The sequence below is a fragment of the Heptranchias perlo genome, chromosome 14 (assembly GCF_035084215.1).
Source record: "Heptranchias perlo isolate sHepPer1 chromosome 14, sHepPer1.hap1, whole genome shotgun sequence".
NCBI classification, from domain to species: domain Eukaryota; kingdom Metazoa; phylum Chordata; class Chondrichthyes; order Hexanchiformes; family Hexanchidae; genus Heptranchias; species Heptranchias perlo.
Window position 1 is genome coordinate 61116735 of NC_090338.1, and position 243793 is coordinate 61360527.

Sequence of the window (243793 nt, forward strand, 5' to 3'; positions counted from 1 at the left end):
TCTCTTGATCACTGTTCTAAATCTCTTACATTTAATCTTGTATCTATAGCTCCTCGTCTTGACCCCTCAACCACTGGAAACAGCCTGCTTCTATCTGCCCCATTCTATCTTTCATAATTGTAAACATTTCTATCATATCACTGTGGAATACGTGTTGAATATGAGAAGGGTGAGTCCTAACAGAAAGGGCACAAAGTCAGAATGGGCCTGAGACTGAACCACCTACCTATCTCGTTAGGAATGCACCTGTCTTCTTTGACTTCCTGTACTTCTGATCTGTTATACAACCACAACTGGCTGCCTTAGTGATTATTATCTGTGAGCCATAACATTTTCTGCTGCACACACCTTGTAAGCATTACCATCGCCGAATCCCCCACCATCAACCATCCTGGGGGTCACCATTGACCACAAACTTAACTGGACCAGCCACATAAATACTGTGGCTACAAGAGCAGGTCAGAGGCTGGGTATTCTGTGGCGAGTGACCCACCTCCTGACTCCCCAAAGTCTTTCCACCATTTACAAGGCACAAGTCAGGAGTGTGATGGAACACTCTCCATTTGCCTGGATGAGTACAGCTCCAACAATACAAGAAGCTCAACACCATCCAGGACAAAGCAGCCCGCTTGATTGGGACCCCACCCACCACCCTAAACATTCACTCCCTGCACCACCGGCGCACCTTGGCTGCAGTGTGTATCATCCACAGGATGCACTGCAGCAACTTGCCAAGGCTTCTTCGACAGCACCTCCAAAACCTGCGACCTCTACCACCTAGAAGGACAAGGGCAGCAGGCACATGGGAACAACCTGCACGTTCCCCTCCAAGTCACACACCATCCCGACTCGGAAATATATCGCCGTTCCTTCATAGTCGCTGGGTCAAAATCCTGAAACTCCCTTCCTAACAGCACTGTGGAGGAACCTTCACCACACGGACTGCAGCGGTTCAAGAAGGCAGCTCACCACCACCTTCTCAAGGGCAATTAGGGATGGGCAATAAATGCTGGCCTCGCCACGTCGCCTACATCCCACGAACGAATAAATAAAATTATCTCTGGGTCCTCCACAATGGGAACGAAAACTTCAAGAGGGGAAAAGAGGATTGCCTTCCCATGGCAATCTGCTTGCTTCACTCTGCAATCTTTACTGTTCAAATAAAGTAACTCCCTTCTGGCTTTTTTCAAGGTTTCTTTAGATGACCTCTACACCCCCGCTCGGAGTAACCATTGACAACACAACCGACCTGCCTCGCCGGTGACATCGCAATGTGTAATGACACAACATGGCCCTGCATTGCGCTATTGACACAGCACAATTTAGGGTTAGTGGTTGTTGGTTAGAATTGGGGTTAGTGGTTAGAGTGTTAGGGCCTGGGGTTAGGCTTAAGGTTTAGGGTCAGAAACCAGTACTGCCAAGCCTTGTCACCAGGTGCGTCACGTCCTTTTTCATTTACCTCATGCAGACGAGTCACAAAACAGGCTCATGAATTGTTCTTTCAAGGAACCTTCTTCTGGCCTGAGCCCGATTTCATCCCTTCTTTCACATCTCTACATCTCTCACAGAAAAAGACATCAGACTTTGGGATTTTGGCACAAGGTGGATTTTGTCCAGATGTTGCACTGGTTACATTCGATCTTCGGACTGTCTGCAAAGGACTTCTGACAATAATGTCACCAGGCCCCACCAGTAGTTACTTCATCTATCAACCGCCTTTCGCCTTCACTGGAGCTGGTTCTACTGCCATGACCATTCCCCCTACTGGGGCACGCTGATTTCCATTTTATAGTCCGAGTGTAAGTGGTCCATGGATTTGGTCGCAGAGAGGAAGCTCCTTGTCACGTTGAGCATATCATCTAGGCTGACACTCCAGTACAGTACTGAGGGAGTGATGCACTGTTGGAGGCGCCACCTTTCGGATGAGACGTTCAACCGAGGTTCCGTCTGCCCTTTCAGGTGCACGTATAAGATCCCATGGCACTATTTCGAGAAAGAGCAGGGAAGTTCTCCCTGGAGTCCTGACCAATACTTATCCCTCAACCAACATCATTAAACAGATTATCTGGTCATTATCACATTGCTGTTTGTGGGACCTTGCTGTGTGCAAATTGGCTGCGTGTTTCCCACATTACAATAGCGACCACACTTCAAAATTACTTCATTGGCTGTAAAACACTTTGGGATGTCCTGAGGTCGTGAAAAGCTCGATATAAATGCAAGTCTTTTTTTCTTTTCCTCATCACAGTACGCTTCACTCAACCAGCTTTTCATTTTTTTCTCAGCTTTCTTTTTTCAGGCCTTTTGTGTTTTGCTCCTTTTTAGAACGCGAGGGCGAAGCAAGACCTCTCTCCCTGTCGACCCCCCTCAGCTTTTCCATTTCCCTGCTTCATCTTTTTTTAAATCATCAGACACAGTATATCTCATTTAAAACGGTATTTAACGGCACAGCAGAGGGAGCACCGAAGCCCAGCTGCAGAGTGCGAAGGTGGCTGTGAAGAACGGGCGCGAGCAGAGCACTCAAACCCAACGGGAAAAGCGCGAGCGTTGGAGAGAGCGGGAAAAAAGGTGAAGCTGTGATTGGAGGAACAGCGAGCACGAGCCGGGGGGGGGGGGAAGAGGTGTTGAGGACTCAAAACCCAACGGGAAAAGCGCGAGCGGCTGGAGAGAGCGGGAAAAAGGTGAAGCTGTGATTGGAGGAACAGCGAGCACGAGCCGGGGGTGGGGGCAGAGAGAAGAGGTGTTGAGGACTCAAAACCCAACGGGAAAAGCGCGAGCGGCTGGAGAGAGCGGGAAAAAGGTGAAGCTGTGATTGGAGGAACAGCGAGCACGAGCCGGGGGGGGGGGGGAGAGAGAGAGAGAGAAGAGGTGTTGAGGACTCAAAACCCAACGGGAAAAGCGCGGTGTGTTCGGAACTTAACAGCGCGTGCCGCGGGGTGGGGGCGATAGGCAAGGAGCTCGGAAACACTGGTTGAAGAACGGGCGCGAGCCGAGCACTCAAACAGTTCGAGAGAGTTCCAATTTCAGCTGTCAAGGTTTCCGCGGGATGCGAGGAGAGAGAGAGAGAGAAAGGGGACACTTCGGGAAAATTCCCTCAGGCAGCCAGTCCGCCTCTGAGGGGACGTCTGCGGCCCACGGACCGTATGTTTAACACCCCGGGTATAAACCGTGAGAAAAAAACATGACGGGGCGGGGAAGATTCGAAATGGTCAATATTTTCCCCGACCGTGCGGCTCTGAGGGTAATCTCGCCACCCCCGGATTGGGAATCCCTTCACGGACAAAGCCGCTTGTGACGTCAAGAGACAAGCTTCACGTTGAAGAGCGCCGCCGGAGGGAGGGAGGCGGGGCCTGGTGTCGTAGAGTGACGCCGGCGCGCTCTTGTGCGTGGTCGTCACGCGCGAGGTTTCTTGGATGTGTGGAGCGGCAACATTGTAGCGAGAGTGAGTGTGGAACGCGGTGTTACCGATGTGAGTGTAGCAATCGCGTCTCGAAGCTGTTACTGTGGACGGCAAGCAGCGCGCACCCTCTTGAGTCCGCCTGTCTGAACTTTAATAAACTTAGTGGCAGCAAGCACGCTTTTTATTATTTATTTATAATCTGTTTTTTTTCCCTCTCTTTGTATTTCCGGTAGGAACAGCCTCGCTGTGGGAACCAACAGGAAGCAGCATGGTTTAAGAGCTAGAGCACTTTTGTGAAAGAGAAAAGATTAAGGTAACGAATAAATTCAGCATGAGAAGGGGATCTTCCTCATTTTTAAGGGAGCTGGGGAGAGGTTTAAAGTCTGTGCAGTCGGTGTTCGTTTCCTATAGTTACACAGCGTTGTTGCGATTCTAAACTTTCCAAGGCCCACCTTAAGTAGGACCAGAGAAAAGTTATAACTACTCTGGATCTTGGGAAGAGTTTTTGGTCTTTAAAATTCATCACGAGTTGTTTCACACAGCTAAAAAAGGGTTTACATCAATAAAGCCAGCCGGCATTTTCTACTGCTAATCTAACACCCTAGGAATATGAATCAAATTGAAAATATATCTTTTTCCAGTTTTCACTGAATAAGTTCCTGCATTTAAAAAAAAAATCTGAGTTTTCATCTGGTTTCACCTGCAAATTGTCAAATTTAGCAATTAAATAATTTTCTGTTTTTTGTGTTGAGAACTGCATATGTCCCTCTCTTTCAGGGTCCATTTATCCTATAGATTTAGTTGCTGCAAAGTGTTTGTTTTCAACTTTGCACCAATGCAGAAGTTGTAATGTAAATCCAGAATTGGGGCCCTACTTGACTGGAATGAAGAGGTGTGTGATTTTTTTTTGGGTTGGAAGACTTACATCACATTGGTTTGATGATGCATGGAGTGTAATTTTAGTGCAGTACCAAACTGGGTTTAACGATAGCCTGTGGGGTTCTCCCTGAACATTTTTTTAAAAACGTTCCTGCAGTCAATTTAATTGTCTAGATATAGAAGGACAAGATGCATAGGAACACCATCACCTCCAGATGCCCCTCGAAGTCACACCATCCCGACTTGGACATATACTGCCGTTCCTTCAATGTCGCTGGGTCACAATCCTGGATCTCCATACCCAACAGCATTGTGGGCTCATCTTCACCACACAGCGGTTTAAGAAAGTGGCCCACCACCATCTCAAGGGTATCTAGGGATGGGGAGCAAATGCCAGCTTAGCTGGTGCACCCACATCCTGAGAATTAATATATTAAAAACAAAAGCGAAGGAGGCAGAAATGACCTGATTCAATAACTACAAATAGTGAAAGAAAGATGGAGGGTTGGAGTGGGTGTATAATCATGATAACGGCCACTGGTTTGTAGTTTTTGCAGAAAAATGGATGGTATCACCAAACAAGATCCCCAAAACACCTGTAAAAACCCCTTAAGCACATACAGATATAGAATTTGATCTATTCAACCATCATAAACCAGTGGTCTCGGTCATGATTATGCCTTACTTGAGTGACTTAATCATTCTAGCACTAATCTAGCCCACTGTTTGAAAAGGTTGAATATCCCAGCTACAGAGCTAGGAGAGACTACCACTGTCTACCCTGTGTGCTCGTAACCGGTGAGTGGGCAAGTGATTTATTATTGATGCGACCAGTTTAGAAATGGGCATTTGCATTGCCCCGGGAACTTGAGCAGAATTATGGTATTCTGGCAGCAAATCGCGCTAGGTGGTATGTGAGGAAAGTTACAAGATGTCTTGCCATGCCAAATCGCTATCCCTGCTCTGGTGTTTCACACTTGTGAAACCCATCTCGTCATTTACCAGTAACTGGTGTGTCATCGTGTGGAAGTATTATGGGTTGGTGTTGATTTTTAAGAGTATAGGAATTTTCTATCTTCTTTGCTTCCCTTGGTACATAATAAGTATGTAGGCACTGCACATAGTACGCTTTTCATTTTATTCAACTGTTTTAAAATGCTGCTGATACTAGTGTCCATCAGTGGTTGTACTATTTTGCTTATTTTATATAAGTGTCATTTAATAAATATTCCCTCAGTCCCAAGTTTCTCTTGAAGTTGGTGATTGTTGTTGGGGTACAGTCAAGCAGAAACAGGCATCCTTTGCCCAAGTGGCTGTTCCTTATACATGATTCTCGATGGTGTATGTTCGCACCGTATTCAACCGTCCTCTCCTTGCCACACTTCTACACGTGCTCTTTTCAGCAGGGGACGCTGGATAAACTGTCACTTAGAAAGGCACGGACTAATCAAGGACAGTCAGCACGGATTTGTTAAGGGGAGGTCGTGTCTGACTAACTTGATTGAATTTTTCAAGGCGGTGACCAGAAAGATCGACGAGGGTAGCGCAATTGATGTAGTCTACATGGATTTTAGCAAGGCTTTTGACAAGGTCCCACATGGCAGATTGGTTAAAAAAGTAAAGGCCCATGGTATCCAAGGGAATGTGGCAAATTGGATCCAAAATTGGCTCATTGGCAGGAAGTAAAGGGTAATGGCCACGGGTGTTTTTGTGACTGGAAGGCTGTTTCCAGTGGGGTGCCACAGGGCTCGGTGCTAGGTCCTTTGCTTTTTGTGGTGTACGTTAATGATTTGGACTTAAACGTAGGGGGCGTGATTAAGAAATTTGCGGATGGCACAAAGATAGTCTGTGTGGTTGATAGTGAGGAGGAAAGCTGCAGGGAGATATCAATGGACTGGTCAGATGGGCAGAAAAGTGGCAAATGGATTTCAATCCAGAGAAGTGTGAGGTAATGCATTTGGGGAGAGCAAACAAGGCAAGGGAATACACAATAAATGGGACGATTCTGAGATATGTAGAGGAACAAAGGGACCTTGGAGTGCATGTCCACAGATCCCTGAAGATAGCAGAACAGATAGATAAAGTGATTAAAAAGGCATACGGGATACTTTCCTTTTATTAGCCGAGGCATAGACTATAAGAGCAGAGAGGCTATGCTGGAACTGTATAAAACACTAGTTAGGCCACAGCTTGAGTACTGTGCACAGTTCTGGCCACCACATTACAGGAAGGATGTAATTGCACTAGAGAGGGTGCAGAGGAGATTTACGAGGATGTTGCCAGGACTGGAGAATTTTAGCTATGATGACAGATTGGATAGGCTTGGGGTTGTTTTCCTTGGAACAGAGGAGGCTGAGGGGTGATTTGATTTGAGGTGCTCAAAATTGAGGGGCCTAGATAGAGTGGATAGGAAGGACCTATTTCATTTAGCGGAGGTGTCATTAACCAGAGGGCATGGATTTAAAGTGAATGGTGGAAGGATTAGAGTGGAAATGAGGACTTTTTTTCACCCAGAGGGTGGTGGGGATCTGGAACTCACTGCCTGAGAGGGCGGTAGAGGCAGAAACCCTCAACTCATTTAATAAAATACCTGGATGTGCACCTGAAGAGCCGTGACCTGCAGGGCTACGGACCAAATGCGGGATAGTGGGATCAGGCTGGGTGGCTCGTTTCTCAGCCGGCGCAAACACGATAGGCCGAATGGCCTCCTTCTGTGCCGTAAACTTTCTATGATTCTATTGATGCTAAAGTGCAGGAACACTGCCTAATTTTTGTTTTTCTTTGTCTACCTCTCCATAATTGGAGGCACTGAAGCCAATTGTTGTGCCTCCATTGCTGATTTTTACTTTACGAAAGAAAATAGAAACTATTTAAAGGTTAACTTCAATACTGGATCTCGAGTATCGTCTGAAGCATGTACTAACTCTGATGTTGCTTCTGTATCGGTTGCAAGACTATGATGATTCCATGTATAAAGCGATATTGAGCTGTTCAGAGATGTAAAGTTTTATCCCTGATGTGCTGAATTTGCTGATCTAAGTCGAGCTGGTAACAGAAGAGGGCAAACTGTGCAATCATTGGTGCTGGAAGCTGGGTGTGTGCATGAACCCCTGAGTGTGTATCTATCTGGTGTATTTTGTTAATGGGAAGTGTCTTAGTTCACCAAACACTCAGGTGAATACACCATCTCTGAGTCACACAGACCAGGAAAGCCCCTGCCTGGGTTCCAGCTCCAGTGTGTGTTGGCTGATTTCAGATGGGGTACGGTATACGTGCTACAATTGCTCCCGGGTCAAGGGAGGGAAAACCGGTGGGTGGAATTTAGTTTGTGTCTTTGCTCTTTTCCCTCACCCGTAGTTTACAACATGCATTTATATTTTGCGTTTTAATGTTCCTAAACATCCCAAGGCGCTTCACGGAGGTGTAATCAGAAAAACGGATGCCGAGCCAAAGAACGTAATATTAGGAGGGGTGACCAAAACTTGGCCAAAGAGATGGGTTTTAAGAGGAGAGAGAGGTGGAAAAGTGGAGGCGGTTCGGGAGGGAATCCCAGAGTATAGGGCCTGGATAGATAAAGACACGGCTGCCAATCGTGCGACTAAAAGAGGCCAGAGTTGGAGGAACAGAAATTAATAAGAGGGACGGAGGAAGGGGAATGGGTGGGTTTGTAGGGCAGAGGAGGTTCGAGATGGGGTGGAGCAAAGCTATGAAGAGATTTAAACATGAGGATGAGCATTTTAAATTGGGGGACTGGGAGCCAACATAAGTCAATGAGGACAAGGGTGATGGGTGAGTGAGACTTGGTGCGGGATAGGCTAAGAGCAGCAAGGTTTTAGTTGAGCTGAAGTTTACAGAGCATTGAGAATGAGAGCTCGGCTAAGAGATCTTTGGAACTGTCGAGTCAGGAATTGACAAAGGCATGGATGAGGGTTTCAGCAGACGATATGGCGATAGAGGTAGGTATTCTGTGATGGGAGAGGATATTGCCTTGGTAGCTCAGCTCTGTATCAAGCATGACGCCAAGGTTGCGAACAGTCTGGTTCAAACTGCGACAGTGTCTGGGGCAGGGGATGGAATCATTGGGAGGGTATGGAGTTTGTGGTGGGGGCCAAAGATGATGGATTCATTCTTCCCAATGGTTAACTGGAAGAAATTGCAGCTGATCCAAGACTGGATGTTGGACAAGCAGTCTAACAACATAGTGGCAGTGGAGGGATCGAGAAAGGTGGTGGAGAGGTAGAGCTGGGAGCCGTCAGTGTACATGTGGAAGCTGACCCCATGTTTTTGGGTGATATTGCCAATGGGCAGCATGTAGAGGGGGGGACCAAGAATAGTTCCTTGGGGGACTCTGATGGTAATGGTGCAGGAGGAGAAGCCATTGTTGGAGATACTCTGGCGACAATCGGAAAGGTAAGTGTGGAACCAAGCTAGGGCAGTCCCTCTGAGCTGGACAGTGGAGGAAAGGCATTGGAGGGGGATGGTTTGGTCCACTGTGTCAAAGGCTACGGAGGTTGAGGAGGGAAAATGTGCTGCTGATTTTTTTTTTTCTATTGGGCCTCCAGTAATGCAGCTCTGAGGTGCACAAGAACAACCCAGAGCTCCATCTCCATGGGGCAGGCACCAAGCGTCTTCTTTACACCTGATTTCAGCAGTGAAGCTTAATTCTACGTGGGGGTGGGGGAAGTGTAGATTAATCATGACGACTGGTCTGAAATAATCCCAGCTGTGCATGCAGGGCAGAGACTTGATGCTTATACTTTATTTTATGCATGCTGTTGGTAATTTCACGGATCAGCAAAGTGACCGTTGACTGCATTTGATTTTCACTTGCTGGTAGTAGCTAGCTACAGCCACAATCTCTTGCACCCTTGTTTATACGTTGTATGTGCTCTTCTGTAGGATTTGAAAGATTGTCTTCGGGTGCTTGTACTTCAGCTGTTTGTCGTCGAACTGATCGTTTACCCCGTGAAATATTACAACACAACAGTGCCTTTTCTCAGTTCAGCATTTCCAGTACCTCAGCCGTTGTAGAGATCTCTTGAGTTTGATGCTAGCTGTCAGTCTGTTTGCTTCTGCTTCTCTATCTCCACCCACCCCCTCCCCACTGCGGAAAGCAAGAGTCCACAAGTTTCACTTGATTTCCTAACATTGTTCTATCTGCCAGATCCTTTGAGGCATCTGTGGCTCTATGCTGCTTCATACAATTAGTGGATCACCTCTGATTATTCTTATACTGTTGCATTGCTCAGGGCAGTTTTTGAGCAGACCCATTGTGCTTTGCTTATTGGAGGCAGCAGGAAAGAGAGACTATGGGGGTATAAGTTGCTTTGGTGTTGCTTTTATGTGTCTCCAAGCAGCTAGCTCAGGAACAGTACTGTCAGGTTGGTGAGTGGGTCAGTGAGCTTATCTTTCGGGGTGGGTGGGAAAGAGGAAGAAAATCCAACTTCTGCACTCCTCCTCCCTGCTCCTCTTGGCTTTGATTTCTGATATATATATATATATATATATATATATATATATTTTAAAAAATTCCCTGATCATCTAACTCAGCACAGACTGGAGATTGAATGTGGGACCTGCCTTATTTTATCACGTGATGTTTTCCTCCTGCTGTTTACTAAATAGTAAAATTTTTTAAGAAGTGCCAATTTTTTCTCCCCTACTTATGACCCTTGCTTGGGGTCCACTGCCCCACTGCTGCCATGACTGCGATAAGTTAATTCATTGCAACTAGTTGACCAAACGTGCAACCTTCCTGGTCTGCTTTGGCTTTGTGCTACACGCTGAGCCATAGTGAAAGCAGGGCCAGTGGTTTTTGTCAGTTGTCCAGTGACTCTGCGTTTAATTTGGAATCTCATTATTACTTTTAATTGTGCACAGGCAAGGAAGCTTCCCCAATGGCTCGGGGGTAAAAGGATCATCTTTGAGCCATACAGATCAGGAAGCTTTTGGGTTCAGTTCCCATCTGTGCTGAGTTAGTTGACCTCTGCCAGAGCAGCGGTAGGTATATATTACAATTGGTCCCCAGAGAAGGGAAATCCGCCTGAATCCCTGCTTCTGATTACTACCCGGCAACCTTTGCTGGAAATGCATGCTTGAATGTCAGGTGAGGATAGGATAGGGTGCAGCTGTGATGCCCTCCACAGTCTAATAGCTCTCCATTGTTCACTGCCGAGGCCCATGCATGAAGAACAGCCACTAGGGCATGATACCAGACAATGATTGCCACCTGTGAAACTGTAACCCAATCCACAGCTTTGGAAGAAGAAAGAATCACATTATCAAGAGGGGGAAAAAATGTGCAGAGGCCTGGGTGGTGCCTTATCCAGGCCCAGACAAGTCAAAGATTCTGTTGGAGCCTTTGCTTCCTGAGAACTGTAGTCAGTTGCTATATTCAAAAGTTTCAACAGGAAGTGCTCCTACCTACTGAAGTTTGCAATGATATATAGATTATCACTCGGATTTGCAGCGATCACATCAAGATCGTTAATGCATAACGTACACAAGTGAAGGATTAAGTCCAGGGAGTTCCCTGGTTATCTGTCCACCGTCGCATCCAGTGTGCTGCCAACTCTACAGTGTATATTGCAGAAATCAAAAGGAATGCATGGGAGTCATTGAGGCAGTGACCTCATGTCTGGATTCAAATGACAATATTAAACTGCTCAAGCCCCACTTCTGTGCTTTATGTAACAACAACAACAACTTGCATTTATATAGCGCCATTAACGTAAAATATCCCAAGGCGCTTTACAAGTGTTATCGGACAAAATTTGACACCAAGCCGCATTAGAAGATATTGGATCAGGGAAGAGGTAGGTTTTAAGGAGCGTCTTAAAGGAGGAAGGAGAGGTGCATAGGTTCAGGGAGGGAATTCCTGAGCTTAGGTCCCATACAGCCAAAGGCACGGCCGCCACTGGTGGGGTGAAGGAAATCGGTTATGCACAAGAGGCCAGAATTGGAGGAATGCAGAGTTTTCGGAGGGCTGTAGGGCTGATGGAGGTTAGAGAGATGGAGAGGGCGAGGCCATGGAGGGATTTGAATACGAGATAGGAATTTTAAACTTGAGGTGTTGCTGGACCGGGAAACAATATAGGTCAGCGTGCACAGGGATGATGGGTAAATGGGACTTGGTGCGAGTTAGGATACGGGCAGCAAAGTTTTGCAAGAGCTCAAATTTACAGAGGGTGGAAGGTGGGAGGCCAGCTAGGGGAGCATGTCGTCTAAATTATTTCAGAATTACAACAGTGTGGCTTAAGCCATGCAACCTGGAGCTACCTCAGATTGTGCTCTGTGTGCAATTGGGTAACCAGGGAGTTGTGGATTGTTCTTATGAAATTACACTGTGTACATAGACTGGGACATCAAATTAATGTTCGAATGTCACTTGCTATCTCATATGGGAGTCAGACAAACATAGGATGATTGGTATGGGGTGAGTGAGTGGTGCAGCATGGTGATGGTGAATTGTCATCTGTATACACTAACTTGTCATCTGCAGTGCTGAAAATGCTTTTTGGCTGAGCCACATGTGGGAATTAACTTGGGGGAGGGGGAAATCCTACCTATTCCTTACTGGAGATTATTTAAATTTATCTTTTTTTTTAATAAAACAGGCTAACAGGAGCTTTTGGGAATATTGAAACCTGTGAATTTTGATGTCTGGTGTCTCCGGTTTTTGGTGTGGATAAAAACTAATCCACCTTCAGTCATCGTCGTGCTGACCTCTGACCTGTAGCCCTCATGTCCGTGCCCGTCATGGACAAACACAAAGTAAAGCGGGCACGTCTTGATCGCATTTGCGAAGGTAAGAGGTTAAAGTTGAAAAGGACATCTCGTGAAGTTGTGCCTCAGTGTTGTATTATATGCTTTGAAGTAGAATATACTTGGCCATATTGCATATGATTATTTACTAACTTATTTCACATCTGAATTTTGTTTTGGTCTCTATTCTCTGTGAGGTCTGCTTCACGTCAGTGCTTACCTTGTGCTTGGCTATCAAGAAACGTGCATAAGTTCTGGAACTTGCTGCATGGGGTATCATGGACGTATACCCAGGTCTGAGGTGAAAAGCTTTCAAAGTGTTGCCCACTGGGACGGCAGTGACCGGTGCTGTTATAAAATGTCACTGAGGTTCGGTACGATGATTTCAGGAAGGGCTAAACTCAGCATTGAAGGCTGCCATGTCATCATACATTTTTTTGAAGGGTCACCCCCATCTAAAAACAAATAGGGACAGTCAGGTGTCCCAAATACCCAGTGCGCATTGAAATGTTGCGATTTAAATATTGTAAATCTTTTGAGTATAAATGTGGAACCCCCACTGAGGTCAATGAGTTTTTGGAAAAGAATAGAATCTGTCTAATTAACTCTCTTGCCCGCACCTCACATTTTCTGACTGTTGAAAACTGTGAAATAATGTAACCACGCATCCTTTGCAAATGCTGTAGTAAAGCAGGGAAGCTTAGAAATGTCTAGTGTGCCAATGCATGTGGCAGTAGAGCCTCTGAGCATCAGTTCCAGGTGAATAATGCAAATCCGTGACTTTGATGTTGCAAACAAAAATCACTGCAGAGCGTCCTCCAAAAAAAATGTTGTGTGCCGAGTAGGCATCCTTTCCTGAATTGGAGGAAAGATTGCCCACGTGGTTCAGTGAGAGAAAGCCAGAAGGCTTTGGGGGGAGACGTTGTGACAGGAATCTGAGTAAAAGGAAGGGCATGGAATATAAGTTGTAGTTTTGGTGTGTTTTGTGGGAAGGAAATTGTCTATTAAAATGATTTTTCTAATTGTATCTTGTACTAAATGAGGGAAGGCTCATAAATATGACTTTTGAGGGCACCTCCTGTAGTATTCCTTCAATAAAATGTTTTAATACTGTATTGGGAAATGTTTGAGTTCTTCCAATAATGTGCTGGGAATTTGTATCTACCAGAAGCAAAAGTAACAGAAGACTACATCTTTGAAGCAGCGCCACGCTCTTTCAAGCAGTAACACTTGTGTCGTTGACCCAAGTCAATGAATACCAGATGGGGCTACCTGTGGTTTGACACTTGGAGCAATGCCCTGTTGAGTGCTCTCATTAACTGGATCTGTATGTGGTCTCTTATAGACTCGTCACTGTTACAGCCAGAGAGTAGGTTAAAATGTCTGTTTTTAAATGGCAAATAATTGATCACTGGGAGTGGTTATAAATCAATAAATTTATTCAAGAAATAAAACGAAAGCTGCAAATGTTGAAAGTTTGAAATAAAACAAAAATCTATTCATGGAGTTAATGCCTGTCATTTCGTAGAATAAAAGTTTCGACCAGAAGGAGGCCATTTGGCCACTTCATGTCTGAGTCTGTGGTAGCTCCACATCAGCTATTTACTCTGATCCTATTTCCCTGTCCTTTCTGTGTACTCTTCAGTCACTTAAAAAGTAAAAATTATCGAAATCCCTCTTATACGTCTTGATTGATCCTGCTCCAATAGCCACTTAAGGTAATTTATTCCATATCTAATAACCTTTTACATAGAGGGGAAAAAAAATCTAACCTCACCCTTTAAGTGTTCAGTACTAATCCTAAATTTATGCCCTCTTGTTACTGGTTCATCAACCAGTGGAAATAATCTTTCACTCTTCACCCTCTCGGACTCTTTCGAAACTCCTAATACTTTTATTAGATTCCCCTTAACCTTCTCTGCTTTAGCAAATACAGCCCTAGTTTAAATCCTCACCTTAGATTATAGCCTTATAATTATTGCTCAATTAATTTGTTTATAATATTTTGCACTACTTGTATGGGGAGGGGGAGGAGAGGAGGAGGTTGTCCAGTTTTGGATTGTACGTAGGTTATCATGGGGGTTTGGTAAAGCGTAATGGTGGGAGTCACTGCCAAGCGCATGAAGTTACTCACTATTTCCCACCCACTAGTTCTTTCGTTTCTATAATTTACTTTATCTCATCTGCTACCTCTGCAAGCTGACTCAGTCAAAATCGCAGTAATGGACGTGGAGCTTACCCATACTGCTCTGTAACTTCTAATAATTACAGAATGGTTTCCTTTCTGCTGAGCATAGAATCATGGAAAGTTATGGCACAGAAGGAGGCCATTCAGCCCATTGTGTCCGTGCCTGCCGAAAAAGAACTATCCAGCTTAATCCCACTTTCCAACACTTGGTCCATAGCCCTGTAGGTTACAACACTTCAAGTGCTCATCCAAGTACTTCTTAAATGAGGGTTTCTGCCCCTACCACCCTTTCAGGCAGTGAGTTCCAGACCCCCACCACCCTCTGGGTGAAAAAAATTCTCCTCAGATCCCCTCTAATCCTTCTATCAATTACTTTAAATCTATGCCCCGTGGTCACTGACCCCTCTGGAAAGGGAAATAGGTCCTCCCTATCCACTCTGGTCCCATCAATAATTTTATACACCTCAATTAAATCTCCCCTCAGCCACCTTTGTTCCAAAGAAACCAACCCCAGCCTATCCAATCTTTTCTCATACCTAAAATTTTCCAACCCTGGCAACATGCTCGTAAATCTCCTCTGTACCCTGTCTCGTGCAATCACATCTTTCCTGTAATGTGGTGAACAGAACTGTATGCAGTACTCAAGCTGTGGCCTAACTAATGTTTTATACAGTTCTAGCATAATCTCCCTGCTCTTATATTCTGTGCCTCAGCTAATAAAGGAAGATATCCTGTATGCCTTTTTAACCACCTCATCTACCTGCCCTGCTACCTTCAGGCATCTATGGACATGCACTCCAAGGTCCCTTTGTTCCTCTACACCTCTTAGTATCCTCCCATTTATTGTGTACTCCCTTGCCTTATTTGCCCTCCCCAAATGCATAACTTCACACTTTTTTTATTCGTTCATGGGATGTGGGTGTCGCTGGCGAGGCCAGCATTTATTGCCCATCCCTAATTGCCGTTGAGAAGGTGGTAGTGAGCCGCCTTCTTGAACCGCTGCAGTCCATGTGGTGAAGGTTCTCCCACGGTGCTGTTAGGAAGGGAGTTCCAGGATTTTGACCCAGCGACTATGAAGGAACGGCTATATATTTCCAAGTCGGGGATGGTGTGTGACTTGGAGGGGAACGTGCAGGTGGTGGTGTTCCCACGTGCCTGCTGCTCTTGTCCTTCCAGGTGGTGGAGGTCGAGGGTTTGGGAGATGCTGTTGAAGAAGCCTTGGCGAGTTGCTGCAGTGCATCCTATGGATGTTACACAGTGCACCGGTTGTGAAGGGAGTGAATGTTTAGGGTGGTGGATGGGGTGCCAATCAAGCGGGTTGCTTTGTCCTGGATGGTGTCGAGCTTGTGTTGTTGGAGCTGCACTCATCCAAGCAAGTGGAGAGTATTCCATCACACTCCTGACTTGTGCCTTGTAGATGGTGGAAAGGCTTTGGGGAGTTAGGAGGTGAGTCACTCGCCTCAGAATACCCAGCCTCTGACCTGCTCTTGTAGCCACAGTATTTATGTGGCTGGTCCAGTTAAGTTTCTGGTCAATGGTGACCCTCAGGATGTTGATGGTGGGGGATTCGGCGATGGTAATGCCGTTGAATGTCAAGGGGAGGTGGTTAGACTCTCTTGTTGGAGATGGTCATTGCCTGGCACTTGTCTGGCGTGAATGTTACTTGCCACTTATGAGCCCAAGCCTGGATGTTGTCCAGGTCTTGCTGCATGGGGGCATGGACTGCTTCATTATCTGAGGGGTTGCAAATGGAACTGAACACTGTGCAAGCATCAGCAAATATCCCCATTTCTGACTTTATGATGGAGGGAAGGTCATTGATGAAGCAGCTGAAGATTGTTGGGCCTAGGACACTGTCCTGAGGAACTCCTGCAGCAATGTCCTGGGGCTGAGATGATTGGCCTCCAACAACCACCAGCATCTTCCTTTGTGCTCGGTATGACTCCAGCCACTGGAGAGTTTTCCCCCTGATTCCCTTTGACTTCAATTTTACTAGGGCTCCTTGGTGCCACACTCTGTCAAATGCTGCCTTGATGTCAAGGGCAGTCACTCTCACCTCACCTCTGGAATTCAACTCTTTTGTCCATGTTTGGACCAAGGCTGTAATGAGGTCTGGAGCCAAGTGGTCCTGGCGGAACCCAAACTGAGCATTGGTGAGCAGGTTATTGGTGAGTAAGTGCCGCTTGATAGCACTGTCGACGACACCTTCCATCACTTTGCTGATGATTGAGAGTAGACTGATGGGGCGGTAATTGGCCGGATTGGATTTATCCTGCTTTTTGTGAACAGGACATATCTGGGCAATTTTTCACATTGTCTGGTAGATGCCAGTGTTGTAGCTGTACTGGAACAGCTTGGCTAGAGGCGCAGCTAGTTCTGGAGCACACGTCTTCAGCACTACAGCTGGGATGCTGTCGGGGCCCATAGCCTTTGCTGTATCCAGTGCACTCAGCCGTTACTTGATAGCAGGTGGAGTGAATCGAATTGGCTGAAGATTGGCTTCTGTGATGGTGGGGATCTCGGGAGGAGGCCGAGATGGATCATCCACTCAGCACTTCTGGCTGAAGATGGTTGCAAACGCTTCAGCCTTGTCTTTTGCACTCACGTGCTGGACTCTGCCATCGTTGAGAATTGTAAACAATTTTACAACACCAAGTTATAGTCCAGCAATTTTATTTTAAATTCACAAGCTTTCGGAGACTTCCTCCTTCCTCAGGTAAATGTTCAGGATCTCCTTGAAGCCTACGCATTTATACATATAGAACAATACATGGTGTTTACAGACTGCCCCTGCAACTGCCCGTTGCCAAGGGAGAATGGGGATGTTTACAGAGCCTCCTCCTCCCATTAGTTGTTTAATTGTCTACCACCATTTATGACTGGATGTGGCAGGACTGCAGAGCTTTGATCTGATCCGTTGGTTGTGGAATTGCTTAGCTCTGTCTGTAGTATGTTGCTTCCGCTGTTTCGCGTGCATGTAGTCCCGTGTTGTAGCTTCAGGTTGGCAGCTCATTTTTAGGTATGCCTGGTGCTGCTTCTGGCATGCTCTTCTACACTCCTCATTGAACCAGGGTTGATCTCCTGGCTTGTTGGTAATTGTAGAGTGAGGAATATGCCGGGCCATGAGGTTACAGGATTGTGCTGGAATACAATTCTTCTGCTGCTGATGGCCCACAGCGCCTCTCTGGATTGAATTCCATTTGCCACTTTTCTGCTCACCTGACCAGTCCAGTGATAGCTTCCTGTAGTCTACAGCTTTCCTTCTCACTATCAATCACACAGCCAATTTTTGTATCACCTGCTTCTTGATCAAGCGCCCCCCCAACATTCAAGTCCAAATCATTAATATATACCACAAAAACCAAGGGACCTAGTACTGAGCCTTGCGGAACCCCACTGGAAACAGCCTTCCAGTCGCAAAAGCACCCGTCGACCATTACCCTTTGCTTCCTGCCATTGAGCCAAATTTGCATCCAACTTGCCAGTTTCCCTTGGATCCCATGGACTTTTACTTTTTTGACCATGTGGAAGCAGTATGGGTAAACTTCACCTCCATTTGTATAAAACGCTTTTCACCAACCAGTGGACAGTAATAGGATTATTACACTGCATTTAAAGTATATCTGATCTGATATGCTTAATAAGCCTCACGTGTTGCTTGTGCGAGCAGCACCATTGTTTTTCCTTGCCAATTTACTACATTCTTCATCTGCAGATATTGACTCATGCTGGGGTATTGTTCCAGATTGCAGGCTACCCTCAGACCTTAGCCAAGTAGTCATTATTGAACTAAACCTTGATAGTGAGCGTCAGCAGGCTATTTGACAGTGTACATGGGTGGGTGGCTGAGTATATGCACGTGGGGGTGGGTGAGGTGTCACGGCTGAACCTGATGCTCACTCTGTCTTGCTCAAATATCCACACGTGCTTACTTCTGGCAAGGATTGCTAGGTAGCGATCAGGTTTGGGAGCTTTGGCCAGTTCTTTCTCCAACGCAGGGGTGCTGAGACCAATTGAAGCATCCAAACCATATTGCAGCTTAGCGCTAATTCGGCACAGACCAAGGATACAACCTGGGACTTTCCTGGTCTGCATGACTTAGTCGCCCATTGGATGAACCTGTCGCGCCATCATGGAAGTTACCAGCAGCATCTGCAAGAACCAATATCATCTGGCAGGGCGCAGCACATGATTTTCAAACCATAGGATTAATGAATGACATCATTGCAACAAGATGATTGACAACTAATCTGCAGTTGACAAGATTTTTTTTATCCTTTGTATTTCAGATTTCACTTCAGGGTTTGCTTTCAATTACTTCAATATGCATGGTTTGATGAGATTACATGTACTGAATAGTTTTTTTGTTGCTCCATTATAATCGTGGGTATAAGCGGAGACTTGCATGTTAACTAGGACCCACCTGTAACAGGCCTGTCCGTTTCAGATTTTTTCATCAAAGCTTTTCTTGTCTTCCTCTGAATAGCTAGTTAGCGCTCTCAAATTTTGGGCGATGTTTGCGTTTAGTCCATCCACGTTCTACACAGTAGCATATTAGTAGTAGCACCACTACTGACCGAGCTCGCCGAGTCCTGAAGGACATAGCTGCCAGACTGGGCCTGCGGCAGGTGGTGATCGAACCAACACGAGGGAAAAACCTACTTGACCTCGTCCTCACCAATCTACCTGTCACAGATGCATCTGTCCATGACAGTATTGGTAGGAGTGACCACTGCACGGCCCTCGTGGAGATGAAGTCCCGTCTTCGCACTGAGGACACCATCCAACGTGTTGTGTGGCACTACCACCGTGCTAAATGGGATAGATTCAGAACAGATCTAGCAGCTCAAAACTGGACATCCATGAGGCGCTGTGGGCCATCAGCAGCAGAATTGTATTCCAGCACAACCTGTAACCTCATGGCCTGGCATATTCCTCACTCTACCATTACCAACAAGCCAGTGATTCACCTCCTGACTCCCCAAAGCCTTTCCACCATCTACAAGGCACAAGTCAGGAGTTTGATGGAATGCTCTCCACTTGCCTGGATGAGTGCAGCTCCCACAACACTCAAGAAGCTCAACAACATCTAGGACAAAGCAGCCCGCTTGATTGGCACACCATCCACCACCCTAAAGACTCACTCCCTTCACCACTGGCGCACTGTGTACCATCCATAGGATGCACTGCAGCAACTCGTCAAGGCTTCTTTGACAGCACCTCCCAAACCCGCGACCTCGTCCACCTGGAAGGACAAGAGCAGCAGGCATATGGGAACAACACCACCTGCACGTTCCCCTCCAAGTCACACACCATCCTGACTTGGAAATGTATCGCCGTTCCTTCATTATCGCTGGGTCAAAATCCTGGAACTCCCTTCCTAACAGCACTGCGGGAGAACCTTCACCACACGGACTGCAGCGGTTCAAGAAGGCGGCTCATCACCACCACCTTCTCCAGGGCAATTAGGGATGGGCAATAAATGCTGGCCTTGCCAGCGATGCCCACATCCCATGAACGAATAATTTAAAAAAAATTGTCACAGGAAAAAGTTCACAAGTTCATCTCTTGGCATCTTGAAATCTAGCTACCGCTCCATTGACTTAATATTCTAGGAATTAACAAATGTAAGCAAAAAAGGTACACAGAAGCTTAGTGACACCGGGTAGCACGCTTTCCTTGCATCCTTAGGACATTGATTCATATCCGATGCAGATTGATAGACTGAAAGGCTCCGAAGTGAAACGACTTTGGGCAGTCTCGACAACCCAGGGTTGTGCAAGTCCACTTCGCAGTCTCGTTCAGTGGAACTGTGATTGTTGGCAGTGTGGAAAATGGAAATGTCACACTGGTGCAGTGGAGGGGGTTCTGCTTCAGTTGGAATTATTGAGGGCAGTGTAGAGGGAGTCTAACTCTGCAGCTGATGGATACCCATGCCTGACTGGCAACAAATGGAAAAGTGTTTCTAGTCTTGAACACTGAGAGCCCTCTGCAATTTTTGTTTTACATATATAAAAAAGACACAGTTCTAGAATTCTAGGGTTACAGGAGGAAGAGCCTGTAACTTGGGATGGGATGGACTGTTTATAGTTTGCCCTTGCATCAGAGAGTGGTGAGTTTAGCTCTTTTTTTTACCAGCACTGTGGGATAGTGCTGGCAACACCTGGGTGGAAGTGTTGCCTAGTGGGAGAAATAGTAATGCGGCAATAACCGCAAATTAATTTTAGTCACCACTTTAATGGATTCTGCTGGAGCCTGCAGTATTGACTGTTGATGTATGGGAGTCAGTTGTGATGGGTTACGTTGCCCCACCTGGTGATGTCACTGTGGACCTGGTCCCCAAAGCTTGTCTAGTGATGGTAAGTGCCCCTGAAAAATGTGTAACATTTTGGATTTAAGATGAGCGACTTTCTGTTTGATTAGGTTCAGTGCACCAGATGCCAGGGTGGTGAACTGGAGCACAAACATGCACTGTAATGGAATGGGTGGAACATGGACCTGTGGCCAACTGTTCCATCTCTATTAAACTTGTTTCCCTTTCCACAGGAGAATGTAGTACAGTGGTAAAATGCCACCTTGCAAGATAATTGCATAGTTACGCAATCCATAATGTGATGGATATATTCTTTCTGGTTGTGTCACAGTATCCAACCCACTTATGTAGGGGGCATGATCAAGAAGTTTGCAGATGATACAAAAGTTGTCCATGTGGTTGATAGCGAGGAGGAAAGCTGTAGATTGCAGGAAACTATCAATGGACTGGTCAGTTGGGCAGAAAAGTGACAAATGGAATTCAATCCAGAGAAGTGTGAGGTAATGCATTTGGGGAGGGCAAACAAGGCAAGGGAATGCACAATAAATGGTAGGATACTGAGAAGTATAGAGGAACACCGGGGCCTTGGAGTGCATGTCCACAGACCCCCTGAGGGTCGCAGGACAGGTAGATAAGGTGGTTAAGGCAGATGGGATACTTTCCTTTATTAGCCGAGGGATAGAATATAAGACCAAGGAGGTTATGCTAGTGCTGTATAAAACATCAGTTAGGCCACAGCTTGACTACTGCGTACAGTTCTGGTCACCATATTACAGGAAAGATGTGATTGCACTAGAGAGGGTACAGAGGAGATTTGCGAGGATGTTGCCAGGACTGGAGAATTTTAGCTGTGAGGAAAAATTGGATAGGCTGGGGTTATTTTCTTTGGAGCAGAGGAGGTTGAGGGGAGATTTAATTGAGGTGTATAAAATTATGAGAGTCCTAGATAGAGTGGATATGAAGGTCTTATTTCCCTTAGCAGAGAAGTCAATAACCAGGGGGCATAGATTTAAAATAATTGATAGAAGGATTAGAGGGGAGTTGAGAAATTTTTTCACCCAGAGGGTGGTGGGGGTCTGGAACTCACTGCCTGCAAGGGTGGTAGAGGCAGTAACCCTCATCGCATTTAAAAAACACTTGGATAAGCACTTGAAGTGCCGTAGGCTACAGAGCAAGAGCTGGAAAGTGGGATTAGGCTGAATAGCTCTTTTGCGGCCAGCACAGTCGCAATGTGCCTTAAATTTCTATGATTTATTTTGTGCATTTAAAATGTAAAAGTAGTTTTACTTGTGCATTCCCTAATCCTGGTCCCAGCTTTTCAGCTAACCATAACTGGTTTTAAAATTAACAGGTCACTCAAATTTGAAATCTCAATCAATTTCTACGAGCTCCGCATATTTTTCACTGGGTTTAACCACAAGCATGCTATGGCCACTGCTTTGAGGTAGATGATAAAACCTCAATTTTAAAGGGGGTTGGGGGCGGCACTGGGAAAAACTCCCGAGGTGTTGTAAATGTCAAGTATTTGGTGTCCAGGGTTAAATTATGTCTTGGTTTGGTATGTGGGTTAGCCAAAGGGATGGGTCATTTTCAGAATTCTGTATTATTTAAGTGGTACTCTACAAACAAGGTCATCTTTAGGAACAATCTTTGGGCCTTTTGGCCCTACAAGCCTGCCCTTTTTGATTGATCTCAGCCACATCTCCTTCTTGTATCCATTTTCTCATGCTCTAGATGTGGAATAATACTTGTCACTGCTTTCTGCTTTTTATTAAAAAAAATTCCAACAAAACATCCTTATTGAACCAAATGTACACCACTAATATTCATTTTGAGTGTGAGATGTATATCGTTGTATGCAGGGTGCTGTTTCATGTATTCTAAATGTGTTGCCTAACTTTTGTTTTCTAGCAAGGAGCGTTTAGTTATGCTTGCAGTGCACACTAATGTGTGAGTCAATTAACCACTCAAAGTTTTGCTCTGACTGCACAGAGAATTGTATTGCAATGATTACTACTGTTGAAATGTTAAGAGTTTGGAGATGAAACCAATTTGCAATTTTTTGGTTTTGTTTTCAAGGGTCTGAAATCTATACAAAAACTGATAATCAACTACAAAGCAGTTTCTAGCCATATAATGAAACACCTCCTCTATTAAAACACATGAGCATACCAAATTATCTTCGGTTTTGCTGACTTAATTATTGTCCACAATAGAGGAAATAATAGAAATCAGGAGATAATTGAGAGTCCCCAAATTTTATTTTTACACATGTGGTACAGCGATACTTAGAAATGGGAATTAAGACAAACCCAAATAACAAAAGAAACCGGTACTCTTAGCCGCTTGCCGGCCAGCATGCGCGCACGGCCGGCTTGATCGCACAGCCGTTTGCATACATACTTAGAAAGGTGGATAACTGGTGTGTATAACAAATGTTCCACTGTACTATTTTGGGGTTGTAAAATTATTATAAATAAGGTAATAGACGGTACTAAATGAATTGAGTTTGTGCAGATTTCAAAATTGTCCAAATACTTGGATCAATTCCTGCCAGGACAAAGCAGCCCGCTTGATTGGCACCCCATCCACCACCTTAAACATTCACTCCCATCACCACCTGCGCATTGTGGCTGCAGTGTGTACCATCCACAGGATGCACTGCAGCAACTCGCCAAGGCTTCTTCGCCAGCACCTCCCAAACCCGCGACCTCTACCACCTAGAAGGACAAGAGCAGCAGGCACATGGGAACAACACCACCTGCACGTTCCCCTCCAAGTCACACACCATCCCGACTTGGAAATATATCGCCGTTCCTTCATCGTCGCTGGGTCAAAATCCTGGAACTCCCTTCCTAACAGCACTGCGGGAGAACCTTCACCACACGGACTGCAGCAGTTCAAGAAGGCGGCTCACCACCACCTTCTCAAGGGCAATTAGGGATGGGCAATAAATGCTGGCCTCGCCAGCAACGCCCACATCCCATGAACGAATAAAAAAAATAAGGGGGAAAAATACTGCAAATATGAAACAAAAGCGGAAAACGTTGGAAACGGGTTAGTCCACATCTTGCAAAGAAAAAAAGAGAGGTTCTGCTGACTTGCTGATCTCTGCCACAGTGTGATGGAAAGGGGCCAACTGGAGTCTGTGCTACCCCACCTTGGAAATTAGGAAGGATATTCATAGCTAGGGCATTGTTGCTGGATTAGGCTACTGTGCCCCCTTAACTACAGGAGATGAGAGATCCAAATCGACCTGCCCTTGGAAAAAATCTGGGAAATTCCTTTATGACCCTTTGGCGATCAAAACTAGTCCAAGAGATCGTTCTGGCCCTGATTAATGCTATGCACTACCTACCTTTTGTACAAGGTGAACTCCGTGCCAGCCAGAAATGATCCAGCTCTTGCTTGAAGGAATTCAACAAATCAGCGTCGTCCACACGAGCCGGCAGCCAATTCCAGAGGTCCACTATTCTCTTGGAAAAGAACCACCTCCTGACATCTAACCTAGATCGGGTCTTAAATAACTTGAGATTGTGACCCCTGCTCCTTCCTAATCTATTTAATTGGAATAAATTGTCTAGTCTTGATCTTGCCCAGGTGGATTGGAATCAAAAATTTGGTAGGCAAAACAGTAATTGAACAATGGGAGGCCTTCAAGGAGGAGTTGATTCAGGTGCGGAGTAGACACATTCCCACAAGGGGGAAAGGAAGGGCATCCTAAGCTAGAGCTCCCTGAATGACTAAAGATATAGAGATTAAAATGAAACTGAAAAAGGCGGCTTATGACAAATTATGACAATAAGGTTCATAATACAGTAGGCTGAATGCAGAAAGTACAGAGGAGATCTAAAAAAGGAAATAAGGGCAAAGAGAGAGTGAGAATAGATTAGCAGCTAACATAAAACGGAACCCAAAAGTCTTTTATAAACATATAAATAGTAAAACGGTGCTCAAAGGAAGGGGGGTCCAATTAGGGACAAAAAAGATGATCTTGTGGAGGCAGAGGGCATTGCTGAGGTACTAAGTGAATACTTTGCATGGCCTTCGCCAGAGAAGAGGATGCTGCCATTGTAGCAATAAAGGAAGAGGTAGAATCATAAAATGGTAACAGTATAGAAGGAGGCCATTCGGCCCATCGAGCCCGTGTTGGCTCTTTGTACGAGCAATCCAGTTAGTCCTCTTTCCCCGTAGCCCTGAAAATTTTTCCCCTTCAAGTATTTATCCAATTCCTTTTTGAAAGCCACGATTGACTCTGCTCCCACCACCCTTTCAGGCAGTGCATTCCAGATCATAACTACTCGCTGCGTTAAAAAAGTTTTTCCTCATGTCGCTTTTGGTTCTTTTGCCAATCATCTTAAATCTGTATCCTCTGGTTCTCTTCACTTCCACCAATGGGAACAGTTTCTCTTTATTTGCTCTATATCTAAACACTTCATGATTTTGAAATCATGGTAGTATTGGATAGGATAAAAATAGATGATAAAGAGGAGTTACTTAAAAGAATGGCAGTACTCAAAATAGAAAAGTCACACGGTCCAGATGGGATGCATCCTAGGTTACTGAGGGAAGTAAGGTTGGAAATTGCAGAGGCTCCGGCCACAATCTTCCAATCCTCCCTACGGTGCCAGAGGACTGGAGGGTTGCAAATGTTATACCCGTGTTCAAAAAGTGGGAAGTTTGATAAACCTGGCATTTACAGATCAGTCAGCCTAACACATTGGGGTAACTTTGAGACAATAATCTGGGACAAAATTGGCACTTGAAAGGCATAGGCTAATAAATGAAAGTCAGCACAGATTTGTTAAAGGAAAATCGTGTTTGACTAATTTGATTGAGTTCTTTGATGAAGTAACTGAGAGGGTTGATGAGGTTAGTGCAGTTGATGTGTGTTTATAGACTTTCAAAAGGTATTTGATAAAGTACCACATGATCAACTTGTTAGGAAAATTAAAGCCTATGGGATTAAAGGGACAGTGGCAGCATGGATACAAAATTGGCTACTGGACAGAAAGCAGAGAGCAGTGGTGAACGGTTGTTTTTCAGACTGGAGGGAAGTATACAGTGGTGTTCCCCAGGGGTCAGTATTAGGACCACTGCTTTTTTTGATATATATTAATGACCTGGACTTGGGTATAGAGGGTATAATTTCAAAGTCTGCAGACGACACAAACTCGGAAATGTAGTGAACAACATGGAGGATAGTACAGACTTCAGGAGGGCGTAGACAGACTGGTGAAATGGGCAGACACATGACAGATGAAATTTAACAGAAGTGTGAAAGGATACATTTTGGTAGGAAGAATGAGGAGAGGCAATATAAACTAAATGGTACAGTTTTAAAAGGGAGTGCAGGAACAGAGATCTGTGGGTGTATGTACGCAAATCTTTGAAAGTGGCAGGACAAGTTAAAAAAGCATATGGAATCCTGGGCTTTATTAAAAGAGGCATAGACTACTAAAGCAAGGAAGTTATGCTAAACCTTTACAAAACACTGGTCAGGCCTCAGCTGGAGTATTGTGTTCAATTCTGAACACCACACTTTAGGAAGAATGTCAAAGCCTTAGAGAGGGTGCAGAAGAGATTTACTAGAATGGTACCAAGGATGAGGGACTTCAGTTATGTGGAGCGACTAGAGAAGTTGGAGTTGTTCTCCTTAGAACAGAGATGTTAAGGGGAGATTTGATAGAGGCGTTCAAAATCATGAATGGTTTTGACAGAGTAAACAAGGAGAAACTGTTTCCATTGGCAGAAGGGTCGATAACCAGAGGACTCATTTAAAGTGATCAGCAAAAGAGCCAGAGACGAAATGAGGAAATGTTTTTTTACGCAGTGAGTCATAATGATCTACGAACATATGAATTAAGAGCAGGAGTGGGCCTTTCGGCCCCTCAAGCACGCTCTGCCATTTGATAAGATCATGGCTGATATGATTGTGACCTCAACCCTACTTTCCTGTCTACCTACGATAATCTTTGACTCCCTTGTTAATCAGGAATCTATTTAACTCAGCCTTGAAAATATTCAGTGACCCTGCCTCTACCACTCTCTGGGGAAGGGAGTTCCACAAACTCACGACCCTCCTGAGAGAAAAAATTTCTCCTCATCTCCACCTTAAATGGGAGACCCCTTATTTTTAAACTCTGGCCTCTCGTTCTAGCCTCTCCCACAAGGGGAAACATCCCCTCAGGATCCAATGTTTCAATAATATCACCTCTCATTCTTCTAAACTCCAGTGTATACAGGCCCAACTTGTCCAACCTTCCCTCATAAGATAACCCCCTTATCCCAGGAATCAGTCGAGTGAACCATCTCTGAACCACCTCCAAAGCAATTAAGTCCTTTCTTAAATAAGGAGACCAAAACTGCACACAGTATTCTAGATGTGGTCTCACCAATACCATGTACAACTGTAGCAAAACATCTCTACTTTTATGTTCCATTCCCCTTGGATCTGGAATGCACTGCCTGAAAGGGTGGTGGGAGCAGATTTGATTAGTAACTTTCAAAATGAAATTGGATAAATATTTGAAGGGAAGAAAATTACGGGCTGTGGAAAAAGAGCAGGAAAATGGGGCTAATTGTATATCTCTTTCAAAGAGCTGGCACAGGCATGATGGGCTGAATGGCCGCCTGCTATGCTGTACCTACTATGATACTCAAACACAATCTATTCCCTTCGTTATCTTAAACCTCAATCAGATCACCCCTAAGTCACTGTTTCTCTTAGAGTCGCAGCTCTTTTAGCCTGTCTTGATAACTAAGATACTTCAAACTAAAAATTAATTTTGTGGTCCTCCTCTGCACCCTTTTCATAGCCTCAATATCACCCACCATGTGAGGAGATCCAAACTGAACCGAGGCCTGACCAAAGATCTTGTATAAGGACAGAATAGTATGCTTTGTCTTATAGTCAATTGTCTTGTAAGTACACAACGCCCTATGCGTTCTAGCAGTCGCTTCGCAGCATTGCTCATGAACCTTTAAAGATCTATGCATTGAAACGTCCAGATTTCTTTCTATACCTGCATGAATGCTTTTCCCTGAATGGTGTATGTATGTTCAGCATTCATCCTGCCCACATGCATAACACTGCACTTTTCTATGTTAAACATCATTTGCCAGTCACAAGCCCAATCTCCCAACGCGTCAAGAACTGCCTGAAGCAGTCGTGCATCATCTACAGTCCTGACACTCGCACAAATCTTAGTATCATCACCAAACTTGCAGATTGTGTCCCCAACACCTACATCTAGATCATTAATAAAAATAACTAGGAGCAATGGTCCTAACACATCCCTGTGAGCCACCACTGGTGATCAGTCCCCAAGCAGCTCCAAATCCATCCACGACTACATTCTGCCTACGATCTTCCAGACAGTTCTCAATCCAGCTCAATATATTGCCACTAATACTGGAGGCTTCGATCTTGTAGAGAAGCTTCTTATGCGGTACCTGTCGAAAGCTTTTTGGAAATTTAAGTAGACAATGTCATATATTGCATGCCTAATGATTCCCTCAAGCATCTTTGCTAATACTGATGTCAAACTAATGGGCATATAGTTATCTGGGTCTGTCTTAACTCCTTTTAAAGATGGAGACTACATTAGCCTCCTTCCAATCTAAGGGAACTGCCCTAGAGTGCAGTGAGCTAGTAAGGATAGGGGTAAGGGGCTTACAGAGCAAGTGTCCCATCTCCTTGCGGACCCTCAGAGACTGGGGTGGTGACGCTGTATCAGTAGGAATGGATAGGCTGGGGTGACGGTGCTGTATCAGTGGGAATGGATAGACTTGTGTGACCTTGCTGTATCAGTGGGAATGGATAGACTGGGGTGACAGTGCTTTATTATGCAGAACCTTGAGAGCAGAACATTTTGTGCAAACATCCTGCAAGTGTGTTTGATGGATATAAAATTGACCCACAACGCAGATGTGGGCCAATGGGCTAAATATTACTGGAGCCACTTACAACACTATTCTTTCATTTATGCTGTGTGGAACATGATGGGCTAGACGTTGCTTTAATTGGGTTGTAAATGCAATTTTCTTTTTTATAATACAAGCCGATCCTAATCGGAGCATATGGTATCTCCCAGTGTTTTGCACCGCATCCAGTCGCAGTGCCCACTCTATCCACCTGGGGCTGATGTCACTTTCCTCCCTTGAAGTCACTGTTACTCACTAAGACTGCTGCCATCACGGTCTTACCCCGTACCCAGCCTTTCCCACAAATAAAATCGCTAGTAAAGCTCTGGTAGTGTTGAGGATTTTTGTGAAACTTTCTTTCCTGCTACTTCAATATTTTCAGCCTCAAATATTCATCATAGAAAATTTGCTTCCATTTCTGAACATTAACTGTTTCCACTTGAGTAATGTTCCAAATTGTGTCACGCACCGTAAGGAGTGTCATACATCAATTTGTTTTTATAAGCTATTTTTATTTTTCTGTTCCTTGGGAATGTCTGGAAGGAATGCTGCATCCTTTGAGTCTTGCTGGTCCGTGGAACAACCTGATTGGGCTCCATTGCATTCCTGTATGTGTTAACACGTTGATTTCTCAGACTGCCTTTCCTTTTTTATTTCTGGGATGTGGACAACATTGACAAGGCTGCATTTATTGCCTATCCCTAATTGCTCAGAGCAAGTGATGAGCCTTGAACTGCTGCACCCCTTGTGCTGATGGTGCTTGCACGATGATGTTGGGCAGGGAACTCCAGGATTTTGACTGTATATGTCCGAGTCAGGATAGTCTGCGACTTGGAGAAGATCTTGGAGGTGATAATGTTCACTATCTTGCTGCTTTTGTAGAGGTTGCGGGGCTGGGAGATGCTGCTGCAATGCATACTGTAGATAGTACGTACCACTGCCACAGTGTGGTGGAGGGGTTTGATACTGACTTCAGTCGCAATCAAGTGAACTGCTCTGTTCTTAATGGTGGTGAGTTTAAATGTAGACTAGTAAATGGTGGAAAGGATTTGAGGGGTCAACAGGTAAGCCATTCTTCGCAGTGTGCCCAGTTTTTGCCCTCCTCTTGTTGCCATGTTGTTATGCGTGGTCCAGTTGTGACACCCAGGATGTCAGTGGTGAGAGACTCGATGATAGTGATGTCATTGAAGGTCAGGAGATGCTTGTGCCTTCTCTTGTTGGAGATGGTCATTGCTGGCACTGAGGTGACACAAAAGAAGGAACACACTTGCATTTATTCAGCACCTTTCATGTACTTGGAATGCTTCAGTTAATGAAGTACTTTGGAAGTGTTGTCATTGTTGTAATGTAGGAAAACAGTGGAGCCAATTTGTGCACAGCAAGGTCCCACAAACAGCAATGGAATAAATGACTACACTAAGACAAATTATCTAGTGGTGTTGATTGAGGGATAAATATTGACCAGGACACCAGGATAACTTCCCTGCTCCTCTTTGCATAGGGTTGTGAGATCTTTTAGGGCCACCTGAGCAGACAGATAGTCTCTGTTTAATTTGTCATCTGAAAGACGGCACTTGTGACCAGTGTGTCACTCCCTCAGTAATGCACTGGAGTGTCAGCCTATGTTGTGTGCTCAAGTCTCTGGAGTGGGGCTTGAACCCACTACCTTCTAGCACAGAGGATAGACTGCTACCATTAAGTCAAGGCTGACTCATTTTAGGTGATGCAAATGTTACTTGCCTCTTGTCAGCCCAAGCCTGGATATATTATGAATGGAGCTGAACTCTGTAGAATTGTCACCAAACTGCTCCATTTATGACTTTGTGACCGAGGGCAGGTCATTGATAAAGTAGCTGTAAATGGTTGGGCCCAGAATGCTGCCCAGAGGAACTCCTGCAGCGAAGGTCTGGGGTTGCAACATATGGCCTCTGACAACCATAAATCATCTTTCTGTGTCAACTATGACTCCAGCCACTGGAAGGTTTTCCCCTTGACCTCCCCCCAATTGACCTCAGTTTTATTAGGCATCCTTGGTGCCATACTGTTGAATGGTGACTTGATATTGAAGGCAGTTACTCTCACCTCTCCTCCTGTACTTGTCCGGATCAAAGTGGTAATGAGGTCAGGAGCCAAGTGGTTTCGGTGGAACTCAAACTGAGTTTTGGCTAGCAAGCTATTGGTGAACAGGTGTTGCTTGGCACTGTTGATGGCTCCTCCATCACTTTACTGATGATTGGGAGGAGATTGTAATTTGTGTTAGATTTGTCCTGTTTTTTTGTGACTAGGAAATACTTGGGCAATTTTTCACATCGTCAGGCAGATGCCAGTGTCATAGCTGCACTGGAATTGCTTTACAAAAAGGGTGTTACCTATTTTTTAAAAAAATGAAATGTGAAAAATACCAAACGGGGAAATATTTACAGTGCAGTGAACTTCCCTTTATTTCTCTCTGCAGCAAAGTTAAACTTTTGTCACCGAGTGAGTGCTCGATTGTATCATTGGTCATTGCCCTCGGAGACCCAATATTTAAGATTGATTATGTGACCCGTCATTTCCTTAGCCAAGGGTACGGAAGGTTACCGAGCACCAGCACCGAGAATGGAAGGTCAGCATTCTCTCATCCTGGTGCATTTCAGATGTTGTGCAAGTTTTTTTTTAAAAAAGTAAAAAAATTAAGCCTGCCAAAGCATCAAAATTAATTTTTGTTTCTTTTTCGCAGATCCTAAATGAGATCAAAATGGCAAATTATGCTGCAGTTCACATTTGTAGGATTGGGGAGGGCACAAATTCAAGGTTATGAAGGGCAAGTTTAGGACAGATGCCAGAAGTATTTCTTTACATGGATGATCAACAGCTGGAGTTGGCTGCCAAGAGGGGTGATTGAGGCTGGGGCACTGAACTCAATTTAAGAACTAACTAGATGTTGTAAGGGAGGCTAAGATTGGTATTCCGGAAATATGAGATCAAATGGACTGACGGCCATCTTCTAAACTGATCTTGTGGTGAATGCATTGCTGTGCTTCACTTGGACAGAGTACAGTTGAGTGGAGTGCCACGCTTTGCATCAGCAGAGAACTCTGAATAAAACACTATGTAAATAGGGTTGCCAACTCTGGTTGAACGTATTCCTGGAGGTAAACTTGCCCTTCATAACCTTGAATTTGTGCCCTCCCCAATTCTACAAATGACCTCCCGTCCCCATGCCCCTGCCACTGGTCACCCCACACATCCATCCTCATGGCACTGCATTCCTGCGCCAATTAGAAAGCAAACAGACTTCATTCCTCGATTGTATAATTCTTGACCATCAGTCCAACAGACATTTTTTTACCCATCCCCAATATTTTTGTAACTAATAAACAAACATGTTCAAAGAAAATGAAAAATAAAAACACTTTTAAAGCCTCTTTGATTTCTCTCCTGGGTTGCTCACAGCAGTGTCTGGAGATTAATCTTGAATTCCTGCAGACTCCTGGACAATCCTAGAGGGCTGGCAACCCTAATGTGAAATGTTCATTGTTAAAATGAAGGTTGAAACAGAATGATGGGTTGTTCCTGTCACGTGGTATCACGTGATCCTCTCACTTAAGGCATTTTCTTGGTATGTGCCATCTCAGAAAAATGCTGTGAACCACAATAGGTATAGATCTTTTACATGTTGTTTGTCCCTGGCAGACTCATTGCATTCAGTTACTACCCATAGCACGTATGAAGGTAGGTTCAAAAGCATAAAGCTGATCAGTTAGTTTGATCTCATTCTTGCAAAATACCTACCCTACCAGCTTCCCACTATGGCTTTAATGTTTTTTTTAAACCGACAAACTGGACCTTAGTTTCAATGTCTCATCAAAAGGATAGTCCCTCTGACAGTGCAGTGATCCCTCAGTCCTGCACTGGAGTACCAGCCTGGATTGTATACTTGAAACATTGAAACATAGAAAATAGGAGCAGGTGTAGGCCATTCGGCCCTTCAAGCCTGCTCTGCCATTCAGTATGATCATGGCTGATCCTTTATCTCAATACCATATTCCCGCTCTCTCCCCATACCCCTTGATGCCTTTTGTGTCTAGAAATCTATCTAGCTCCTTCTTAAATATATTCAGTGACTTGGCCTCCACAGCCTTCTGTGGTAGAGAATTCCACAGGTTCACCACCCTCTGAGTGAAGAAATTTCTCCTCATCTCAGTCCTAAATGTCCTACCCCTTATCCTGAGACTGTGACCCCTCGTTCTGGACCCCCCAGCCAGGGGAAACATCCTCCCTGCATCCAGTCTGTCTAGCCCTGTCAGAATTTTATATGTTCCGATGAAATCTCCTCTCATTCTTCTAAACTCGAGTGAATACAGGACAAGGCGACCCAATCTTTCCTCATACGACAGTCCTGCCATCCCAGGAATCAGTCTGGTGAACCTTTGCTGCACTCCCTCTATGGCAAGTATATCCTTTCTTGGGTAAGGAGACCAAAACTGCACACAATACTCCAGGTGTGGTCTCACCAAGGCCCTGTATAACTGCAGTAAGACATTCTTGAACCTTAGGATGCAGCTCAAACCCACAATCTTCTGATCCACTAGATAATGGTGTTGCTAACTGAGCCAGCATAGTTGTGACTGTATGACATCCTTGTTTGTTGGTTCCCATTCTTGACTTCTGTCCAAGTTTTTGGTATATTTGTTCAAAATGTTTTGCTTGGATACGTTTCCATAATAACCAGATGTGGTGTGCCTGGTATTTGGCGCACACCGATGTATTTGTCATAGCCATTTCTCAGAGTTTCCTTCCTTTTATGTCTCTTTAGCGAAACCCCTCCACATTGGTATGGTCTAGTGCTCTGCTGACTGACTGTCCTTCCAATGCCTGACTGTCCACATTTATTTATAGAAAGGGTCAGAGGGCAGTCTCTGTAAAAACTGCCACCTCCAATAAGTACTTACTGTTGGCTCTGCAACTCTACAGATATCAATGTCTTGTCTTTGATTCCAGCATTTCGTGAACTACTGCCAACTTGGCTAGAGTTTAAAGCACAGTGCAGATCCCTTCTAAAAATGTCAGTTGGATACGTAGTGGGTTTAACACAGGGGATAAACTGCAGGCTGTTGTATTCTAAAACCATCTTGGTGCAATAAAAAAATGTTTTGGTGCCTGGTGCTCTATTCAGGAGTCAATGATCAACAGTAGAATGGACAGCATCCCTTGGACCTAGATTTGTGATCTGCCAATTTCAAGTTGAGCTCTTCTGTTTCCTGCATTGCCAGGTTTCTCACCTGGTCTCCTGCTGTCCACACGCACAGGCTACATTTATCCAGTATCCTTCACTTGGGCTCGTTGCTCCACAACAATCAGTGCCCGCATGGGCAGCTGGGTGACTCATTGCCAGGCCTGTGTCAGTGCCGCTCTTGAACTGACCCAGTACAGGCGTGTGAGAGTGTAATGATATGCTATCTGATTTTAATTGTCCCCTTCCCTGCAGCGAACCAATCAGCCAGCCACCCATCCTCTACTTGACATCAGTGTGCTAAAGGTTGGGAAATCATGAGCACTACACGCTGCTGTTTCACCTTTCCACTTTTTTCAAGATAGCGGTTGAGATAAATGTTCAAAAAAAAACTTGCTTGGGGAAATAAAGATCAGGACAAAGCAACTTCAACTAATTTTCATGAATTAAAATTGCTGTTCTTCCGTTGAAAACATCTATGTAAGATCCTGCTGGTGCACTAAGTTGCTGTCCTTTTCACCAGAGGCCCTGTATAACCTGAGTTTCAATCCAGCCAAGACTTGACGTGGTGAACGTTCCTTCTGTGCACTCTGTAAGGGTGCTACATCAGGGCAAATTTCAAGAGGAAGTTGGATGCATTTTTTTCACCAACTGGGCTATTGAAGAATGAGAGAGATAAAGGGAAAGTTATGAGAGATCAAATGGGATATGGTGTGGGAGATAAAGTCGGATATGAAGTCTGGAACGCACCCAATGGATAGAAATGGACCCTTACAGTTCTGTAAACTCCTATGTTCTTAAGGTCTCTGACATATCGAGCGGGTGTGTAGGTTAATTATGTCAGATGATTAATCATGGGCAACCATGGTCTCCTGGAGCTAGCTTGATTGCTTCAGGGAATCATAGCATCATATTAGATACAGCACAGAAGGTTGTCTTTCGGCACATCGTGCCTGTGCCGGGTCTTTGAAAAGAGCTATCCAATTAGTCCCATTCCCCTGCTCTTTCCCCATAGTGCTGTAAATTTTTTCCCTTCAAGTATTTATTCAATTCCCTTTTGAAAGTTACTATTGAATCTGCTTCCACCACCCTTTCAGACAGTGCATTCCAGATCATAACTACTCACCGCGTAAAAGAATGTTTTCTCATGCCACCTCTGGTTCTTTTGCCAATCACCTTAAACATGTGTCCTCTGGTTACCGACCTGTCTGCCGCTGGAAACAGTTTCTCCTTATTTACTTTGTCAAAACTGTTCATGAGTTTGAATATCTCTATCAAATCTCCCCTTAACCTTCTCTGTTCTAAGGAAAACAACCCCAGCTTCTCCAGTCTCTCCACATAACTGAAGTCCCTCATCCTTGGTACCATTCTAGTAAATCTCTTCTACACCTCTCTAAGGCCTTGACATCCTTCTTAATGTGGTGCCCAGAATTGAACACACTACTCCAGCTGAGGCCTAACCAGTGTTTGTTTTATTAAGGTTGAACATAACTTCCTTGCTTTTAAACTCTATGCCTCTGTTAATAAAGCCCAGGATCCCATATGCTATTTTAACAGCCTTCTCAGCTTGTCCTGCCACCTTCAAAGATTTGTGTATGTGCACCCCCAGGTCTCTCTGTTTCTGCACCCCCTTTAAAATTGTACCATTTAGTTTATATTGTCTTTCCTCATTCTTCCTATCAAGATGTATCACTTCACACTTCTCTGCGTTAAATTTCAGCTGCCATGTGTCTGTCCATTTCACCAGTCTGTCTCTGTCCTCCTGAAGTCTGTTACAATCCTCCATATTGTTTACTACATTTCCGAGTTTCGTGTATCTGCAAACTTTGAAATTATACCCTCTATACCCAAGTCCAGGTCATTAATTAAAAATCAAAAAGAGCAGTGGTCCTAATACTGACCCCTGGAGAACACCACAGTATACTTCCCTCCAGTCTGAAAAACAACTGTTTACCACTGCTCTCTGCTTTCTGCCCCCCAGACAATTTTGTATCCACGCTGCCACTGTCCCTTTAATCCCATGGGCTTTAATTTTGCTAACAAATCTATTATGTGGTACTTTATCAAATGCCTTTTGAAAATCCATATACACATCAACTGCACTACCCTCATCAACCCTCTGTTACCTCATCAAAATACTCAATCGAGTTAGTCAAACACGATTTTCCTCCAACAAATCTGTGCTGACTTTCATTTATTAACCCATACTTTTCCAAGTGCCAATTTATTTTGTCCCAAATTATTGAATTATTGTCTCTAAAAGTTTTCCCACCTCTGACGTTAGGCTGACTGGCCTATAATTACTGGGTTTATCCCTCCCCTTTTTTGAACAGAGGTGTAACATTTACAATCCTCCAGTCCTCTGGCACCACTCCCATATCTAAGGAGAATTGGAAGATTGTGGCCGGTGCCTCTGCAATTCCCACCCTTGCTTCCCTCAGTAACTTAGGATGCATTCCATCTGGACCGGGTGACTCTTCTACTTTGAGTACTCCCAATCTTTTAAGTACCTCCTCTTTACCTATTTTTATCCTATCCAATATTGCTACTACCTCCTCCTTTACTGCTATAATGGCAGCGTCCTCTCTAGTGAAAAGGAATGCGAAGTATTCATTTGGTGCCTCAGCCATGCCCACTGCCTCCACAAGAAGACCCTTTTTCTCCCTAGATGGTCCCATGCTTCCTTTGACTACCCTTTTACTATTAATATGTTTATAAAAGATTTTTGGGTCCCCTTTTATGTTAGCTGCTAATCCTGGAGGAATTTTCCAGAGTTCCATTCAGGAATTATCCGGAGGTTTTTATTTGCCTCCCCAGGAGTTAGCATTACTAGCGATTGAGGAGAGTGGTACACAAGGTGCTACCGCCTAATGAGTAGAATTAGCAGTGGTGGGCGTGATTGGCCTTTCCTTGTGTTATCACACATATGTTTGTATGTACATGAAATTAATGTGGAGTAGTCTTGACCACAACACAAACTGCCTGTAATTTGGTGCAAGTTAGCAATATCACTCTGGCTGTAAGAATGAGTAGCATGGGAAGTGGAAATGGTAGTGTAGGTAGAGGGTGCTCTTCTGGTTTGAGAGAGGGTTTGTGGTTCATCTGACACTGAGGAGTGAGAAAAACAATGGAGAAATGTTGCTTTTCCCAGCCTCAACTTGTTGAGCGCAAAAGAAAGTCTGCTACTAATGATTAAAAATAGGTTATCATCTCTGACAATCTAGTCAGTCTGTCTTGTAGAGATATTTATCAGGTGTCAAGGAAGTTCATGAAATATTCCTTGTAAATGTGTTTGTTTACTTTTTATTTTTGAATTGTACACATGCTACAAGTGAGGTTAGACACTGTATTGAAGAGAAGCCTTGCATTTATATAGCACCATATCCTGTCTCAAATTTTGTGGTGTGATAGTTGTTACCTAGCAAATGCAGCAGCTATTCTGTGCCAGCCACATCCCATGAACACCAGTGAGATGAATGATCAGTCTTATTTTGATGTTGTTTGGGGGAGGACTCCATGCTCCTCTTTGATGCCCTGGGATCTTTACCATCCACTGAACACGCAAACAGGGCTTCGGTATAATGTCTCAGCCGATAGGTGGCATCTCTGACAATGCAGCACCCCCTCTGCTTAAACTGGAGTGTCCACCTAGATTGTGTGCTCAAGTCCTGCAGTGGAGTTTGAACCTTCTCATAACCCATAAGAAAAGCTATTACTCCCAATCAAAAATAGTTTTTTCCAAAACTGTTAGCTTTAATTTCTTGAGAAAATTAAACTTCACAGCTGGAGCTAGCAAAATAACAAACTGGAAGTTTCTTTAGTGGTGCCAAAGAACTCGAGCTGTTGGCTGGAAATTCTGAATCTGGATTAACTTGGATTCAGCTAATGTGTAAAACTAGAATGGGGAGGGGGGGGTGGTAATACATTGCCTGTTGTGGTGCTGAACCATGCAGATTGGAACATCTCCGGTTTGAGACCCAGTCTGTGCTGACGTAGCTAATCACAGCTGGGATGGGGATGCTGCAATTGGTCCCCGAGCTGTCCAGTGATCCATTACTGGTAAGTACGTATATGTGGAAGTCTGACAATTATGGCAGGGGTGGGGGGTCAGGCTTATTTGTGATGCACCCCATAGTTGAGCAGCTGAGTCACTGTCTAGGCTAGCACATGAAAAAGGTGTTAAAGGGCTACCAGGACTTGTGGGACTGTACCTCATGAGTTGCAGCTTCCAGAGAGGTAAGAAAGAACTTGCATTTATAGAGCGTCAATGGGAAGGAGAGAGTGTGGTGAATCGGGGAAGAAAAGTGTCTCCATCAATTTGAGGTGAGTTCTCGCCTATGACACTCAAAGCTGTGCCACGGGATGTTGGTAACAAAACAACTTAATGTGTTGTTGCTAATATTGTACAGTGCAGTTTCAAACCACTTCTATACTTGCAAACTCTGGAGCCCAGCGGTACCAACATTTTTGATCATATGTTCTATTACATAGTGCTAAAATGGACTCCAGGCTCCTTTTTATATTCATCCATTCTTTGCTGAAGATGGAAGGCAATTTTTTCATTAGTTGCTTCTCATAGCTGTGGGCCAAATCTTTTGATCAGTTTTTGGTTCTTTCATTTTTCCAGCAGTCTAACCAGAATTAATTTTTATCTGACCTGGGAAGGATTTAACCGAGGGCATCAAGAGTACTTGCGACGACAGTTTCTTTCAGTTTTGACCATTTGTTGATCCCATTCACGAGCCTACAGGACAAAAATGTTTCAAGAGCAAAGTAACTAAATATAAAGCTAGCAAAATAGAGCTATGTAAAGGAAGCCTGATACATGATTGTGGTGGGAAGTCCTCGTAAAAACTTGTAAATGAAAGATGTTGGCTTTATGTAGTACTTGAATGCTTGTTGGGTGCAGCCCCTTTTCAGGTGTACTTGTGTGGTAGCTACAATTTAGAATGGGCTGTCTGTTATAATGTTTCTTTTTGAGTGGCATGTGCCACAGTCAGGTGGCCTTTTACCATGTGATGCACATCTTCCAATACTGTCTTGAGATGGGGCTTGCAAGAGCCAACAGACCTTCCGTTACATCAACAAATTGCATTTATTATAACGCCTTTAACGCAGTAAAATATCCCAAAGTGCTTCACAGGAGCATAATCGGACAAAAATTGACACCCAAAGGAGGAGATATTAGGACAGGTGACCAAAAGCTTGGTCAAAGGTAGACTTTTAAGGAGGAGAGAGAGGTGGAGATAGAGGATTAGGGAGGGAATTCCGGAGCTTAGGGCCTAGACAGCTGAAGGCACAGTCGCCAATGGTGGGGTGAAGGAAGTGGGGAATGGACAGGAGGCCTGAATTGGAGGAACGCAGAGTTCTTGTAGGGCTGGAGGAGGCTACAGAAATAGGGAGGGGCAAGGCCATGGAGGGATTTCAATACAAGGATGAGAATTTTAAAATGGAGGAGTTCAGGAACCGGAAGCCAATGTACATCAGCGAGCACAGGGGTGATGTGTGAACGTTAGACTATAAGATTTGCAGCCAAATCAATATGATTAGAAGATTTCCTTCAAAGATGATGAACGTTGGTGTATTATCTGCACTGGCATGAAGTGCAGTTCTGATTGTTAAAACGTTAGAAGGCATCTGCTTGTCCAGTTATTGTGTTTCTGGCCCAGATATACAGGAATGGGAACGGCCTCGCCATGTCAATGTAATCATATTAATCCTGATTTGTCAAAAAAAGTCAATTAATGTAGGAGTTTCAGAACTTCATTTTTCTCTGTGTTACTAGAGGCATGTTTGGCAGTTAATTCAAACTGTTCAGCCTCTGGTAAAGTCATATGCCTCAAATAATTATCTGGCTATCTTCTGTTCTCTGTGCCTTATTCGTTGCAGAGCAAACGTAGCCAAGAGATTCTGTGGTGTTGCTATCTGTGGCTCACTGGATCTATCTCCATGTTTCTTCCTGATTTGAACCCTGTTTCAATGACACCTGGCATCTGTTATCAAATTGCACTTTTGAAGGTTGATCAAGCTGTTAAAAAAGCATAAGGGATCCATGGCTTTATAAATAGAGGCATAGAGTACAAAAGAAAAGCAAGAAAGTTATGCTAACCTTTTGTAAATCATTGGTTAGAGCCTAGCTGGAGTATTGCGTCCAATTCTGGGCACCACAATATGGGAAGGATGTCAAGGCCTTGGAGAGGGGACAGAGGAGATTTACCAGAATGACACTAGAGATGCGGGACTTCAGTTATGTGGAGAGACTGGGGAAGGGTTTTGATAGAATAGATAGGGAGAAGCTGTTTCCACTGGCAGGTGGATTGGTAACCAGGGGACACAGATTTAAGATAATCGGTAAAAGAATCAGAAGGGTGGTGAGGAGAATTTTTTTTTACACAGTGAGTTATGATTTGCAGTGCATTTCCTGAAAGGGCGGTTGAACCAGATTCAATGGTAACTTTCAAAAGTGAATTGGATATATACTGAAAAGTAAAAATTTGCAGGCCTATAGGAAAAGAGTGGAGGAGTGGGACTAATTCGAAAGCTCTATCAATGAGCTGGAACAGGCACAATGGGCCGAATGGCCTCCTGCACTGTACAATTCTATGATATGGGCCAATTGTGAACCTGTACTGGCAAATTAAATCACGGAAGCTGCTGACAAATTCTCAATTAGTAGATGATCCTAATTGAATTGTGTATTCAAATCCGTTTACTTTCTCCAGTGGTTCCGACGCTTGTAGAATTTGTTGTTGCAAGGGCTGGGACCTACGTAAGGTCTGCTGTTCAACCTTGGTTTATAGGCAAGTTCTGTCCTCATCAGAGAATGTGATGCATGTGTCCAGTCGGGCTCTGAATTACATATTAATGTAGTCATGTATGGATTCCTGTTTGTCAGGCCCTAATTTTTCTGAAAGTGACACATTTGACTTCTATTGCTCCACCCGTATCTGGTCAAGGTGGCCTTTGTGTTGATCCCTCTCTCCCCTAGAAACATCTAAAAGGTAGTCTTTGCTCTTTGCTGTTGGTATCTTCCCTGGCTATAATTAACTCTTCCCCTTGTGGAAACCATTCCTGAGGACTTGAATTGCAATGTGGGCAGGTATGGATTGTGAAACATTTCTGCAACCAGTCCTCTGAAAGCTCTCATGTCTGGTATTGCAGATCCAGGTTAGTTGTAATACCAGCTCTGCTACAGTCGTCAAATCTGCTGAACCTTCTCAGACTTACTGAGATTTGATTAGAGTCTACAGGGGTTGACGACAAGCTCCTGAATTGTGCAATCGTGGTGCAGGCAAATGAGGGCAGATAGTCTTCTGGCCATTGCTTTCCAGCGAGCATTTTTTTAGGATAAGGTCATTTCTGCCAGATGTAAGAGTGCTTGTCCAACAATTTGGAAAATTACTCCCATGTCCTAATTTTCCCTTAGCAAACTTCAAAGCACTGGTTAGGTTACCCTTCCAAATAATAAGGGGCTTGGGGAAATTCTTCAAGGGGCACTCTACTCTTCTCCCACCCCCTCTGCTGAAATCTGATTCAGCTGGCCTTGGAGATTATGCTCCATTGTTACAGTGAGCTGCTTATCCTTTCCAAATACTTGTATCCAACAGATCAGTGACTACTGCGTTGGCAAGTGGGGAGATGCAAAGAATAGTGGCCGCTGTCTCTGGAGGTCATCTTCAGGAGAGGTATACAAAAGTGACACAAACAAGATAGATGTTCAGTATCAAACTAGTACATTGTATTTACCCTGGGCATGTTCCCTGGCCAAAAGCGAGGGAGCTTTATGCTGAATTTAACTTGCACTGTACCTGACTGGGATCGGACAATATAAACTCTTGGAGCTTTGCCTGTGACTTGCGCTAGGTCTGATGCACAAGGCTCCACTCCCTGCCTCTCATGATGAGGCCAAAAAAAAATCAAAAATAAAATTGAAATGTTTTAAGAGGACACTGAAGTATTTTGCTGTTCAGTAGAACAAAAATATGTTGCACAGTTTAAGTTTGTCTTCACTTCTATTTATAATTTAAAGTTAGGATTTTCTGGAATTCTATCGTTTTCTGGTTCTCTTTAATATTCAGGAACTTGATGGCTATTCTTGAGAAGTGACCTACAAATTCCTTGTTGAGTAATTACAAGCATATTACAGTAATTATTCCTGTTGGTGCTGTGGGCTGTACGGCACATTCTTGCAAGACGGCAGGCAGAGGGGCCAGCTGAATTATCTCAAAGCCACTGTGCTGCTCCCGACATCTTATCCATAGATTCTCCCAAGGGAGGCTGACTGACGCTTTGTTCGAGTTTTTCCCGATGGGAATTAATGGTTTTAAAAAAAAATCCCACTGAATAAAATCCACTGTTAGTGGTTCGGGCTCTTTAACCAAAAGAGCAAGATGTATAGCTAATGAGCTTTGTCATGGTTGGCTGGCACTGAATAATGTCTGCGTCTGATTGGTTTGTCTTGAGGCAGTATGTGTGTGTGTGGAAAGTGAGTAGATCCACACACTGCACATTCTCCATTGCTTCCCTGGACTGGCCTAGTCTGTGGAGAAAGCTGTAAAGACAGGAATGCAAGGTTAGTTCCTCCCTTTTTCTTTTCTCTCTCTCTGCCTTTAGATACAGGCCTTCAAATATTTGTAGTGTTTTTTTATGCCGTACTGATGTTGCAAGGGGTTGGGTTGTAGGGGGGAGGGGATTGATTTTTTTTCCCCTTAGTAAGGTCAGGGTGGGGTTGCAGCAGCTGGCTTGCTACTGTTCCTGCTGCTCTTTGAACACAGGCTTGAACAGTGGTTTCTGTGTACTCCTCGAGCTATCGGGAGGGAGGTTACTGCTTTATTGTTGCAGAATCTAGTACATCCAGTACCATGTTGTTGCTGAAACGCAAACACTCGATTCAGGAGCAGTTTTCTTTAAAATATAAAATCTGCAGTTAAAGGCCCAGAAGCCAGACAGTAGAAACAGTTTTATCATTTTGTAAAAACTCAACTATTCCCACATCACCACCACAAGGTAGAGTGTGGAAATGTGCCAAATGTTTGCATAGGGATTTTTTAAAAAAAGCACAAAATACGTTCTGAGAGCAGTTAGATAAACTAAGTGCTGTCTGACAGGGCTGTGTGGAGTGATTTAAGTGCCCTGCAGAGCGCACAAGCTGCTGCTTAACACTCGAGTTGCAGACTCTGTGCACCGAGAAAAAGGGAGAAAAAAATATTTAATGGCATTGCCTGTCAGTCAGCCAGACGAAGAGCAATACAGCCGGTAAACGGAGGGCAAGGAGCTTGCGTGGGGGGAACTGATGCAATGAATGGATGCTTCTGTGTGATTAACCCTTTTCAGGAGTCAGCTGTGTTGCTAGCTTTCTGGTTTGCTGGCCTCTGCATTCTGTACCAACTGATTGGGTTCACATTTCTTGCAATAGTCTATAAAGTTGTGATTCTGGCAGATCACCTGCAGGTTAGTTAGGTCAGCTCGGGCAGTAGGCTAACTGGTTCTATTAACCAACTCTGCTCCAAGCACTCCTGCTTGAAATGGAGTGGACAGGAAAAAGTGTGTTAAGTAATAAACTTCAAAATAACTTTTTTTAAATATTAAAGAAATGCAACACTGAGTGCAATACCCCAGTAAAATGCAGTGTATTCTAATATATGGGGTGTTGTAATACCTCAGTAATATGCAGTGTATTCTAATATGTGGTATAATAATCCAGTAATGTACAGTGTATTCTAATATGTGGTGTTGGAATCCCCCAGTAATATGCAGTGTATTCTATTTTCTATGAATCGGTATTTACAGGTCAGTCGCTAGTGGTGGGAGCAATTTAAAGGTGATAAAATAATCGGTAAAGAAAGAAAGACTCACTTTTTTTATATATATATATTTTTCTTAAGCACTTTAAGACAACTTTTAAAGTGTAGTCACTGTTGTAATGTAGGAAATGCGGCATCCAATTTGCGCACAGCAAGGACCCACAATCAGCAATGAAATATATGACCTGATCATCTGTTTTAGGTATTGGTTGAGGGATAAATGTTGGCCAGAACACTGGGAGAACTTCCCTGCAGTGGGGTGTTCTACGTACAGGAGAGGTTTTAATGTTTTATGCAAAAGATGGCAACTCCCAACAGTGCAGCACTCCCTTACTACTGCCCTGTAGTACTAGCCTAAATTATGTGCTCATGCTTCTGGAGTGGGACTTGCACCCACAATCTTCTGACTCTGCAGTGAGAGTGCTGCCACTGAGCCAAGCCTTGTGAATTGTATCCATGTGATTTATATCAATTAGTGATATTCAGGTGGTGTGTATCTATTGGGGCTCTCTTGTATCCATATATAAGGGAGCTTATCGAGGGTTTGGTGTATATAATGTAGAGTTCAGTGAGTAAAGCTTGGAAGCAACTGAAGACCAGTATTCTATCCTTCATCACTGGGCTATCCATCTTATAACAAGCCTGACATCTAGTAAAGCACTTAATTTTTTTATTTCAAAAATATACTTTATTCATAAAGTCTGTAAGGTACATAAAATACAATCCAAATATCTCAATTCAAAACACTACAGGTCTTACAATTTACGATGTACATACAGTACAATCCATAATATCTCAATTCAAACAATACAGTTACAGATCATACATGGTCAATACAGTCCATGACACACTAGGGTTGTCTCATTGCAGTTACACTACATTATATTCATTATTGTCCTCACACATTTATCCTGAGGGGTTTTTCTTAGATTCCAGCCCCTCAGTCTACAATGACGGCAGGGCCCTAAACTGTGGCCTTACCCCATTGAGCCTTTATGGTGGCTGCACCAAGCTTCAGTGCGTCCCTTGGCACATAGTCCTGGACCTTGGAATGTGCCAGTCTGCAACACTCGGTCGTGGACAGTTCCTTGCACTCTAAAGATCAGCAAGTTTCGGGCAGACCAAAGGATGTCTTTTACCAAGCTGACAATCTTCCAGCAGCGGTTGATGTTTGTCTCTGTGTGTGTCCCTGGAAACAGTCCATAGAGCACAGAGTCCTGTGTTACGGAGCTGTTCGAGATAAACCTCGACAAAAAGCACTGCATCTCTCTCCAGACCTCCTTTACAAAGGTACATTGCAGAAGGAGATGGGTGACTGTCTCGTCCCCACTGCAGCCACCTCGAGGGCAGTGTGCAGTGGTGCTGAGACGCCGGGTGTGCATGAAGGATTTGACGGGGAGGGCCCTAGTTAAGTACTTAATGCAGTGCCAATAGGCATCTTGATAATGCATCAAGTGATAATACTGAATTCCAACTTTCTTGGTTTTCTATAAATGTAAGGAATCTTACAACACCAGTTTATAGTCCAACAGTTTTATTTGAAAATCACAAGCTTTCGGAGGCTTTCTCCTTCGTCACCTGACGAAGGAGAAAGCCTCCGAAAGCTTGTGATTTTCAAATAAAACTGTTGGACTATAAACTGGTGTTGTAAGATTCCTTGCATTTGTCCACCCCAGTCCATCACCGACATCTCCACATCTTGGTTTTCTATAGCCACTTTTATATCGCAGTAGTGTCCTCTTAGTGCTGCCAATTCCTGGTATGAAGGTCTCACGCAGCTGGTGGCAACACTGAAGTTCACTCGCCAGATTCACGCAAGCGGGCATTTGGGAAGACCCCTTTTTAAAAAAAAAACTGGGCCTTTCTGGCCACTGGCCTTAGTGAATCAAGTTTACTTTGGTATTGCCAATGGCACTAACACAATATAAATCATCATTTTCAAATCTTCTCTGGCTACAGGTGTGGTTCCGGACGATTGGAGGACTGATAGTGTTGTACTGTTATTGAAAAAGGGAGAAATGGATGGTCCGAGTAATTACACACCAGTCAGTCTAACCTCCGTGGTGGGAAAATTATTGGAAACAATTCTGAGGGACAGTATTAATCACTTAAAAAGGCACGGATTGATAAAGGACAGTCAGCATGGATTGGTTAAGGGAAGGTCATGTCTGACTAACTTGATTTGAATTTTTTGAGGAGGTAACAAGGAGGGTCGATGAAGGTAATGCGTTTGATGAGGTCCCACATGGCAGACTGGTCAGAAAAGTAAAAGCCCATGGAATCCAAGGGAAAGTGGCAAGTTGGATCCAAAATTGGCTCAGTGGCAGGAAGCAAAGGGTAATGGTTGATGGGTGTTTTTGCAACTGGAAGGCTGTTTCCAGTGGGGTTCCACAGGGTTCAGTACTAGGTACCTTGCTTTTTGTGGTATATATAAATGATTTAGTCCTAAATGTAAGGGACATGATTAAGAAGTTTGCAGATGATACAAAAATTGACCATGTGATTGATAGTGAGGAAGAAAGCTGTAGACTGCAGGAAGATATCAATGGACTGGTCAGGTGGCCAGAAAAGTGGCAAATGGAATTCAGTCCAGAGAAGTGTGGAGGGCAAACAAGGCGAAGGAATACACAATAAATGGGAGGGTACTGAGGTGTAGAGGAAGAAAGGGACCTTGGAGTGCATGTCCATAGATCCCTGAAGATAGCAGGACAGGTAGATCAGGTGGTTAAGAAGGCATATGGGATACTTTCCTTTATTAGCCGAGGCATAGAATATAAGAGCAGGGAGATTATGCTAGAACTGTATAAAACATTAGTTAGGCCACCGCTTGAGTGCTGAGTACAGTTCTGGTCACCATATTACAGGAAAGATGTGATTGCACTAGAGAAGGTACAGAGAAGATTTGCGAGGGTGTTGCTAGGACTGGAGAATTGTAGCTATGTGGAAAGATTGGATAGGCTGGGATTGTTTTCATTGGAACAGAGGAGGCTGAGGGGAGATTTAATTGAGGTGTATAAAATTATGAGGGGTCTAGATAGAGTAGATAGGGAGGACGTATTTCCCTTAGCAGAGGGGTCAGTGACCAGGAGGCATAGATTTAAAGTAATTGGTAGAAGGATCAGAGGGGAGCTGAGTAGAAATGTTTTCACCCAGACGGCTTTGGGTGTCTGGAACTCTCTGCTTGAAAGGGTAGTAGAGGCAGAAACCCTCAACACATTTTAAAAAGTACTTGGATGTGCACTTGAAGTGCCATAACCTACAGGGCTACGGACCAAGTGCTGGAAATTGGGTTTAAGGTGGATAAAACTTTTTCGGTCGGCACGGACACGATGGGCTGAATGGCTTCCTTCTGTGCTTTCTGTGATTCTATATGAAATGACTGCACATTCGGCCTTCTGTAATGTTGCCTCCCGGAGCCAGACAAAAGAGTGTGTTTTCAGAAAGTGTGGTCCATCTAACATTTTATCACGTGGGAGTAAACTAGTAAAGAAAATGCTGTGTATGATTTCTCAGTGCATCTTAATCAGCATAGTTTAAGGTACATTCGAAGTTGCTGTGCTGAAGAAGTGTGTTGTCAAGAATACCAGTTACATCAGATGTCTGATTTGTTGGAGATTGTTATGAGTGATTGTGCCCATTAGAGTTCTGTATTGGGGTGAATGGGAAGTGATCGTGTCGATCCGAAGCAATAACTCACAGGTTAAGTGTGCATTGACCCAGAGTTTATTGCAGTGCAGTAAAAATGTTTTTATGGACTGCACTATTCTGCCGAAGAGACATGCTAACCAATTCCTCAAGAATAACCCAGCAAGCTGTGGGTTTAGGGTAATTGAAGAGAAAATTCTCTCGGGAACGAGGTGATGCTCCGAATCTCTTGTTTTGCACACACGTTTTCCCTCCCCACTCACGATACATGAAGGATATGTGCCAGTAATGAGTGGTTTATGGAAATTAAACCGCCGAATGTAACTCCCAAATATGGTCTCTGCCTCATTCTGATTTTGCAATACATAGTGAAACTTAGGTATAAACTCTTTGTGTTGAGTTTTCAGAACATTTAATGAGCTCACCTGCAGCTAAAGGCTTGTGGTGTGCTATACTGCGACTTCATTTGGACGAAGTAGTCTGTTTGATTGGCACCCCATCCACTGGCTTAAATATCCACACCCGCCACCGGTGTACTGTGGCTGCAGTGTGTACTATCTACAGGATGCACTGCGGCAACTCGCCAAGGCTTCCTCAGCAACACCTCTCAATCCCACAACCTCCACCGTCTAGAAGGGCAAGGACAGCAGGTGCATGTGAGCACCATGACCTCCAAGTTTCCATCCAAGTTACACGCCATCCTGACTTGGACATATATTGCCATTCCTTCATCGTCGTTGGGTCAAAGTCCTGGAACTCGCTATATAATAGCATTGTTGGAGCACCTTCACCACATGGACTGCAGCGGTTCAAGAAGGCGGCTCCCCACCACCTTCTCTAGGACAGCTAGGGATAGGCAATAAATGCTGGGCTTGCCAGTGACTCCCACATGCAGAGAATGAATTTTAAAAAAAAATTCTACAGGCTCCTGGAGCTACCATGCTGGCAGTTTGAAGCTGGAGCTTGTAAACTGACGTCTCGCAGAGATTTGTCAGAATGTCTGTATGATCTTATTGTGACAGGAACATATTGAACCCAGAAATAAAGTTTGCTCAAGGTACTGAAAGTCCATAGAGCGCAGTTGTCACATTGGCATTCACAGCCCTTTGAAAGCAACATTTTCTGGTGGTACCTTTTGAGCGACAAAGCAACTTAGCAGGCACTGCATAAAAAGTACAACAGGATGTGTTTCTGTCCCAGCACATCGAACATTGATGAATAATTTGAAGTATTTTAATTAAACTCATTAGTGGTTTGTCCTATTTGGATGTGGTGTTCTTTCCACAGGCGAGCATGCTGGGGGCTACACCTGCCCCCATGTGTATCCATACACGTCAACCTTATCTGCACTGTCAGCATTGGGCAGGAAATGGTGAAAGTGAGTTACCAAAAAGAACAACGCAGTTTTTAATGTATGAAGTGGGGTTTATTTTACAACAAAATGGATGACAGTTTAAACCAATGTGCATTAAAACAAATGAATGATGTAGCAGGTGGGCACTAGGCTTAAAAGACACTGATAGATGATAACTGAAGCTCAGTCAGGTCTGCAGGAAGCCACAAGCAATTATACACACTCTATTTACAAGCTCAGTGACACTAAGGGGGAGTAAACACCACAATTTACCGCAGCAATATCAGTTGCTATTCTTTCCACTTTTTTATATTAAAATCTACAAAAATATAAATTTGTATTTTGTTCTGCTTCTGGAGTTTAGAGAAGGGAAACGTGCTTGCTCATCTTGTCTTTATTAACCATATTGAGCATTCCTAGATTAGTGCCCCATTGAGTGCTGCGAGCTTAAGTTTGGCATTAGTTGCAAGCAGAGTTAAACTCCCAATATATTGCCCCAATAAGCGCTCCCAGGTTAGGCTGGCTGATCAAGCACTCCCAGGTTAGGTACAATGAGAGGAGTTACTGAGCCTGATGTGGTACTGTGCTGACTACCATTAAGACAGAGTGCAGACTGGGAGGAGTTACTGAGCCCAACATTGAGTCAAGGTGCTGGCTGGCATTAGGCGGGGTGCGGGCTGGGCGAGATTACTGAGCTTGGCGTGCGGGCTGAATTGACGCCGGAAGAGATGGAGCTGTTAACACAGGTGCTGTAGTGATCAGCTCCCTTGTACCACGAGGATCGTAACTCGAACCTGTCAGTTAATTCTCCTTAACTGTTCTGCTTAAAAGAGCAAAGGAATGCCAAGTCATTTGTATTCAGCCCTACTTAACGTGATCCAATAATATATTCTTCAGTATGCTGTAAATGTCACGCAGTACAGCTACGGACATGTTAACGCCCTCTGATTGTAACTTGCTTGTTACGATCCTGATCTGTTCACCAATTACAATCATCCTTCGAGCAAAGCAGTGTAGGAAAATAGAACTTGGCTTTGTTTCAAGCTTTTCAGTATCTGCATCCAAAGGGAAGTGGTGTTCTCAACTGGAGGATGTTGGGCTTAGCCTGCTCAAACGGGCATAGTTAACTTCCCTTCTGCCCCAAGGCCTTCAGTATGAGATGCTTCGGAGGAAAAATGTGTGTGTGTCTCAGTGTGTGGGGAGGAAAGCCCTCTTCCCCATTTCATTGGGTTTGCAAAATCTATGTCAATTTTTTTCCCCTTCGGCGGGTTGTCGGGGGGGTGGAGAGAAAACAGCACATCATTTCTAAAGGTGTGGCCTTGGGATTGACATGCTTATCGCATCCATGGGATTTGCTGCTCAGTTGGACGTTTGTAGGATGAGTGTTGAGCTCTAACGAAGGATCTCCGCTGTCCCGTTAATGAAGAAATGTCCAGGACAGCATGGGGTCTATTTTATAAATCATTCTGCCACTAAAAGATTGAATTTTTACATTTATTTTTAGAATATAGGACATGATGACAAAGTACTGTGATAATTAACTTGTTCCATTTACATTATGCAGCTTATGATTTAACAGCCACCATTGATGATTAAACATTATTCAGGGATCATTTTGCTTATTTACTCACACGTGTAACTAATTCTGTAATGTTTTCATTTCTGCTTTTATCTATTTAACTGTTTTTCATGGGAGAATAATTTTGTTTTGGAATTGGGCTGTGGTCCCATAAGTGGTTTCTTTGGCAATAGCATGGAGCCTCCCAGCTTAAAGCAGAAGTCTATGCACAGGACCCCTTTGAAAATCTTTTTTTAAAAATTAACACTGACATCCTTGTGATTTTTTTTTTTGTGTCTACATAGTGCTGAAAGTCATAAGCATTACTGAGCCTGATGGTGTGATGGAACTATATTAACATCAGTAGAGATAATGTGGAGATGCCGGTGATGGACTGGGGTTGACAATTGTAAACAATTTTACAACACCAAGTTATAGTCCAGCAATTTTATTTTAAATTCACAAGCTTTCGGAGATTCTCTCCTTCCTCAGGTACATTTACCTGAGGAAGGAGAGAATCTCCGAAAGCTTGTGAATTTAAAATAAAATTGCTGGACTATAACTTGGTGTTGTAAAATTGTTTTCAGTAGAGATAGTCAGTGTCACAGGACACTGGCTGGGAGGAGTTAATGAACCGCACGGTGTGAAGGAACTGGATCAACACTCACTGCATAACACACAAGCATAAGGGTCGAGTGAGCTAAACAATCTATCACGTGTGGGTTATTTTATGTATTCTACTGCTCTGCAATAAGTAGGATTAGTAGGTGGTAGTTACAACTTATTTTTTTGAAAGGAAATTTACCACTGGATATAATTCCACTTGTTTACTTGGAAGGGAGGGGGGGGTGGGGGAGAGATGGGAAAATAATCAGTTAGTATCCAACTTGATTTCTCCTTCTGTGGATGATAGAAGTAAATCAGCACAGAACAGCAGTCAGCCCAACGCCAGCATTCAGATCTATGAAGCAAGGGCTGGCAAAATCAAAATGAGGTATGCTGATTTCCAATTTCAGGAAGTGTTTTGAGGGGAGAAAGTTCAGCTGTCTGCCAATGGGCGTGTGTTGATCTGCCTCGGTGGGGGCGGGAGTGTCTGGCAGCTTGCCTGGGGGTGGGTGTGTGCATATGTGCAGATTCCTTGCCCAAGGATGTACAAGTCTGCGGCTCGTTGGTGTGTTCCTGCTTGATTAATGGCTTGCCATCCATGTAGTGTTTATGTGCAGCTGAAAGGTGCATTATCGGTGGAGATCCCGAAAAGGGACTGGCATAGATCCCTCGAACAATTTGTGCAAGGACTTGATGTAATTATAGTTTAACTGTTTTAAACTGGGTGTTGAATTTTTTTTTCCCGGCCTTTATGTGCTGGGATGAAGTTCCCTAGGCCACTGATGCACTTTGGTACCTCACCCAGTTGGTCATTCATCGTGGATGAGCCTGATAGCTGCTGATATCTGCGTGCACACATTCCAGCTTGTGTTACTGGATTGTGATCATGAGTCAAACACCTCCTGTTGTTCACTTGCCTCCTCCCCAGCCCCCCTCTCAGCCTTATGATACTGTGGTCAACTATAATTCTGGAACCGAACTGGCAGCCTTGCTGGTATGGTTTAATCCCACACCATGGCTTTTTTTTTCTCCACTGTTGTTTTTCCTACCGTAAACCTATATTATCCAGTTGAGTTGGGGTTTACTGCACAACCTGCCGGTCTGTTCCATAGATCAGCAAGTTATTATGGCACCAAATGACCGTTATCTAAATCAAATCCCGCTGCTCTTTTGACTGGTTGGATATTGACAGCGCCGTGCTCCTCCCTTCTGTTCACACTCACACTCTCTCTCACGCTAACTCTCACACACCGCATACATACATACACCCCCCCCCCCAAATTGGGTAATTCCAGGAGACTACGGTGACTGAAGGACTCCAGCCCCCAGTGACCCTTATACATCTACAACTCAGCATTCCCTGGGCTCCTCCCTCCCCTTTCAAATCTCCTCCCGCCCCCCCCCCCCCCCAACCGTCCAGATGAAGTCACTGTATTGTGCAACCTAACTGAGAACTGGAGGGACGGAGAGAAGTGAGCTTGAATGGCTACCAGTTCCATGACTCGAGCTCCTCCTACTCACCATTGACCTTCAATTGTTGAATTGCCAGTTGTTAGTTTTGGAGCAAGAGGCTTGCATCGAGGCAGTGAAACAATCAGCAAAACCCACATTTTTAGAGGGGGAGGGGGCGTGCCCAGCTCAGCAGCATCTCTTCACTTAGGCAGTAGTACTTTAGTTTGGCTTCAGTCAGCCTTTTGCTTGCTTGTAAATTTTTTTTGTTTGGAAGTAGACATACATTTCAAATGTGAAATATCCAGAGGGCAACATGAAACAATTTGTATTTAAATTCTGAATCACTGCACAGCTAGTTAATCTGGCAGTATTTAAGCATTCAACTGGAGTTAAATCCAAGAGCTCTTTATTTTCTCTTTTTTTAATCCCCTCCTCTCCTTAAAATGCTGACCGTTGCCCAAGCATGGTTCCACAGGTAGTCAGCCTTGACGCAGTGTGCAGGCGGGTTGTTCAACTTTGGAGGGCATCACAGCCGAGCCCTATTCTGTTCTGACCTGATATTCACGTGCATTTTCCAGTGCGATTAGGAGGGGAGAATCTGTGTTCTCCCCTGCCTCAAACCAAGGGTGCTGGAGGCCAGTTACAGCAACCCTTGTAGCTGCCCTTGCTGAGATCGGCTAGCTCTGTGCACAATGGAGATTGAACGAGGGACCGTCAAGCCTTTGTCTTTCTTCTACAACACGTAATTCATTTACTTACTAAGCCACTGCAGTGTTTTTAAGTAGTAAATGAGACTTACATCCAAGTGAAATGATATAAAATACAAACAAATAAAAGGCAAGTTCAGGGCTAAAGTCTGAAACTCTTCCTCATAAGAGTGCTTAGTATGTTTAGGTCTGGGTAGGGTAATGGAGGCAAAAACTCATCATTCAAGTGTCGGGTTAGATGCTTTGATGGGAAATTGTAGGCGTCTATAGAAGAGTGACATAAATGGGCCGCCGATTGGTGCCCTTATCTGTTCTGATCTTTGCAATGGTGGTGTGCCTGTCTTTATTATGAAAGTGAGAGACACCCACAACCCCAAAGTGGAAAATGAGAGCAAACCAGAAATTTAATTGAACTGCTTTCTGTTTGCAGAATAGTAGTTGCATTGGTGGTTCCTCCAGTGGCAAAGTGTAAGGATTTGTTGGCTGTCAATATTCTTTTGTCCTTGTGGTATCTACGTGCAGTACGCGGAGTGTATGGCACAAGATGGTAGTCAGCTAGTGCTGGTTTCACATGCGTGTATTGCTTTTATTTTCACTGTTGTGAAATGTCATTGGTAGGAATGGTGAAAGTGCTGATGCATTTGTATTATTTGCCAGCACTTTGCAGCTTAAATTTTGGGAGACTTGTACATTGAGAAACATCACAATTTTATTCAGTAAGGACGTTGGCAAATAGATCCTACGTGGAATGTCCTACTCATCCAACCTGACACCAGGCATCAAGGGGGAAAAAAAACATGAATCAAAATAAAACTCTCTCCACCTACTCTAAACTATGTATTGTAAGAAAATAGACTTGCATGCAGGTGATCTCATTTTGCGGTTTGTGAAGGCTTCTGAAACCTTAATGACTTAATCCTGTAATCACTCCCGAGTTTCAGTTATTTTCTGTTCTTGTTGCTGTGTTAATTGTAATGTTGTATAGTAAACTCTGGAAGGATTTCTTGGAAGTGGCCCAGTAACTCAAACGATTTTTACTTCCCAACTGGAGGGTTTGGTGGTTTGAGCCTCAGGGTTGCTGGGAACTGAAGCAGCTCTGCTGCGTGTCCCAAGTAGCTGTTTCACCTTGCCAGGCGGAAGCTGCAGGCAGCAGTGAGTACAGTCCAACTTGGCACGTGTTTTGAATTGTGCTCTCGGCCACAGAATAGTTACGGAGAAATCTGTGAACCTAGGCAATCCCAGCCTTGAAACAAGTCGCCTTGGAAATGCTCCGCAAAGTGCGTTACTAGGCAGCACACAGCAGGAAGTTCCCAGGTCAACTAGGGCAGTCGTAGGGGGACTCTTAGAATTGGCCTAGTGCCCCTGGGCCTAGGTTTCTGCTGTGTATCCCTATCCAGTGACTCCTGTTGGAAATATGGGCATCTGGCGTGGGGAACATTTTGTTCTGGCTCGGCTGTGATGCTCTCCACAATGGCATAGCCTACTGATGCTGTCTAGGCTCGCATGTTGGGAATGGGACTCAGGCAGGGGACTGTACCCCAGCAGAAGTCGGTGCCTTAAGAGAAGGGGGAAGGAGAAAATTTGGGGAGAGGTTGGAAATTAAAACTATGCAGGGAACCCTTGTTTGTTTTTCTTACTAATTTCTCCTCTCTTCCTGCCCCCCTACCGCCTCCCCCCCCCCCAAATCCCTGTATAAATGCTGGTAGGCTATTTGTCTATTTGCAGGAGGGATAAGAAACTCACCCCTCCTTCAATCGGTGCATACAGACACACACTCCCACTTCTAGGAGGAGTTGCTGAGCAGCAGTCAGGAGCAAAAATGCTGACTGAGATCACCGCGCTGGGCACAGACTGAAGGTCAGACCTGGGACTTTCCGGGGTCTGTATGGCTCAGGGGCTTAATGCACAAACCTACTTAGCCATCGGGGAAGCCCTGAAATCTTTGCTTCTGAGACAGGCTAACCACAATCCGGAGCGACAGGCCCACCGATGCAGCAGTGTATTAAGTGTCCGTAGTTCATGTAGGAGCTTCTTTTTGAAAATGGATGTGTTTTGAAGTGAAGGCCTTCCATCAGGGGATTGAGAGTTTGAGAGGAGTTGGTAAATAGTTTTTCTTTGTGTCAAGCAGCTGTTGATGGAATGTTAATGATGTTCTAGACATGGTGGGACTGTCAGTGTGGCTGTGTGTAGATCAGGTCAGTATAGCCTGTAATGAGAGGATTTGTAGCTCGTGGGAAGGGAAGGACAGTCTGTCAGTGCGATACTTAACAATCCCAAGTCTTAGATTTCTTCACAAATAAGTGGAGTCCAGAGTCTGATTTTAAATTTAATGCTAATATCCCAGTATTGGTTGTGAGTCTTTATATATGCGGTCTGGAAATTACAAACATGCTTGTTATCCTTTGAATGATGGGATGCAGCTTTTAATTATTTTTTAAGTGATGGAATTCACTAGGTTCTGTATTCCCAAGTCTTTAATCTAGCTGTTTCATAGAATCGTACAACACAGAAGGAGGCCATTCAGCCCATCGTTCCTGTGCCAGCTCTTTTGAAAGAGCTATCCAATTAGTCCCACTCCTTTCCTCTTTCCTCATAGCCCTGCAGAAGTTTTCTTTTCAAGTATTTATCCAGTTCCCTTTTGAAAGTTACTATTGTATCTGCTTCCACCACCCTGTTAGACAGTGCATTCTAGTAAAGGAGTCCTCATTAATGGGTAGGCTGTAATTTCTGTAGTGCTGGCTGGTGCTCACATTGAATGCTGTAGACGCTCAGGATCCATATTTTTACCAGAAATCTGAGGAGAGTGTGATTGAAAATGGGAATATGAAAGGTCTGTACCCTGTGAGAAGAGCAGAATTTTTCCCCCACTCTTGAACTTAGAAGCAATAAATTAGAAAGATTGGCAGAGGGGATGGGTTGCAAGCTTCACAAAGGATAATAGACTGGGGGGTTACAAGTAATGAAGGGTAGCGGGCGAGGGATTCCAAGTAATGCAGAATGTGATGGTCAAGGGACATAGTTGTACAGAGGGTAACTGGCAAGGGGAGCAAGAATTGCACAGAGGGAAACGGGTGGAGGGGGGTCTGTGAGCTGAGCTAGCTATTCACTTCATTTTGATGACACTGAGAGCGAAAGGTCTGAGGTTAAAAAGGATGTGGTGAATGAATTACTGCCTGTAACATACTGATGGGCATTTATTATCCACTACATTGTACATTGTGCATTTGTTTTGCTTCAAATAAAGTTTTTTTTTAATCTTTAAGGCGTTGGGCCCAATGGCTTTTTGGTGTTTATAAAGATTCTGGATGTGCAGCAAGTGATGTAGGTGAAATAATAGCAACGTGATGTTGATGCGGGGGCTGAAGGTTTGCAGCGTTGCAGGACTGGAGTATTTGGGGAGTGGGGTGCTGAAGCAGAAAGTGCATTGTATCAAATACAAAATGCCTTTCACCTGTATTAAACTGCTAATAAACAGTTTTTGCCTATAATCAGGATCCAGCAGGGGCTTCACCTGTTTGCCAACCTGCCTGGTCACCTCCAATCATTAGCAGTATGCTGGTTTGCTTGTAGGATAGTCATCTCTTGGTAAGTAGCATTGAAAGTATCCCCAATAATAATGCCAAGGCATGTGTAGCTTTGTGGGAGGGGAAGAGTGTGAAGATACGATATGGTGATCTCTTGGGGATATGCACTTTGGTGTAGGATTAGTGACTATGCTAGTCATTTCACCGAGCTGCACATTCTCCAGAATTACTCTGCGGGACCTTCCTCACTGACTGTTGCTGGGTCACTCTCTTCCTGTAATGCCTGCCATTATTTGCCCCTCACCCATCCTGACTTATCACGTGTGCATGATGCCAAATATTGACCTTTGCAACTCTTGCCTACATCTCTGTCAATATTTTAACACTGAACCTTTATCCCTGACGATTCAGTTCCTGTTCTGAACCTAATCTTCCTTGTTTGTAAGTGAATAGTCAGTTTGCACAAGTGCCAGAAGATAGGAAGGGTGGTTTCCTCAGGAGCTGAGCTGTGTTATTGGATTGCCAATGAAGTTTTTCATAGGGTTCCTGTTCACTTGATTCAGAGGGATTCATTTCCAGAGATAATGCATATGCTGATATATCTAAGATCTTGCACAGAAAGTATTAAGTACTCTTCAGAAATTACCTGGTCTGTTTTGAATTGGCTGATCTCAGCCAGGGGTCGCAACAAGGGTGATTAAATTGGCTTTGGTGCCTCCGGGTCAGAGATGGGACAAATTGGCCAGTGTTCCTACTCCTGACTGCCCTCCCAGGTCCCCCGCTGGGAGCGCTTGTGTGTATGGACGCAGGGTGAGGATCAGATTGGGCTCACCCACGATGCAAGTTTTGAGTGATATGCTTATGTTCCCTTGAGGCTAACTAATAATGGCCGCCTGCCTCGGGGTTTTCGAAGGGGAGCTATTCCCGTGGAGGTCAACGTCATCCGGAGGTGAATTATGATTAACTTCTAGTAATTACTTCACTTTATATAAATCGAAAAACGTAACCATAGAGAGGTGAAACAGACAAACAAAGTAACAATATTCTAATTCCTGAAGGTGACCGGATTTATGACTCAATGTGCTCTCCCTCACACTGTCACACTCAGTAACCTTCCAGCCAGCTCCCTTGTGCTGGGATTCAGCTTCACAGATGTTTTGAGTTCTCTGTACCATGCTACTCTCCTGTGTGCGTGAGCAGGATGTGTTGGCAGACTGTACAACAGAGGGGAGCATGACAGACGACCCCTGCTCCTGTATTTAACCTACACCTCACTGCATAGCAATCGGGATGACAATCCCTTGCTGAATTTTCTTTCTCCCCTTTCCCTTTTAAATAGTACAATTTTAAAGGGGCGCAGGAACAGAGACACCTAGGGGTGTACGTACACAAATCTTTGAAGGTGGCAGGACAAGTTGAGAAGGCTGTTAAAAAGGTATATGGGGTCCTTGCCTTCATAAATAGAGGCACAGAGTACGAAAGCAAGGAAGTTATGCTAAACCTTTATGAATCATTGGTTAGGCCCCAGCTGGACTATTGTGGCCATTTCTGGGCACCACACTTTAGGAAGGATGTCAAGGCCTTGGAGAGGGTGCAGAGGAGATTTACTAGAATGGTATCAGGGATGAGGGACTTCAGTTACGTGGAGAGACTGGAGAAGTTGGGGTTGTTCTCCTTAGAGCAGAGAAGATTAAGGGGAGATTTGATAGGTGTTCAAAATCATGAATGGTTTTGATAGTTTCTCCTTATTTACACTGTTTCGAGTGGCAGAAGGCTCGGTAACTAGAGGACACAGTTTTATAGTAATTGGCAAAAGAACCAGAGGTGACATGGAGTTATGATGATCTGGAATGCACTGCCTGAAAGGATGATGGAAGCAGATTCAGTAGTAACTTTCAAAAGGGAATTGGATAAATAGTTGAAGGGGGGAAATTTGCAGGAGTTTGGGGAAAGAGCAGGGGAGTGGGACTAATTGGATAGCTCTTTCAGAGCAGGCACAATGGGACGAATGGCCTCCTTCTGGGCTGTATCATTCAATGATTCTACTTCCCCCAAGATGGCAGATGCCAGTTCCAATGTCCCTACTACTGACTCTGCTGAGTAAGCACAGATGGAGAATCAAATCTGGCCCTTCCTGCTCTTTATGGCTCAGATCTACACCATGTCATACATTCATTTACCCACCAGGAGAGGCTTCCCTGAGCGCTCACTGAGCAAGAATATTTTAAGCAGCAACAGAATGAAAAGTGACATTAAACCCTGTCATATTAAACTGCCCTGAAGGCCTGGTGTATTACGGAGCCATCCAGACCAGCAGGGCCCAGGTTCAATTCCAGGTTTGCGCTCAGTCAGCTGCCCCTGCTTGGGGTGGTGCAACTGGCTTCAGTGCTCTGGACTCCTGCTATTGATTGGTGCTCCCTGTTGGAAACTGCATTTGTGTGGATGTTGAGTGAGGACTCGTTCAGCCGTAATGCTCTTTACAGTTGATTAGGAGACTGATTTGGTCTAACCTCACAAAAGAAGAATGACCCCTTGTGCGAGGCACACGGCCGCCGACATTCATGGGCCATACCCCAGCAAGTGTTGGTTTAGAAAAGGAAAGAAGATGGGGGAGGGAGCCGTCATAACTGGTTCCTTGTATCTACTGTCTTCTCTTGCTGTGGGGAATTCCTGTGAAAGTTGACACGTTCCTGGGGGCGTGCCTACAAATGGCGACGAAATCTTGAGGACCCTCTCTTGTTATAACTTCTTAAAAAGTCAGCGACCCAAAGGCGCACAGTACATGAAAACATTTATTAGTGGACAGCAACAGAAATGGTGTGCCAGTTAACTCAGCAAATGGAGTAAAATTCAGGAATCTGAAACAAATCTGCTCACTTTGCCAAACACCCTGGGTTCAGGCACTCCAGTTTGTTGAATGGAATAAAACCCAGTATTGCTGCAGATTGAATTATGCGGCACAGCAGCCCGTTTAAATCATCGCGAAAGCACATTGCTCGAGCCTTACAGATTGTTGGCTGCTCTGTGAATAAAGCACAGACCGGGTATTGCAGTCTTAAAAGCTGCTTGGTAATGGTGTGCCATGTTAAAGCAAGCTGTAGGGAGCGCTGGATGACACCTGGACCACTAAAGCAAGGTAGCCTTGATAAATTGACATAGAGTGGGATAAAGATATCACAGGAGGCCTTTAGATCTGGAGGAAGGCTAAAAACTGCAGTGTATTTCTGTTCAGATTGCCCCTTTTTTTTTGCTCCCTGTTATGTCTTGAATTTAGCTGGAGGTATTGAGAATTAAAAATTTGGCTTAATGTTCCGATTTGAGCTGAGATGAGCTTCTGACCACACATCTGCTCCATCACCAAGACCGCCTACTTCCACCTCCATATCATCGCCTGTCTCCGTCCTGTCTCAGTTCATCTGCTGCTGAAACCCTCATCCATGCCTTTGTCACCTTTAGACTTGACTATTCCAATACTCCCGGCCAGCCTCCCATCTTCCACCTTCCATAAACTTGTTCATCCAAAACTCTGCTGTCCGTATCCTAACTCGCACCAAGTCGCGTTCGCCCATCACCCCTGTTCTTACTGACCTGCATTGGCTCCTGGTCCGGCAATGCCTCTTTTAAAATTCTCATTCTTGTTTACAAATCACTCTATGGCTTCGCCCCTCCTTATCTCTGTAACCCCCAGCCCTACAACCCTCCGATCTCTGCACTCCTCTAATTCTGGCCTCTTGCGCTTCCCCGATTTTAATCACTCCACCTTGGCGGCCACTGAGCCTATTTTGAATCCAACTTGCCACTTTCCCTTGAATCCCATGGGCTTTTACTTTTCTGACCAGTCTGCCATGTGGAACCTTGTCAAAAGTCTTGCTAAAATCCATGTCGACTACATCAAACGTGCTACCTTCATCGACCCTCCTTGTTACCACCTCAAAAAAATTCAATCAAGTTAGTTGGACACGACCTTCCCTCAACAAATCCATGCTGACTGTCCTTGATTAATCCGTGCCTTTCTAAATGATGGTTAATACTGTTCCTCAGAAATTTTTCCAACAATTTGCCCACCACCGAGGTTAGGCTGACTGGCCGGTAATTGCTGTCTATCCCTTTCTCCCTTTTTAAACAACTACCTCTTTGACCAAGCCTTGTGGTCACCTGTTCTAATATCTGCTTATGTGGCTCGGTGTCAAATTTTGTTTGATAACGCTCCTTTGAAGCGCCTTGGGGCGGTTTACTATGTTAAATGCAAGTTGTTTTGCTTGCTACACTCCCAAATAAAGGGAGCAGGACCATTTGTTAGTTGTAGTGAGATCTGGGTCATGGTTTTTTGTTTTCAGAAGTATATTCTGGACTAATGCTGTCATATCCTTGAGCATAATGGACAAGTAACATCATGAGCTTATTAACCTTTTCTTGAGTAGAGTTGCCACTGGCTGCTCTTTGTGTTTGAGCTCCAAATAACATGATTATATTTGTCCTCATTCCCCCTCTCAATATTCTTGTACATAGATTTGGTTTTGTGGGTGGCAGTCATCCTCCGGTGCCCTAATCCCCCCCCCCAGGGCTATTCCTCACATGATATCATCGGTTAATTATCGACTGCACTCCTGTGACTGTCTCCACACCCGTTATTCATCGTGCACGATGGTCATTCTTCTTTGGGAATTTCAGTGTTAAACAAGTTAACTATTGTACTTTATTGAAGACCTCTCTCTTTGTTTCCATGTTTTGGCTCCCAGAATAATGGTTCTGAAACCGGTTCCTCTTGTGCTCTGATGGAATGGCCCGCAAGTTTCAGCCTTCCATGCTTTATTACTGTTGTAGTATTTTGTCTAAGTTTCCATATAAGTGTCTCACTGGGGATGTGGTCTTTCCAGCTGATATCTAAGGCTTTTCCTCACATGATGTTGAGCGTATTACAGCCAAGTCTGGTCCTGCCCTAACCTGCCATCCACATGCACATTCCATCGGGACTCTCTGGACAGCAATTGAGCAAGAATCCTGAATTATTTTTTTCTCTTCCTGGCGTGGGGTGCTGAGACTATTTGAAACTCTTTAACTGCTGCCCCTGCTGAAATCAGCTAACCGATTGCATAAAATTATTTTTCTTCCCTTTGACACCAGCCATTCCTTGAAGACATTTACCCATCCTGCTTTTTGAATTGGACCATTGGATCATTTGTGAGCGTGCTTGGGGTAACACATTATGAAATATTTAATATATTCTTGTCTTTGTTTGCTTGTCACACCTCGCCCATGCAAATTGACTTGCTGAATTTGTTGATAAAAATAATTGTGCACCTTGGAATGGTGGGGAGGAGCATTAGTGGGGTGGGGGAGTATTGGTGGAGTGGGGGGCTGGAATCTAATCGAGGGATTAAGATGGTTTATATATAAAATAATGGATTACCTGATGGTGAATTACAGGCTGGAATCTAATCGAAGTAACATCAGTTGAGGGTGAAGTTTGGTTTATAATTCTCAATCGAGTCCTCAGGTGATAAGAGTTTTGATGTTGCTCTCAGGCATAATTTTTTGTACAGCCTAAAGTTCTCGGCATCATTTCCACACTGCTATAGGACCTTTGTTTGGTCAGTGCTGGATCTAAGGAATTATATATCAAGGGAGGGAACCTGGCCAGTTGGTGTATTTAAGGAATGCCCATGTATGCAATTAATAATAAAATTAAGTTTGAAACAGACTGGAAATTTGTAAATACTTGAGTTTCCAGCATGATTTTAAACCTTGGCATATTTTGTGCTTATCTAGCTGAGGAATGTCTGGTGGAGAATGGAACACTTACCAAATCATTTTTAGCAAGGTTAGATTCACAATAAATTTCAGTCTACCTTGCCCAGTCACTCATTCCCAGGTCGAGTACAGATCGAGATGGATGCAAAGTAAAGCATCAATGGGACATGAACTTGTCATATGAGAGAGACTACTGCACAAGTGCAAAAAGTTCTGTTTCTAATGTCGGCTGTTTCTGTGACCTTGCTGAGTGAGACGGGCAATCAATGTTATATTTATACAGTACATATTTATAATAACAAATATCTGGCAAGGAGTTTAAAGCTCAAATTCAATATTTCACTGACGTTAACAAACAGCTTGAGCTCATCTCTTGCAACCTGACATCAGAATTACTCAATTTAATGAGTCTTGTACTCCACTGCCCCATTTATTACTCTCCAACTCACAGCCCAGTCAATTGCCCTCTGTGGGACCCACCCTTTGTCTTGCATGGAGATCACTGTCTCTGTTTTATTCTGCATAGTCGCTTCCTGTGTAGGTCACTCCAGTGCCTTGAACCATTGTGGTATGTACCCCTGAGGTCCTATTTTAATCTGAGCCTGCCATATGGGCATTAATCTGTTCTTCTACAAATTAACTGTTTTAGAGCAGGAGGGAGGAGCGGATGAGTGGGTGGGCATTCGGGGTGAGAATCATTTCTGTGCAATGATCTGAGCAAAACAATTTCTTTCTCCACCTTTTTACAATCTTTAAGTTTTCCAATTCTCATGATCGCAAGTGAAGATGTTTTGTTTTTTGGTTGCCCAAACCCAAGCATCAAGGAAGCCATCTGGAGACTTCCTCTTACGGATCTTTAGCCAAACAAGAGAATTTACGGTCAAGTCTAGGTCAAGGTTAGAAGGTCTATTGCCAGATCATTTCTACAAAATCTTTTCTATTGATGTCCAGTTTTGGCATTAGCTATCGGTTGGAACAACTACACATTCCTAAAGGTAGAATCAGAGAATAAATACCAGTCTATTATCGTGACTGGTGATGTATCAACAACTTGCATTTATATAACGCCTTTAAAGTAGTAAAATGTCCCAAGGCGCTTCACAGGAGTGCAATCGGATAAAAATTGCCACTGAGCCAAAGAAGGAGTCGTTAGGGCAGGTGACCAAATGCTTGGTCAAAGAGGTAGGTTTTAAGGAGTGTCTTAAAGGGGGAGAGAGAGAGGCAGAGGGGATTAGGGCGGGAATTCCAGAGCTTAGGGCCGAGACAACTGAAGGCATGGCTGCCAATGCTGGGGTGAAGGAAGTGGGAGATGGACAAGAGGCCAGAGTTGGAGGAACGCAGCATTCACGGATGGTTGTAGGGCTGGAGGAGGTTAGAGATGGAGAGGAGCGAGGCCATGGACGGATTTGTACACAAGGTTGCGAATTTTAAAATAAGGCGTTTGGAGACTTGGAGCTCATGTAGGTCAGAGAGCATAGGAAATTCTAACTATTCCCCAGAATAGTTTCCCTGCAAAGGATGGGAGATTAACAGTGTTGTTTCCTAGCAGTCACAGATTTGATTTCCCTGAGATAGATGATCTTAGCTGAGGTACATATAAGGATGGCCTCAGCATGTTTGGGTTAGAAGATAAGGAGGAAACTGGCCAGTGTGCCACCTCCTGATCCCTGTCCACCGATAACCTGCTGCGAAGAGCATCCGCACTGACATGAGTTGGGGGGCATTAGCTGTGTTGACGTTCACTTGCACGTGAAGAGTTGACTGCTTGGGAGGAGGTATTGGAGGATGATTGCATTTGGATCTGTGCCACAGCAGTGATTCGGGGGTGGGGGCTCATAAATGCAGACTATACAGAATAGTGTTTAATTGACCTAAAAGTTTCTGCTTGTCTCTTCCAGTATTGGAGATGATTCCATAATAAATAAGAGTTAACTAATTTTAAGGAATACTCCCCAGGCTTCTCAAACCATTCCTTGGTGCCGTTTTGGTATTTTCATGTGTTATTAAATATGCCAAAAAAGTCAATACTTTGTGACCTGTCTGCTTTTTGGCTTGCTTTGCTGAGAATAGCACTGAAAACCTCTTAAATGTCATTGTTTAATTTTTCTCTTGAAAGTGCAGCTTTGTGTTGTACTTTGTTTCTTCTGAACTTCATTTAAGTTACGTTGTATAAAAACGTAAGCATTTGACTGCAAGAATGACCCCCCCCCAATAAATCACGTAAAACACCAGTGTTTTTTTTAAAGCCCCTTAAAATCTTGGTGAGTTGAAAAGGCCACAGGATTTGGTTCCCCCTGGCTTCTTACCTCTTACCTCGCTGAAATTAATGTCTGGAAAGTTAAACGCTGATATTTTTATGCAGTGGAAGGCGGTTTTTAAAAAAAAAACTTTTCATAGTGCAATTAGGTGTAGGCATGTAGCTTTCAAAAGCTGCAGCAAAAACAATCGGGAACAATGAAAGGACAGCCGCTTAATTGAACAACGTTGGCGGAACAGATTCCTTCCCCCCACCCCCCCCCCCCCCCTCCTCCTTTTCCTATGTTGGATCTGTTGGAGTGGCAGGGTTTGTGAATGAGAGGCTTGTTCATTATCACAGCTTTTGAATACTGTCTGTAGCGAAGGAGGGGGAAGGGGGGTGGGAAAAAAAATAAGAATCTGTGCTGCTTGGGGTAGTCTGGGAGAGCTCTGTTTACTTAACAATGCAGAGGCCTGTTTGAATGTTGTGTGAGCTCCTGATTACATTTGTGGTTTCCTGTCTGCAGTGAGATTTCAGTTCAGGTTAACCCCTTTGGAGCTGGAATCTCAAGTGTGCCAGTGAAAACAAGGTCAGGCCTATGCCTGAGCAACATATTTCCCTGGCTTCTTTCCCAGTTTGCTTAACCCTGTAGAGGTTCCTGGAATACCAAGATGTCTGCGCCGATGACTATTATTGCTTCGACATGTGGGACAGATGGGCCAGCGGGAGAGGAGACTAAGGTTCTGCCAACTCAATCTTTGGCTCCATTTTACACTGCGGGCTGTGCATTAGAGGAGTAGGAAATACTTGTCATACACAAGCTGCTAGAGCTGCTGTTTGTGTGCTGCTGAAACTTTGACAGTTGGAGGGAAAGCCCATGTAGTCCAACAGTGTGGAGACAGCATTGCAGACCTACATGGACTTTTGTTTGTTCGTGGGATGTGCGCAGTGTTCCTCCCCTAGTTGCCCCGAGAAGGTGGCGGAAATACTTTTACAACTGAACAGCTTGGGAGACCAGAGGGCATTAAGAGTCAACATGCAGGCCAGACATAGGAACTGGGGTTGGCCTCTCGGGCCTGTTCCGACATTCACTTACATTGCAACTACATTTACCTGCCTTTTTTCTATATCCCTTGATACCCTTGCCTAACAAAAATCTGTCATTGCAGTTTTGAAAATTTCAATTGATTTGACATTCACAGTCTTTTGAGGGGGTGGGGGGGGGGTGGAGTTCAGGTTTCCACTGCCTTTTTGTGTGAAAAAGTGCTTCCTGATTTTACTCCTAAATGGCCTAGCTCTAAATTTCAAATTATGCCCTCTTGTTCTGGATTTCCCTACCAGAAGAAATAGTTTCTCTGTTTCTACCCTATCTAATCCCTTAATCAATTTAAACACTTCGATTAGATCACCCCATAACCTTCTAAACTCAAGGGAATACAAACCAAGTTTATGCAACCTCTCGGCACAATTAAACCCTTTAAGCCCTGGTATCATTCTGGTGAATCTGCACTGCACACCCTCCAGGCCAATATATCCTTCCTGAGGTTTGGGGCCCAAAACTGAATGCTGTACTCCAGATGGGGTGTGATGAGGGCTCTACAAGTGAAGCATCACTTTCTCACTTTTGAATTCCAGCCCTCTTGAGATAAAGGCCAACATTCCATTAACCTTTTTGTACCTGTGCACTAGCTTTTAGTGATTTGTGCACATGGACACCTAAATGCCTTTATTCCTCCACAGCTCCTAGTCTCCCACCATTAAGGAAATATTCTGATTTGTCTTTCTCAGTTCCAAAGTGGATGACCTCACGTTTCCCCACATTGAACTCAATCTGCAATAGTTTGCCCACTCACTTAGTCTGTTTATGTCCCTTTGTAGTTAATCCTTCCATCCACACAACATACTGTGCCTCTGAATATAATGTCATTCAGGAGTGGCAGTCATTAATGAACTAATTGAAAATCTGGCCTGTTTTTATGGTGCTAGCCCACAAATTACCAGATTTATTGAATCCAGTAAATTCCAGAACGCTGCCACTTCAGCTGATTGTGTAGTGGTTGCACTGTGCACTGACCAGGCGGTGGTGGGGTTGCACTGCACTGGCACCCAGTGATGGCGTGGTAGCGCTGTGCACTGGCGCCGGGGATGGCGTGGTAGCGCTGTGCACTGGCGCCGGGGATGGCGTGGTAGCGCTGTGCACTGGCGCCGGGGATGGCGTGGTAGCGCTGTGCACTGGCGCCGGGGATGGCGTGGTAGCGCTGTGCACTGGCGCCGGGGATGGCGTGGTAGCGCTTTGCACTGGCGCGGGGGATGGCGTGGTAGCGCTGTGCACTGGCGCCGGGGATGGCGTGGTAGCGCTGTGCACTGGCGCCGGGGATGGCGTGGTTGCGCTGTGCACTGGCGCCGGGGATGGCGTGGTTGCGCTGTGCACTGGCGCCGGGGATGGCGTGGTTGCGCTGTGCGCTGGCGCCGGAGATGGCGTGGTTGCGCTGGCGCCGGGGGTGGCGTGGTTGCGCTGGCAACGGGGCTGGCGTGGTTGAACTGTGCACTGGTACCGGGGGTGGGGTAGTGTGGTGTTGCACTGGTACCGGGGGTGGGGTAGTGTGGTGTTGCACTGGTACCGGGGTGGCGCGGTGTTGCACTGTGCATCGGTACTGGTGGTGATGCTAGATGAACTTGCTGTCAGGATCATCTCCAGCACTTATGATATCCCTGCATTGATATTCGGCTAAATGTTATCTTTTATATTTAAAAAAATTTCCTTTTTGCTTTTCTGTTACCTGCTGTCGCAGAAATTTGAATTGAATCGGCCCTGGGGTGTACCTTGCTTTTAGTGAGACTTGGTGACCACCCCCCCCCCCCCCCCCCGGCACGTTACTGCTCCTTCAATCGCTGCCAAAGGGTTAAAAAGAAAACGGCCTCCTCTATGATGGCTGTACTCCAGTAAGAATCGTCACTTTCAGGAGAAAAGGGGAGAAAATGAAAACATTTTAGTGAAGTAAAACTTCCTAATATCAAAATGAAGAGGAAAACAGCCTTTTTTTGACGTGTGGGGGTGAAGAAGAGGAATTGCTGAGTGAATTTTCTATTTAAAGAAACCACACAACTGTTCGATAGAGAGCCTTGTTGCTATATAATGGCAACTAAATGAGATATTCAAACTGGGCATTGTTCCCATGTGTTTCCATCAATCACACCAAAATCCTTTTTATTTTTTGTGCAAGGAGCAAATGACACAGCTGGTAATGATTCATCTGTGAAACTTTGCCCCAGGTGAAATATGGCACTCTGGAGGCTCAGCCCTGTCTGCTAACAAGTGTTTCATTAGCACCGCACTCTATCATGGGTTGGAAGAGACGTCGCTCAGTCCGTATCGGAAGTAGATCCACCGACGGCCCTGAGAGAGACACTTTTTTGTTTGTTTTCACTTTTTTCCGTGCCCATAATTTGAAGGCAGGTATTCCTGATAGCAGCTGGAGGAACGGGCTACATTGCATCTAGTGATCTGCACACCATTTTTATAAAAAAATCATACCACTGAATGGAATGATGAATTTAATACCATTTTGGCTTTTTTGATTTACTTTTTAGTATTTTTAAACGACTATACTGGTAACATAGGAGTCCTGATTTGAAGGAGCCAATGAGTCCATCATTGTGTGAAATGTAATTAACAAGTGCGGATGTATGTATGTAGTCAGTCAGTCAATCCAGCTCCCTCAGTATGTATGTATGTAGTCAGTCAGTCAATCCAGCTCCCTCAGACTGTCCGGCTCAGTAACACCCAGCAATCACCCAGTGTTACTGACTGTATCTCTACTGATAAATGTGCTGCCTCACGCTGTCGGGTTCAACATTTGCCTCCCACGTTGCTTCAGTCTGACACTTCCATTCCTCACTTTTACTGTTTCCATCAGACCACATGATGCGAATTATTGGTAGGGAACTTGGACAATAGATGTGACCAGTGTTTTTTGGGGGACACAGACACACTGTGCATCACTGCACTTTCGGCACTGACCGTGAGTAAACACACTGTTTTTGCAGTGAACCCGGCCTTGTGATCCTGCTCCCCCAACAGCAAGTAGCTGAGCTGTAGAGGTGGAGCCTGCTACAGAAACTGGTCACACAGCTCCTTCAGTGTGTCTAAATACAAAATATTCTTGTGTTTGCTTGCTGGCATTCACTTGCATCCTTTCCAAGATTCACCCCAAGGCCTCCGCCCAGTTCTTTTTTTTCATTTATGTATATTTTTTAAAAACCCTGTCTTCAATTTCTTTTCATTCACCTTCCATGCCTGCTCGTCCCCCACCCCGTCCAGCCTCATGCTTTGGTCTCATTTTCCCCTTCCTCCTGCTTTGGCAATCTGCTGAAAGCTTCACTTATTTTTCTTTCTCCAGCCCCTCTTGCCAGGAGTTCTGTATGTTCTAAGGTGATAACATTGACGTACTAGACTCGAGGCGTGGTTTCAAGGCAGAGCTAGGAGGCAGGACAAGTTGATAAGGCGTCTTTTTAAAAAAAAGTGTACGGGATCCTGGACTTTATAAATAGAGGCATAGAGTACAAAAGCAAAAACGTTATGCAAAACCTTTATAAATCACTGGTTAGGCCGCTGGGTTATTGTGTCCAATTCTGGGCACCACTTTAGGAAGGATAATAAGGAGTGGGTACAGAGGAGGTTTGCCAGGATGATTTTTTTATTCGTTCATGGGATGTGGGTGTTGCTGGCGAGGCCGGCATTTATTGCCCATCCCTAATTGCCCTTGAGAAGGTGGTGTGAGCCGCCGCCTTGAACCGCTGCAGTCCGTGTGGTGAAGGTTCTCCCACAGTGCTATTAGGAAGGGAATTCCAGGATTTTGACCCAGCGACGATGAAGGAACGGCGATATATTTCCAAGTCGGGATGGTGTGTGACTTGGAGGGGAACGTGCGGGTGGTATTATTCCCATGTGCCTGCTGCTCTTGTCCTTCTAGGTGGTAGAGGTCGCGGGTTTGGGAGGTGCTGTCGAAGAAGCCTTGGCGAGTTGCTGCAGTGCATCCTGTAGATGGTACACACTGCAGCCACAGTGCGCCGGTGGTGAAGGGAGTGAATGTTTAGGGTGGTGGATGGGGTGCCAATCAAGCGGACTACTTTGTCCTGGATGGTGTCCAGCTTCTTGAGTGTTGTTGGAGCTGCACTCATCCAGGCAAGTGGAGAGTATTCCATCACATTCCTGACTTGTGCCTTGTAGATGATGGAAAGGCTTTGGGGAGTCAGGAGGTGAATCACTTGCCACAGAATACCCAGCCTCTGACCTGCTCTTGTAGCCACAGTATTTATACGGCTGGTCCAATTAAGTTTCTGGTCACTGGTGACCCCCGGGATGTTGATGGTGGGGGATTCGGCGATGGTAATGCAGTTGTATGTCAAGGGGAGATGGTTAGACTCTCTCTTGTTGGAGATGGTCATTGCCTGGCACTTGTCTGATGCGAATGTTACTTGCCACTTATGAGCCCAAGCCTGGATGTTGTCCAGGTCTTGCTGCATGCGGGCTCGGACTGCTTCATTATTTGAGGGGTTGTGAATGGAACTGAACACTGTGCAATCAGCGAACATCCCCATTTCTGACCTTATGATGGAGGGAATGTCATTGATGAAGCAGCTGAAGATGGTTGGGCCTAGGACACTGCCCTGAGGACCTCCTGCAGCAATGTCCTGGGGCTGAGATGATTGGCCTCCAACAACCAATACCATCTTCCTTTGTGCTAGGTATGACTCCAGCCACTGGAGAGTTTTCCCCGATTCCCATTGACTTCAATTTTACTAGGGCTCCTTGGTGCCACACTCTGTCAAATGCTGCCTTGATGTCAAGGGCAGTCACTCTCACCTCACCTCTGGAATTCAGCTCTTTTGTCCATGTTTGGACCAAGGCTGTAATGAGGTCTGGAGCCAAGTGGTCCTGGTCATGCCAGGATTGAAGGACTTCAGTTATGTGGAGAGATTGGAGAAACTGGGATTGTTCTCTTTAGAGCAGAGGAGATTATTGGGAGATTTAATAGATGTGTTCGAAATGATAAAGAAATAGCCAGAAACTGGTTTCATTGGCAGGAAGGCTGATAACCATAGGCCACAGATTTAAGATAATTGGCAAAAGAACCGGGGGGAGATGAGAATTTTTTTTACGCAGCACAGCAAGTTGTTATGATCTGGAATGCACTGCCTAAAAGGTTGGTGGAAACAGATTCAGTAATCTCTTTCAAAAGAGAATTGCATAAATACTTGAAAAGGAAAAATTTGCAGGGCTATGGGGAAGGAGCAGCGGAGTGGGACTAATTGGATAGCTCTTTCAAAAAGCCAGCACAGGCAGAAAGGCCTCCTTCTGTGCCGTAAAGTTCTATGATTCTAGGAGTGGCGAGAGGCTGATGGCTCAAAGATGGGGTGGGGCGACTTAGGAAGGAGCCCGAGGCCAGACAGGACTTGGACCTGGTTGAACCTGCTGCTTCCTCACTGGGAGCTGGCTGCTGGTTTGGCAGTCATTTTAGAGGGGTGGGTGCATGCAATGAGACATGTCATGTGTTACATAGGAACAGGAGTAGACCATTCAGCCCCTCAAGACTCTCTGCCATTCTATTAGATCTTGGTTGATCTGTACCTCAACTCCATTTCACATTCAAATGTTCTAGCTCTAATTTTTAAGATTATGCCCTCATGTTCTGGATTCTCCCACCAGAGAAAATAGTTTATCTCTATCTAATCTATCGAATGCTTTTATCCTCGATTAGATCACCACTCAAGCTTCTAAACTCAAGGAAATACAAACCAAGTTTATGCTCACCTTTCCTCATAATTTAACTCTTTAAGTCCTGGTGTTTACCAGTCAGATCCTAGAACTTAAGGTTTCGACGGATTCCATTTATGCTGCTTTTGTTAGTGTGTGTGTTCAATAGGATGATGCTTTTTTTTTCATTTTTATTCCTCATACAGCAGCCCTAGGGTTCACTGACTGACTGAGTTTGGCTGAGCTGTAGGATGGGGTGGACTGCACCGTCAGGGCCCTGATTGTCCTTGGAGTGGCAGACTGACTGATTCACTGCAACAGAGATAGGCCTGCACTTTTCAGCAGGTTCGCAGTCAGAAGATGGAACCGTGGCTGGTTTCCTTCTCCTAGCCCAAAGGCACTGAGGCCAATTGTCACACCCCTACCACCAACCCGACTGCGATCAGGTATTGATCCTGGGACCTTCTGTTCTGTATGACTCGGATATTCTCCGTCTTAACCAGCAGAGCCACTAGAAAAAGCAGCATGAATTTATTAAAATGTCATATTTTTCCATATTTTGCCTTCTGCTTTGAGTTTTCATGGTGAGCAAAATTTTTGAGTTGGATGGTAACATTTAATTCTGACCTCTAACTGGTTAACCATCCAGAGTACAGTCCCAGTGCTTCTGTTTTTGTAAAGTCTACCCTTGTCGCCATGGGCATTGTATTGAACCTTATTGTCTGCTGTCGGAATGATAAACATCTATTTTTAGACCACAGGAACTGTCAGGGTTATAGTGCAACTAAACTCCTATCAACCTCGGCATTTACTTCTGACTAGCAATGACCTAGATCATAGGTTTTCAAAACAGTTGAGTCCCCACCCATTTAGGAGTCATCAGCTTTCTGTGACTTTATTTATTTTTTGACTCGCGAACATATTATTGTCATTGTCTTGCTTTAAGATGCTTTAAAAAAAAAAGCTGGTTTTATAAAGCTTTTTTACTCTGGGAGCTAGCGCCATCTTTCAGGGGTAAGGACGGGGCGCCCCGGGGCCTGTGTCGACGTGTGCAGGGGCATGTGTTGATATTATCAGGGGCTCCTTGGCAATGTGTATTTGCAGTGGGCTCCGCCCCACAGTAAAGTACGTAAACTACACTGTTAGATCTGTATGTGTGTTCCTACTTTTCTTAGAAAACAGTTAAAATGATGCAATGGACTGACACATGTAGCGAGTGAGTGTGTGTCACTGTTGTACTGTGATCTGTAGCGGGAGGGGGTGAATCAATGATTGTAGCGGTGCTAAATATACAGGCAGCTATTTTTAACTATCTTTGCCAGAATAAAGATTAAATTTACTGGAAACTACCGGATTAAGTCAGAAGAATGGTGTATGTCCGGAGTACTTTCTGTATAAAATACTCCACCCATCTGTATACCATTTTCAGATGTGAAGTAACGATCTCTGGTCTTTTGTGCGATACCGGCACATTCCTTACTCACTGCGTTTGCCTTTTGTGGCACTCTGCCAATTACAGATACCCCCTCGCTTTGTGGAGCCACTCTGATGCCTGAGGTTACAAGTGGCTCATGAGGAAACATTTGCTTTCCCGTTGCTAGTTGAGTCTGAGTCTGCTCACTCTGTTGAAACATAGTTGGGATGTAAAACACCCAGTTAGTTATCGATGGCAATACTTACAGTTGGGTAGCAGAGATCCCTGGGGTTCAATCCAGACCCTTTCCAGTATTCGCAATATTAATGATCTTGACTACTGCTGTTAGGAAGTCTAGAGTTTCAGGAAGATGCCAAGTTGCAAGGGATGATGAGATGTTCTGAGGTGAGAGCTATTGTTCAGAGGTCCACAGGCGCTTAGCATCTGGGCAGATAAATAGCACATCAAATTTACCTAGAATTGCTTTTTCTAGCTTTGGGCACAGTGCTTCCCGGAAGGACTGACCAGCACTGTTGCTGGGACTTCATTCACTCCACATCAAATTTTAATTGAAGTTTTTGTAGTGTTCACTTGACCTGAAAGCGCCCAGCTATTGTATGTATGTTCTGTGTGCTGATAAACTTGGGTTGTCTCTGGGAAGTGCATTTTGAGCTGTATAACACTAAGACAAAGTTCTGGTGGTTACTGGTCTGTCAGTCTGAGGAAATAAATTGAGTATCACACCAGAGGTGTATCGCACAACGTTAAAATATATTAAAAGACTTGCAATTATAAAGCGCCTTTCACGACTTCAGGATGTCCCAAACCGCTTTACAGCCAATGAAGTACTTTTGAAGTGTAATCACTGTTACGTAGGAAACACGGCAGCCGGTTTGCGCGCAGCAAGGTCCCTCAAACAGGAATGAGATAATGACCAGATCATCTGTTTGTGATGTTGGTTCAGGGATAAATATTGACCAGGACATCAAGGAGAACTCCCCTGCTCTTCTTCGAATAGTGTCTTGGGATCTTTTATGTCCACGTCTCATCCAAAAGACAGCACCTCCAACAGTACAGCGCTCCCTCAGTACTACACGGAAGTGTTGGCCTGGAGTGGGGTTTGAACACGTGGCTTTTTTACTCTGAGGTGTGAATTACTGCACCAAGTTGACACTTGAAAGCCCATTTACAAAAGTGAAAGAAGCATTGAGAAGGGTTCAGACAAGGGGAACAAGGTTGCTGCTGGGTTCCCCAGTAAATGAGCTACAAAGAGACTGACTGTTCTTGTGGGTTGGCGGAATCATTGACCCATGTTCCATTTGTTTCCAGGCATTCGTCCTCCCATTTTAAATGGCCCAATGCACCCGCGCCCCTTAGTGGCACTGTTGGATGGCCGGGACTGCACTGTGGAGATGCCAGTCCTGAAAGACGTTGCAACAGTGGCGTTCTGTGATGCACAGTCTACTCAGGAGATACACGAGAAGGTAAGAGAAGTCTGATAGTCACTGGAGTTTGCCCTGGATGTTTCACTTCCTGTTCCACTGCAATCTAATCCTCCTAGCTGTTAGAGAATTAAATGTCCAATTCAAATTCACAGGTGTAGAAAATAGATGTCACATAACCAAGCAGCACAGGTACAGATGTTCACTGGTAATTGGATATCGTATTAAGGTAATATTAATGAGGTCTGGAGGGCAGGGTGGCTCTATGGATTTGCATTTGGTGCTACAACATGCTTTTATGTGCATTCCTCTTGAGGGTGTTTATCTGGAATGAGTTAATTTTTTTAAAAAAGGTGTGGTGGTGTATTTAAGTGTAATAGGATAAATACCATTGCAATGCTGCTGAATATTCATTCTCAATGCCACTGCCATGGGATGTTGTAGATGCCTCCTCCCTTGAGGGGGAAAATTCCCGTAAGTCACATCACTGCATGCTGTCACTTGCCTCTGAGCAGCCGTCTCAAAAGTAGCTTTGATGAAGGCTTGGGAGCTGGGTCCCCATCCTCTTACCTGCGGGTGCTACATGGCCCAAAAGACTGAAGTGAAAGAATAAAATTTATTTGTATTCTCTGGTCTGCACTGAAGCTGGTCCCATCCAGGCCTCAGTGCCTCTGGATTTGAAGGGAGATAGGGGCTTTTATGCTTTTGATTTGCTATCCGTTACCCCTGCTACAAAGTGTGCTGCATGGATGTCTGATGAAGACAGGAACATAGGAACAGGAGTAGGCCATTCAGCCCCTCGTGCCTGCTCCGCCATTTGATAAGATCATGGCTGATCTGTGATCTAACTCCATATACCTGCCTTTGGCCCATATCCCTTAATACCTTTGGTTGCCAAAAAGCTATCTATCTCAGATTTAAATTTAGCAATTGAGCTAGTATCAATTGCTGTTTGCGGAAGAGAGTTCCAAACTTCTACCACCCTTTGTGTGTAGAAATGTTTTCTAATCTCACTCCTGAAAGGTCTGACTCTAATTTTTAGACTGTGCCCCCTACTCCTAAAATCCCCAACCAGCAGAAATAGTTTCTCTCAATCCACCCTATCCGTTCCCCTTAATATCTTATAAACTTCAATCAGATCACCCCTTAACCTTCTAAACTCTAGAGAATACAACCCCAATTTGTGTAATCTCTCCTCATAACTTAATCCTTGAAGTCCGGGTATCATTCTAGTAAACCTACGCTGCATTCCCTCCAAGGCCAATATGTCCTTCCGAAGGTGCGGTGCCCAGAACTGCTCACAGTACTCCAGGTGCGGTCTAACAAGGGTTTTGTATAGCTGCAGCATAACTTCTGCCCCCTTGTACTCCAGTCCTCTAGATATAAAGGCCAGCATTCCATTAGCCTTACTGATTATTTCCTACACCTGTTCATGACACTTCAATGATCTATGTACCTGAACCCCTAAGTCCCTTTGGACATCCACTGTTTTTAACTTTTTACCATTTAGAAAGTACCCTGATCTATCCTTTTTTGATCCAAAGTGGATGACCTCACATTTGTCTACATTGAATTCCATTTGCCACAGTTTTGCCCATTCACCTAATCTATCAATATCGCTTTGTAATTTTATGTTTTCATCTACACTGCTTACATTGCCACCAATCTTTGTGTCATCGGCAAACTTAGATATGAGACTTTCTATGCCTTCATCTAAGTCGTTAATAAATATTGTGAATAATTGATTTAGCTGTGATGCTTCCTGCGGTTACATAACCCACCGATACTGTCCAGGCTTGCCTGTTGGTAAAGGCCACTTGGGCAAGAGGGAGTGGGTGCTCATGAGAACAAATCCCAGCAAAGAGTTGGTACCTTCAGGAAGGGCAGAACGAAGGATAATTTTTTTTTCCAAGGAAGGTTTTTGTGGGGATGAAGAGATAGATGCAGTACGGTAACGGCATAACCGCAAACTCGGCTGTCGCTTTGAGAAATTGGCAGAGACACAGATGGTGACAGCAGTAGCTATACTTTCAAAGTTTATATATAAATGCAGCAGTTTATTGAAACTTTTTCACAAAATAAGACTTTAAGAACTGTCCTCATATCTTTCATAGAATCTGATCTATAGACTGCACCATGAACATTTTGTAAAACTCAATGTCTTGGATGAAAAGGCAAAACCAGGAATGCAGCGGCTGCGACCCGCGCGCCAGATTAGGCACGGCTGCGACCCGCGCGCCAGATTAGGCACGGCTGCGACCCGCGCGCCAGATTAGGCACGGCTGCGACCCGCGCGCCAGATTAGGCACGGCTGCGACCCGCGCGCCAGATTAGGCACAAGTTATTCTGAAGACTGGTACATTGAGGTTTTGAATGCTGTCACTTCAGCTACTCTTTCAAAAAGTCTAGACACATATTTTGCTGGGAAATGCATCCCGTTGAAAGAATGTTATGAATATGGAGAATCCTTGTGCCTCTCTATGGTTGCTGATGCATTGCATTACGAAGGTGGAAATAGGCGGTCTTGATGATGGAGAGGATATGGGGTCGGAAGCTCACCTCAGGGTCAATAAGGACACTGGTCCATTGTGGTTCAGCCTCAGAGGCCATGGAGGAGGATGGAGTCGGTGGCGAGGGAACGTTGGAAATTTCTGCTCATCTAATACTGGATGTCAGATGACATCAGAGGCAGTGGCAGGGTCAAGGGAGGTGGTGGTGAGGTAAAGCTGGGTGGCGTCAGCGTACATGTGGAACCTGACGTGTTTTCGGATGATGTTGCTGAGGGGCAGCGTGTAGATGAGAAATAGGAGGGGGCCAAGGATAGATCCTTGAGGACTGCAGAGGTAACTGTTCAGGAGCGGAAAGAGAAGCCATTACAGGTGATTCTCTGGCTCCGACTGGATAGATAAGAATGAAATCAGGTGAGGGCAGTCCCACTCAGCTGGATGACGGAGGAGAGGCATTGGAGGATGATGGTGTGGTCAACCATGTCAAAGGCTACAGAAAGGTAGAGAAGGATGAGGAGGGACAGTGCACCATGGTCACAGTCACGTAGGAGATCATTTGTGACTTTGATAAGGGCTGTTCCACTGCTGTGGCAGTGGTTGAAACCTGATTGGAGAGGTTCAAATATAGAGTTGCAGGAAAGATGGACATAGATTTGGGAGGCCACACACATTAAGGACTTTGGAGAGGAATGGGAGGTTGGAGATGGGGCAGTAGTTTGAAAGGGAGAGGGACAGTACTAGAGGAGAGGAAACCTAATAATGGGGCCAGGAAGGAAAGTTGGGTAGTCAGCAGTTTGGTGAGAATAGGGTTGAGGGAGCAGGAGGTGGGTTTCATGGACGAGATGAGTTCTGAGAGGGCATGAGGTTCACACCAGTTTGAGTTTAAAAAGAAGAGACGTGCATTCATGTAGCACATTATCATTTCTCTGAGGAACAGCTCGAACTATTACACCTGCAATTAATTAATTTAAAATGTAGTGACCATCAAGTAGATAAGCACAGCAGCCATTTTGCACACCAAGATCACACAGGATTAATGTTTCAGCAGTTCTGATGGGTCATCGGCCTAAAACGTCTACTCTATTTCTTTCTCCACATAATGCTGCCTGACTTGCTGAGTGTTTCCCAGCAGTTTCTTTTTTTTATTTCAGATTTCCAGCATCTGCAGTAGTTTGCATTTGTACACTATTAAAGCAAGTTTATTTATCCTTCGAGATGTGTGCTGCCAACTGAGCCAAACTGACAGTATTGACTACAGTATAACTCCAGCCTTAGTTTTCCTCTGTTACCACTGTTGCATCATCCAGTATTGTAAACTGTCTGTTCAAAAAAAATCAGCACATTTTCCACACTCTGGCAGAAAGTGTTAGCAGTCAGGCTGTCTGCTATTCGATGGCACTAACCTGTAGTTAAGAAATATATTCCTGCTGGCCTTGAGCATCTTGTACAGTTGGCATAATTTTAAACCTAACCTTTTAGTATATCTGCACTGATTGGGACCAGGTTCCTCCATTATATTTAACTGGGACTGATCTGCAAGGGAAGAATTATTGGGCGTGACTCTTGTATTTATGTCTGACGTCGGGGTGGGGGGGTAGTTGGACACCGGTGGGAGGTGAGTTGGACATCAGGGGTCCGATTGCGGGAGGGGGTTGGATCACGGGGTGGTTTACAGGGTAGCTTGGTGGGTCAGGGGGAGCACTCCTGCTCCTCCTGGCCCACAAGCAGCGCTGGAAAGGCACTGACCTGTTCCATCCAGCCGTTCTCTCCTCCCTTCAGCTGCCGGGTTTCCTGAGGCCTGGAAAACCCGGTCCCCCGGAGATAAATGTGAAACAGAGGTTAAATTTGAGGCAAGCAATCTCAATAAAATATTTTAACGACTGACCCACCTCTGGAAAGTAGGCTCGTTACCTGCCTCTGTTTAAAAAAAAAACCGGAAAGTATTATAGGCGGGTTGGGTTTGCCAGTTTTACATTTTCAAACCCCCCACCCCCGGCCCTCCAGAGGGATTAAAATTACCCCCAGAGAGTCCGTTTGGGCAAATTGCAGGAGAGTGTCTTGTGCCTTTAGAATTGCGCCCAGCAAGAGCTGGTGCTTTTGTTGATGCAGTCCAATTCTGAGCGGGGTATGGGAAATCACTTCTTACTCTGCATGTGACCTGTGCTGTACTGACCCGGGTGTGCTTGTTGGGGGCACTTAGAGAACTTTACATTTAAACCATACAGTACGTAAGCTGTGAATGCTTGATGGGACAATGTAGAAAAAGCTTTACACCTATGTCAATCTCGTGTTGTGCTTTGATAGGATACTATATGGTGAAGTTGCATATTTCGAATTATCTTTTAATTCAAATTGTGCAACAAAAAAAACACCCTCCTGTGCCGTTTAATTAAAGTTGTTTAATTCGTACTACTGGATAATTCAGATTTTTTTTGGGTGAAAGTGACTGTGAATTCATGCATAGACTGTAGAGGGAACTATGAGCGCTGTGCTCACTTAGTTGTACGTGAAGAAAGTGATTCCAAGCTGATTGGACTCTCTCTCTCTATCGCAGGTACTGAATGAAGCAGTAGGCGCCCTGATGTACCACACCATTACGTTAACACGAGAGGACCTCGAGAAATTCAAAGCACTTCGAATTATCGTCCGGATCGGCAGTGGTTACGACAACGTCGACATTAAATCGGCTGCGGATTTGGGTAAGGGATTGGGGCTGCGGTCCACTTAGAGAGCAGCGAGAATTGAGCCGACTAAAAGATAAACGTTGATTACCAGACCGCTGTGCTGCTGTAGTGATCTCTCTGCGGTCGTGTGGTGGCTGATGGCCACTTCTTGTTAACGTCGCATTGCGGTCTGGACAGCAGATGCTTGTTCTGTTCAACGTATCTGAGGATTGTTGAGTGTACCAAATATTTTTTGGATTATCTGTTTATTGATTATTGTGGCTTGCCAGCTATCCTGCTGCTGTGTAAATTGTTCTCCTGTAAAGCACCGACTTTCCCATCACATTGGGGTAGCATACTAGAGCTCCATGTCGTACCTCAATGGTGAGAGGTGGCTTTTTGTCCTCAGTTTCGGCCTGACTGAGTTCTAGATCTAGCTGCACTGTTCAGAGAGGGAATGAGGGGATTCCCAATAGGGAAGGGAAGACTTAATATCAAAGTTTGACCAGGTACCACTTACACAATTCATTTTAGTACCTTGGAGCAGGTCAACTGCAAGTCCTCTTGGCTAGTGTAAGGCTTTGGATAGAATGCCTGGAAATGTCAGCATGGTGCAGCTAAACCTGTTACTAGCTGCAGTCTGTTGTTATAGTCCAACCACTTGGATTATTGTATGGAAATATCCATGCTGGTCAGACTTGGACATCTATATTCTAGCAGTACACTGCCCCTTAATGAGCACCAATATCACAGACCGCCATCGTCATCAAATTGAACAAGCAGCATTCAAGCACCTGACAAGGCTTTCGGAGCCTTTTGCTTTTATTTGTTCCTGGGATGTGGGCGTCGCTGGCAAAGCCAGCATTTATTGCCCATCCCTAATTGCCCTTGACAAGGTGGTGGTGAACCGCTGCAGTCCATGTGGTGAAAGTTCTCCCACAGTGCTAGGGAGTTCCAGGATTTTGACCCAGCGACGATGAAGGAACAGCGATATATTTCCAAGTTGGGATGGTGTGTGACGTAGAGGGGAACGTGCAGGTGTTCCCGTGTGCCTGCTGCCCTTGTCCTTCTAGGTGGTAGAGGTCGTGGGTTTCGGAGGTGCTGTCGAAGAAGCCTTGGCAAGTTGCTGCAGTGCATCCTGTGGATGGTACACACGGTGCACCGGTGGTGAAGGGAGTGAAAGTTTAGGGTGGTGGATGGGGTGCCAATCAAGCGGGCTGCTTTGTCCTGGATGGTGTTGAGCTTCTTGAGTGTTGTCGGAGCTGCACTCATCCAGGCAAGTGGACAGTATTCCATCACACTCCTGACTTATGCCTTGTAGATGGTGGAAAGGCTTTGGGGAGTCAGGAAGTGAGTCACTCGCCACAGAATACCCAGCCTCTGACCTGCTTTTGTAGCCACATTATTTATGTGACTGGTCCAGTTAAGTTTCTAGTCAATGGTGACCCCCCCCAGGATGTTGATAGTGAAGGATTCGACAATGGTAATGACTTTGAATGTCATGGGGAGGTGGTCATTGCCTGGCACGAACATTACTTGTCATTTATCAGCCTAAGCCTGGATATTGTCCAGGTCTTGCTGCATGCGGGCTCGGGTGCTTCATTATCTGAGGGGTTGCGAATGGGACTGTGCAATCATCAGCGAACATCCCCATTTCTGACCTTATGATGGAGGGAAGGTCATTGATGAGGCAGCTGAAGATGGTTGGGCCTAGGACATGGCCCTGAGGAACTCCTGCAGCAATGTCCTGGGGCTGAGATGATTGGCCTCCAACAACCACTACCATCTTCCTTTGTGCTAGGTATGACTCCAGCCACTGGAGAGTTTTCTCCTGATTCCCATTGACTTCAATTTTACTAGGGTTCCTTGGTGCCACATTCAGTCAAATGCTGCTTTGATATTACGGGCAGTCACTCTCACCTCACCTGGAATTCAGCTCTCTTGTCCGTGTTTGGACCAAGGCTGTAATGAGGGATGTGGGATGTTTACTTTGTTTAATTGTGGAACCTAATGGATGCACAGAAAACTAGAATATCACCACCAGAAACCTATTTGTGACTGTCTAGGGTTTCTTAAATTTATCACGTCGTTTTGATGCTTTAACTCTTGGCTCGTCACCTCCCCTCTCCCTACCCAGTTTGAGGTGACATTGTCTCTTGATGTTGTAAAAATTCCTGCCCACTGCAACAGCATTCAGTAGGGTACAACAGATTCACTAGGATGCTGCCTGGTATGAGGAAATACAAATACAAAAAAAGAGAATTTGGGTCTCTTTTCATTAGAACAGTGCCGATTATGGGGCGATGTAATAGAAGTATTTAAAATTCTGAAAGGATGGGGCAGGGTAGATAGAAGGAGAATGTTTCCAGTAGTTGAAATGTCAAGAAGGAGAAATTTGTTCCACAGAAAGTTGAGAGGCTGTGGAATTCGCTTCCAGGGTTAGTGGCTGAATGGATAGATGGATGAAGGAAAAGGGGTTGGAAGAGGTATGGGAGCAGCGCAGGTAAAATGTAATTAGAACTATTTGCTTGCTTGGCAGGCATATGCAGACACTGACTGGTTGGCCTAAGTGGCCTATTTTCATGTTGTAACATCTATGTATTTGGAGCAGCAGCAACACTGCAGGGAGGGAGGGGCTTGCATCCCAGCTTTGTCTTTGCAGGCTGGATAGCCGAGCTCCCAGCCTGGTGGCTGCTCCTTACCCAACCGATCCTGTACTTGACCTGTTTGGGGCAATGTAGATGGAGCATTACATTGTGTGTAACCCGTACAGCACGTTACTTAGGAATGCTTGATGTTATAGAGTAGATGGAGCTCAGATCTGCATCTAACCTCCCGTATATTTACTTGGATGTGGTTGATGCAAATACTAGATGCCAAAATGAAAAGGTGTTCATTCCCCCAGCTCTGACATACCTTAGCTTGAATTACAAAGATTTGTCAAAACCACCTGATGGCATTTTTACCAGCCCAAGTAATAATGACTGTGAAGTTGACCTGATGAATAACATTGAAAGGGAATACAGTAATCTGATAACTGGCAGGGTAATGGGCATTTAGTGGTAATGCTTAATTCACAGCTTCCTTTCTTCCACGTTATAGGGATTGCAGTGTGTAACATTCCCTCATCGTCGGTGGAGGAAACGGCAGACTCGACACTATGTCACATATTAAACCTTTACAGACGGTCAACGTGGCTCCACCAGGCCTTGCGAGAGGGGACAAGGGTGTCAAGCGTTGAACAGATCAGAGAGGTAGCGGCAGGAGCAGCCCGAATCCGTGGAGAGACTCTAGGCATCATTGGCTTGGGTATGTTGGGCAGACACGGCGTAACCCTGTGAGAGCTGCACAAGTATTCCTCCCTCTTCCCCCGGCCCTAGTTTTTCTCTGTGGTCATTGGTGTGAACTCATGACTAGCTTTTTTTTTATTCATTCATGGAATGTGGGTGTCGCTGGCAAGGCCAGCATTTATTGCCCATAGAAGGTGGTGGTGAGCACAACTGAGTGGCTTGCTAGGCCATTTCAGAAGGCAGTTAAGAATCAACCACATTGCTGCGGGTCTGGAGTCACAAATAGACCAGACCAGATGAGGGCAGCAGGTTTCCTTCCCTAAAGGACAATAGTGAACTAGATGGGTTTTTACGACAATCGGTCATTTCATGGTCACGATAACTAAAGATGGTAAATTCCAGATTTTAAAATTTTATTTCACTGAATTTAAATTCCCCAGCTGTCGGGGCGGGATTTGAACTCATGTCTCCGGATTATTAGTCCGTGCCTCTGGACTGCTAGTCTAGTAACATAACTACTATGTTACCGTTGGTGCGAACTCATGGCTAGCTCTGTGGTCGTTGGCAGCCTTCCAGTACTTCCAAATTGCCATTCTTCGTGTGTGAGCCTGGGCAGTGAGTGTCAGTCAGCAATTGAACTTGATAAGTACAAAGAAGGTTCACTCGGCTAATCCCGGGGATGAGGGGGTGGACATATGAGGAGAGGTTGAGTAGATTGGGACTTTACTCATTGGAGTTCAGAAGAATGAGAGGCGATCTAATTGAAACGTATAAGATTGTGAAGGGGCTTGATCGGGTGGATGCGGTAAGGATGTTCCCAAGGATGGGTGAAACTAGAACAAGGGGGCATAATCTTAGAATAAGGGGATGCTCTTTCAAAACTGAGATGAGGAGAAACTTCTTCACTCAGAGGGTAGTAGGTCTGTGGAATTTGCTGCCCCAGGAAGCTGTGGAAGCTACATCATTCTATAAATTTAAAACAGAAATAGACAGTTTCCTAGAAGTAAAGGGAATTAGGGGTTACGGGGAGCAGGCAGGATGATTAAATGACAGATGTGATATTAACATGAGACAATAAGAGGCATAGAGAGAAATCAAAGTCTCTATGGTGATAGGATTAGATGAAGTAGACATGAAGCTGAGTTCGGATCGGTCAATGCCCTGTGGGTGGCGGAGCGGGCCCAGGGGCTGAGTGGCCGGGTCCTGCTCCTACTTCTTGTGTTCTTTAGATTTGAGGTTAGGATCAGATCAGCCATGATCTTATTGAATGGCGGAGCAGGCTCGAGGGGCCGATTGGCCTACTCCTGCTCCTATTTCTTATGATTCTATTCTCACCTAATATGTACACATGTGCCCTTTCCATAAGGGAGCACTGGATAACTATCAGGAACAAGAACTCTGGCTGATTATTTTTCTTCTTTTCCCCCCCTCTGGTCAAGTGGCGCTGAGGCTGATTGTAGCATAGTGTTGAGCTCACCACCACCTTCTCAAGGGCAATTAGGGATGGGCAATAAATGCTGGCCTTGTCAGCGACTCCCACATCCTATGAACGAATTTTTAAAAAATTGAACTGAGTACACACCAGGAGTCTAACCTGGAACCATGTGGCCTGTATTGCAGTAGCATTTCTATTGATGCTGTTAGCCGTGGCTCAGTAGTAGTAGTCACGCTTCTGAGTCAGAAGATTGTAGGTTCAAGTCCCACTCCAGAAACTTGAGCCCAAAATCTAGGCTGACACTGTCATAAGTGCTGTCCTTTGGATGAGACGTTAAACCGAGGACCCGTCTGCCCTTTCAACATAAATGATCCTATGGCACTATTTGAAAATGACATAGGGAGTTCGCCCCGGTGTCCTGGCCGATATATATCCCTCAACAAACATCACTAAAGCAGATTATCTCGTTGCTCTTTGTGGGAGCTTGCTGTGCTCAAATTGGCTGCCACGTTTCCTACATTATAACAGTGACCACAATTCTAAAGTACTTAATTGGCTGTAAAGCGCTTTGGGATGTCCTGGGGTCGTGAAAGCCTCTATATAAATGCAAGTCTTTTTTCTAAATCAAAGCCATAGTTCCCAGATGAGTTGATGTTTTGGGTGTGGAATCTTTGTCAAAGCTGGAAGACATTACTGACTGACAGCATTTAAAAAGGAACAGAACAATGGGAAAGGAGAAGGGGAAAAGACCCCCCGCTCCTCCCATTCCCCTGAATAGAAATAGAAGAAATAGAATGACCTGTAAAGTGCTTAAGTGTAAAGTAAGAGATGATTAAATGACAGATGTGATATTAACATGAGACAATAAGAGGCATAGAGAGAAATCAAAGTCTCTATGGTGATAGGATTAGATGAAGTAGAGTTGGAGGAAGCTCGTGTGGAACATAAACGCCGGCATAGTCCAGTTGGGCTGAATGCCCTGTTTCTGTGCTGTAGGCTCAATGTAATACATTCAAGACGCAGAAGTTGTGAATAGTTTAAAGGGGTGGGGGATTGGCAGGTAGAAACAGAAGCATGAAACACTGGCAGAGCAGGCTCCAACAGCCCAGGTGCCTAGTAGAAGAAAAACAGTGGTTAGACAGCAAGGATGCAGACCACCTCGGCAGCGGGGTGTTCTGACCAGTCAGCCTGTCCTGCCCTCGGCTGCATACTCGGTCTCCAGCTGTGATCAATGGATAGCGATTAGGAGCAATGACTGGTATTTTCATTTACTTGCCCCCCACCACCACATCACCCCGATTTAGACATCAAGGGGGAGTGGTATTTGTTTCTGATACAGACGAGGGGAAAAAATATCTTATGACCTTTTTCTCTTGCAGGCCGTGTTGGTCAGGCAGTGGCTTTGCGGGCAAAAACGTTTGGATTTAATGTGATTTTCTATGATCCGTACCTGCCAGACGGAGTGGAGAAGTCACTTGGTCTCCAGAGAATAAGCACCTTACAGGACCTGCTGGTTCACAGTGACTGTGTGACCCTGCACTGCAGCCTGAATGAGCACAATCACCACCTCATCAATGACTTCACCATCAAACAGGTAGAGAAGGGGCAGGGTCTTGTGGGTTACTGCATTAGCAAGTCACTCAAAATAACTACTTAATTCATAATATGGTTTAAGATAAAGATTGAGGAGGACATAAGTAAAACAAAAACCAAAGCAATAAATTGAAAAAAGCTGATTTTGAGGGTATGAGAATGGAACGAGGGAAAATAAACTGGAAAAAAAATATTGACCGAGATAGAACAGCAGTGCAAATATTTAAAACTGAGATCAATAGAGTCCAGGAGAAATATAATCCGCTGAAAAACATGAACTAACTAACCAATAATGAGACACGTGGATGAACAGAGGTACGGGCAAAATTGAAACTAAAGAAAAAGGCATACACTAAATATTATAGAAAACAAAGGAGAGCATGAAGGGAATATGAAGAGGTTAGGAAAGGAGTCAAGCAAACAATTAGGAAGGCAAAGAGGAACTGTGAAATGAATCTATCAAGGAATATAAAAAGAAATAAAAGTATTCTACAGACACGTAAGTAACAAAAGAAAAATCAGGATAGGGATAGGGTCACTAAGGGATGCACAAGATAAACTTACAGGTAATGGCAGAAATATTGAATAATTACTTTGCCTCAGTATTTACCAGGGAGACTAACAAGGTGGGCAGGATATTAGAAGAAAAGATCAAAAAACATGTGGAGACATTTAAGATAGAAAGGGGGGTAGATAATTAATAAATTAACCAAACTTAGAGAGGATAAAACCTGTGGCCTGGATGGATTGCATCTGTGCATATTAAAAGAAGTTAGGGAAGAGATAGCAGAGGCACTGTTACATATATATAAAAATTCATTAGAAAAAGGAATAGTGCCAGAGTACTGGCGGACAGCTAATGGGAGGAGGCTCACGTTCGGCCCAACAAGTCCATGCCGGTGTTTATGCTCCACATGAGCCTCCTCCCATCCTCCTTCATCAAACCCTATCAACATATGCTTCTATTCCCTTCTCACATAATTATCTTAACACCCATGAGTCATGACAACTATTTTTAGTAATAGACAATAGATTGTCGAAATCAGCTAATTGAATACTCGATGAATTGGCAAATCAGCTAATTGAAAATTGGATTGATTGCCAAATCGGCTAATTGGATAGAGATTAGATTATGTTGTGTAAATTGCTCCCTCTTGTTTGCAGCTAATTCTTTATAAGCGCAGTCTCAATTTTATGAGTGGCTATAATTCTGTTTGGGTCACTCCTGCTGATACTAGCTGTCGGTTCAGATGATAACTACTTGGTGTCATTGGATGCATAAGGACTTTCACAGAAGTGGATTGATTGTAACACCTGGTTTATTGAGCAGTAATCTTTACATTACCGGAAAATCCTGTCTCCATTGTATATTCCAGTACGTTAGTGTACCTTACCAGTTGGCACTATTAATCAGTTACTTCATTTTATGTTAAATTAATTCATGGACCTATTTTATATCTGATTTATCAGGGCGGCCCTTCAGGTGTAAAGCTTTGTTGAGGGAGCATGCTCATGCTCTCTGTTACTAATATTATGACTCTGACCCACAGATGCGTCAGGGGGCATTCCTGGTGAACACAGCACGAGGGGGGCTGGTGGACGAGAAAGCGTTGGCCCAGGCGCTGAAAGATGGACGGATACGAGGGGCAGCTTTAGACGTTCACGAATCAGAACCTTTCAGGTGAGGTAACACAGGTAGGGTGACTTTCAAAAGGAGTGGGGGGGGGCGGCGTTTATCAAGTGTTTGTCTGTCAGTCAGGTCAGTATGCTTGTTTTGTTTCTTTGCATTGTATTGTGGTCCATGAGAACAATGGTGTATGATAGTGTAAATGTGAGCAGTTTAACTATGGTGTACAGCAGTGTAGACACAAGCAGACTGAGCTGAGAATGATGGTGTGTAGCAATGTAAACACAAGCAGTCTGTGAATGATGGTGTGTACCAGTGTAAACACGAGCAGTCCATGAGAACGATGGTGTATGACAGTGTAAACATGAGCAGTTTGACTATGGTGTGTAGTAGTGTAGACACAAGCAGTCTGAGCCGAGAATGATGGTGTGTAGCAGTGTGTAAACAAGCAGCCTGCGAATGATGGTGTGTAGCAGTGTAAATATAAGTAGTCTGTGAGAATGATGGCGTGTAGCTGTGTAAATATGCAGTCTTGTGTGCCTGAGTGAGGTGTAGAAGCTGTCTGCAGAAATGCCTGCTTAAAACAAGAGATGTTTCCCCATTTGAGATATGTTTGCCCATTAGAACAAAAGTCTCTACTTGAAATCGCCATCGAGCGTCTTGTAGGAATTCATTTTTTTTAATACATATTCCTGAGGGTTTGATATCGTATACGTATAAAAATAGTGTAGCGCTTTATTAAGGACAGGATCAGGCTTGGCACTGATGCACTCCATAGTTGAATAGTGTACTAACACTCTCTATCTGTGTAATGTACAATGAATTTCTAGTTGAGCTAGGTACTAGAGGGCAGCTTGGATCTGTACTCCAGCACTAGTTTCTGCCTTCAGGAGAGGAGAGGGGCAAAGGAAGAAAACTCGGGGTTTCGAACTTGGCAGGATGGGAAAGGTTTCCAATTTGAAATTTATGGTGAGGGTTAACATCAGTGACGGGCTGGTCTGGGTGAGAGCCAGTAATGGACTTGAGTTTCCACAAGGTGACCCCTCTGTCTCCACAGCTGTGCACATGTCTATAATGTGAAATTGTGACTGTGTTACTGAAATCAAAAGAAAATTCTGGAAATACAAATCAAGTCCGTCAGCATCTGGAAAAAGGGGAGGGGGGAAATGACAGTTAACATTTTGGTCGTCAAAACTGACCTGTACCCTCAAAATGTTGCCTGCCTTTTCTCTTTATGAATACTGATGATTTTTCTGTCCATTTTATCAGATTTCTATTTCTTTTTATAATTTATTCTTTGTTTTCCAGCTTTAGTCAGGGACCCCTGAAGGATGCACCAAACCTTATCTGCACCCCGCACACGGCATGGTACAGCGAGCAGGCTTCAATTGAGGTGCGAGAGGAGGCGGCTCGAGAGATCCGCAGAGCTATCACAGGTACTGTGTCGCTGAATCTCGTATGAGGACATTAATGCCTTCAGGAGGGGGAAAGAAAGGTTGAGCGGAACAGGGTGGGTCCAGAGCTAAAGTTTGCAGTGTTAGTGCTGGGATACTACCTGAATGATAAGTCTGTCTTCACTACATTTGTGACCAGTGTTACAAAGCCCTGACACAATCGATTACTTTAGGTACGATCACTTGTGTTGAGCCATTCAACAAAGTACCTACTCTGCCATAAGAGGACAGTCGTGTGCTTTGCTGTCAGCGTGCAAAGTGTACTTGTGCCACCCACTGGTAGAAAAAGAGTACAGCACAAGCTTTGCCAAAAGTCTGCTCTTGCAGTGCAGAAGGGTATTGATTATATTTCCTTGCCTCGTAGCCTTTCATGTCACTGGCAATTTTGAAACAGCAGTAGCCGGTGGCTGACATTGTCACGTCTTATTGGAGACTTGTTGCAAACCGACTGCATTTATTAGTAACTTGTGTGTTAACAATTTTGCATGAAATTCCTCTGCCCAGTATTTTAATAAAGGTGTTACTCAATTAAAACTGCAGATCTGGGAACTTCATCTGAGTACACTAGTTACCAATGCCATACAATGTGATTTCAACCCATAAACCTGTGTCCTATTGACGGCACCTCAGAGTACTGACCCGCTGCTCTGCCATGCCCCGTGAGTTAGAGACCTTGTTTGCCCAGATACTGACTTGACCGCTGCAGTATTGGTTGTATTCTCTGCTTCTCCACAGGCCGCATTCCGGATACCTTGAAAAACTGTGTGAACAAAGAGTATCTGGCAGCAGCTGCTCAGTGGACTGGCATCGACCCTGTGGCCGTACATCCCGAGCTGAATGGAGCTGCTTACAGGTAGGAAAGGGACCTGATGGTGTGTTCCTAATGAGACAACTGGCTGCAAGTTCTCATTGCTCTGAAGCCTGGATAGAGCCTGCTGAACTGCTCCGTAGATTCTGTCTGTCTTTGTGTCAACATCAACCACAACTTGCAGTTATGTAGCTCTTTTAATGTAGAAAAGCATTGCCGAGGCCTTTCCCAGAGGTGTAGTCAAACTAAAATGGACGCCAAGCCAAAGAAAAAGATATTGGGGAGAGACGACCAAAACCTCGGTCAAAGAGGTGTGTCTTGAGGAGGGGGGAGGGGTTTAGGGAGGGACTGTCATAGTGGATCTGCTGTGTTTAGTGTTTTATGCAATTGCAGATCATGTTACGTGACTAGAGTGTTCCATCTTGGGTATCATGAGCATGGGGCTGTGTATATCCCAGGTGATCATGCTAATTATTGCAAAAACTGAGATATAAAAAAACCTGTAACACATGAACCTCTGTGCTCAGCGTTTCCTTTCAATCTCGTTTTGCTAACAAAAATATTAGATTTATTTCTGCCATAACTGGCCTGGGTGTTATACACCTCAGCACTGGGTTACATGGGCCATTCAGCCCCTCAAGTCTGTTCCACCATTGATTTATATCATGGCTAATCTGTACTTCAACTCCATTTACCTGTCTTTGCTCCATGTCCCTTGATATCCTTACCTAGCAGAAATCTATTGATCTCGGCCTTAAATTTCAATTGGCCCAGCATCCACAGCCATTTGGGAGAGAGTGTTGCAGATTTCCACTACCTTTTGTATGAAAAGGGTTATGGGATTTACCTGGAGAATCTTTTTAAAAACTGCAACACTGGGTTCATTGGAAAACCCGTTAAATACTACAGCACTGGGTTAGAGGGTTTAACTGGGGGACTTGTTAAATATTGCAGCACTAGCTAGCCACAGTCAGTCTGGGTCCCAACATACAAATGTATGAAAAAGGACCTGTGAAGACTAGCTGGTTGCTCGAGCCTGTGCCATTCCAGCATCATGTAACTTCTGCACACTATCATCCCCATCCCTCGTGTACCAATGCAGTCTCATGGGAGAGGCAAAAAAGTAAGCACAAAACTTTGGGCCAATTTATGAAAATATTCTGGAAAATTCCTCTGACCCCCTCATAGGTAGTTAAGCAAGTTCCAGGGCGACCATTGTGACTGGATGAGACAAACCCCAATGTCCCACCTACCTTCTATGTATAAATATCTTGCCCACTCTCTCACTCACCATGCACCCTTTTTGAATGCTTGCAGCAATTCCGCACTCACTACATGTCCGCAACTTGTTTCAGAGGTAGACCACTCCACGAATAGATGTACCTCCTAGCATCTAACCTAGTTCTATGCCTATGTAACTTATACTCTGATCCCCTGGTCCTCACTCAACTATCCAGCTCGAATAGTCAATCCATATGGACCAAGTCTAATCCTTCCATAATTTCAAAGACCTCAGTCAAATTTCCTTGAAGTCTACATGTTTCTAAAGTAAAAAGCCTCAGATCTGTTAGTCCATCCTTATAACTGAGGGTCCTTAAACTAGGTAACAATCTATAGGTTCTCTTATGAATCTTTTTCCCAGGGCTTCTATATCCCCCATTGTGAAGGGACCAAAACTGGACACACCATTCTAGGTGTGAGATAGAATAGTATTTTTAGTTTCATTTATAATTGTCCTGGCAATACATTTGAACACCCTGCTTGATTTTGTAATAACCTCGCAGAAGTCGTCTTGGACCTTCAATGACTGGTGCACCATAATTCCCCCCCAGGGCTTTCTCTTTCTCAGCAGCTTTGAGCACGCAACCCTGCATGGTGTTAACATGCTTTGAGTTGCCCTTACCCTAGTGACCAACGCTACATTTGTGTATATTGAAAGACACCTACCTGATTTGGGTCATTCTCTCTTTGCATCTTGATCCACCTGCAATCTGTATTTTTTTTTCCCATCTAAGGTCCTGACACCCACTCGTATCTTTGTGTTATCCACAAACTTGGGGATAGCTTCCTCAGTGCCTTCATCCAGATCATTGATAAAGATGGTGAAAAGGAATGGCTCCAACACCGATCCCTGCGGTACTCCACTAGTGACCAGCCACCTGTGGAACCCCTACCAATTTCTTTGAATACCCTCAGGTGACTGCAGTCAGAGCCAGCAGCCCGAAATGAGCTCCCTAATTCTAGGCAGGACTGTATCTGCATGGGAGCTGTGCTCTGTGAGCCACTTGTTCATATATTTAATCACTTGCTGGGACCTGGGATTGTTCCATGGATTGGAGAGAAGCCCATGTGATGCAAATATTTTAAAAGGGCAATAAATCAGAACCAAGAAACCACAAGCCCATCAGTTTGAGTTTGGTTGTGGGCAAGTTGCTTAAACCTGTATATAATTAAAAAAATTCTGTTTTAGTCTAATTTGTCTTTAGCCATGACCGGTTAGCCTATTTAATTTTGTTTTACCATGTGTCCTTCTTTTAACCCTGAGACATACACTGCTTCCTTTTGTACAAGGGTGATTTTGAAGGCATTCCATTTCTCTTCAGTGTTACTATTATCCCTGCCTCGTCGGACTGTTCCGTCAATCTTACTCAAGCCATTTGCCACCTTTGCAAATTTAGCGCGCTCAAAATCTGGTACTAACATTAAATTTTCAGCAGCCATGGTGTGGCTGATCAAGTTAAATTTAATATCATGGTCACTGTTGTCCAGGTGTTCCCCTACATGGAGGTCTGATACTGCATCAGGGTGACTACTAAAAACTAGGTCCGGTACCCAATTACCCCTAGTTTCCCCTCTAACATGATATGTAAGGAAATAATTGTTTATCATAATTACAAATCTTTCAGCTGTCCTGTCCTCAATACTAGATCACTGTTGGACCATGGAATAGCCAAGAAGTTAAAATCTCCCATTACACAGACATTTGCCAACTTGGTTGCCCTTGTGATTTGTGCCCAGGGTGCCTCATCTTGGTGGGCATATCTGATGGGAGTTAGGTTAAAGCTTCACACTTAATGCTGCTCCTTTAGCATGAGTTTCTAGATACGGGATACTTTCCTTTATTAGCTGAGGCATAGAATATAAGAACAAGGAGGTTATGCTAGAACTATATAAAACACTAGTTAGGCCACAGCTTGAGTACTGTGTACAGTTCTGGTCGTCACATTACAGGAAAGATGTGATTGCACTAGAGAGGGTACAGAGGAGGTTTACGAGGATGTTGCCAGGACTGGAGAATTTTAGCTAGGAGGAAAGATTGGATAGACTGGGGTTGTTTTCTTTGGAACAGAGGAGGCTGAGGGGAGATTTAATTGAGGTGTATAAAATTGAGGGGCCTAGATGGAGTGGATAGGAAGGACCTATTTCCCTTAGCAGAGAGGTCAATAACGAGGGGGCATAGATTTAAAGTAATTGGTAGAAGGATTAGAGGGGAGCTGAGGAGAAATGTTTTCACCCAGAGGGTGGTGGGGGTCTGAACTCACTGCCTGAAAAGGTGGTAGAGTCAGAAACCCTCATTGCATTTAAAAAGTACTTGGATGTGCACTTGAAGTGCCGTAACTTATACAGCTATGGACCAAGAGCTGGAAAGTGGGATTAGACTGGATAGATCTTTTTCGCCTAGCGCGGACACCGTGGGCTGAATAGCTGCCTTCTGTGCCATAAATTTTTACGATTGTGAGTTTACAGCACTGTCTGGGCGTCATCCATGCAACACAGGAAACGGTGCATTCCTCCGACAGGGAGGTGGGAATATCTGATGCTGCCAGTGGGTGCAGAAAGTGGAAGAGCGTTCCGTTTTGCAGAGCTTGCATCTCTTACCTTGATGAGCAGAGAAATTCACTAAAGTTACCACTTTATTCATTTCCTCTTGTGTCTGCATGCGCCTGGCTGAGTGAGCCAGCAACCTGTTCCACGACCTCTGCCAGTGTTAGCTAACTGGCTTCTAGGATGATGTGGAGATGCCGGTGATGGACTGGGGTTAACAATTGTAAACAATTTTACAACACCAAGTTATAGTCCAACGATTTTATTTTTAATCCCACAAGCTTTCGGGGGCTTTCCCCTTCCTCAGGCGGTGTGGAAAAGACAATTTCGAATCCTTTGCATTTTAAGATCACAGAACAAAGCCTGGTGATTACTGCCCGTTGCCAAGGCAATCACAGTGAGCAGACAGAAAGGTGTCATCTAAAAGGCCACTGAATATACAACCCCCCAAAAAAAAAAGAGAGAGAGAGATAAGGAAGACAGTCAATGACCCGTTATATTAAAAACAGATAACATGGCTTCTAGGAGGTGCTGGTGAACAGCCCAGTGACTCCTTTCCTGGGGAAAGTACCAGGTGTCTGGTCTGGGTACGGGAGCTCCAACTCCTTGCCCTGTTGCATGCTTTCCCATCGCCCTTCTATTTTCCTTAACCCCTAACCCTCCCATCACAAAGGCACTTTTGCTGAAGTACAGCTCCATGCTTGTCTTCCAGTACTTTGACCAAGAAACCATTGTCCACGTGAAAATTTAGACAGTGCAGGTCAGCAGAGTATTCAGTCATGGAGGGGAATGGCCACTGAACCTGATTGTCTTCAGTCAACATCCTCACACTTTCCAGAAGCAATTAGGAATGGAAAGTCTGGCGGATTGATTAGTCAAGAGACACTCAGATCAATTATCGTGTCATGTCCCTATCTGAAATCAACTAACTCAGAACAGATTGCCTTACTCCTGTTCTTATGTAAGGTTCAATCAGCCCATTGAACCTCTGACATTTTCTTAGCCATGGCATGTCTTTCTTAATCCCAATTCTGTTTTCCTCCCACCTTTCTCCATTTCTAATACGGCTTTGGGACTGTCCCACATTCTCACAGCTCTTTGTGTGAAGAAATTTTCCTTGGATTTCCTTTTAACAGGCTTGGTTATAATTTTAAGATAATGTCCCCTTGAGAGCCTTGCTGGTGTGTATTGCTTAGTCCCACACTGGCTTATGGCACTCTGCCTTTTGAATGACGCAGTTTTGTTGCTGAGCTCAGCTCCCCTGTGTTTGAGTGGTTCTTTTGCTTAATGGTTGTTTCATTCATTGCAGGTTCCCAAGTGGAGTGGTCGGGGTAACGGCAGCAGGCATCCCAGCAGCAGCAGTCGAAGGAATCGTAGCGGGCGCCATCCCCATGCAGCACGGGATGCCTTCAGTGGCCCACCCTTCGCACACGCCATCCCCAGGCCAGACAGCCAAATCGGAACCCGACAGAGATATCCCAGCTGACCAATAGCAGCTCTCAAGAGAAGAAAAGAAATGGCATTCCTCACCTTTTGACCTTTAACCTTCCGTCAGGAAGCAGCCCTAAAGTTCACAGCAAAAAAAATAAAAGAAAAAAAACTGGGACTACAAAGTGTAGTTAATGCAGTTAAACAGAAGCAAAGCGTGGAGTCTTACTGCATTTCCAATTGACGCCTGTAATTCTGTGACCTTATATGAAAAGGAAAAAAAAACCTTGTAGTACCTCAAGTCAGCCATGAATGTACTCTGTCTGTGTACAGTTTTGTAGAAGCCACAGATTTGTTTAGCTGTGAATATACTTTTTAAAAAGAAAAAGTGAAAATATACAGTACTTCCTACTTTTGCATATGGAGATGCTTTGTCAGTGCACAAGATTCTCAGGCGAAAAAAAATAACTTCATGATTTTATTCTCTTGGTTTACTTGGTGACTTGCGCCAAGTCCCTTCAGAGTCTTTGTTTGTTATGGCGGCTGTAGAGGTTCAGGGCGCCCCACTCGAGTAGCTGTTGTTTTCCCAGTTACAGCATCTGGTGGATGATGCATCGCATCCGAGGACAGAAACTGCACTCTGCTTCCCCCCCCCCCCCCCACCCCCCGATTTTAAATAAAAACATGTCAACCTGAGAAGTTCATAGAGCGACTCAGTAAACTAGGGTAGACACCTACCCCTTTCTCCAAATAGAGAGGACTGTGGGGCAGTCCGATTCTGGCTCGTCTTCCCCCATCGGGGACCCCATCGTCAATTCTATCGTTCCTTCTGCCAGCTCATTCATGCCTTGCCATTCCTTTTCCCCTCGTCTTCTGCCCCCCCCCCCCCCCCCCCAAAAAAAAAAGATGCAATCACTGTGGACTAGAAATGGGTTTCATTTAATAAGCAGCACATGGGCTTTTATTTGGCGTGTTGTTGCATGGAGCACTACAGTAGTGAGAGTGAATTAGGTGACTCCTCTGGAAATGAAGGGTGGGCCTTTCTGCTTTATATCTCTTAATTTAAAAAAAAGGACAGACAAGCTTGTTTAAAACCCGTTTTTAGAGTCTGCTTCTGTAAGCATTAAATCTGTTGGCACACTCTAACGTAGCAATAGAACTTTGCATCAAGTACGCCTGAAGGGACTTGAAGCGACTGTGTTATCTTCACACCATGAATTTTCACAAAATACCTTTTAACATTAAAGGAAAAAAAAACCCAAGGTTATTTTTTTCTCCCTCCGTTTAGAATGAGAATTTATAATGTCAGTTGTAATGTGAAGTAGAAACCAGATTAGGAATTCAACCTGAATCATTTTGTTGTGCTGTTACGGCCATTGATACTGTGAGTCCCAGCGTCCGATTGCTGAATACGTTTTTAATCTCTCTCTTTCACACCCTCTTGCTCCGTGATCATTTTTTTTTGTTAGAAACAATCATGTTTGTGGCTGTAATCATTGGTATGAAATATTTTAATAAAACCAACAACAAAAAGAAAAAACTCTTGACAACCTTCCAGGCAGTTACTGTGTTGTTTTGTTATATGCGAAGCTGGCAGTAATTTTCATTATGATCTGGGAAAGATCATAATCATGAGTCAACATGTGTATGTAAAATTGTTTTTTTTTTTAAATGTTCAAACTCAACTATGTGTCCTAGAACATGCATCCTGGAATGCACTGCCTGAGTGAGTGGTGGAAGCAGGTTCAATAGTAACTTTCAGAAGGGAATTGGAAATATACTTGAAAAGGAAAAAATTGCAGGGCTGTGGGGAAAGAGTGGGATTGATTGGATAGCTCTTTCAAAGAGCTAGCATGGGCCGGATGGCCTCCTGTATGATTCTAACATAAACATTTTTGGTTACGGGAAAAGGTTATTAGGTTCATAAAGGCTGTGTCTTTTTAATCTTAAATCAATCCAGATTCCTTTTTAACATATCCCAGCTTCCGTTCTCACTCTCTTCAGAACCACTTCTTGAGATGGGATGTGTTTATACTTCAGTGCTGAGGTGAAGTGATCTCTTTGCCGCAGCCAGAAAGTTGAGAGTATAATCGGTCAGATACGTCATCTGACCACTCAACGCTCTGGAGATCCGTAAGTGAAATGCCCACCAGCTAGGCAGTGTTCACCTCAAACACCAGCCTCCTTTGTGCATTGTAAATGCTGACTACAGAAGTTCAGGCCTCTGGCAGAAATGTCCGTTTACGCTGAGGTTGGGAGCACAAGCTGAAAAGCAGCAGAATAGTGAGCAAACTGGGAGTGACCTTGAAGTGCTTGTATATAACTCAGATCTGGGTAATTGATTTGAACTTACTTCCCAAAATATATATCTCTTAAAAAGAAAATCCATTCTGTTATCTCCTCACTCCCTCCTGAAGGTGCTAACTTGTGCAGGTGGATGGCTGAATGCCGCTGGCCAATTTTCATGTGTCAGCCGTGATGGTGAATGTTTGCAGATTGTTTGACTTGGGGAGCGGGAGATTGAGCTGAGCTCGATCCTGCCTTCACCCAGTGTCCACATTGTGCAGAAGCCAGGGATAGTGATCAGGACAATCTTTCAACTCAATGATCCTGTGGCCAATTGTGGATTCTCTATCTTTCTTTACTTTCACCCTCGGAATCTTGTCCCATGAGGTCTTTTCGAGTCTGGATTTTCTAGCCGATTCCAAATATCATCTCTCTCTACTGACTTCCCCCCAACTCAGCACAGATTATGAATCAAACCCAGTAACTCTCCGGCACTGGATGGCGCATTTGCCCTAGAAGCTAGGGAGCTCGCAGAGATGATTTGTGACAGTAGACAGGATGACCAAATACGGAGTAAACATCTATTGGTGAATCTATGCCAGTTATTTTGGCACCTTCGATTTTCTCATGCTAAGGTCACACTTCACAGCACAAATAGAATTTTATGCCTATGTCCTGTAAGTTTCCCAACCCTCCTGCTTTTGGCAGGAGTCTCCAAAGATCAGCAAATCCTCTTCCGAGCACTGGCTTTAGCAGGTTGGGAGATCGGCACTTTAAATTTCTTGTCGCGTTGCACCTCTCCTCTCCCCTCCCCGCTCCATGACCTGACCTGACTGCAGAGAGCCGTGACGGTCGGGAGGGGGGGGATCTGAAATTGTGGGGGGAAGAGAGTTGGAGACTAAGGAATGGGTGTTTTGGGGAGAGAAAGAGATGGGGAATGGGGGCTTGGTGAGAAGGAGACTGGGGAATGGGGGCTCGGGGAGAGAGTTGGAGAATGGGATCTTGGGGGAAGTAAATGGGAAACGGGCTCGAGAGTGATGGGGAATGGGGGCTCGAGAGTGGGAGACGGAAATGAAAACTATAGCGAGGGAAAGTGGGGATGGGAGGTCAAGGGAAGAGAAGGAGATTGGAGCTCAAGTGGGGGTGAGCGTGATGACCAGTATTTCCTGCAAAGCCAGGAGCAGCAGCAGCAATGTGGTGAGGGAACGGCACTGAGAGGAGCAGCCAGTAAAGGGGTGTGTGAAACCTGGGGACCTTACTGTGGGTAAATAGTGAAAGATTGTTTCCAGTGGTGGGTGAATGGGGAACAAGTAAACAGAAACCAAGGATTCTCACTGGAAGAATCAAGGGGGAAGGTTCTTGAACTGAGGGCTATTAGACCGTGGGGATCCTTCACCACATGTGGCTATTGAGGTAGACACTAAAACTTAATTTAAAAGGGAAGAGGATAAACATTTGAAAAGGAGGAATATAAAAGGATCTGAGGGTTACAGGAGAGAGCTCTAGCCCCAGGAACCGAATGGCAGCCTCCTGTGCTGTATTTTCTATAGTTCTATGAAAACTCTCCTTTACTGAGTCTGAGCTCAGGGAATGGTTTAGAAATGTTGGTGCTGTGTTGAGTTTAGGACAATGTGCACTGTGAGAAGTGCCCCAAACACTGAGCCCGCTGCCCTTTGTGCAAGCGCTTAGTTTGGTTAGGTTGGTCAGTGCTGGCTGGTTTTGACGTGTGAAGTCCAAGTACAGATCGGCTCTGACTGAGGTTCCCAGTTCAGAGTTGTCACCTTCACAGGGAACCTGAGTCCAAACCAGAGTCCACGGAGTTAGGGAGAGAGATCGAGCCTATTAAAAGTGGCATCAACTGGGGAATCTGACTGCACTTTGTGCAGTGCAGGGGATTTCTGGCTATGATTTCAGGCTGAATATCAGCGGGTTATAGGATTACTACCGGTTACAGGTAGGATATCGGGGCATTACACCTATTACTACCAGTTACATATAGACTATCAGTGAATTAGTGTATTACCGTTGCTTATGAGAGGATCCTGAGTTTTTTAGTGCTATTTCAGTGAGTTACTATTAGTTATTGATGGAATCAAAGTTCCTCCCATCTCTGGTTTCCCCTCTGTGAATCCCTCCCCTGCCCTTGGTTTCCTCTCTTGTTCGCAGGTGGCCTCCTGGTTCTCTGAACTTCTTGCACGATGGCTGCTGGCTCGAAACCATGAGCAAAGGCACTCAACTGCAGGGGACCCAAGCTTTATATGGTAAATACGATAACATTTGTAGAAGTCATGAGATCAGATGTCATGTGGTCAAAACATCACATGATCAAACCTCCAGGAGTGCCTCCAACCAGAGTTGGCAACCCTAACGTTCTGCTTCTTAGTTTCTTTTTTTTTATTCATTCGTGGGATGTGGGTGTTGCTGGCAAGGCCAGCATTTATTGCCCATCCCTAATTGCCCTTGAGAAGGTGGTGGTCAGCTGCCTTCTTGAACCGCTGCAGTCCATGTGGTGAAGGTACTCCCACAGTGCTGTTACGTAGGGAGTTCCAGGATTTTGAACATTTGCGGCTAGTTCATCATCCTTAAACTTCCTGGTGCCTTTTACTGTATACCAACATAGTGGAAAGGACCCATGTATTTTAAGTACAGACATTACTTATAATGTGCACCAATGGTCCTGGCTGTGTACCTCAATCATTTATCTCTGGGGTACAGTTCCACAGGTGCCAACTGCTGTTAGCACATTTATCAAATTTAGGAGACTGCATGCTCCACTAAGCCCCTGGTCAGTCTTCCTCAATATTGTGCTGATTGTCAAATCGATCGTCCTGCCCTTTCCCCTCCAGCTGCCTGTTCAAAGGAGCAAGAAAGAGGCACTAGGAACGTGGACATCAACGCTCTCAAAAGACCTGGTTAACAAATGAAGGCCACTTTGTGAGAGGTGGTACGCTGTCAACTCATACAGCCTTGTAGCAGGCTGCTACTGATTTTACTTATAATATTTAACAGCACATTGTGAACCCTCCCTTTGAATTCAGACTGCACCCCCTTAGGGCATTGTTTAAAACAAAACTGGAAGAAAGAACAGTAAAAGGATTTAATACCAGCGTGTTCAGTAGTGTTTTGGTTGTGACTCACTCAGATCCCTCGGGAAGCCCTGTAGCACACACCCAGATGCCTATTTAATTCCATGAAACTAATTCTAAGAGAGCATAAATTTATTAATGCTGAAAAGGCAGAGCTGGAACACTTTCTGAAACAGCATGTGAAATCTGAAACCTTTTTATGGTGGAGAAATAATGTTTTTTTTAAAGCATTTAGAAATTAAAACATTTGGTGCACTGCTAAATCTTATCTCTGGATTCTTATAATTGGTCTGACACACTTGTGCAATTGATACACCAAACTATAATTGAACTTTTTACATTGCATCAGCACATCAAAGCTGCTTAATAAAGTATTGCCATTAAAAATAGTTTGGTTATATTGTGACATTTTTACAAAATACATGTGAATTATTTGCAAAGTTGAGTTGTTGGGCAATGCTACTTTTAGATTTCGTGAAGCAGTAGAAGTGCTAGCTGTGCCCTTTGTATATTTAATTCCATGTCAGTTCAGGACTTGCTTTTTATTTATACTCCCGCCCACCCATGATTTGCTGAGAAAACACCTTAAACAAAGCCTCAGCTGTCTTAAAGAAGAAGCATTTTTTTTCCCCCTGCCAAATTCCTTTCACCCATTTTGGGATTTGAGCAAGACTCGTGTACAAATGTAAGAAAGGAAGGGCAATTAAAGGCTCGACTCCATCTATCGATGTTCACCCAATCCACTAGATGGTGCAACTGCCAGTAATGCCAATCGCTGGGGGGAAGGCTAGCAAAAACACAACAACCAACCCGTAGCCAACTTCAGGGGAACTCTGGAAAATTCCTCTCTGACTCCAATCAAGCAAGCTGTGGGAGACCCGTGACACACCGCTGGGTGAACTTACCTGACCCACGTAGCCCCTGCATGCTCCTTCACAAATTTATCAAGTGCCTTCTTAAAGGGCTCCATAGCATCCTCACTTACCACTTCTATCAGTAACCAGTTACAGAGGCAACCATCCTCCAAGGGTTGGCATCTCTGATTTTGGCATCTATACAGACTATATATATTTTTAGACATGCCATCAAGTCCTACTATTATTATCCATTTCAAATATCTTATCCAAATCTACACACCTAGTTTTTAAAAAAATCAATCATATCCCCGCCCATCCAGTGTCTACATTCTAAAAAGCGAATAACCCTAACTCCCGAAACCAATCCTTGTAACTAAGAGATCCAAGTTTAGGTGTGAATTTAGATGTTTGCAGAATTTTCATCACATGATGTTGGGTTGATTCCTGGTGTGTGATGCAATGTCCAGGTGCCCAAGAGAGCAAAGTCTGCAGATTGTTGCTACTGTTCAAGCTGCCTTTTTTAAATGTTGCAAATAAAGAATCCAGGCTGGTTTTAGTACCTTGCCAAATTATTGCCATCTGGTGCTTGTTTTATGACCTTGTTCTATTGCTGTAAACAAAGATTCTAATTAAACGCTTTAAAGCTTTTGGCAAGGAGGGGTCAGCAATTTCAGGCTGTAATAAACAGGAACATGGAAGAGGCTATTATTCCTTGCTGCTCCTGGGTAAGGCTTTATTATGACAATTATTGTTCCTTTCAAACAGGATTTAGAGCACTCCAAGCCTGTTGAGTGGCTTATACCTGGACCCATGTGCTGTAAGCCTAAGTTTGAAGCTTAAATCTACATTGCCAGTTATGTTTATTTTGCCCTATTTATCCTGATGACTTGCACTCAGAGATCCCAAGTTGATACATTTGTGACTAAAACAAGGAATTGTTTATGGTTTCTCTTTCTCTGCTTTATATTTTCTTTTAACTTAAAATTAGGCTACTGAGAAAGATACCCACTTAAAATGGCTTCTGTAACTGCATGCTGCCTAGGTTCAAAGCTCTGGAATTCCCTCCCTAAATCTCCCCGCCTCTCTACCTCTCTCTCCTCCTTTAAGACGCTTCATAAAACCTACCTCTTCGACCCACCTGTCCTAATATATGCTTTTGTTTGATAACACTCCTGTGAAGCACCTTGGGTCGTTTTACTACGTTAAAGGCGCTATATAATTGCAAGTTGTTGTTGTTGCTGGGAGAATTGCCTCTATTGGCTTTGGTTTTGCACAAAATATATTAATAAAGACCCAGTCAAGATAATGGCCGGGAATTTCCACGGAGCTGCTCCAGCTCCGCCGCCGTGGCTTCAACAACAACAACAGCATTTTGCACAAATGGCCATTCTTAAAGTGTGTGCTAGTCAGTGAACTTCATTGAGCTTTTAAAACTCAGGATGCCTAATAAGTAAGCTTAATCATATCCTTAACCAGACACTTTTAGGAAGAGTCACTGGATAACAATTCGGAGTCCCATTTCCCCAGGACTAGAATTAGAAGCATACATCCAATTCAAGAACAGCAACAACGTGCATTTATATAGCGCCTTTAACATAGTAAAACGTCCCAAGGCGCTTCACGGGAGTGTAATCAGACAAAAATTAATACCAAGACAAAGAAGGAGACATTAGGATCAGTGACCAAACACTTGGTCAAAGAGGAAAGCAGCATCTAAAGGAGGAGAGAGAGGTGCAGTGGCAAAGAGGTTTGGGGAGGGAACCTAGGGCCATGGCAGCTGAAGGCATAGCCACCAATGGTGGGGCGAAGGAAGTGGGTGATGCACAAGAGGCCAGAGTTGGAGGAATGCAGAGTTGGAGGAGGGTTGTAGGGCTGGAAGAGGATACAGAGGGGTGAGAGCATGGAGGGATTTGAACATGAGAATGAGAATTTTAAAATTGAGGCATTGGTGGACCAGGAGCCAGTGTTGTTCAGTGAACACAGGGTGATGGGGGAACGGGACTTGGTGCCAGTTAGGATAGGGGCAGCGGAGTCTTGGATGAGCTCAAGTTTATGGAGGGTGGAAGATGGGAGGCCAGCTAATGATGGAGAAAGTAGTGAAACAGGTGGGGAGTGTGGGCCTGATGGTTTGGAAGGGGCAAACAGCAGTTTGGGTGCCATTCTACTGCATCCCTTCCCCCACAAGTGTGTTAAACCGTGCTCCCCCCAATAATGCCAGGTCCCAGCAACATCCAATTATCCAATACCCACTCCTGCACTTCAGGATCTCCCTCCTCGGACTTTCTCTCCTCCCCCCTACCCCCCACTCCAGCCCTGCAATCCCCTCAGTGTTCACAAGCCCTTAAACCATATTCCCACTGCTCTTTGATCCCATAACTGCCCCCATTGTTCTCTGACCTTGAGGACTGCCTTGCCAATATCCCAGATCCCAGTATTCCTCTCTGTGATTCCAGTTTTCCTAGAACCTCCCTCTCCAATGTTCCTGGAACCCGGCGACCTCACTCCTAAAGCTCCCAGACCCTGAAAGCCCACCTCAAAATATTGTTAAACTCTGAGACCCCATCCCAGTATTGCCAAATTCCAGGGCCACCCTGATTAGTCCGTATCCCTGGTAATACTATTATGTATAACACCTCTGTTCAGCTTCAGCTCACCGTGAACAATGCCACAGGACGTCTGCCAGTAGCAAAACATTCATTGTGTTCTTAATCCATTTTACAGTATCTTTACCATCTGTTGTAGTTTCTGCCATTTCCAGTAGGCAAAACTGTTTAACTAATGAAGCTAGCTGCATTTTAGAAGTAGAACTAGGGAAAGGAAATGCACCTTAAATGGTAAGATCTTAAATGGAAAAAGGGAGCGATGAAACAATTTTGTGTAGATACACAGGAGCATTAGAGATGGCAATGCTAGTAGATAAGGTCAAAAGAAAGGCAAACAGAATCCTTGGTTTTATATTTAGAGGCACATAAGCAAGGACGTAATGTTGATCTTGTACAAGTTGTGCTGCAGTTGGAGTATTGTGTACCATTTTCAGCGTCCATTATAGGAAAGATGTAAGATAGGTGCAGTGTAGTTTCACATGGATGTTACCAGGGATGAGCACTTACAATTATGAGGAGAGACTTGAGAATCAGAAGTTGAGTAATTCACTAGAGCTGAGCAGGTTTTCAAGATGAAGAGTTATGTTTGGGTAAACAGTGAAAACTATCATAACTGTTCATCTTGAAGAGCTCCTTAACTTTGCACACATTGTTTCCATTGTTTAGCAAGATGTAACGAGAGGGGACAAATTTAAGATAATCACAAGAAGAGTTAAGGGCAGGTTCGAAAAATTATCTGTTCAGAGGATGATTGGCATGTGGAATTTTCTGCCACAAGCCATTGTTGAGGCAGAGTCCATAAAGGGACTGTTACTTCTGGAGTCCCCTAAGGATCTATCCTTGGCCCCCTCCTATTTCTCATCTTCACGCTGCCCCTCGGCGATATCATCCGAAAACACGACATCAGATTACAACTGTATGCTGACGACACCCAGCTCTACCTCACCACCACCTCTCTTGACCTCTCCACTGTTGCTCAATAGTCACACTGCTTGTCCGTCATCCAGTACTGGATGAGCAAAAATTTCCTTCAACGAAATATTGGGAAGACTGAATCCATTGTTTTTGGTCCCCACCACAAACTCCATTCCCTAGCCATCTTCTCCAAGCCTCTCCCTGGCCACTGTCTGAGGCTGAACCTGACCGTTCGCAACCTTGGCACCTATTTGACCCTGAGATGATCTTCCGACCACATATCCGCTCCATCACCAAGACTGCCTAATTCCACCTCCGTAACATCGCCCAACTCCACCCCTGCCTCAGCTCATTTGCTGCTGAAACCCTCTTTCATGCCTTTGTTACATCTAGACTTGACTATTCCAATGCTCTCCTGGCCGGCCCCTCATCTTCCATCCTCCATAACCTTGAGCTCATCCAAAGCTCTGCTGCCCGAATCCTAACTTGCAACATGTCCCGTTCACCCATCACCCCAGTGCTCGCTGACCTACTTTGGCTCCCGGTCCGGGAATGCCTTGATCTTAAAATTCTCATCCTTGCTTTCAAATCCCTCCATGGCCTCACCCCTCCCTTTCTCTGTAGCCTCCTCCAGCCCTACAACCCTCTGAGATATCTGCGCTCCTCCAATTGTTGCCTTTTGCGCATCCCCGATTTTAATCGCTCCACCATTGGCGGCTGTGCCTTCAGCTGCCTAGACCCTAAGCTCTAGAATTCCCTCCCTAAACCTCTCCGCCTCTGTACCTCTCCTCCTTTAAGATGCTCATTTAAACCTACCCCTTTGACCAAGCTTTTGGTCACCTGTCCTAATATCTCCTTAGGTGGCTCGGTGTCAAATTTTGTTTGATAACGCTCCTGTGAAGCACCTTGGGACGTTTTACTACGTTTAAGGCGCTATATAAATACAAGTTGTTGTTGTTAGTTGCTTGAAAAAGAGGAATATTAAAGGACATGGGAAATGGGCAAGAGGATGGATTATGCTGGGTGGCTCATGTGGAGAAAAACATTGCGTAGACTTGATTTGCTGAATGCTGTGCTGTAACATTCTGTGATTGTAGGATTACAGTCATTGAGCTAAGGGGACCAACATCGAATCTCACAGCACAGGAGGAGGCCATTTGACCCATTGTGCCTGTGCCAGCTCTTTGAAAGTGCTATCCAATTAGTCCCACTCCCCTGCTCTTTCCCCATGGCCTTCGAATTTTTCCTTTTCAAGCATATATCCAATTTCCTTATGAAAGTTAAGATGAAACTGAAAATGCAAAACAGAAAAACAAGTAGCACATGATATGTATGGCACTTGCATATTGTTAGCTGAACACTAAATGGCTCCCTGATAGGAGTAAGCACGTTGCAGCAAGTACGGTTCTCTTGTATTCTTTTCTTATTCTTTGACGGGAATTTTCTAGTGGGGCTGGAAATAAAAGTAGTTAGTTATTACCACAACAGTTAGAGTGCTTCTTTGGACATAACAGCACAAAGCAAAATCCCCAGTCCAGCAGAAAGCCACAACCTGAGTCCAATAGTACATGGCTGCACAACTGAACTTTGCTGTTGACAAGATGAGGTCCGTAATTGTTTCACATTACATCAGCATCACATGATATAACTTTGTTCCTGGACTAGGGGAGAAACACAGTCCGTCAGGGTTTCCACTCCTGATCACTCCCCTGTTGGAATTTCATGTGTGTAGATGTTGAGTGCGGACAGGATTGGGCTCGACTATGTCGTCCTCCATGGTCAATTAATTCGCCGGCACCCAGTGTCTAGGCTCATACATGGAGGACAGTCACTTTGACGAAGTATCAGAGGCCTGCTGACACGTGTGAAATGGCAAGAGTCAGCATCTTCAGGAAAAGGCAAAAAAGAGGACTGCCCCACAGTTGGATTCCTCAGATGCAACACTGTTGCTCCGTCAAGTGGTGGAAGTACAATTCTGTGAACTGGTCAACTTCTATTCTGGCACTCAGTGCTGTGTAAGGTAAACAGAATGCTTGAGTCAAGAGACAGTGGGATGTGAAGCCAATCAAAGACACTGTTGAAACGTTTAAAGATGCAGAAGCTGAATATTTGGAGATCAGGATTTGAGCCAGGGTCTACAACTTGTGCCAAACAACAGAAGATGTGGAAACCTGCACTGAAAGGGACTTAAAAAAAATAATGAAGTCAACTTGTAAAAGAATAAAGAAAGAAAGTCTGTGCTGTTATCATACAAACACTTAACCTGCTCATGAAAAAATTGCTCTCCCAGATCATAGAATGGTTACAGCACAGAAGGAGGCCATTCAGCCCATCGAGCCCATGTTGGCTCTTTGTAAGAGCAATCCAGTTAGTCCCATTCCCCCACTCTTTCCCTGTGGCCTGCAAATGTTTTCCCTTCAAGTATTTATCCAATTCCTTTATGAAAGCCACGATTGAATCTGCTTCCACCATCCTTTCAGGCAGCACATTCCAGATTATAACTATTTGCTGCGTAAAAAGGTTTTTCCTCATATCACCTTTGGTTCTTTTGCCAATCAACTTAAATCTGTGTCCTTTGGATCTCGACCCTTCCGTCAATGGGAACAATTTCTCTTTATTTACTTTATCTAAACCCATCATGATTTTGAACACTTTGATCAAATCTCCTCTTAACCTTCTCTGCTTTAAGGAAAACAACACCAGCTTCTCCAATTTATGCACATAACTGAAGTCCCTCATCCCTGAAACCATTCTAGTAAATCTTTTCTGCACCCTCTCAAAGGCCTTCACATTCTTCCTAAAGTGCGATGCCCAGAATGGGACACAATACTCCAGTTATGGCTGAACCAGTGTTTTATAAAGATTCAACATAACTTCCTTGCTTTTGTACTCTATGCTTCTATTTATAAAGCCCAGGATACCATATGCTTTTTTAACCACCTTCTCAACCTCTACTGCCACCATCAAAGATTTGTGCACATACACCCCCAGGTCTCCCTGTTCTTGCACCCCCTTTAGAATTGTACCATTTAGTTTATATTGCCTCTCCTTATTCTTCCTGCCAAAATGTACCACTTCTCACTTCTCTACCCAAACTATCTCCACTTTAAAAGCCATCCGTTGTTCAATTACAGTTTTACCTGTCAATCTTTGATTCCAATTTACCCGGACCAGATCCATTCTCAACCCACTGAATTGGCCCTCCTCCAATTAAGTATTTTTACTCTAGATTGCTCCTTGTCCTTTTCCATAACTAATCTAAATCTTATGATACAATGATCACTATTCGCTAAATGTTGCCCCACTGACACTTGCTCCACTTGACCCACTTTATTCCCCAGAACTAGATCCAGCAATGCCTCCTTCCTCATTGGGCTGGAAACATACTGGTCAAGAAAGTTCTCCAGAACACACTTCAGAAATTCCTTCCCCTCTTTGCCCTTTACATCATTACTATCCCAGTCTATATTAGGATAGTGGAAGTCCCCCATTATCACTACTCTATAGTTCTTGCACCTCTCTGTAATTTCCCTGCAAATTTGCTCCTCTATATCCTTCCCACTAGTTGGTGGTCTATAGAATACACCCAGTAGTGTAATGGCACCTCTATTGTTTCTTAACTCTAACCAATAGATTCTGTCCTTGACCCCTCCAGGACTTCCTTTCTCTCCAGCACTGCAATATTCTCCTTAATCAATACTGCCATCCCCTCCTTTCTTTCCTTCCCTATCTTTCCTGAATATCTTGTATCCAGGAATATTTAGTACCCAATCCTGCTCTTTTTTGACCCAGTTATTCATTATCGCCACTACATCAAATTCCCATGTGGCTATTTGCACCTGCAGCTCATCAACCTTATTTACCACGCTCCATGCATTTACACACATGCACTCTAAACCCATCTTAGTCCTTCTCGTATTCTCTTTCAGTCCAATCCCACCTAATACTGTACTATTTCTTACTCCAGTGCTATCTGTGTCTCCCAATCCTTTGTGCATCGTCTTTCTCCATTCTAATGCCACACCCTGGTGCCCATTCCGCTGCTAAATTAGTTTAAACGTTCGCCTACAGCACTAGTGAACTCCAACCCCACCACCGCCCCCCCCACCCCCCCCCCCCCCACAATGATATTGGTCCCAGCTCTGTTGAGGTGCAACCTGTCTGTCTTGAACAGGTCCCCCCTGCCCCAGAACTGGTCCCAATACCCCAATAATCTGAAGCCCCCCCACTCGTGCACCATGTCTCTAGCCACGCATTAACCTGCCTTATCTTCCCATTTCTGTACTCACTAGCGCATGGTGCTGGGAGTAATCCAGAGATTACTACCTTTGAGGTCCTGCTTTTTAACTTCCTTCCTAGCTCCTGAAACTCTGACTGCAGGACCTCATCCCTTTTCTTTCCTATGTCATTGGTACCCACATGGACCATGTCTTCTGGCTGTTCCCCTTCCCCACCGCAGAATGTTCTGCACCCTCACCGTGATGTCCTTTACCCTGGCACCAGGGAGGCAACACATCATGCGGGACTCACGTCAGCGGTCACAGATACTGTAACAGAGGGGCTAACCCTGGTAGAGAGAGGAACTTGGTCCAAGCACATTAAGCATTCGTACAGTGACTGTGAGTTCTACCCACTTGCCTTTATAGCTTTCATGTATAACAACAACTTTCACCTAATAAAACATCCCATGGCACTTTACAGGGGATCTGAAGACAAAGCAGCATGTGGAAGAAAAGTTACCAAAAATCATGCTTAGTGGTAGGTTTTGAGGAGGCTATTGTAGGTGGGCAGAGAGATAGCAAGGCGAAGGGGTTTAGAAAGGAACAGCTTGCATTTATATACTGCGATTCACGACCTCAGGACGTCCCAAAACGCTTCACAGCCAGTAATCACTGTTGTGATGTAGGAATGCAGCATTATACAAAGAGGTCCTCACTTCATGAATGTCAATGCTGAACTCAACAAGAACTTCCGATGTCTATGTGCAGCTTGACTGCATGATCAGGCATTCGCCTCCAGCCTGCCTTCCATACTGATTCATACTCAATCCGAGTGACTGACTTCCAAGATAGAACACCACAAAATCACATGAAATTAGTTATCCCAAAACAAGAATACCATCTGGTACAGTGTAGGACCTTTTCAGTGACCTAGGTGAAGGGTCAACGGCCATCGCGTAGGGCACCACCAGGATTGGAAAGAGTAGGAGGATAACCTAAGTATATCAAAGAATAATGGTTTGGTGATATTGTGCTTGAATTTTAAGAGACCGTAGATTGTAGGAGGAAGTGAAGGCTCAGATTGGTAGGGAATTATATAGGTTTGATGACCTGGGACCAAATCAGCTAAAGTAGGAGACAAAACTTGCATTTATATAGCAGCCCTCACATGTAAAGTGCTCGAGATGTCCTTCCAAGGGAGAAGAAGGTGGACGTCAAGAAGTGAATAAGCAATTAGAGAGGAAAGCTGAAGGAATGATAAAATAGTCATGTTTTTAGGAGACTTTTAAAGGCAGGGAGACAAGTAGTCAGGTAGTAATGCTTTTTAAAAGGGTTCTGGTGGACAGAGGGCATCCCAAAATGCTTCACAGCCAGAACAAATGCAAGTTCTTTATTTAAATCTTAACAGTGGAGCATTGGAACAGGAACAGTTATGGGACCTGCAGTAACTTCAGTTATTGATAGAAACTGCTTATAGGGTTACAACAACAACAACTTGCATTTATATAGTGCCTTTAATGTAGTAAAATGTCCCCCAGCGCTTGATTGATGGGGAGGGGTAGAAAATTGACATTTAACAAAAAATGGTAGTCAATATTTTTGTACCTTTTTCTTTTCAGTAGGCTAATCTACACCTTTAAGGAGTTTACATCTGAACACCAGGATTAGATTGCAGTTTTGAATTCAGTCATATTGTGTACTGTTTCATTTTTATATGGGGTGTTTACTATCTGTTGGGAGGATTACGCAAGAGCCTATTGGACGGTGGGGTGTGGTGGGGGGGAGTGCGGTGGTGGTGGGATTGCAGATTTTACTTTTTAGAGGAATGAGCTAAGAAACGTTGAATGGCCTTCTTCACCTGTACCCCCCTTGTGGTCCGATGGTAGCAGGTACACTCCAAGGCACTGATGTGAGAAGGCATATTGAATGATGGCGACACCAGCAGTGCAGGTAATACTGAGGAGTTGTGATCGGTCAATTACTAGAAAACTCTGGCATTGCTGCATTGGGGGGGGGGGAAGTTAAAGTACAAAATGAAAAACACGTTTAGCCATTTTCCTCTCCGTTGCCAGGTGAAAGCCTCCAGTAGGTGTTTTTTTTCAAAGTCATGGAACTGAGGAAAGATTGAGCTAAAACTCCACGGTGAAAGGAATCACGCAACAAGGAACCAGAGAGTCAGCTGCTCTTACACCTGGAACAAAGAGAGTCCCAATTTCTTTTCCATATAAAAGTTAATATGTTGCCATTTATTTTGAAGTCCCAGTAAAATCAAATGATTTACAGCAACAGAAATTGCTGGGCGTGTCTTCTTGTGAACAGGCCAACTGGCTAACTGCACAGAGAAGGAGTAATAAAATTCACTTTAGTACAAAATTATCCCATGCTGCAACAGAATAAAATAATTGAATACAGCATTTAAAAAAAAGGCAATGTTTTCATCTCAGGTGTCACCCGTACCTCCAGTGTGAGGTTTATCACGCTCTCAGTTTGAAGAGATACATCTGGATCCAATTTCAGAAACATGCCAGGACCGGGTTTAACACAGCCAATTTATTGCCGGAATTGGATCAGGTATAACGCAGACTATACTCTTCCCACACATGCCAACCTAGAAACCTAGCAAAAACTGGCCAACAACTTCATGGCCTTGCCCCTCCCTTTCTCCTCCTGCCCTACAACCTTCTGAAATCTCTGCGTTCCTCCAATTCTGGCCTCTTGTGTATCCCTGATTTCCATTGCACCACCATTGGCGGCCGTGCCTTCAGATGCCTAGGCATTAAGCTCTGAAATTCCCTCCCTAAACCTCTTGGCCTCTCTACCTCTCTCTCCACCTTTAAGACGCTCCTTATAACCTACCTCTTTGACCGTCAGCAGTCTTAATATCTCTTTAGTGACTCGGTGTCAAATTTTGTCTGACAATCACTCCATGAAGCGCCTTGGGACTTTTTGCTACATTAAAAGCGCTATATAAATGCACGTTGTTGTTGGTTCTCAGTTATACCACTCTGGTGGAAGATTTTCTCGTGGGGTAGGTTTAGTGAAATTGTAAAGAAATTTCTGAAAAACAGTCACTCTTTGTTAACATTATGGAATAAATTTTACTGTTTAGTTTTTCCAATGCAGAGCTTCAAATGATGGAAATTTGGGTGCAGAGATCAGTGTACCCAACTCACAGCCTGCATGGTTTCTCTCTGGCATGCAGAATTAAAATTAGATTGATGGAGGAGACTCGGTGGAGCAATGGGTTAAGCACAATTTTCAGCAGACTGATGGAATAAAAGTCTCCTCTGCTTCCCTTGCAAATCCAATGCTCAGTCTACACTTAAGTAAAATTTACTCTGTGAAACAGTTCACATGCAAATTAAACACAACAAGCTCAAACTCCAATCAGGTTTCTGCCCCTGCCATAGCACTGAAACGGCCCTTATCAAAGTTACAAATGACACTGATTGTGACTGTAACCTTGGTGCACTATCCCTCCTCATCCTTCTCGACCTGTCTGCAGCCTTTGACACGGTTGACTACATCATCCGCTTGCAACTCTTCTCCTCCATTGTCCAGCTGGGTGGGACTGCGCTCGCCTGGTTCCACTCATACCTATCCAGTCACAGACAGAGAATCTCCTGCAATGGCTTCTTTTCCCGCCCTGCTCTGTTACCTCTGGAGTCCCACAAGGATTTATCCTTGGCCCCCTCCTCTTCCTCATCTGTATGCTGCCCCTTGGTGATATTATCCGAAGACATGACATCAGGTTTCACATGACACTAAGTTGGGAGGCACAGTAAGTAGTGCAGATGGGAGCAGGAAGTTACCAAGGGCCATAGACAGATTAGATGAGTAGGCAAAACTGTAGCAAATGAAGTTCAATATGGGGAAGTGTGAGGTGATCCACATTGGATCCAAAAGAGACAAATTGGAGTATTTTCTAAATGGTGAGAAACTAGGAACTAAGAGGAGCAATGTCCGTGTACACAAATCACTAAAAGCAGGTGGACAGGTCCAAAAAGCATTCAAAAAGGCTAATGGAATGTTGGTCTTTATCTCAAGGGGCTGGATTACAAGGGGGAGGAAGTGTTGCCTCAGTTATATAGAACCTTGGTCAGACCCTATCTGGAGAACTGCGTTCAGCTCTGGGCACCGCACCTCAGGAAAAAATAATTGGCCTTGGAGGGGGTGCAGCGCAGATTCACCAGAATGATAGTGGGGCTTATGTGCTTAAATTATGACAATAGGTTGCTTAAACTTGGCTTGTATTCTCTTCAGTTCAGAAGGTTGAGGGGTGATCTAATCGAGGTGTTTAAAATGATAAAAGGATTCGATAGGGTAGATAAAGAGAAACTATTTCCTCTGGTGGGGGAATCCAGAAGAAGGGAGCATAACCTTAAAATTAGAGCCAGGCCATTCCGGAGTGAAATCAGGAAGCACTTCTTCACGCAAAGACTAGTGGAAATCTGGAACTTTCTATCCCAAAAGGCTATAGATGCTGGGGGTCAATTGAAGTTTTAAGACTGAGATCGATAGATTTTTGTTCGGTAAAGATATCAAGGGATATGGAGCAAAGGCGGGTAAATGGGGTTGAGGTACAGATCAGCCATGATCTAACTGAATGGCGGAATAGGCTCGAGGGGCTGAATGGCCCACTCGTGGTCCTATGTATGCACCTCTAGCCAAGCTGTTCCAGTACAGCTACAACACTGGCATCTACCCGACAATGTGGAAAATTGCCCAGGTAGGTCCTGTCCACAAAAAGCAGGACAAATCCAATCCGGCCAATTACCGCCCCATCAGTCTACTCTCAATCATCAGCAAAGTGATGGAAAAGTGTCGTTGACAGTGCTATCAAGCGGCACTTACTCAACAATAACCTGCTCACTGAAGCTCAGTTTGGGTTCCGCCAGGACCACTCGGCTCCAGACCTCATTACAGCCTTGGTCCAAACATGGACAAAAGAGCTGAATTCCAGAGGTGAGGTGAGAGTGACTGCCCTTGACATCAAGGCAGCATTTGACCGAGTGTGGCACCAAGGAGCCCTAGTAAAATGGAAGTCAATGGGAATCAGGGGGGAAACTCTCCAGTGGCTGGAGTCATACCTAGCACAAAGGAAGATGGTAGTGGTTGTTGGAGGCCAATCATCTCAGCCCCAGGACATTGCTGCAGGAGTTCCTCAGGGCAGTGTCCTAGGCCCAACCATCTTCAGCTGCTTCATCAATGACCTTCCCTCCATCATAAGGTCAGAAATGGGGATGTTCGCTGATGATTGCACAGTGTTCAGTTCCATTTGCAACCCCTCAGATAATGAAGCAGTCTGAGCCCGCATGCAGCAAGACCTGGACAACATCCAGGCTTGGGCTGATAAGTGGCAAGTAACATTCGCTCCAGACAAGTGCCAGGCAATGACCATCTCCAACAAGAGAGAGTCTAACCACCTCCCCTTGACGTTCAACGGCATTACCATTGCCGAATCCCCCACCATCAACATCCTGGGGGTCACCATTGACCAGAAACTTAACTGGACCAGCCATATAAATACAGTGGCTACGAGAGCAGGTCAGAGGCTGGGTATTCTGCGGCGAGTGACTCACCTCCTGACTCCCCAAAGCCTTTCCACCATCTACAAGGCACAAGTCAGCAGTGTGATGGAATACTCTCCACTTGCCTGGATGAGTGCAGCTCCAACAACACTCAAGAAGCTCGACACCATCCAGGACAAAGCAACCCGCTTGATTGGCACCCCATCCACCACCCTAAACATTCACTCCCTTCACCACCGGCGCACAATAGCTGCAGTGTGTACCATCCACAGGATGCACTGCAGCAACTCGCCAAGGCTTCTTCGACAGCACCTCCCAACCCACGACATCTACCACCTAGAAGGACAAGAGCAGCAGGTACATGGGAACAACACCACCTGCACGTTCCCCTCCAAGTCACACACCATCCCGACTTGGAAATATATCGCCGTTCCTTCATTGTCGCTGGGTCAAAATCCTGGAACTCCCTTCCTAACAGCACTGTGGGAGAACCTTCACCACACGGACTGCAGCAGTTCAAGAAGGCGGCTCACCACCACCTTCTCCAGGGCAATTAGGGATGGGCAATAAATGCCGGCCTTGCCAGCGACGCCCACATCCCTTGAACGAATAATAAAAAAAATAACACCCAGCTCTACCTCACCATCACCTGTCTTGACCTCTCCACTGCCTCTGTGTTGTCAGACTGCTTGTCCGACATCCAAACCTGGATGAGCCGAAATTTCCACCAATTAAACATTGGGATGATCGAAGCCATTGTCTTCGGACCCTGCCATAAACACCGTTCCCTAGCCACTGATTCCCTCTTCCTCCCTGGCCGCTGTCTCAAGCTGAACCAGACTGTTAGCAACTGCAGCATCCTATTTGACCCTGAGCTAAGCTTCTGACCTCATATCCTCTCCAAAAGACCATATACTTCCACCTCAGCAACACTGCCCGTCTCTGCCCCTGCTTCAGCCAAACTGCTGCTAAAATCCTCATCCATGCCTTTGTTACCTCCAGACTCAATTAATCCAATGCTCACCTGGCCGGCCTCCCATCTTCCACCCTCGATAAACTTAAGCTTATCCAAAACTAACAAGTCCGGTTTACCTATCACCCCTGTGCTCGCTGACCCTCATTGGCTCCCAGTCCACCAACGCCTCGATTTTAAAATTGTCATCCTTCTGTTCAAATCCCTCCATGTCCTCGCCCCTCCCTCGCACCGCACAGTGGAGAGGGAGGGAGACATTTGGGGGGATCAGACCTGCACTGTCTCATAAGTAATGAATTAAAGCTTAACTATTTACAGAAATCAGCCAAACACTTTTTTTTCTAAAATCTTGGCATTGGGATTGGCCTTACCTTGGCAAGGAGGGAAAGAACAATTTGGAATTAAATTGTTTCTGTTCTAAGGAGGTCCTTTGCATGCCAGGAGACGATTTAATTGGTCCCTCTTGTTGCTGCTTCGACCTCTCTCACCCAGCCTGCACCTTTATTCTGGAACTGGGTTTCCTAAATAGAACAATGAGTCAGGTTGTCATCAAATATGTAGCTGCCTGGTTTCAATTTCTATAAATGCCTCCAGGTTGCACCTCATGGCTTCTGTCCCTCTCCCCTGCTGAGGCCTATTCAAGTAGCTTGGAGCGGTATTTTAATGAGGGACAACAAACAACTAATCTCCGTTAAATGCAAGTTTAAAAAAATTATTTCTTTGCCTGTTTCCAGTCGTTAGCTCTGTTCTGCTTACTGGGCAGTTTTTTTTTAACCTGGAGCTGAATTGCTTGATTTAGAATGGATCAGCAACTACCTTGGCAAGAACTTGTAAATAAAAGCTAATTGAAAATAGGTTGGGAACATAGGAAAGTACAGGACAGGAAAAGACCATGCATCCAGACAGTCCCAAAAACGAGTACTTCTTCAAATATCGATCCAATCTTCCCTTATATTTTGCAACATTATCTGCCTCCATTATCTCCCTGGGCAGTTCGTTCCACAAATTCATTACCCTCTGCATAAAGTAGTTACGTTTCAACTGTCCATGCGCCTTCGCTCTGGTAAGCTGCAGTGCAATACAACCTCTAGTAAACACTTAGTACAACCTGCGCTACGGTAGAACCCCTGGTCAAAACTAAGCACAAACTGCGCTACAGTACAATTCCTAGCCTACACTTAATATTACCTGCACTAGAATGCAACCCCCTTACAAACACACAGTACAACCTGCAGCACGGTACAAACCCTAGCCAACATTTAGTGCAACTTTCGGTACAATACAACCCAAAATACCATTGCTCAAATGTTCACATTTAGCTGTTATGTTTCCCAATAACTTCTGTAGGTGGTGCTGAAACAGGATTTCCAACATTAAACTGATCACTGAGCAGTAAGAGTTCCTTGTAACGTTTAAAACAAAATTAAAAATATAAAAAGTTACATATTTCACAACAACATAATTAAATTTATCCATTCAATTCTCTTTTGTGTATTTTAATGTCTTCGTTAAAGTTTTAACTCAAAGGCCTCAGGCTGTCCCAAAAGCCTGAGGTCAGACTTGATACTTTTGCCTACAGCAATGATTCAGTGAATTGAATACAGATTGTATACTCCAACACCGATTGTGTACTGCAATACAGATTGTGGCAGTGTACCTAATTTCCCAGGACCATTCAGTCAAGTGTACTGATGGAATATTTTTCTTTACTTCCTAGCATTTTCTGCTCAGTTATTTCTCAAAAGTACTTGAGGAAAAGCTAGAGTACAAATTTCAAAAGCTTTATTCAGATAAAGTTTATATTCAGTGCATATTTTAAACAGAGGTTGTATGTGTGTGACAGAGAGAGAGAAAGAGAAATGACAACTTACTGATTATACACTTGTAGTTTTTGTTTTGTTTTCTATAAACTTCAGAACGTATATTAAGCTGAGGGAGACCAGAGTGTCTTTCCTCATCCTAACCTCAGTTCATTAAAAAAAAACACGAATCGAATTTTGAAGCAAACAGAAAGCCTCTAATTTTATCACCTCTGTTTTGTTAACAGTTAAAAAATGTAAGCATTCTAATCATTGATAGAGACAGAGAGACACAGATAGGGTTGGAGAGAGAGAGAGAGACAGAGTATCTTTCCTCATCCTAATTTGACTTAAAAAACACAAGTAAATTGAATTTTGACAGCAAATGAAGCCTCTGAAGGCAAGAGATAGGAGGGGTGGCAGAGAGGCAGGAGGCAAGGTAGGAAACAGGTTGATGATGAGAGGGCCTCTGGTCTCTTGCCAACACCCTGGAGACAGTGAGGGAGGAGTGGATGGAGGGATAAGGATGAGATAAGTGACAATGGAGTGAAAGCAAGGAGAGAATACAGGGGTTCAGTGGGTAGTTCAAAGGGAACGAGGTATGGGTAGCAACAGAAGTGAGCAGGGGTAGTGATGGGAATGAGGGAGTGGTAGGAAGGGGATGGGGTAGTGGGAAGATAAAGGGGTAGGGAATGCAATAGGAACTAGGGGGAAGCATCTTTGATGGGGAAGGGAATGTGAACAGAGCTGTTGAGAGACATATTTTCCCCACAGATCCCAAAAGAAAATGCAGCCTACATCCATCAGAAGCTTATTTCTCTGTCACACCCACTACCTTCCTTTTGAAAGAATAGAACAAAAAGACAGAAAGCTAAACAGAAGAGGACAGAGAGAAACAAGAAGTAGCTCGGGAGAGAAGAGAGAGGGATAAAAACAGAAGAGGAGAGACAGATAGAAATGGCAACATGAAGACAACAGAGACCCACTGGTAATATATTAAAAACTCTATGCCTAATGTACACAGACATTATTCTTCAGATCTCTCACTCCAGTTGTTAAATAGTCTTAAAATGCTGGGTGCATCTGAGCTTCAACAGAACACTCACAAGTACATTCCTATCTGCAAAGTTCCCTGACTAAACAATTAAACTCCAATTGACCTGGACCTATTTACCTAACAATAATTAACTTTGTGGTCTTAAAGGAACGTAGCACCACCCTAACAGAATAATGCATTGTGCATATGATGGTATAACACTCCTGTCCTTATAAAAGTGCCTGTCAGTGAACAGTTACAGTGAATAAATAAAATTATGTATGATTTTCTGGGTTTTCTTACAAATATTTTTTCAGACTTTTTCTGTTTATGTTTATGATCAGAATACACATTTTCTTACTTTTTCTGATTATCGTCACTACCTGTCCCATGACTGGCTCTGTATTTTGCTGTGGAGATCCATGTTACGTGACTGGAAGACGGAGGTGTTCTAGAAAGTGTTGAATCATTGTAATGGAGTCAAGCAACTGCAAAGGAAGACTTTGCTGAAAAATAATACACTCTGTTTGACATAGGTACAAAACTTCACATAACAACAGTAACTGCACTTCAAAAAGTCATTCATTCTATCTGAAGCATTTTGGGGTGCTTAGAAGTCATCATGAGGTGCTATAGAAATGCTAGTTCTTTCATAATAAAATGTGCATTTACTTGCAGTTACACTAACTCGAATCGATTGTGTGCGGCTTACTTGTGTGGCAAAAGAAATTTCAGTGTTCAAGAGAAAAAAATGATGTGCACCTTCCCCTGATCCAAGCTCAGCATGTGTGGGTCTGCGGTAATGAGTGAGAACGTAAGTGAACTGCATGTGTACAGTATAAAAAGAGGAAGCAGAGAGAGAGAGAGACACGAGGAGAGGAGACAGAGAGAGGGAGGGAGAGGGGGAGAGAGAGAGGAGAGACAAGAGACAGAGATGGGAAAGTGAGGAAAGGAAAGACAGGAGAAAGGATTGGAAAAGAAAAAAGTAGGGAGTAGAGGAGAGAGACAGATTAGAGAGAGAACAGACACAGAGGTGAGAAAGAGAGGCAGGAGAAAGATATACAGAAGAGAGAATAAAGAAACCTGGGGGAAACGATAGAGGGTGACACACATAAACAGACAAAAACTGCAGAGGGAAGAACGTGAGACACATCTGACTGTCTCCTCCAGCTCTGTAAGTCATCTCATTTATAATTTGAATATTTTATAGTAGTTGTGCTGTTCCTCGTTGCTGTCATGCAAAGTTCTCTTAAAATGGCTTATTTCTGTTCACTTTTAAATCTCTTATCAAAGTTCTCTCTACCGCCTTCCTCCTGGCTTCTTTACTCTCCTCTTTCTGTATATCTTTCACCTGCCTATCATTTTTCCTCACTCTCTCATCTTAGTTTACCATAAAGTGGGAATCAGCAATGAAAACAAGTTTAAGTCTGATTTCTACTCTTGTTTTTTCCTGAGGATGATTCATGTTGTGATTTTACTTCACGCACATTAGGAGAACGTTAAATTTTATAGGTTCAATCCCAAAAAGGGAAAAGTCCCTAATTTGCTCTGAAGGGAGAATGAAAGTTGAGATTTTTCCTTTGTCAGTCTAAAAAATGTTGGAAATTTGGCAGGTTTTGTAAAAGCATCAATAAAATCTACTGAAATGGAGCATGGCCCTCACCCTGGTGAATGTAGCAGGAGCTCTGTACAGGTGCACAGGGAGAAATCCTAATCCTGCTGAATAAAGGTAAATATGAAGATTCAAAAGTAAGGCAAAAAAAGACCATTGAATATCTCACTCTGGCTTCATCCAAACATGGGGTGGCCATGTAAGTCATTGACCCAACCCCATGCACACAATGTCCTGGGAGAGGCAAAAGAAAAAATACCGATGACAGAGCCCAGGCACGGATGAACATCTGATAGGGATCATTAAAGTTAGCTTTTAATTGATTTCCGCCAAAAAAAATTGTAGTGAGTGGATCGATTAAATATGGAATCTCTCCTGATTTTGTAGGAAAACCCTGAATTCTCCCAGTAATTCCCATGTTCTTTGTGCTGAAAATTGGATCCTGAGTTGTCTGCGCAGCACGTTCATTGTGTCAGCTGTGGCTCAGTGGTAGCACTCTTGCTTCTGCGTTAGAGGGTTGTGGGTTCAAGTCCCACTCCTGAGACTTAAGTACAAAATCTAGGTTGACACTCCAGTGCACTACTGAGGGAGTGCTGCATTGTCTTTCAAATGAGATGTTAAACCAAGGCCCTGCCTACCTTCTTAGGTAGATGTAAAAGATCCCAGGGAACTATTTGAAGAAGAACAAGGGAGTTCTCCCTGGTGTCCTGGCCAATGTTTATCACTAAACCAGTTTATCTGGTCATTATGATCTTGCTGTGTGCAAAATGGCTGCTGCTTTTCCTAAATTACAATGGTGACTAAAATTCAAAAGTACTTCATTGATGATAACGTGCTTTAGGATGTCGTGAAAGGTGCTATATAAATGCAAGCCTTTCTTTCTTTATGTTGCGTGCTGTCCGCGCCGTGTGTCACGCATGACAGATATAGCCCATAACACGCATGACAATATCATGAACGTGATGTGCGCCCATCTCAGCCTCTAATGTTCAGCAGGAAAAAGAAACGGGGATAGTGCTGATCCGCCCGGATAGCAAATTATAAAGTCCAGGTGAAGTAACAACTGGGAAAGAGCAGTCTCAACGCTGATGGGTCCCCGGGTAAATATGGATAACTCCCTAGTGGAAAAGCAAGTAGGATCTAGGAGTAGTCCCATAAATATAGGGCAAGCATTTTGGATCCTTTACCAATCTGAGGACATTAGAGTGCCACTAATAGGTAACTCATCGCATTATCTACAACAAATGGTGCCCCCTCGCTACGTCACTGACAGTGAACAGTGTGATTGATCCCATTTGCAAAACATTTGACTAATTTACTTTTGTATCTTCATGTGTTCATATTTATCTTGTGATCTAATTGTGTTCCTGATTATTCTAGCAGGATCAGGATTTCTCCCTGTGTACCTGTACAGATCTACAGTGTGGTGAGTAACTGTGCAACGTGCACACGGTATAACTGAGAAGTATCATTTCTACAAGGTTTAGCCTTTTAACCGTGTATCATGTCAGTGGCGATGCTCATTATGGTAACTTTGCAGAGGTCTTTTTTCTGTCTTCACAGGAGGATATGGGTTAAATAGTCCCAGTTCCTTATCTTAAGCTCAAACAGTGACAAGTTAGAGATGATATTGTCTGTAGAAATACTTCAGTGTTTGACATTAAATCCTTCAGTGCTTTTGGATGGGGACAAAGTTGTGAAGAGGGGATCCCGTGCTTTAAGGTAAAACCACTGTACCCATTTCTCACTAAATTATATGGCTGCTGATCCGCATTATTGTATCATGATTTAAGATTTAAAGAGGTCTTTAAGATAATGAAAGGGTTTGATAGGGTAAACATAGAGAAGATGTTTCCACTTGTGGGGGAGACCAAAACTAATGGTCATAATTATAAGATAGTCACTAATAAATCCAATAAGGAATTCAGAAGAAACTACTTTACCCAGAGAGTGGTTAGAATGTGGAACTCACTACCACAAGGAGTAGTTGAGGTGAATAACATAGATGCATTTAAGGGGAACCTAAATAAACACATAAGGGCGAAAGGAATAGAATGATATGCTGATAGGGTTAGATGAAGAAGGGTGGGAGGATATGTTTGAAGCATAAACACCAACACAGACCAATTGGCCTGTTTCCATGTTGTACATTCTATGTAATTCTATAATCTGCACCATCGGTGGGGTAGATTTTCATCTTAACCATGCTGGGTGTTAAGCAGCACTTTGGATGGAGCCTAGAGAGGAAGATTGGGCAGGAAGGGTGGCACGAGAAGCCAGTGTTGAAATGAATGGAAGGAAAATCCGACTGGTTCTGGTAGGGGCATGCAATCCTTCCCCATCAGATTTTCCTTTCTCCGCTCCACCCAGGCAATGCTTAACACCAAGGCGTTAAAGACGAAAATCTACCCCAGTGTTTTAGCAAGATCTGATTGAATAGACAGATGCTAACAACTCCAAATCATAAGATTTCTCAAAAGTAACCTTTTGCCTTCTATGTACAGGGGAAGTGTGTTTTTAAGTAGTCCCGGTTTCTGTGTTTCACTTTAGTTAAATGTGCCTGCAGTAATTAGTCACTGACTTACTTTCTTGACTTTTAGTGTTATTCCTAATAAATACTGATTTTCTGCAAATTTACCCAGGTTTTTTGAGATCCAATTTTTTTTTCTCCTTGATTTTCCCCCAGGTTTTGATACAAATAGAGCCTGGAAAACACCTGGAAAAAAAACCCTGGGATTTAATATTGCCAATAAAAACTGACTTTAATCATCCTTATCTTCGGGGAATGATCTTGATGCCCATTATCTCAGTACAAGAACTCAGTGACTGAACCCACTGCTACTGTCAAATAAACACCTCTCCGGCCTGAAATGTCAGGACCACTTGAGGTGCGGGGAGAGGGGAGTTGGTAGGACTCTGGTCAGTGACCAAGATTACTCCAAGAAACAAGGAGATTCATTTTAAACTTTACATTGGAGGCAAACTTCACCCCACCTGAACACTTCATCTCTTTGAAAATTTTATTTTCGTAAATAATTAGTTTCTTACTTCATCTTGATTTGACAAAGGTTACAAAAAAACCATTCTGCTGCCTCTCTATTGAACCATTACTTCTTTACTTGTACTTTCTCCACATTTTGCGCACCACTCCGGCCCTCTCCCCAAAGCCTCATCTCTCACTTCTGCATGGGCGTGCATCTAATTAATAACAGATTATGTTTTTTCACAAGAGCCTGTTAATGAACAGACACGGTGTAATACAATGTGGTATCATTTTCCCCCTTCCCCTCTCATGCACACAGGTAATGCAATGGAGTCTCTCATCTGTCTGTGGCTTTGGAATGTGCTGGAGCTGTTGTTGTTCCTCACGGCCTCCACTGATGGCCTCCCTGTGCTGCCCTGTTCATCTCAAGGTGCTGCTTCATATTCACTGGTGTTTAAAGGCAAATGGAGTCCCAGTGCCTTCCCCAAACAGTACCCACTGTACAGACCCCCCGCACAGTGGTCACCTCTCATAGGTAAGAGGAGAAATGCCATTCTGGACAACGGTGGAATGGATAGAGGAATGGTGGGGGGAGGGGAATAAGTAGCTGGGAAATTAACCAGCGCTCCACATACAGAAAGACACTTTTTATATAAAGGTTTAAGTGTAGAAATTACTGCCTTTGTTGTACAAACATACAGTGGGCTTGGATTCAATTCCTCTCTCCACTATTTTAGTGGAGGCACTAAGTCTTTCATTTTCAAACAGGTTAATACTTCTGTTAAAATAGGGGAGAGAGGAAGTTGAGATGAGTGCGTTAAGTGTTTGTACGATGACATCGCTGATAGTAATTTCTGCTCTACAAAATGGTAGATTTTCCTGGGCCGGGGGAAAGCTCACTTCCCAAATGCAGTGAAGAGGAAAGTGGGGCACAGACCCATTACATTAGGTCCCTCCCCGCTGTGCTACCCTGGGTTTTCCTGGGTCTCCCTAAGGTTACATCACTGGACCAGTGCCAGGTACAGGCCCAGTGATACAATAGAAATGAGGTGGAAGGGGATGTTCCCGCCTCCAGCCTCACTTTGGTCCTTGTCCTAGCAGAGGGGGTGAATGAAGAAACCAGGTGTTGGGGCTTCTGCCGGGGTCCCCTGCAGACCCGAGGGTCAATGGGACTCCTGGGGGCGGACAACTCAGCAATTCAGCAGTAAGTGGTTTCTTCATATTTAAACCCCACCAGGATGAGTTCAAGGTCTCAGGGTGTTTTCTCCGCTGTTCTCCAGCAAAACAGCCAGAAGGCCCTGATACCAGCCAGGAGCACCTTTTAGGCCTGTAGCTGTGCTTCTGTTGCCTGCCCTACTTTCTATCACAAGGCCCAGCGGATGGACCTGCATCAGGAGCAGACCAATGGCACGAAAATTGCTCAGGACAGGAAACTTGAATGGACCACATTCCTCACAGGTGCAGCACACCTCAAGTAAGCTGTAGTTGTCAGGAGTCCAGCAGGAGTCTCGGAGGGAAATTTAGTATTCTCCTGGTTTGCCAAATGTAAAACTTCTATGAGTGGCAGATGATCTAATCAGGATGCAAATACTGACAGGTAAATGGTTACAAAAAGGTAGATGCTGTTAAAATGGACAGAGAGGGGTAGATCTTGACTTGCTGTGACGGTGTAAAATAGGTGATAGTGAGCTGTCAGCCTGTTTTACATCTCCCGATTGAAGTCAATGGAAATAAAAATCAGGAGGGATGTAAAAGCCGACATGGGCTCGATGGGCTGAATGGCCTCCTTCTGTGCTGTAACCATTCTATGATTCTATGAAATGGGCTGCCAATTTGCTATCAACCGTTTAACACTATCGCATAAAGTCAAGATGTACCCCAGAGAAACTATTTTTAATCTTTCATAACAAAAGCTTGGTGTTGTGATTTGTGGTATTGACAGAATGGACACAGGGCAATACAGTAAATAAAACACCCATGATCCAGCTGACACAACTTACTCGTATCTTCACTGGTCCTGGGCTACCTGGCCCACGGCTCCCACTGGTCCTGGGTTACCTGGCCCATGGCTCCCACTGGTCCTGGGTTACCTGGCCCATGGCTCCCACTGGTCCTGGGCTACCTGGCCCATGGCTCCCACTGGTTCTGGGCTACTTGGCCCATGGCTCCCACTGGTCCTGGGCTACCTGGCCCATGGCTCCCACTGGTTCTGGGCTACTTGGCCCATGGCTCCCACTGGTCCTGGGTTACCTGGCCCATGTCTCCCACTGGTCCTGGGATACCTGGCCCACGGCTCCCACTGGTCCTGAGTTACTTGGCCCATGGCTCCCACTGGTCCTGGGTTACCTGGCCCACGGCTCCCACTGGTCCTGGGTTACCTGGCCCATGGCTCCCACTGGTCCTGGGTTACCTGGCCCATGGCTCCCACTGGTCCTGGGCTACCTGGCCCATGGCTCCCACTGGTTCTGGGCTACTTGGCCCATGGCTCCCACTGGTCCTGGGCTACCTGGCCCATGGCTCCCACTGGTTCTGGGCTACTTGGCCCATGGCTCCCACTGGTCCTGGGTTACCTGGCCCATGTCTCCCACTGGTCCTGGGCTACCTGGCCCACGGCTCCCACTGGTCCTGAGTTACTTGGCCCATGGCTCCCACTGGTCCTGGGTTACCTGGCCCACGGCTCCCACTGGTCCTGAGTTACCTGGCCCATGTCTCCCACTGGTCCTGCGTTACTTGGCCCATGGCTCCCACTGGTCCTGGGTTACCTGGCCCATGTCTCTCACTGGTGCTGGGTTACTTGGCCCACGATGGTGTTGGTTTACTCTCGATGACATGAGCCATTATTTAAGTGGTGTTAATTGGGAGAGGGTGGTGTGATGGTACAACACATTGGTAGATTGTACCACAGTGTGGCTGAAATTCTTTTGTCTTTGCTAAATTTGGCATAAAGTGGAGGTGAGTAAATAGCTGAATGTTACTTTTTTCATCAGAAGTTGTGCAGACAGGAATTTCAGACCCTGAATGGTAGGACACAGGAGCGGCAAGTTTCTCTTTGTTACGCCTGGGGATCATTCAGTTCCCAGGGCCAGCAAAGTGGAAAAGATGTTGAGGGTGAGGATGAGTTACACCAGGTCTCCGTTTTTGCTCTGCGGCCCTGAAGAACTCTGACTGGGTGTAACCGGAACTGCGCCTGCAATAGTGCAGGCCCAGCAATAGTATTGAAGTGAGGGAGGAGTGGAGCAAAGGATGTTCCTGACCCTTCTGCCTCAATTTACGCTGTGTCTGTTCATTGGGCAATGAAACGCAGACGCAAACCACAAAGGTAGCAGGCACGCCTGGACCCTCCATGGACTGAGGGATTCCTGGGAGCAACTAGAAAAATACCTCTGGGTGCAGGTGCGGTCCTCTGCTTCCTTCCATAGCTCATCTTCAGGCCTCGGGGCCTCTGGCTGCTGCTCTCCAGCAATAGTCAGAAGGCAAAGAGGTCGATTGGTCAGGAGCCCAGCTGCAGGCTTGTGCTACTGTTTCCTCTCCCCTTTACCCAACACAAGACCTGGCCTTGGAACAGCTTGTGCCAGAGGCCGGGGGAAGGGAGGTGGGGTAGGGAGGAGAGGGGTAGGGTGGGGTGTAGGAGGGTAGGGTGGGGAGGAGAGAGGTGGGGTGGGGTGGAGGAGAGTGGGGTTGGCAGGAGTGGGGTGGGGTGGGGTGGAGGAGGGTAGGGTGGGGAGGAGAGGGGTGGAGTGGGGTGGAGGAGGGTAGGGTTGGCAGGAATGGGGTGGGGTGGGGTGGAGGATGGTGGGGTGGGGTGGAGTGGGGTGGGGAGGAGGAGGGTGGGGAAGAGTTGAGTGGGGTGGGGAGGAGGAGGGTGGGGAAGAGTTGAGTGGGGTGGGAAGGAGGAGGGTAGGGTGGGGAGGAGAGGGGTGGGGTGTGGTGGAGGAGTATGGGGGGGAGGAGTGTGGGGTAGGGGTGGGGTGGAGAGGAGAGGTTGGGATTCGGAAGAGGAAGATGGGGTGGAGAGGAGTGGGGTGGGGAGGGGTGGGGTGGGGTGGGGTGGGGAGGAGTGGGGTGGGGTAGGGAGGAGGAGGGTGTGGTGGGGTGGAGTAGGGAGGAGGAGGGTGTGGTGGGGTGGAGTAATCTACAATCTACCTGTCGCAAATGCATCTGTCCATGACAGTATTGGTAGGAGTGACCACCGCACAGTCCTCGTGGAGATGAAGTCCCGTCTTCGCACTGAGGACACCATCCAACGTGTTGTGTGGCACTACCACCGTGCTAAATGGGATAGATTCAGAACAGATCTGGCAGCTCAAAACTGGGCATCCATGAGGCGCTGTGGGCCATCAGCAGCAGCAGAATTGTATTCCAGCACAATCTGTAACCTCATGGCCTGGCATATTCCTCACTCTACCATTACCAACAAGCCAGGGGATCAACCCTGGTTCAATGAGGAGTGCAGAAGAGCATGCCAGGAGCAGCACCAGGCGTACCTAAAAATGAGGTGCCAACCTGGTGAAGCTACAACTCAGGACTACATGCATGCTAAACAGCGGAAGCAACATGCTATAGACAGAGCTAAGCGATTCCACAACCAATGGATCAGATCAAAGCTTTGCAGTCCTGCCACATCCAGTCGTGAATGGTGGAGGACAATTAAACAACTAACGGGATGAGGAGGCTCTGTAAACATCCCCATCCTCAATGATGGCAGAGTCCAGCACGTGAGTGCAAAAGACAAGGCTGAAGCGTTTGCAACCATCTTCAGCCAGAAGTGCCGAGTGGATGATCCATCTCGGCCTCCTCCCGATATCCCCACCACCACGGAAGCCAGTCTTCGGCCAATTCGATTCACTCCACGTGATATCAAGAAACGGCTGAGTGCACTGGATACAGCAAAGGCTATGGGCCCTGACACCATCCCAGCTGTAGTGCTGAAGACTTGTGCTCCAGAACTAGCTGCGCCTCTAGCCAAGCTGTTCCAGTACAGCTACAACACTGGCATCTACCCGACAATGTGGAAAATTGCCCAGGTAGGTCCTGTCCACAAAAAGCAGGACAAATCCAATCCGGCCAATTACCGCCCCATCAGTCTACTCTCAATCATCAGCAAAGTGATGGAAGGTGTCGTCAACAGTGCTATCAAGCGGCACTTACTCACTAATAACCTGCTCACCAATGCTCAGTTTGGGTTCCGCCAGGACCACTCGGCTCCAGACCTCATTACAGCCTTGGTCCAAACATGGACAAAAGAGCTGAATTCCAGAGGTGAGGTGAGAGTGACTGCCCTTGACATCAAGGCAGCATTTGACCAAGTGTGGCACCAAGGAGCCCTAGTAAAATTGAAGTCAATGGGAATCAGGGGGAAAACTCTCCAGTGGCTGGAGTCATACTTAGCACAAAGGAAGATGGTAGTGGTTGTTGGAGGCCAATCATCTCAGCCCCAGGACATTGCTGCAGGAGTTCCTCAGGGCAGTGTCCTAGGCCCAACTATCTTCAGCTGCTTCATCAATGACCTTACCTCCATCATAAGGTCAGAAATGGGGATGTTCGCTGATGACTGCACAGTGTTCAGTTCCATTCGCAACCCCTCAAATAATGAAGCAGTCCGAGCCCGCATGCAGCAAGACCTGGACAACATCCAGGCTTGGGCTGATAAGTGGCAAGTAACATTCGCGCCAGATAAGTGCCAGGTGGGGTGGGGAGGAGTGGAGTGGGGTGGGTTGTGGTGGGGTGGGGAGGAGTGGAGTGGGGTGGGGAGGAGGGTGAGGTGGCAACTGGGCCATTAGCATGTCACCTATCCTCATGCCTAATGGCGTGGTGTGGCAGAGCAATGAATGCGGAAGGGAAGACAATATCTAACAAGACAACTGTCACAGTAGCTGCGACCAGATAACTCAGCTTGAACCGGGCATCGACCCCTGGGACTTTTCTGATCTGAGTGGTTTAGCTGCTCACTGTCTTAATCAGCTGACCCATCCGGGAGCTCACTCAATGATTTAATTAATGTTTTAAGCTGTGTTAATAGCTTAATTTTCCAAAGCAGCTGTCACCCACAATGACAAGTACCAGCTATGGCAGTTGGATTCCCTGGCTAGCCCAGGAGTACGGGAATACGCAGAGAGAGGCACTAATACTACATTGACACAGGAGACAGAGAAAGCAAAAAACAAGATGCACAGCATCTCTGGCTTCTTCAAGGCATCAGCCATTCCAAGTGGGATAGGACGGAGATCAATTAAACTGAGAGTCTACCCAACACACCCACTGGTAAGGAATTTGTCAAGCAATGTTTTTTGTGTATAAGGTGGCATAAGAAGAGGGTACAGCCATTGGCAGCTACAGCATGGACAGTTGGCTCACTAATTTGAGCCTGTGGATGGTGGAAGCACAGAAACACTTGGAGAAATTGTACTGAGGTACTAATGAGGTGGGGTGGGGACACAGCCCAGTGCAGATTTGCCCATCTATTTGTATTTGTGGGCCCTTCAGGTACACAGTGTGGAGCTTAGGAACTACACATGAGATTTAATCAATGTTCCATTAATGTGCAGATATCTCAAGCTGCTGATACTAACAGATCTTGGTGATTTAGGATCTATCCACCAACGAGGCAACAGCCCTAAGAAAAACAGCCCTTTCCAAACCTCCGGGTTCACAAAAACTCAAACAGGACAAACCAGACACAAATAGGACTGAGTTGCTTGAGCACTGTGGGCCGGGTTGCCAGGGTTTGTGGGTACGTAGCCCACAGGCTGTCCAAATCTCAAGCTGATACTTGAATTGGGCCAAATTCAGTTTTTGTAAATTAAGGCAAAATGATCTCATTCTGATCACCTCAAGTCCAAAATTTGTGTTGATTCCCATAACCCTGTCTCAGCAAATGATGGTTAGCTTTAGGTCTGACATTTATCCATGAGCAATGTAGACCCCAAACCACAAAGAACGTTGCAACACACCGAGTAATCTCTCCAAATACAATTTGAATGTGTAATTTCCCTCGTTCTTTTGGGGCATTTTATGGGAATCAAATAAAAGAAATTGAGGGTTAAGGGCAGAGACCTATTCTGAGGTGATGTGCTAATGATTGGTCGTACGGGGAGCTGTATCCTCTCACTTTGTGGCTTACCTGTTGGTTATTCTACAGCTGTCCTTTGTGGTACGGATAGTCCCCAGTCCTGACTGGTTTGTTGGCAGCGACAGCATTATTCTGTGTGAGGGGAATCATTGGAAGGAGGAACTGACACTTGACCTTTATCCTTATGATGCTGGGACAGACAGCGGCTTCACTTTCTCCTCACCCAATTTTGCAACAGTCCCACAGGACACAATAACAAAGGTAATTAATGCAACTTTTGACTGCAAGTTTGTAATTAGATTTGGGGTGCAAAGCGGATGGAGCACATAAGAAATAGGAACAAGAGTAGGCCATACGGCCCCTCGAACCTGCTCCGCTATTCAATAACATTATGGCTGATCTTCGACCTCAACTCCACTTTCCTGCCTGATCCCCATCTCCCTTGATTCCCTTGGAGTCCAAAAACCTATCGATCTCAGTCTTGAATATATTCAATGACCGAGCATCCACAGCCCTCTGGGGTAGAGAATTCCAAAGATTCACTACCCTCTGAGTGAAGAAATTTCTCCTTATCTCAGTCCTAGGTGGCCGACCCCTTATCCTGAGACTATGCCCCCTAGTTCTAGACTCTCCAGCCTCGGGAAACAGCCTCTCAGCATCTACCCTGTCAAGCCCTCTCAGAATCTTATATGTTTCAATGAGATCATCTCTCATTCTTCTAAACTCCAGAGAGTAGAGGCCCATTCTACCCAATCTCTCCTCATAGGACAACTGTCTCATCCCACGAATCAATCTAGTGAACCATCGTTGCACCGCCTCTAAGGCAAGTATATCCTTCCCTAGGTAAGGAGACCAAAAGTGTACACAGTACTCCAGTTGTGGTCTCACCCGAAGCCCTGTACAACTGCAGCAAGACTTCCTTACTCTTGTACTCCAACCCCCTTGCAATAAAGGCCAACATACCATTTGCTTTCCTAATTGCTTACTGTACCTGCATGTTAACTTTCTGTATTTCGTGTACAAGGACACCCAAATCCTTCTGAACACCAACGTTTAATAGTTTCTCCCCATTTAAAAAATATTCTGTTTTTCTATTCTTCCTACCAAAGTGAATAACCTCACATTTCCCCACATTATACTCCATAGAATCATAGAATCATAGAAGTTACAACATGGAAACAGGCCCTTCGGCCCAACATGTCCATGTCGCCCAGTTTATTCCACTAAGCTAGTCCCAATTTCCTGCACTTGGCCCGTATCCCTCTATACCCATCTTACGCATGTAACTGTCCAAATGCTTTTTAAAAGACAAAATTGTACCCGCCTCTATTACTGCCTCTGGCAGCTCGTTCCAGACACTCACCACCCTTTGAGTGAAAAAATTGCCCCTCTGGACCCTTTTGTATCTCTCCCCTCTCACCTTAAATCTATGCCCCTCGTTATAGACTCCCCTACCTTTGGGAAAAGATTTTGACTATCTACCTTATCTATGCCCCTCATTATCTTATAGACTTCTATAAGATCACCCCTTAACCTCCTACTCTCCAGGGAAAAAAGTCCCAGTCTGTCTAACCTCTCCCTGTAAGTAAAACCATCAAGTCCCGGTAGCATCCTAGTAAATCTTTTCTGCACTCTTTCTAGTTTAATAATATCCTTTCTATAATAGGTTGACCAGAACTGTACACAGTACTCCAAGTGTGGCCTCACCAATGCCCTGTACAACTTCAACAAGACATCCCAACTCCTGCATTCAATGTTCTGACCAATGAAACCAAGCATGCCGAATGCCTTCTTCACCACCCTATCCACCTGTGACTCCACTTTCAAGGAGCTATGAACCTGTACTCCTAGATCTCTTTGTTCTATAACTCTCCCCAACGCCCTACCATTAACGGAGTAGGTCCCGGCCCGATTCGATCTACCAAAATGCATCACCTCACATTTATCTAAATTAAACTCCATCTGCCATTCATCGGCCCACTGGCCCAATTGATCAAGATCCCGTTGCAATCCTAGATAACCTTCTTCACTGTCCACAATGCCACCAATCTTGGTGTCATCTGCAAACTTACTAACCATGCCTCCTAAATTCTCATCCAAATCATTAATATAAATAACAAATAACAGCGGACCCAGCACCGATCCCTGAGGCACACCGCTGGACACAGGCATCCAGTTTGAAAAACAACCCTCTACAACCACCCTCTGTCTTCTGTCGTCAAGCCAATTTTGTATCCAATTGGCTACCTCACCTTGGATCCCATGAGATTTAACCTTATGTAACAACCTACCATGTGGTACCTTGTCAAAGGCTTTGCTGAAGTCCATGTAGACCACGTCTGCCCATTCACTTAAGCTGTCTATATCCCTTTGCAGACACATTGGGCTCAATTTTAAAACCGAGACGGGAAGGGGGTAGGAGGGTCAAAATGAGGTCGGGAAACCCATTACTACGGGTTTTCCGGATGTCCTTACGATTTTGACGTAAGGATGTCTTTTTTTTTTGTCGGTTTCCTGTCCAACTGACCGGCTGATTGACAGGCTGGACTCAGTCGGATGGGAGACCAGCCAGGGAGAGAATGTGTTCAGGTAAGTCTGCAGGTAATTCTTTGTTTGTATAGATGGGGGGGGCACGGGGGCGTGGGTGGGCACAGGGGCATGGATGGGCATAGGTTGGCATGGTGGTCGTGAATCATGGGGATGGGATCGGGGGTCAGTCACGGGGGGGGGGGGTGGTGTCAGGTTCAGGGGTCATCACGGGGGTCCGCGATCGTTGAGGGGGAGGATCAGGGGTCGGGGGCCAGAGGATCAGAGTGGGGGAGGAGGCTCGGGGGGTCAGGGGTGGGAGGATCAGAGTGGGGGGAGAATCGGGGATCGGGGGTCCGCGATCGGGGGTCGGGGGTCTGTTATTGGGGGTTGGGTATCCGCGATCGGGGGTTGGGTGTCCGCGATAGTTGGGAGGTCGGTTCAGGTAGGCTTGTTGGGCCTGGGGGAAGGACTCCTGCTCCTCTGGGCCCGCAAGCTGTGTCTTTCTAGGGACCTACCTGTTAGTCTCGGGCCTTTTCGCCTCCTTTCACGAGGCGTAAAACAGAAGGCCCGGGAATCCCGGCTCCCCGGGGTTGAAATTGGGAAGTCCAGAAAAATGGAGGCCCGAATCCTCCTTGAAGGTTTTTAAGGCCCGACCTGCCTCCTGGGAGCGGGTTGGTCGCCTGCCTCGATGAAAACCAGAAATGGGCAGGTTGGAGGTGGGTGGGGGGCGGGTCTGAAATGGTGGCAATTTTCAATGCTGCACCGCCACCAACCCACCTGTTTTTCACTTTGAAAATTGAGTCCGTTGTGTCCTCCGCGCAGCTCAATTTCCCACCTAGCTTTGTAACATCAGCAAACTTGGATACATTGCACTTGGTCCCTTCATCTAAGTCATTAATATAGACTGTAAATAGCTGAGGCCCAAGCACTGACCCTTGCGGCACCCCACTAGTTACAGCCTGCCAACCTGAAAATGACCCCTTTATTCGGTCATTCGATTGCGCAATGGGATTATGTGGTAGAAAAGGGTTAGCTGCTTCGCAATTTCTACAGAGAAACACACTCTATGTGGCTGGTGGCCTCTGTGATTCCATTTTATTAAGAGATTACTCTCAGCTATTGTGAGCTGTATCATGTGACTACTCCCATCACTCTCCACTGGAGTCAACATTTTGGTTAAAAGAAAAGGAGAAAAAATATCAATTAAACAACAATCGTTCCCAGCACAGGAATACTTAGATAAAGTTTAAACACATATCCAGAAGCTTGGTGCCACTGAAACCTCTGTACATTACGAGGACCTGGTTGCAAACCCTGGCATCATGATCCTCCAATGTTGCCCACCCACCGGCAGCCATGTAATCTCCTGGGAGAGCCAAAAAATAGATTCAAAAACCCTTAGGTCAGAAACAGCGATGGAAACAGAATCTATAATAGCTTTTAAAAGAGAAGCGGATAAATATTTGAAAAAGAGAAACTTCAAAGGGTATGGGGAAAGGGCAGGGGAATGGGATTAAGTGGATTACCGTATCAGAGCGCTGGTACAGGCATGGTGGGCCAAGTGACCTCCTTCTGTGCTGTAAAATTCTATTGTAAACAATTTTACAACACCAAGTTATAGTCCAGCAATTTTATTTTAAATTCACAAGCTTTCGGAGATTTTCTCCTTCCTCAGGTAAATGTTTCAAGATCTCCTTGAAGCCTACGCATTTATACATATTGAATAATACATGGTGTTTACAGAATGCCCCTGCAACTGCCCGTTGCCAAGGCAATCACCGTGTTCAGACAGAGAGGTGTCATCTGCAGAACCCCCGAATACACATTCAACAAAAAAACAAACAGGGAAAAAAAACAGAGAAAAAAAAAAACACAGAGAGAGGCAGAAACATCCGGAAGGCAGAGAGAGCCAGCAAATGACCCATTATATTAAAAACAGATAACATTTGTTCGCTGGTGGGGTAACGTGTAGCGTGACATGAACCCAAGATCCCGGTTGAGGCCGTCCTCATGGGTGCGGAACTTGGCTATCAATTTCTGCTCGACGATTTTGCGTTGTCGTGTGTCTCGAAGGCCGCCTTGGAGTACGCTTACCTGAAGGTCGGTGGATGAATGTCCATGACTGCTGAAGTGTTCCCCGACTGGGAGGGAACCCTCCTGTTTGGCGATTGTTGCGCGGTGTCCGTTCATCCGTTGTCGCAGCGTCTGCATGGTCTCGCCAATGTACCATGCTCTGGGGCATCCTTTCCTGCAACGTATGAGGTAGACAACGTTGGCCGAGTCACAGGAGTATGAACCATGCACCTGGTGGGTGGTGTCATCTCGTGTGATGGTGGTATCTGTGTCGATGATCTGGCATGTCTTGCAGAGGTTACCGTGGCAGGGTTGTGTGGCGTCGTGGACGCTGTTCTCTTGAAAGCTGGGTAGTTTGCTGCGAACGATGGTCTGTTTGAGGTTGGGTGGCTGTTTAAAGGCGAGTAGTGGAGGTGTGGGGATGGCCATAGCGAGGTGTTTGTCCTCATTGATGACATGTTGAAGGCTGCGGAGAACATGGCGTAGTTTCTCCGCTCCGGGGAAGTACTGGACGACAAAGGGTACTCTGTTGGTTGCGTCCCGTGTTAGTCTCCTGAGGAGGTCTATGCGATTTTTTGCTGTGGCCCGTCGGAACTGTCGATCGATGAGTCGAGCGTCATATCCCGTTCTTACTAGGGCGTCTTTCAGCGTCTGTAGGTGTCCATCGCGTTCCTCCTCGTCTGAGCAGACCCTGTGTATTCGCAGGGCCTGTCCATAGGGGATGGCCTCTTTGACGTGGTTAGGGTGGAAGCTGGAAAAGTGGAGCATCGTGAGGTTGTCCGTGGGCTTGCGGTAGAGTGAGGTGCTGAGGTGCCCGTCTTTGATGGAGATTCGTGTGTCCAAGAAAGAAACTGATTCTGAGGAGTAGTCCATGGTGAGCTTGATGGTGGGATGGAACTTGTTGATGTTATCGTGTAGTCTCTTTAGTGATTCCTTGCCGTGGGTCCATAGAAAGAAAATGTCGTCGATGTATCTGGTGTATAGTGTTGGTTGGAGGTCTTGTGCAGTGAAGAAGTCCTGCTCGAACTTGTGCATGAAAATGTTGGCGTATTGGGGTGCGAATTTGGTCCCCATGGCTGTTCCGTGTGTTTGGGTAAAGAACTGGTTATCGAAGGTGAAGACATTGTGATCCAGGATGAAGCGGATGAGTTGTAGGATGGCTTCCGGAGATTGGCTGTTGTTGGTGTTGAGTATTGATGCTGTCGCAGCGATGCCGTCATCGTGGGGGATACTGGTGTATAGTGCCGAGACGTCCATCGTGGTGAGAAGTGTTCCTGGTTCAACTGGTCCGTGGGTACTGAGTTTTTGTAGGAAGTCTGTAGTGTCGCGACAGAAGCTGGGGGTTCCCTGTACGATGGGTTTCAGGATGCCCTCGATGTATCCAGAGAGGTTCTCACACAGGGTTCCGTTGCCTGATACGATGGGACGTCCGGGTGTGTTGGCTTTGTGTATCTTTGGGAGGCAGTAGAAGTCTCCCACGCGGGGATTACGTGGGATGAGAATGCGTAGGATGCTTTGAAGGTCTGGATCGAAGGTCTTGATCAGTTTGTTGAGCTGGTGGGTGTGTTCTTTGGTCGGATCTGCGGGTAACCGTCTGTAGTGTTCCTGGTTGTCCAGTTGTCGGTATGCTTCTTTGCAATAGTCTGTTCTGTTCTGTATGACTATGGCTCCTCCTTTGTCCGCTGGTTTGATGACGATGTTGCGGTTGGTCTTGAGAGCGTTGATGGCGTTGCGTTGTGCTCGGGTGACATTCTGGACTGTCTTCTGAGTGCGGCTGATGAATCTGGCATTGACGCATTTCCTGACAGCTTGAGCATACATGTCCAGCTGAGGGCAGCGACCCTCCGGAGGAGTCCAGTTTGACTCTTTCCTCTTCGGTTGCTGTACCGCGGATCCCTCTGTCTGCTGTTCCGGATCGTCGATTGTCTCATTGGGTTCGCTGCTGAAATCTTGGGGTTTGTGGTAGAATTCCCGGAGCCTCATTCTCCTGATGAATTCCTCTGTGTCCGCCGCGAGACTAGTGGGGTCCATTTTGGTAGTGGGGCAGAAATTGAGCCCTCGGCTGAGAACTTCGATTTCGTCTGGTTGAAGGGTGTGGTCGGATAAATTGACAATAGACTTCCCTGTGGTTGCAACCGTGGTACCAGGGGAAGCTTGGTCGTTGCTGGTGGTGATGCCGAGTTTCTCAAGCTTCCTGCTCTTGGTTTTCATGTAGGCAGCGTAGTTCCGTTGCCTCGTCTGTTTGGCGGTATAACGTAGCTGGTCTGCTGTGTCCTGAGTACAGGTTGAGAGTATGGACTCTATCTTGGTTTCGAGGTTGTGGCGTCTGCTGTAGAGTTGGTGTATGAGATGGTTGCGGAGTGTGCGAGAGGTACGGCGGCAGAGTCTCTCAGCGTAATCCGAGTTGTATGTGGACTTGAGTGGGTTCGTGATCTGGAGTCCTTTCGGGATCTTGTCTGCTTTCTTGCAGCTCTGTAAAAACTTGATGTCTGTGTCTAAATGCGCGATCTTCTTGGATATCCTTTCCACTGTGAGCCGGCAGTTTGTGGTGTCGATGGTAGTCATGATGTGGAGATGCCGGTGATGGACTGGGGTTGACAATTGTAAACAATTTTACAACACCAAGTTATAGTCCAGCAATTTTATTTTAAATTCACAAGCTTTCGGAGATTTTCTCCTTCCTCAGGTAAATGTTTCAAGATCTCCTTGAAGCCTACGCATTTATACATATTGAATAATACATGGTGTTTACAGAATGCCCCTGCAACTGCCCGTTGCCAAGGCAATCACCGTGTTCAGACAGAGAGGTGTCATCTGCAGAACCCCCGAATACACATTCAACAAAAAAACAAACAGGGAAAAAAAACAGAGAAAAAAAAACACAGAGAGAGGCAGAAACATCCGGAAGGCAGAGAGAGCCAGCAAATGACCCATTATATTAAAAACAGATAACATTTGTTCGCTGGTGGGGTAACGTGTAGCGTGACATGAACCCAAGATCCCGGTTGAGGCCGTCCTCATGGGTGCGGAACTTGGCTATCAATTTCTGCTCGACGATTTTGCGTTGTCGTGTGTCTCGAAGGCCGCCTTGGAGTACGCTTACCCGAAGGTCGGTGGATGAATGTCCATGACTGCTGAAGTGTTCCCCGACTGGGAGGGAACCCTCCTGTTTGGCGATTGTTGCGCGGTGTCCGTTCATCCGTTGTCGCAGCGTCTGCATGGTCTCGCCAATGTACCATGCTCTGGGGCATCCTTTCCTGCAACGTATGAGGTAGACAACGTTGGCCGAGTCACAGGAGTATGAACCATGCACCTGGTGGGTGGTGTCATCTCGTGTGATGGTGGTATCTGTGTCGATGATCTGGCATGTCTTGCAGAGGTTACCGTGGCAGGGTTGTGTGGCGTCGTGGACGCTGTTCTCTTGAAAGCTGGGTAGTTTGCTGCGAACGATGGTCTGTTTGAGGTTGGGTGGCTGTTTAAAGGCGAGTAGTGGAGGTGTGGGGATGGCCATAGCGAGGTGTTTGTCCTCATTGATGACATGTTGAAGGCTGCGGAGAACATGGCGTAGTTTCTCCGCTCCGGGGAAGTACTGGACGACAAAGGGTACTCTGTTGGTTGCGTCCCGTGTTAGTCTCCTGAGGAGGTCTATGCGATTTTTTGCTGTGGCCCGTCGGAACTGTCGATCGATGAGTCGAGCGTCATATCCCGTTCTTACTAGGGCGTCTTTCAGCGTCTGTAGGTGTCCATCGCGTTCCTCCTCGTCTGAGCAGACCCTGTGTATTCGCAGGGCCTGTCCATAGGGGATGGCCTCTTTGACGTGGTTAGGGTGGAAGCTGGAAAAGTGGAGCATCGTGAGGTTGTCCGTGGGCTTGCGGTAGAGTGAGGTGCTGAGGTGCCCGTCTTTGATGGAGATTCGTGTGTCCAAGAAAGAAACTGATTCTGAGGAGTAGTCCATGGTGAGCTTGATGGTGGGATGGAACTTGTTGATGTTATCGTGTAGTCTCTTTAGTGATTCCTTGCCGTGGGTCCATAGAAAGAAAATGTCGTCGATGTATCTGGTGTATAGTGTTGGTTGGAGGTCTTGTGCAGTGAAGAAGTCCTGCTCGAACTTGTGCATGAAAATGTTGGCGTATTGGGGTGCGAATTTGGTCCCCATGGCTGTTCCGTGTGTTTGGGTAAAGAACTGGTTATCGAAGGTGAAGACATTGTGATCCAGGATGAAGCGGATGAGTTGTAGGATGGCTTCCGGAGATTGGCTGTTGTTGGTGTTGAGTATTGATGCTGTCGCAGCGATGCCGTCATCGTGGGGGATACTGGTGTATAGTGCCGAGACGTCCATCGTGGTGAGAAGTGTTCCTGGTTCAACTGGTCCGTGGGTACTGAGTTTTTGTAGGAAGTCTGTAGTGTCGCGACAGAAGCTGGGGGTTCCCTGTACGATGGGTTTCAGGATGCCCTCGATGTATCCAGAGAGGTTCTCACACAGGGTTCCGTTGCCTGATACGATGGGACGTCCGGGTGTGTTGGCTTTGTGTATCTTTGGGAGGCAGTAGAAGTCTCCCACGCGGGGATTACGTGGGATGAGAATGCGTAGGATGCTTTGAAGGTCTGGATCGAAGGTCTTGATCAGTTTGTTGAGCTGGTGGGTGTGTTCTTTGGTCGGATCTGCGGGTAACCGTCTGTAGTGTTCCTGGTTGTCCAGTTGTCGGTATGCTTCTTTGCAATAGTCTGTTCTGTTCTGTATGACTATGGCTCCTCCTTTGTCCGCTGGTTTGATGACGATGTTGCGGTTGGTCTTGAGAGCGTTGATGGCGTTGCGTTGTGCTCGGGTGACATTCTGGACTGTCTTCTGAGTGCGGCTGATGAATCTGGCATTGACGCATTTCCTGACAGCTTGAGCATACATGTCCAGCTGAGGGCAGCGACCCTCCGGAGGAGTCCAGTTTGACTCTTTCCTCTTCGGTTGCTGTACCGCGGATCCCTCTGTCTGCTGTTCCGGATCGTCGATTGTCTCATTGGGTTCGCTGCTGAAATCTTGGGGTTTGTGGTAGAATTCCCGGAGCCTCATTCTCCTGATGAATTCCTCTGTGTCCGCCGCGAGACTAGTGGGGTCCATTTTGGTAGTGGGGCAGAAATTGAGCCCTCGGCTGAGAACTTCGATTTCGTCTGGTTGAAGGGTGTGGTCGGATAAATTGACAATAGACTTCCCTGTGGTTGCAACCGTGGTACCAGGGGAAGCTTGGTCGTTGCTGGTGGTGATGCCGAGTTTCTCAAGCTTCCTGCTCTTGGTTTTCATGTAGGCAGCGTAGTTCCGTTGCCTCGTCTGTTTGGCGGTATAACGTAGCTGGTCTGCTGTGTCCTGAGTACAGGTTGAGAGTATGGACTCTATCTTGGTTTCGAGGTTGTGGCGTCTGCTGTAGAGTTGGTGTATGAGATGGTTGCGGAGTGTGCGAGAGGTACGGCGGCAGAGTCTCTCAGCGTAATCCGAGTTGTATGTGGACTTGAGTGGGTTCGTGATCTGGAGTCCTTTCGGGATCTTGTCTGCTTTCTTGCAGCTCTGTAAAAACTTGATGTCTGTGTCTAAATGCGCGATCTTCTTGGATATCCTTTCCACTGTGAGCCGGCAGTTTGTGGTGTCGATGGTAGTCATGATGTGGAGATGCCGGTGATGGACTGGGGTTGACAATTGTAAACAATTTTACAACACCAAGTTATAGTCCAGCAATTTTATTTTAAATTCACAAGCTTTCGGAGATTTTCTCCTTCCTCAGGTAAATGTTTCAAGATCTCCTTGAAGCCTACGCATTTATACATATTGAATAATACATGGTGTTTACAGAATGCCCCTGCAACTGCCCGTTGCCAAGGCAATCACCGTGTTCAGACAGAGAGGTGTCATCTGCAGAACCCCCGAATACACATTCAACAAAAAAACAAACAGGGAAAAAAAACAGAGAAAAAAAAAAACACAGAGAGAGGCAGAAACATCCGGAAGGCAGAGAGAGCCAGCAAATGACCCATTATATTAAAAACAGATAACATTTGTTCGCTGGTGGGGTAACGTGTAGCGTGACATGAACCCAAGATCCCGGTTGAGGCCGTCCTCATGGGTGCGGAACTTGGCTATCAATTTCTGCTCGACGATTTTGCGTTGTCGTGTGTCTCGAAGGCCGCCTTGGAGTACGCTTACCCGAAGGTCGGTGGATGAATGTCCATGACTGCTGAAGTGTTCCCCGACTGGGAGGGTTCCCTCCCAGTCGGGGAACACTTCAGCAGTCATGGACATTCATCCACCGACCTTCGGGTAAGCGTACTCCAAGGCGGCCTTCGAGACACACGACAACGCAAAATCGTCGAGCAGAAATTGATAGCCAAGTTCCGCACCCATGAGGACGGCCTCAACCGGGATCTTGGGTTCATGTCACGCTACACGTTACCCCACCAGCGAACAAATGTTATCTGTTTTTAATATAATGGGTCATTTGCTGGCTCTCTCTGCCTTCCGGATGTTTCTGCCTCTCTCTGTGTTTTTTTTTTTCTCTGTTTTTTTTCCCTGTTTGTTTTTTTGTTGAATGTGTATTCGGGGGTTCTGCAGATGACACCTCTCTGTCTGAACACGGTGATTGCCTTGGCAACGGGCAGTTGCAGGGGCATTCTGTAAACACCATGTATTATTCAATATGTATAAATGCGTAGGCTTCAAGGAGATCTTGAAACATTTACCTGAGGAAGGAGAAAATCTCCGAAAGCTTGTGAATTTAAAATAAAATTGCTGGACTATAACTTGGTGTTGTAAAATTGTTTACAATTGTCAACCCCAGTCCATCACCGGCATCTCCACATCATGACTACCATCGACACCACAAACTGCCGGCTCACAGTGGAAAGGATATCCAAGAAGATCGCGCATTTAGACACAGACATCAAGTTTTTACAGAGCTGCAAGAAAGCAGACAAGATCCCGAAAGGACTCCAGATCACGAACCCACTCAAGTCCACATACAACTCGGATTACGCTGAGAGACTCTGCCGCCGTACCTCTCGCACACTCCGCAACCATCTCATACACCAACTCTACAGCAGACGCCACAACCTCGAAACCAAGATAGAGTCCATACTCTCAACCTGTACTCAGGACACAGCAGACCAGCTACGTTATACCGCCAAACAGACGAGGCAACGGAACTACGCTGCCTACATGAAAACCAAGAGCAGGAAGCTTGAGAAACTCGGCATCACCACCAGCAACGACCAAGCTTCCCCTGGTACCACGGTTGCAACCACAGGGAAGTCTATTGTCAATTTATCCGACCACACCCTTCAACCAGACGAAATCGAAGTTCTCAGCCGAGGGCTCAATTTCTGCCCCACTACCAAAATGGACCCCACTAGTCTCGCGGCGGACACAGAGGAATTCATCAGGAGAATGAGGCTCCGGGAATTCTACCACAAACCCCAAGATTTCAGCAGCGAACCCAATGAGACAATCGACGATCCGGAACAGCAGACAGAGGGATCCGCGGTACAGCAACCGAAGAGGAAAGAGTCAAACTGGACTCCTCCGGAGGGTCGCTGCCCTCAGCTGGACATGTATGCTCAAGCTGTCAGGAAATGCGTCAATGCCAGATTCATCAGCCGCACTCAGAAGACAGTCCAGAATGTCACCCGAGCACAACGCAACGCCATCAACGCTCTCAAGACCAACCGCAACATCGTCATCAAACCAGCGGACAAAGGAGGAGCCATAGTCATACAGAACAGAACAGACTATTGCAAAGAAGCATACCGACAACTGGACAACCAGGAACACTACAGACGGTTACCCGCAGATCCGACCAAAGAACACACCCACCAGCTCAACAAACTGATCAAGACCTTCGATCCAGACCTTCAAAGCATCCTACGCATTCTCATCCCACGTAATCCCCGCGTGGGAGACTTCTACTGCCTCCCAAAGATACACAAAGCCAACACACCCGGACGTCCCATCGTATCAGGCAACGGAACCCTGTGTGAGAACCTCTCTGGATACATCGAGGGCATCCTGAAACCCATCGTACAGGGAACCCCCAGCTTCTGTCGCGACACTACAGACTTCCTACAAAAACTCAGTACCCACGGACCAGTTGAACCAGGAACACTTCTCACCACGATGGACGTCTCGGCACTATACACCAGTATCCCCCACGATGACGGCATCGCTGCGACAGCATCAATACTCAACACCAACAACAGCCAATCTCCGGAAGCCATCCTACAACTCATCCGCTTCATCCTGGATCACAATGTCTTCACCTTCGATAACCAGTTCTTTACCCAAACACACGGAACAGCCATGGGGACCAAATTCGCACCCCAATACGCCAACATTTTCATGCACAAGTTCGAGCAGGACTTCTTCACTGCACAAGACCTCCAACCAACACTATACACCAGATACATCGACGACATTTTCTTTCTATGGACCCACGGCAAGGAATCACTAAAGAGACTACACGATAACATCAACAAGTTCCATCCCACCATCAAGCTCACCATGGACTACTCCTCAGAATCAGTTTCTTTCTTGGACACACGAATCTCCATCAAAGACGGGCACCTCAGCACCTCACTCTACCGCAAGCCCACGGACAACCTCACGATGCTCCACTTTTCCAGCTTCCACCCTAACCACGTCAAAGAGGCCATCCCCTATGGACAGGCCCTGCGAATACACAGGGTCTGCTCAGACGAGGAGGAACGCGATGGACACCTACAGACGCTGAAAGACGCCCTAGTAAGAACGGGATATGACGCTCGACTCATCGATCGACAGTTCCGACGGGCCACAGCAAAAAATCGCATAGACCTCCTCAGGAGACTAACACGGGACGCAACCAACAGAGTACCCTTTGTCGTCCAGTACTTCCCCGGAGCGGAGAAACTACGCCATGTTCTCCGCAGCCTTCAACATGTCATCAATGAGGACAAACACCTCGCTATGGCCATCCCCACACCTCCACTACTCGCCTTTAAACAGCCACCCAACCTCAAACAGACCATCGTTCGCAGCAAACTACCCAGCTTTCAAGAGAACAGCGTCCACGACGCCACACAACCCTGCCACGGTAACCTCTGCAAGACATGCCAGATCATCGACACAGATACCACCATCACACGAGATGACACCACCCACCAGGTGCATGGTTCATACTCCTGTGACTCGGCCAACGTTGTCTACCTCATACGTTGCAGGAAAGGATGCCCCAGAGCATGGTACATTGGCGAGACCATGCAGACGCTGCGACAACGGATGAACGGACACCGCGCAACAATCGCCAAACAGGAGGGTTCCCTCCCAGTCGGGGAACACTTCAGCAGTCATGGACATTCATCCACCGACCTTCGGGTAAGCGTACTCCAAGGCGGCCTTCGAGACACACGACAACGCAAAATCGTCGAGCAGAAATTGATAGCCAAGTTCCGCACCCATGAGGACGGCCTCAACCGGGATCTTGGGTTCATGTCACGCTACACGTTACCCCACCAGCGAACAAATGTTATCTGTTTTTAATATAATGGGTCATTTGCTGGCTCTCTCTGCCTTCCGGATGTTTCTGCCTCTCTCTGTGTTTTTTTTTTTCTCTGTTTTTTTTCCCTGTTTGTTTTTTTGTTGAATGTGTATTCGGGGGTTCTGCAGATGACACCTCTCTGTCTGAACACGGTGATTGCCTTGGCAACGGGCAGTTGCAGGGGCATTCTGTAAACACCATGTATTATTCAATATGTATAAATGCGTAGGCTTCAAGGAGATCTTGAAACATTTACCTGAGGAAGGAGAAAATCTCCGAAAGCTTGTGAATTTAAAATAAAATTGCTGGACTATAACTTGGTGTTGTAAAATTGTTTACAATTGTCAACCCCAGTCCATCACCGGCATCTCCACATCATGACTACCATCGACACCACAAACTGCCGGCTCACAGTGGAAAGGATATCCAAGAAGATCGCGCATTTAGACACAGACATCAAGTTTTTACAGAGCTGCAAGAAAGCAGACAAGATCCCGAAAGGACTCCAGATCACGAACCCACTCAAGTCCACATACAACTCGGATTACGCTGAGAGACTCTGCCGCCGTACCTCTCGCACACTCCGCAACCATCTCATACACCAACTCTACAGCAGACGCCACAACCTCGAAACCAAGATAGAGTCCATACTCTCAACCTGTACTCAGGACACAGCAGACCAGCTACGTTATACCGCCAAACAGACGAGGCAACGGAACTACGCTGCCTACATGAAAACCAAGAGCAGGAAGCTTGAGAAACTCGGCATCACCACCAGCAACGACCAAGCTTCCCCTGGTACCACGGTTGCAACCACAGGGAAGTCTATTGTCAATTTATCCGACCACACCCTTCAACCAGACGAAATCGAAGTTCTCAGCCGAGGGCTCAATTTCTGCCCCACTACCAAAATGGACCCCACTAGTCTCGCGGCGGACACAGAGGAATTCATCAGGAGAATGAGGCTCCGGGAATTCTACCACAAACCCCAAGATTTCAGCAGCGAACCCAATGAGACAATCGACGATCCGGAACAGCAGACAGAGGGATCCGCGGTACAGCAACCGAAGAGGAAAGAGTCAAACTGGACTCCTCCGGAGGGTCGCTGCCCTCAGCTGGACATGTATGCTCAAGCTGTCAGGAAATGCGTCAATGCCAGATTCATCAGCCGCACTCAGAAGACAGTCCAGAATGTCACCCGAGCACAACGCAACGCCATCAACGCTCTCAAGACCAACCGCAACATCGTCATCAAACCAGCGGACAAAGGAGGAGCCATAGTCATACAGAACAGAACAGACTATTGCAAAGAAGCATACCGACAACTGGACAACCAGGAACACTACAGACGGTTACCCGCAGATCCGACCAAAGAACACACCCACCAGCTCAACAAACTGATCAAGACCTTCGATCCAGACCTTCAAAGCATCCTACGCATTCTCATCCCACGTAATCCCCGCGTGGGAGACTTCTACTGCCTCCCAAAGATACACAAAGCCAACACACCCGGACGTCCCATCGTATCAGGCAACGGAACCCTGTGTGAGAACCTCTCTGGATACATCGAGGGCATCCTGAAACCCATCGTACAGGGAACCCCCAGCTTCTGTCGCGACACTACAGACTTCCTACAAAAACTCAGTACCCACGGACCAGTTGAACCAGGAACACTTCTCACCACGATGGACGTCTCGGCACTATACACCAGTATCCCCCACGATGACGGCATCGCTGCGACAGCATCAATACTCAACACCAACAACAGCCAATCTCCGGAAGCCATCCTACAACTCATCCGCTTCATCCTGGATCACAATGTCTTCACCTTCGATAACCAGTTCTTTACCCAAACACACGGAACAGCCATGGGGACCAAATTCGCACCCCAATACGCCAACATTTTCATGCACAAGTTCGAGCAGGACTTCTTCACTGCACAAGACCTCCAACCAACACTATACACCAGATACATCGACGACATTTTCTTTCTATGGACCCACGGCAAGGAATCACTAAAGAGACTACACGATAACATCAACAAGTTCCATCCCACCATCAAGCTCACCATGGACTACTCCTCAGAATCAGTTTCTTTCTTGGACACACGAATCTCCATCAAAGACGGGCACCTCAGCACCTCACTCTACCGCAAGCCCACGGACAACCTCACGATGCTCCACTTTTCCAGCTTCCACCCTAACCACGTCAAAGAGGCCATCCCCTATGGACAGGCCCTGCGAATACACAGGGTCTGCTCAGACGAGGAGGAACGCGATGGACACCTACAGACGCTGAAAGACGCCCTAGTAAGAACGGGATATGACGCTCGACTCATCGATCGACAGTTCCGACGGGCCACAGCAAAAAATCGCATAGACCTCCTCAGGAGACTAACACGGGACGCAACCAACAGAGTACCCTTTGTCGTCCAGTACTTCCCCGGAGCGGAGAAACTACGCCATGTTCTCCGCAGCCTTCAACATGTCATCAATGAGGACAAACACCTCGCTATGGCCATCCCCACACCTCCACTACTCGCCTTTAAACAGCCACCCAACCTCAAACAGACCATCGTTCGCAGCAAACTACCCAGCTTTCAAGAGAACAGCGTCCACGACGCCACACAACCCTGCCACGGTAACCTCTGCAAGACATGCCAGATCATCGACACAGATACCACCATCACACGAGATGACACCACCCACCAGGTGCATGGTTCATACTCCTGTGACTCGGCCAACGTTGTCTACCTCATACGTTGCAGGAAAGGATGCCCCAGAGCATGGTACATTGGCGAGACCATGCAGACGCTGCGACAACGGATGAACGGACACCGCGCAACAATCGCCAAACAGGAGGGTTCCCTCCCAGTCGGGGAACACTTCAGCAGTCATGGACATTCATCCACCGACCTTCGGGTAAGCGTACTCCAAGGCGGCCTTCGAGACACACGACAACGCAAAATCGTCGAGCAGAAATTGATAGCCAAGTTCCGCACCCATGAGGACGGCCTCAACCGGGATCTTGGGTTCATGTCACGCTACACGTTACCCCACCAGCGAACAAATGTTATCTGTTTTTAATATAATGGGTCATTTGCTGGCTCTCTCTGCCTTCCGGATGTTTCTGCCTCTCTCTGTGTTTTTTTTTTTCTCTGTTTTTTTTCCCTGTTTGTTTTTTTGTTGAATGTGTATTCGGGGGTTCTGCAGATGACACCTCTCTGTCTGAACACGGTGATTGCCTTGGCAACGGGCAGTTGCAGGGGCATTCTGTAAACACCATGTATTATTCAATATGTATAAATGCGTAGGCTTCAAGGAGATCTTGAAACATTTACCTGAGGAAGGAGAAAATCTCCGAAAGCTTGTGAATTTAAAATAAAATTGCTGGACTATAACTTGGTGTTGTAAAATTGTTTACAATTGTCAACCCCAGTCCATCACCGGCATCTCCACATCGTAAAATTCTATGATCTGGTGAACTTACTTCGGAGCAAAATGAAAAACGACATCAATTACACTACAGGGAACTCTGGACTCCGTAATTTCACGGAGAGTGCAGATCAACATTTGTTAAAACTTATCAACGATGACTCCGAATTTGTCTTCATTGATCTAAATCATTCACAAAAACTCTTGCAGATTCAAACCCATCATTCATTCCAACGCATTCATCAAGCCTCTCATTGACCCAAACTCATCAATCATCAGTTGTGGAAACCAATTAGATCCAACCTCATTTTACTTGGCCCCAAATTTATCTGATAAGAATTCATAGAAAATTGTCACAGGTGTTACGTGACAAAATATATATGTTTTGAAAGCTGCAAAGGTCTCTCTGAACAAATGGCTTAATTCTTGGATAACTCCAGTAACACCAGGTTTTAAACGTTTGCCTCTTCCAGATAACATCAGCTTTTCCCAATCACGGTGCTAATTCATTCTACTACCCTCGACTCAGACATCTCCCACCGATGGCACGAGTCACACTCCTGAAGCTAAAGAGGCAGCAGTCGGTAAAAATACCTGCTATCCAGTTAAACTTCATACCTCACGGCAGGGAAACGCAGAGGTTTTCAGGTAAGATAGTCCCCTATCTTGAGCTGCTTTTATCTTGGTGACAGTTGGGTGTTTGCACGACCGGTTCTCAAAAAGTGCCCAGTTGGCAGCAACCCCAGTATAAACCTGTGAGATTTTCTAGGGCCAATGTCCAGGAAGACCTGCTTAGAGTCGCTTGGCACCACTTCATACTATAATCTCTTTACATATTTGGACAGTCTCAGCTCAATTCCCAGTGCTTGTGAGGTCGCAGCATAAAATGACCCAAAACTCACCTCAGTTGGGCACACACTCAAAGATCATAAAAACTATCTGACTCTTTGGGGCTTCAAAGTCCATATTGATAAGGAAGGATTACTAAGTATCTGGTTCCCTCCAAATATGTAATGTGAACATCTAATGCCGAGGTTTAATGATGTTTCAACTACCATTCAATATAAGGAAAACATTCTCTGTTTTATTTTTGCTACATAACTTCTTATACTGAGCATGTCATTTTAAGTCAGCCACCAGCATATCAGCCATGGCTCAGTTCGTAGCACTCTCGTCTCTAAGTCAGAAGGTTATGGGTTCAGAGTCCCACTCCAGAGAGTAGAGCACCAAAATCTAGGCTGACGCTCCAGTGCAAGACTGAGAGAGTGCTGTACTGTTGGAGGTGCCGTCTTTCGGATGAGATGTTAAACAGACATGAGATGTCTGCTCTCTCAGGTGGACATAAAAGATCCCATGGCACAATTTCAAAGAAGAGCAGGGGAGTTCTCACTGGTGTCCCGGCCAACATTTCTCTGAACCAACATCACTAAAGCAGATTATCTGGTCATTGATGTTTGTGGAAACTTGCTGTGTGCAAATTGGCTGCCGCGTTTCCTACATTATAACAGTGACTGAACTTCATTGACTGTGGAAGCCATTTGGGACATCCTGAGGTTGTGAAAGACTAAATGCAAGTTCTTTCTTTCTAACTATATCATAGACTCATTATAATAAGCTGCTTGTTCAAAAGATAGGAAGTAAAAGGCACGAGAAAGAAAAAGGCCTCTCAACCATCTAGCTTACCCTATTAATTAGATCCACACAGGCTAAGTTCATTTGCCTCCTGCGTTGACACCAAGTTGGTATCCCTCAAGCGCACTGTTGAATCAGGAATCTGTCCAATTATAATCAGCTGGCCACATCTCAATGTCATCAGCAAATTTCCCAACATTGCTAAAATATGTCCATGCATATCAATAGTAGCATAGAAACGGCTGAGTGCACTGGATATAACAACGGCTATGGGCCCCGACAACATTCTGGCTGTAGTGCTGAAGACTTGTGCTCCAGAACTAGCTGCACCTCTAGCCAAACTGTTCCAGTACAGCTACAACACTGGCATCTACCGGACAATGTGGAAAATTGCCCAGGTATGTCCTATCCACAAAAAGCAGGTCGAATCCAATCCAGCCAATTACCGCCCCATCAGTCTACTCTCAATCATCAGCAAAGTGATGGAAGGTATTGTCGACAGTGCTATCAAGCGGCACTTACTCACCAATAACCTGCTCACCGATGCTCAGTTTGGGTTCCGCCAGGACCACTTGGCTCCAGACCTCGTTACGGCCTTGGTCCAAACATGGACAAAAGAGTTGAATTCCAGAGGTGAGGTGAGAGTAACTGCCCTTGAAATCAAGGCAGCATTTGACCAAGTGTGGCATCAAGGAGCCCTAGTAAAATTGAAGTCAATGGGAATCAGGGAGAAAACGCTCCAATGGCTGGAGTCATACCTAGCACAAAGGAAGATGGTGGTGGTTGTTGGAGGCCAATCATCTCAGCTGCAGGACATTGCTGCAGGAGTTCCTCAGGGCAGTGTCCTAGGCCCAACCATCTTCAGCTGCTTCATCAATGACCTTCCCTCCATCATAAGGTCAGAAGTGGGGATGTTCGCTGACGATTGCACAGTGTTCAGTTCCATTCGCAACCCCTCAGATAATGAAGCAGTCAGTGCCCGCATGCAGCAAGACCTGGACAACATCCAGGCTTGGGCTAATATGTGGCAAATAACATTCGCGCCAGATAAGTGCCAGGCAATGACCATCTCCAACAAGAGAAAATCTAGCCACCTCCCCTTGACAGTCAACGGCATTACCATTGCCGAATCCCCCACCATCAACATCCTGGGGGTCACCATTGACCAGAAACTTAACTGGACCAGCCACATAATTACTGTGGCTACAAGAGCAGGTCAGAGGCTAGGTATTCTGCAGCGAGTGACTCACCTCCTGACTCCCCAAAGCCTTTCCACCATCTACAAGGCACAAGTCAGGAGTGTGATGGAATACTCTCCACTTGCCTGGATGAGTGCAGCTCCAACAACACTCAAGAAGCTCGACACCATCCAAGACAAAGCAGCCCGCTTGATTGGCACCCCATCCACCACCCTAACATTCACTCCCTTCACCACTGGCGTACCGTGGCTGCAGTGTGTACCATCCACAGGATGCACTGCAGCAACTCACCAAGGCTTCTTTGACAGCACCTCCCAAACCCGCGACCTCTACCACCTAGAAGGACAAGAGCAGCAGGCACATGGGAACAACACCACCTGCACGTTCCCCTCCAAGTCACACATCATCCCGATTTGGAAATCTATCGCCGTTCCTTCATCGTTGCTTGGTCAAAATCCTGGAACTCCCTACCTATTAGCATTCTGGGAGTACCTTCACCACACAGACTGCAGCAGTTCAAGAAGGCGGCTCACCACCACCTTCTCAAAGACAATTAGGGATGGGCGATAAATCCTGGCCTTGCCAGCGATGCTCACATCCCAAGAATGAATTTAAAAAATGGTGCAATGCTGCCGTTGTTACAGCGTATCAACCCAAGCTGTGCCATGAAAGAGTGGCTGGTTGCTGCCAATTGTGTAAAGAGCAGAGGAACTAGACCAGATCCCTGTGGAAGTTGATTAGGGGCAAAGTCTTTTTCATTTATTAACAGGCCAACCAATTTAGTTTTGTCCTCTAATTTCAGTATTGTTTCTAAAACTACTCTTATGGCCCCTGTACTCTTTGTACGCCCACTGATACTGTTCTGTAAAGTACTCAGACTAGCTGGTCCACAGCTCGACCCGTTCACCAGTCCTCTATTTATGGAGGTGCTGAAAATATTGGCCCGAGCCTTGCCTGTTTCCTCAATTATTTCCTTCATGGTTTTTTGAGTGTATCCCATCTGGTCCTGGTGTCCCGTGGTTGTTTAATGCTTCATAACACATGTTTTAGGGATCTCTACATATGTTAGAAATTCTAAGCCAAAATCATTGGACCTGGACTACGTCCAGAACTCTATTTGTGATTAATTTGACGCAGCTGTAACTTCACGATCTCCTAGAATACTTGTACCTAACTTATCCCTTAATTAATCCTTCTGGTCTTGAAACACTCTGTAACATTAAAAAATGTGCTGGCCAATCTCTTGCTGCTATCTGTGATCAACTTCTTAATCTTTTGCCACCACTATAACATTTTGTTTCCTTCCCCTCCCAAAGGCTGTTACTCCTTGTTGGGGTACAGTTCTACACGCCTCCTCTGATACCTCCTCCAAGTGGCCATTCTTCATGTCTGAACCTAAACAATGACTGATAACTGGCTGTCTTATCACCGGGAGTATCACAGCCCAGCCAACAACAACAACAACAACTTGTATTTACGTAGCGCCTTTAATGTAGTAAAATGTCCCAAGGCACTACACAAGAGTGATTATCAGACAAAATTTGACACTGAGCCACATAAGGAGATATTAGGACAGGTGACCAAAAGCTTGGTCAAAGACATAGGTTTTAAGGAGTCCAGTCCTGTCCTCACCTGATGCCCGCACACAAGGACCTTCTAGCAGAAGTCACTGGATAGCGTTCGGGGGTGGGAATCCCAGCTGATTTTCTCTGCTCTCTTTAACCCGGATGGGCCGAAGCTAATTGTTGCACCCCAAGTACTGCCTGACTGACGTCAGCTGACCCGCACTGGCCAGGAATTGAACCTGATTACGCATTATACAGAATCATAGACACAGATGAATTGTTGATATAATGGGAGATATACTGCTCCATAATTATTTTGACAGGCAAACAGATTTAGATGCAGTCAGATTCTAGTACCCATTTATAGTGGAACTGCTTGCAGTGGAAGCTGTCCTGTGATAGCTTGCAGATGCCTGGATTCCAAATTCATCCTGTTTCTACTATGGGATGGATTTGCATGTGCTCAGTTGCTCCAAAGTTGCATTGGTGACTTTACCATTTCTGCCACCCACCTTCCCCGATGTTGCCCAAATGTCAGTACAGGCCAGCAATGTTAAAATCTGGCTCTTGACCATGGCGAAATGGTGGTGTTATTAATAGCCATCACTGCTAGTGGTGTTTTGCCCCTGGAGGCAGGGAACAAAATCACTCAGCGCTGCAATATAGAGTATAATAAAATAAGCACAATGGTATCGTGACTGTTTTCACAGGTGGTGTGATGGGGGAATGCATGTCCTAGCAGGTGTATTGCACATACCTATTCCATCGGTTGGCCAAGAGCTGATGAGTTACACCATAGACGTATCATGGAATCTTACAGCACAAGAGAAGGCCATTCGACCCATTGTGTCTGAACCTGCTCTTTGAAAGAGCTATCCAATTCGTCCCGCTCTTCTGCTTTTTCCCCATAGCCCTGCAAATTTTTCCTTTTTAAGTTTATATGAAAGTTAGTATTGCATCTGCTTCCAACTCCCTTTCAGGCAGTGCATTCCATATCGTAACAACTCACTGCGTAAAAAAAAATTCTCCTCATTTCCCCCTTGGTTCTTTTGCCAATTGTCTTAAATCTGTGTCCCCCTGGTTACCAACCTTCTTGCCAGTGGAAACAGTTTCTCCCTATCTACTCCATCAAAACCCTTCATGATTTTGAACACCTCAATTAAATCTCCCCTTAACCTTCTCTGCTCTAAGGAGAACAATCTATTTCACTGCATACTAATGGTCATGTCAGTTGGGTCGTTGCCCTTATATCAGTGGGTTGCTGTGCTGGTCGGGGGTGGGGGGTCACAGTTTGTGGTGAATGAGCCTTCAAGACTAGCCTCAAACTGATTTCTGTTTGGTCTTACTTTTACTTACAGAAACCCCTCTGGATTGTGAGGTTTCCACCTGGTCTTCTTGGGGCCTGTGCAATGGAGAATGCAGTGGGTTTGGTACCAGGCGCAGGACACGTTTCATCCACACAAGGCCTTCCAGCAGCGGAGCTCCTTGCCCGGAGCTGGAGCAGGAGAGGCAGTGCATTCCCAGAAACTGTTTCTGGTGATGTCTTTAGATGTATATCCGACAGTGTTGCTGTTGGGTGACAAAATTTTCAGTCCTGTAGGTCAGAGTTAAGACTTTCTACAGTGACTGATGAGTGTTTAAGAATATAAGAACTTTTAGGAATGGAAAGAGGAATTGGAGCCAACAAGCCCATCCCTTTCTGATTGGTCTCAACCCAACCCCTCCATCTTCTCATCATATCCATCAATCCCTTCTTTCTCTAGATACACAATTAAATGTCTTTTATACCCATGTACATCGTCTGCTTCAGTGGCCTTCTCTGATAACTTATTCCGCAAGTTTGTTAGCCTTTGAATGAAAGGTTATGCCTGACATCCCTTATTACTCTAGAGTCCCCATAGTTTTAATTTGTGTCCCTTGGTTCTTGAACCCTTTGTAATTGTGAACAATTTGCCTCAAACAATATGTAAATTATTTTGAAAAATATTAAAAACTTCAGTTGGATCACCTTAAAGTCTCCTCTTTACCATCCAAACAAAAACATATTTGTCTGAGTAGAACTGTTAAAACACCATAAGTCAGACCATTGATGAATGAAATCGGAAAGAATTATCAAAGAGAGAACCAGGGAATTGGATATATACTTGAAAAGGAAAAATTCGCAGGGCTATGGGGAAAGAGCAGGGGAGTGGGACTAATTGGACAGCTCTTTCAAAGAGCCGGCACAGGTACTGTGGGCTGAATGGACTCTTTCTGTGCTATATGATTTATGCTAACATCAGAGCCTCCTTTCAAAAAAATAGATGAGGAAGTGACCAGATATTCCAGGATAATCCTGATGTTAACTAATCGGCAGATAACTGGTTTAGAACCATTTAATGTCCTAGTTTTGGGTGTTTATATGTACCAATGCCACCCACCCCCCCTCCCCTCCCTCACGCCTCTTAAATAGCCATTAACAAGCTCCTCCAATGGTATAGTGGACAAAGGCACTGTTCAGTTGAGCCATACGAAGCAGGGAGTCCCAGCTTTGAATCCTGGTTAATGCTGAGTTAGATCATCTTGGCATACTGGCAAGTTGGGATGCTACTATCGGCACCTGGGCTGCGGTGGGAAATTTAGCAGGGTTCCCTCTCCTTCTTGCTATCTAGTGAGGTACATGTGTGGGGATGTCAGATCAAAGGATCATGCTCGGTCAGATAACCTATTGGCACTTGACTCATCTGGCTCACATATGAAAACTGGCCACTTGAGCAAGATACCAGAGAACTGTTGATGCCCAGGGAACTGTACCCCACTGTAAGGGAAGGGGAATAAGGATGGAATTTCTTAAAAATAAATAATTAGACAAAGTGCTCATTGATGGACTTCTGGTGTGTGTTTAATAGAATGTGTGTGTGCCCATGTATGTAAATAAGAGGAGGAGCCCTGGAGATTAGTGCATTTAAATCTGTTTTAAAATGTAGCTAGAAGAAGAACTTTGCGAGAATGGTTTCACTTCGTACAGGAAGACAGCCTGTCATGGTCCATGTTACTATGTACCTGCTTAGAAAATGCAAGAAAAGTTTTAATTATGAAAAAAAATGAGCAGACAGAATAAAATGATGTTAACAAGAATAACTCTTTTAAACCGATAAAAAGGATGACCAGTAAACTTGGTCTAATATGGTTGTTTTATTTCATTTTATTGAGAAGCTGAGGTAAAGAACTAAAGCCCATAGGTTGGGACACTGCCAACGCTGCTCTTTTTGATATATATTAATGACTTGGGTATACAGGGTATAATTTCAAAGTTTGCAGATGACACAAAACTCAGAAATTTGGAGGATAGTTACAGACTTCAGGAGGACATAGACAGACTGGTGAAATGTGCAGACACATGGCAGATGAAATTTAATGCAGAGAAGTGTGAAGTGATATGTTTTGGTAGGAAGAATGAGGAGAGGCAATATAAACTGAATGGCACAATTTTAAAGGGGATGCAGGAACAGAGAGACCTGGGGGTGCATGCACACAAAATCTTTGAAGGCAGAACAAGTTTAGAAGGCTGTTAAAAATTCATATGGGATCCTTGGCTTTATTAATAGAGGCATAGAGTACAAAAGCAAGGAAGTTATGCTAAACCTTTATAAAACACAGGTTAAGCCTCAGCAGGAGTATTGTGTTCAATTCTGGGCACCACACTTTAGGAGGGATGTCAGGCCTTAGGGAGGGTGCAGAAGAGATTTGCTAGAATGGTACTGGGGATGAGGGACTTCAGTTATGTGGAGAGATTGGAGAAGCTGGGGTTGTTCTCCTTAGAGCAGAGAAGGTTAAGAGGAGATTTGATAGAGGTGTTCAAAATCATGAACGGTTTTGATAGAGTAAATAAGGAGAAACTGTTTCCAGTGGCAGAAGGGTCAGTAACCAGAGGACACAGATTTAAGGTGATCGGCAAAAGAACCAGAGGCGACATGAGCAAACATTTTTTTACACAGCGAGTTGTTATGATCTGGAATGCCCTGCCTGAAAGGATGATGGATGCAGATTCAATAGTAACTTTCAAAAGGGAATTGGATAAATACTTGAAGGGGAAAAAATTACAGGGCTATGGGGAAAGTGCAGGGAAGTGGGACTAATTGGGATAGCTCTTTCAAAGAGCCGGCATTGGCACAATGGGCCGAATGGCCTCCTTCTGTGCTGTACCATACTATGGTACTATGATGCTGACAAGTAGGAAGGAAGATGTGATCAGGTGATGCCAAATTTGGACTTTAATAGCTTATAATTTGTCAGAGGAAGGGAAGCAGTTCACAGGTTTGAGGCCCTGGGAAAGAATGAGTTGGAGCAGGAGGCTGTGCAACGGGTCTTGATTTCAAAACAGTTAGGAACCAGGAAGGAGAATAAAACTGATTTTGGTGCTTAGGAGGAACATAGAGAGGAAATAGAGAGAACGGTTTTCACCACTAGGCAGCGCTTGACTTAGAAAAGAGCAGCAAAGTCATGGCTGCTTGATGTTGTGTAAGCGCTGACTAAGAGAGGGGGGAAAAAGTCAAATCACAAAGTGGTTGGAGCTGCTAAGAGAGACCAACTGTTGGTGTAGCATTTTATCAAGTCTTTAAAATTTAAAAACACATCTGTTTTGGTGTAGGTGCTCAGTTTGTCAGAGACATATGATGCGTAGCAGGGTCTAGTTTGTCAGGGCAAACATGTGTTCTCCTTGCCAGCCTCCTGAGCTCCACCACTTCAAAAACTGTAATTTGTCCAAATCTCAGCACCCACATCCTCTCACCCATCACCTTCATACATGTTAATTTCCGTGGGCTCCCTGTCATTGCCGTGGCATGTTGTTAATCTCTGAGTGGCCTCATAAGGCTCCTATAGAAGTGTCAGCTTGTCTCAGTTGATAGCACCTTCAGCTCCGAGTCAGAAAGTTGAAGGCCCATTCCAGGACCTGAGTTCATTGTCTAGGCTGACAGTCCAGCGCAGAACAGAGGGAATGCAGCATGGTCCGAGGTGCTGTCATCAGATGAGAGTTCAGATGGATATTAAAGATCTCATGGCACTATTCAAAGAGAAGAGAGTTCACTTTATAATCAGACTAACATTTCTCCTTCAACCAACACCAGCAAAGACAGATTAACTGGCCATTTGTCTCTTTGTTGCCTGTGGGATCTTGCTGGGTGCAATATGGCAACTAAACTTACCTACAAAACACGAGTCAATGCATTTCAAAGTAATTCTTTGTGAATATATTTCTGAGCGATGTGATGAGGCACCATGTAAAGGCAATTCTTTCTTTCTAACACAGTTGTGTCAGAAAGGTTAACCAAAGGGCACGGCAGACAGAACAGGCAAATGACCTGCTCCCAGGGCACTGCCAATACCGCACTTGATCTGGTTGCTAGATCACTGGATATTAATTAGGTGCAGGAACCCCGACTTTATTTTCCTCTCTTTAGCCTTGTGCACTGAGAGACAATACAGAGATCAGCTACGTGTTCCTATAGAGTGAAAACTATAGGAATGAACCCCCCTCCGCACAACCCCCGCCTCCCGACAAAAGTGCATAAATTGATTGGTGGCTGCGGGAACAGATTAATTAGAGCAGCATTGTCCGACTAGGATTGCCTACCCTCCACGATTGCCCTGGAGTCTCCAGGAATTAAAGATTAATCTCCAGGACACAGCTGCGAGCAACCCAGGAGAAACATCATAGAGGCATAAAAAAAGTGTTTTAAAAAAATTTTCTTTGAACACTTCTGTTTGCTGGTTATAAAGAGATTGCACATGGGAAAAAATGATGTTTGTCTGACAGTCAAGAATCATCCAATCGGGTAATTAAGAGTCTGTTCGCTTTCCAATTGGCACGGGAAGGCAGTGCACCGCGAATATGGACATGTTGGGACCACAAATTGCCTAAGTGTGGGGGCGGAGTGATTGGAGGCAGGAGGTCATGTGATGAAACGTCCAGGAATATGTCCAACCAGAGTTGGCCACCCTATAACAAAAGCAAAATACTGCGGATGCTGGAAATCTGAAATCAAAAAACAGAAAATGCTGGAAAAGCTCAGCAAGTTTCGGGTCGAAGAAGCATTAACTCTGTTCCTTTCTCCACTTGCTGAGCTTTTCTAGCATTTTCTGTTTTTATTGGCACCACTATGTCTGATATCAGGGAAATGTTCGAAGTAACATTTGTGACCACTAAGAATGACAAAGAGGGCAAACCCATTTTTACTTTTACAACGAGATACTTTAAAATAAGTTTTCAACCCAAAGTGAGAGAATCATAGAAAGGTTACAGCACGGAAGGAGACCATTTGGCCCGTCGAGTCTGTGCCAGCTCAATGCAAGAGCAATCCAGCTAGTCCCACTCCCCCGCCCTATCACCGTAGCCCTGCAATTTTTTCCTTTCAAGTATTCATCCAATTGCCTTTTGAAGGCCATGATTGAATCTGCCTCCACCACTCCCTCGGGCAGTGCATTCCAGATCCTAACCACTTATAGGAACATAGGAGCAGGAGTAGGCCATTCAGCCCCTCGAGCCTGCTCCGCCATTTGATAAGATCATGGCTGATCTGTGATCTAACTCCATACACCTGCCTTTGGCCCATATCCCTTAATACCTTTGGTTGCCAAAAAGCTATCTATCTCAGATTTAAAATTAGCAATTGAGCTAGTATCAATTGCCACTCGCTGTGTAAAAAAGCTTTTCCTCATGTCACCTTTGGTTCTTTTGCCAATCACCTTGAATCTATGTCCTCTGATTCTTGACCTTTCTGCCAATGGGAACAGTTTCTCTCTATCTACTCTGCCTGGACCCTTCATGATTTTGAATACCTCCATCAAATCTCCTCACAATCTTCTCTGTTCCAAGGAGAACAACCCCAGCTTCTCTAGTCTATCCACGTAACTAAAGTCCCTCATCCCTGAAATCATACTAGGAAATCTTTTCTGCACCCTCTCTAAGGCCTTCACATATTTCCTAAAGTGCAGTGCCCAGAATTGGACATAATATTCCAGTTGTGATTGAACCAGTGTTTTACAAAGGTTCATCATGACTTCCTTGCTTTTTTACTCTATGCCTCTATTTATAAAGCCCGGGATCCCGTATGCTTTCTTAACCGCTTTCTCAACCTGCCCTGCCACTTTCAACAATTTGTGCACATATACCCCCAGATCTCTCTGTTCCTGTACCCCTTTTAGAATTGTGCCCTCTAGTTTATATTGCCTCTCCTCATTCTTCCAACTGAAAATGATCCAGTTTTCATTTTTCTGCGTTAAATTTAATCTGCCACATGTCCGCCCATTTCACCAGAGAGTCTATATCCTCTTGAAGTCTATCACGATCCTCCTCACAGTTCACTACACTTCCAAGTTTTGTGTCATCTGCAAATTTTGAAATTGTGCCCTGTACACCCAAGTCCAAGTCATTAATATATATCAAGAAAAGCAATGGTCCCAGCACCGACCTCTGGGGAACACCACTGTACACCTCCCTCCAATCTGAAAAACAACCACTCTCTGTTTCCGGTTACTTAGGCCAATTTTGTATCCATGCTGCTACTGCCCCCTTTATTCCATGGGCTTCAATCTTGATGACAAGCCTATTATGTGGCACTTTATCAAACGCCTTTTGAAAGTCCATATACACCACATCAACCGCATAGGCCTCATCTACCCTCTCTGATACCTCATCAAAAAACTCTATCAAGTTAGTTAAACACGATTTGTCTTTAACAAATCTGTGCTGGCTTTCCCTAATCAATCCACACTTATCCAAGTGACTGCTAATTCTGTCCCGGATTATCGTTTCTAAAAGTTTCCCCACCACCGAGATTAAACTGACTGGCCTGTAGTTGCTGGGTTTATCCTTACACCCTTTTTTGAACAGGGGTGTAACATTTGCAAGTCTCCAGTCCTCTGGCACCACTCCCGTATCTACGGATGTTTGGAAGATTATGACCAGTACCACCGCAATTTCCACCCTTACTTCTCTCAGCAACCTATGATGCATCCCATCCGGACCGGGTGACGTATCTACTTTAAGTACAGCTAGCCCATCCAGTATCTCAACTATATCTTCCTTTACTGAGACTCTGGCAGCATCTTCTTCCTTGGTAAAGACAGATGCAAAGTACTCATTTAGTACCTCGGCCATGCCTTCTGCCTCCATGAGTAGATCTCCTTTTTGGTCCCTGATTGGCCCCTCACCCTCCTCTTACTATCCATTTACTGTTTACATGCCTATAGAAGACTTTAGGATTCCCTTTTATGTTTGCCACCAGTCTATTCTCATACTCTCTCTTTGCCACTCTTATTTCCTTTTTCACTTCCCCTCTGAACTTTCTATATTCAGCCTGGTTCTCACTTGTGTTATCAACCTGACACCTGTAATATGCCCCTTTTATCAGCTTCATCTTATTCTCTATCTTTTTTGTCATCAAGGGAGCTCTGGCTTTAGTTGCCCTAGCTTTCTCCTACGTGGGAATGTACCTTGTCTGTACCTGAATCATCTTCTCCTTAAAGGCCGCCCATTATTCAATTACAGTTTTGCCTGCCAATCTTTGATTCCAATTTATCCAGGCCAGATCTGTTCTAATCCCACTGAAATTGGCCCTCCTCCAATTGAGTATTTTTACTTTACAGTGGTCCATGTCTTTTTCCATAGCGATTTTACACCTAATGATACTATGATCGCTGTTCCCTAAATGTTCCCCCACTGACACTTGCTCCACTTGGCCTGCCTCATTCCCCAGAATGCCTCCTTCATCGTTGGGCCGGAAACGTACTGGTCAAGAAAGTTCTCCTGAACACACTTCAAAAATTCCTGCCCCTCTGTGCCCCTTCTATTATTACTATCCCAGTCTATATTAGAATAGTTGAAGTCCTCTGATTTCATAACTCTATAGCTTTTGCACCGCTCTGCAATTTCTCTGCAAGTTTGCACTTCTATATTCTTCCCACTAGTTGGCGGCCTATAGAATTCATCCAGTAGTGTAACGGCACCTCTATTGTTTCTTAACTCTAACCAAACAGATTCTGTCATTGACCTCTCCAGAACATCCTCTCTCCAGCACTGCAGTATTCTCCTTAATCAATACAGCCACACCCCTCCTTTTTTCCCTTCCCTATCTTTCCTGAACACCTTGTATCCAGGAATATTTAGTACCCAATCCTGCCCTTTTTTGAGCCAGGTCTCCATTATCGCCACAATATCATATTCCCATGTGGCTATTTGCGCCTGCAGCTCACCAACCTTGTTTACCACGCTTCGTGCGTTTACACAGATGCACTGCAAACCAGTCTTAGACTTTCTTTTACTCTCTCTTGGTCTGGTCCCATCTACCACCGTACTATTTCTTGCTCTAGTGCTATCTTTCTCTCCCAATCCTTTGTGCACCTCATTTCTCCTTTCCAATGCTACATCCTGGTGCCCATCCCTCTGCCAAATTTGTTTAAACCCTCCCCCACAGCACTAGCAAACCTGCTCACAAGGACATTGGTCCCCAGCTCCATTGAGGTGCGACCCATCCGGCCTGTACAGGTCCCACCTCCCCCAGAACTGGTACCAATGCCCCAGGAATCTAAAGCCCTCCCCCCTGCACCATCTCTCCTGCCATACATTCATCTGCTCTATCCTCCTATTTCTATACTCACGAGCGCGTGGCACCGGGAGTAATCCAGAGATTACTACCTCTGAGGTCTTGCTTCTGAATCTCTTTCCTAATTCCTTAAACTCTGCCTGCAGGACCTCATCCCTCTATGTCATTGGTACCAACATGGATCACGACCTCTGGCTGTTCACCCTCCACTTCCAGAATGTTCTGCAGCCTCTCAGTGACATCCTTGACCCTGGCACCAGAGAGGCAATCTACTATCCTGGAATCACATCTGCAGCCGCAGAAACACCTGTCTGTTCCCCTAACTATAGAATCCCCTATCAATATTGCTCTCCTGACCTTTCTCCTTTCCCCCTGTACAGCTGAACCACCTTAGCATTGCCAAGCACAAGCCTGGGGGATGGCTACATGTGGTCATTGAACTGAACCCACCCATGTGACCACTGCAAAGGCAAGAAAGCGTCTGGCACAAATAGCCAATTACCATCAACAATGATAAAAGCAGCCAATTAGATGAGCCATGGCAAAAAAAAAAGCCATTGCCCAGCTTGTAACCATCCAATAAGTAAAGGCAAAAGCAAAATACTGCCAGTGCTGGAAATCTGAAATAAAAACAGAAAAAGCTGCAGAAGTTCAGCAAGTCAGGCAGCATCTGAGGAGAAAGAATCAGAGTTAACGTTTCAGATCGAAGAGCTTTCGTCAGCACTGGAAGATGTTAAAAGAGTTAAAGTTTTTAAGCAAGCACAGAGCCAGGGAAAGGGGGCTGTGGGAGGACAAAGGGAAGGTCTGTGTTAGGGTGGAGGGCAGGAGTGATTAAATGACCAAAGGGATGATGGTGCAAGATAAGGAGGGTGGTAATGGGACAGGCTAAGAAACAAAAGATTGATCAGGAGTAGCTGTAAATGGCAGCAGCAGAACCATTACCAGCACTAGCTGAAAAAATGGGAGCAGTGGTTATGATCTGAAGTTACTGAAATCAATGTTGAGTCCGGAAGGGTATAAACTGTCTTCCAGTTCTGACGAAAGGTCTTCGGCCTGAAAGGTTAACTCTGTTTCTTCCTCCACAGATGCCGCCTCACTTGCTGAGTTTCTCCAGCACTTTCTGTTTTTATTACAATCAGTAAAGGTCATGAACTGATCACCAGGAAGAGTACGTGGCATTGTGGCAAGCGCATGCGCAATGGCCATCGCACTGTTCATCGCCACGCATGCGCGGTGGAGACACGGCGTGTTGGCAGGCGCATGCGTGCTCTTTTCTTTCACCGGCTGAGGGTTGTACGCAGGCGCAGTGCAGGTTTTTGAGTTAAGATGGCGGTGGGCGAGTGGCTGCGTTGCTTGGTCTTGTTGCGGTTCGTCGCCACATTATGTTCCGGCCTTTACTTCCACATCGGCGAGACCGAGAAGAAATGCTTCATCGAGGAGATACCTGACGAGACCATGGTCATAGGTAAGTGGGAGGGCGGGTGACTACTTGGGCTCCTTTGATTTAATCTGACTGACACGTACACTTGGGCTCCTTTGATTTAATCTGACTGACACGTACACTTGGGCAGACACAACCGGTGAGGCCGGGCCTGGGGCTGAAGCTGGGCTCTACTGTGCTGTCCCACTAATGCATTGACCAGGCTCACATATGAGCAGTGGCCACGAGTGTGGGGTGCTGATTTGTTACCCTATCTTCAGGACAGGAGGGGGAAAGTTTGCTAAACACTTTTTTCATGAAACAACTCTTCTCTGCAGGGTCTGTAATTGGATCTCTAGGATCATGAGGTCTCCGCATTTAACTTCCTTGCATGAGTTGCTGTAAACTAATGTAAAATGAGTTTCCTGCTTTGGATAACTGATATATTTTCAAGTTAGTATTTGCTTACATACCTTTATGCAGAAAAGTTTGAAAACCGGTGATATATGTTGCCACTCTTTATGTTCTTGGTGGAGATAGGAAGAAGCATGAAGTGTCATCTTATAATTATGAGAGTGAGCCTTCTAACCATGAGTGAGTGTAAGACCAGTTTTGGTCACTAAAACGTAAAGGCTCGAGCCCTGGAGGTAGTGTAGAGAAGAGCCACAGGGTTTATACTTAGCATCAGAGGGCTGAACTATGAGGATTGAATGGGAAAACTTGCATTATTCATATTCAAAAGGAGGTGACCGTAGGTATTTAAGATGATGATAATTGCCCTCTTCCAGTCCCTCACCCATTTTAGTCTGAGGTTGTGAACTCTGGCTGGACATATTCCTGGAGGTTTCATCACATGACCTCCTGCCTTCAACTTCCCTTCTCTCTTTTCTCCCCCCTTTCCCCCCCCCCCCCCCGGGTCAATATTTTTATAACTAATGAATGGAAGTTCAAAGAAAATGGGGGAAAAAAACACTTTTTAATGACTGATTTTTCTCCTGGGTTGTTCACAGGAATGTCCAGTGGATTAATCTTTAATTTCTGCAGACTGTAGGGCAATCTTGGAGAGTTGATAACTGTACTCTAGCCTCCAATCCCTATGTCTTGTTTCTTCCCTCTTCCCCTATCTTGTCTGTGACTCACTTGTTCCCTTGCCTCCTCCCCATGCAACTCCTGACCATCCAACTCTCCTTCCTGGCCCTCATGCCAATGGTTTCCCCTCCTTGGGCACTGTCCTGCTTTCCTACAAAATGGTGAACACTAACCCCCCCCCCCCCCCCCCCCCAAGGGCCTTTGAATATGTTGGTGCCTCCTAGCTCTGTGCTTGTCTCTCATAATTCCCTGTTCCTATCCCCCCAATCTGGCTTCTGGCCTTCTCACAGCACTGAAATGACCTTACCATGTGACTGGTGCTCTATCCCTCCTCAATCTGTCTGTATCTGTTTGACATGGTTGACCACGCCATCCTCCTCCAATGTGCTTCCTCTTTTGAGCGCCGCAGAATTGCCCTTGTGTGATTCTGTACCTTCCTATCTAAACATGGATAGCTACGCATCTCCAGCAATGGCTTCTCTTCCCTCCCCTACACTGTCACTTGGAGTTCCCCCAAGGATCTCACTGTAGCCCCTTGTTCCTCATGCATGTGCTTGCCCTTGGTGACATCATCGGTAGATCGGATCAGCTTGCACATGTAGGCCCATGGCACCAAGCTGTACCTACCTAACACTTCTCTCGACCCTTTGATTGCCTCTACTATTAACTGCTTGTTCTGTATCCTGTCTTGGATTTCTCATGACCCTCCCACGCAGCGCTGGGAAGAGCAAAAGCATCGTCTTTGGACTCCACCACAAACTCTGCTCCTGTGCCACTGACTCAATCCCCTTTTCCCAGGCAGCTATAGGCTTAGCCAGACTATTTGCAGTCTTGGTGACCTTTTTGACCTTGAGCTGAGTTTCAGGCTCCATATCCTCTCCATTAGAAAGACTGCCTATCTTTACCTCAGTAATGTTGCCTGCCTCTGCCCATACCTCATCCCCATCGTTGCTTGAACATGTCTTTGTCACCTCCAGACTTGATGACTCCAGTACTCTCCTTGCTGGCCTTCTGCCCTCCACTCTCCATAAGTGCTAACTCATCCAAAACTCTACTGCATGTCCTTGTTTTAAAGTTCTTAGCCCTGGTTTCTGCCAGACGGACAGGGTTAAATTTGCCTGTTATCTTTAAATCTCTCCATGGCCTTGGCACACCCTATCTGCAATTTGTTCCAGCCTACATCACCCAGGCACACTCTTCCTCTGACTCCAACTTGCTGTGCATTTCTTTCACCCTCCCCTTACTAGATTTTTAGCTGCGCTTTCACTGTCTGAGTCCTATTTTCTAGAATTCCATTTTTTACCCCTCCACTTTTTTAAAAAAAGATCTGAAAACCCATCTCTTTGACCTGGATTTCTGATGCCTTTTTTAATTTCTCCCTTCCCGGCTTCATGTCCATTTTTCCCACTCCTGTCTGTGAAGCACTTTGAGACTTTTTACATTAAAGATGCTTTATAAATACAAGTTGCATTGAATATGATAAGGTAAATGTTGGAACACTAGTTTAAGCTGAACCATCACGGTAGGACGGGAGGGGATGTTGAGCGTGGGCAAACTCCGTAATTGGAAATGATCCCAGGAAGTTGTTCAAACAAGAATGATCAACATGTGGAAAGGGCCTTGAAGTAGTAGTGGAATCACTTAAGAAGCCATTAGATTCTGTGATGGGAGGACTGTCTGTTCTTTCTGTGTGGATGAGCTTAAATGGGCTAATTGACTTCCTGTGTCTATCTTCTGATCTTTAGGGCTGAGGCCATTATTTCTATTGATGCAAATGTGTGTTTTCCTCAATCGTAATGAGTCCTATAGAATTTAGTTTGGGTGGGTAACTTGCAGAGTTGTCTTCATTTACAGCCTTTTTAAATGAAGGTGCAAAGAGGGCCCATTCAAAGACCATATCCTTTCATTGAGTTGTGGCCCAACAGAAAACAAATGACAACATTACACTTATTGAACAAGGAACTGATCAGCACAAATGGTGCTCAGATTCTGGTCAGTGCTCTCTCCCTCCCCTCCAGAAAAATGTGGTAATGTTCTCTGCTGGAGGAGGGGACTGAGTGTAATGTATCAAAGTTTGCAGATGATACAAAGATGTGAGGGAAAGTAGAGAGTGAGGAGGATATAAAAAACCTACAAGGGGATATAGACAGGCTGGGTGAGTGGGTGGAGATTTGGCAGATGCAATACAATATTGGAAAATGTGAGGTTATGCACTTTGGCAGGAAAAATCAGAGAGCAAGTTATTATCTTAATGGCAAGAAACTGGAAAGTACTGCAGTACAAAGGGATCTTGGGGTTCTAGTGCAAGAAAATCAAAACGTTAGTATGCAGGTGCAGCAGGTGATCAAGAAGGCCAACGGAATGTTGGCTTTTATTGCTCGGGGGATAGAATATAAAAACAGGGAGGTATTGCTGCAGTTATATAAGGTATTGGTGAGACCGCACCTGGAATACTGCATACAGTTTTGGTGTCCATACTTAAGAAAAGACACACTTGCTCTCGAGGCAGTACAAAGAAGGTTCACTCGGTTAATCCCGGGGATGAGGGGGTGGACATATGAGGAGAGGTTGAGTAGATTGGGACTCTACTCATTGGAGTTGAGAAGAATGAGAGGCGATCTTATTGAAACATATAAGATTGTGAAGGGGCTTGATCGGGTGGATGCGGTAAGGATGTTCCCAAGGATGGGTGAAACTAGAACTAGGGGGCATAATCTTAGAATAAGGGGCTGCTCTTTCAAAACTGAGATGAGGAGAAACTTCTTCACTCAGAGGGTAGTAGGTCTGTGGAATTTGCTGCCCCAGGAAGCTGTGGAAGCTACATCATTAAATATATTTAAAACAGAAATAGACAGTTTCCTAGAAGTAAAGGGAATTAGAGGTTACAGGGAGCGGGCAGGAAATTGGACATGAATTTAGATTTGAGGTTAGGATCAGATCAGCCATGATCTTATTGAATGGCGGAGCAGGCTCGAGGGGCCGATTTCTTATGTTCTTAACCATTTCAATCTTCAGTGTTGCCTGGAAAAACAAATCCAGTTTGCAGCAAAAAATACTCTTTTTTGGAATTTGCTTTCACTTCAAAAATGCATAGGAATGAGATGGAAGAAGAAACATGGTCAGCAAAGGTTTCAAAGCTTGCTTTATTTAAAAAAGATAAAAATTCTCTTTTTAAAAAAAAAAATTAGATAGAACAAATGAAAACTAAAACTTAAAAATAGAACGGGGGAGAGGCCGAGAATGGAAGACACTGTCTTTTACCTCCTGTTGGAATTGTTGGCACTTAGCCACTGCAATTCTGCTGGTAGTGAACTCAGTGACTAGAGATTATGTGTAACAAGTTTGCACGACTGTGCTGATGGTGCTTCATTGTGCTTTGTCACTTTGTAATCTTGTATTTCACAATCTTGCAATACATTAAGACAGATGTCCTCTGCCTAATGGTGAGTGCTGTAACCCTGGACGACCATCTACTTTTGTTTTTTTTTGGTGAACCACTTCCTTTTGCTGCTGTTACCACAACCCTGGTCTATTGAGCAGTATCTTCCGGTTGTACAAAGTACACTTTTTCCCTCCATGGAGTCCCTGAAGTTCTGCAACGTTGGGGAATCTGATCACTTTGATAGAAGCTTCCAAAATCTGTTGAACATTTCTATATAAATCATCAGGTCATGCTGTTTTGTGCAGGTTCTAGGACTCCTAGAGAAACAACACACTAAAACTAGTTTAGCCCTAGAAGTGGTGTAATGGTGGTTTGCAGTAACTGGAGGTAATGAGCTCTGTAGCAATATTTTAAACAGGAAAGATGATTTATTCTTTTCTGGTTCATTATCAGTCCTGGATCAGGTTCTGATCATAGCTACACAAGTGCTGTGCTGCTGTTGGTCTAATGCTGGGGAAAGTGCTCACGATTCCAGAAAACACCTCCCAACAGAGACATAAGCTGCCTTTTTAGAATTAAAAATGAAATGCTAGCCCCTCCAATGGTCCAGAAGGTATTACTGCCCCAGCCTTGAACTCGCATCTTTCTCTTTCTCTCCTATCTCCCCTCATGCCCACTCCGAGCTCATCTTGACCATGAGACCCTTCTCCCTCGACCCTATTCCCACCAAACTGCTGACCTCCCAGCTTCCATTCCTGGCCCCTATGTTAGTTGAAATTATTAACAGTTCTCTCTCTCTCTCCCCTCAAGTACTGTTTAACCCCCCCCTTTCAAATCTGCCGTCATCGCCCCACTCTTCAAAAGATCCACCCATGACCCATCTGTCCTTGCAAACTGTCGTCCCATCTCCAATCTCTCTTTCCTCTCCAGTCCTTGAACGTGTTGTTGCCCCCCAAATCCATGCCCATCTTTCCTGCAACTCCTTGTTTGAATCCCTCCAATCAGGTTTCCGCTACTGCCACAGTACTGAAACGGCCCTTATCAAAGTCATAAATGAAATCCTGTGTGACTGTGACCATGGTAAATTATCCCTCCTCATCTACGTTGAGCTGTCTGCAGTCTTTGACACGGTTGACCACACCATCCTCCTCCAACACCTCTTCTCTGTCGTCCAGCTGGGTGGGACTGCCCTCGCCTGGTTCCATTCCTATCTCTCCAGTCGTAGCCAGAGAATCACCTGCAATGGCTTCTCTTCCCGCTCCTGCGCCTTTACCTCAAGTCCCCCGAGGATCTATCCTTGATCCCCCTCCTATTTTTCATGGGTACTAAATATTCCTGGATACAAGGTGTTCAGGAAGGAAGAAAAGGAGGGGGGGATGGCAGTATTGATTTAAGGAGAATGTTGCAGTACTGGAGAGAGAGAGAGGGTGCCCTTGAGGGGTCAAAGGCAGAATCTATTTGGTTAGAGTTAATAAACAATAGAGGTGCCATTACACTACTGGGTGTATTCTAAAGGCCACCAACTAGTGGGAAGGATATAGAGGAGCAATTTTGCAGGGAAATTAGAGGTGCAAGAACTATAGAGTAGTGATAATGGGAGACTTCAACTATCCTAATATAGACTGGGATAGTAATGATGTAAAGGGCAAAGAGGGGAAGGAATTTCTGAAGTGTGTTCAAGAGAACTTTCTTGATCATTATGTTTCCAGCCCAATGAGGAAGGAGGCATTGCTGGATCTAGTTCTGGGGAATGAAGTGGAGCAAGTGTCAGTGGCGGCACATTTAGGGAACTGTGATCGTGGTATCATAAGGTTTAGATTAGCTATAGAAAAGGACAAGGAGCAATCTGGAGTAAAAATACTTAGTTGGAGGAGGGCCAATTTCAGTGGGTTGAGAATGGATCTGGTCCGGGTAAATTGGAATCAAGGATTGGCGGGCAAAACTAATCGAATAGCGGGTGACCTTTTAAAGAGGAGATGGTTTGTGTACCGTCTGGGTACATTCCCATGAGGGGGAAAGGTAGGACAACCAAAGCCAGAGCTCCTTGGATGATGAGAGAGTAAGGTGAAGCAGAAAAAGGGGGCGTATAGTAGATGTCAGGTTGATAGTACAAGTGAGAACCAGGCTGAATATAGAAAGTACAGAGGAGAAGGGAAATGAGAGGCAAAGAGAGAGTATGCGAATAGACTTGCAGCTAAAATAAAAGGGAATCCAAAGTCTTTTATAGGCAAAAAATTGTAAACAGGTAGTAAGAGGAGGGGTGGGGCCTATTAGGGACCAGAAAGGAGATCTACGCATGGAGGTAGAGAGCATGGCTGAGGTACTAAATGAGTACTTTGCATCTGTCTCTACCAAGGAAGAAGATGCTGTCAAAGTCACAGGAAAAGAGGAGGTAGTTGAGATACTGGGTGGGCTAAAAATTGATGATGAGGAGGTACTAGAAAGGCTGTACTTAAATTAGATAAGTCACCAAGTCTGGATCGGATGCATTCTAGGTTGCTGAGGGAAGTAAGGGTAGAAATTGCAGAGGTGCTGGCCATAATCTTCTAATCCTCCTTAGATAAGGGGGTGGTGCCAGAGGAATTGCAAATGTTACATCCTTGTTCAAAAAAGGGAGTAAGGATTAACCCAGCAACTACAGGCCAGTCAGTTTAACCTCATGTGGGGGAAGCTTTTAGAAACAATAATCTGGGATAAAATTAATAGTCACTTGGGCAAGTGTGGATTAATAAAGGAAACCCAGCATGGATTTGTTAAAGGCAAATCATGTTTAACTAGTTTGATTGTGTTTTATGATGAGGTAAGAGAGGGTTGTTGAGGGCAGTGCGATTGATGTGTATATGGACTTTCAAAAGGCGTTTGATAAAGTGCCACGTAATAGGCTTGTCAGCAACATTGAAGCCCATGGATATGAGATTGGCTCAGTGAAAGGAAACAGTAGTGGTGAACGTTTTTTTTCGGACTGGAGGAAGGTATACAGTAGTGTTCCCCGGGGGTCAGTACTAGGACCACTGCTTTTTTTTTATATATATTAATGACTTGGACTTGGGTGTACAGGGCACAATTTCAAAATTTGCAGATAACGCAAGACTTGGAAGTGGAGTGAACAGTGAGGAGGATAGTGATAGACTTCAAAAGGACATTGACAGGCTGGTAGAATGGGTGGACACGTGGCAGATGAAATTTAACGCAGAGAAGTGCGAAGTGATACTTTTCGGCAGGAAGAATGTGGAGAGGCAAAATAAACTAAATGGTACAATTCTAAACGGGGTGCAGGAACAGAGAGATCTGGGGGTATATGTGCACAAATCGTTGAAGGTGGCAGGACAGGTTGAGAAAGCGGTTAAAAAAAACATGGGATCCTGGGCTTTATGAATAGAGGCATAGATTACAAAAGCAAGGAAGTTATGTTGAACCTTTATAAAACACTGGTTCGGCCACAGCTGGAGTATTGTGTCCAATTCTGGGCACCACACTTTAGGAAGGGTGCCTTAGAGAGGGTGCAGAAAAGATTTATTAGAATGGTTCCAAGGTGAGGGACTTCAATTACGTGGATAGACTGGAGAAGCTGGGATTGTTCTCCTTTTAGAGCAGAGAAGGTTAAGAGGAGATTTGATAGAAGTGTTCAAAATCATGAAGGGTTTAAATAAAGAGAAACTGTTCCCATTGGCGGAAGTGTCGCGAAACAGAGGACACGGATTTAAGGCGATTGGCAAAAGAACCAAAGGCGACATGAGGAAAAACGTTTTTACGCAGCGAGTAGTTATGATCTGGAATACACTGCCTGAAAGGATGGTCAAAGCAGATTCAATCTTGGCTTTCAAAAGGGAATTGGATAAGTGCTTGAAGGGGAAAAAAAATTGCAGGGCTACGGGGGAATGGGATTGCTCTTACAAAGAGCCAGCATGGGCTCGATGGACCGAATGGCCTCCTGTGCTGTAACCATTCTATGCTTTCATTTACAATGTTGCCCTTCAGCGACATCATCCGAAAACACAGTCAGATTCCACATGTATGTTGACGACACCCTACTCTATTTCACCAGCACCTCTCTTGACCCCTCCACTGTCTCTCATTTGGCACATTGCTTGTCCAACATCCAATACTGGATGAGCAAATATTTCCTCGAACTAAACATTGGGAAGACCGAAGCCATTGACTTTGGTCCCCGCCGCAAACTCTGTTCCCTAGCCACCGACTCCATCCCTTTCCCTGGCCAGACCGTTCGCAACCTTGGCATCCTGTTTGACCCTGAGATGAGCTTCCGACCATGTATCCGCTCAATCACCAAGACTGCCTACTTCCACCTCTGTAACATTGTCCGTCTCCGCCCTTGCCTCAGCTCATCTGCTGAAACCCTCATCCATGCCTTTGTTACCTCTAGACTCGACTATTCCAATGCTCTCCTGACTGGCCTCTCATTTTCTACCCTCCATAACCTTGAGCTCACCCAAAACTCTTGCTCATATCCTAACTCGCACCAAGTCCTGTTCACCCATTACCCCGTGCTCGCTGACCTACGTTGGCTCCCAGTCCTGGAATGCCTTGATTTTAAAATTCTTATTCTTGTTTTCAAATCCATCTCTGGTCTCGCCTCTCCCTATCTCTGTAACCTCCTCTGGCCTGGCAACCCTCCGCGATCTCTGCGCTCCTCCAATTCTTGCCTCTTGCACATCCCTGATTTTAATCACTCCACCATTGGTGGCCATGCCTTCAGTTGCTAGGCCCTAAGCTCTGGAATTCCCTGTCTAAGCCTCTTTACCACTCTGCTCCTTTAAGATGCTCCTTAATACCTACCTCAGTTTAATAATTGTTAATAATTCTCATTCAAATTTCACTTTTATAACTGCTCCAATTTCCACACTTCCCCTCTTTACCCCCCCCCCCCCCCCCCAAAAAAAAAAACATCCTTAGGTTGGTTGGTGAGTGGTGTAAGGGTCAAGCTTATTAACTTTGTTCATGGACAAGATCAGCCGTCAGTCAGCAGGAGGCTAATTTAAGCAGTGAACGATGTGTTTTGGACCACTTTTAGTTTCCTCCTCCCATCCCAGCTGCTGCCCATTGAAAAGTTGATGTAACTGATGGGATTAACCTTTAGTTTGTTTCAATTGAATTTTTCAGGTAATTACAAAACTCTGATGTATGACAAACAGAGGGAGGAGTACCTGCCTTCTCCTCCCGGACTAGGAATGTTTGTGGAAGTGAAGGATCCTGATGAAAAGGTACAACATATTCAAGCTGAGAAGGCCAACCTGTTTATTTGATTACTTCAAGAGAATTATCTACTGGTTTTAAGACATTTTCTCTCTAAACTAAATTACTTTTTCAAGTGAACTTTGTGCTCAAGGTGAAAGGTAGTGTTGGTACTGCAAAATGGAATATTTTTGTACTTTATTTCTTCCCAAGTCAGATTTGATGCAGTGTAAAACATTATCTATTCTGGAGTGAGATTTCCAATCTGATTGCTAAATCAGATGAACTGTCATTTTTTGAAAGGATAAGCTTAACCAAAAAAAAATTCCCATGTCTGTGAGTTTGTTCCATTAGATAATAAATGTGCAGATTTGGTAGTTTAATTTTCACAATGAAAGGCCAGGTGTGAGATTGTTGAAAATAACACCAATTACAGTTTACAGTATATGGGGCTCCTGAAGCTACAGGAGCTTACCAACCCACTTTTTTTAATGAGGGCTGTGAAGCTCTTTCTATATAGCTGGCTGCCTGCTGCCGCTAGGTACCCACAGCACTCCGCGGTCATTATGCAACTGTCCAGAAATGATTCTCAACACCAACAACCTTTTTTAGGTATTGTCAGCAGAATAGGGTTTAAAAAGGGAAGAAGGGAGCTAGAATCAATACAAAACAAAAGATTTAATGTCTTTTACTCTCTATAGGTCATTCTCTCAAGACAGTATGCTTCTGAGGGAAGATTCACATTCACCTCCCATATTCCAGGAGAGCACCAGATCTGCCTGCATTCCAATTCCACCAAACTCTCCCTGTTTGCATCAGGAATGTTGGTAAGGAAAGAACTTGTAAGAATAATGCAACTTCATGGGGTGATAAGAAGGATAAAATCAGTAATAATTATAAAACTTCTAAAAGGTAAAGACCATTTTATCTGTTTGTACCGATTTCAGTGTGGTAACCATGACTAAATTTTTTAGTGTGAAGTTGGAGTCTGCTTTCCTTGAGATTCAGAGGATTCTGCAATAATAATTATAATCCAACAAAAACGTTACTGTTAATTTTTGTCCTGCCTAGAAAGTTTTATATCGGTCTCCTCACCCTGGAGAAATCTTTGGGTTCCTTGTGGTTGGGTGAGGGGGGAATGACTATGAAATGTCACCTGATTTTATTTCAGATGCATCATGTATTGCCTTCAAATGTATATAGGTTGATACAGTAGAACAGAATGGGCTTGGCACTCTGGCTATGAAAATATTTTGGTGACTGTATTTGATAGCCAGATAAGCTATCTACTTCAAAATAACTTTTATCCAGCTTCACACTTATTGTCAGTGTGAGCCATGATGAGCTGTGGTTTTAAAAATATGTAAAGTTCCTCCTATGAGATGTTTGTCCAATATGTAAATTTTTGTGGGAGTTGAAGGTTTCTTGGGATATTTTATTCTTATAACTTGGGGTGGAGGTGGTGGAAGGGAAAAGATCAGTCACGCACAAATTTAGACTGATGTCCCTAACTCAGCCTGGGATTTTGTGATCACTGCTTGACATTTGCATTGAATATTCAAGTTTTGTGTAATATTTCACCAGAAAGTTTGAGCCATTCTTTTTGTGTGTCTTTTCCCTTCCCTCTGCCCTACCCCTTTCAATCGTAACCCATTGGTCAGTAGTATAACCAGAGCACTATTGAATCATATTAATTCAAAAAAGCATTGAAAAGTAGTCTTGGGCTCCTAAATAGCTGTGTGAAAATTCCTGCCCTTGTATGGTACAGAGCCATACAAACCAGGAAGCTCCCAGGTTCAGTTGCATTTCTGATGAGTTATTTGATCGTTGCACTGAGGGCATCTTGAGTAATGAGTTTTCTCCCTGCAGCGGGTTCACTTGGACATCCAAGTTGGTGAACATGCCAATGATTATGTTGAGATTGCAGCGAAGGACAAGCTCTCTGAGCTCCAGCTCCGTGTGAGGCAACTGATTGAACAGGTGGAGCAAATCCAGAAGGAGCAGAACTACCAGCGGGTAAGTGGGGGCAAGGACATAATTATCGAGGGGTGGGGGTGGTACGTGAGGGGGGGCAGGGACAAAACTACTGGAGGAGAGGATAAGGGCAGCAACCAAAGTAGAAAGTGATGGCAGGAGTACTGTGACCTGAAAGGGACTCAAATGGTGAGTATGAAGAAAGAGATGAACAGTATGTATGTGAATATGAGGCAGCAATAAAATTGACAGAAAAGTAGTAGTAATGTGCATCATGGGAAGGGGGGTGGGTCAATAAGTCTAGCTTAGTATTACACTACAGGGTGCATTTAACCACTGAACTGTTGGGCAAGCTAGTCAGTATTAAAGCAAAGTAACTAGGAACTGCTGATGTTGAGACACCTGTATATTTACTGCTACAACAGTTAGGGTTATATGACCGTTCAGTGCCCCTGAAACTGTTTAAGGTAGGGAATGGTGTACATGAAGTATATGTAAGGATCAACAGAATGAAATCAACATGGTATATATTTTGCTTTTCACAGTGTGAAACATTAAGGAAATTGGGTGAAGTTAGTTTTTTTTTCTCCTCTGTAGTCACTCTCTTGCAATTTTTAAAAATATATTTGTGTTGGTATATTTGGTCAGGAATAAACTGGTTGAGGTAATAAAAGGGTCTCTGGCTGAGAGTCGCTATAGAATCTGGCCGTGAGGTAGTTGGAGTAACATTGGAGATGCAGAGTGCTTCAGATATTGTTATTGGGTCTCACCACTTCCCCAAAATTTGGATGTGGGACTCAGAAACTGCTTCAGTTACTCTTTCTTGCCGTCTAGCAAAATATTCCAAAATGCCTGAGTTACCTTTTTGTTTTAAAATGCTGATAATTCTCTTAAAATGTGACATTTGATTACATCTGTTATAATTATATGATCTATAGAGTAATGTCCTACTTTTAAGAAAGCTGAAGATGCATGTATTGGTGCAGCAATGAGGCTTTTTATTGCAGGGAGCCAGAATACTAAAATGGCTGCCTGCATTTGTGTTAAATATTGGGATAATGTAATGGGTTCTGCAAGATATGGCCTCCTCCTGTGCTGTAAATATCTGATTCTATGTCCTGATTTTTTATTTTTGTTTCTGTTCCAGTATCGTGAGGAGCGTTTCCGGGTGACTAGTGAGAGCACCAACCAGCGAGTCTTGTGGTGGTCAATCGTGCAAACGCTGATCCTCATTGTGACTGGAATCTGGCAGATGAGGCACCTGAAAAGCTTCTTTGAGGCCAAGAAACTTGTGTAGGTCATGATTGCAATGACCTGTTTTCAATTTGGTTTAAATACAATACAAGGCTGATTGGCCAAAGGCACGTTTCCAATTACACAATTCAAGTCGATTTTGCCCAAATCCACCCCCTCCCCTACCTCCATGAGATGCAGTCTCTCCAAATGGATTGTGGCAAGTAATGGATAGTATGTTTGTTGCCAGTTGGGTTTTGCAAAAGAAGCCATGACTGCCAAAAAGGCGCATCTCTCCAACCTACATCAAACAGTTGGAGTTGACCTTGCTTTGTTGCCTCTGGGACGCCTAATATTTTGTTAATCTGTAAATGTGTTTTTTTTCCCGTCTTACCAAAACTTTGAATATTTCAATAATGGAGTATTTAAAGTAGAGTTTTGCAGTACCTAAATGTGCTAAGATATATATTCCTTTCCCCATCCACTGTAGCAGTTGAGTTTGTTAAATCCATTAACTAATTTTAACATTTTTGAAACTGTTAAACACCAAACAATGTCCTGTGAACTTCCCTTTAAGGCTTAAATAGGCATCTTATTGTGTGACCTCTTTTCTTAATTTGAACTTTCCCAAATATTGTGCAATGGGCATCCTCAGTGTGACTAGCTGTGATCATGGAGGTGTGAGCAATGCTTTTAAATGTCACCAGACTGGTCCTGTCTCTATGACTAAGCAAGAATTAGATTATTTATAATTTTCTGGTTGTAATTGAATTTCTCTGACTTTAAGGGAACACTGCTGAGCAATTTAGTGCTCTGCTTTGCTTGTAATGTGCTCAAAAATATAATTTATTGAACTGCCATTTGTCTTTGTAATTGGAAACATTGTTTTTGGTCATTTGTAAATCATTGAGGGATAAAGATGTAGGAACCACTGTGGACTTGTTACTGTGGGGGATTTTGAACTTGGGTATGAGAGGGATGGTGTTACATTTATGGAGCTACACTTGATTCAGATTGTGTGTAGGCAGCTGCAAATATTTGCAGCGGGACTGTGCTGATGATCAGAGATCCAGTAGCACACTGGCAGGAGTAGAAACTGGAGATGTTCCCCTCGCCCTGACTGCATTCAAATTGTTAACGTTTTGAGCACGACCCCATTAACCCAATAAGCATTTGTACTGTAGGCTAGAAACATTTTGAACTTTGTGTTGCTTTTTATGGATTGATTGAGATTGGGTGGAGATTTCATTAGATTGGTAGGGACTTTTTCTTTGAGATGGTTTTCTCTCTCCTCCTCCCTCTCCCTTTTATTGGGGTAGATGAAGGAGTGTGATCATTGCTACTTTCTGCTGTTGTCAACAGGAGGTGCTTTCACTATACGATGAGCAGGCCCCATTGGTTTGCGTTTCATCAGGTTTTCCAGTTTGAGAATCTGTTTGGAAGAATGCCAAACAGGAGCTCTTGGTCTGTTCATATTAATCCAGTAGATCAAGTTTCTCCATGTAATGTAGTATATCCTGCTGAGTCTTTGCAAACTCTTCAGTGCACCAAATCATTAAACTGTTTGTGCTTGATGGGAAACCAATTGGATTGAAGTTCTCCAGACATAATATCCCAGCTTGCTCATGGGATGTTCATTTACATGGGCATTCACGAAGAACTGCTGCCCGTACCGTGGTATCTTGTTGGGAGATTGCTGAAGGGAAACCACCAGAAATATGGCGCTCCAGATGCAAGCTGCTCCAACAGCAGAGGTAATGGTTCCATCTCTGAGGAGCAGCCTCTTTAGATTGCTTGGCACAACTCCCGCTGCTTCCAAACCAAATGGCATGATTGCTGTATTATAAAATCATGCCTGTCTAATTACAGTTGACTACTCTTGATCCCTGTATTTAGTTTAAATCGTTCCTACACTCTGAACCTTCTCCTCAACCGCACTGATGGGTTGAAGAAATTGAATGTTAATGAATAAATGTGATGCCTCCCCTTTCAAAGAAATCATTTTCCACTCATCATTTCCCAGGGAGCCATTTTCCCAGTTTGGGAATCTCTTTGGAAGAATGTCACATAGGGTGGCTAAATCAGTTCATATTGATCCAATAGACCCAGGCACTCTAGATTATGTGGTGCATCCTGCTGAATATCGATGTGAACCAATTCACAGCGATCATGATCATCTCTACTGGTCTTCAGTCCATGTTTATCATCATGCTTGATGGGGAGTTGTTTTCTCAACTGCCTCTAGGCAGACAGTCAGGACTGTGTGCCACTCCATGATGACTTTGGTGCTGCAGTGCAACCAGCAGTCCAGGAGCATGCAGCAAACTGAGCTGATGGCAGTAGTGCTTATGTGGGATAGGGGGAATGAGTGAAGAAAAGGTTTCATCCTAGAGGTCTGGCTAAGTCTGAAACAGTGATTGTCACACTGGTGACAACCCAACAGTTGGATTGAAAAGTGGGTACTTGTCAGTTGCAGACTGTTACCCTGTTGACTAATTTGCCAGGAAAGATGCTATTGTGTTGCTGCAGATTAATGGCATTTCATACTATACCTGTGTACTCTTCAAAAGCACCTGCAAAGCAGCTGTCTGGATTGTAGAGTGCATGTTACATGGGCACTGTTCTTATTTAGCTGTGCTAAAGGGTGGAAAATAGACTGTTCAAGCCATCACTGACACCCCTCTTTAGATAAGAGGTTTTACTGTAAATGCACATAGTTAAGGGTGGTTCTGGGTGTAGTGCATTAAATGTGGAAACTAATAGAGAGCCAAAGTGTGCGCTGCTCAGAAACAATCCTTCTAATCTGTAAAATCAGAAAGGGTTGGAACATGGACATGGGGCGACCATTGCAAAATAGGCAATGTGCCTGCCTTGGTCACCAAAATGTAGACATCTGTACGTTTTAATAACGCACCAAAGCAAATTAACTGGTTACACAAGTGTTGAAGAAATAATTAGTGCCTCAATGTACATTTCTGCTTGTTACTTTTTCTTAAAAGTTAACATTTTCCCTTCTATTCCACCCCCTTAATTTCTTTTTCTGGAACTTGGTGCATTTTGTGTAGAGATTACATTGCCTAATGAGATTTGCTCCTCTGTACATTGCAGTAATTGACATGTACAAGTTCTCTTAGTTACTGCTTCCATGGACCATTTTTCATAAGTTCTCATTCTTGAAATAAACTATTTCCACCCTTTTTGTTTTTTTAAGTTTCTCATTCTTCATGCTGACTACCTCTGAACTAGGCACATGAAATCTGCGCGTTAAAACAAAATTCTGAATTGCTGCATGATCATTGTAACTTGCACTGGGAACACTTTCACATATACCAATTGTCCCAGAATTGTGCTTGAATTGAGTCCTTATATATGCTAAGTCTTTGCTATAGCTCTGCTTGAATCCAGGTTTGTGTTAATGGAATAACATTTCTGTGGAGGTGCAGCACCACACACTGGTGGGCTTTTTGCTTTGCCTGACATCCCTCGCACCAATGGTAGAGCTGAGATTCTTTTTGGAGGGAACTTTGGAGACATGTATCCCTGCACTACACCTGTACATCTTGTGGCCAGTTTTATTGCAGTACCAGGAAATGGGAGCAGATTGCCTGCATGCCTTCCGAACTGTGGATTGGCCTGTGGTATAGAGAAGTGCTGTTGGGTGATGAGAAGATACCTCAAAAAAATATCAAAAGGAATCTGGGTTGAAAGCCAATTAGTGGCTTGCACCTTATGCCATTTAATCATTCTTTATCCCATTTAATCATTCTTTGGTTAAATCTATAGATGGGATTAATCAAAAACACACTGTAGCCCAGTGACTGTATTAAACTACTGTTGCCTGTTACTCCCAGTGGGTTACTACATAAATGTGCTGATGGATACTGAGCCATACAGACTAAATACTCCTAGATCCCTGATCAAAGGTGAATTAACTGATCTTGGCTGGGGTGTGGTGCTACCAAGTGGCCTCAGCACCCCTGAACTAGGATGGATGGGGGTGGAAAGAGAGGACAATGTTGCCACGGCTTTTAATCGCTATCCACTGATCCCTGTTGGATCCCGCATGTGGATGTTGGGAGAAAACAGGATTGGGCTCAGCTTTAACGTGGTCAACAGGCAAAAAGCCTCCTGATGTTTGCTGTCTAGGTTCACCAATGAAGAACGGCTACTTATTTGAGGTAATGGAGGCCTGTGAGCACCCATGTATCCCCAGGGAGAGTTGGGCAGAAAACTGGGGGACAGAAAAGCTGTGCCTGCTTGAATTTAAAGTCAGAAGTTCACTGATTATTAATATGCCGGAATTAAAAAAACAGGTAGATGTGGATTGTGTTCTGCTTTTGGTTTATATTTGGATGAGGGATTCTGTACAACAGGATGCAGTAGGACCCAGGTGGCTATGTTTGAATTGTGGGTCTGGATTCAATGTGCATTTCTCTGGAGCTGATTGCACTGTTATTTAGATGTCTGTTCAGTATTTAAACAAGCAATCGGAATTCCTGTATTTTTTTTAAAAAGCAAAAGATGGCATTTGTAAGAATCATTTTTAAACTTTTTATTTTTCACTTCAAACAAAAATGTTTAATAAAAAATGTTCATATATCCATCCTCCATTGTCCACTTTGTGCCTGTAGAGTCCAGTCCTTCAATATTCCCCTGAAGGTCTACTGACCAGAGCCCAGTTGGAACTGGGGTCCTAGAGTTCATACTGGATGTAAGCCCTTGGCATCAACCCTGTTCCCATCAGGAAACTATTGTGGATACTTCTGGGTCCATTTCCTTTTAACTGAGATGCTGGCAAAATATTTTTGCTTATTGCTGTGAGACTTAGTTTGGAGGAGAGTTCTGGCTGAGTTCAAATTTAGCCCAAACTGATGGGAAGAAAGTTTCCTGTTACCTGTAATGTCTTTTATATTAATCAGTCTGAGTAATCTTAACCCATTTCCTAATGGGTGTATTGTACACAACATACAACTGATCCTAAATTAGCATTAAAATATCGATACCTGACTTGGGAATGCTTAATGGCACTGGGGCTGCAAATGCAAGTGTGTTCTGTTCCTCAGTGCTGACTTCATGACCTTAAAAAAAAAAAATCACCTAAAACATTGACCATTGGCTAAGAGGTTTTAAACTGGTGGTGCTCATAATATAGCCCAGTGACCATTGTGGCTGGCCATGTTTCCCCATGCGAATCTTGGCAGATTTGCTGCTCCATGTACATTTGGGCCTTCATTCACAAGCTGAAATTCTGGTTTATTTTGAATTAGACATGCTAGGCTGTTGTACAACCAATAAATCAACAGTTTCCCGGAGGGATACATCCTTTACAAATAATTGGTAGGTACAATTTAATATTAATGTTGAGACTAATCTAGAACATTGCTTGTATTGATATACAAATGGAAAGAGATGTGAGGGTGGAATTCTTTAGTGTTTATATAAGAAATCCTGCAGTTGTCTATTGAGAGGACATCCCCAGTACATTCTCCTGATTCTTGAGCTGTACCGGTTCATGGAAGTCAAAAAAAATTCACCCAGTTCGATCACTGAACCTGGAACCCTCTCCTCCGTGTCCTAGTACTAAAGCTGGTGGTGCCTTAATGCAGTATGCTTGTGTGTTAGTAATATTAGATGAAGTGATTTACATAAAGACAGGTAAAATTCTATTTGAGTGAAGTTGCAGTCAACTGTAAGCAAAAACCAGGATGGATAATGACAGCATAGAAAAGCACAACAGCAAACACATCTCATTCATTTTGGATGATCCCCCAGACTTGATACAGTTTTTGTATCTTGTGTAATCGACTTCTTTAATTGCACAAATGTGATCGGTCCGGCACTGGTCATTACACTCCCCCAAGTCATAACTCACCGAATTATATTCATAATACTTCTGCAGGTGACACTTGTCCCAGCTCAATTTATCCAGCACGGTCTGCATGGATTCAGCTGTGCCATCGGGTACCTGGAATGCTTCTGTTAAGCGATACTCCTTTACCCAGCGTGGAGCTTGGATGTTAGCGAAGGTTAGGTTTAAATAATAGGTCACCATGTCCTAAAATGGCAAGGGAAAAAAGACTTGCATTTATATAGTGCCTTTCACAACCTCAGGATGTCCCAAAGTGCTTTATAGCCAATTAAGTACTTTTATAGTGTAGTCACTGTTGTAATGCAGGAAACGCGGCAGCCAATTTGCGTGCAGCAAGGTCCCTCAAATAGCAATGAGATAACGACTAGATTATCTGTTTTTCAATAACTTTGGTTGCGGGATAAATATTGGCCAGGACAGCGGGAGAACGCCCCTGCTCTTCTTCGAATGGCGCCATGGGCTATTTTATGTCCACCTGAGAAGGCATACGGGATCTCAGTTTAACGTCTCACCCAAAAAGTCAGCACATGCACGTGCAGCACCCCCTCAGAACTGCGCTGAAGTGTCAACCTAAAAGAGATGCCGGATAAGGCCAAATAGTCAATTCCTAACATTTTATTTCAAGCACAGGAGTACTCTACAGCTGCCTTAGTGAGTAATTGCAGCACGCTGTGCAGTACTAAATGAAACATATTGACCAGAAGCTTCTAGGCTCAATCTCATTGTCATACCACTTTGAGTGTGGGATACAGGATATGAATCAGGAGTTTTAGACTGCAGCAGGAGGTTATTTCCATCGAAGGACATCCAAGAATGACAGGTAAACATTTGTGATAGGAAGTTTGAAATGCTCAACCATGCTTCCTTCTTCTAGACACCGACTGAAACATAGAAACATAGAAAATAGGAGCAGGAGTAGGCCATTCAGCCCTTCGAGCCTGCTCCGCCATTCTAATATGATCATGGCTGATCCTCTATCTCAATACCATATTCCTGCTCTCTCCCCATACCCCTTGATGTCTTTTGTGTCTAGAAATCTATCTAGCTCCATCTTAAATATATTCAGTGACTTGGCCTCCACAGCCTTCTGTGGTAGAGAATTCCACAGGTTCACCACCCTCTGAGTGAAGAAATTTCTCCTCATCTCAGTCCTAAATGTCCTACCCTGCATCCTGAGACTGTGACCTCGTTCTGGACCCCCCAGCCAGGGGAAACGTCTTCCCTGCATCCAGTCTGTCTAGCCCTGTCAGAATTTTATATGTTTCAATGAAATCCCCTCTCATTCTTCTAAACTCGAGTGAGTACAGGCCGAGTCGACCCAATCTCTCCTCATACGACAGTCCTGCCTTCCCAGGAATCAGTCTGGTGAACCTTCGCTGCACTCGCTCTATGGCAAGTATATCCTTTCTTAGGTAAGGAGACCAAAACTGCACACAATACTCCAGGTGTGGTCTCACCAAGGCCCTGTATTACTGCAATAAGACATCCTTGCTCCTGTACTCAAATCCTCTTGCAATGAAGGCCAACATACCATTTGCCTTCCTAACTGCTTGCTGCACCTGCATATTTGCTTTCAGTGACTGGTGTACAAGGACACCCAGGTCCCTTTGTACATCAACATTCCCCAATCTATCACTATTTAAATAATACTCTGTCTTTCTGTTTTTCCTTCCGAAGTGGATAACTTCACATTTATCCACATTTGGACAGTTACATGGGTAAGATGGGTATAGAGGGATATGGGCCAAGTGCAGGCAATTGGGACTAGCTTAGTGGTATAAACTGGGCGACACGGACATGTTGGGCCGAAGGGCCTGTTTCCATGTTGTAACTTCTATGATTCTATGATTCTATTCTACACTGCATACTGCTGCTTACTGTTCACCCTCTCCTTCCCCTGTCTCTTTCTCATGGTAGGAAAGGAAGTACCCTTTGAGACTATCCCATTTTAACAGTACCCTGTTTGACTTTGACTTAAACCACCTTATGGATGTATGGGTAAAATCTTCTCACATCTTCGTGTTACAATTCCATGAAATCCCTGAGGTGCTTAATGCTTTCACATGATTTGTCAAAATGGCATGCGATGTAAGTGAGGGAGTTTGTCACTAGGAAAGATAAAGTTTTTTCTGCAGAGCAAAAGGTGCCAAAGAATGTATTCTATGACATGGACATCCCATCCAAACACTTTGGGCTGCTCTTGTCTTATTCTTGAGACTAGGCTGTTCCTTACATCCTATTTAATGGAAGCACTGTCTACATCATAGTAAATGGTTCCAAGTCAAGTGATGATTGATGAGAGACTGAGTGTCAGCATTGACGATCCCTTGTCCTGCAGCATTGTTCAGTGGTGGCATGTTGATGTATGATACTTGCACCAGCTGTCATTCATTTTGATGAGCTACTATCTTCCTCACAATCTCAATCATCTAGCAATTTGCCCTCACTGACTCTTTACAGGAAGTTTGACATTGTAAGTTCTGGTACTTACAGTTCAGTAGATTGCCCATTGCAGTGACAGAGGCCGTTGATTATCTCAGGGATGGAGTTTGGCATGCGGGAGACCTGTGCAAAGGTTCAATTTGGGGGCCCTACGTTTTACTAGATAATGTTACTAAATACTACCTACTTAATCTGGTGTCAATTCTGCACACGTATGATGGTGAAAAGGCATGTTTGCAATAGGTAATATAAAAATAGTTGACAAAATGATTAGCAATAGATAACACAAGAATAAATGACATTGAATGATTAAAAAGGTATTGAAACTCCGATGTTATTGCAGTATATGAGCTGAATAACAACTCAGAAAGTAACTTTTCCTGCTTTAGCTGCAGCCAGGTCTTGTATAATATCTAAGCAGTCAAATGGTACAATTTGTATGAACTGAATGTTATTTTCTCCTTCTCCCACCTGAGCCGAGGGTGAGTCGGAGTGGCGGTGTGGGGGAAGGTGAGTAGGAAAGGGTGAGTGGGGGAGGGAGAGTGGATGTGAGTGAGTGGGGGAGGGTGAGTGGGGAAGGGTGATTGGAAGTGGGTGAATGGGGAGGGTGAGTGGCAGTGGGTGACTGGGTAAATGGGGGTGGGTGAGTGGAGGAGGGTGAGTGGCGGTGGGTGAGTAGGGTTGAGGGAGGGTGGGTCAGGGTGAGTAGGGGTTTGTGAGTGGGGGTTGGTGAGTGTGAGTGGAGGTGGGTGAGGGTGAATGGGATTGGGTGGGTGGGGTTCGGTGAGGGTGAGCGGAAGTGGGTGAGTGGTGGTGGATGAGTGGGGGAGGGTGAATGGGATTGGGTGAGTGGGGGAGGGTGAAAGGGTGAGTGGGAGAGTGAGAGTGGAGGTGGGTGAGTGGGGAGGGTGAGTGAGGGTGGGAGAGGGTGAGTGGAGGAGGAAGAGTGGGATTAGATAAGTGGGGGAGGGTGATTGGGGGTGGGAGAGTCTGGGAATGTGTGTGGGAGTGGGTGAGTGACCATAAGACCATAAGAGATATGAGCAGGAGTAGGCCATTTAGCCCTTCGAGCCTGCTCCGCCATTTAATGAGATCATGGCTGATCTGATTTTTACCTCAACTCCACTTTCCCGCCTTTTCCCCATATCCTTTGACTCCCTTGCTGATCAAAAATTTGTCTAGCTCAGCCTTGAATGTATTCAATAACTCAGCCTCCACAGCTCTTTGGGGTAAAGAATTCCAAAGATTCACGAGCCTCTGGGAGAAAAAATTCCTCCTCATTTCCATCTTAAACGGGCGATCCCTTATTCTGAGACTATGGCCCCTAGTTTTAGATTCCCCATGAGGGGTAACATCCTCTCAGCATCTACCCTATTGAGTCCCCTCAGAATCTTATATGTTTCAATAAGATCTCCACTGATTCTTCTAAACTCCAATGAGTATAGACCCAACCTGTTCAATCTTTCCTCATAAGACAACCCTTCCATACCTGGAATCAACCTAGTGAACCTTCTCTGAACTGCCTCTAATACAAGTATATCCTTCCTCAAATAAGGGCACCAGAATTGTATGCAGTACTCCAGGTGTGGTCTCACCAGCACCCTGTACAGTTGTAGCATGACTTCCCTGCTTTTATACTCCATCCCCCTAGAAATAAAGGCCAATATTCCGTTTGTCTTCCAGATTACCTGTTGACTTTTTGTGCTTCATGTATGAGGACACCCAGATCCCTCTGAACCGCAGCATTTTGTAATATTTCTCCATTCAAATAATATTTTGCTTTTTTATTTTTCCTCCCAAAGTGGGTTTTCCCACATTATATTCCATCTGCCAAATTTTTGCCCATTCGCTTAACCTGTCTATATCCCTTTGCAGATACTTTGTGTCCTCCTCACAACTTGCTTTTCCACCTATCTTTGTATCATCAGCAAATTTGGCCACAATACACTCTGTTCCTACATCCAAGTCATTGATATATATTGTAAATAGTTGAGGCCCCAGCACTGAGCCCTGCGGCACCCCACTAGTTACAGATTGCCATTTTGAAAATGAGCCTTTTATCCCGACTCTTTGTTTTCTGTTAGTTAGCCAATATCCATGCCAATATATTACCCCCAACACCATGAGCTCTTATCTTGTGCAGTAATCTTTTATGTGGCACCTTATCGATTGCCTTTTGGAAATCCAAATATACTGCATCCATTGGTTCCCCTTTATCCACCCTGCCCGTTACTTCCTCAAAGAACTCTAATAAATTTGTCAGACATGATTTCCCCTTCGTAAAACCATGTTGACTCTCCTTGATTGTATTATGAGTCTCCAAATGTCCTGCTACTACTTCCTTAATAATGGATTCTAGCATTTTCCCAATGACAGATGTTAGGCCAACTGGTCTATAGTTACCTGCTTTCTGTCTCACTCCCTTCTTGAATAGGGGTGTTACGTTTGCGGTTTTCCAATCCGCTGGGACCTTTCCAGAATCTAATGAATTCTGGAAGATTACAACCAATGCATCCACTATCTCTGTAGCCACTTCCTTTAAGATCCTCGGATTAAAGCTATCAGGTCCAAGGGACTTGTCAGCCTTGAGACCTATTAGTTTACCTAGTACTTTTTCTCTAGTGATAGTGATTATTTTTAGTTCCTCCCTCCCCTTTTACCATTGATTATCTACTATTATTGGTATGTTATTAGTGTCTTCTACTGTGAAGACAGGTACAAAATATCTGTTCAATTCCTCTGCCTTTTCCTTATTTTCCATTATCATTTCCTCAGCCTCATCCTCTAAGGGACCACTGTTTACTTTAGCTACCCTCTTTTTATATACTTGTAGAAGCTTTTACTGTCAGTTTTAATATTTCTTCCTAATTTACTTTCATAATTTATTTTCTCTCTCTTTATTATTCTTTTAGTCATCCTTTACTGGTGGGGGTGGGTGAGTGGGATTCGGTAAGAGAGTGAGTGGGGGTGGGTGAGTGGGCGAGGGTCAGTGGGGGAGGTTGAGTGGGTGAATGAGGGTGCGTGAGTGGGATTGGGTGAGTGGGATTGGGTGAGTGGGATTGGGTGAGTGGGGGTGGGTGAGTGGGGGTGGGTGAGTGAAAGTGGGTGAGTGGGGAGGGTATGTGGGGTTTGGTGAGTGGGGGAGGGCGAGTCGGGGAGGGCGAGGGGGACTGGGTGAGGGGGACTGGGTGAGGGGGACTGGGTGAGGGGGACTGGGTGAGCGGGAGTGGGTGAGTGCGGATGGGTGAGAAGGCGAGCAGTGAGGTTGGAGCTCACTACAGGCGGCTGTGTGTCCCCTGGATTTAGACTCTTATTAGGAACATAGGAACAGGAGTAGGCCATTCAGCCCCTCGAGCCTGCTCTGCCATTTGCTAAGATCATGGCTGATCTGTGATATAACTCCATATACCTGCCTTTGGCCCATATCCCTTAATACCTTTGGTTGCCAAAAAGCTATCTATCTCACATTTAAATTTAGCAATTGAGCTAGTATCAATTGCCGTTTGCGGAAGAGAGTTCCAAACTTCTACCACGCTTTGTGTATAGAAATGTTTTCTAATCTCACTCCTGAAACAGTGATTTACTTGTAATTCTTTCAATTTAGTATACCGTATTCGCTGCTCACAATGCGATCTCTACAGTGGGGAGACCAAACACAGATTGGGTGATCGCTTTGCTGAACACCCACCTTCAGTTTGCAAGCGTGACCCTGACCTTCCGGTCACTTGCCATTTTAATTCCCCTTCCCACTCCCACTCTGACCTCTTTGTCCTCGGTCTCTTACACTGTTCTAATGAAGCTCAAGGAACAGCACTTCATCTTTTCATTAGGCACTTTACAACCTTCTGGACTCAACGTTGATTTCAATAACTTCAGATCATAACCACTGCTCCCATTTTTTCAGTGCTGGTAATGGTTCTATCACTGATCCACTTGGGGCCCTGTGCAATTGCACGACCCTAACATCGCCCCTGGATTGACTGTCTAGTCGGATCGGGAAGTCTATGGTAAATTCTGAAAACTAGTGGACAAAATGGTTGCTCTGATTTGATGACAGAAAATGGCTGTCAGCTTCTAGACAGTGTAGAGAAATTGTGGGATTTAGTTGTTACACTAATCATCTGATTTTGTTTGAATCGGACATTGGATATCAGGTGTTTCGGCTTCATGGCTCATGAAATTCTACAAAGGTCTGTAGTTTTTTTCTCCTTCTTCTGAAGGCGTGGAGTCTTCTGGGACCCTGATTTAACACCACCACCAGTCCTATGGCACCTTACACAAGTCACCAATCATCATGCGTCAGCCCAAGTAAGTCAGTGTTGGCAGCCTGTTCAACTGTGGGGCTGCATTATGTTCAAATCCCTCCATGGCCTTGCCCCTCCCTATCTCTGTAACCTCCTCCAGCCCTACAACCCTCCGAGAACTCTGCATTCCTCTAATTCTGGCCTCTTGTGCATCTCCGATTTTAATCTCTCCACCAGTGGCGGCTGTGCCTTTAGCTGTCTAGGCCCACGCTCTGGAATTCCCTCCCTAGACCTCTCCGCCTCTCTCTCCTCCTTTAAGACGCTCCTTAAAACTTACCTCTTTGACAAGCTTTTGGTCACCTGTCCTAATAGCTCCTTATGTGGATCGGTGCCAAATTTTGTTTGATACAGCTCCTGTGAAGCGCCTTGGGATGTTTTATTACCTTAAAGGCGCTACGTAAATGCAAGTTGTTGCTGTTGCATTGCTTCTCAGCCTGGCACTGTTCTGAAATGCACATTTTGCAGCAGGGGTTACTGGGTAGTAACCAGAAGCAGAAATCACAACTAATGTTTCCCATCCTTAGCCCAGGGGCACTGAGACCAATCGTGGTGCCCCAACCACAATCAGCGAATGTAGGAAAAATCAGAGACAAACCAGGGGCCTTTGGGTCTGTACAGTCCAGCATGTGATATCCACCAATCCAGCCAGGGACCAGTAGTTGTTTTCAGATTTCTGCCAGTTGACATCAGCTGCATGTAAACAGGTTCCAAACTCAATGTCAGGCCAGATGTAGAATCAAACCAATATCGATCCCTTAACTTGAATACATCCGGTGAAGTTAAAGTACTTTCAGGAACAGTGACCACCTTTTAATGCCAGCCCATAATTCACTCAACATGAAGGGCCCAGCCAGGTCCAAAGTGCAGGACACTACCTTAGGAGAAAAGGAGGTAATTCAGGAAGTAGCGATTAGGGGGAGAATTTTCACAGGGTTCGCCTGCTGCAACTTCAGCGGAAACTCTGGAGAAAGAGTGGAAGCAGCCACTAAAGCTGTTTCACCAGAATTCTGCGTATCTTCTGCCAAAGTTACGGAGAATCCCCCCACCCCCCCCACTTTGTGGAACTTTCAGGCACAGGTGATACCAGACTTGAGCTTTATAAATGCTGAAGGTTGTAGTAGGAAGGGAAACTGGGAGTTGGGGTGGGGGTGGAGGGATAGGTAAGGAGTTCCACATTTCCAGACTGCACTACCTTTATTTCAAAGAACGTAGGGATGACATTATAGATGCTGCGTCAGCCCTGTCTATTATGTATGAATTCTTACCAAGATCTGGAGAGTGTCTGTATTGTATTCAAAGAGGCGAATCCCGGGGTTTTGTGATCCGTCCTGTAAGCCAGCTAATGTGGTTTTCCAAGGGGTCACCGCGGGGGCAATAAACATGGCACTGACTGGAGAACCTGCAATGAGAGACTTCTGTGATTTATTAGTCTACAAGGCCAGTAGTAGATTGCATGCATATGAATTTTAATGTGGAGGAAGAATAAAGGGAGGTAATAAACACTCAATAGGAAAACTTTAGAAGGAGTTGAAGAGCAGAGAGACTTAGGGGTTCAGATGCACAAATCCTCAAAAGTGGGAGGACAAGTTGATAAAGCTGTTAAAAAAAAATGGGAGCCTAAGTTTTATAAATGGGTGTAGAGTGCAAAACCATAAAAGTAATGCTAAACTCATAGAAATCATTGAGGCCTGTCTCTGCCCCTGCCTCAGCTTATCCGCTGCTAAAAACCCTCATCCATGCCTTTGTTACATCTTGACTCGACTATCCCAATGCTCTCCTGGCCGGCCTCCCACCTTGCATCCTCCATAAATTTGAGATCATCCAAAACTCTGCTGCCCGTATCCTAACTCGCACCAAGTCCCGTTCATCCATCACTCCTGTGCTCGCTGACCTACATTGGCTCCTGGTCCGGCAACGCCTTGATTTAAAAATTCTCATCCTTGTTTTCAAATCCCTCCATGGCTTCATCCCTCCTTATCACTATAACCTCCTCCAGCCCTACAACCCTCCGAGATCTTCGCGCTCCTCCAAGCATGGCCTCTTGCACTTCTCTGATTTCCTTCGCTCCAACAGTGGCGGCCATGCCTTCAACTGCCTAGGCCCTAAACTCTAAGCTCTGGAATTCCCTCCCTAAACCTCTCCACCTCTGTACCTCTCTCTCCTCCTTTAAGACACACCTTAAAACCTATCTCGTTGACCAAGCCTGTCCTAATATCTCCTTACGTGGCTCAGTGTCAAATTTTGTTTTATTACGCTCCTGTGAAGTGCCTTGGGACGTTTTACTATGTTAAAGGCACTATATAAATGCAAGTTGTTTTTTTTTATTCGTTCATGGGATGTGGGCATCGCTGGCAAGGCCAGCATTTAATGCCCATCCCTAATTGCCCTTGAGAAGGTGGTGGTGAGCCGCCTTCTTGAACCGCTGCAGTCCGTGTGGTGAAGGTTCTCCCACAGTGCTGTTAGGTAGGGAGTTCCAGGATTTTGACCCAGTGACGATGAAGGAACGGCGATATATTTCCAAGTCGGGATGGTGTGTGACTTGGAGGGGAACGTGCAGGTGTTGTTGTTGTTGTGAGCTGCAATTAGAATATTGTGTCCAGTTTTGGATACCTTACTTTAGGAAGGATGTCAAAACCATGGATAGCCTGCAGAAGTAATGATTTGAACAACAACAATTTGCATTTATATGGTGCCTTTAACGTGGTAAACCACTGGATTTATTAGTGACTATCTTATATTTATGCCCCCTAATTCTGGTCACCTCCGCAAGTGGAAACATCGACTCCCTATCAAAACCTTTCATAATTTTTCAGGTCACCTGATATAGGGGGAACCACTATCAGGTCACCCCTCGGTCTTTTCTTTTCTAGAGAAAAGAGCCCCGGCCTGCTCAATCTTTCCTGATAGGTAAAACCTCTCAATTCTGATATCATCCCAGCAAATCTGTTTTGCACCTTCTCCAGTGCCTCTATTTATATTATGGAGATCAGAACTGTGCACAGTACTCCAAGTGTGGTCTAACCAAGGTTCTATACAAGTTTAACATAACTTCTCTGCTTTTCAATTCTATCCCTCTAGAAATGAACCTCAGTGATTGGTTTGCTTTTTTTATGGCCTTATTAACCTGCGTCACTACTTTTAGTGATTTGTGTATCTGTACCTCCAGAACCCTCTGCTCCTCTACCTTAGACTCTTATTATCCAAGGAGTATGTGGCCCCCTTATTCTTCCTACCAAAATGTAATATCTCACACTTATCTACATTGAAATTCATTTGCCAATTACACGCTCATTCTGCAAGTTTATTAATATCTTGTATTTTGTCGCAGTCCTCCTCGGTATTAACTATACCCCCAAATGGTGTTGTCCGCAAATTTTGAAATTATACTTCCGATTCCCGAGTCCAAATCGTTTATGTAAATTGTGAACAGCAGGGGTCCCAGCACCGATTCTTGTGGAACACCACTTCCCACCCTTTGCCAGGTTGAGTAACTAACTACCTTTAACCCCATCTCTCTCTTTTCTGTTTTGTAGCCAGCTTGCTATCCATTCTGCTACTTGTCCCCTGACTCCACATGCTCTGACCTTAGTCAATGTGGTACTTTATCGAAGGCTTTTTGAAAATCCAGATATATTACATCTACTACATTACCCTTGTCTACCCTTTCTGTTACTTCAAAGAATTCAATAAGGTTGGTCAAGCATGACTGTCCCTTTTGAAATCCATGCTGACTATTCTTTGTTATATTTTCAGTTTCTAGATGTTTTTCTATTACATCTGTGAGTAAAGATTCCATTATCTTTCCTACCACCGATGTTTAGCTAATTGGTCTATAGTTCCCTGAACAGGTTTTATCTCCCTTTTGAAATCTAGGAATCACATTAGCTGTCTGCCAGTCCTTTGGCAATATTCCCTTTTCTAATGAATTTTTATATATATGTAATAGTGCCTCTGCTATCTCTTCCCTAATTTCTTTTAATATGCACGGATACAATCCATCTGGACCAGGGGTTTTATCCTCTCTAAGTTTGATTAGCTTATCAATTACCTCCCCCCTTTCTATCTTAAATGTTTTTATATCTTTTTGATCTTTTTTTCTAAAGTCATGCCCACCTTGTTAGTCTTCCTGGTAAACAGTGAGTCAAAGTAATTATTTAATATTTCTGTCATTTCACTGTCATTACCTGTGAGTTTATCATGTATATCCCTTAGTGGCCCTATCACTATCCTGATTTTTCTTTTGTTATTTATGTGTCCATACTTTACTATTTATTTTTATATTCCTTGATAATTTAATTTCGTAGTTTCTCTTTGCCTTCCTAATTGTTTTTTTAAACTGCTTTCCTAACCTTTTCATATTCCCTTTTGTCATCCTCTCCTTTAGTGTATGCCTTTTTCTTTTGTTTCAAATTTGCCCTTATTTCTTTATTCATCCATGGTGTATCATTACTGGCTAGTTTGTTCTTGCTTTTTAGTGGGATATATTTCTCCTGGACTCTATTGATCACTGTTTTAAATGTTTCCCACTGCTGTTCTATTTCTTTGTTTATCAGTAATTTTTTCCAGTTAATTTTCCCTAGTTCCATTGTCATCTCCTGAAAATGAGCTCTTTTTTCCAATTTATTACTTTGGTCTTTGCGTTACTTGTGTCCTTCTCAATCTTTATCTTAAACCTTATTATGTTGTGATCGCTATTGCCTAGATGTTCCCCTATGCTTACTTCTCTTATCTGTTCTGGTTCATTTCCCATTACTAGATCCAGCAGTGTTTCCTCTTTTGTTGGGCTTTTTACATATTGGGTAAGAAAGGAATCCTGCACACTTTGTAAAAACTCCATTCCCTGTACCCCTTTACCTACCTCTTCTTGCCAGTTTATTTGGGGATAGTTAAAATCTCCTATGATTATTATTCTATGTCCTTGACTCATTTCACATATTTGCTTACATATTTCTTCCTCCACCTCCTTTTCACTATTAGGTGCTCTGTTGTATACATCTATTAGGCTGATCGATCCCCTCTTGTCTTTTATTTCAATCCATATGGATTGTGTTTCTATCCTTCTGTTAGTTATGTCCCCTTTTCCTACTGCCATTATGTTATCTCTAATTAGTACAGCTACTCCATCCCCCACACTTCTTCCTTCCCTATCCTTCCTGATTAGGTTATAACCTGCAATATTAGTTGCCAGTCCTGTTCTTTATGTAGCCATCTTTCAGTTATTCCTACTATATCTGGTTCCTCGCTATGGATTAATGCCTCCAGTTCCCCCGTTTTATTTTGGACTCTGTGTACATTACTGCACAGGCAGTTTAATTCATCTTTAATATTTGTTCCTTTTATTTTATTTTTAATAGTTCTTTTATACTTCTGTTTTATAACTGTATTTGTTTCTTGACCGTTTATGTTATCTTTATTCCTTACTCTGGTCTGACATTTACACTCATCTCCTGTTCCTTTTATCTTTAAGCTGCTACCAGATCCCTATCCTAGTCTTGCTAGTTTAAAGCCTTATGCACCGCACTATTCATCCTTTCCGCTAGGACTCTGGTCCCATTCTGGTTTAGGTGGAGCCCGTCCCACCGGTACAGCTCCATGATAAGAGTCATGCTAACTGAGCCAAGTTGACCCACATTAGTCATCAGGAAGTCATTGAAGAAAAAAAATAGTTTTTAAAAGTCAAAAAATATTCTCTCTTCTAAAATAGAAGAGGAGATTGGGTAGAGAAGACTAAATGGCAAGAGTTAGGTGCTGTCTGCTTGCCCTACCAGTGGAAAATTGGAGCATGTCCAGCATGAAATTAAAATGCCTCAATCAAGACAGGAATTATTTTCCGCACATAGTAATCAGGTTTGTGGAACATACTCCCGGCAAAACCAGCTGTGTTCATCAGTTTCTTTCTCTGCCCATTCTCTCCCCTCCTCCTCTGACTGTATTAACTCTGGCGGAGATGCAGTCACTCTTCATTACCTCACCCAAATGGTCATTTCATGTATGAGCCTAGTTAGTAAATGTTGGCAGAATATTCCATCATGAGGAGCTTGATAAATTCCTTTTTTTTGAAAAAAAGGAGAGCTGTACGGTTTCCCCGATGATTCAACTGGTTTTGGTGGTTAGTAGCTGAGCCATACAGTCCAGGCAGATCCTGGGTTCAATTCCCAGTCTATGCTGAGTTTGCTGATCTCAGCTAGGATGCCGCAATTGGACTCAGTACCCTCTGGACTGGGAGGGGAGAAGGAAATTGGGGTCCTGCTTATATTTGCCATTGAGTAGTTTCTGTTGGAAGTCTACATGTGTGCAAGTCGCATTCTGTACTGTGGTGTCCTCTGCAGTTGAATAGTCTGCTCATGCTTGGGCGAGTCAAGGCTTGGGCCGAGTAAAAAAAAGTTTACAATGCACAGGAGTTCCGACTGAGGGAGTAAGGACTTTAGGGAGTTAGCTCCAGGTTTATAGTCAACTGACTAGAAGTTTCTTGCACTCCCTCCCCCCCACTATTTTCTTCCTTTATCATTTCAGGTACCAAAGTTGTAACTTCAAAGGAAGATTATGGTTCCCAGCACTTCCAAGGATCAGCTAGGGAGGTTCATCAGGGTCTTATTTGTGGCATCCATACATTTCAGGTCACTCTGGAAATGGAGTGATTTCCAAGGAAGCATTGCAAGGAGTACAGCTTCACAAGTGTGGGGAGGCTGGCAACGCTGGAGGAGATAGTTGCAAGGCGAGTCAAAGTGGCGATTGACCATTTTAGGAAAACTACAAGATCACTACAGAAGACAGGTAAGATTCTGCAGAGCGGTTTTGATCAGTTGTGCAATTGGGAAGATAAATGGAAAATGAATATTGACAATTATAAGGTATTGCACAGTGTGGGGGAAAAAGATGTGTGGCATAGATATACAGTGAATAGAATAGAATTAGTACAGGGAGATTTTAGCAAGGACCTCAAAGAAGTTGTCAACTTGTTGCTTTTATTGTCCAGACAATGTGATGAAGCAACTAAGAAAAATAATAGAATGTTGACTTATAGAGCCAGAACTGCAGAGTACAGAGTATACTTGAGGCTATTATACTATTAATTACACTATAATGTATTGATCAGACCAAACCTAGAGTACTTTGTTCAGTTATGGTCACTGCGATACATTAAGAACATACGTGTATTGGCGAGGGCATAGGAACGTTCAGGAATGATCCCAAGAACAAAAGGGACGAGCTACAAGGAAAAATGGGCTAGATTCTCCACCCACTGACCATGAATAGGTGGAATCTTACTGAAGTACATAAAATGTTAAATGGTATTGACAAGGCAAACACAGAGTATTACTTCAGAGTAAGCTAGGCTAGTAGAGTTAGTATACATCAATTGAAAATAGTGGAGAATAAATTAAAAATAAAGCTTTTTTATTTGAAGGTTGATAAATATATGACATAATCTTCCAGGTAAGGTAGTAGAGGCAAGGACATTAGCGGAGTTCAAAATACAGCTGGGAGAGTTGGGTACCAGAGGGAAGAAACTGCTGGACAAATGGCCTTTTCTCATCCTTGACTTCTCCGATGTTCTTTCAGTTGGCTTCTAGTGTAACCTGGGACTAAGCTTTTAATCAGGCCCTGCTGGTGCTAAGCATCCTATCTGAAAGGAACTTTTGGGTATTTTCAACTGAACTTCCTGTGATTGACAATTGTGAGTTGTGCACTCAGTCGTCAGTGTCACTAAGAGGGGCCACAAGGATGGCTGGAGTAGGAAATGCAAGTGCCATGCCAGTATAGTTGGAGGCACCCTGATAGTGAAATGCAGAGGGAGCTTTACTCTGCATCCATCTCATATCATACTTGACCTGGGAGTGCTTGATGCTGACACTGGGTGACCAAAATGGAAGTGTTCTACTCTGTGCTCACATCATGCTAGTTTTGATAGACACAAAACTACACCAAAACAATGAAGCAATGTGTGCTAGAAAGCCTGGAATTACACAACAGCCCCAGTAGTCTCTGTGAAAGGCCTCGAATCAGTACTGCACTTACAACAGCCAAAATTTGCATCTTATGTGCGAATAGTGATATATGCTTCAGGATCAAGGTGAATTGTTGCCGATGGTCTTCAGGGATGAGCGGCAGAGTAGCTGGGCAGGAGTGCACATGAGCTACCCTTTCTTGTCTCAATTGATATTTGCTGTACAGACTATATGCTTGCCACTTTTTTTGACTTGGTCCATATAAGAATCTAATTATGTATTGATCAGAGTTTGATTTTAATAGAAAGAGAGACTAATCTTACTGTACCATTGTTGGAGTAGAAGATTTTAAAGCTGTCACGGTGTTGATGTCCAAAGAACTGTCCTGCTATCACTTGGCTGTGCTTTTGGATGATTTCAAGATACCTTTTGTTGAAATGTTCCTGGAACCAGTGTGTTCCCCTTTTCTTTTCAAAGAATCCTGGAGGTATGTGCCCAATGATGTAAACCTGTCACATAGGGTTTCAAATATTAGTTTTAATTGTCTCTCCTCCTTTCCTGAAGGCTCAAATTATCCTGATAGCCCTCAGGTACCTTGACCCAGTGACAACCCATCATGCACTGGCCTAGGCAGCAACATTTGACAGGCTATTTGATCACAGTGGCATCACTTGATGTCCCCATGTATAACCTTTTGCAAAAGAGGACATTGGATAGTGATCAGGAGTTGGAATCCTGGTATAATTTGTCCACTTTGCAGCTTAGTGATACTGAAGCCAAGTGCAGTGCCCCTACTGCTGTCCCATCCAAGATCAGCTAATTCAGCAGGGATGGAATCTGGTCTACATGGCTCAGTACCATAGCATGTGGTGCATCGGGTTACATCGAGTCACATCGAAACCACAGCACGGAAACAGGCCATTCGGCCCAACTGGTTTAAGCTGGCGTTTATGCTCCACACGAGCCTCCTCCCTCCCTACTTCATCTAACCCTATCAGGATACCCTTCAATTCCTTTCTCCCCCATGTGGTTATCTAGCTTCCCCTTAAATGCATCTATGCTATTTGCCTCAACTACTCCTTGTGGTAGTACGTTCTACAATCTTACCATTCTTTGGGTAAAGAAGTTTTTCCTGAATTCCCTATTGGATTTATTAGCGACTATTTTATATTTATGACCTCTAGTTTTGACTCCCCACAAGTGGGGGACATTTTCTCTACATCTACCTTATCATTTTTATAAAGACCTCTATCAGGTCACCCCTCTTTTCTAGAGAAAAGAGCCCCAGCCTGCTCAGCCTTTCCTGATAAGGATATCCTCTCAGTTCTGGTATCATCCTTGTGAATCTATTTTGCACCCTCTCCGATGCCTCTATATCATTTCTATAATATGGAGACCAGCACTGTGCACAATACTCCAAGTGTGGTCTAACCAAGGATCTATACAAATTTAACATGACTTCTTTGCTTTTCAATTCTATCCCTCTAGAAACAAACCATAGTGCTTGATTTGCCTTTTTTATGGCCTTATTAACCTCCATCGCTGCTTTTAGTGATTTGTGTATCTGTTCCCCTAGATCCCTTTGCTCCTCTATCCCATTTAGACTTTTATTATCCAAGCAGCTTGAATAAGGTCTCCTTATTCTTCCTACCAAAATGCATTACCTCACACTTATCTATATTGAAATTCATTTGCCAATTACACGCCCATTCTGCAAGTTTATTAACGTCCTCTTGCATTTTGACACATGCTTCCGTTGGATTAACTCCACCCCCCCAATCTGGTGTCGTCTGCAAATTTTGAAATTGTGCTTCCAATTCCCGAATCCAAATCGTTAATGTAAATTGTGAACAACAGTGGTCCCAGCACTGATCCCTGTGGTACACCACTTCCCACCCTTTGCCAGTCTGAGTAACTACACTTAACCCCTACTCTCTGTTTTCTGTTTTGTAAGGAATCTTACAACACCAGGTTATAGTCCAACAAATTTATTTTAAAATCACAAGCTTTCGGAGATTATCTCCTTCGTCAGATGATTGAATGAAAAGGTTCTCAAATCGCATATCTTATACAATGTTGGGACAGCATCACACCAATCAAAAGGTGTCGTTGTTATTCAAACAGGCCAGTCACGGAGAACAGAACGTCCCAGTACACTCGATATACATTGTGTCTTTTACACAGGCAAGCAGAAAGAAACTTAAAATGGCAGAGAGAGAGAGAGAATTTTAAAAAACATATAAATTTTTTCCCCCTTTTTGCTGGTGGGGTTACGTGTAGCGTGACATGAACCCAAGATCCCGGTTGAGGCCGTCCTCATGGGTGCGGAACTTGGCTATCAACTTCTGCTCGACGATTTTGCGTTGTCGTGTGTCTCGAAGGCCGCCTTGGAGAACGCTTACCCGAAGATCGGTGGCTGAATGTCCTTGACTGCTAAAGTGTTCCCCGACTGGGAGGGAACCCTCCTGTTTGGCGATTGTTGCGCGGTGTCCGTTCATCCGTTGTCGCAGCGTCTGCATGGTCTCGCCAATGTACCATGCTCCGGGGCATCCTTTCCTGCAACGTATGAGGTAAACAACGTTGGCCGAGTCACAGGAGTATGAACCATGTACCTGGTGGGTGGTGTCCTCTCGTGTGATGGTGGTATCCGTGTCGATGATCTGGCATGTCTTGCAGAGGTTGCCGTGGCAGGGTTGTGTGGTGTCGTGGACGCTGTTCTCATGAAAACTGGGTAACTTGCTGCGAACGATGGTCTGTTTGAGGTTGGGTGGCTGTTTAAAGGCGAGCAGTGGAGGCGTGGGGATGGCCTTAGCGAGGTGTTCGTCGTCATCGATGACATGTTGAAGGCTGCGGAGAACATGGTTTAGTTTCTCCGCTCCAGGGAAGTACTGGACGACGAAGGGTACTCTGTTGGTTGCGTCCCGTGTTTGTCTTCTGAGGAGGTCTATGCGATTCTTCGCTGTGGCCCGTCGGAACTGTCGATCGACAAGTCGAGCGTCATATCCCGTTCTTACGAGGGCGTCTTTCAGCGTCTGTAGGTGTCCATCGCGTTCCTCCTCGTCTGAGCAGATCCTGTGTATTCGTAGGGCCTGTCCATAGGGGATGGCCTCTTTGACGTGGTTGGGGTGGAAGCTGGAAAAGTGGAGCATCGTGAGGTTGTCCGTGGGCTTGCGGTAGAGTGAGGTGCTGAGGTGCCCGTCTTTGATGGAGATTTGTGTGTCCAAGAAAGAAACCGATTCTGAGGAGTAGTCCATGGTGAGTTTGATGGTGGGATGGAACTTGTTGATGTTATCGTGTAGTCTCTTCAGTGATTCTTCGCCGTGGGTCCATAGGAAGAAAATGTCGTCGATGTATCTGGTGTATAGTGTTGGTTGGAGGTCCTGTGCAGTGAAGAAGTCGTGCTCGAACTTGTGCATGAAAATGTTGGCGTATTGGGGTGCGAATTTGGTCCCCATGGCTGTTCCGTGTGTTTGGGTAAAGAACTGGTTATTGAAGGTGAAGACATTGTGATCCAGGATGAAGCGGATGAGTTGTAGGATGGCGTCTGGAGATTGGCTGTTGTTGGTGTTGAGTACTGAGGCTGTTGCAGCGATGCCGTCATCGTGGGGGATACTGGTGTATAGTGCCGAGACGTCCATCGTGGTGAGAAGTGTTCCTGGTTCAACTGGTCCGTGGGTGCTGAGTTTTTGTAGGAAGTCTGTAGTGTCGCGACAGAAGCTGGGGGTTCCCTGTACAATGGGTTTCAGGATGCCCTCGATGTATCCAGAGAGGTTCTCACACAGGGTTCCATTGCCTGATACGATAGGACGTCCGGGTGTGTTGGCTTTGTGTATCTTTGGGAGGCAGTAGAAGTCTCCCACGCGGGGAGTACGTGGGATGAGAGTGCGTAGGATGCTTTGAAGGTCTGGATCGAAGGTCTTGATCAGTTTGTTGAGCTGGTGGGTGTGTTCTTTGGTCGGATCTGCGGGTAACCGTCTGTAGTGTTCCTGGTTGTCCAGTTGTCGGTATGCTTCTTTGCAATAGTCCGTTCTGTTCTGTATGACAATGGCTCCTCCTTTGTCCGCTGGTTTGATGACGATGTTTCGGTTGGTCTTGAGAGCGTTGATGGCGTTGCGTTGTGCTCGGGTGACATTCTGGACTGTCTTCTGAGTGCGCCTGATGAATCTGGCATTGACGCATTTCCTGACAGCTTGGGCATACATGTCAAGCTGAGGGTAGCGACCCTCCGGAGGAGTCCAGTTTGACTCTTTCCTCTTCGGTTGCTGTACCGTGGATCCCTCTGTCTGCTGTTCTGGATCATTGATTGTCTCATTGGGTTCACTGTTGAAATCTTGGGGTTTGTGGTAAAATTCCCGGAGCCTCATTCTCCTGATGAATTCCTCTGTGTCCGCCGCGAGACCGATGCGGTCCATTTTGGTAGTGGGGCAGAAATTGAGCCCTCGGCTGAGAGGGCTCAATTTCTGCTTTGTAGCCAGTACATTTAACCTCTGAGCCTTCAAGGTTGTCCTTTCAGTTGTTATTTTAATGAGTGTGTAGGGTAGGATATTGTCCTTTCATCGATGATACGTGTTATTTTTAATGAGACAGTTGACTCAGAATCATTGCAAACCTGACATGAACACAAGAACATTGTTCTTCACTTCTGTTCTGTAGCGTTCCATTGGACCAAACCTTTTCCATGCACTGTACAGAATCCCAATGAAGGAAAACCCTTCTTGGGCACTCCTATTGTAAAGAATCCCATTGAATCAAACCCTCTTTCCATGGACGGTCATTGTATAGAATCCGTGGACAATGAAAATTGGCAAATCCCAAAACTGGCTTAAAGTGAATTGGCATCGAGAGTACGAACTTTGGGATGTCTGTTCGCTTCTGGCCAGGATTGGCAGGTACATTCTGTCACTACCTGGGGAAAAGAAGAAGAACTTGCATTTATATAGCGCCTTTCACGACCTCAAGATGTCCCAAAGCGCTTTACAGCCAATGAAGTACTTTTGAAGTGTAATCACTGTTGTAATGTAGCCAATTTATGCACAGCAAGATCTTTTACGTCCACCTGAGAGGGGAAATGGGACTTCGGTTTAACGTTTCATCTGAAAGATCCCATGGCTTTATTTCAAAGAAGAGCTGGGGAGTTCTCCCAATGTCCTGGCCCATATTTATCCCTCAACCAACATCACTGAAAAAAAGATTATCTGGCCACTTATCTCATTCCTATTTGTTGGGACCTTGCTGTGCATAAATTGGCTGCCACGTTTCCTACATTACAACTGTGACTGCACTTCAAAAAGTACTTAATTGGTTGTAAAATGCTTTGGGACATCCTGAGGTCGTGAAAGGCGCTATATAAATGCGAGCCTTTCTTTCTTTTCTTTCTAAAGATTGTGGGTTTCAGTATATTATCATGAGGAGAGATCTTAACATCCTAAAGAGTCAATCGCTTACTTTCTCGCCTGCTGTTAAGGCTCTTGAGAGGACGTCCTCAAACCACTGGAACTGGCCGGCAGGGTCACTCAGGTCCGCAGTCAGTGCGTTCCTGTTGTAGTAGAAGTTTGTGTTCAGGATGATCATCCGCTGTCCCTCCCGATTTGGCAGCTTCTCCGTGTAAAAGGCACCTACAAATTAAGGTGGGATGCAAACGGTCACTGGAATCACCATGCACGTTGAAGAAAATGTAGGGCGTGTCACAGGAAACATACAAGGGTTCACACAGGTCAGTGATAAACTCCAACAGCCTGCAGACAGCAGACTGCCATTGTTCAGTACACTCAATACCTGCCCTCCTGAAGGCACGGACTCCTGCTGGGTTATGGTTCCCAGGCCTCCAGCAGCCCTCTTGGTATATCATATGAAAGTCCATTTTTCATGTGCGAGCCTAGATAATGTGTTCTGGCAGGCTATGTGACTGTGGAGGGCATCACAGCCAAGTCTGATTTGGCATTGGCCTGATGTCCACACACCTACAGGAGTCACTGGAGAGCAGTCAAGAGCGGAAACCCTGACATTTCTTTTTCTCTTCCCTAGCTGAGGTGCTGAGACTACTTCTAGTGCCCCTCCTGGTGTGCATGACTCAGTTTCACACTGGGCCTCACCATTTCCAGGGATGGAGGGGGGACCTCAGGGGCAAAGCTTACTCCCAGCCCATGTTTATCCTGAGACTTGTTACTGTAATGCACACTCAGCAATAAAGTCTGTGTAGGTAGATAGCGTGGAACATAGGAATCGCTCGACGAGAAAAAAAAGGTCCGTCTAGTTCACCTGCTACCATCCTGGTAGTCGCATCATACAACGGCAATGGAGTTGTTGATTAATCGTGGCACTGAATCTCTATCAATTAGTCTACAACGGACCCAGACATGACACGAGGAAAACTCCAGCAGTGGAGAGCTTTGGGAACCATTGGCTCAAAGTCACCTGTTCCTTCCAAACATGCTACACTTACCACAGTCATGTCTCAAATTAATCATAAACTGTATCCCAAAATGTTATTTTCAGAAATAAATCTCTCTAATTTGCATTTAAATGAATCAATACTAACTGCTTCCGCCGTCTCCCCAGGGAGACTATCCCATAGATTGACAACTCACTCACTGCAATTTTATTTCTGCAGAGAGTTGTTATAATCAGGAATGCACTGCCTAAAAGGGGGGTGGAAGCAGATTCAGTAGTAACTTTCAAAAGGGAACTAGATAAATACTTGAAGGGGGAAAATTTGCAGGGCTATAGGGAAAGATCAGGGGAGTGGGACTAATTGGATAGCTCTTTCAAAGAGCTGGCACAGCCACGCTGGGCCGAATGGCCTCCTTTTATGCTGTAAGATTCTATGAGGTTTGAATTTACCCCCCTTCAAGCACAGGCTGTGTCCTCTGGTTCTACTGTTCTGGACAAAGTGAAACAGCTTGTCATGGTCTACATTATCTAGTCCCATTAGAATCCTACAAACAATCATATCACCTCGCAACCTTCTCTCTTCCAGTGAGAACATGCCCAATTTAGATAATTGCTCCTCATGTCCAATCCCTCTATCCCCTCAATCATTTTGGTTGCTCTCGTCCGTATCCTTTCAATAGCTGCAATCTCCTTTCTGTACTGTGGCGAACAGAATCGAACACAGTATTCTAAGTGTGGTCGCACCAATGATTAGTAAAGTGGCAGGTTTACCTCACTATTCTGGCTCAATATCGATCTTTCAATACATCCCAACATCTGATTTGCTTTACTCACTGCCACCGAGCATTGTTGCATTAGCTTCAATTTATTGTCAATCCCCAGACCTCTTTCATTTTCCGTGCACATTATTTTCTTTCCACTTCCGCTCCGCTTCTTGAATGGCTTCTTTTAAAATGAAGAGTATGCAAATGCTCCTGCTCAAAATCTGCATGCATCATATCTGTGCATGTACACAGACGCTTGAATTTTTTTCTTTTAATACCACCTTTTTTAAAATCCTGGTAGCAATCGGAGTTGAACAGGAGCAATGGGGAGACTTGTGGCTAGGAAGCTGTGAGCAGGAGGATGAGGAAGGCGAGGAGCTCCAGGTGAGTGCTTCATGAATATTTTTGCTCACTACGGTCGGTAACTTTTTCCAACAAAGGGTCAAAAGCGATGTCATGACTTTTTTTGGATGATGCAAATAGTGTTTTAAGCAGAGGTAAAAAAACATTTATAACAACTTCACAGTGGCTGAACCCCCTTGAAATGTACAAACTATACCTTTCAGGAAGGTGGGAATTGATCTTCCATCCAACCAGTGGGTCCACAGCTCCGCAGTTCGATTATAAATCACGTGGCCAGTGGCAGGAAACTGACTCTTTGGATGGATGTCATGGTTTCCCATTGCAGCGTAAACCTTGGTATCTGAATGAGCAATAATAAACACAATAATTATCATCCAGATGTCGTACAATTGGCTCTACGGACTGTGATGAGGAGGAATTTCTTCACTCAGAGGGTTGTGAATCTTTGGAAATCACTACTCCAGAGGGCTGTGGATGCTCAGTCGTTGAGTATATTTCAAAGCTGAGATCGATAGATTTTTGGACTCTAAGGGAATCAAGGGATATGGGGATCGGGCAGAAAAGTGGAGTTGAAGATCAGCCATAATCTTATTGAATGGTGGAACAGGCTCGAGGGGCCATACGGCCTACACCTGCTCCTATTTTTTATGTTCTTATGCATCTCTGGGGCTGATCTTTTTTTTCTCTCTCTCTTTGATTTTTATCCCTCTCCTAAAGGCACAATTACGGTATATGGCTCCACAGGTAGGGGGCCTCTCAGTCCCTCATCCAAATGGCCATTCCTCATGTGCAAACCCAGACAGTGAGTGTCAGTCGACTATATGAGCATAGTGAGGGGGGAGGGGCATACAGTCACATCTCATTCAGTCTTCACCCAACCTCCACGTATGTTCACGTAGCAGGAGTCACTGGCTAGCATTCAGGATGTTAATCCAATTGGATATAAGGAAGTTTCTAGTAAATTCCTCATCTAATCAAATTATTATTTGGTCCCAGTGCGTCTCCATTTTGGAGAGTCATCATAGTACTATATACAGGAAACGAAATTAAGTTTTGCCCTTAAGCCTCCCCCCCAACGGCTAGTCCAGTGTGGAGCTGAGCCATGAACACCAAGCAGGTCCATGCTGAATTGGGTGGTAATTGTGATGCTACAGTTGGCCTCAGTACCTCTGGGCTAGGGAAGAGAAAAAAAAAATGAACGAGGGTTTTCGTTCTTGATTGCTTTCCGGTATTGCTTGCAGGAACCTGTGGGTTTTTGTGGCGGTCAGGTCAAATCAAAATCAGACTCGGCTGTGATGTGTGCCATTGTTGGTTTTGGGCAACAATAGGCACTGCCCCAGCTGAGATCTGTACCGATTAACTCCCATTAATATGATACTTTAATTTTATTGGCGTAAGCACATTGTACTTGTAGGCATTTTGTAGCCCATTGCTTTCTGTTTCCACTGGATTCATTGGCGCACTGTCTCAGCAGAAAGCTCTGCCTCCTGGCGCCAGCCTGCAGAGGGGTCAAACCCGTCTGTCGTTTCACCTCAGTGAAGCCTGCCCGTCGCAGGCTGTGCCAGTGTTACCACTTACCTGGGAACACGTGCTGTATGAGCTGCGACACATTCCCAATCATCCGCAGCACTGCTTCATCACTGAGCTTCTCATTGGGGATGTGTGGAGTGTCATCCCTGGAGATGAAGGGAAAGATGAAGGGACATTAATCCAATTGGACAGGAGGAAGATGCTGGCTAATTCCAGATCTAATCAAATTTCTTATCTGGTCTCAGTGCGTCTCCATTTTGGAGATTTGGCTTACGATGAAAGTAAATAGGACAGAGAAAGTAAACCCAGAACAATACTTTCAGATATGCTTGGGCAGCGAGGCAAGTGGGAACAGGTTCAGGGTTATAAAGGACAAGCTTAGGACAGATGGCAGGAAATAGTTCTTTACAGAGATCAACAACTGGAATGATTTGCCAAGAAGGGTGAGTGAGGTCAAGACACTGGACTCGAGGAGACAGCTAGATGCTATAATGAAGAGGCTGATATTCTGGAAGGATGAAACCAAATGGACCAAAGGGCCATTTTTAATCTGAACCTATCTTGTGAAATGACAGACATCAACCAAAGCTGTAGTTTATACAAGACTGTATTGCTGGGCTGTGCTGAGTTGAGCTTGTGAGGGAGCAAATCCCTGCATGGAGACTGAATGTTACTTAAATTATTAAATACAATCTTAGCACAGATTAGAAAGAAATAATTTGCATTTTTATAGCACCCCTCACATCCTCAGGATGTCCCAAGTGCTTCACAACCAATGATTGCTTTTGAAGGGTAGTCACTGTTGTTTTGTAGGCCTATGTGGCAGCCAATTTGTCCACAGCAAGGTCTCACAAACAGCAATGAGATGAATGATCAGTTTATCTGGTTTGATGGTGTTGGTTGAGGGATGAATGTTGGTCAGGAGATCAGGAAATCTCCATGCACTTCTTTGAAAAAAAAATGCCATAGGATCTTTTACATCCACCTGAACAGGCAGACAGAGCTTTGGTTTAATGACTCATCTGAAAGACCTCCAACAGTGCAGCACCCCCTCAGTACTGCACTGAAGTATCAGCCAATATTATATGCTCAAGTCTCCGGACTGGGGGCTTGAATCCACAACCTTCAGACTCAAGAGGCAAAAGTGCTACCACTGAACCACAGCTGACTTGGAGAATTAAACACCATGAGGTAAAATTTCCGTGGGGGTTTTCCCGATCATCTGCTGCAACTGCGGCGGAAGATCGGTGCAAACCCCAGAGAATCAGTGTGAATGGCCATTAACGTCGTTTCCCTGGGCTTTCTGCTGAAGTTATGGGTGGATGGTTGGGAAAACCCAGGAGGAAATTCCAGACGCCCAAGTTATCCCCACACCGTCATACTCTGTAGAGCGGCATTTCAAATGGGGATATGTATCAAAGGAGGTTAAACAAACAACAAAAACATACCATCGCACCTAGGGGTGGATACTTATCACCCCATCCTTTAAAAGTCTTCTGAGAGGCCAATTTGGATGTCTGATTTGGTCCAATCTCATTCAGGAGTGCAATTCAAGTGGCTACATATAGAGGGAACATGGGAAATAGGAATGGTAGGCTGTCTGTTCAGAGGATGCTGAAAGTTACGGCTCACTGTAAGGGCAGTATAGAGGGAGCTCTAAAGTTTGTAAGAGCAGCAAAGGGGAATGGAACAATTTTCCGGTTTGGTATTGTGGATGTACTGACTGGGAACGAAGATAAAAAAAAGCTTTGCATTTAGTAGCACTGTTATCCCTCACCTCTCCATATAGACTGGGACTGGATAGGCCCAGACCTGCTGGAATTGTACGGGGGTATGCTTCTGGCAGGCAGCATGTCAGACTCCATGAGGAAAGGCATCATCACCCTCATCTACAAGCAGAAGGGCGAGGGAAGAAATCAAAAACTGGCGACCCATTTCACTACTTAATGTGGACTACAAAATTCTGTCCAAGGTCATCGCCAATCGAATCAAGTCAGCCCTGGAGGTGGTGATCCACCCCGATCAGACCTACGCTGTACCTGGCAGGAAGATCTCTGATAGCCTGGCGCTACTCAGGGATATGATCGCCTACCTACAGGACAGGGGGGTGAACACCTGCCTCATCAGCCTGGACCAGGAGAAGGTCTTTGACAGAATATCCCACACGTACATGATGGACGTGCTCTCCAAAATGGGGGTTGGGGAGGGAATCCGCAATTGGATCCAACTGCTCTATACAGACATCAGTAGCGCAGTTTCAATCAACGGGTGGGAATCAGAAAGCTTGCCGATCAAATCTGGAGTCAGGCAGGGCTGTCCTCTCTCCTCCATCTTATTCGTGTGTTGCATCAAACCCTTTGCCGAGTCCATCAGGAGGGATGTGGACTTAAGAGGGGTGACGATCCCAGGCAGTGGGGGGCACTCAGGTCAAGGCCTCCCTGTACATGGACAATGTCACCGCCTTTTGCTCGGATCAGCTGTCGGTCCGCAGATTGATGAGCATCTGCGACCAATTTGAACTGGCCTCGGGGGCCAGGGTAAATCGTACCAAGAGCGAGGCCATGTTCTTTGGGAACTGGACCGACTAATCCTTTGTCCCCTTCACCATCAGGTCGGTTTACCTGAAGGTGCTGAGGATCTGGTTCGGGGGGCCAGGGCGCGCACCAAGAACTGGAAGGAGCGTATCTCCAAGGTTAAGCAGAAACTGGCACTGTAGGATTGACGATCCCTCTCGATCGTGGGCAAGAACCTGGCCATCAGGTGCGAGGTGCTCTCGGTGTTGCTGTACGTGGCGCAGGGCTGGCCCATACCTCGCTCCTGCGCCGCGACAGTCACCCAAGCCATCTTCCACTTTATCTGGAGATCAAAAATGGACCATGTCCGCAGGGACACGATGTACAAATCTCTAGAGAAAAGGGGGAATAACGTGCCCAATGTGGCCCTCATCCTGATGGCCACTTTTGTGTGTGGCTGCATCAAGCTGTGCATCAACCCTCGGTACACAAACACAAAGTGTCACTACGTGCTGAGGTTCTACCTGTCCCCGGTGTTGAGAAGGATGGGCCTGGCCACACTGCCACGGAACGCTCCGTCCAGTTGGACTGTTCCGCCCCACCTGTCCTTCGTGGAAAAGTTTGTGCAGAAAAACACCTTTGACCACAAGGCGATCAGCAAGTGGTCCGCACATAACGTCCTCGAGACCCTGCGGGAAAAGGAGATGGTGGATCCTGTCGGTTGGTTCCCCGAGAAGACTGTCCAAGTCATTTGGCAGAACGCCTCATCGCCAGAGCCGTCAAACAAGCACCAAGACATAGCTTGGCTGGTGGTGAGAAGGGCCCTTCCCGTCAGATCCTTCATGCGCTCCCGGACTCTCAGCGCCACCGCGCGCTGTCCCTGAGGAGGCTGCGGTGGAGACGAGACCGTCACCCATCTCCTTCTGGAATGCGTCTTTGCAAAGAAGGTCTGGAGAGAGATGCAGTGGTATCTGTCCAGGTTCGTTCCGAGCAGTTCCGTAACACAGGACTCTGTGCTCTACGGGCTGTTCCCGGGCACGCACACCGAGACGGACATCAACTGCTGCTGGAAGACCATCAACTCGGTGAAAGACGCCCTTTGGTCTGCCCGAAACTTGCTGGTCTTCCAGTGCAAGGAGCTGTCCTCGACCGAGTGTTGCAGACTGGCACATTCCAAGGTCCAGGACTACGTGCTCAGGGACGCACTGAGGATGGGTGCGGCCACCGCAAAGGCTCTGCGGGGAAAGGCAATCGTTTAGAGCCTTCCTGCCATTGTATACCGAGGGGCTGCAATCAGGGAAAAACCCCCCTGGGCAGAATGTAAAATTCAAATTGATGTAATGTATCTGTAATGAATCTGTAACGTACTTGTAATCAATAATCTGTATTGAGTGTAATGCAATGAGGCACCCTAGGCTGTCATGAACTGTAATTATGTACAATGTGTACATTGAACTGTACTTGAAGTAACCTGCAAATTGTATAATCTGTATTGTGTACGTTTGGAATGTGATATGACAACTGTATTGTATGTATTGTTGCAAATTTTATGAATAAAGTATATTTTTTGAAAAAAAAATAGACCACGACAAGATATTTCACCTTGTCTGGAACAGCAGAACCAGAGCCTGTGCTTGAAAGGCGGTAAATTCAAAACTAATCTGCAGAAACAATATTTCAGTGAGTGAGCGGTCAATCAATGGAACGGGCTCTCTCGGGAGACGGTGGAAGCAGTTAGTATTGATTCATTCAATTGCAAATTAGATAGTTTTCTTTCAGAAAATAACATTTTGGGATACATTATATGAGTAACTTAAGACATGACGTGGTAAGTGTAACATGCTTGGGAGGATAAAGGCAACTTTGAACCTATGGATCCCAAAGCTCTCCACCACTGGGGTTTTCCTCGCCTCATGTCTGGGTCTGTTGTAGACTAATTGATAGAGATCGATTGCCATGATTAAACAACTCTACTATAGTTGTATTATGCGACTACCAGGATCGTAGAAGGCGAACTAGATGGACCTTGGTCTTTTCTCGTCTAGCAGTTCCTATGTTCCTATATAGGCACGCATTCAACTGCCACGCATTCACACACACTTATATGCACATACCTACCCTGTCCAAATGATAAAATTCGGATTCGGGAAGATATCCTTCATGGCATAGATTGATGAATTGATCAGAGCCCAAGGAGAGTCGCAAAGGTAACTACCCCATTTCCCAGGATTCCTCACAGGCTCCGAAGCGGAAGGGCACACTGCCCAAGGATTGTCGGTTACTTTGTAATCAGGATCCCAGTGCACGTCTGTGATGTGCCAGAAATAACCTGAATGCAAGAAGAAGTACATCTCATGACTGGAGGGGCAAAAATATTTCTGCGTTACTGGCCCAGGGCCATTCTATATCAAACCATTATAAAGGCTGATTTAATGTCACTAATCCAGATATGTTAATTCAATAATGTTAGACTGCACGATTGGTTCTCACCCTCTGTGTAACACTCTTCCCCTCTCTCTGTTACACTGTGTTTAACACACTCCCTGTCTCTCTTACACATGTGGAATACACTCTCACTCTCTCTGTTACACTGTGTTTAACACACTTATTGTTTCTCTCTTACCATCTGTGTAACCGACACCCCCTCGTTCTATTATACTGGGTATAACACACTCACTGTCTTTCTCTCACTCTCTGCGTAATAGACTCCCCTCTCTCTGTTACACTACTGTGTCAGCCATGGCTCAGTGGTAGCACCCTCATCTCTGAGTCAGAAGGTTGTGGATTCAAGTCCCACTCCAGAAACTTGAGCACAAAATCTAGGTTGACTAGATTACTACAGGGCAGTACTGAGGGAGTGCTGCACTGTTGGAGGTGCCGTCTTTCAGATAAGACGTTAAACCAAGGCCCCATCCGTCCTCTCAGGTGGATGTAAAAGATATTTATCCTTCAACTGACATTCCTAAAAAAAACACATTATCTGTTGATTATCTCATTGCTTTTTGTGGGACCTTGCTGTGTGCAAACTGGCTGCTGCTTTTCCTACTCTAAAACAGTTACTACACTTCAAAAGTACTTTATTGGCTGTAAAACGCTTTGGGACATCCTGAAATTGTGAAAGGCGCTATATAAATGCAAGTCTTTCTTTTCTTTCTTTAACACACTCGTTTCTCTGTTACACTGTGTATAACACACACCCTGTCTCTTTCTCTCTTACCCTCTGTGTAACACGCACTCCCTCTCTCGTTACAAAGAGGGTGGGAGAGAGACAGTGAGTGTAACAGAGGGGGAGTCTGTTACACAGAGGGTACTAGAGACACAATGAGTGTATGACACACAGTGTAACAGGACGAGGGGGAGTGTTACACAGACGGTAAGAGAGAGACATTGGCCTCGATCTTAGCCCCCCCACGAAGGACAGGAGGAGGTCGGAAGGGGGTGGGGTGGGGGGAAAGGGGGTGTTGGTGCTTAAACCTTTTGTGCAATTGGGAGCCTGATTTAAATTTAACTGCTGCTGGACGGGTTTCCCAGGGCTCAGGAAACCCAGCAACGAAAGCGAGGCGGGAGCTGCCTGCTCCAGAAGGTAAGTGGCTTTTTATAGAACTCCTTGTGGGCCAGGAGAACCAGGAGTGCTGCCCGATGCATCTCGAGGAAGCCTTCAGCCTCCCCCTTGCCGATCGCGGCCCCTCTCTAGCCTGTCGTGATCGCAGACCTCACCCCCCGACACCTGACCAGCAGCCCGCGATCACAGACGACCCCCACCCCTGGCACCTGACCTGGGATCACTGCCGACACCCCTCGACACCTGACCTGCGATCACGGCCGACCCCACCACCACCCCCCAGCCATGGCTAGGCTCCTCCCCCTCGCTCACCCCCCTGTCCGAATTCTGATGCAGCCTGCTCCCCTCTCGATTGCCAGCAGCCATCCCCAGGTGTCCCCAGCTGTGCCCCCCTGCCGCTGGTTTTCCCACCCACCCGTTAAATTCGGCAGGACCCCCACGTCCCTGGCCTTGCCAGGTTTCCCCACCACTAAAGCGCTTCCCCCTCACCCTCTCCGTCTCCCTGGAGTTATCAGGGCCATTCCACTAAAGATAACAGAGAGGGGGGGGAGTATGATGTACCCAGCGAAACAGAGAGGGGGGGGGGGGGGGGGGGGAGGCGTGTCGCGCACGGTGTAACGGGGGAGGGGAGGGGAGGGGGGGGCAGTGTGTAGGACACAGTATGACAGAGAGGGGGTGTTTGTTGCACAGAAGGTAACAGAGAGACAGGGAGTGTAACACACTCCCCCCTTGCTGTTACACTTGTATAATATACTTCATTGTCTCTCTTACCCTATGTGTAGCCCACTTCCAGCTCCTTATTACCCTGTCTATCACATTGCCTGTCTTTCTCTTTTGCTTCATGTAACACACATCCAGCTCCCTGGCACCCTCTAAGTATTGCACTGCCCTCTGTTGTATCCTTAATATGTTTGGAACTCTATTTTTCCTTGCATTGCATTTGCCTACAAAAAAACAGGGGCTACACTTCACAAGTAGTTAACTGATTACGTGTCAACCGTGACATAGTGGAGGTTCAGGAGGTCATGGGTTCAAGCCCGACCCCAGAGACTTGAGCACATAACCTAGGCCGACATCCCAGTGCAGTACTGAGGGAGACCTGCACTGTTGGAGGTGCCGTCTTTTGGGTGAGATGTTAAAGGTCTGCCCTCTCGGGTGGATGTAAAAGATCCTATGTCGCCATTCGAAGAAGAGCAGGGGAGTTGTCCTGGCCAATGTTATCCCTCAACTAAAAACAGATCAGGTGCTATGGAAGGCGGCTCACCACCACCTTCTCAAGGGCAATTAGGGATGGGCAATAATTGTTGGCCTCGCCAGCGACGCCCACATCCCATGAACGGATAAAACAAAAATGCAAGTCCTTTCTTTTATCTGGTCATTTATCTCACTGATGTTAGTTTGACCTTGCTGGCATTTCTGTACAACAATGATTACACTTCAGAAGCACTTCATTCAGAAGGCTTAACACCACCTTCTCAGGACTAGGGATGGGCAATAAATGTCGGCCTCACCAGCGACGCCCACATCCCAAGAATGAATGTTAAAAAATTGGCTGTGAAGCAACGTCCTGAGGTTGTGAATAGGGCTCTGTATAAATCACCCTTATTCTGTCCTCACCTGACTTTGAGCAGGAGCCACTGGATAGTGATGGGGAACAGTGTGCCCTGGCTGACTGACTTTCCCCACTCCAAGCCAGGTGCACTGAACCAGCTGCAGTGTCCCAGTTGGGGCTCTCTGCAAGTTGAAAAATAAGCAATGCTTTATCTTACCTGTCAGGGATACAGCAGCACCAGAGTTTGCCAAAAGCAAAAGGAAAATGAGGAGAGTCATGGTTGAGCAGGAAGTGCTGTTTCACATCAGCCAGTGACTCCTGGACTTTACCCCTGGGCCATTTCTTGCGACCCAAGAGGGCTTGAATTGATAAAACAATCGAGATGTAACAGCGGGGATATTAACTTTTCCTGGGGTTGTGAACTCGAGGTTGGTGAGATGTTCCTGGAATGGTTCGGTCTCCCACAAGGTGACAGTCGGTAAACAGAAGGCGAAAGGGTTTGGAAATGGGACGTTTGGGGTGTGGTTTAATGTTGCGGAGTTTGGAGAGTCATCAGGTCCCAGATGGGAATCTGGATCCAGGTTCAGAGGTTGCAATAGGGCGTGATTTTAGGGAAATGGGAAAGGAATTGAAATCGGGACAAGATGTAAGTTCCGACGGGCTGACTTACCCTTTTTAATTCGTTCACTTTATCCCGACTTCGATTCGGTAAAAACCTGGAGATATTTCTCCGAATTGAAGATTTATGTCTCAAACATGGGAACATACAAACACACGGAGATAGAGCTAAAAACACAGAACCACGGGGCGAGACGGAAACACACAGGGAGAGAGACACATACAGATTGATACAGATAGAGGCATACATGTAAAGAGAAAAACACGGTGAGACACATACACAGATACTCTGACTCTGATACAGAGAGACATACACAGACACACTGAAACAGGGAGAGAGACACAGACACTGAAACACACAGGGGAGAGACACACAAACATACAGGGAGAGACACTGACAGTGAAACACACGGGGGAGAGACACAAACATACAGGGAGAGACACAGACAGTGAAACACACAGGGGAGAGACACACAAACATACAGGGAGAGACACAGACAGTGAAACACATAGGGGGAGAGACACACAAACATACAGGGAGAGACACAGACAGTGAAACACACAGGGGAGAGACACACAAACATACAGGGAGCGACACAGACAGTGAAACACACAGGGGAGAGATGCACAAACATACAGGGAGAGACACAGACAGTGAAACACATGGGGGAGAGACACAAACATACAGGGAGAGACACAGACAGTGAAACACATAGGGGGAGAGACGCAGACAGTGAAACACATCGGGGGTGGTGACATTGTGAAACAGAGAGCGAGAGATGTATGCACACATGGAGAGTGACATACTGAAACACAGGTAGAAATACACACATGCACTCTGAAAGACATGGAGGGTGTGATGCAGACAAAACACACAAGGAGAGAGTTGCACATCTTGACTATGGGTACATGTTATATTTCTCATTCTAACTTGCCCCCAGCGCATCACAAATGTAAAACCAGGAAACTCAGGGCTGCAGCATCACTTGCCCTCGTTATCATAAACTTTAATTAGATGCATGGGACCAAATCGTGTTTGGAAACTTGGGTGGGCGAGGAAGAGATCAATTTTGTGGCAGAAATCTGATGGAAACTGCTTCCACCTCTCTTTGTTGGCCAGTCAAGTGAGTTGCCCCGATTGTAGACCCCAGAAATGCTGAAAATGACGTTTAATTTAGGGCCAGTCTGTTTAAATCAAGTGAGACAGTTCATATTTTTATGTCATTATGCAAAGATGTCGTATTCATTGAACTAAGTGAATCTGCTCATAACCAGTGCTCTGTTACATTCATCTCACTGTGGAATAAAGCAGCTGAATGATTAAGACCAAATTTTGCCACATCTGTGGTAGCACCCTTGCCTCTGAGTCAGAAGGTTGTGAGTTCAAGTCCCCCTCCAGAGACTTGAGCACATAATCCAGGCTGACACACCCAGTGCAGTACTGAGGGAGCACTGCAATGTTGGAGGTGCTGTTTTTCGGATGCCCTCTCAGGTGGACGGAAAAGATCCCATGGTACTATTTCGAAGAGGAGCAGGGGAGTTCTCCCTAATGTCTTGGCCAATATTTATCCCTCAACCAACATCACTAAAACAGATTATCTGGGTCATTATCACATTGCTGCTCGTGGGGGTTTGCTCTACGACAAATTGGCTGCCGTGTTTCCTACGTTACAACAGAGACTACACTTCAAAAGTACTTAATTGGTTGTAAAGTATATTCGGGCGTCTTGAGGTTGAGCAAGACTCTAAATAAATGCAAGTCTTTCTTTTTCGGTTAACAATCTGATGATGAAGATATTGAAGAGATACATATGCGAAAGACGAGAATATTCGGTTCAAATCGCAAAGGGAAGCTGCTGTTACATCCCTGGGTTATGCTGTCGTACAGATGGATAAAGGGCAGTGTGAGGCCATTCCCATCAGAGTAAGATGCTCAGAATGCTTACGGGAGTGACTGACATCACTGATCCCGAGAAGGTATCTACGAACGCCTCAAATTCGTAACAAACAGAGAGACACACGCTGAAGTACACGGTGGAAGTATTACAAGGAGAGACATACGGAGACAGACAGGGGCACACACTGCAGTGAAACACACAGAGTGCAACAACGAGTGACAGCCTTTAGGGAGACTGCACTCAGTTCACTTGCATATCATAGATGTCAGCACAGCGATGGGGAACAGAAACAAACGTATAGGACCAGCAACAGAATGCCAGACACCACAATCTGTTATAGAATGAAGCAATATCGTTGGCCCCTGATACTCTGACTGACCCAGAGACAGGCTGAGGACAGTGAAAACTGGTTTGTATCCTATCTTATTTATAAAATTAGAATAAAGTATTTTATAATGTGTGGATTCACAAGGCTGTGATACCTTCAATTTAAAAAGAGGAGCTTTTTTTCAAAAAAAAGTATGATATACAACTTTTAAAGTGAATTTTTTCACTATTATTGGACTATAATAGGTTATAACTGCAGTGTAAGTGTGAAGATCTATTACCACCCGTGATTTTATACATTGTAGCTGAACTCTGCCACCTGGTGGTAGGAAGTGGGTTAACACCTGCAATTCTCACATGGAAAGAAAGAAATTGCATTTATATAGTGCCTTTCGCAACCTCAGGATGCCCTAAAGTGCTTTACAGCCAATGAAGTACTTTTGAAGTGTAGTCACTGTTGTAATGTAGGAAACGCGGCAGTCAATTTGTGCACAGCAAGCTTCCTGGCATGGATTGAGAATTGGTTAAAAGACAGAAAACAGAGTAGGAATAAACGGTTCTTATTCAGGTTGGCAGACTGTGACTAGTGGGGTACTGCAGGGATCGGTGCTTGGGCCCCAGATATTCACAATCTATATCAATGATTTGGATGAGGGGACCAAATGTAATATTTCCAAGTTTGCCGATGACACAAAACTAGGTGGGAATGTGAGTTGTGAGGAGGATGCAAAGAGGCTGCAAGGGGATATAGACAGGTTAAGTGAGTGGGCAAGAACATGGCAGATTGGATATAATGTTGAAAAATGTGAAGTTATCCACTTTGGTAGGAAAAACAGAAATACAGAGTATTTTTTAAATGGTGAGAGATTGGGAAATGTTGATGTTCAAAGGGACCTGGGTGTCCTTGTACATGAGTCACTGGAAGTTAACATGCAGGTCCAGCAAGCAATTAGGAAGGCAAATGGTATGTTGGCCTTTATTACAAGAGGATTTGAGTACGGGAGTAAAGATATCTTACTGCAATTATATAGGGCCTTGGTGAGACCGCACCTGGAGTATTGTGTGCAATTTTGGTCTCCTTACCTAAGAAAGGATATACTTGCCATAGAGGGAGTGCAACGAAGGTTCACCAGACTGATTCCTGGGATGGCGGGATTGTCATTTGAGGAGAGATTAAGTAGACTAGGCCTGTGTTCTCTAGAGTTTAGAAGAATGAGAGGTGATCTCTTTGAAACATACAAAATTCTTACAGGGCTCGACAGGGTAGATGCAAGGAGGATGTTTCCCGGGGCTGGGGAGTCTAGAACCAGGGGTCACAGTCTCAGAATAAGGGGTAGGCCATTTAGGACTGAGATGAGGAGAAATTTCTTCACTCAGAGGGCAGTGACTCTTTGGAATTCTCTACCCCAGAGGGCTGTGGAGGATCAGACATTGAGTACATCCAAAACAGAGATCATTAGATTTTTAGATATTAAAGGCATCAAGGGATATGGGGATAGTGCAGGAAAATGGCATTGAGGTGGAAGATCAGCCATGATCTTGTTGAATGGCAGAGCAGGCTTGAGGGGCCGGATGGCCTACTCCTGCTCCTATTTCTTATGTTCTTATGTAAACAACAATGAAATAATGGCCAGATAATCTGTTTCGGTGATGTTGGTTGAGGGTTAAATATTGGCCAGAACACTAGGGAGAACCCCCCTGCTCTTCTTCGAATAGTGCCATTGGATATTTTGCGTCCACCTGAGAGGGCAAATGGGGTCTCAGCTTAATGTCTGATCTGAAAGACGGCACCTCCAACAGTGCATCACTCCCTCAGTACCGCGCTGGAGTATCAGCCTAGATTTTGTGCTCAAGTCTCTGGACCCACGACCATTTGACTCAGAGGCGAGGGTGCTATCCCTGAGCCATGGCTGACATGTATTTTATATGCACAAACAGAAGTTGTCGGTTGAATACTGGGACAATACTGACTTTAAAAGCTGACACATGGCCGAGGTAACGGAGAGCTGCCAATGCAGGACTTGAGCACACAATCGCGGCCGACACTCCATAAGATCACAAGATAATTATGATCTGGAAGGTCATGTATCTCAGTTTAGTTCATCATCAGAATGACCCTTACGATCCCCCTCCCCCCCCCCACCCAGTGCAGCTTCCAATTGGTTCTTAAATGATTCCAGGGTTTTCACCTCCACTATATTCCTTTCCATGTGTTGGTCACTCTTTGTGTGAAGAAGAATTTCCTGATATCAGTCCTAAATTTACCGTTTACTAGTTTCATCCCATGGCTCTTTATCTTACTCTCATAATTCAGTTTAAATTAATTTTGCAGATTTACCTTTTCCATAACATTTACTATTTTATATCTCTCCATAAGATCACCTCTCACCACCTCCTTTCAAGGCTGAAAAGCTCACGTTTCCGCAGTCTTTCCTCATAACTCAGACGAGGGATCAGCATTGTAGCTCTCCTCTCCACTGCCTCCAACACTTGAATGTCTCCCTTGTGTCTCAGTAACCAGAACTGCGCACAGTACTGAAGGTGCAGTCTGACCAGAGCAGCGTACAGTTTGATCAAGGCTTCCTCTAACTTATAGTCTACAGTTTCGTCTATATAATTCACCATTCTATTGGATTTGTTGAGTGCTGTTCTGCATTAGTTGGACACGTTGAGTGTCAAGTCTACTAAGATTCCTAGGTCTTTTTTAACTTTAACCGTAGCCATTTCAACACCATTCCTGGAGTACGTGCACTGCTCATTTAGCCTTCCATTGCTCTGCTCGCTTACATATTTTGTCCAACTCATTCTGTAATTTTTGAGCTGCCTCCTCTAATTCTCCTCCCAGTTTAGTATTATCTGTAAGCTTGACCAATTTGCATTGGGTTTCTGAATCTACATCATTGTTGTAAACACCCCGTCAGTACTTCCCCCAACCCTGATGTAACTCTTCCAACAAGTACCTAGAACCATAGAACCATAGAAAAGATACAGCACTGAAGGGGGCCATTCGGCCCATCGTGTCCGCGCCGGCTCGAAGAACAACCAGGTGCCCATTCTAATCCCACCTTCCAGCACCCGGTCCATAGCCCTGCAGCTTACAGCACTTTAGGTGCAGGTCCAGGTACTTTTTAAAAGAGTTGAGGGTCCTTGCCTCTACCACCAATTCGGGCAGCGAATTCCATACACCCACCACCCTCTGGGTAAAAAAGCTTTTCTTCATGTCCCCTCTAATCCTTCCGCCAATCAGCTTAAATCTATGTCCTCTAGTTCTTGAACTCTTCACTAAGGGAAACAGGTACTTCCTGTCTACTCTATCTGGGCCCCTCATAATTTTGTACACCTCAATCAAGTCTCCCCTCAGCCTCCTCTGCTCCAAGGAAAACAACCTCAGCCTATCCAATCTCTCCTCGTAGCTGCAATTTTCAAGCCCCGGCAACATTCCTGTAAATCTTCTCTGTACTCTCTCCAGAGCAATTATGTCCTTCCTGTAATGTGGTGACCAGAACTGCGCACAATACTCCATCTGTGGCCTTACCAGCATTTTATACAGTTCCATCATTACATCCCTGCTTTTGTATTCTATACCTCGGCTAATAACGGAGAGCATTCCGTATGCCTTCTTCACAACCTTATCTACCTGTACTGCCACCTTCAGGGACCTGTGCACATGCACTCCAAGGTCTCTCACTTCCTCTACTCCTCTCAATATATTCCTGTTTACTGTGTATTCCCTTTTACTGTTTGCCCTCCCTAAGTGCATTACCTCACACTTCTCCGGGTTGAACTCCATTTGCCACTTTTCCGCCCACTCTACCAACCCATTGATATCTTCTTGGAGTCTACAGCTATCCTCTTCACTATCAACTACACGGCCAATTTTTGTGTCGTCTGCAAATTTGCCAATGATGCCCCCTACATTCAAGTCCAAATCATTAATATATACCACAAACAGCAAGGGACCCAACATTGAGCCCTGTGGCACACCACTGGAAATGGATTTCCATTCGCAAAGACATCCATCGGCTTCTACCCTTTGTTTCCTGTTATTGAGCCAATTTTGGATCCAATTCGCTACATTTCCCTGTATCCCATGGGCTTTTACCTTTCTGACCCGTCTGCCATGTGGGACCTTGTCAAATGCTTTACTAAAATCCATGTAGACAACATCCACTGCACTACCCTCATCAATCTTCCTTGTCACTTCCTCAAAGAATTCAATCAGATTTGTAAGGCATGACCTTCCCTGAACAAATCCATGCTGACTATCCCTGATTAAACCATGCCTTTCCAAGTGACAGTTTATCCTATCTCTCAGTATTGATTCTAATAGTTTGCCCACCACCGAGATAAGACTGACTGGACTATAATTGTTCGGCCTTTCCCTCGTACCCTTTTTAAACAATGGTACTACGTTTGCAGTCTTCCAGTCCTCCGGTACCTCCCCTGTATCTAGTGAGGATTGGAAAATGATCCTCAGAGCATCTGCTATTTCCTCCCTGGCTTCCTTCAATAGCCTAGGAAACAATCCATCCGGCCCTGGTGACTTATCAACTTTCAGAGATTCCAGTCCCTCTAGTACTTCCTCTCTCGTTATGTTTACCTTATCCAATATTTCACACCTCTCCTCTTTAACTACTACGTCCGGATCATCCCTTTCCTTAGTGAATACAGAGACAAAATATTCATTTAAAACCCTACCCACATCCTCTGCTTCTACACACAAGTTACCCTTATCATCCCTGATAGGTCCCACCTTTTCCTTAGCTATCCTCTTGTTCTTAATGTACTGATAAAACATCTTTGGGTTTTCTTTAATCTTACTAGCTGATATCTTTTCATGCCCTCTCTTTGCTTTCCTTATTTTCTTTTTTACATCATTCCTGTACTTTCTATACTCCTCTCGGCTTTCTGCAGTATTTAGTTTTCTGTGGCAGTCATAAGCTTTCTTTTTCTGCTTTATCTTGTCCCGTATACTTCTAGACAACCAGGGGGCTCTAAATTTGGCAGTGCCACCCTTTTTTTTTGAGGGGACGTGTCTGCATTGTACCCGTAGAATTTCACTTTTTAGTGCCTCCCACTGGCTTGTCACTGATTTCTCCTCAAGTAGTTGTGTCCAGTCCACTTCTGCCAAATCACCTCTTAGTTCTGTAAAATTTGCCTTCCCCCAATTTAAAACATTTACTCCTGATTTAACTCTGTTCTTTTCCATAAAACTAACTGAATTGTGGTCACTATCCCCAATATGGTCACCCACTGTCATTTCACCCACTTGCCCATCTTCATTTCCCAGGACTAAATCTAGAATTGCATCCCCTCTTGGGCTTGTCACGTACTGGCTAAAAAAGTTCTCCTGGACACCGATCAAGAATTTTGCGCCCTCTGTGCCCCTCACACTGTTTGAATCCCAGTTGATGTTAGGGTAGTTGAAGTCCCCCACTATTATTGCCCTCTTATTTTTGTACTCAGAAATTTGCCTACATATTTGTTCTTCTATCTCCCTTTCACTATTCGGGGGTCTATAGTACACTCCTAGTAATGTGTCTGCCTCTGTTTTATCTCTTAGCTCAACCCATATAGCCTTGATTGATGATCCATTTAGCATATCATCCCTTCTCACAACTGTAATTGATTCTTTAACCAATAATGCTACCCCCCCTCCTTTTTTATCACTTCCTCAATCCTGCCTGAAAACTCTATATCCAGGGATATTGAGCTGCCAATTATAGAATCATAGAATCATAGAAGTTTACAACATGGAAACAGGCCCTTCGGCCCAACATGTCCATGTCGCCCAGTTTATACCACTAAGCTAGTCCCAATTGCCTGCACTTGGCCCATATCCCTCTATACCCATCTTACCCATGTAACTGTCCAAATGCTTTTTAAAAGACAAAATTGTACCCGCCTCTACTACTGCCTCTGGCAGCTCGTTCCAGACACTCACCACCCTTTGAGTGAAAAAATTGCCCCTCTGGACCCTTTTGTATCTCTCCCCTCTCACCTTAAATCTATGCCCCCTCGTTTTGGACTCCCCTACCTTTGGGAAAAGATTTTGACTATCTACCTTATCTATGCCCTTCATTATTTTATAGACTTCTATAAGATCACCCCTAAACCTCCTACTCTCCAGGGAAAAAAGTCTCAGTCTATCCAACCTCTCCCTATAAGTCAAACCATCAAGTCCCGGTAGCATCCTAGTAAATCTTTTCTGCACTCTTTCTAGTTTAATAATATCCTTTCTATAATAGGGTGACCAGAACTGTACACAGTATTCCAAGTGTGGCCTTACTAATGTCTTGTACAACTTCAACAAGACATCCCAACTCCTGTATTCAATGTTCTGACCAATGAAACCAAGCATGCTGAATGCCTTCTTCACCACCCTATCCACCTGTGACTCCACTTTCAAGGAGCTATGAACCTGTACTCCTAGATCTCTTTGTTCTATAACTCTCCCCAACGCCCTACCATTAACGGAGTAGGTCCTGGCCCAATTCGATCTACCAAAATGCATCACCTCACATTTATCTAAATTAAACTCCATCTGCCATTCATCGGCCCACTGGCCCAATTTATCAAGATCCCGTTGCAATCCTAGATAACCTTCTTCACTGTCCACAATGCCACCAATCTTGGTGTCATCTGGTGTTATCTCCCTCTTTAAGTCAGGTTTCCGTTATAGCAATGATATCATGCTGCCATGTGTCTATCTGTGCCCTTGGCTCATCTGCTTTGTTTGTAATACCCCTTGCATTGAAGTATATACCCTTTAACCCCGTCAAATTCCTGTGCTGAACACTATTTAACCTTTGCTTCTTTTGCCTTTCTGAGTCACTAACTACGTCACTAACTGCTTTTCTACTTCCCGTTTCCTGGTCTGAATTTGTCCTATCTGTACCTGCCCTTTGGTTCCCATCCCCCTGCCATACTAGTTTAAACCCTCCCCAACAGAACTAGCAAATGCCCCCGCGAGGATATTGGTCCCGGTTCTGCTTGGGTGCAACCCGTCCAGCTTGTACAGGTCCCACCTTTCCCAGAATCGGTCCCAATGCCTCAGGAATTTAAACCCCTCCCTCCTACACCATCTCTCAAGCCACGCATTCAACTGGTCTATTCTCCTATTTCTGCTCTCGCTAGCACGTGGCACTGGGAGTAATCCTGAGATTACTACCTTAGAGGTCCTGCTTTTTAATTTATTTCCCAACTCTCTATATTCTGCTTGCAGGAACTCATCCCTTTTTTTACCAATGTCATTGGTACCAATATGGACCACGACCTCTGGCTGTTCACCCTCCCCCTTCAGAATGTCCTGCAGCCGCTCCATGACAACCTTGACCCTAGCACCAGAGAGGCAACTTACCATCCGGGAGTCACGTTTGCGGCCGCAGAAACGCCTATCTGTTCCCCTTACGATGGAATCCCCTATTACTATTGCTCTCCCATTCTTTTTCCTCCCCTCCTGTGCAGCTGAGTCACTCGTAGTGCCACGGTCTTGGCTCGTGCTGCTTTCCCCTGATAAGCCATCTCCCCCAACAATATCCAAAGCGGAATATCTGTTTGAGAGGGAGATGGCCCCAGGGGACTCCTGCTCTACCTGCCTAGTCCTTTTACTCTGCCTGGCGGTCACCCATTTCCTTTCTGCCTGAGTAATCTTTACCTGCGGTGTGACCACCTCACTGAATGTGCTATCCACGGCATCGCGGATGCTCCACTGTGAATCCACCTGCAGCTCCAGCTCCGAAATGCGGTTAGCCAGTAGCTGCAGCTGGACACACTTCCTGCACACATGGTCGCCAGCCTTTTTATCCTGAATCCCCACAGCAATGAGCTTAACAGATGGCCTTTTGTGTGGAACTTTGTCAAATGCCTTCTGGAAGTCAAGATAGAATGAAGAGACTTGGTGTAACACAAAAAGCTGAAGAACCAAGCCAGTGGGTTAGCAGCATGATGACAGGGGTCAAGCCAGTGGGTTAGCAGCATGATGACAGGGGTCAAGCCAGTGGGTTAGCAGCATGATGACAGGGGTCAAGCCAGTGGGTTAGCAGCATGATGGCAGGGGTCAAGCCAATGGGTTAGCAGCACGATGACAGGGGTCAAGCCAGTGGGTTAGCAATATGATGACAGGGGTCAAGCCAGTGGGTTAGCAGTATGATGGCAGGGGTCAAGCCAGTGGGTTAGCAGCATGATGACAGGGGTCAAGCCAGTGGGTTAGCAGTATGATGGCAGGGGTCAAGCCAATGGGTTAGCAGCATGATGGCAGGGGTCAAGCCAGTGGGTTAGCAGCATGATGACAGGGGTCAAGCCAATGGGTTAGCAGCATGATGGCAGGGGTCAAGCCAGTGGGTTAGCAGCATGATGGCAGGGGTCAAGCCAGTGGGTTAGTAGCATGATGACAGGGGTCAAGCCAGTGGGTTAGCAGTATGATGGCAGGGGTCAAGCCAATGGGTTAGCAGCATGATGGCAGGGGTCAAGCCAGTGGGTTAGCAGCATGATGACAGGGGTCAAGCCAATGGGTTAGCAGCATGATGGCAGGGGTCAAGCCAGTGGGTTAGTAGCATGATGACAGGGGTCAAGCCAGTGGGTTAGCAGCATGATGACAGGGGTCAAGCCAATGGGTTAGCAGCATGATGACAGGGGTCAAGCCAGTGGGTTAGCAGCATGATGACAGGGGTCAAGTCAAACCGTGACAATATTAGGAGGAACTTGGTCAAAGAGGCAGGTATTTTTGAGGGTCTTAGAGGAGGAGAGGCAGAGGGGGTATTGCAGAGCGTAGGACCTAGACGGCTAAAGGCACAGACGCCAATGGTGGGGCAAAGTGCAGAACTGTATGTGGCCAACACATTAAGTCAAATTACTTACCTGAAATTAACAGCACAGATGAGAAAAACAATCAATAACCAAGTGTATGGTATCCTGTCTCCGCGTGTCATAAGTGAGATTATAACAAAAGCTGAGACAAAGCATTCTTTACAAAAACTGAAATCCCCGATAGTGGAAGGTTTTCCAGTCGTGAAAAGTTGTTGCTGAGATACAGCAGCATTGGGACTCCCCGGGTAAATTAACTCTTGGGAGAGGGGCTTATCTTCAAACATTACAAAGTCCTCGTACCTGCCAGCTCGAGAAAGCTTATCTTGACAAAAATACACCTAAGCCACCAAAGGAATTGAAGATATGTTAGCATGGGAAGCTTTGATTTGGCCTGGTACACTGGTGTCAATTGCAGATATGGCTAGCTGATGTCCAACACGCTGTACAGACAGACATAAAGTGCCCAAAGAGCCATTGAAAGCACAGGATAATCAGAGGAGACCATGAAGTTAGGGGGATATTTCTGAATTTTATTCCAATCGACATTTAATTATCCTAAAACACTTTTCAAAAATGTTTAGAGCTCAGTAAGTTAGCCAGCACTCGGGACGAAGGTAAGTAACATGTTTTATTCTCCGGTAGGATTCCTTTGGGGCTAAGAGGAGCAGGAGTGCTGCTCCGCCAGGATCCGGAAGAAATCCTTGGGCCTCCCCTGCCTCGGACCTCCCTCTCCCTCCCCACACCGGCATCTGTTTGGGAATTCTCCCCGCCCAGTACTCACTTTATGCCGGGGACTGCTCCCGTGGGTCCCCGGCAACGGCCGGCTCCTGCCCCGATTCCCGTTCCCGCCGGCCGGCCGGCCTTGACGTCATTCTTGCCGGCTACGCTACAAATATTAAAACGAGGCTCGGCAGTTAAAATCGGCCAGACCTCCCTTCCTTCAGAACTTCCAGGTACGTCCCCCGTTTCGGGGTTCCCACGCATCAATCCCACCGTCCCATTAGACTCGCCCTCCGTCTTTTTTTATTCATTTTTGGGATGTGGGCGTCGCTGGCAAGGATGACATTTATGGCTCATCCCTAGTTGCCGTTGAGGAGGTGGTGATGGTGGGCCGCCTTCTTGAACCGCTGCAGTCTGTGTGGTATTTCTTTGTAGCAGTTTGATACAACTGGGTCTCTTACGAGGCCACTTCAGAGGACAGTTAACAGTCAACCACGTTGTTGTGGGACTGGAGTCACATATAGGCCAGACCAGTAAGGACGGCAGGTTTCCTTCCCTAAAGAACATTAGTCAATGAATTGGTTTTTTTACAACAATCCAACAGTTTCATGGTCACTTTTACTGGTTTTATTTCCTGATTTTTAAAATTGAATTCAAATTCTCAAATTGCCAGGGTGGATTTGAATTCACATTCTCTGTGATTATCAGTCCAGGCATCTGGATCACTAGTCCAGTAACATAACCACCATGCTCCTGTCCTTTGTGCTCGGAGAAGGAAGTAGACTCTTTGAATAAAAAGTAAAGAATGAAAGATTTGCATTTATGTAGCTCCTTTGATGGCCCAAAGCACTTTACAGCCAATGAAGTAATTTTGAAGTGTGGGCACTGTTATGAAGGTCCCCCGTTCTTCTTCAAAATAGTGCCATGGGGTCTTTACGTCCACCTGAGACGATAGACGGGGCCTCGATTTAACGTCTCATCCGAAAGACGGCACCTCCAACAGTGCAGCACTCCCGCAGTACTGCACTGAAGTGTCAGCCTGGATTATGTGCTTTGGAATGGGACTTGAACTCACGACCTTCTGACGCAGAGGCTCAGGTATCACTGATCCACAAACATTATAATGTGCTTTTCATGTCCTCAGGGCATCCCAAAGTGGTCACAGCCAATGAAGTGAAGTCATTGTTGCAATGTAGCCAAACGCAGGAGCCATAAAGTCTTGACTCCTTGTGGGGATATATTGCCGCAGGCTCCAGGCACCCCCCAGGACCTTGCACAAGTGGATTTTATTCATGTATGAGCCTTGACAGTAGCAGCAGGATATTCCATCACAGTAGTCATCATAGTTGAGTGCTATTCATTGACACTGTGTCCCCAATGTCTTAAATTTAAATTTCTCATCCTTCTGTTCAACTCCCTCCATGGCCTCGCCCCTTCCATCCCCGTTACCTCCATGAAACCCAAATTACCCAACCCCCAACTCTCTGTTCCTCTGACTCTGACCTCTCGTGCATTCCTCCCCTCGCTTCGCCCCACCATTGGTGGCCGTGCCTTCAGCCAACTAGGCCCCACGCTCCGGAATTCCGTCCCTGAACGTCTCCACCTCCTCCTTCTCCTTTAAGGTCCACCTTAAAACATAACTCTTTCGCTGAGGGAGTGCCGTCTTTCGGATGAGATGTTAAACCGAGGCCCCGTCCACCCTCTCAGGTGAACGTAAAAGATCCCACGGCACTATTTCGAAGAAGAGCAGGGAGTTCCATCCAGTGTCCCGGCCAATATTTATCCCTCAACCGACATCACTAAAACAGATTATCTGGTTGTTGTCACATTGTTTGTGGGATCTTGCTGTGCGCAAATTGGCTGCCGTGATTCCTAAGGTGATTACATAAGGTTAAATCTCATGGGATCCAAGGTGAGGTAGCCAATTGGATACAAAATTGGCTTGACGACAGAAGACAGAGGGTGGTTGTAGAGGGTTGTTTTTCAAACTGGATGCCTGTGTCCAGCGGTGTGCCTCAGGGATCTGGGTCCGCTGTTATTTGTTATTTATATTAATGATTTGGATGAGAATTTAGGAGGCATGGTTAGTAAGTTTGCAGATGACACCAAGATTGGTGGCATTGTGGACAGTGAAGAAGGTTATCTGGGATTGCAACGGGATCTTGATCAATTGGGCCAGTGGGCCGATGAATGGCAGATGGAGTTTAATTTAGATAAATGTGAGGTGATGCATTTTGGTAGATCGAATCGGGCCAGGACCTACTCCGTTAATGGTAGGGCGTTGGGGAGAGTTATAGAACAAAGAGATCTGGGAGTACAGATTCATAGCTCCTTGAAAGTGGAGTCACAGGTGGATAGGGTGGTGAAGAAGGCATTCGGCATGCTTGGTTTCATTGGTCAGAACATTGAATGCAGGAGTTGGGATGTCTTGTTGAAGTTGTACAGGGCATTGGTGAGGCCACACTTGGAGTACTGTGTACAGTTCTGGTCACCCTATTATAGAAAGGATATTATTAAACTAGAAAGAGTGCAGAAAAGATTTACTAGGATGCTACCGGGACTTGATGGTTTGACTTACAGGGAGAGGTTAGACAGACTGGGACTTTTTTCCCTGGAGAGTAGGAGGTTAAGGGGTGATCTTATAGAAGTCTATAAAATAATGAAGGGCATAGATAAGGTCGATAGTCAAAATCTTTTCCCAAAGGTAGGGGAGTCTATAACGAGGGGGCATAGATTTAAGGTGAGAGGGGAGAGATACAAAAGGGTCCAGAGGGGCAATTTTTTCACTCAAAGGGTGGTGAGTGTCTGGAACGAGCTGCCAGAGGCAGTAGTAGAGGCGGGTACAATTTTGTCTTTTAAAAAGCATTTGGACAGTTACATGGGTAAGATGGGTATCGAGGGATATGGGCCAAGTGCAGGCAATTGGGACTAGCTTAGTGGTATAAACTGGGCGACATGGACATGTTGGGCCGAAGGGCCTGTTTCCATGTTGTAACTTCTATGATTCTATGATTCTATAACAGTGACTCCACTTCAAAAAGTACTTAATTGGCTGTAAAGCACTTTGGGGCACCCTGAGGTTGTGAAAAGCACTATATAAATGCAAGTCTTTCTTTCTTAAACTCAGAAAAGAATGCCCAAACCTAGGACTAGCATCACTTGATTACTCACTGGCTAAACCCACTGAGCTGACAGATATGTTAGTGGACATTTTTTTAATAAAAGCATTGAATGGACGGTATTATGCGTGCTTGGAGTCAGTGCAAATCACGTGACTGTGGGAGCAATTCCCTGACAGTAATAAAGTGCTGCTCGCACTGACGGTATCAAAAAAAAATTCCTTTCCCTATAGCCGGGAGCAGGAAACTCACTTATTTCACTCTTTCCTGCACCGAGAAACTTCCGAATGACTTCACTGGCTGCCCCGGGTACAATAGGGCCTGTGTTCTCTGGTATTATTAATAGACTCCACTTCCTGTCGCAACTGTTTGCCAGCCAGTCAAACACAAGCGGCCCAGCACACACTTGCTGTTTAAGATCAGCCAGCGATTCGAGGCTTATAGATTCCACATCTGCCAATACAGTCGCAGACTCTGACCTTGCAGTGGCCTCCGAGCAGCACACTAAAGTTCCTGAACCAAACTAGATTCACAATTTCACCTTTTCTTTAAGCCTGTTGGTTTAAGCAGGGGAAATATTCAGGAAACTTAATCTTTCATGAAGCTCAACAACAGACCCCATAGAAACCATTAAATATCAACTGGAGAGACAGACCCCAGTGATTTCCCCGCAACCCCCACCCCCACCCCGCCACTCCCCAAAACTATTTGTCTGTTAACAGTAGGGCAGAGATCACCCGAACCACTTCTCACAAGAGGTGATGAAACCGGTCAGTCAGCCGAGAGGTCAGGTTGATGGACTGACCCCCACAGCTTTCCCCCACCTTTCCTTTCGGTTGAGAATGATCCCATTTTAAAAGTTAGCAGTAACATCACCGCACCTCCCCCCCCCACTCCTCCCCATCTCTCCACCACCCCCCGACAGAAAGCGCCAATGTGGCTGCAGTTCCACAGAGAAGTTGTTTTAATTTGTGAAGGTGCTGACTCTCGCCTGAGTATGGTCCCACAAGCACCAGGCACCCACTGGCACTTCGTCCAACTGGCCATTCCTCAGCTGTGAGTCTAAACAGTGAGAGTTGGCAGGCTGTTCAACTGCATGGGGCATCGTAGCCAAGTTTGATTCTCTGCCTCCTGACATCCACAAAGGCCAAAGGATACATATCAGGACAGGTCCGAAGCCCGGGAACAATGAGGTCCACTGTAGCTCCCCTAGCTGTCCCAGCTGGGATCACCTAACTCAGTACAGGCCGAGGACCTTGCTGGCCTGTAGGGCTCAACCTTAACCAGCCGAGCAACAACTCAGTTTTGAGAGCCTCCAGGGAAACCCCAGTGTAAACACACCTCCATGGAGATTCAGCTGTGAGCGTAACTCAAACTCGTCACATGACCTTAGAGCTGAAATGTTGCACACGGGCTATTTCCGAAGCACTTGTGAATGTAACAGATATTTATAAACTCACAATGCAACAATATGAAGGACATGAAGGGATAGCTGGAGCTCCGTCTGGCCACCACCATCCCAACTCAGATCAGCTAGCTCAGCACAGGGATTGTACTTGTGTTTAAAATGTTAAAATGATTTGATGGGGTAGATAAAGAGAAAGAAAAGAAGGGGCTTGCATTTATATAGCGCCTTTCACAGCCTAAGGACATCCCAAAGCACCTTACAGCCAATTTCGACTACTTTTGAAGCGTAGTCACTGTTGTACTGCAGGAAACGCTGCAGCCAATTTGCGCACAGCAAGCTCCCACAAACAGCAACGTGATAATGAACAGATAATCTATTTTTCGTGATGTAGGTTGAGGGATAAATATTGGCCAAGACACCGGGGGGAGCTCCCCTGCTCTTCTTCAAAATAGTACCATGGGATCATCTACTTCCACCTGAGAGGGCAGATGGAGCCCAGGTTTAACGTCTCATCAGAAAGACTGCACCTCTGACAGTGCAGCACTCCCTCAGTACCGTACTGGAGTGTTGGCCTAGATTACGTGCGCTCAACTCACTGGAGTGAGACTTGAACCCACCACCTTCTGACTCAGAGTCAAAAGTGCTACCACTGAGCCATGGCTGACACCCTATATCCTCTGGTGGGGGAGGAATCCAGAACAAGAGGGCATAACTTTAAAATTAGAGCTGGGCCATTCAGAACGGAAATCAGGAAGCACTTCTTCACCCAAAGGGTAGTAGAAATCTGGAACGCTGTCCCCCAAAAGGCTGTGGATGCCGGGGGGTCAATTCGAACTTGCAAGACTGAGATCGATTGATCTTTGTTAGGTAAGGGTATCAAGGGATATGGAGCAAAGGTGGCTAAAGTGGAATTAAGATACAGATCAGCCATGATCTAATTGAATAGCCATGATGTGGAGATGCCGGTGATGGACTGGGGTGGACAAATGTAAGGAATCTTACAACACCAGGTTATAGTCCAACAGTTTTATTTGAAAATCACAAGCTTTCGGAGGCTTTTTATTCCTTCCCACTCCCCCCCCGCCAACTCTTACTCAGCACAGATTGGGAATTAAACCTGGCACCCTCCAGTCTGTACATCTCAGCTACACAGTGCCGTAAACCAGTTGAGCTATCAAGGGTCTCCTTAAAGGGGACTTTGACGAGGGAAACATTTAGTGCCTCGTTGGAGTAAAGTCTGACTGCATTGAATAAGAAACTGATTTTCAGACGATTAGTCAGCCTTTTACTTTTTTTTAAAAGAGCAGACTGTGGGTCAATCTGACTCGGTCGGTAAATCCACTGCCTTATGTGGTACTCAGCTGCACAGACTAGGAAGGCCCCAAGTACATAGGAGCAGGAGTAGGCCATTCAGCCCCTCGAGCTGACACTCACCTGACGAAGGAGAAAGCCTCCGAAAGCTTGTAATTGAATAGCGGAACAGGCTCGAGGGGCATTTGCTTGTAGGGAGCTTCCACTCATTTATTTCTGTGTCTACGTAACTCTCGGTAACAAAGACAGTAACCTTGGCACATGTTGTGACAATGCCTTGTGATTGAAGGCTCATGGCCTTTATCACAGTGCACCTTTCACTCCTCCTCCTGTCACACAATGTGATAAAGTTCTGGAATTCTGGCACGTCCGTTCTCTGTCCTGGCAAAGGGGGCACCCACTTGCCTGACAGGAATAGAAGCCACAACGGAAAAGTATTCCGGGACTCCAAAACCCCGGGAATGCGGACGTGAGTCAGCCAAGTTACTGAATCCGCAACCAAGGTGGGAATTCCCAGAGGCTGGAAGTGCACTATGAGGCTCTCTGAGAAGGGAATAAGGTACAAGAGCTTAACTGTTGCAGTTTATAGCAAAGCTGCATTTTGAGTTTCTCCCCGCATAGTTAAACTTGATCTACATTCCAATATTATTCAGATGCAGATCTTTTGCTTTTCAGTTTTCTGCCCCTCCTCGCCCGAAGGTGCTGACTGTTGCTGGAGTACTTTTCCACAGGTGAGTCTAGGTCAGCTGTGGCTCAATGGGTAGCACTCTTACCTCTTGAGTCATGAAGGTTGTGGTTCATAGTCCCACTCCAGGGACTTGAGCACATAAATCTAGGCTGATACTCCAGTGCAGTATTGAGGTGTTGTAGGTGCTGTCCTTCAGATGAGATGTTAAACCGAGGCCCCATCAGCCCTCTTGGGTGGATATAAAAGAGGCCATGGCATTATCCAAGGAATTCTCCCTGGTGTCCTGGCCAAAATTTATTCCTCAACCAACATCACTAAAAACAGATTATCTGGTCATCATCACCTTGCTGTTTGTGGGAGCTTGCTGTGTGCAAATTGACTGCCGCATTTCCTACATTACAACAGTGAATACACTTTAAAAGTACTTCATTGGCTGTAAAGCACTTTAGGTCGTCCTGAGGTCGTGAAAAGCTTGATATAAATGCAAGATCTTTCTTTAAGTGTTGACTGGCTATTTTACAATGGGGAAGGGGGTCATCACTTGATCTCCAACATGCATACAATCCAGATGGTAACACTGCCTGACTTTATCCCTCCATAAACCAGGGCATGGGACTGAGGCCAAGTATGACGCCACCTCAGTTGAAATCAGCGAACCCGGCACAGGTCAGGGATTGAACCTGGATCTTCTGGGCTGTAAGACTCGGTGCCAATGAAGCTATTGGAGGAGTTGGTTTTGGATTATTTTAGCAATCATAACAGGAAGGGGTCTTGAGTTTGTGATTCCACCCTCTGTATGTATTGGGCTCTTTACACTTAGTTGGAAAAAAATTCCCAGGAATTTTCCTGGTTTATTTCCAGTTTCCTGTTAATGTTTAAATTTTATGTTTAGAATACTTACACCCAGGTGTAATAACTGGACTTCAATAACACATCTGTAAATATTTAAGGGGCTCTCACTCTCTTCAATTTTTTATTTTTCAGGAAGTTTTCCGTACATTTAATTTGAAATATTTCAATCCTGGTTTCAACAATGTCATAATAAATTTATTACAAATTTCAAAGTGTATTTTGAAATCCAGATATTTTACCTGTTTTTTTTAACATTTGAAAACAGAAAAAATAGTGAGAGCTTAAATAAAAACTTCCTTCAGGTATGCACCGAGACCTGGAAACACAAACAGAGTCAAAAGAGCTTGGAAAGAGGCTGGTCCCAGGCTGTCTGACTCCTGCAGCAACAAACTGAAAGAGGGTCTGATGAGAAGAAGGCCCTGTACTTAAATTGGCCTCTCCCCCCTCGCCCTGAACAATCATAATAGACGTTTACAGCATAGAAAGAGGCCATTAGGCCCATCATGTCTGTGCCAGCTCTTCGCTAGAACAATCCAAAACTAATCCCACTCCCCATAGCCCTGTATCTTACTCTGTTTCAAACATTTATCCAATTTTCCTGCAAAAAAATGCAATGATCTTTATCTCGGCCACTTCCTGTGGCAAAGCATTCCATGCTCCAACAACCCTCTCTGTAAAGAATTTGTTCCTAACCCCTCTCCTCATTCTTCTAGTGACAATCTTAAATTGATGTCTCCTCATCACTGACTCCCCAAGCAGAGGAAATTGTCTTTCCCTATTCACTCTGTCAAAACCCTTCATAATTTCAAATAGCTCATTTAAATTTCCTCTTAGCTTTCTCTGCTCCAGTGGAAATAATCCCAGTATCTCATAACTGTTTTCAGAGCAATAGTTTCCCACCCTTGCATTATCGTGGTAAATCTATGATGTAAGCTCTCGATACCTTTAATGTCCTTCCTATAATGTGATGCTCAAAATTGCACACAGTACTCTAACTGTGGCCTTAATGTTTTGTACAAATATATTACTACTTCTTTACATTTGTACTCTAAGCTCTCATTTATAAAACCCAAAATTCTGTTGGGATTTATGGTTATGTTTAATAGCACTCGCACTGTCAAGGAATTACATACTTGAATTCCACAGGTCTCGTTGTTCACCCACACCTTCCAGCATCCTTCCACTCAGTGTTAACACCCATTCCTTGTTTCTCTTCCCTAAATGTATTACCTCACACTTCTCCATATTAAATTGCATCTGCCACCTGTCTGCCCATTCTGCTAAACTGTCTTGTCTTAATCAAAACTTATACAGTCCTCCTCGCTGTTTGCCAACTGCACCCCCCACCCCCGCCTCAGTTTTATGTTGTCAGCAAATTAAGATTGTGCTCCCTATACCCAATTCCAACTCATCTACCGATATGCTGAGAGCAAGAGTGGACCGAACACTGACCCCTACAATAGACTACTTCGAATCTTAGTCCAATCTGAGCAGCACCTATTTACCTGAACTCTACTTCCTTTTTTTCATTCGTTCATGGGATGTGGGCGTCACTGGCGAGGCCAGCATTTATTGCCCATCCCTAATTGCCCTTGAGAAGGTGGTGATGAGCCGCCTTCTTGAACCGCTGCAGTCCGTGTGGTGACGGTTCTCCCGCAGTGCTGTTAGGAAGGGAGTTCCAGGATTTTGACCCAGCGACGATGAAGGAACGGCGATATATTTCCAAGTCGGGATGGTGTGTGACTTGGAGGGGAACGTGCAGGTGGTGTTGTTCCCATGTGCCTGCTGCCCTTGTCCTTCTAGGTGGTAGAGGTCGCAGGTTTGGGAGGTGCTGTTGAAGAAGCCTTGGCGAGTTGCTGCAGTGCATCCTGTGGATGGTACACACTGCAGCCACAGTGCGCCGGTGTTGAAGGGAGTGAATGTTCAGGGTGGTGGATGGGGTGCCAATCAAGCAGGCTACTTTGTCCTGGATGCTGTCGAGCTTCTTGGGTGTTGTTGGAGCTGCACTCATCCAGGCAAGTGGAGAGTATTCCATCACACTCCTGACTTGTGCCTTGTAGATGGTGGGAAGGCTTTGGGGAGTCAGGAGGTGAGTCACTCGCTGCAGAATGCCCAGCCTCTGACCTGCTCTTGTAGCCACAGTGTTTATGTGGCTGGTCCAGTTAAGTTTCTGGTCAATGGTGATCCCCAGGATGTTCATGGTGGGGGATTCAGTGATGGTAATACCGTTGAATGACAAGGGGAGGTGGTTAGACTCTCTCTTGTTGGAGATGGTCATTGCCTGGCACTTGTCTGGCGCGAATGTTACTTGCCACTTATCAGCCCAAGCCTGGATGTTGTCCAGGTCTTGCTGCATGCGGGCACGGACTGCTTCATTATCTAAGGGGTTGCGAAAAGCAACTGAACACTGTGCAATCATCAGCAAACATCCCCATTTCTGACATTATGATGGAGGGAAGGTCATTGATGAAGCAGCTGAAGATGGTTGGGCCTAGGACACTGCCCTGAGGAACTCCTGCAACAATGTCCTGGGGCTGAGATGATTGGCCTCTAACAACCACTACCATCTTCCTTTGTGCTAGGTATGACTCCAGCCACTGGAGAGTTTTCCCCCTGATTCCCATTGACTCTTGATGATGGACATTGAAGTCCCCCACACAGAGTACATTCTGTGCCCTTGCTACCCTCAATGCTTCCTCCAAGTGGTGGTCAACAAGGAGGAGGACTGATTCATCAGCTGAGGGAGGGCAGTAGGTGGTAATCAACAGGAGGTTTCCTTGCCTATGTTTGACCTAATGCCATGAGATTTCATGGGGTCCGGAGTCAATGTTGAGGACTCCCAAGGCCACTCCCTCCTGACTGTATATCACTGTACTGCCACCTCTGGTGGGTCTGTCCCGGCGATAGGACAGGACATACCCAGGGATGGTGATGGTAGAGTCTGGGACGTTGGCCTGTCCCTCAGCCAATTTTCTATCCATGCTGCTACATTTCCTCGGATACCATACACCTGAATTTTCCAAACTAGCCTCTGATGAGACACTGAATACCTTCTGAAAATCCATATACACTACATCTGTTGCATTCGCCTTATTTATCCAATTTGTCCTGGAGAGGGTACAGGGGAGATTTATTAGAATGGTACCAGGAATTAGGGACTTGAATTGTGTGGAGAGACTAGAGAAACTGGGGTTGTTCTCCTTAGAGCAGAGAAGATTAAGGGGAGATTTAGTAGGGGTGTTCAAAATCATGAAGGGTTTTGATAATTTCTCCTTATCTACTCTCTTTCCACTGGCAGATACGTCAATAACTAATGGATACAATTAAGATAATTGGCAAAAGGACCAAGGGGGAGATGAAAAGACATTTTTTCGCAGCAAGTTGTTATGATCTGGAATGTACTGTCTGAAAGGGCGATGGAAGCATTTCAATCGTAACTTTCAAAAGGGAATTGGAAATATACTTAAAAAGGAAAAAATTGCAAGTCTATGGGGAAAAGGCAGGGGAGTGGGACTAAATGGTAGTTCTTTAAAACAGCCAGCACATGCACGATGGGCCAAATGGCCTCCTTCTGTGCTGTATGATTCTATGACAAATCTGTGCTGGCCGTCCTTGATTGACGCTTGTATTTATAAATGCCATCTAATTTTATCTCGAATTATGGATTCTATGAGTTTGGCCACAATTGGCAATGGACAAATGGAAGTCAGAGTTCTGTGAGAGATGTGCAGAGGCTGTAGCAAGGAAACCATGATGTGGCTGTGTCCAAAGATCCCATAAATGTAAGAGAGGAAAACGGAAAAGGCTAGCCCAGTTCATCATTGAGCCAGACTGAGCACAGTGCCCTCTGGCTCTCCCCATAACAGTAATACCAGCACTTCAATTTCACTAATGATTTAGAACCATAAAGGTTTACAGCAGAGAAGGAGGCCATTCGGCCCATCGTATCTTTGCTGGCTTCTTGTTAGAGCAAATCAAAACCAATGCCAGATGATGGACTGATTTTGCACTATTGATTTAATGTGTGCGATTCTTGGGAGATAGAAGGGGAGATGCGACAAAGTTGCCACAACACCAGCACTGCCCCCAGGTGAGAAAATTTTTTGGTATTCTCCTAACTATGGCATGGAAAGGTGTAACCTACTTCTACTCAAGTCCAATCTGAAACGATCATGTGAACAGAAGAGGTTCTTCGAGATCGCACAAGACACCTACAGATGTGAAAGCCACTTGAGCTTACTTAATTCATCCATCACGAAAGATCCTCTACCACTGTATCTGGAAGTTCTTTCCACCACCACCACCGCCACCACCACCACCAAGAAGAAGCATTTATATAGCGCCTTTCACGTAGTGAAATGTCCCAAAATGCTTCACAGGGGCGTTATCAAACAAAATTTGACATTGAGCCACATAAGGAGATATTAGGACAGGTGACCAAAACTTGGTCAAAGAGGTAGGTTTTAAGGAGCATCTTAAAGGAAAGAGAAGTAGTGAGGTTTAGGGAGGGAATTCCAGAGCTTAGGGCCTAGGGAGCTGAAGCCACGGCCGCCAATGGTGGAGCGATTAAAACTGGGGATGCGCTTGAGGCCAGAATTGGAGGAGTGCAGAGATCTCAGGGGGTTGTAGGGCCGGAGGAGGTTACAGAGATAGGGAGGGGCGAGGCCATGGAGGGATTCGAAAATAAGGATGAGACCGGGAGCCAACATAGGTCAATGAGCACAGGGGCGATGGGTGAACAGGACTTGTTGTGAATTAAGATACGGGCAGCAGAGTTTTGGATGAGTTCAAGTTTATGGAGGGTGGAAGATGAAAGGTCGACCAGGAGAGCATTGGAAAAGTCAAGCCTAAAGGTAAGAAAGGCATGGATGAGAGTTTCGGAAGCAGATGAGCTGAGGCAGGGGCCAAGACGGGCGATGTTACGGAGGTAGAAGTAGGCGGTCTTAGTGAAGGAGCAGATATAGGGTCGGAGGCTTATCTCAGGGTCAAATAGGACGCCAAGGTCATGATAATGGCCTCAGAAAATGGACAGGGAGAGCGATGGAGTCCCTCCATCCAAGTATTAATCATTCTGTGTGGAAAACCTCCTGATAAATGACCTTTTACTTGTTTGAACCCTTGTCCTACTCCCACTGTTTAATTCAAAGCAATATTCTGGATGAACCTTTTCTATGCTACTTACAATCAGATGCCTTCTTTCCAGGTTGAAAAAAACCAAGTTTCTCCAGACTTCCCTCATTACTCAGACCCCTGACACTGGAGATCAGCCTTTTAGCCCCTCTCTGCACTGCCTCCAGTGCTTGAATGTCTACCTTGTTTCTTGGTGACCAGAACTGAATACAGTACTCAAGGTGTGGTCTGACCACAGCACTGTACAGTTTGACCATGGCTTCCTCTGACTGTGTTTTACTGTTTTGGCTATATAGTTCAACATTCTCTTGACATTTTAGCTCTATGTTGATTGGACATTTTGAGCTCCAAGTCTAATAAGACTCCTAGGTCTTTCTCAACATCATCCAAAATTAGGTGCCATAAATATAAGATAGTCACTAATAAATCCAATAGGGAATTCAGGAGAAACTTCTTTAGCCAGAGAGTGGTTAGAATGTGGAACTCGCTATGACATGGAGTGGTCGAGGCAAATAGCATAGATGCATTTAAGGGGAAGCTAGATAAGTACACGAGGGAGAAAGGAGTAGAAGGGTATGCCAATAGGGTGATATGAAGTAGGGTGATATGAAGTAGGGAGGGAGGAGGGTCATGTGGAGCATAAACACCGACATAGACCAGTTGGGACAAATGGCCAGTTTCTGTGCTGTAAATTCCATGTAATTTTACCTAATCCTTAGCTATTTTAAGGCTATTCGTGGAGTATTTGTGTCACCCAATTTCCTTCCTATGGACAGTGCATTAAATTTCGATTGCCATTGTTCAGCTCACTCACATATTTTGTTTAACTCGTCTATAATTTCTGAGCTGCTCCTACACTTTGACTCTACTACCCCTCCTAGTTTGGCATCAGCTGGAGACTTGTCCAATTTCCACTGAGTTTCTGAATTCAAATCATTGATGTAAATTAAACTCAGTAATGGTTCCAACATTACTGGCGCACCCCACTCTGAACTTTGTCGCAACCCAACATGACTCCTCTAACCAGTACCTGTTGTAATCTACCGTTTAGCTAGTTTCTTACCCATTCAGATATTTTGCCCTGAATTTCTATAGCATTGATCTTAACTAGTAGCCTTTCACGTGGAACTTTATCAAATGTCTTTTGGAAGTTTAAGTACAAAATGTTGTAGGATTTACCACTGTCTACTTGTGTTATCTCTTCTTCAAAGAAATTAAGGATGTTGGTCAGTCAGAACCTTCCCCGTCTAAAGCCAAGTTGACTGTTGTTTACTAGTGTGTTGAACACATAATCTTTAAGTTTACTCCTGATAATCAATTCCATTATTTTACATAGGACTGAACAGAGACTAATGGGTCTGTCGTTGCCTGAGTCTGTTTCGTCACCCTTTTTGAGTATGGGCACCACATTGCCCATCTATTGGTACCTCCCCCATGTCCACAGACTCCCTCATAATGATTGTCAATGTCTCACAAATATCCTCCCTAGTCTCTCTCAGTACGCTGGGATAAATACTGCTAGATTTGGTCACCTATCATGGCCGACAACCAACAACAGATAATTAAGGCCACTCCTTTGTGGATTTCACAGAAAAATGAAAGGAATCGCAGAATGTGATCCCTAAACACCGGTAAAATTTCTGGAAAATCCCATTTAACAAGAATGGAATTTGACTTATTTAGACACCAATAAACCAGTAGCCCAAATTATAAGTAGATGGAATTATGGATTGGAATCCACAAAACACTGATAACCCATGTAATAAAATTAGAATTTGACTTATTCTGTCTCCTGCGTAACCATCCAGCAACATTTCCTATACAAGAACAACATGAGTGTAAAGGCTGGGTTCCTCCGACACCATAAAGAATATCGCTGAAGCAATGTCTGCATTGACCTATGCTTTCTTGACCCATGCCCCCCACCAATGCAAATGAACTGAATCTATTAATGCTGTAACTATTGGCTGCTCCTTGTCAATGTTCAATGTGTCACTTGGCTTAATTCCAAATCATGCAGAAAAAAATACCTTGTCGGGTTTGTTTTTAACCTGTTTCCCCTCCTTTTTATTTTTTTTAGGTTTTAAGAGACTGTGGGTCACAATGCAAAGTTTTAATTTGTAGTTTTTTTTGTTGTGTTTTGCATTTTTTTTGACGCTTGTGAACATTTTTAATCTTCTATATCTGGACTTTGTACCTGAGCCTCGCTGCCTGTCTATCTACTTTATTTCTGTTCCACCAATGAGACACTGCATCATTCCTATGTTAACTTCCTACCCCGTCTATCGGTGCTCTCCCATCATCTATCTTGCTATTGTCCACTGGCTCTTCCTCTGCTCTAAGCTGGACATCCTCCTTTGTAGCCACCATTACACATTCAGCTCTCTCTCCCGGAGAAGCTACCTGAGCTTCTGCACGTCTCTCTCTTCCGTCCCATCTTTTCTGGTCTCTCTGCTCTCCGGGCCGCCCTCTGTCTCACCCACCCTTAAACTCCCCACTCACACCCATGGTCATCCCACTGGCCTCATCATCGTGTGAAGCCTCTTCACTGTGGAAGTCTCGATCACATTCAGGGCTGTTGCTGACAACTTTTTCATCTCTTTCCGCATGCATATCCTCCCCTTCTTGGCTCTAGGCTGGTCAACATCATCAACAGCAACACCAGCACCATCCTTACCCCCTTCAAACTCACCGCCATCACCACTGCTCCTCTCCTTTATGAAAATGTCGACTCTGATCCCTACTCTACGAACTACCACCCCATTTCTAACCAGCTCCTTCTCTCCATGAACCTTGAATGTCTCGTTGCCCCAAACTATGCATTCACATCTCTCACCACTCTCCATTTGAGGCGCTCCAATCTGGTTCTAATCTGCCCACAGTATCGAGTCCTGGAACAAAGTCACAAACTACATCCTATGTGAGTGCGACTTACTGTCCCTTCTCATTCTTTTTTACCTCGTATTTTTAAGGGTATATGGTGGAATGGGCGAGGAACTGTCATGGCAGTTGTATCTCAGAGAATATTCTTTGCAGGAATCAGATAGAAGATAAAGAAGTTAAAATAAGGGAGAAAGGTTTTGCGTAATTGGGGAATTTTAAAAGTGAAAACTAACCAATCAGAAAGGAGAAAAGTGCAGGAGTATACATATTTAAGCAACGAAGAAGAAAATAGATTAGCAGGTCAACAGTTACGAAGTAGACTACAGATGATTGAGATTTTATTACAAAGCTATACAAGTCCTGTATCTCTGTTGTTCGTAACTGACAGCAGCCATGTTTAGTGATGGAATTCTGCTGCACCGTTGCCTGTGATCAGTTTGGGACCTTGAATGGTGCGCTGACTCGAATATACCACTAGAGGGAGGCACACACCACCTGCTAACAATTCTGACTGTGGTTGGTGAATTCTCGAGATTGGTAACCGTGACAATCAGGATGTTTTCACTATACTCTTCGTGCACCTGTGTGTTTGAGAAGTGAGTACTAGACTTACACCAGCGATGATCTATTTGGTGAGCATTGTGCTTACCGACGACTGCTGTCCAGCCGATCAGTGGGTAAGTGATCTGCTTCACTGGTTTATTTGGTGTTGAGCACCGCACTTTCATAGAATCATAGAATCTTACAGCACGAAAGAGGCCATTCGTCCCATCGTGCCTGTGCCAGCTCTCTTTGAAAGAGCAATCCAATTAGTCCCACTTCCCCGCTCTTGCCCCATAGCCCTGCAATTTTCTCCCCTTCAATTCCCAATTCCCATTTGAAAGTTATTATTGAATCTGCTTCCACCACCCTTTCAGGCAGTGCTTTCCAGATCATTACAACTCTCTGCTTAAAAAATGTCTCCTCATCTCACCTCTGGTTCGTTTGCCAATTACCTTAAATCTGTGTCCTCTGGTTACCGACCCTACTGCAAGTGGAATGCCCTATTTATTCCATCAAAACCCTTTATGATTTTGAATGCCTCTATTAAATCTCCTCTTAACCTTCTCTGCTTTAAGGAGAACAATCCCAGCTTCTCAATTCTCTACATGTAACTGAAGTCCCTCATCCCTTTCTGCCAGATATTTGGCAGAATCCCTGGTTAGTGTAAAAACTCCCAATGGTACTCCTCCAATGACTCAGTGGGTAAATTTACCACTTGGTGTACAGACATTAGGTGACAATAGGATCATGCTCAGGTGTGATGTCCATTATGGTCGAATAGCTCGCCAGCACTTACTATCCAGCTTCACCGATGAAGAAGGCCCACTTGGGGTCAAGGTGTTGGAATGCAGTTGATGCTCATGGAACTGTGCCACAAGAGTTACGCACAGTCAGGAGAGTAGGGGAGCAAATCAAAACTACAAGAAAACTGGCAGTCTGTTCGAGCCCAATTCATTCCACATTGGTGAGTGTCCAATAAATGAGAATTTCTGATAAAGAGGCAATGCTGTCTGAACTCAAACACATGACATAGTACCTGTTTCATAAATAAAGCAATGTGCACTGACCTGACAGCGAGTCCAATGACGAAGTTGTGACTGTTTTGGCAAATTTGTAATCGAAAACAACAACACTCCCTCTCCTGCCCAAAATAGCGTGTTCTTATGTTAAACTTATTTTAGGGTTGATTATAATCCAACATTAAGTGATAAAGGAATACATTTACTAAACTTTAAAACGTTACATTCAGCAGCTCCTGCCACTGTACAAACTCCATCTTGCAGTCTAACTGACTTCTCAACTCGTTCCAGCTGGTTCTGCCCAGTTGAACCATTATCAAATACTTTGAAGAGACTAGAACTAAGGGAATATCTATAAATGCTCATACTGTATTATTGAGGAGTTTGAGGTACACCCCGTGTACACCCTGAGCTACACCCTAGTCCCAGTGTGACAGAGTTTGAGGTACACCCTGAGCTACACCCTAGTCCCAGTGTGACAGAGTTTGAGGTACACCGTGTGCTGCACTCTATTCCCAGTGTGACAGAGTTTGAGGTACACCGTGTGCTGCACTCTAGTCCCAGTGTGACAGAGTTTGATGTACACCATGTGCTGCACTCTATTCCCAGTGTGACAGAGTTTGAGGTACACCGTGTGCTGCACTCTAGTCCCAGTGTGACAGAGTTTGAGGTACACCGTGTGCTGCACTCTATTCCCAGTGTGACAGAGTTTGAGGTACACCGTGTGCTGCACCCTAGTCCCAGTGTGACAGAGTTTGAGGTACACCGTGTGCTGCACTCTAGTCCCAGTGTGACAGAGTTTGAGGTACACCGTGTGCTGCACTCTATTCCCAGTGTGACAGAGTTTGAGGTACACCGTGTGCTGCACTCTAGTCCCAGTGTGACAGAGTTTGAGGTACACCGTGTGCTGCACTCTAGTCCCAGTGTGACAGAGTTTGAGGTACACCGTGTGCTGCACTCTAGTCCCAGTGTGACAGAGTTTGAGGTACAGCGTGTGCTGCACTCTAGTCCCAGTGTGACAGAGTTTGAGGTACACCGTGTGCTGCACTCTAGTCCCAGTGTGACAGAGTTTGAGGTACACCGTGTGCTGCACCCTAGTCCCAGTGTGACAGAGTTTGAGGTACACCGTGTGCTGCACTCTAGTCCCAGTGTGACAGAGTTTGAGGTACACCGTGTGCTGCACTCTATTCCCAGTGTGACAGAGTTTGAGGTACACCGTGTGCTGCACTCTAGTCCCAGTGTGACAGAGTTTGAGGTACACCGTGTGCTGCACTCTAGTCCCAGTGTGACAGAGTTTGAGGTACACCGTGTGCTGCACTCTATTCCCAGTGTGACAGAGTTTGAGGTACACCGTGTGCTGCACTCTAGTCCCAGTGTGACAGAGTTTGAGGTACACCGTGTGCTGCACTCTATTCCCAGTGTGACAGAGTTTGAGGTACACCGTGTGCTGCACTCTAGTCCCAGTGTGACAGAGTTTGAGGTACACCGTGTGCTGCACTCTAGTCCCAGTGTGACAGAGTTTGAGGTACACCGTGTGCTGCACTCTATTCCCAGTGTGACAGAGTTTGAGGTACACCGTGTGCTGCACTCTAGTCCCAGTGTGACAGAGTTTGAGGTACACCGTGTGCTGCACTCTATTCCCAGTGTGACAGGGTTTGAGGTACACCGTGTGCTGCACTCTAGTCCCAGTGTGACAGAGTTTGAGGTACACCGTGTGCTGCACTCTATTCCCAGTGTGACAGGGTTTGAGGTACACCGTGTGCTGCACCCTAGTCCCAGTGTGACAGAGTTTGAGGTACACCGTGTGCTGCACTCTAGTCCCAGTGTGACAGAGTTTGAGGT

The 243793-nt window shown here is 45.1% G+C and overlaps 4 protein-coding genes and 1 long non-coding RNA gene across 11 annotated transcripts; 3 read left to right on the forward strand and 2 right to left on the reverse strand.

The window, feature by feature from the left end:
* The first annotated feature begins 3360 nt into the window (after positions 1–3360).
* On the forward strand, positions 3361–96118 carry LOC137332572 (C-terminal-binding protein 1-like). 4 transcript variants are annotated; one of them, XM_067996499.1, is made up of 11 exons: positions 3361–3442; positions 3634–3713; positions 11896–12086; positions 73822–73976; positions 78996–79140; positions 82207–82413; positions 85209–85423; positions 86973–87103; positions 88358–88485; positions 89239–89356; positions 94446–96118. In XM_067996499.1, exons 3-11 carry the CDS (start codon positions 12023–12025, stop codon positions 94627–94629), a joined length of 1347 nt encoding a protein of 448 aa, XP_067852600.1. In that variant the 5' UTR covers positions 3361–3442; positions 3634–3713; positions 11896–12022; the 3' UTR covers positions 94630–96118. The 4 variants fall into 4 exon arrangements, with proteins under 4 accessions (XP_067852600.1, XP_067852599.1, XP_067852602.1 ...); XM_067996498.1 differs by having other exon boundaries at positions 3369–3469; XM_067996501.1 differs by lacking the exon at positions 11896–12086 and having other exon boundaries at positions 3369–3469.
* A 22647-nt stretch (positions 96119–118765) lies between these two features.
* On the forward strand, positions 118766–153454 carry LOC137332172 (spondin-2-like). Of its 2 annotated transcripts, none has more exons than XM_067995878.1 (7): positions 118766–119044; positions 121156–121204; positions 122785–123000; positions 128503–128726; positions 129604–129795; positions 147592–147766; positions 152873–153454. In XM_067995878.1, the coding sequence occupies exons 3-7, from the start codon at positions 122793–122795 to the stop codon at positions 153052–153054; spliced, it is 981 nt and encodes a 326-aa protein (XP_067851979.1). In that variant the 5' UTR covers positions 118766–119044; positions 121156–121204; positions 122785–122792; the 3' UTR covers positions 153055–153454. The 2 variants fall into 2 exon arrangements, with proteins under 2 accessions (XP_067851979.1, XP_067851978.1); XM_067995877.1 differs by lacking the exon at positions 118766–119044 and adding an exon at positions 120869–120908 and having other exon boundaries at positions 121046–121204.
* Positions 153455–154669: 1215 nt separating this feature from the next.
* Positions 154670–162261, reverse strand: LOC137332173 (uncharacterized). Its single transcript, XR_010965607.1, has 2 exons — positions 162041–162261; positions 154670–156558 (listed from the first exon to the last, which is right to left on the reverse strand). It is a non-coding gene; the product is annotated as an uncharacterized lncRNA (long non-coding RNA).
* A 139-nt stretch (positions 162262–162400) lies between these two features.
* On the forward strand, positions 162401–179992 carry LOC137332575 (transmembrane emp24 domain-containing protein 9-like). The gene is made up of 5 exons (XM_067996506.1): positions 162401–162563; positions 172111–172211; positions 172884–173009; positions 174052–174198; positions 175304–179992. Exons 1-5 carry the CDS (start codon positions 162425–162427, stop codon positions 175451–175453), a joined length of 663 nt encoding a protein of 220 aa, XP_067852607.1. The 5' UTR covers positions 162401–162424; the 3' UTR covers positions 175454–179992.
* Positions 179993–180621: 629 nt separating this feature from the next.
* LOC137332574 (acid sphingomyelinase-like phosphodiesterase 3b) lies at positions 180622–242093 on the reverse strand. 3 transcript variants are annotated; one of them, XM_067996505.1, is made up of 8 exons: positions 242000–242093; positions 209632–209842; positions 205049–205146; positions 203667–203810; positions 201399–201568; positions 196282–196462; positions 189270–189403; positions 180622–181444 (listed from the first exon to the last, which is right to left on the reverse strand). In XM_067996505.1, exons 2-8 carry the CDS (start codon positions 209673–209675, stop codon positions 181073–181075), a joined length of 1143 nt encoding a protein of 380 aa, XP_067852606.1. In that variant the 5' UTR covers positions 209676–209842; positions 242000–242093; the 3' UTR covers positions 180622–181072. The 3 variants fall into 3 exon arrangements, with proteins under 3 accessions (XP_067852606.1, XP_067852604.1, XP_067852605.1); XM_067996503.1 differs by lacking the exon at positions 242000–242093 and adding an exon at positions 212845–213159; XM_067996504.1 differs by lacking the exon at positions 242000–242093 and having other exon boundaries at positions 209628–209713.
* Positions 242094–243793: the final 1700 nt, after the last annotated feature.

Coding starts and splice junctions, on each gene's coding strand:
- LOC137332574 (XM_067996503.1), bottom strand. CDS start 212,905: ATGACTCTCCTCATTTTCCTTTTGCTTTTGGCAAACTCTGGTGCTGCT. Junction 196,463..201,398: donor CCTTAACAGCAGGCGAGAAA/GTAAGCGATTGA, acceptor CCTATGTGACAG/GTTTACATCATTGGGCACAT. Junction 181,445..189,269: donor CAGACACTCTCCAGATCTTG/GTAAGAATTCAT, acceptor TTGCCATTTTAG/GACATGGTGACCTATTATTT.
- LOC137332575 (XM_067996506.1), top strand. CDS start 162,425: ATGGCGGTGGGCGAGTGGCTGCGTTGCTTGGTCTTGTTGCGGTTCGTC. Junction 172,212..172,883: donor TGAAGGATCCTGATGAAAAG/GTACAACATATT, acceptor TACTCTCTATAG/GTCATTCTCTCAAGACAGTA. Junction 173,010..174,051: donor TGTTTGCATCAGGAATGTTG/GTAAGGAAAGAA, acceptor TTCTCCCTGCAG/CGGGTTCACTTGGACATCCA.
- LOC137332572 (XM_067996499.1), top strand. CDS start 12,023: ATGTCCGTGCCCGTCATGGACAAACACAAAGTAAAGCGGGCACGTCTT. Junction 82,414..85,208: donor TCTAGGCATCATTGGCTTGG/GTATGTTGGGCA, acceptor TTTCTCTTGCAG/GCCGTGTTGGTCAGGCAGTG. Junction 85,424..86,972: donor ATGACTTCACCATCAAACAG/GTAGAGAAGGGG, acceptor TCTGACCCACAG/ATGCGTCAGGGGGCATTCCT.
- LOC137332172 (XM_067995878.1), top strand. CDS start 122,793: ATGGAGTCTCTCATCTGTCTGTGGCTTTGGAATGTGCTGGAGCTGTTG. Junction 123,001..128,502: donor ACAGTGGTCACCTCTCATAG/GTAAGAGGAGAA, acceptor TTTCCAAAGCAG/CTGTCACCCACAATGACAAG. Junction 147,767..152,872: donor GGAAACGCAGAGGTTTTCAG/GTAAGATAGTCC, acceptor TTTTACTTACAG/AAACCCCTCTGGATTGTGAG.